The sequence below is a fragment of the Galendromus occidentalis genome, unplaced genomic scaffold (assembly GCF_000255335.2).
Source record: "Galendromus occidentalis unplaced genomic scaffold, Mocc_1.1 scf7180000075554, whole genome shotgun sequence".
In the NCBI taxonomy this organism is placed as follows: domain Eukaryota; kingdom Metazoa; phylum Arthropoda; class Arachnida; order Mesostigmata; family Phytoseiidae; genus Galendromus; species Galendromus occidentalis.
The window spans coordinates 60765-279983 of NW_003803544.1; the positions used below are offsets into that span (position 1 = coordinate 60765).

The 219219-nt window shown below is 51.0% G+C and overlaps 28 protein-coding genes, 1 non-coding gene and 1 pseudogene across 29 annotated transcripts; 15 read left to right on the plus strand and 15 right to left on the minus strand.

The window, feature by feature from the left end:
- The first annotated feature begins 15 nt into the window (after positions 1-15).
- LOC108864039 (F-box/LRR-repeat protein 3-like) lies at positions 16-2041 on the plus strand. The gene is made up of 3 exons (XM_018638915.1): positions 16-36; positions 404-773; positions 975-2041. The coding sequence occupies exons 1-3, from the start codon at positions 16-18 to the stop codon at positions 2039-2041; spliced, it is 1458 nt and encodes a 485-aa protein (XP_018494431.1).
- Positions 2042-9323: 7282 nt separating this feature from the next.
- TM9SF3 (transmembrane 9 superfamily protein member 3) lies at positions 9324-14367 on the plus strand. Its single transcript, XM_018638973.1, has 15 exons — positions 9324-9407; positions 10190-10385; positions 10966-11088; positions 11186-11299; positions 11540-11664; positions 11772-11903; positions 12007-12176; positions 12294-12384; positions 12518-12627; positions 12727-12816; positions 12912-13020; positions 13127-13222; positions 13320-13486; positions 13567-13643; positions 13760-14367. The coding sequence occupies exons 1-15, from the start codon at positions 9327-9329 to the stop codon at positions 13825-13827; spliced, it is 1749 nt and encodes a 582-aa protein (XP_018494489.1). The 5' UTR covers positions 9324-9326; the 3' UTR covers positions 13828-14367.
- A 713-nt stretch (positions 14368-15080) lies between these two features.
- On the plus strand, positions 15081-20428 carry LOC100897717 (E3 ubiquitin-protein ligase CBL). The gene is made up of 12 exons (XM_018638993.1): positions 15081-15190; positions 17684-17735; positions 17841-17947; positions 18044-18152; positions 18266-18352; positions 18471-18580; positions 18687-18825; positions 18905-18985; positions 19067-19152; positions 19273-19441; positions 19580-19660; positions 19748-20428. Exons 1-12 carry the CDS (start codon positions 15114-15116, stop codon positions 20006-20008), a joined length of 1359 nt encoding a protein of 452 aa, XP_018494509.1. The 5' UTR covers positions 15081-15113; the 3' UTR covers positions 20009-20428.
- A 341-nt stretch (positions 20429-20769) lies between these two features.
- On the minus strand, positions 20770-23321 carry LOC100907967 (vesicle-associated membrane protein 722). The gene is made up of 7 exons (XM_003737425.1): positions 23155-23321; positions 22106-22205; positions 21937-22005; positions 21680-21787; positions 21491-21581; positions 21184-21342; positions 20770-21086 (listed from the first exon to the last, which is right to left on the minus strand). The coding sequence occupies exons 2-7, from the start codon at positions 22192-22194 to the stop codon at positions 20949-20951; spliced, it is 654 nt and encodes a 217-aa protein (XP_003737473.1). The 5' UTR covers positions 22195-22205; positions 23155-23321; the 3' UTR covers positions 20770-20948.
- Positions 23322-56012: 32691 nt separating this feature from the next.
- LOC100897861 (uncharacterized) lies at positions 56013-58111 on the plus strand. Its single transcript, XM_029111076.1, has 6 exons — positions 56013-56116; positions 56227-56323; positions 56970-57099; positions 57197-57290; positions 57432-57844; positions 57957-58111. The coding sequence occupies exons 1-6, from the start codon at positions 56013-56015 to the stop codon at positions 58109-58111; spliced, it is 993 nt and encodes a 330-aa protein (XP_028966909.1).
- A 4008-nt stretch (positions 58112-62119) lies between these two features.
- LOC100898007 (sister chromatid cohesion protein PDS5 homolog B-B) lies at positions 62120-67926 on the plus strand. Its single transcript, XM_018638920.2, has 18 exons — positions 62120-62197; positions 62281-62429; positions 62579-62658; positions 62790-62940; positions 63077-63224; positions 63314-63532; positions 63624-63728; positions 63821-63936; positions 64030-64135; positions 64221-64376; positions 64772-64867; positions 64958-65068; positions 65194-65409; positions 65536-65677; positions 65785-65995; positions 66118-66214; positions 66323-66550; positions 66677-67926. The coding sequence occupies exons 1-18, from the start codon at positions 62120-62122 to the stop codon at positions 67823-67825; spliced, it is 3558 nt and encodes a 1185-aa protein (XP_018494436.1). The 3' UTR covers positions 67826-67926.
- A 240-nt stretch (positions 67927-68166) lies between these two features.
- ebo (exportin ellipsoid body open) lies at positions 68167-75106 on the plus strand. Its single transcript, XM_029111085.1, is given in 19 exon segments — positions 68167-68435; positions 69294-69390; positions 69495-69618; positions 69726-69922; positions 69996-70155; positions 70258-70537; positions 70731-70926; positions 71027-71215; positions 71344-71592; positions 71683-71874; positions 71996-72109; positions 72219-72374; positions 72475-73056; positions 73188-73289; positions 73467-73610; positions 73759-73947; positions 74048-74245; positions 74339-74425; positions 74506-75106. Coding segments are annotated over 18 exon segments (3354 nt in total). The 5' UTR covers positions 68167-68435; positions 69294-69297; the 3' UTR covers positions 74608-75106.
- Positions 75107-77636: 2530 nt separating this feature from the next.
- On the minus strand, positions 77637-85855 carry LOC100898295 (uncharacterized). Its single transcript, XM_029111088.1, has 9 exons — positions 85829-85855; positions 79467-79639; positions 79195-79300; positions 79020-79105; positions 78810-78900; positions 78579-78717; positions 78265-78464; positions 77970-78114; positions 77637-77803 (listed from the first exon to the last, which is right to left on the minus strand). Exons 1-9 carry the CDS (start codon positions 85853-85855, stop codon positions 77637-77639), a joined length of 1134 nt encoding a protein of 377 aa, XP_028966921.1.
- Positions 85856-91740: 5885 nt separating this feature from the next.
- e(r) (enhancer of rudimentary) lies at positions 91741-92622 on the minus strand. The gene is made up of 3 exons (XM_003737427.2): positions 92488-92622; positions 92201-92339; positions 91741-91929 (listed from the first exon to the last, which is right to left on the minus strand). Exons 1-3 carry the CDS (start codon positions 92553-92555, stop codon positions 91837-91839), a joined length of 300 nt encoding a protein of 99 aa, XP_003737475.1. The 5' UTR covers positions 92556-92622; the 3' UTR covers positions 91741-91836.
- Positions 92623-92970: 348 nt separating this feature from the next.
- Positions 92971-95018, plus strand: Mvb12 (multivesicular body subunit 12-like Mvb12). The gene is made up of 6 exons (XM_018638928.1): positions 92971-93200; positions 93445-93523; positions 93676-93797; positions 93983-94031; positions 94451-94770; positions 94893-95018. The coding sequence occupies exons 2-6, from the start codon at positions 93445-93447 to the stop codon at positions 95016-95018; spliced, it is 696 nt and encodes a 231-aa protein (XP_018494444.1). The 5' UTR covers positions 92971-93200.
- A 4065-nt stretch (positions 95019-99083) lies between these two features.
- On the minus strand, positions 99084-102013 carry LOC100908480 (thiosulfate:glutathione sulfurtransferase). Its single transcript, XM_003737428.1, has 5 exons — positions 101750-102013; positions 100916-101030; positions 99814-99984; positions 99517-99679; positions 99084-99386 (listed from the first exon to the last, which is right to left on the minus strand). Exons 2-5 carry the CDS (start codon positions 101022-101024, stop codon positions 99314-99316), a joined length of 516 nt encoding a protein of 171 aa, XP_003737476.1. The 5' UTR covers positions 101025-101030; positions 101750-102013; the 3' UTR covers positions 99084-99313.
- Positions 102014-105082: 3069 nt separating this feature from the next.
- Positions 105083-105155, plus strand: TRNAT-UGU (transfer RNA threonine (anticodon UGU)). The gene has a single exon. It is a non-coding gene; the product is annotated as a tRNA-Thr (tRNA).
- Positions 105156-110037: 4882 nt separating this feature from the next.
- LOC100908621 (glutathione-specific gamma-glutamylcyclotransferase 1) lies at positions 110038-113279 on the minus strand. The gene is made up of 7 exons (XM_003737429.2): positions 113198-113279; positions 112066-112251; positions 111701-111736; positions 111434-111564; positions 111221-111335; positions 110956-111117; positions 110038-110831 (listed from the first exon to the last, which is right to left on the minus strand). Exons 1-7 carry the CDS (start codon positions 113264-113266, stop codon positions 110646-110648), a joined length of 885 nt encoding a protein of 294 aa, XP_003737477.1. The 5' UTR covers positions 113267-113279; the 3' UTR covers positions 110038-110645.
- A 6531-nt stretch (positions 113280-119810) lies between these two features.
- On the minus strand, positions 119811-122873 carry Catsup (zinc transporter catecholamines up). The gene is made up of 10 exons (XM_029111048.1): positions 122686-122873; positions 121939-122110; positions 121676-121824; positions 121443-121557; positions 121213-121302; positions 120939-121088; positions 120634-120735; positions 120414-120520; positions 120161-120272; positions 119811-120048 (listed from the first exon to the last, which is right to left on the minus strand). The coding sequence occupies exons 1-10, from the start codon at positions 122794-122796 to the stop codon at positions 119915-119917; spliced, it is 1242 nt and encodes a 413-aa protein (XP_028966881.1). The 5' UTR covers positions 122797-122873; the 3' UTR covers positions 119811-119914.
- A 977-nt stretch (positions 122874-123850) lies between these two features.
- LOC114828149 (uncharacterized) lies at positions 123851-124649 on the minus strand. Its single transcript, XM_029111095.1, has 4 exons — positions 124580-124649; positions 124280-124351; positions 124082-124195; positions 123851-123927 (listed from the first exon to the last, which is right to left on the minus strand). Exons 1-4 carry the CDS (start codon positions 124647-124649, stop codon positions 123851-123853), a joined length of 333 nt encoding a protein of 110 aa, XP_028966928.1.
- Positions 124650-125356: 707 nt separating this feature from the next.
- On the minus strand, positions 125357-127707 carry LOC100898870 (rab11 family-interacting protein nuf). The gene is made up of 8 exons (XM_029111058.1): positions 127657-127707; positions 127168-127271; positions 126925-127081; positions 126647-126796; positions 126491-126544; positions 126346-126414; positions 126108-126263; positions 125357-126018 (listed from the first exon to the last, which is right to left on the minus strand). Exons 2-8 carry the CDS (start codon positions 127260-127262, stop codon positions 125800-125802), a joined length of 900 nt encoding a protein of 299 aa, XP_028966891.1. The 5' UTR covers positions 127263-127271; positions 127657-127707; the 3' UTR covers positions 125357-125799.
- A 14301-nt stretch (positions 127708-142008) lies between these two features.
- Polr3D (RNA polymerase III subunit C53) lies at positions 142009-144411 on the minus strand. The gene is made up of 9 exons (XM_029111098.1): positions 144302-144411; positions 143942-144055; positions 143559-143695; positions 143256-143494; positions 142977-143147; positions 142792-142907; positions 142440-142543; positions 142207-142310; positions 142009-142119 (listed from the first exon to the last, which is right to left on the minus strand). Exons 1-9 carry the CDS (start codon positions 144409-144411, stop codon positions 142009-142011), a joined length of 1206 nt encoding a protein of 401 aa, XP_028966931.1.
- A 914-nt stretch (positions 144412-145325) lies between these two features.
- Positions 145326-147586, minus strand: LOC100908761 (chromobox protein homolog 1). Its single transcript, XM_003737430.2, has 4 exons — positions 147401-147586; positions 146381-146509; positions 146014-146268; positions 145326-145902 (listed from the first exon to the last, which is right to left on the minus strand). Exons 1-4 carry the CDS (start codon positions 147458-147460, stop codon positions 145843-145845), a joined length of 504 nt encoding a protein of 167 aa, XP_003737478.1. The 5' UTR covers positions 147461-147586; the 3' UTR covers positions 145326-145842.
- A 3921-nt stretch (positions 147587-151507) lies between these two features.
- On the minus strand, positions 151508-152990 carry LOC100899161 (uncharacterized). The gene is made up of 2 exons (XM_003737449.1): positions 152808-152990; positions 151508-152698 (listed from the first exon to the last, which is right to left on the minus strand). The coding sequence occupies exons 1-2, from the start codon at positions 152988-152990 to the stop codon at positions 151508-151510; spliced, it is 1374 nt and encodes a 457-aa protein (XP_003737497.1).
- Positions 152991-155707: 2717 nt separating this feature from the next.
- Positions 155708-158512, plus strand: LOC100899303 (arylsulfatase B-like). The gene is made up of 7 exons (XM_029111102.1): positions 155708-155897; positions 156507-156674; positions 156757-157259; positions 157327-157477; positions 157650-157866; positions 157959-158214; positions 158375-158512. The coding sequence occupies exons 1-7, from the start codon at positions 155708-155710 to the stop codon at positions 158510-158512; spliced, it is 1623 nt and encodes a 540-aa protein (XP_028966935.1).
- A 376-nt stretch (positions 158513-158888) lies between these two features.
- Positions 158889-159539, plus strand: LOC100899445 (B9 domain-containing protein 2-like). The gene is made up of 2 exons (XM_003737451.1): positions 158889-158988; positions 159223-159539. The coding sequence occupies exons 1-2, from the start codon at positions 158889-158891 to the stop codon at positions 159537-159539; spliced, it is 417 nt and encodes a 138-aa protein (XP_003737499.1).
- On the plus strand, positions 159313-161553 carry LOC100899586 (tectonic-3). Its single transcript, XM_018638954.2, has 4 exons — positions 159313-159780; positions 159891-160048; positions 160142-160316; positions 160487-161553. The coding sequence occupies exons 1-4, from the start codon at positions 159543-159545 to the stop codon at positions 161551-161553; spliced, it is 1638 nt and encodes a 545-aa protein (XP_018494470.2). The 5' UTR covers positions 159313-159542.
- A 163-nt stretch (positions 161554-161716) lies between these two features.
- PolD1 (DNA polymerase delta 1, catalytic subunit) lies at positions 161717-165697 on the minus strand. The gene is made up of 6 exons (XM_003737433.1): positions 165567-165697; positions 165305-165393; positions 162824-165174; positions 162617-162707; positions 161966-162498; positions 161717-161849 (listed from the first exon to the last, which is right to left on the minus strand). The coding sequence occupies exons 1-6, from the start codon at positions 165634-165636 to the stop codon at positions 161717-161719; spliced, it is 3267 nt and encodes a 1088-aa protein (XP_003737481.1). The 5' UTR covers positions 165637-165697.
- Positions 165698-166462: 765 nt separating this feature from the next.
- Positions 166463-174901, plus strand: LOC100899730 (putative helicase MOV-10). The gene is made up of 14 exons (XM_018638959.1): positions 166463-166593; positions 166695-166980; positions 167119-167333; positions 167407-167610; positions 167697-167855; positions 171909-172067; positions 172207-172458; positions 172545-172683; positions 172795-172944; positions 173123-173462; positions 173615-173775; positions 173902-174081; positions 174174-174425; positions 174576-174901. The coding sequence occupies exons 1-14, from the start codon at positions 166463-166465 to the stop codon at positions 174753-174755; spliced, it is 2808 nt and encodes a 935-aa protein (XP_018494475.1). The 3' UTR covers positions 174756-174901.
- Positions 174902-175344: 443 nt separating this feature from the next.
- On the minus strand, positions 175345-177231 carry LOC100909243 (protein tumorous imaginal discs, mitochondrial). Its single transcript, XM_003737434.2, has 2 exons — positions 175815-177231; positions 175345-175398 (listed from the first exon to the last, which is right to left on the minus strand). The coding sequence occupies exons 1-2, from the start codon at positions 177143-177145 to the stop codon at positions 175386-175388; spliced, it is 1344 nt and encodes a 447-aa protein (XP_003737482.1). The 5' UTR covers positions 177146-177231; the 3' UTR covers positions 175345-175385.
- Positions 177232-186079: 8848 nt separating this feature from the next.
- LOC100900005 (17-beta-hydroxysteroid dehydrogenase type 6) lies at positions 186080-189219 on the plus strand. Its single transcript, XM_018639005.1, has 5 exons — positions 186080-186212; positions 187466-187764; positions 187886-188202; positions 188358-188520; positions 188612-189219. Exons 2-5 carry the CDS (start codon positions 187466-187468, stop codon positions 188982-188984), a joined length of 1152 nt encoding a protein of 383 aa, XP_018494521.1. The 5' UTR covers positions 186080-186212; the 3' UTR covers positions 188985-189219.
- Positions 189220-192878: 3659 nt separating this feature from the next.
- LOC100897135 (uncharacterized) lies at positions 192879-193825 on the minus strand. The gene is made up of 3 exons (XM_003737435.2): positions 193744-193825; positions 193316-193510; positions 192879-193171 (listed from the first exon to the last, which is right to left on the minus strand). The coding sequence occupies exons 2-3, from the start codon at positions 193492-193494 to the stop codon at positions 192961-192963; spliced, it is 390 nt and encodes a 129-aa protein (XP_003737483.1). The 5' UTR covers positions 193495-193510; positions 193744-193825; the 3' UTR covers positions 192879-192960.
- Positions 193826-198606: 4781 nt separating this feature from the next.
- On the minus strand, positions 198607-201966 carry LOC100900148 (uncharacterized). Its single transcript, XM_018638963.2, has 10 exons — positions 201861-201966; positions 201257-201661; positions 201012-201183; positions 200767-200852; positions 200477-200662; positions 200111-200352; positions 199782-199911; positions 199296-199484; positions 199072-199185; positions 198607-198986 (listed from the first exon to the last, which is right to left on the minus strand). Exons 1-10 carry the CDS (start codon positions 201894-201896, stop codon positions 198963-198965), a joined length of 1584 nt encoding a protein of 527 aa, XP_018494479.2. The 5' UTR covers positions 201897-201966; the 3' UTR covers positions 198607-198962.
- A 1616-nt stretch (positions 201967-203582) lies between these two features.
- On the plus strand, positions 203583-207126 carry LOC100897279 (sialin). The gene is made up of 8 exons (XM_029111051.1): positions 203583-203891; positions 204426-204665; positions 204787-205035; positions 205159-205333; positions 205423-205559; positions 205779-205919; positions 206069-206440; positions 206536-207126. The coding sequence occupies exons 2-8, from the start codon at positions 204504-204506 to the stop codon at positions 206692-206694; spliced, it is 1395 nt and encodes a 464-aa protein (XP_028966884.1). The 5' UTR covers positions 203583-203891; positions 204426-204503; the 3' UTR covers positions 206695-207126.
- Positions 207127-215418: 8292 nt separating this feature from the next.
- Positions 215419-219211, plus strand: LOC100900289 (uncharacterized protein K02A2.6-like; annotated as a pseudogene).
- The last annotated feature ends 8 nt before the right edge of the window (positions 219212-219219 follow it).

Sequence of the window (219219 nt, forward strand, 5' to 3'; positions counted from 1 at the left end):
CCATCGAAATCCACAATGAACACGCTCCCTGACGAGGTTAGTTCTAATCCATCTTCTCCAATCGACACCCTGGATAATATTTCCTCGGGGTCTCCGCGACTAGGACGTGCTACATTGGCAAACGGGAATGAATCACAATGACGCTGAGGTCGACCACCCTTACTCGTCCACAAAATTTGGGGCTTGTCGCTCGTCAAGTTCCTCATATTCCGCGACTTTGTGCAATTCTGCAAGTGAATCACCGCGTGAAACCGAGAGTATCACGACCGGCTCTGGGCTTGGCGATATCAGAGCCGTGACAACGTGACCCACGCGACAAAAACCCATCATTCGACGATAATGCAATATCACTACGCAACTGCGCTCATTTCTGACTACAGCTTTGGTTTTCCTCTTTCTTCAGATTCTGGAGCGGATCCTGATGCACCTACATCCGCTCGATCGACTCCAATGCGCCTTGACATGTCGTCGATGGGCAGAACTTGGATCGACCCATCGGCTGCTGAAGGATGTGGCGTTCGTTGTTCCGTACAACAACGTCGGAGGAGCCAGGAGCGCGCTGGTGAAAAGCCAGCGTCGCTACACGAACCTACAGATTGGCTCTCGAAGATATCAGCCCGGAAATATTAGGCTGGTCGACTTCGACTCAGGATTCTGGGTCGAAGTCGGCAGAAACCTCCGCTCGCTGGATATCCGCCGTTGCGATGTGGAACCTGAGGGATTCGGTTCCATACTCCGGCACTGCAGGATGCTGGAATTTCTCGGAATCCAAGGTAAGAAGAGTTTATGTGAACCTCTTGTGTGGACTTGATCGGGCTGGATACTCCTCTCAGAATGCTGGGGTTGGGTTGACGGAGCGGCTGGACGAGTTCCTCCGCACCGGATCCCAATGAAAAACAGGGTTCTGGAGGTCAATGTAAAACGGAGGTTCTGAATAGATTTCTTCGAAACTAACGAGGTGTCGTCTGTTACAGGGAACGCATCCCTCAGCGATCGGCTCCACTCGCTGAAGGAGCCTCCTTTCGAGCCTCTGCTCCACCTCCGACGAGTGTCCCTCTACGGCTCTCTGAAGGCAGACACACTGGATGCCTTCATCTCATTGATGCCCAACTTGGCCTCCCTCACCTTCGGGGGATGGTCAAGCGACACGGCAGAAGGGATCATGTCTTGCCTGATGAAGCCGGGACTGGAATCCCTGAACTTGGACTTCGATTCCGGGAATCTAGACCAGGACACCAAGCTCGGAATCATTGGTCTCGTGGAGGAGACGTCGGCGAATCTCCGCGGACTGGGCTTATCGGAGCTCGTGCGCAAGCTCACGTTCGTGGAAAAGCTTGCGATCGACAGTCGCGGGGGGCTCCGCCATCTCTCAATCCGAGGGCCCCTTTCCCTCGAGGATTTCCGTGTGGACAAGCTCCATTTCAAATGTCCCGATTTGGAAGCTTTCTGCTGGCGAGGTGATCTCTCTCCGTCGGGCTTGAGGTCGAGTACGGAGCTGTTCGAGGGCATGGCTCGCCTCAAGAACCTTCGGGTCTTGGTGGTGGCGAGTCGAGGTGAGGGTCCCACCTCCGAGAGCTTCGCCTCGCTTGTCGAGACCCTGGGAGAACTCGAGGAGCTCTCCATTGACTGTGGAAAACTCACCGACGCAGATGGAGTCAAGATCCACCTTTTGAAAAAGCTGCGCAGGGTGGAGTTTTCGCGAGCCACAGGATTCACGGATCGCACCTTCGAGAGGGGTCTTGGATCGACCACTCTCAAGGAGATCGCCATAACGCACAGTTCACTGACAGATGTTGGACTTGCGGGAATAGTGGCTCACCACAGTCTCTTGGAAGGTCTCCACTTGGAGGGTTGCGAGCAGATAAGCGACGAAGGGATCACATCGGCTCTTCAAGAGCTCCGTCTCCTCAGAGATCTCTCGCTCGTGATGTGTCCTATGCTGACGGACCTAGTTCTGGAAGAGGTACAGATCTCGTGTACGAGACTCCGCACTTTCGAAGTGTGGACTCCTTTCGAGAGTGGCCAGGCTAGGAACCGATAGGCGACGAGATGAACGCTCACGACTGAATAAGTCGTCCCAGCAGGAAGGTATGATGTGCCCTGTCTGGCACATCGGAGTCGGGCGTTCTCAAGTCGGGGATGATCGCGGAGGAAACGGAAGGGGCAACGTATGCTGGAGGATGATGATGCCGCTATGGTGGACACTCATCGACATTTCCATCGCGACCCGACGGCGCGAACGATTACGATGAGTGTTGATCCTGCTTTCTGCCAGGAGGGATTCCGAGTTGCGAGAAGTGTGACAATAAATGGACGGAAATCGAGCGGGTGCTAGCAAGAGTTTTTCATTTCATACCTATAATTCATCTAGTCAAGTTCTCAAACGATCGTTCGCACACCTCAATTCTCTCCCGTTCGCGACTTTCTTGCGAATAGTGAGACGATGTGGGTCTCGAGGCTCCTGTGAGTGGAAGCACCTCAATTCATTGACTTTTGTAGGTTGTAAGTACCAAAGTGGAGAACATTTTCACAAATATGTATTGGCACATTGGATGGACACACACATCTAGTGAGAGAGATCACAGGGAAGATGCTGCCCGAGGGGTTTAGGGGCCAAAGACCTTCTGGAGCAAGGTCATCGAGCCAGCTCGCGACGTGTCTGCTTACCGCGTGCGAGTGGTGAATTTCTGGCGTCCGATATGTGATCTCATCCGATGAACCAGACCCATCGAGGCAGATGAGCTCTGCTCGCTGAGCTCTTTTCCGAGAAGGAGACAGCTCCTCCTTTCACCGGCCGTGCGCCGAGCAGAACCAGTTCGTATGCCGGGTGCATGTGAGCCAAATATTCGTGACCACAACCTTCCCGGAAACAACTCGGCGACCGGTGTTGATTGAGCTGCAACTCCAGGAACGCGACTCCGAACGAGTTTCTACTGCTGAGCGGTTTCGAAGATGTACTTAGATCATGATCTTTTCTCTGATGAGGAAACAGTACACCGCGGGGGCTCAAGGCTGAAACCCCGGCTCGGGCTCCAGGATTCTGAGCCGAGCTAATCAGCTTTCGACGATCGGCCTCCGCTTTGAGGCTCGCGGAAAGATCTCGAGGCGTCGGAAGTATCTACCAGCAAGAACAAGAAGTAGGGAAAGTTTTGTTACGTCGGGATATCATCGAATTAGCAGGCCAATCTTTCAGTCCTTCATCCGTCGCGTGACCATCTATGGATTGCCTGAACTTTGCAGCTCGCTTCTTTGGAAGCTAGTCCAGTATCATCAGAGAATAAGATACTCCAAGTTCATCCTTGTCGCGCATGATCTTCAGTTCTCCTTGGTCGTCGGGGTCTCGTGGTCGACGGCAGAGTGCATTTTCATTGGAAACGTCGAGCGGTGTCTGGTGATCGAAGAGTATTGAGAATTCCGTATCGACCGCCCCTCTCGTGATGGCCGGATAAGCTTCCTGGATAGCGATTAGGAACCCGTTATCGCCTCATGGAGCGAATTGACCGCTCCTCGCGGAAAAGATACGCGCTTGCGTCAATGAGGTGCAGCTATCCAGTCGATTTAGCCGATGAGGAGTACGGAATCCGACTCCTGCTCGCCCCTGCGATTCCGGCGCATTAGCTGACTCAGTACACTCGGAACGGTCAACACGGCAGCGGCGTAACCAGACCGAACCTCGCCCGGGCACGTCGCGAGAATTTTCCTCCTTCATGATGAGTTCGCTATTCGTTCGAGCGCGATCCTCCGAATCCGCGTCCTTTGGGGAAAAACTCGCATAGATGTCCTCAGCCTTCAGTCTGCGATCCATCGATTTCGCTCGCCTGAAGAGCATGTTCCCCTTCCCCTCTCTACCCGTTGCAACGGGTCACTTCTGGGAGGAAGCGTCATTCCCCAACTTGGACCGATTACAGAGAATAAAGATTCCGAGATAACTGGTTCGACGAGCCCCTCTATAAACACTCCGGGCCGCCGTCCGAAGAAGCTGATGAGTGAGGGCTCATCAAGTGGAGAGTCCTGGTGCTCCGAGCATAAACAGGCAGGAAGATGCCTCGTACGATTATTCCTTGGTCTAGCCGCGGGACGCCTCCTCTGTCTTGCTCTCTTGACTAGAAGTCCGGTTGACTCTGTGTGGAGCATTGTGGAGTGGAGAAAGTTTTCCGGTGGTGATTCCGTTCTACCTGAGCTCAGTCCGCTCAAGGAAGACCTCCGGCCCAAGCCTCATCGAGTTCAGTCAAAACTCACAGAATTCTGAGCTTCCTCTTCATCGATTTGGAGAGATTTACCCGAGAAGAGGAGCGCAACTCCTAGACACCCGTCACATCACGGTAGGTGCCGCCTCAGGAACGTTAGCCTTGATGTTCCAGTGCAAACTCGTGAGATAGCAGTTTTCTCTAGAGATTGGAATTTGCTGTGTAGATGCGAGTGAGGAGGATTGACCGCCGGTCACGCTCTATGAAGGACCTATAATATGTATGCCCCTGTGGAATTCCTCGCCCTAGAAGCAAGGTCCGCTACCGTGGACCTTCCGAACTAGGGCATCGGTGACAATGTGATCTTACCGAGGTGGGAAATCTACTCTACTGAATGATGTAGACTGGATACAGATGAAAGAAGTCGCAGACACCCAGCCTTCGAGCTTCTGATGATTCAGAGTACCCCCTTCGCTCCGTGCAGTTTTGCTCGGAGACCTTGCCCATACCATGCTCTGTGGATTGTAACTGATAGGTACTCGTTCCTCAGTGATTTTCCCATACACTTCGAGATGGTACTTAGGCCTTAGAGCGATAATTCGCCGATAGGAACTGTCAAGAGCAAAATGTCAGGGAAGTCTGTTGTCAGGTGCACGTTAGCATGAGAGACCCTCCCAGGGCCAAAGACGTTAGTCGATAGTGAGCCGCCGTAGAAGATGGCAAGCGCGACCCTCAATCCAGTCGAAATACCACCAATGAACTTATGAGGTAAAATGAGTCGGGACGTTCCTCCCCTCGAGCCTGTCACCCAATAAGAAATCTGCCATGAGCAGCGGTGGCATACTTGGATCGGACCTGAAATTGAACCCAGGTTCGAATGTGCAGGTGGAGACGGCGCGGCTCAGCAAGTTCAGGAAAGGATTTCGAGGAAGATTCAGGATGGAGGACAAGTAAGCGTTTGTTTGAGTGGAATAAGGTCGAGGGACAAAGTTATGGATACTGCTGTGGAAATCGACAAATTCTCAGAGAAAGGTACTGTTGCCGAGGCTGAAGGATGACTAGATACCTCGATGCTAGCAATAATAATAGATGGCCGACGGTCTCAAGCGTATACTCAGAGTGAGCTCTTCACAAACTGGGTCGTTCCTGCGGCATTTTTGCATAAAACTTTCGGCGGCAGAGTACAGAGCCCCGAGGAAAATAGAGGGGATTTGGGGAGGCGTGTGTACCCAGTGGCCTTAGGTGGCGGATCCCGAGAGTTGTGCCTCTCGTCAAGAATTCCATCCCAGAATTCCATTTCACATGCGGAATCCTTCTGGAAACTTTCTTTTTTTCTGCGTGCCATGGCGCCCCCGGAACTAAACGGATGAGAGGCGCCTGGGCGCTTCGATACCAGGGACAATACGAATGTGTATCAAGTGCATCACCAAAGAGCGGTCGGGTCATCGAGGAGGAATTTGCAATGCAATTCGTCCGAAATCGGGAGGAAACGAACATCTCATAGTGATGAGTTGACGGGTAGGCGAATTCTATCTTACGGCAGGTAGTCCCGGCAACTACAGCGGCAGGCTCAATGGAATTCCCAGAGAAAGCATTCATGATGTGTGGAAGACCGGTCAGATTGGTCTCCGATTGAGGTACCGCGCACATGGCGAGAGCCCTCGGGGAGTTCGTCATCGCGAACGGAGGGGAGGATGAGGAACGGCCTATCAGAAGGAAACGCTTTCAAGGGGAATATTCTAAGAGGACCACAGTTAGGTAGCGAGGCAGAGCGGGTTTGAACGAGTCTCGGTCAAAGAGTATCAGGCATGCATCAGAAACCGAGCATATATGCAGGTGTCGGCGAGACCCACGGACGGAAGATGTACCGGGAGAAATGTTGAGTTCAAGCTCCCGAGATCCGCGCTGGCGTCGACGAAGCTAGATATGACCAATACGGAATCAAGGGAGACATCCGAATGGTGGGCCTTCGGAGCGCAGGGTCTACCGTTGACCAAGTGGCCCAGCTCTATCCTCATATGCTCCTTCTCTTCTATTGTCAAATATTGGCAAACCGAAATGGAATCGGATGACACGACCGCCCTGCATTGACGTCTCTCCTCGCTAAGCCCCCGTTCGATGTCTTCCGGTCGTTCATCAAAGGCCGTCTTGGTTCCGGAAATCGGATGAATGCTGATCTCGGATTGGCACAGGAGACAACATTCGCCCATACTCCCCGCTTCGATGGGGACAATCAGCAATTGAAGCACCCCCGGGACGCTAGGTGTCCGCAACCGGTGACGACGGCATTTCTTCGTCCGATCGGAAAACCACCAATATATCGGTGGGGTGGAATATGGCGGAGCCTTCCTCCCTCATATTCCTTCCGCCGACGGGAGTATCCTCACAGAACCTTGTCCTCGAGGGCATACAGCTCATGAATCCGAAATTGACGCTCACGACTAGCCGGCTCGATGCGCTTACGCTGAACTTGAGAGAACCCGTAGAGGATCTCTCTGTGGGCACAGGCCTCCACTTTCAAGATTGGCCCGGCTCCCGACAAAATGCCCCCCTCGATTTCATATTATCCGGATCTCCCTCTCTCGATACACCCTTAGAGATAGCCCGCTCCTTGACTTCTAGAGCTTCAATTGACCCAGACTCGAGCGGAAAAAGATACTGCAGAGTCGGCCGCCTCTGATATGCTGATATCGATACTTCGAAAGTCTCTAACATCTTGAAATTTCCAGATTCACGTGCGGCCCGTCGGCAGGCAAGACCCAGACGATATTGCTCCCGACAGATCCGTCTCCACTCTCACCATGTTCTTCGCGAGGCTGGTGGAAAACGGATTGAGATCCACCAACATCACGACTTTTTTCACCAGTCTCATACTCTCGGCAGCTATTGTCCGCGAAATGAGGTCGAGAGCCGGCGGCGGATTCGGCGTATTCGACGTCTTATTCCTCCGTCTACTCTTGTCCCCCCTCATTGAAATATTATACCTGCTTTGTCTAGTGACGTGCGAATACTACCATCCGAACCTGTTCGTTGAGGCTCCGGCAGTCCGTCGCCGACACCGTCCGGTTCGGAGCATGAACCACGAGGTCTGGAGACAGTTCCGGGAGTTCTTCAGACCTTGTCCCCGGAACATAGTCAAAGCCATATTATGCTGCATAATGTCGAAGATCATCTTGCCAGCTGAACCTCTCGGTCAGGAGTATTTTATTCCCGTCGAGAAGTATCTCTTGAGCTTCTTCGTGTCGCTCGATTTGGTGTCCGAAGGTGTCGAGCTGAGCATTGCGCTCGGGCGAACGATAGCCGAGTCGTTCCTCGAAAGAGTCTTCGGGATGCACGGGATCGTTCATGTCGAAGACGAAGACGAGATACTCAGGATAATCGATGAAATACGGGTCGAGGAAGCTCTCGGCCCCTTCTTCGAGAACTTCGAGAACTTCGACAACGTCGGCGCCGCGGCAGGCTAGGCTCTTCGGGATTCCTCACGGACCGGGGCGGGACTGTATAAGCTCTGGGGAGGACGAGATACGAGACGGACCGGGGATCGTCATATCCCGAATCGGCGCGGAGATGACCGGAGACCCTAGATTGTTGTAGATACTAGTCCTGTGATGCTTTTATATTTTCCTATTTATTTAGGTAACAATAAACTTCTTGTCGATTTCCTCATCATCACCACGGTCTGTCGTTCCCGCTTGAAAAGTTCGTCGCTCGGTTCATCCAATATGATTTTTCCCCGTCGCTTCACGACTCGGAGAACATCTGACTCCGGCAGTGCGACTAGTGAACATTCGCTCACGAGACATACCTCTCCCGAGAAAGGAAAATGTCCGCGCGGATACTTCAACGAGAAGCGGACCTCGAAAAGAAGTACTGGTCTATGTTTTCGATGATCCGCTCTGGAGAATATTTCCGATCCGACCCTTGGCTCGTGCGCGCTGACGGGACCTCGGTTCCACGGACGGGAAAATAGCGTGGGAGTTTATTTTCCAACAGGAATGGGTGTTACTTCCCCGAAAATTCCAAGAAGCGGACACTTTCTCAGAAAGCTAAAGAATCTGACCAAACTGACGGGGAAGGACGTGTCCTTTTCTATCGCAACTCTGATCATGAGCATGTTTGTAATACAATTAATTCAACTCCGATAGAGTAAGTCCCATGCGGTAGCTGAACCTTGAAACGTGGAACTTCATTCCGAGTAGCTTTCTTGTTATTGGACCGACTCCGATGCTCAGCAGAGAACATCGAAGAACGTGGATGTAGCACATCCCCATCAGCCAAGTAATCTCGATGTCAGACTGATTCGGACGAGAGCCTCGTAAATGCCGAGTTCTGGTGCGATACGCCGTGTCTCCGGGGAAACCAGATTCCGAGACCCTAGATGCCCAACTCCCTGAATTCATCTCCTGCATTCTGAGATCGTTCTTCGGGCGTGTCAAGAGATGCCGCAATGCAACCGATCTACCTATCTCCACTGCGATCGCAAGCAAATCTTCGTGATTCGGGACGGTTTCGTGCGGAATCCCGCCATGCAGAAGTCGAGACCCCGTAGAGCCCAGTTATCGAGGTCCAGAATAGCGCCTCTTTGCGCTCGGAGTATCAGGGAAAATATATATGAGTTATTGCGCTTCCATTGAGCATAGTACGAGGATTCGAGATGCTGCTTCCTGTACAGTCAGCCTTATGTACATTCTGCTTAGTTCGTGTAGAGTTACTCTTCCGGCGCGGCACCGGGAGGCATGATACTTCTCACACAGCTGGGATATGAAGGAGATCAGGGAAAATCAACTCTGTCATTTTCATGCTCGACATCAGAGAGGGAGGGAATATAGCGCACACAGCAGCATGCAACAGCTGCTAAACCAACGGTAAACAAAGAGATCATCCCTCTCTTTCTCTCTGACTCGTTCCCGCTCTGCTGAGTGACGGCTGACGACCACAACAGTCACCAGAGCGTGTCTGGGATCGGTACGTGTGTATCTAGATTGCTGTCTGGACTGCTGCTAACGCTCTGCTAGTGCTCCTGCGATACGGTCGTCGTCGTGTGTGGTGTTATTACGGATTCTGACGTGGCGTTCATTTCTGAGTCCCATGCCATCATTTGCGCCCGTTTGATTGTTGAACAGGGCGATTCTTGCCGCAATGAAGAGGCCGATTCTATTGGCCTTGCTGTTGTTGGCACTCCACGTCGAAGACTCGGTATCTGACGAACATACTCACATAGTAAGCCTCGTTCTCTCACCGATTCCAACCTTATAACTTTCCTCGAATGAAGCTCCATATTGTTAGGAAACTGGCAAACGCGAAATGAGCGCGCCCTCTTCAAGCAAGTCCGACAGGCAGCGTTCCGACACTCCTCCAGCGGAGGGTGCCCAGGAGACTCGGAATTTTCTGTAGGCTCGTTAAGTCTCACCGGCCGGTTGACAGCTGACCGTAGCAGTGCTCGCGCTCTAGTCACACGACCCGCATTGTTTGCCTCTTTCACAAAGGCGACACTAGTGGAGTGGAATAATCCTACTTCTAGGATCTGACGCAGGGCTTCCCGTCGAAGTTCAAGGAGTCAGCCCTCCGGATTTCTCTCCTCAACACTTCGTTTTTTTGACAGCTCGGTCCTTCGATCATCTGGTCGTTCTGTATCGAATTTGAATACTTTTCGAAAATCCTAGACGCGAATGACTTCTCCTCGATAAAAAGAAAATCCGCGATGTAGTCGAGTTAGGCATCCAGTGTACGTTCAAGGTTTGAGGACTTCCACCAGATGTTGCTCAGGCTTCTTTTTCTGCCTGCTGTTCGCCTCACAATGAACATTCTCTCGCGTTCCTCCATAAAACCAAGAGACTTCTGATTCGGGGAGAAGGCGACGAAATTCCTCTCGAAAGATCAACTGGATTCGATTATCATGATGGTCCGTGAAAATCCCGCGCTTGATCCGCAAAGGACCCTGGGAGATGCGATATTTCGCCTTCGAGAAACTTTTCTCATTCATCGATCATTTTCCTTTCCAGTACAACGATGCTGAGGAAGTCGTGCTCTGGATGAACACGGTGGGCCCGTATGCGAATCCAGAAGAAACATACGCATACTTCTCGTTGCCCTTCTGTCCCGGCCAGAAGACTCGCATCGGGCACTACCATGAAACTTTGGGAGAAAATTTGTTGGGAGTTGAACTCCAGTTCCTTGGAGTCGACATCAAGTTCAAAAGTGAGCCCCCTCATCTTACACACAGAAGAGAGAGAAGCTAGGAGGCCCACACGGTTTTGAGCGCCATTCTCACACAAATGAGAAACAGTATCCTTGCGAATCGAGATGCTAGTAATTGATTTGTCGGCTACCGATGGCCTACCCTATCTTATATCTTCGCGTAGTCAACGGCATTAGAAACTCCTCGTGACGCTGTGCATCAGAGGCTAATCACATGGAGCTAATACTAGGAGTCCGGGCCCGACTCGGACCGATGCTGACTTCTAGATCCCTCAAGAGCCCGGATCGATATTCATATCGTCCGAAGTCGCGCTCCTCTCATATCAATGCGTGTCTTCCGCGAGAACTCTCAGATTCTCCTCCTGCAAAGGACTAGTTTGCATTGGATCCTCAAATGACGCAGAAGATCGATATATGTAGAATGTCCAGACGGATACCATTCGATGATGGGTCGTGGGGTAATGAAATCTCTAACAGCTTCCGTGCGTAAGAGATGAGGCATACCCTGTAAGCGACTGCGAAGTAATTTCCGTTATCCTGCCGAGTCTCAAGTTCTGGTTCTGCTCTCCTCAACCCACAGCGAAACAGCCCAAAGAAGTATACTGCAAAGTAGAGTTGACCAAGGAGAATCTTCAAGCATTTGTGTACGCCGTGAAGAATTCCTATTGGTACCAAATGTATGTCGACGATCTTCCCGTATGGGGTGAGTGTCAGAAGGAGAGAGTATCTCTCACAATGCCATTCGACTCATCTGAATCCTGGACAAAAGTTGTGATCTCACGAGACCTTGTACCCCACAGGAATGGTTGGCAAGACGGACCCAACGGAGAATGCCTTCTTCATTTGGACCCACAAGAAGCTCGAGTTCGGTTACAATGGCGATCGCATCGTGTACGTGAACCTGACTTCCGAAGGTTAGTCGCTCTTGATCCTACTCTCGACACTAGGAGGGAAGTCTTCAAGAGCTGAATGCCCCCGAGCGTCGTCTTCTTTCATTCCATTTTTGAGAATCTGATCGATCCGATTGTGTGGGATCATTCAGACGAACGAACGTTTAGGACGAGATTGCGGGATTGATGCTGCGTTCGGGAATCGGGAAAAGGAATTTGAGGGAGACGCTCTAAACTAACACTCTCACCATGACTCGATTTCAGGTCTGGAGAAACTCGAATTCGGAAAATCTATACCGTTCTCGTACGAAGTCGATTGGAAGCCTTCGACCGTGAATTTCAAGGACCGCTTCGACAAGTATCTCGACCCAACTTTCTACCAACATAGGGTGAGGAGAATTGATCGGATATCCCAATGTTATCGTGGTCGTCGATTGATCAGACGATACTCTTTCGTTCCGCTCCTCTCACCCTTCGAGTTGATCAATTCGTGCAGATCCACTGGTTCTCGATATTCAACTCGTTCATGATGGTGATATTCCTCATCGGACTCGTCACGATGATACTCATGAGGACCCTCCGCAAAGATTACGCGCGGTACTCGAAAGACGAAGAAATGGATGATATGGTGAGCGTTTTGTTGACTCATACTGCCGGATCAGGCGGAGTCGATGGACATCGAAATCGGTTAATAATTCTGCTAGAGAGTAATGCGCACTCTGCCAATCAAGGAGCGCGACCTCGGAGACGAATACGGCTGGAAGCAAGTTCACGGGGACGTGTTCAGAGCACCGAGTTATCCCCTTATCTTCACCGCCGCCGTCGGATCCGGATGTCAACTTGTCGCAGTAGCCCTGATTGTCATAATTTTCGCGATCATGGGGGAACTATATACCGAAAGGTTTGTACCTCGAAGCTCAGTCTTTCGAGCTCGGAATCCGTACTCGGACAATGGGGTGGGTTCCGGGTTCTTGGAAGAGAGAAATGCGGAGTTCCGCTAACACAAGTTTCGTTCCAGGGGATCACTCTTATCTACGGCCATCTTCGCATACGCGGCCACTTCGCCAGTCAACGGGTACTTCGGGGGTAGTTTGTATGGAAAAATGCAGGTTCGTGTCCGAAAGTACATGCTCACAAACAAAGTTCCGAGTTCTAATAATGACGCGTTGTCCAGCGCGCATACGGTTGGCCAGGAGGTGGATCATGGAATTTTAACAAACGTTCTATTTTAATCCAATTCAGGGCAAGCAGTGGCTCCGACAAATGTTAGTTTCCGCTATGGCTCTCCCGACCGCTGTGTGTTCCATCGCATTTGCAATAAACTTAATCGCCATCTATTATCACGCAACGAGGTACCGTAAAGGATGTTTTATCGAGGAATGATCAACCAGTATCGGGTTCTAGAGCATCGATCGACGATCAGCATTCTGAAGGGGATACCCGAATTTCAGGGCCATTCCATTTGGCTCCATGGTTGCCGTCGTGTCAATATGTTTATTCATCGTGCTACCTTTAACTCTAGTGGGGACGATACTCGGCAGGTCTGTATGATTTCCATTCTAACGAAAGCATCGAGATATCCATGCTTTATCTACAGGAGCACAGAGATTATTCCTGAAATTCGACTCTCGTTTAGGAACCTGGGTGGCTTACCTCAGTATCCTTGTCGGGTCAATGCAGTGCCGAGACCCATCCCGGAGAAGAGGTGGTTCATGGAGCCCCCTGTGATAATCGCATTGGGAGGGGTGAGTGGAATCTATCGCTTGTGAGAAAATCTATGAGAAAAATGGTCAATCGCTCAGCGGAAGCGAGAATGGGACTCAACTCGGCATTCTCTCTATCTGACCTTAGGTCCTTCCATTCGGATCCATCTTCATCGAGATGTATTTCATCCTGACGTCATTCTGGGCCTACAAGATCTACTACGTCTACGGATTCCTTCTACTGGTGATGATTTATTTAGCGTTACCGCTGCAGTGTGAGCTCTGCAACTCCGAAGGTTCATGAAACGTATTCTCAACTCTATACTTGACTTTTTTTCCAGGTATTCATCATCCTTTGCATTGTAGTTGCGTGCGTAACAATCGTCTGCACTTACTTCTTATTGAATGCCGAGGACTATCGCTGGCAGTGGACATCACTGCTGGCGGGAGCGTCAACTTCCGGTTATGTGTATCTTTATTCGTTCTACTACTTTTTCTTCAAGACCAGGTTAGAACTGTGAGGGTGAAGCGTAATTTGATGAGCTGTACAGCGACTCTGGATACGACGACCTTGCATCTCTCTTTCAGAATGTTCGGTCTATTCCAAACGAGTGTTTACTTCGGCTACATGGCCTTGTTCAGCTTAGGAATTGGTCTGATATGCGGTGACGTTACCCCCCCCCCCGTGACGAGATTGCTCTTTCCCCGAAGTACAGCTTCGTATTGTCAGAGATTCCCTGAGAGATGAACTTCTCAGAACCGTGAATTCGCCATATTCCAGGTACGGTGGGTTATTTAGCAACAAGTGTCTTTGTTCGCAAGATCTACTCGACTGTGAAAATCGACTAGAAGTCTCAGTGACCACTGGAACACCGCCACAACCACCGCCAGATGATCAAGATAACAGACGAAGTTCCATGAATGGAAGATCCTGACGGTGTTCTGAACGGAATGTCTGCTTCTTTCACGCGGGCTTGGGATGTTATTCCATTCCAACTGTGAATGCTGACTCCGTGTATTCCGATCACAATGATTTATCCAGAAGTGAGAGGTGGGGCAGGCTCCTCGAGAGAAAGATTCGGAGTCCGCCCTCAATCTAGCGAGAAGATCCTATCGAGGGTAATTCGTGAAACTTGTTATATCACAGCGGACCGCTACGCACCGTCACCAATGGATGCCGTTGAAGGCAACTCAGTCAAGTGTACATAATTACATACATGATTTTACAAATGAAGGTACAATTGATGAATCGCTAGAGCGAGCGTAGGAGTGCATATAGGGGCAAGCTTCGATCAAGATCCTATTCCTTAGGTAAAGACTCCGATGAAGATATGAATCGAATGGAAGAGTAATGATTTGATGATGAGTTTTATGCGTGGAAGAATAAAATGAATGAAAACAGATGTATTGTGGTTCCTTTCCTCCGAGGGTCGAATCGATATAGGCGGAGAACATGCAAGCAAATGAGAGCAAACGCGAAACTGTACTGTGAAATATGAGGGGCCGTCTGTCCTGTCTGCCAATTCCAGGAGGAAGGCCATCGAGAGGCAAGGACTTCATCGAGTGGCAAGGACTTCATCGAGAGGCAAGGACTTCATCGATCCGGCAACACTTATCCGACAACACGGCCGGTGATTCGATGGCCCCGCTCATCATTGCACAGCTGATCGACACCGGCCTGTCAACAAGAGCAGGCGCCCGCCGCTGGAGGGAGCTCTGTGGAGAGAAGGTGGCGACTAGTTTCGTTCTCTCTTTCCTATGTCAACAACAGCACGGCCGTCTTCATCAACACACAAACACACATAGACACACACCGAGAGCACCTGCCCGAAAGTTTTGTGAAGTTTTGTGATAGTTGGACGTTGTGTCCTCGTTTGGATCGGCATCAGAGTCTCCTAGTGCCGTCCACCGAGTCGTTCGACAGCGAAGACGGTACTCGTTTAGGCTGACGACTTCTCCAATGATTGGGCGTTAGTCGAAATTCTTTTGTTCGGACGGGTCAGAGAACCGGATGCTCGGTAGCCGAAGGAGCCAAGATACGACCGAGCTCCTCCGTTGGATAAACGACTCGTCGAAGGGAAGGATCTCCTCGCAACGGGCTGCAGGATTCGAGCCAGCTCCTGGATCGGGAAGTTATGGCTACAACAACCTCTCCGGTTCAGTTGAATTTCTCGGCACTGTTCAGCAAACTTTTATCAACAAACCCCCCGAGGTGAGCCCCCATCTCCAAATGAGAGATTCTGAGTGTCGGAGAAACCTCGGAATCTCATGAATATCCTCTGTACTCCGACGGACTGTATTCATTGCGATCGCTGACGGTCGGCGAAACATTCCATTCGCCTAACAAGAAGTCGCTGCCACATCCAATCGAATCGTAGTGCGTCGCCAATCAGAGATCACTGTAATAGAGGGCCTCATGAAACGGGGCTGAGCAATACCTAGCAGTGTCGGGCGGTTGTCAGAGATTCTGACGGTTCCGTCATTTTATTACCTATACACAATCGGATCGATTCCGGGACTCTATAATTTCCCTCCGATGACTGATGAGCGTCTGAAGGACCCGCTTGTCCCTCGTAGTGGAGAGCAGGCGATTTCGTTCGACAATCCATCCTCTGGGATGGCGGACGCAAGCGTAGTTCTGCGGTCTTACTCGAGCAATCCACGTTCCCCTTCAATGGTCTCCGAGCTTATTCAGGCTTCAGACAAGTCCGGGAACCATGTACATGCTGGCAGTGCAGCGTTCTCGCGTCTCGTATCATCGAAACGGATACATGTCGGGATCAATGGAATATTCATCTGTTGGCTTCAGTCACAAACGCGCGTCAAAGTGATATCCGAGTAAATTTAGAATTCGCTTGACGCCCGATGCATGTTGTATTTCCCTGACGCCATATTCTGTCCTCGACGATCGCAGTGTCGAGATGAATCACTGACTGGGTCGCTCTTTCCGACAAATCACCAGCCAGGATTTCCTGAAAAATTCCCCGAGTAACCGATGTGGAGGATCTGGTGTATGCGTGCGTGACTCACGCCTCGAAACTAGCGAACCTTTCAAAGTACCGACTGGAAAGCCAACCACAGCAGGCAAGAACCCAGCAGAACAGTCAAGTAGCGGCATGCCAACGGATGTGGCGTGTCACAATGGTCGAAATATATTTCCAAATTCGTCGACAGCGATCAGCCTCTGATATTTGCCGGTTCTCCTGCTCTCGAGTTCCATGAGTTTTTGAAGCAGCCCTCTAGACTCTAGCGGACAAGGATATGCCTGGTACTCGAGGCGAAAGCTGCCATGAAAATATCTCTGACTCGTTGGGTACTCCCTTTTGATGGTCCCAGCTGATCTCCTCACACCACCTCATTTTCCCCACGCAGTTCCGTTTCCCGAGTAGAGTAGCGGCACGAGGAATCGCGTGGTCAGCGGTTGACGTGGGTTCCTCGGAAGAAGCCGACTCTGAACTGACCGTCTCGTATTTTTTTCGGGAAGTTTCGAAATACATATCTCTCATGATCCGGGAAGAGCATATGACACAGAGGACCGCGACACATCGGTTGAAGTTGACTTAACCGATATAACTTCATCGAATCTAGTTTCGCGATCGCATGACCGAAATGTCTCTAAGGTCGTTCCTCTGTCTCTGTTCTTTTCACCGTCAAAGAAGATAATTATTCAAGCGCCGTAAGCCTTCGAGTGTCTGAGCCTTTTATCTTGTAGGATTCAGTTGCGAAGCCAGAAACCGATTGGGTGCGTCCTTGTATTTCTCTGGTGAAATATTCGCTCGAACGCCGCCCATGTAAAACGAGTATGCTCAAATCAATCAGCCGTCTCGTTCGCGAGACCCGCCCGTGCGGATGGCATCGGTAGAGACTGCTAAAGCAATGAGCTATCGAGAGATTGTAAACGTTGACTGTCGTGATCAATCTTGTTTTGTCAACATTCATACCATCGAGGATTCTACGGCCATCCACAGAGCAGGATCATCTGCACAGCATTGTCGTGCTCTCTGCTTGGAAGTTTTTCCTTTGTGACCTTCCCAGATAGACAAGGGCGGTGGGAATCCCACCCTGTCATTGTGCGCGTCCTGCCGTGAGACTTCCCGGCTGCGAGAGCTAAAACCGAAGCGCGTTGACTCGTGTCCAGGTTGTGCATGCTCATGCATTATTGCTCACTCACCACGCTCCGAGCAATGGCTTGGCGTATGGAGTCTCGAGAATGATTCATCCGTCGATGATGAGACCAGAGAGCTGAATGTGAGCGTTCGGAGCCGTTCTGTTCCATCCAGCCTAATACGTAACGACCGATATGTATTTGGACTTTCTCCAGCTGGCAGTGACCCACCCCTCTCGCTGAGAACAGATTCCACTCGATGTTCAGCGACTCCGGGGAACTAGCATTCCCCCTCATTATCACTCTCGACATCTTCGACGATCTCGCTCGATCCGTAGCCCCTTTTCCGAGCCCTTGACCTAGATCCTGCGGTGGAAATCGTACCACTCCATCGAAAAACGGGCGGGCGAGGATCATATTTCAGGAACCTAATCGGACACCATGCAAGTCTCGCCGAGAATCCTGACTGCGGGTCGTCTCTGCTGTGGTCGAGGAAGCCGACTTCCGACTCCTTCGCTCTCTCAGGCTCTGCTTCCGTTAGTTCCCCGAGGGAATATTTCTCGCGCGTAATTTTCACTCTGATTCCTCCTCCTTTTTCAGATTCGTCATCGAACGCAAGACCATTGAGAAGACATGGAAGTTGATGGACAAGGTAGGTGTCTCGAGTAGCCCAGTCGGAGGAAATAGATCCCTTGGATTTCCCGGGAGCTCGGGGATTCGTGTCAGAGCCTTACCATTCGTCTGCCCTCAACCTCAGGTGGTGAAATTTTGCCAAGATCCTCGGATGAACCTCAAGAATTCGCCTCCTTTCATCCTCGATCTCCTGCCGGACACCTATCAGCATCTGAGGCTCATATACGCCAAGTGAGTATCCCGTCCCCCGATGGAGAGCCCGCTGAATTCAGAGCAAGATATGATTCCGTTGGCCGAGCAGATGTGAGCAGTTGGCTCGATTTTCAGGTATGAGCTCGAGATGCAAATCCTGAACGAGAACGAGTATTTTCGGGAGTTCATATCGAATCTCTATCGGAAATGCAAGCAAGCAATCAAATTGTTCAAGGACGGAAAGGTATTTCGGCGGAAACGGCCAATGAAGCATTGTCTCTCACAATCCAGGGTCGCGACCCAAAATCAGACAGATAAACATCGTGTACTTGAGCGTTTTCGATTCCTCTCCTTCAGGAACGGATTTACGAGGAGGGCACGGTACACCGGAGGAACCTCACGAAGCTGTCGCTGATTTTTTCACACATGTTGGCGGAACTGAAGGTGAAGCAGCATCGCATCGCCAACGTTCGGGGGAAAATTCCGAAATCCATCTGTCGGATGGGCTCATTCCTCCGATGTAGTCATGAAACAGAATCTGAACTTCGAGCGATTGTTGCAGGCATTGTTCCCCGAAGGGACATTCGCGGGAGATACATTTCGGATCACTAAATCTGACGCTGCCGCTTTCTGGAGAGACAATTTCGGGAACCGAACGATCGTTCACTGGAGGTAATTATGCCGAGAGCACCCGAGTCTCACTTGAGCTCTTTTATGACAGATCTGGGGAGCCGATCGAGTTCCCAAGCTAAAAAGTGAACTTCGTCTCCTCACACAGAGCGTTTCGAGAAGCTTTGAACGTCGTGCATCCGATGACGAGCACTCTCGAGGCGATGGCCCTGAAAACCACAATTGATTTAACTTGCAACGATTACATATCCTGTTTCGAATTCGATGTCTTCACGAGGCTGTTCCAGGTACGTGGAGTCTCTCCCTCTGCCGAAAGTATTAGCAGAGAGAGCATCTTTCCCCAAGTAACTTTCTCCTTAATTCAAGCCTTGGCAATCGCTCCTGAGGAATTGGCAAATACTCGCAGTCACTCATCCGGGTTATGTAGCTTTCTTGACATATGACGAGGTGAGCATTAGTAAAGACACAAACGTATTCGAGGGTGATCGATGAACGGACGGACTCCCAAACACCCCCCAATCTCCGCAGGTTAAGGCTCGTCTCTCTCGGCTGGAAATGGCTGGTGCCTACGTCTTCCGACTGAGCTGCACCAAACTCGGCCAGTGGGCTATAGGGTAAGCGGCACATTGAGATTTCATCGATATATCGTGGAGAATCAGTGTCGGTAAGATGCGGGATGGTGGGAATATATTCCTCGCGAGATGGAAATGAATGATTCCATGCAAATTCCACAGGTATGTCACATCAGACGGCAGCATCCTTCAGACTATTCCACAGAACAAATCCCTATGCCAGGCCTTGCTGGATGGCTACCGAGATGGATTCTATCTGTTCCCCGATGGGCGGACAATCAACCCTGATCTATCTTTCGCCGTCAGAGAGGAACCCGAAGACCATATCCAAGTGAGACTTCTTGATCTCGAACGAAGAATAAGACTCGGAGTTCAGCGAGTGAATAGTCGCGTCCCTCGCTACGAAATTACCGGGAAGCCATCGTAGCTCTCGGGTGGAAACGGCTCTTCATATTCCATTGTTTTCCAGGTGACCGAGGAGCAGTACGAGCTCTACTGTGAGATGGGATCAACCTTCCAGCTGTGCAAGATCTGTGCAGAGAACGACAAGGTACGCTCACCGAGTACTGTACTCGTATTTAGCGGCTTCGCTGATGACGTTTCGATTCCGTTTACTCAATACGGGTTTGCTTTTCAGGATGTTCGAATCGAGCCTTGTGGTCACCTGCTTTGCACGCCATGTCTCACGTCGTGGCAGGACTCCGACGGTGTCGGTTGCCCCTTCTGTCGGGCGGAAATCAAAGGAACCGAGCAGATCGTAGTCGATCCATTCAAAGATAAAATAAAGAGGAACGCTGCGAGAGCCGACAGGTCGAACGGGAACGCAAGCTCGGCGCAGGACGCACAAGCTAGCAGAGCTCTGATCGATCTTAATAATGATGAGGACACAAGTGTTTGAGGATGAATATTGGATTCAGAAAACAGCGACATCGACCCAGGCTTCCCTGCATGTCTCGACTGTGAGACGCTCGATTGAGCCACGCGTCAGTCGAGGGGTTTCAGCACCTTGTAAACATTTCCTAGCTATCCGGAGGGTGTACATATCCGAAGGAAGAAGTTCCTTTCGAATCCTTGTTATGAGATCATCCAAATCACACCGTGACCTTGACAAGAGCCAAAGGCTGATCGACAATCTTACCTCAATCGTTGTGAACTTACATAGTTTTTAATTGAAAGAAGAGAGAAATGGGTACATTCAACCTCGCAGAGAACGGATATCTCAGCCAAGAAAGCTCCGAGAATGTGATCGCGATGATGAGAAAAATCGCTTGACGGAGGAGAATGCCCTTACGAACGAGACAACTTGACCAAGGGAGAGACGACGCGATGAACTCACATTGGAAGGAACTGCGATACTCCAATGATTTTCTATAGCAATAGCAGTCAAACTTTGTATACAAAAAATCACTAAGAAAGAGAAACGCCAGAAATCATTGCTCAGCATCCTTTGCGGTAAGATCATCGTGAAAGCGACGATTATTCCTGGGAATAAATCTTGTTTTCCACGAAAAATTCCTGGATGTGGTATCTCGGGTCCTGACTCCTGACGTATTCGAGACCGACGGAGCTATTTTTGAAATTCTGCAGGCTCAACATCTGTGGCGGCACCCTCCTTTCTCGTGACGCAGCTCGGACTTCCATGAAGCGAGCCAAATTCGAGCCGCTAAAATATACAAATTTATTCTTTTCTGGTTTCTCTCCGAGCGCGACTCGCTCGATTCTGTACACATTTCGCTTTCTAGCTAGATCCATTATTACAGTTCCGCGCACTCATCCGGGAACCTGGACGCGTCCGTGAAAGCAAGTTTCCGGACAAAGCGCCCCGCAGTTTCGTTCACTCAGAACACGCCAGCAATCTTGAGGATAATCAGCAACACGACGACGGAAACGACAACACCAATTATGATCCACATCTTCAAGTTCTGAAGCCACATCTTGCGACGCACTCGGCCAGATTGAGCGCGGAAGGTCACGCTCTGCAACGAGAGAATATCGGTCAACTCGACTTCCGGGTGATCTTCGGAGCCTGATTTCTGGCAGGGATCGTCCGCAGATGAGAAGAACAGCACGAACCTGACTCTCTAAGTTCTCGGTTTGATCCACCAAATCGTCCATTCGAGCACCTCTGTCGAGGGCTTTCTTTATGTTCTCTTGCATTATTCCTTTGACATCGTTGACTTGACTTTTCAGCTGCTCGACTTGATCGCCGCTCTTTCCACTATTGAAGGAGTCCTGCGGAAGAATTTGAGTCGACTCATCGGCTAGAGCTCCTTTTTCTTCCTGCTTGTCTCCCTTGAACTCGGACAATTCATCGTTGAGGAATCCAAAGAAACGGAAACCACACTTTCCCACATATGGGGAATCTACAGGAAAAACTCACGAGGGTGTCCTTAAGAATCGCTTGGAATTCTCGGTCGAATTCGTGCTCTTCAGCGTTGTACGCCCGAGATGGCAGTGAAGTCAGGGTGAATCTGTCCGGAAGATGAAGTTCTCGAATGAGGAGCGCTGCCCGACAGAGGATATCGCGCGGAGAGGAAGACGAATTAAATCCCATCAGTCGAGAACAAACCTTTTCGAGAGCTCTGCGAGGAATAGGAACGGTAGACGGACGCCAGCTTCAGGTGTGGCACCGCAGCAAAACACCATCCCCGCTTGCACTTGGATGTGGAATTTGAAGCTGAAACAAATATGAGATCGATGAAGCGAGACTGCCGACATGGACCGGCGTAGCGCCAATCAATTTTTCACCCCTGTATGCATTTGGTGACCGATCGAACCGAATTTCGGAATTAGGGTCTGAATGTCCAGGAAAAAATTGATACAAACCCTCCGGCACTGAATGAGGTTTTCGTGTCCACCTCTGTGCTGAATGTGCACAGGAAATCCGTGAGGTATCTGCGAAAAACAGGCGGTCATTTTTCCTTCAGGTCGGTAAAGGTTCTTCAGGCTGTCCTCAAGAATGATGTCAAGTACATGGATGGAATCCGAGCCTCACCTTTCTGCATTTTCTGTCAGCCTGGGGTCTTGATGACTGACAAGAACTGTGTAGCCCCTACAAACGGCTCCGTACTGCAGTTGACTCATATTGAAGATTTCTGCGAAATGATTGGATTATCATTTAAGGGCTCGAAAGCTACCGGAAGTTTCAAGCGAACAGCTGCGGGTGCTTTCTGGACAGCTGCGGCTCTACCGATCACGACCCTCGCGGAAAGCGGCTGTTTTAGGAGCTCGGCATTCTTGAGCCAGTCCGTTAGAACTCTTCCCACACTAAATAGACATCTAGGAATCAAAACTCATCCACATCAGTCTCGGTCAGCATTGGTCACTTCCTAATCCGCTCAGATAAGAGTCATCGCAGTCCGAGGGAGTATCAATAGGATGACTAAGAATCTTCTAAAAGCGATTTTTTCCCAATCCTCTATTGGCGATGTATCATGATCGCTCACGCCTTGATTGCTATGAGCGTCAAGCAGCGGGGAACGATTCTCGATTCATCCGTCCACTCAAACATCAAGAGCCGGACAATGTCATCGAGTCGGATTTCACTGGCTCCTCAGAAATTCCCTCCTCTCTTGCCTTGGAAAAAACGGGAGGCTGGTTTGAGACGCTCCAACTCTCCAGATAAACGTAGGTTTCCAAAATATTGAGCCAGAGAAACATCCAGGATGGGCTTCGAGAAAATAATCGAATTCGGATAAGGACGTCGCTCGGCATTGTCCGGTCGAAAAGTTGGGAGCTTCGTTCTGATCGTTCTCATTGTGGAGCGGAGAGGAGTCCCTCACAAGTCACGGCGAGCAAAACACGTCGGTTTCCGCGATGACTCACGTATTTCGGATATTGCGGTGTGAGCACTGACGATACTGTCGCGCCTGGAAATCGTCTTCCCCCTGAGCTTGGATGTCGGCGCGACCCCTCTAAACATCGGGTCATTCTTATGCTCTCGGGGAGGTCCGGGGGACAGCTCCGGAGTCTCCCATTTCTCCAGAATCGAATGATTCTCCGACACACTCTAATCCCTGAAAATCGATAAACACGCATACTCACAGTTGAAACGGAAGAAGGAGCGAGATGTTGATACCTCCGGCGAATACCACAACACATGAACAACTTATTGAGATCGTTCCAGTCCTCGCGAATCCTTAAAATGATGCGTTGTCGATAAATGCCGAGGCTCCCTATGTAGTCAGGTGTTTGCGAATGGCACACACTGCTCGCTCTTTCCGTGTGTTTCGATTGAGAGAGGAGAACGGGCTCTCGGGAGGCAGTAGGCGACAGGGTTCCAGATCTGCTGATGTTGAACCGCGGAATGATATCGTAGGTCCTCTAGGGCGGAGCGATCCATAAACTCGAGGCAAGCAGCTCCGATAGCTTAGCTCAGAGCGCTCCGACTCAAATCGTGTTGCTGCCGGACGCGTGAAGAGGGGCAATTCATCCAGTCAGCCACATTTGACCGCAAGATGGCGGCTCCCGCCAAGAGAGCGACGAGAAAGAGAGCTGCCCCCCACCCGCCTTATTTCCCGTAAGGGAACCCTCATGCTGAGAAAACCCGGAAATATGACTGGAAGATTACGCTTGCTCTCCGGCTGTGCTTTCGACAGCTCCAATAGTTTTTCTCAAGTACCGCTACCGTGACAGGGTGCAGATACCGGATGAGCCTTCGGAGAGACCATCTCTCCGGGAACACAGCTGAATGAACTGGGATCGAAACGTGATACTGAGATATTGTGAATCCGTACGTAGATCATAAAATGATATGGCGAGACCGCGACAAACTCGAACGACTTAATTCTCAGCACGTAGATTGTGCTCGACAGCAGCTGTTGATAAGATTGCGCTACAGTCCTGCGGCATACGTGACACCAAATATGTACAACGGGTAGCAGCAATACACCTAAGGAAGAAGAGAGCTAGGAACTTCCGTGCTAGCGCTTATTCGGAAGCCTGGCTGCCCACGGCCCTCGAAGTAGGAAAAAGATCCGAGATATTCCTACAGGCGGAATCATGCGAAAGTGCGACGAAGGATTGGGAAACTGACCCATGCCCCCATAATTTTCGTTCCAAGTCGTTCCAGCTCGCTCGAGCGGCTACCGCCATCATCGTCCCACCTTCCTCCAGGATGCTCGCAACTTGCAGATCGGAATGTCTCGAATCGGACTTTCTGGCTCGTTTCACATCGAGATCTTCGGGAAGTTTCTCGGAATATTTACAGGGGGCCTGGTGGGCGCAACCATCGAATCTATCTCGGATCAGATCAAGAAGAATATAACGCAACCTCACAGCTTTCCGCGAATGTGGTGCGAGATTGGCGATAAAGGCTCCTCCGAGCGACGATTAGCCCCACCACGAAACGCGTTTGTGCGAAGCTTGCGAGACTAACAGGGTTGATACCTCGTCATCATTTATGCTCAATGAGGTCATTAGTCAGCATGAGTCATATCCTCCGGACTCTCCGAATAGAGGATTCTGGAGCTCACGGAGTGTCAGCTCGGGTACATTTCATATCCTGGCTCCGCCCTCGGAATTTCACCAAACCGGACCCGAATCGATGGTAACTGGAATCGCAAGCTGAGTTTCCAAAGTACAAGTGGCGGCCCGGAGAGATCGTCTGAACAGAGATCGAGATCGCCAGATTCGCTGGGAGTTTCGCTCTTCGCATCTCTTCGAAAGAAATCTCGGGAAAGTCATTTTCGGGTTTGGACTCGAGAAGAGTCCACTGAGCTTCTCTCTCCGAAATTGGCCCGATCTCCAACATTTGGCACCGCGGGAGCCTCAGGGTGCGAGCTTCCCGCACTGATTGCTTCTCTGCTGGTCTGTGCTCTCGATTGCCAAGGTGAATTTTTCTTTGCAAGTCTGTTCCTCGTTACTCTTCCCCCTCATTGATTATCCATACACAAGACACCTGAAGGTCTCCCGCGCTCGAACTAAATGAGAGAAGAGCAAGAATGCCACGAGCATGCTGAGTTATTCAAACATGCCGGAACGCTCATCTTTGGAAGAGATAGACAGCCAAAGGCCCTGGAGCAATTTTTTATTCATCGATTTCCAGAACTCAAAGTCCATGCAGACGTCGTGAAACCTGGCGTCGCTTTCCTCGCAACGGACCATCTTCAGGATCCTTGGGATCCTGCAGAGGGGGCACGTCCAGTGGCGACGTTTCCTGTCGAAGAATAAATTATGCGGCTTGTGAGGAGCTCACCGAGAAGAAACCCACAACATACGATGCTTACCTCCATAAGAGATTCGAGAGCATGGCATATGCTCCCGGAGTGAAGAACTTGCGTATAGTTGAGGGAAGAATCTCCTCAATCAAGATCTCCCGCAATCCTGCCGGAGATCTGGGCAGCTTCTTGCGGGTAATCGGCAGCAAGACCGTGCCCAGGTCGCTGCCCCCGAGGATCGCCCGCATGAATCTCGCCTCTTGGTCGCTGATCCTTCGCGACCAATGTTCATTTTTGCCCAGCAACGTTCGGAGGCTTCTCTTCTGACTGGGCGTCAAATCGAAGTTCAGTGCTTTCCTCTTGAGCACTCTGCGGACACGGAGCTCACCATTGTCCGCCGAGTCGAACCAGACCTCCCTCAATTGAGGCACGAAGGGAGTCGGCTCATAAGTCGTTGTTGAGATTCTCTCCATTGTGAACTTGAGCAATCGGATCAGCTGACGTGGAAACCTGTAAGTCGACCGTTCCATCTTGATACCGGCTCTGTGTGATCTCCAACCTCGAGCTACCCTCCCCATACGACTCTCTTCAAGGGGCAGGGGGCGGCTATAGAGAGGAAAGGCTGACTTGACTCGAACTTTCTGTGTAACCCCGCCGAAGGATGCCGAAGAGCATGCGGAGCGGCGCCTGATCTTCAAAGCATCCATTCACAACACCTACTTGGCGCATTCGTAATCGAAGTTCGCGATTGTCACGTTGCGATTTCTTGCTCATCCGCTAATCTCTCATTGGCGTCTCCACCTCTCCCGATTTAGATCACGATTTCATAGAACTTGAGGAAGAATCCGCCCCTGACCGTTTTGTCGCCCAGTCCTCAATCTCCGGATGCCACCGAGAGCGTATGAATATGGTTTACGCCATGTCGGGGTGAACTCGGGATCCTCGTTTGAGAAAGCAGCGTACATACATAAAGGAGACTTTCCAAAACTGACAGGAATGGATACGCGCTTCTGTCTGATTCGGATGCGCCATGGTGATCTTATATCCAAAATTGACACCTCTGGAGGTATTCTCCCGAATGAGATTTCCCGTCCGTGAAATGCGACCTCAGGGGGACGGGGTAGAGACTTTCCGAGAACATTTCATCATTCAATGATTGGAAAGAATGAAACAGAAAATGAGCGCCTCCACGATCCGCACACGCAAGACGAGCAATGATCGGGCACTTCTTCGCGGCTTCACTTCTCGGTGGGGCGTCCCCAGGTCCGCCTCACCTAAGGGCTTCGTATGATGAAAATAATATCAACTCGCAATAAGACAAGTCGAACACGTTTCTCGGATGAAGTTCTTACCTCCCGTCCTGATTCGGGAGCAAGACGTAAGCTTCTGCCGTGTACCCGGACATCGAATCGGAGAACCCTTTGAAGAATGATATATTACCGAGATGTGCAGGGAATAAGGGCATGTCTGGAAAAACTCCGACTCCTGAGTCACGGAGGGATGCACTTGTTACGTACCTCACGGAGTCTTCCTGCACAGTGCCATGGAGCTCGGGAGAGATCGGGATCGCTGCCAGGCAAGATGCATGTTTGCAAGCACTTGCATACACGGAGAAGATTTCGGGCGAGGTGGAGCGTAAGTTCGAATGTTGTCGTCTCTCGAGTCGTATCGACTTCATACCAGCGACGGTCCCTCTAAGCAAGGAAGTGAGCGGACACCTGTTCAGAAATCCTCATTCAACATTTCTAAGCGGAGAGATCCTGCTGAATGCTGGATGGGGAGTCGAATGATTCCAGAGCTGTCTACGATATTCAATACAGCTTGGCCGTCTCCGATGCGCTGCGTAGAGTCACCAGAGCGTATTATATCTTCACTTGACGCCGAACAAGAGAGCCGAGAACCGTGGCGTAGGGCGGAACAGACGTCATTTGCCTTGGTCTAGTGCTCAACGACGCGGTACTCGCGGAAATCCGATGAGACCAATGTGCGAAATTCTAGGCGTGTACACGAACGGGACAATCTTGTTTTTCGAATTTTCTCGTTCATGCGGCGACTCTCGCTAAATCCTTTCCATGAGGACGAGATGGTATGCCTCATGTACATTCGCTGCTGCGTATCATCTTCCCACGAACATCCATGCGCTCAAGAGAACAAGGAGCGGATTATTCGCCTTTATGTACAGACTTTTTCCACACGATCGTATGTACAGCTTGCAGTCGATGAAATTCAGAGGTACTTCTGTGATTTGCTCGGCGCGAAGCGTGATTGCAGGAGAGTCTTGTCCAACATTGATTTGGCTCGCGATGTGTCCACCATCGAAACTTTCATTTCATCTTCCCAGTTGAACGGTTTCCTGATCTGTGGCGGTAACACTCTATAAGCCTCATCCATCGGCGCCTGAACTCTGAGACCCAACGGGAATTTATAGAGAGCTCATCCGATGATTCTCCAGCGCACTGTCACAATTATTCCGTGGGGATTGTGATAGATAAGAAACCCATATACTTACCGCGCTAGGATCGCAATCGCTCTTGTCCTTCTTCTTCCTTTTTCCTTTTTCTTGTCTTTCTTGTGTTTTTTATCTTCGTGTTTGCTCTTCTTGTCTTTTTTCTTGGAGTTCTTCTCTTTGTGGATTTCAATTAGAGGTTTACTGCGCTTCGCGGCGTTGAACTCAGCGAGGTGCTCGTCGATCTCGGCATCCCGTTTCCTGGGAAAAACGCCATCAATCTTCGTTATGGGACTAAAAGGATGCATCGTGAATCGATGAAGAGCCTAATTACCTAGTCCACTATACAATTCCACGAGATGTTCTCGACTCTCGGAATGTCTGGAATGAGTACCTTTGCGCGAGCTCTTGTTGATGCTGCGCAGCTTTTCTGTCGTCTTCCGTTCTCGTGACTTCCTTTCCCGGAGCAGCAGTCCAAGTGTAATCCAGAACAATGTCCTAAAGAAAAGAGCCAGGTTTTCGCTCATACTCGTAGCGGTATCCCGGGAGCATCTCACGTGGAGCTCCGATGGGTGGGACTTATTGGTCTTCGGTGATAATTCAGTCCGAGCCTGTACGTAAAATCAGAGACACTTTCATCGATTCAAGGAGACTCACCTTTCCGTCCCGTTTCGTGAACATACGAGCGCCCGTACCGATCTTGACCCCCGTCCGATCGGAGGGTAGCTCAGTCATCCAGGATTCTCGCTCGAGAACCACATCTTTCGAGGCCTTCCCTCTCCGTTCCCCATCTGCAAACTCTTCCCGCATATCGTATTCTCCCCCTTTCAAATCGATCGATGGTCCCATTTGTCTGTCCTCTCCCGAAGAATCCGATTCTGACGAGGGCGGTCTTGTTCCTCCATCTCCTTCGGCGGCTAGAAAAGGGGAGTCAAGAAATACAATACATGAATTGCTGAACGGTTCTACGTTGGCGTCGTATCCGAATCATTCTCCAACCTGGCAGAGGAAGCTACGATTATCATTCGACGTACCCGCACGGTGCTTGAGGTGCGCTGGAAGGGCTGGTCCGATCGTTGTTGATCCCTTCGCTGCACGATTCGAAGTGGTCGCTTCGTCTTCCGGCGACCGGCGCGATCTGCAAAGCAGATTGGAAAATAGAAGTATGGAGGAAAGGAGTGGAGATGAATCCCCGTCCTCAATCTCATCAACGCGCTCGACGGAATGCCTTGCGGTAGCGACAGACGGTGGAAGATCAAGCAGAACTAGTTCCAACCTTTTCATCAAATGCGGAGGCAAGGCCGGACCGATTGCCGGTTCGTCCGATCCTCTGGCCTTACTGCTGGGGCACGTCCAGTGGCGACGTTTCCTGTCGACGAAAAAACTATGAGGATCCGGTGGGTTCGGAGGAGCTCACGGAGAAGAAATCCTCCACATACAATGCTTACCTGCATGAGAGATTCGAAAGCATTTCGACGAGCACGGTCGACCAGTCTCACTGAATTTCACCTCTGAATGATCTCCGTCTTCGACTTCTCCTCGTTTGAGAATCCCCCGTTGGGGAAAGGGAAGGATCGAGGAAGGGGGAAGGGGTGACTTGCGCTTGTAAAGAAGGTGCGCACCCATTGGCCCGAAAACTCAATGCCCCGAAAACCCAACCACCTGAAAACCCAACGCCCCGAAAACCCAACGCCCCGGAAACCCAACGCCCCGAAAGCCCAGCGCCCCGAAAGCCCTCGCTCAGAACGGGACGAGTCTCACTGCTCGAGAAACCGAACTCTCCCATTGGCCCGAAAACTCGAAAACGGAGGACCTCAAACCGAGAATGACTTTCTTCAATAATGTGATAGAGAGGCACATCAGAGAAAAGATGCAAGAGAGGGGGAATAGACTCTAAACCCAGCCTCGAGCCATACAGCAAGTGGAGGAATGCACCCACCCCAACATACGGACTATATAGAAATAGTCGAGGAAGCGCTCTGTTAGCCCTAGCAAGAGCAGGCATGCTACCGAACAGGTCGCATAAAGCGAAATATCAAAAGATCGAGCCGCACTGTATAAAATGTGGCTTAGACGACGAGAACATCCGTCATATCATGACGGAATGCACCCCTCACATTCACCGCTGCCGAAAGAGTTTATTTGGCTGTTCTCCAATCGGACTTCGAGGAGAATACCTCTCGAGAGGGCATCCGTGGGATGGAAGACGCGGATTTTTCCAATTGTCTTGCCTGCATCAGGTCGCGGGATTATTATCAATCAAAGTCTTTATTCACTCGTATTGAGTAGTTTCTACCTGTCTAAGTAAGTGATTTCATTTTCTCTGTACATTTGGTCTCTCGGTTTGGAGATCATTCAGTGATTTCACATTGAGGCATTCTCGAGCGTGGTATTTGGGACAGAGTTTTGAACATCTTCTGCATATACAACTGTCGGATGGTTCGTGGAATCCTTTAGTTTTACAGAGTAAATGATGAAAGCCGTGTACAGCGAATCTAGTTACAATGTGTCGGTTTGTCCTTCCCGGTTTTTTCCAGGAGTCCATTGTCATTGCCTCCGTTGAAAAGAAGTTCTCGTCAACCTCATCGAATTTTTCTTCCCACGCGCGTTGGGTGGTCTTGTATGCTTCAGTTTCTTCCAGCTTGTGTCGCTTCTTAACGTCCTCCGTGAGGGTCGATGCACCCGTCAACAGGTAGGCCAGGCGATTCCTCGTCGTGTGGTGAAGCCGGAGGGTTCGCTTGATGAATGAGGCCTTCGTTTTGTCAAGAGCTGTCATATCGTTGGTCGTGAGGAATGGCCAGACTAGTTCGATTCCGAACTCGGCTACTGGTGCGATCTTGATGTCGAACAGGCGGAGTGCCGTGTTGACCGATAGCATGTGAGGGGATTCCATTGACCGCATGGCCAGGGTCGCTCGGTTGCATCGGTCTTTCACGTGCCCCGTGAACGAGGATCCGCAGTGATGAATCGTGACCCCGAGGTATTTGAAGCTATTCACGAATTTAAGTCTGTTGCCTCCTATCGTTAGAACATCCTTCACTGATATTCCTCCTCCTTTTCGACATTTCATTGCCTCCGTCTTTTCTGTGTTGACCGCTAGTCCAAGCGTCTTCGACATTGTGTTCAGTCTGCATAGGGCTTCTTGGACGAGTAGGCGTTCCGGACTGTATATGACTACGTCGTCCGCGTACAACAGAATTTTGATCCGGCTGTTCCCTCGATGAACTTCGGCGGGGAGGTCTTTCAGAAGAACTGAAAACAACAATGGGCTCAATGCGTCCCCTTGTGCGAGGCCACTAGTTTGTTCAAAGGAGGGGTGTTCCACGATTCCACCCTCTAGAGCTATGGAGTTGGCTTGGAGGATCGATGTCAGTAAGCCGAGAATCTTGTTCGGAACTCCCGCCTTTGTCAACAGCTCCACAACAAGGTCTCCTGGAGCGGAGTCGAAAGCCGTGCGGTAGTCTACGAAGACAGCGTACATGAACTGACCCTGTTTCTCGAGGCTCTCTTGAATGTCTTCCGGTAGGATCTTGCAGGCGGTGCCCGTCGATTTGTCCCTTTTGAAGCCGTGTTGCTCCTTCGGGATGGTCCCGAGCGCCTCGAGGTAGTCGCTAAGTCGGGTGGTTAGGATTCTTGTCAGGAGCTTGTATCCCGTATTCTTCTTTGCAATTCCTCTCCAGGACTCTGGTTTTGAAGCATCTCCTTTCCCTTTCGGAATCACTATAAGTAGCGTGTCGCGCCACTTTTTGGGTATCGATCCTGTTTTCAGACATTCATTGAACAGTGCCTGCCAACAGGGGGCGAGGAAGAGGGAGTTTTTGATGTGTTCATTGGTAATGAGATCAGGGCCTGGAGCTTTCCCTGACTTCAACGATTTCATCGCTTCCACGACCTCATTGATAGAGAATTCTGAGGATAGGGTTGAAGAGATATACGTGGACAATATTCATCAAGGATTTCTCGCTCGAATGCGGTTGGGGCGTCCCAGGCTGAGGAGTAGCTGTAATTGCCTGAAGGCACCGAGTCGCGCGCCGATAAGATGTTTCGGAAGTGCGATATGAGGGCATCCTTCTGGACTGGGCAGGCGGCCGGAGCTGTTCTCTGAAGCCATCTGTAGGGTCTTTGTTCAGCCTCTTCGATGAGTTTCTGTTCCTGTCTCCTCGCATGCTCTAGCTTCTGGGCTTTGTAAGTGCCTCTGCAGAGTGTCTTGAAATGCGCTGCGAGGGGTCTGAGTGAAGGGTACTGCGCCGCCAGTTGAGATGCCGCCAGTTGAGATGCCGCCAGTTGAGATGCCGCCAGTTGACCTGATCTCGCTGTCCTACATAGGCTGTTGAACCAAGGTCTCCCCCTTCTCGGGGTTGGATACTTGGAAGACGACCGCAGTATTTCTGTGATATGACTCGCATATCCATCCACATTTATCTGCTGAGGGACAGGGAGAATTTCATGGGCTCTTGATAGGAGTTTCGTCTCGTTGATGCTTCTTGAGAGTGGTTTGCGTTTCACTTTAGGGGTCGTTTCTCCTTCGAGGGTGATTTCGATGCCAATTGGGAGATGCGGTTTGATGGAAGCCCCTTCTCTGAGCTCGTGATTCGTACCCAGGAACGAGACATTCCTGCGGGGCATATTTGTCGCGAACATGTCAATGATCGAGCGGCCCTTATGATTTTCGAAAGTATGTTCCCTCAAGTCGTTCACTACCCAGCAGCCGATACTGGATAGGAAGTCGAGGAGCGCTGTCGTGCGTTCGTCGTGTTCCCGCTCCATTCGTGTGTTGAAGTCGCCGCCTAGGATCAGGGGTTCCGTGCTATTGAACGCTCCCGTTCCCGTTGAGAGTTTGTCGAGCAGGATTTCGCTAGATTCGGTTCCCGCCGGACGGACGTATGCTGCCACGATGTTGAATCTGGAGCTTCTCGCCGCTATCAGGTTTTCTTCGTTCAGAACAGGGACGAGGTCCCCTACTCTATGATTGTAGAGTATGGAGACCCCTCCGCTTGGGCGACCTGCGCCCGGTGTCTTGAGCGCAGGGGAATGGATTGCGTAGAAGCCTGATGTGTCGAAGGGGGAGACAGACCAAGTTTCCGTAAGTATGAGAATATCGATGTTTTTGAGGCAGTCCGGGTCAATGAGCTGAATGTTTTTCGCGCCTTCACAGTTCCACTCACTGAACTATGTTTAACGTCTGGTTCTGGTCGGGGGTCGTCCTCTGCTCGGCCTGCGGAGGCCTCGTCCGCGGCTCCGGCTTTTCGAGGTTTCTGCTCGAGGAGGTCGCGACTTGCTCCTCTGTCTCGCTGTTGGGGGTGGGGGCGGATTTCTCCCCTGGGACCATTGCATCATCGCCGTGAGCATATCCCGAAAATGGGGAAGGTTGGGGGAGGGATCACGTCTTCGCTGATCACGATTTAGTGAGAGGTTCCGCTTGGCTGTCGGTCTCTGTTGCGATGTCGCGTTGGAATGCCTCGTTCTTGGTGCCCGTTGATTGGAATTCAGGGGTTGAGGTTCTCTCCTGTTTATTCTAGGGAGATTCCCGCCGAACGTGACTCTTTCGGAGGGCCTGCTTGTCGCTCGGGAGCGTCTCCCGAGAGCGTCCCCTGTTGGAGTTTTGGGGCGTTTGCTCCTACGTTGTTTGAGGCCTAAGGTTTGACAAACCTTTCTTGCGATGTTGATCGCCATTCTGAGCGCTGTCTCGCCTTCGTAGGTGTAGTTCTTGTCTATGACCATCTGTCTTTGGACTATTGACAGTTGTAGAAAGGAGAATGCCGCCTCCTTCCCCGTCGCCAGTCCGTGCAGTTCGTCATTCGCCGCCTTGCTGAAGACCGGTACGGATATGATGGTGATCTCAGTGCCTGGCCTGGACTCTTTGATCTTCGTTCCGAATTCTTTAATCTTTTTGACAGCCTCCTGGTGGTTAAACTCCATGCATTCGTGAAAACCTGCGTGAAGGAAAAGCATCACCGGATGTGTTGCTTCGGAGATGAGGCTCTCAGCTTTCTCCAGTATGGAATCTATGTCGTTTTTGCGTGAAGTCCCAACGGAGAGCGGTGTTCCATTTGGGAGCTGTTGTTCCAACAGCGGCTTCAACGTGCTCACGGCTGGGTCGCCTACCAACAGTATCTCTGTACGTACCGGTGGAGGGGGCAGCTGTGTAGCCGTGTCATCGGTCTCATCCGTCTCCATCGCGTTGGCCGCGTCTTCTGGATTCGAACGGACATTCGTCTTTTCCAGGTCGTTCACTCTTCTCTCTATCCTCCGGATGCGGTGGAGTAGGAAAGTTATGAAGTTCAACGTGGCGTTGTCCAACGGGGTGGAATCCAGTACTCCCATAATCTGGTTGAACTCCAGCTTTGTCGACGGAAGGCTGCATACTCGGCATCGCCAAGTCGCATTGGGGTTCCTTACAGGATCCTCTTCATCTTCTTTCCGACAGTCGTAGTGGGATTTTCTTCCGCATATACCGCATGTGATGGACAGCCCTATAAGTCGCGGGATTATCGCTACCCACCTGGGGGTGCTCTTCTAATGGAGGGTGCTCTTTTATTTTCCGATCCCCTCGTGAGTGCTCTTCTATTGGAGGGTGCTCTTCTAATAGAGGTTGCTCTTATAATACAGGAAATACGGTATGCTAGATTCTTTCCTGATGGCTTGTTCTCCGGAAAGGACATCTGTAAGAGACTCCCGTATGAGGCTAACGCCCGCCGGAAGACATTGGCGGGATAATTGCAAGGGAGTCTCCCCAATTAAGCAGACTCCGGATACCTGGGAGCGGTTTTCATTGAAGCTTTCACCCCCTTTTCGGAATGCATCATCAGCACTTCTCATACAGCTCTGAACAATTTCCTTCCCGCAGACCGCTCATCGTGGCGGGCCAAGGAGCCGAAGTTGCGCTGAAATGGGCCCTCATGGCTCTGAGGAAGCCGGCAACTCGAACATTCCGACGCGTGATGTAGGAGCCCAACTCACACGCAGCCAAGCTCTGGTACTTTTCCGCAGCATTCGCTAGTAGGACTGCAGTGTCGAGGAAATCCCAGTGGAGCAACCCACCTAGTAGCGTGTCCTCGGAACATTCGCACGTTGCAGTTTTCCGTCATTGGAGCTGTCCAGTCGACGATGCGCTCCCCAAGGTAGATGAAAGTGTCCAGGAGGCAAGGGCGGATCCAGGAATCGTCCGAGGAAAGGGGGGGGCGGTCAATGCATCGCGAGTATGGCGGATTGATGAAAGGGTCCCATTCATCATTTATGAGCTAGGCTTCAGAAAAACTTCAGAATGATATTTTCTCTCGCTCAACACACTCGATTCAACTCGGACTTAGCTAAATATGGTGTTATGAGGCCCCAATAGATAGATAGATGGAGTGATAGATTCCTGATATTCCACAGCAAACTTTGCCTCCTTGCAGTTCGCCCTCGTCATGTTTTGAGGCAGGATCCCGCTGTATTCTCAGCGGAGCCCTGGACGCTTTGATACTATCATCGAGAGCAATCGTGGGAAGGAGAGGAGGAATCTTACGAGCGGAGGCTGAGTCTTGAGGAAGGACCAAGAGATGGAGCGGGAGGCGCTTATGGAATCTCGGGTATCTAGAATCACGGCCGCTAGTTCGGACTATGCTGCGGTAAGGTGTGTTTGCCTTGCAACGGTACCGTGGTATCCGATTCCCCCAGGGGTTCTGCCTATGTGAGCTTTACTTTCGAATAGAAGACAGAGAGGAAGGATTTTCGAGAGACGGAGTTCTTTATTCATGGAGAAACAGATGAGAATCTTGTGCGCGTAGAAGGTTCCAGGCTTCCATCGAGAAGATTCATAAGCCGAAGACTTCGAAGACATCGTCGATCGCTTCCTCCGTTAGCCAGTCGAAGACGCTCTCCGCAGATCTGCCACCCGGTAGAGTCATTCCCGGCACCGTGGTTCCAGGTCCTACAGTTGACCACATACTCCGCGCAACGTATGTCCGACTTTTGAGCACAATTTTCATCATCGACATGGGCGTCGCGAGGAGTCGCCCCACAGCTTTGAGGATCATTTTCGGGGGCAGGAGATCGAAAATGCCGTCGGTTCTGTGCATCGGCATACGTGGGCTCATTTCGATGTCCTGGCTGAAGGCAATGGCAAACAGGCTCAGCAGGAGCGTCACTTTGCACAGAAACATCATTCCTCCGAAGCAAGTATCCAACGTAATGAGATGAAGATGCGTTACTCGGAGTGATCGCCCCGATTAAGATCGATGAGACAATTGAGATAAGCGTTTTAGGATGAAATTATATCGAGATGCTCGCTTCATAAGCTTCAGAAGACGAGATCGTCCCCCTCCCCCTCTCCCTAGAAACTCTCCCACGGAGAGATTCTGCAACCGCACCTCCAAGCGCTTCGGACCCCATGAGGTCCCGAAAGTTCCAGCGCGATCTAGGCGCCTCGAAAATGAAGTCCCCACGATCGAAAAAGATGCGGCCGAGGCAACCGAACGTGAGGGACGATCACGATCATCATTCTTTTTTGTTGACTTGTCGTTTGTCGAGAGAATCCAGTCACGATGAACTCAGAACCCATTCATGAAGTGGAGTATTGTATACTCAGGCGAGCAATGGATCTGTAAGAGACTCCCGTATGAGGCTAACGCCCGCCGGAAGACATTCGCGGGGTAATTGCAAGGGAGTCGCCCCAATGAAGCAGACTCCGAATACCTGGGAGCGGTTTTCATTGAAGCTTTCATTCCCACTCGGAATGCATCATCCGCACTTCTCATACAGCTCTGAGCAATTTCCTTCCCGCAGACCGCTCATCGTGGCGGGCCAATGAGCCGAAATTACGCTGAAATGGGCCCTCATGGCTCTGAGGAAGCCGGAAACTCGAGCGTTCCGACGCGTGATGTAGGAGCCCAACTCGCACGCAGCCAAGCTCTGGTACTTTTCCGCAGCGTTCGCTAGTAGGACTGCAGTGTCGAGGAAATCCAAGTGGAGCAACCCACCTAGTAGCGTGTCCTCGGAGACCCAGACGTCGAAATTTTCCGTGCGTGGGGCGATCTGGCCGACGATGCCCTTCCCGAAGAAGATGAAAGCGTCCTGGAGGTCGATCAGCAGACCTCCGAAGAATTGCGCACAGGAGTCTGCTATCCTTGGTGTTCCCCGGAAGCTCCCGTTGAGCGTATCCCAAAGCGACCTTTGAACCGCCCCGGCACTCGCGAACGTCATGATATAGAAGAAGAACAACGCGAACAAGAGACTCGATCGAGACATCGCTGGGATCCAGGTCTTTCTGAAGGAACTTCACGGGCTCGATATCACACGAAGCTTGCGGAGGACAACTCCACTTCAATTCCTAGCATTCACCGGAGAATGGAGAGCGGAACCCATATCCGCCTCCACGCGCGACTCGCTTTTTGACCCCTCCTCACACTGGCTGCAGAGGAGCGACTTCTCGAGAAATGCGAAATTATAATCTGCGAGCTCGAACTCAGAAAATCGTCTCGCGTATTCGCTATCAGCTCCAATCTATCCACGTTGGAGCGACTCGGCGATTTCGAGACGTCAATTCTCAGTGAGAAGCTTCACATGATGATATCCGCAGGCGCGAGACGAGCAATCCTCGGTCACTTCTCCACTTCGGGCGATGTGGAGCGAAACCTCGAATGTTGTCTTCACTTGAGTTGTTCCAACTGCAGACCATCGATGGTCCCACTAAGCAAGGAAGTAAGCGGACACATGTTCACAAGTTCTCATTCAACATTTCTAAGCGGAGAGATCCATCTGAATGCTGAGTGGGGAGTCGGATGATTCCAGAGCTGTCCACGACATTCCATACAGCTTGACGGTCTCCGAGGGACGCAGCGTTATCCCTCGGCACGCCGAGTGTCAGTCGTTGGTGGAGGTCTGGCTCGCCGAAGCACATCAGCGGAAATATTGCACCAAAGTTTTCCCGATGAAGCTCACTCCGAATACTTGGAAGCGATTTTCATTGAAGCTTCCGTTCCTGCCCGGAGAGTCTCGTCAGCTTTTCATATACAGCTCAGAACAATTTTCTTCCCGCAGACCGCTTACCGTGGCGGCCAATGATGCGGCATTTCTTCGGAACTCTCGCTAGTCGGAATGCAGTTAGTGGAGCGACCCACCCAGGAGCGCGTCCTCGGGACATTCGCAAGTCAAAATTTTCCGTGATTGTAGCTATCCAGTCGGCGATGCGCTTCCCGAGAGAAGGGGGCGGTCAATGCATCGAGGAAGGGGCGGATTGATACCTGAGTTCAATTCATCATTCATGAGCCAGGCTCCAAGAAGCTTCCACAGCAGTATCTGGAATTTCAGAATGATATTTTCTCTCGGTTAACACTCTCGTTTCGACTCGGACTAAGCTAAATAAGGTGTTATGAGATATAGAGCTCCAATAGATAGATAGATACATTTCTTTTTATTATAGGGAATTTAACAAGAGAGCAGGGAATGTTCTAATAAATAATCAGCCACTCAGGAGGGTCAGCTCTCTGAGGGCAACACTTTGGGATAGTCCGCCCGAGATCATCCTCGCGTTGCCGCGTTGAACCACTTTTGCAAAGCGCTGGCGGATGAACGACGCCGCCCGCTTATCTCCCCCCCCCCCTAGCGACTATACGTTCGCCAATTTCTCACAGCAGTTTCGAAGCATCTTCGCCCCAAACTCCCGCGGTATCGATTACGAACGGAGCTCGACTGTACTCGCCGAGCAGCGTCTCATACTTGGTCTTCTTGTCGAGCTCTCCTTTTATGACCACTGCTCTAGCATTTCGAGAAATCCGCCGATAACGACAGGCGTGAGCGTCTCTGATCGACACGTCCCAAATCAGCTGTCGACGCTGGGACCACGGCTCGTGGGTTATACCGTCCGGGCGCGATTGGTCATTCGGGGACAGATTTCGGGGCTCCTTTGAGTTTGTGACACCCGCCTGCTGTAGCGCTCGGGACAGAAGGTCATTTACTGCCCCATGGCGTGCTAGTCTGCCGGATCCTAGAGAGTTGCAGCTGAGACGATGGAGGCCTCGGCGGTCTAGCGTCGCGCCGCACGGGCAAGGAGTCTCGTCGGTCAGGGGCAGGCCGAGTCTGAGACCGGCGGCAAAGATAAAATCTCTGTCAGATAGCAGGGTTCCTATGTTCCTTGAAGGCAGAGCCTGAAGCCACCATCCCGATTCAGGAAGAGACGCGTGGAAGAGTCGAATTGCATCAACCTCCGATCCGGTAGATAGATAGTTAGATTCCTGATATCCCACAGTAAACTTTGCCTTCTTGCAACTCGACCTCGTCATGTTTTGAGGCAGGATCCCGCTGTATTCGTATCGGACGCTTTGATACTATCATCGAGAATGTAGGATCTTTGCCTATCCCCATCTTACACGTAGCATTAGGTGTCTATATAAATGAGTGTTGTCATAGAATAAACGTCGAGTGAATTTGCCGAGCTCTGTGAAGATCTCAACATCGTTCATCTACGTTGTGCGCCGTATATGCCTCAAGGTAACGGGTTGGCGGAGAGGATGGTGAGAACGATCAAGTCCGCCCTCGATAATTCTGTGCACTCCCTGGAGTCCATCGTCTATGCCTACAATTATACCCCGAGTTCTGCTCTTGAAGGCGAAAAGTCACCGAATGAAATTTTCTTCGGTCGATCTTTGAAGACGCCATTCGATGTTTTCAAGCCTGTCAGAGTTTCTCATGGATGGACGCCTTCTCAGGAAAGGCTCAAGGAGCAGTTCGATCGACATCATGGTGTTCGCAATCGCGATTTCTTCCTAGGGGAGGAAGTGACCATACAACTTCCGAGCGGTCGTCGCGTTCCAGCTCGTGTCACGAATTTGAAAGGCAAATCGATATTGGAAGTTGAATTCGATGGGAAGATTCTAGTTCGTCATATGAATCAGGTCTGGAAGAGACCGCAACGGCAACCAACCGTGAGCGTTGGTTCAGAAGATGACGAGGATCTCCTCGCTGATTTCACTTCTCCGCCGTCCGATGATCAAGTCTCTTCCGGAATTACTTCTTCGCCCTCATAAGCTTCGAGTCCGGTTTCATCAACGCCACTCGCGATCCGTGATCGTGAACTCACCGTCTCCGACACCGCGTCGCCGAATGATGGTTCGCTCGCTTCGGAGCGGGAACCTTCGGATTCGTCCACCCAGGACACTAGTGAAGTTTCGCAGTCTCCAGAGTCGTCGTCTCAGGGAACCAGTGAAGTGTCTCCTGTGTCAACGGCCCCAGCACCAACACGAGTCCAACCGGATCGTGCGTGTGAAAGACTCGGTTGTCGTTCATTCTTCAACTTCGGAATCTAAGTGTTCTGCTTCCGGAACTCATTTATCTGACGGGAGCATCTGTAGGGTCTTTGCCTATCCCCATCTTACACGTAGCATTAGGTGTCTACATAAATGAGTGTTGTCACGAAGTACTACTCTTCTCAAATTCTACAGAGAGCAATCGTGGGAGGGAGAGGAGGAATCTTACGAGCGGAGGCTGAGTCTTGAGGAAGGACCAAGAGATGAAGCGGGAGGCGCTTATGGAATCTCGGGTATCTAGAATCACGGCCTCTAGTTCAGACTATCCTGCGGTATGGTGTGTTTGCCTTGCAACGGTACCGTGGTCCCGATTCCCCCAGGGGTTCTGCCTATGTGAGCTTTACTTTCGAATAGAAGACAGAGAGAAAGGATTTTCGAGAGACGGAGTTCTTTATTCATGGAGAAACAGATGAGAATCTTGTGCGCGTAGAAGGTTCCAGGCTTCCATCGAGAAGATTCATAAGCCGAAGACTTCGAAGACATCGTCGATCGCTTCCTCCGTTAGCCAGTCGAAGACGCTCCCCGCAGATCTGCCACCCGGTAGAGTCATTCCCGGCACCGTGGTTCCAGGTCCTACAGTTGACCACATACTCCGCGCAACGTATGTCAGACTTTTGAGCACAATTTTGATCATCGACATGGGCGTCGCGAGGAGTCGCCCCACAGCTTTAAGGATCATTTTCGGAGGCAGGAGATCGAAAATGCCGTCGGTTCTGTGCATCGGCATACGGGGACTCATTTCGATGTCCTGGCTGAAGGCAATTGCAAACAGGCTCAAGAGGAGCGTCACTTTGCACAGAAACATCATTCCTTCGAAGCAAGTATCCAACGTAATGAGATGAAGATGCGTTTCTCGGAGTGGATCGCCCCGATGGAGATCGAAGAGACGATTGAGATAAGCGTTTTAGGATAGAATTATATCGAGATGCTCGCTTTATAAGCTTCAGAAGACGAGATCGTCCCCCTCTCCCTAGGAACTCTCCCACGGAGAGACTGTGCAACCGCATCTCCAAGCGCTTCGGACCCCGTGAGGTCTCGAAAATTCCAGCGCGAGCCAGGCGCCTCAAGAACGCAGTCCCCAAGATCGAAAACGATGCGGCCGAGGCGACCGAACGTGAGGGACGATCACGATCATCATGCTTTTTTGTTGACTTGTCGTTGTCGAGAGAATCCAGTCACCATGAACTCAGAAGCCACTCATGAAGTGGAGTATAGTACACTCAGGTGCGCAATGGATCCCACCCGAGTGAGGGTTGGTCGAGATCGATCGCCCTTCTTGAAGATATCGTGGACAACAGTCGATTCTGTCGCGCTCTCTCGGATTTTTATACAATCGGACGGCGTTGCCAAGCCGTAATATAAGGCTGTGGAATGAGACATTTTATTGGATCTCCTCCTCGAGTGGCCCGCGAGCTTCTGGGATTCTTGACGATTCTCCCTGAAGAGAATTTAGAACAAGAATGGATACGCGTCTCGGTCCGATTCGGATGCGCCATGGTGATCTTTTATCCAAAATTGACACCTCTGGAGGTATTCTCCTGAATGAGAATCCTCGTCCGTGAAATGAGACCTCAGAGAGACGGGATAGGGACTTTCCGAGAACATTTGATCATTCAATCATCTGAAAGGACGAAGAAGAAAATGAGCGCCTTCACTATCCGCAAACGCAAGACGAGCAATCAACGGCCTCTTTCTCCACGGCTCCACTTTTCGGAGGAGGATTCCCAGGTCCGCCTCACTGATGTGCTTCGTATAATGGGGAGAATATCAAGTCACAATCAGACAGCTCGAACACCTTCTTCGGATGAACCTCTCACCTCCTTTCCTGATGTGTGAGATGTAAGCTCCTGCCGTGAGTAGCCCCGGACATCAAATCGAAGAACCCCTTGAAGAATGATATACGGCCGAGATGAGCAGGGAATGTTGGCGAGCCTGGCGAAACTCCATCTCCTGAGTCACGGCGGAATGCTTTTCGTACGTACCTCGCGGAGTCTTCCCGGGCAGTGCCATGGAGCGGTCGGATCGAGAGATTGCGGGAACTCTTCACTCTCGGGGGAGAAGAGGGGGTTGGTGCTTTAGACATGATGAGGCCAAGGTGCGGAGTACTATGCGTGTACACGAACGGGACGTACTAGGTTTCCGATTTTTTCACTCCTGCGGCGACTCTCGCTAAATTTTTCGCATGAGAACGTGTGGGTATGCCCCCCGTATATTCGCTGCTGCGTGATTAATTTGACGGGAAATATCGTCAGGGCAGCTGTGTAGTGATCCGTAGTTCCGATGGAGGTCTCGGGAACCCCCGGTCTTCGAATGAATGAATCACGAAGAGGAGATGAAGGAAAATCGACCGCAGAGGGAGAGTTTCTCGACAAGCACGGTTCGTGCACGCAGGAAAATGTCATTGAATTGCACTACTCTTTCCCGGGACTCATGGTGCTGGGAGTATTGAGCGAGAGTGATTTATGACTTATGACAATCTTTCATCAAGTTCCAGGCACGCCACTGTCCCTGCTCTCAGTCAGCCGGATGAGACCAGAGACATCCTTCGGATTCATGCTTGTCTTTCTGCAATCTCTTCGACCGTTCCCACGATATTCGGACCCGATATAGTGCATACATACACCTCTGTCTTCCTCTTCTGTAACTCGACGGCTCATTCGAATCATCAAGTGAAGCATCTCACTGAGGTTTGATTTCTCGACTTTATCAACTCGTTGTCGCGTGTATCGATCGGACCTGATTCGTTGAGGGTCCTGGATCGGCGGGATCTTGCACGACTCAAGCTCACTTGGTCAAGGATTTCGGAGCGTCATTCTTCGCCCTGCATTGCGCCGCGGCTCGGCCCAGCTAGAGCAGTGGTTCCCAACCAGGGTTCGATGAAACCCCTGGGTCCCATCGACGATTTCGCGGGGTTCCACGTCTGGATTCCTGAGGGACTTCGGGGTTTCATCATACGTTCCGGGTTCCATATATTTTGCTAGATTTGGCTTCGAGTCATGTTCCCTCATCCTATTCTTACGCTGGCGAGCCCATAGAACATCTGGGGCGTCCGATAATATGACTTTTTGATGTAGCCCCGTCAAGACGTGATCCCTTCGCACGTCGTGATTAACAACTAGGGAACGAGCTTTATTCGCTGCTATTTTTCTTTCCCCAGTGAGGACTCATTCGAGGTCTATGAACCTTCGAAATATGAGACGGCGATCGGGGTTCTACGGGTTGAATGAGGACTGGGGGGTTCCAATAAAAAAAGGTTGGGAATCACTGATCTAGAGAGCATAGCATCCGCAGCTCGGTGCCACGAGGTCACCGATGGGTATTAATTTATCATCTCGAAGTTGTCGACAAGCTCCCCAAGGAATGGTGAGAGGATACGTGCTTATTTTTCCAGACATATCTCCAAGGGGTACTTCTCGAGGGCATTGAGCACTCTTCACGCTGGGTGATTCGAAAATGGCGATTCCGAATCGATCCGATAATCATCATCACCCCGAAGTTTCCCCCCTCCATGTGAGCTCCGATCAGCTTGATCGTGGCTGAGCAGATACTAGATACCGAAGGCAGTCAATTAGTATGTACATCAAAGGATTTTAATTGGTCTCTCCGGAGGATGCACCTTAGTCTGGATACAAAGAGGTTCCGACGATGTCGTACTCGTCCCCCAGTCGACTCTCCAGAACCGGATGCACCAGCGGACCTCATTTCAAATTCCTCAGTAGAGTGAAGAAGGTATCTCACAGAAAACCCTGGTCTGAACTCGAGAGGCTCCGCTCGAGAGAAACATCAGTCTGGAATTCCAGTGAGGGCGCTGGAAGTTTTTCTGAACCCAAGTGCATCGCAGTGAGCAGGGTCCAGGAGCGAGTCGCGCGTGGAGGCGGGTATGGCTTTCGCTCTCCCTGCTCTCGCGAACGCTAGGCATTGATATAGAGGAGTCATTCGCAAGCGTCGTGTGATGTCGAGCCTGTGAAGCTCCTTCAGAAAGACCTGGATCCCAGCAATGTCTCGGTCGAGTCTCCTGTTCGCGTTGTTCTTCTTTTCTGTCATGACGTTCGCGAGTGCCGAGGCGATTCAAAGGTCGCTCTGGGACACGCTCAGTGGGAGCCTCCGGGAAACACCGAGGATAGCAGACTTCTGTGCGCAATTCTTCGGAGGTCTGCTGATCGACCTTCTGGACACTTTCATATTATTCGGAAAGGGCATCGTCGGCTGGATCGCTCCACTCACGGAAAATTTCGACGTGCGGGTCTCCGAGGACACGCTACTAGGTGGGTTGCTCCACTGGGATTTCCTCGACACTGCGTTCCGACTGACGAAAGTTCCGAAGAAGTGCCGGAGCTTGGCTGCGTGTGAGTTGGGCTCCTACATCACGCGTCGGAATGTTCGAGTTGCCGGCTTCCTCAGAGCCATGAGGGCCCATTTCAGCGCAATTTCGGCTCATTGGCCCGCAACGATGAGCGGTCTGCGAGGAGCAAGTTGTTCTGAGCTGTACATGAAGTGCTAACGAGACTTTCCGAGCAGGAATGAAAGCTTCAATAAAAACCGCTCACAGGTATTCGGAGTGAGCTCCATTGTGAATAATTTGTTGCAATCATTCCGCTAATATTCTTCGGCGAGTCTTGATCTCATACAGAGGTCTTCCGCAGCTGGCTAGAACTGGCTCCGGTGCCCTAGTATTCATCAAGAACGAGCTACCATTGTCGAACCAGTTCCATCGTCAATCCGCCCTCAACAGCCGCCAACGGCCTGTTTTCGTCGTATTTGCTTTATACGAATGCTCCCGCGTGTGATCGATAGCTAGAGCCGAAAACTTGCGAAAACTTTCCGAGACCTGCTTGAGTCTCCTTGACCGAAGATGTTCTATGTACTTGACGGAATTTGTATAATGTTGAAACGGAAATTTTTCCCGGAGATAGCGGAAGATCCACGGCTCTACGATGAAGACTATCTTGGAATCCGGTCCCCGATGCGCGCGCGCGAAGGTTTCTCCCCCGACGGTGGATCTAGACTCGATACCGCGTAACGTTCTTCGTCTACCGGAGGTGATTTATAATTTCGAGGACGTCGACGTCGGCATCGCTCTCTATGGATTCCGAGGAGATTCGGAGTTATTTTTCCAGACATGATTCCACGGAGTATCTCTCGAATGAATTGAGTTTTGTATAAGCTGGATAATGCGAGCCAGGCGATTCTTCATCAGTCCGATCGTCGAAGCGACGGGATGGAAACGAGCGCGGGACTACCTCCACGAACGACTGTCAGCGAGCAAAGAGATAACGCTGCGTCCGTGACGGGAACCATGGTGGCGTACAAAGGTCTAAGAATGAAACTGCCTCAGGGCCCGTCAAGAGCGGGAACAGATATATAGTCATAGAATGATTCTCCCGGTAGAATGAGCAGACACTTCGTTTATGATTCTGCGATTCATGATCCTCGATCCTTAACCCGAAGCTTATGCCCTCTGTGTGGGCTTCGATCACCTTGATCATGCCAGGATGGATGTGTGGGGCAGTCAATCAACGCTCCGGGAGCTTTGGATCGATCTCGTCGGTAGCAGTACCTTTGTCGGAGAGGTTTCTACGAGTAACCGGCCCATTCGGTCGTCACCATTAGTAAGCACCCACATGAGAAATGAACCCAGTAATGGTGCACTGATGCCTGATACGACCACGGGGTTCCGGGTTGAATAGATTATTATTGGCTGCTGCGTGGTGAACGAGCTCCGGGGCGATAATCTTTTCGGGGACCTCGCATGCGATCGATGCCTGCGCGATCGGATGATAGCTCGATGGGAGCGACATGTGAGCCGGAGGAACGGACGATGCCGGGGACCGGGCGATAACACCGATTTCCAAAGCTGAACTGTGCGAGCTGGACTGAACTAGACTACCAAAGAAATAGGAGCTGAATCTAGCATTTGCAGCCGACTCTCCCGAAATTTTGTGGATCGCTGGTCAGATTCCCGATTTGCCGGGCTCTGCATAATGCAGTGGCGAGGAAAACCCGATTGAGCCGCCCTTTTCGGAGCGTGGCTTCGGCAATCCGCAGGTCGCTTCTCAAGGCGCGATCCGGCCGTCGATACCTTCCCCGAGAAATGCGAGAGCGTCCAGGATGTCGATCAGAAAACTCCCGAAGAATCGCGCAAAAAGTAGCTCTTGAGCAGCCTCGGCACTAGCGAACGTCAAGGGGAAAAAAGAACACCACGAAAAATTGAGCCGACCGAGACATCGCTGGGATCTATCTCTCTCTGAAGATAATCCATAGGCTCGATATGAACCGAAGCTCGCGGCGGAGTCCTCGAAAGTTCTACAGTCAAGTCTGCGTCATTCAGAAAGCCCCCAACTCATCAACCTCTTCTAGCCTATGATATAGAACTGACCCCGCCTCGCATAATGCAAGTGGAAGCACTGGCGCAGACTCGAATTCTCCTCATGATTTGGAAGACCTCTGATGAGATATGAGTCAAGGTGATCACAACGAGATGAGTCAGAGAGCTTTGCGGATGTCGGTGTTCTGTCGCCACTTGGTGGACACATCAGAAGCTGAACACATCGCGCACAAGTCTCTCCACGCATGTGTCGATGTCGCAAAAGGTGTTCGTAAGCCTCTCGAACGTTGGCCGAGGGCGACCTCGATTTGCGCAATCATTTCGGTTCGTCGGGAGGAAGCCCCTTACGCGACTAAGACCTCGCGAGTTCGACGCCACTAGAAATTATCTCATCGAAGTTTTCAAGGAAGCACAGCGAGCCTTTTCCAGGTTGCCGATCTCTGGCCTCTAGCCACCGGGGAGAGCCAAGATGATGGCCCTAGTGGGTCCTCCGGTCTAATCCGGCGGTTCTAACTTCGAATTCTCGGTCGGAGAGCTCCAAACGGCGCGACGCGTCGCAGTGTCGACGAAAAGAAACATGCGGCGGAGCCGTCGAGCTTGATCAGAACATTATAACCAAATGGTCCGAGGAAAATGATGACACGCTGAACTATAGCATCGTATCTCGCATTTCCGATAGTAAGGCTATGTCGAAGATCAGAGGGCTTCATGACGAGAAAAAGAGCGCCCCTCATTCACGCTGACCAATGAAGCGTGTTCGGAACATGAGAGCTCCAGCAAGTCTTCCGACCTCCCAGTTGCGGTGGCATCGTTGCTTTCGAGATTTTCAATTATTTTTCTGGTACCTATCAAGATTCTGCAGCGATCTCTCGAAAGTCCGTAGGCCGAGACTCATACTCGAATTGCGACGACATGGAGGAGCTCAGTGCAGAACCGAATTCGTGGCGGAGGAAATTAACGCGCGACAGAGTCCCGGGGATCGATTAGCTTAGCGAAAAGCTTTGGTCCGATACTTAGTCGGACTAGGAGAGCGAATGTAGCTTTCTTCGGTTACAAGGTTGAAGTCTTGCCCGAGAAAACCCCGCCGAATAACATTCGAACTTGACTTTAGGGTGGAAAAGGCAAAATGCTCGGAAAAAACGTAGAAAAGGCAAAATGTCGCCAAAAAAACTGTATAAGGCAAAAAGAGGCATTTATGGCATTCTGCCTGAAGTTCAGGCTCTAATTATTACAATACACAATGATCGGCTCACGGGAGAATCATGATCTAAGATCCTGGCTCAGATCGAGATCCTTCGTGGGGAGCTCCTTCAGTTGAGCGTTCAACAGATGATCTGAATTGAGAGACTCCGACCCCGCATTTTGCTACTCGGTGTGAGCGAAGTCCTGGCTCATACGGTCGATTCCTCGCGAGGACGGGCACCGCGCTGATCCTGCGGCAGGCAATACGGGCACAGATCGTCATCAGCTGCGCAGCCAAAGCTCCACTTCTCGAACTTGATGCAGACGTCGTGAAACCTGACGTCGCACTCCTCGCAACGGACCATCTTAAGGTTCCTCGGAATCCTGCAGAGGGGGCACGTCCAGTGGCGACGTTTCCTGTCGAAGAAAAAATTATGAGGATCTGGTGGGTTTGGAGGAGCTCACCGAGAAGAAACCCACAACATACGATGCTTACCTCCATAAGAGATTCGAGAGCACGGCATATGCTCCCGGAGTGAAGAACTTCCGTATTGTTGAGGGAAGAATTTCCTCAATCAAGATCTCCCCCAATTCTGCCGGAGATCTGGGCAGCTTTTTGCGGGTAATCGGCAGCGAGACCGTGCTCAGGTCGCTGCACCCGAGGATCGCCCGCATGAACCTCGCCTCTTGGTCGCTGATCCTTCGCGACCAATGTTCATTTTTGCCCAGCAACGTTCGGAGGCTTCTCTTCTGACTGGGCGTCAAATCGAAGTTTAGTGCTTTCCTCTTGAGCACTCTGCGGAAACGGAGCTGGCCATCGTTCGCCGAGTCGAACCAGACCTCTCTCAATTGAGGCACGAAGGGAGTCGGCTCATATGTCGTTGTTGAGATTCCCTCCATTGTGAACTTGAGCAATCGGATCGGGGAATGTGTTATGAGAACTGGAAAGCTGAGCTTCACAAAGCTCACGGTCGACCGGTCACGCTGGATTTCACCTCTGAATGATCTCCGTCTTCGACTTCTCATCGTTTAAGAATCCTCTGCTTGCGGCAAGGGAATCAAAAAGGGGGGAGGGCTTACTTGCGCTTGAAAAGAAGCGCTAATGAAGAATTCTTGAGAGGATCAACGGAGATGCTTGAGCCTCCGATTGAGACATCCAATTACCGACATCATCAGAGAGGGGTAGAAATCGCATCTCGATTCCAAAACATGGGGACTCCGAATTGTTCAGCGTCGATCGCATGCGAAGTCCCCGGCAGGAAACTCGCCCTGAAGCTCGTCAACTACGTAGCAGCCAATGACCTGTTCGACCCGGAACCCCGTGGTCATTCAGGCATCGGTGCACCATTACCGAGTTCATTTCTCACATGGGTGTGCAGTGTACACTAATGGCGACGACTGAGTGGGCCGGTTACTCAAAGAATTGAGAGCCACGTCGGCATATTTGAAATGTCAAATCACATCCGATAGGTGACGACGTCACGCGGCACCGAGATTCTGATGCCCTGATATTTCATGGGCGGAACGGTCCAGAGAAGATACAACTCTTCGGAGTTCTCGTCAAATAGCTGGATGAGCTTGGATCGTACATCGTACGAGATGAATCTTCGCCTGGCTCATCGGAGGATGAGCCCTCAAGGGCTTCAAGCTTCAAGGGCCGAGCTGGTGTCTGTTCTCTTCTCTAGCATCTAAACTATGAGCCTGGTCTCGCTATCGATCCCACGCGGGGAAATTTTGAACCAGAAAATGCGAACCTGACCGAAGCAGGCCATGGGCGAGCTATTGAGGGCGAATCGACGCGACGGTTAAACTGGTCTCCAGGGTTCGATAGTGGTAGCTCGTTCTTGAGGAATAGTGCGGCACAGGAGCTAGTACTCGCATCTCTCGCCGACGTACTCGATTCCTTTAGAAACGCAAGTCCATGTTCCGATTCGCTAGACTCTTTTCTGATAGTTCCCCGGGAACGATTGCGATGGACTCCATTAGGCTTAGGCTTGCCGAAGCACATCAGCTGAATGATTGCAACAAAGTCTTACCGATGAAGCTCAGTCCGAAAACATGACAGCGGTTTTCATTGGAGCTTTCCTTCCGAATCGGAAAGTATCAACAGTCATCAGCCATCAGCACTTCATATACAGTTCCGACCAATTTCCTTGACACAGACCGCTCATCGTGGCGGATTGATGAGCCGAAATTACGTTGAAATAGGCCCGCATGGCTCTGAGGAAGCCGGCAACTCGAGCATTTCGACGCTCGAAGTAGGAGCACAACTTGAACGCAGCCAAGCTCCGGCACTTTTTCGGAGCTTTCGCTAGCGGGAATGCAGTGTCGAGGGAATCCCTGTGGAGCAACCTAACTAGGAGCGCATCCTCGTCGTCGATGTCGCAAAAGGTGTTCGTTAGCCTCTCGAACGTAGGCCGAGAGCGACCTCGATTTGCGCAATCATTTCGGTTCGTCGGGAGGAAGCCCCTTGCGCGACTACGACCTCGCGAGTTCGACGCCACTGAAAATTATCTCATCGGAGTTTTCAAGGAAGCACGGCGAGCCTATTCCAGGTTGTCGATCTCTGGCTTCTAGCCACCGGGGAGAGCCATGATGATGGCCCTAGTGGGTCCTCCGGTCTAATCTGGCGTTTCTAACTTCGAATTCTTGTTCGGAGAGCTCCAATCGGCGCGACGCGTCGCAGTGTCGACGAAAAGAAACATGCGGCGGAGCCGTCGAGCTTGATCAGAACATTATTACCAAATGGTCGGAGGAAAATGATGACACGCTGAACGATAGCATTGTATCTCGCATTTCCAGTGGTGAGTCTATGTCGATGATCAGAGGGCTTCATGTAGAGAGAAAGAGCGCACCTCATTCACGCTGACTAATAAAGCGTATTCGGAACATGAGAGCTCCAGCAAGTCTTCCGACCTTCCAGTTGCGGTGGCATCGTTGCTTTCGCCATTTTCAATTATTTTTCTGGTACCTATCAAGATTCTGCAGAGATCTCTCGAAAGTCCGTAGGCCGAGACTCATACTCAAATTGCGACGACATAGAGGAGCTCAGTGCAGAACCGAACTGGTGGCGGAGGAAATTCACGCGCAACAGAGTCTCGGGGATCGATTGCATGATACCGAGAAAAGCTTTGGTCCGATACGTAGTCGGACCAGGAGAGCTAATGTAGCTTTCTCCGGTTACCAGGTTGAAGTCGAAAAAACGAATGAAATGACAAAATGTCGCTAAAAAAAACTATATAAGGCGAAAAGAGGCATTTATGGCATTCTGCCTGAAGTTTAGGCTTCAATTATCACTAGAGACAATGATCCTTCGTGGGAAGCTCCTTCAGTTGAGCGTTCAACAGATGATCTGAATTGAAAGACTCCGTCCCCGCATTTCGCTACTCGGTGTGAGCGAAGTCCTGGCTCATACGGTCGATTCCTCGCGAGGACGGGCACCGCGCTGATCCTGCGGCAGGCAATACGGGCACAGATCGTCATCAGCTGCGCAGCCAAGGCTCCACTTCTCGAACTTGATGCAGACGTCGTGAAACCTGACGTCGCACTCCTCGCAACGGACCATCAAAAGGTTCCTCGGAATCCTGCAGAGGGGGCATGTCCAGTGGCAACGTTTCCTGTCGAAGAAAAATTATGAGGATCCGGTGGGTTTGGAGGAGCTCACCGAGAAGAAACCCACAACATACGATGCTTACCTCCATAAGAGATTCGAGAGCATGGCATATGCTCCCTGAGTGAAGAACTTGCGTATTGTTGAGGGAAGAATCTCCTCAATCAAGATCTCCCCCAATCCTGCCGGAGATCTGGGCAGCTTTTTGCGGGTAATCGGCAGCGAGACCGTGCCCAGGTCGCTGCACCCGAGGATCGCCCGCATGAACCTCGCCTCTTGGTCGTTGATCCTTCGCGACCAATGTTCATTTTTGCCCAGCAACGTTCGCAGGCTTCTCTTCTGACTGGGCGTCAAATCAAAGTTCAGTGCCTTCCTCTTGAGCACTCTGCGGAAACGGAGCTGTCCATCGTTCGCCGAGTCGAACCAGACCTCTCTCAATTGAGGCACGAAGGGAGTCGGCTCATATGTCATTCTTGAGATTCCCTCCATTGTGAACTTGAGCAATCGGATTGGGGAATGTGTGATGAGAATTGGAAAGCTGGGGTTCACAAAGCTCACGGTCGACCGGTCACGCTGGATTTCACCTCTGAATGATCTCCGTCTTCGACTTCTCTTCGCTTTAGAATACTCTGCTTGCGGCAAGGGAATCGAGAAAGGGGGGAGGGGTTACTTGCGCTTGAAAAGAAGCGCTAATGAAGAATTCTTGAGAGGATCAACGGAGATGCTTGAGCCTCCGATTGAGAAATCCAATTACCGACATCATCAGAGAGGGGTAGAAATCGCATCTCGATTCCAAAACATGGGGACTCCGAATTGTTCAACGTCGATCGCATGCGAAGTCCCCGGCAAGAAACTCGCCCTGAAGCTCGTCAATCACGTAGCAGCCAATGACCCATTCGACCCGGAACCCCGTGGTCGGTTCAGGCATCGGTGCACCATCAACGAGTTTATTTCTCACATGGGTGTGCAGTGTACACTAATGGCGACGACTGAGTGAGCCGGTTGCTCAAAGAAACCTCTGTTATGGGCGTATCCAGACGAGGGTTCTGCCACCGACGCGATCGATCCAAAGGTCCTGACGCACTAATTGACTGCATCTTCATCTACGTATCCATCGAGCCTTGATCGAGGCGATCGAAGCTCACACGAAGGGGAGAAACCCCGTGATCAAGATTGAGGATCAATGATCGGATTGATGTAGAATTGCTCAGCGCGCATCATCTTTCTTATGGGGAGCTCAATGCCCACGGAGAAGACTCTGTGGAAACAAGGCGGAGGAAATAACTCTGGATCTCCTCGGTATGCATTGAGAGCCACGTCGGCACCTTCGAAATGTCAAATCACATCCGATAGGTGCCGACGTCACGCGGCGCCGAGATGCTGATGCTCTGATATTTCATGAGCGGAATGGTCCAGAGAAGATACAACTCTTCGGAATCCTCGACAAATAGCTTGATGAGCTTGGATCGTACATCGTACGAGATAAATCTTCGCCTGGCTCATCGAAGGATGCGCCCTCACGGGCTCCAAGCTTCAAGGGCCGAGCTGGTGTCTGTTCTCTTCTCTAGCATCTAAACTATGAGCCTAGTCTCGCTATCGATCTCACGCGGAAAAATTTTGAACCAGAAAATGCGAGCCGGAAGGAAGCAGGCCGTGGGCAAGCTATTGAGGGCGAATCGACACGACGGTAAAAAACTCTCCACAGTTCGATAGTGGTAGCTCGTTCTTGAGGAATATTGCGGCACAGGAGCTAGTACTCGCATCTGTCGCCGACGTACCCGATTCCTTTCGGAACGCAAGTCCATGTTCAGATTCGCCAGACTCTTTCCTGATAGCCCAATCTCCGGAAACGATTGCGATGGACTCTATTAGGCTTAGGCTCGCCGAAGCACATTAGCGGAATGATTGCAACAAGGTCTTCCCGATGAAGCTCAGTCCGAAAACATGACGGCGGTTTTTATGGAGCTTTCGTTCCAAATCGGAAAGTATCAACAGTCATCAGCACTTAATACACAATTCCGACCGAATTCCTTGACACAGACCGCTCATCGCGGCGAACTAATGAGCCGAAATTACGCCGAAATAGGCCCTCATGGCTCTGAGGAAGCCGGCAACTCGAGCATTCCGACGCTTGAGGTAGGAGCACAACTCACACGCAGCCAAGCTCTGGTACTTTTCCGCAGCTTTCGCTAGTAGGACTGCAGTGTCGAGGAAATCCCAGTGGAGCAACCTAACTAGGAGCGCGTCCTCGGAACATTCGCACGTTGGAGTTTTCCGTCATTGGAGCTGTCCAGTCGACGATGCGCTTCCCAAGGTAGATGAAAGTGTCCAGGAGGCGAGGGCGGATCCAGGAATCGTCCGAGGAAAGGGGGGGGGTCAATGCATCGCGGGTATGGCGGATTGATGAATGGGTCCCATTCATCATTTATGAGCTAGGCTTCAGAAAAACTTCAGAATGATGTTTTCTCTCGCTCAACACACTCGATTCAACTCGGACTAAGCTAAATATGGTGTTATGAGTTACAGGGCCCCAATAGATAGATAGATGGAGTGATAGATTCCTGATATTCCACAGCAAACTTTGCCTCCTTGCAGTTCGCCCCCGTCATGTTTTGAGGCAGGATCCCGCTGTATTCGCAGCGGAGCCCTGGACGCTTTGATACTATCATCGAGAGCAATCGTGGGAAGGAGAGGAGGAATCTTACGAGCGGAGGCTGAGTCTTGAGGAAGCACCAAGAGATGGAGCGGGAGGCGCTTATGGAATCTCGGGTATCTAGAATCACGGCCCCTAGTTCAGACTATCCTGCGGTAAGGTGTGTTTGCCTTGCAACGGTACCGTGGTATCCGATTCCCCCAGGGGTTCTGCCTATGTGAGCTTTACTTTCGAATAGAAGACAGAGAGGAAGGATTTTCGAGAGACGGAGTTCTTTATTCATGGAGAAACAGATGAGAATCTTGTGCGCGTAGAAGGTTCCAGGCTTCATCGAGGAGATTCATAAGCCGAAGACTTCGAAGACATCGTCGATCGCTTCCTCCGTTAGCCAGTCGAAGACGCTCTCCGCAGATCTGCCACCCGGTAGAGTCATTCCCGGCACCGTGGTTCCAGGTCCTACAGTTGACCACATACTCCGCGCAACGTATGTCAGACTTTTGAGCACAATTTTGATCATCGACATGGGCGTCGCGAGGAGTCGCCCCACAGCTTTGAGGATCATTTTCGGGGGCAGGAGATCGAAAATGCCGTCGGTTCTGTGCATCGGCATACGTGGGCTCATTTCGATGTCCTGGCTGAAGGCAATGGCAAACAGGCTCAGCAGGAGCGTCACTTTGCACAGAAACATCATTCCTCCGAAGCAAGTATCCAACGTAATGAGATGAAGATGCGTCACTCGGAGTGATCGCCCCGATTAAGATCGACGAGACAATTGAGTTAAGCGTTTTAGGATGAAATTATATCGAGATGCTCGCTTTATAAGCTTCAGAAGACGAGATCGTCCCCCTCTCCCTAGAAACTCTCCCACGGAGAGATTCTGCAACCGCACCTCCAAGCGCTTCGGACCCCATGAGGTCCCGAAAATTCCAGCGCGATCTAGGCGCCTCGAAAATGAAGTCCCCACGATCGAAAAAGATGCGGCCGAGGCAACCGAACGTGGGGGACGATCACGATCATCATTCTTTTTCGTTAACTTGTCGTTTGTCGAGAGAATCCAGTCACGATGAACTCAGAACCCATTCATGAAGTGGAGTATTGTATACTCAGGCGAGCAATGGATCCTACCCGAAAGAGAGTTGGTCGAGATCGATCGCCCTGCTTGAAGGATATCGTGGACAACAGTCGATTCTTTCGCGCTCTCTCGTTTTTTTATCGGACAGCGTCGCCAAGCCGTAATATCAGGCTGTGGAATGGAATATTTTATTGGATCTCCTTCTCGAGTGGCCCGCGAGCTCTTGGTTTCTTTTACACGATTCGCCCTGAAGAGAGATCGAGCTCGGACTTGGAACTGCTTCAATGCGACGTGCCCGCTTTTTTCATGAATGGTGCTCCTGACGCTGACACTGAGGGCATCCTGCCCACGATCCGATCCTTCCTCTCATGAAGCCGCGATTCCTTCGATGGGAGACTTCTCGTGAGTTTTCGTGCCGCAAGAGCTTGCTCCAAAGAGGGAAGGTGCTGCCGCGGCTTTCACTAGAACTGCCACGCTCATTCCCTCGTAGGGTGACGAATCTAGACAACAGCGTCCTGTCAGTCATGGAACACGCTGCTCCGCTCAGACAGCTTGCTGGAGGCGGAGGACAAACACCCCGATCAAGAGTGCGTGGGTAGCCGGATCCCAGGTATTCGAAACTAGAGATTCGCGTATTTGCATCGAAATTTCTCGAAAGTGTCGTTCACTCGGCTGAATCTCTGACATCGCTCCTGGAGTAGAGCGCTCGATTCCACGTCAGACTCTTTCTATCCGTGAATCGGAACTCCCCGATACGAACAGATCGACAGATGAAGTTTCGCTCTTATGAGAGACGCTCGCTGCGAATCTCTGACATCGCTCCTGGAGTAGAGCGCTCGATTCCACGTCAGACTCTTTCTATCCGTGAATCGGAACTCCCCGATACGAACAGATCGACAGATGAAGTTTCGCTCTTATGAGAGACGCTCGCTGCGATCGCCGGTGAATTGATGTTGATGCCCTGAGGATGATTATCATCGGTCCGCAAGCGCAATTCTCTCACCGAGTCGCCGGGCTTGTTTCAAAGTCCTAAAATGTGAATTCCGCTCTCGATCGAGCTTTAGAACAGCTGATCAGACTCGTGACCGGCGCTTGCTACATGTTCAGGAGGGGACGCTGGGGAACGCTTTAGCTCACGAGCTCTCCCAATCCTTGCAGACGACCGAAGTTTGATGTCTGATTGCTCTGAGATCCTCTCACCGGAGACTCGTACAGTGATTCATTGGTTCACCCTCTGGAACCAGGAACAGCGACAGAAGTTCCTCACACATCTGAGGTCGGTGACTACGCCATCGGTGCTTCCTACGTGGAAAGCATCTGAATTAGCTCCCCATATTCAGGATCGAGCGTTTCACTCATTACACTTGGGGCTCGTTTCCACCGTAGGGGGTTCCTCGTTGTGCAATCGTCGGCTCTCGAGCTTTGTAATCGACTCGACCTCTTCTGGATCGCCTCTGAATCACAAGAGACATTCCAGTGCCAGGTACGCTCTGATAAGAATGCGGAAAGGATATCGTTGCTGCTTGACGCATTTGGGAGTAGTCGTCTCCAAGACGGTTCGTAAGGAGAGAGATGGGTCGAGATATGCTTCGGAAGGACACGCTTCGTTGTGGAGTCAGAAGGGCTGCAGCCCGATATGATCGTCTGAGATCGTCCGTGGAAGAATGCCGTTCCCAAGAATACCGTTCTGAGATCCGATGACACACATGCCGATAGAGAACGCCGGATGGAGAGAACGATCACAATCAAAACACCTAGACCAGACCGTCTCCGTGGGCCTAGCATAAATCTCGGAGTAGTGCTGGACAAACTCGGAACTCTGAAGAATTTACGACCGATATTGCAGATCAGGAAGTTTGACGAATACTTTGCTTCGTGGAGTCTGGAGCAGAGACACGTGTTCCTTCAAAAGATCGGGGAAATCGATCCAAGTCTCGTTGGTCGCTTCAGGCAGTCACTCTTCTAGGAAACCGCAGCAGGAACCACTGTGAGTCAACATATCCGAGCTGCAATCGCATCAACCCGAAGTTACAATGTTCGCCATGGAAAACTTGACTTTTTCAATCCTCCCCGGAGGGTGTACATCAAGCCATGACTTTTTGACTCACACTACATCCACCGGGTTCCAGGTGACGATGCATCTGCGTGGAGATCTGACCCGAGATGCCCAGATGATCTACCTCTCGCAATGGCTCGGCGAGTTTAGCGAGGTAGAGAAAGATGACTTTCTGCAGCAACTTCTCGATCTATACGCGCCAGGTTAGTTTGATGCGACCGCGAGCTTTCGGCTGATCGAAGGCGTCCGCATACTGTCTACGTGCTATTTTCTCGGGCGTCATGATTTTTCACCCCGCAGGTCAACTCGCTATCGGTCAGCGACTAGCACCCATGAAGTCCGAAGACAAGGTGCCGACCCTCTTCGACTGCCGTATCGACCTCCTGAAGCGGTGGTTCGTAAAATGATCGAATTATGCTCATGATGAGTCCTCTACTATGAGGATCTCAACCAAGTTGGATAGATGAATACGCCTCTCAGGCACTCGATCCCTGCTCTTTTCTACGTATGTCGATTGGTCTGAACTTTACTGCAGGTTCGAGAGTTGGGAGCCGAACGATCGTGACGAATTTCTCAACCGTCTCAAGGAGGCCGACGCGGACTTCATGGAAAAATATCAAAAATCGAAGGACACGCCGAATGAAGACAAAATCGTCGAAGAATTCTGGTTGAGACTCAGTACCGGACCTGTAGAGACAAATCCTGCGGAGCGATCCAACCAAGGAGTGTACGAAAACGGCTCCGCTGAGATCCGGGTGAACGGGAGCGTGACCGTCGAGGAGAACGGAGTCGCCGCCGACCAGGATCACGCGAATGCTCCTGCCTCTCTAGAGAACGGCAACGCAGACGTGTTAGAGAACGGTTCGGAACGCTCCCAGGAGAATGGGATTCCCGAGGTTCAGGATGATGTACCCCTTGGACGTAGTGCCTCTCCACCCGCCGTCGAAGGTTGTTGAGAAAATCCAAATTTCTGATGACAATGCGTGGCGGATACTGCGAAGTCTCAATCAGAACGCAAACAATGATGTTTCCTAATGAATCCTCCCTTCGTCGATTGCAGTCAGTTCACCCATGAGCGAGACGAAGGAAGGCGATGAAGCTGAGCCGGTCCGAGACCTCGAGGCCTCGTCCACGAATGAGTCTGGAGTCCTCTGCAGCCATGGGGAAGAAAGTCAGGCTCCGACCGAAATTGAGGTTGAAACGTCCCAGAATTAGTTCGCACTGCCGATGAGATGCCATGTGTCTCCTAACACTTTGAGGGGACCAATACTAACAAAGATATACAACCACGAGCTCAATTGTAAAGAAGAATATACGAAATTTACTCTCCTCCCTATCTGTATAATATAAGTATTGGCACAACACAAACACTTCAATCGGAGGGAGTGATGAATTCCAGATGACGGCAGACATTCCGCAACATTTTGGGGGACGAGCTCATCCACAATATATTTTGCTCGACTTTTCCTCTCGAGGGTCGTCCCATTTGTGTTCCTAGCCTGCGTAACTTTCTTGCATGATGGAATAAACTATATCATGAGCCTGGAAAATGTTTTTTCTCTGGGTCTTCCCGCGGCCGCCTCTCGCTGTAGATCCGCATTCTTCGCGGGCTCGCGAATTCAAACGAGAGACCAGAAACGGCTCGAATCGGGTGCGATGATCGTGTTTGAGAGAGGGATTACCAGACGGGCTTGTTATAAACTGTCCGTCGCACGTGCGTCGATCCTCTTCTCCCTCAGACAACAACTTAGGAGGGCCGCGTCGCCAAGCTCTCGCGATTTCTAGTTGAACGCCCGGTGAGTTATTCCGAAGTCGAGTCCTGTCCTGTGTGATGACCGAAAGTAACGACGCATCGTCCACAAAATGAATCTTCCGCTCTCGGAAGCTACGGAATGATCGCGAAAAAAAGCAGACTCTGAGACATGCTCCTTTCGATCTGATGAGATTCTACTTCACGACGGTCTTCAGACACCCAAAAAATCCTGGATGAGAACCGAAGTAGCTGATGTCTGGAATATACATAACCTTAGCCAAATATGAGCCCACCGGACTCGAACATGATTTTTCTACCCAGGCCCACGTGGAACGAGATTCAACATGGCGGCACGGACGACGCAGCGGTTTGCTCTGAGAAAATTAAGTTCCCCGTATCATCGCCCTCAGAGCGAGTCCCGGAGTCGATCAATTCTCAAAAGCATCACTTGACTCCGCCCGGATCAACCATGCTGATCTGAAATCGCAGGAGCGAAGATCGCTAGAAGCGTCCACCGAACTCCGATGTGAGATATCATCATCAATCAATATTAGGAATATTGCCTCCCCTCGACATCTTCGTAGATGTGAACTCACATTCTCTGATCGAACTGATGAGATTCTACTTCACGACGGTCTTCAGACACCCAACCAAATCCTGGATGAGAACCGAAGTAGCTGAATGGTCCCATCTAGATTAGACCCTTGAGACGATGCCCTTCAATGCTTGACGATTTTGTCGATACTTGCAGAAAGCTTCGTGAGCTGAAGAAGTCCGAATACGTTTCGCTCGCGCGCTGGCTCCGCTCCGCAGCTGAGGTAAGAATGCCAATCCCAGGCCTGAGATGCTTGGGTATCACGTGATGATCTACACAGACCTGTTCTGATTGCTTTGAGGACAAGATGTTACCTTTCTGACCCAAACTGCAAAATTTGGCTAGAATTCATCGGCAAGTCAGAGGCTCAGATTATTTTCCCCCCAAGGTTTCCCTCGTCCTGAAGGATCACCTGTCTCGTGGAGCTGCCACGGATTTCCCGCTCACAGGTAATTCCATACTCGACCTCCTGTAGATTCCCTTCAGATGTTAAGCTTTTTCGCGCCTCTTGTGCGCTAAGGAGTTCAAGCCCTGAAGGAGAGCAAATGTCAAGCGTCAGGGACGGTCGCGCCTAATCGCGACCGTCTCCGGGCTTATGACAACAAACTTGGAGTAAATTATTATCAGAGATAACCCGTTCAATTCAAAAACTGAGTCAAAAAGCCGGCCATGTACCTTCGAATGAGGTGTGCGGTGGCAACGGACGGGAACAAAGATGCTCGTGATTCCCGAGAGAAAGGCCGCATGCCGACTCTGAAGAATCGCGGCACACTCACCCGCAAAGATCGTGTCCCTCGATCTCGGCTCATTGGTCCTATGATTCAATCCGTCCCTGGGGTGTTCGACTAGCCTTCCGCAAACGATCGTCACTCACCGAATTCCTGTTTTCTCCACAGATATCGAGGTGGGATCATATACTGCATCCACTCCCGAACCGAGCCAATTACCACGGGTCAGGGACATGCTAGCGCCGGAAGGATTCGGAGCTAGGGCTACTTGGCGCAGTTTTTGGGTCAAGAGATGCGGCTCCGAACCTCAACTCTGGGGCCGTACGAGAACTTCTCAGATCAAGGCGTGTCGAGGAGGCCTCGATCCGGATATTGACATTTTTCGATGAGAGGAGCTTGAGTCTCACCTTTCGGTGCTTCAAATAAAACAGGAAAAAGATGTGGAGTAAACCGCCGTTCAGGAACTCAATGAGCCGTGTTCTTTTTGGCGAGAAAGTATCCTGTCTTGGTCATGTTGGCTCTTTCCACGATCTCGCTTCTTAACCGAACTCGTTATGTATCCTAGGATAGTGAGGTTCCCGAGCTTCGCTTGATGGGGCTTCTTTCGGTCTACTGCGGGGATTGCAGACGCATGGCTGTGCGCAAAAGCGAAGGCTCACTTGTGAAATAGAGCAGCCAGTGTTTGACTGGAAGAGGGTGGAGGACGCGGATCGCCACGGCTGGTGCCCGAAATGGTCCCTTGAGGAGCGGCAGTTCTGGCAGTACGATGGCCGTCTCCGGAAGGAGAGTCAGACATTCAAATTGATATTCTATCCGTGACCCTGAAAGCTTCAGGAAGCGTCCTCCGCTGATCCGAACGAGGGGTTGGATGAGAAGGCATCTCTAGTGAGGGAGACCAGATTTCTCTGGGAATCGGGATAGTAGAGCTCGATTGAGCATATTTCGGTGCAACTGAGTCCGAGAAAGCCGCGTCTAGTGCCCCGATGGTCGGACTTGCGGAATCGGGCTGTCAGGGAGCGACCGACTCCATTCCAGACTCCAGGCGGGATGCAGTCAATCGGAACTTCAAGCCTTTCATCGACTCCTTGTTTGTGGCGAGGGCCCCCGAATGAATCATACGGGGCGAGGATAGACTCTATCGAGCGGGGGGGAAGCTTGAATCATTTCTTGGAAATGCTTGTTCGCAATAAATTATTCGATGATTGGGATATCGAATCGCGGTTTACATATCATCAATTGAAAGTACATATACAAGTGTGAAATTGTCCAAGATGCTCGCGACTCAGCTCCATCGTCATCGGAGGTCGTAGCGCACAGAGTTTTGGCAAAGAAAATGCGTTCCCAGCCATCGACATTTTTCCATTATAAAGAACCCATCGGAAGAATTAGTCAAGAGACTACTAATCAGATAAGCTCCCTGAGCTCAGCAGATACAGTTTACGGTTTTCGATCTAGTCTGAAATTGAAGATTCTTCTGGTTCCCGATCGGCGGCTTTGTGGAACGTCTTGCTCCGCGTTAGGAGAAAAAAATTGGATTGATAGGTATCGATTGCTCCTTGCTCCGATGTTTCGCTGCTATCAGCGCCATCGGAAGAGGAACAAATTCAACAGAGTCTGATCGCTCATAGCAGCTCGAGCGTTCCGGGATCGTTCTCTCCGGGAAGATCGGCATCGCTCCACCTTTCGCGCCACTTTTCGCACAGCCTCCGCCACCGATGCGTTCATCCGCCGTTAGGCGCCAAGTGTCTGTCAGCTTCTTCTCCATATTATCTCTATCATACTCGAAGAAATCCGATTCCATGAATCTATTTCTACCATGCGAAGTTCTTGTCGATGGCCATGGACCGGAGCCGTGAGTCGGAATCCTGGTAGAGTGGTTCATTTTACCCGTGATCTTGCTGGGACAGCTCATCACAGCTGATCGCACAATTTCGGTTGGAGCGCGAAATCTGTATGAGTTCCTCCGATGGGACAAGATATTACTTTACCGTGATGGAGGTCCACTGAATTCTCAAATGTGAGGTCGACGAAGAATCAGGAAGACGGAGCGCCGCTCCGCGAAAAATTCGGATCTTCGATTTATTGGATTGCCCTCAATGAGCCGCTAGGAATTGTGTACTTTCCGAAGCCGTCAAACCCCTATCGCGATGAGTGCTGAAGCTTTTCCCGCTCTACCGGACTTGGGAGAGACCGTTCCCCCTGGGGACCTGGAATCCAAGCTTGAGGTCAGGAAGAGAATCACTGCGAAAATACTGAGCATCCCCCCTCTCGTGAGCGAAAAATTCGCAATACATTCTCTTTCTCACAGGAAACATTGAATATCCTCAAGAATAGGATCAGTGGAGTTCGTCGGGAGATGGAGTCTTTGGCGAGGTCTTTGTCGCACAAGCGTTTCATACAGAATAAATCCAATAAGGTTCGGCTGCTGGCTGCTTGTTGTATCGCCGACGTATTCAGGTAATGTAATTATATCCTCGTCAGCGTCGGAACGCTGCTCGTGAGACTTCTCCTGGTGGAAGACACGATTTCCGACTCCCGATACGCTCTCCCGTCTGATTCCGTCGCTTCATTGATGGCGCCGATCTAATAGAAAACCATCAACACAGGCTGACGGCCCCCGAATCCCCCTACGACAACAGAAAGAAACTCAAAGAAATTCTCGAGTTCTGTGTCGAGCAGTTCGAATGTGAGTCCGGAGGGCATTCTGGGCATCCTGGTTGAGGAATACACCGTATAATGGATTGCTTATTCCGGTTCGGGATTACTGACACCGACGGTATTATATATTATATATAATATATATATATTCCTCAAAAGGTATCCAGAACGACGATGACTTTTCCAAGGAGAAATCGTCGTACCTCATCGCTTCTCTCGCCAAAGCAAGAACGTTGAAACTCTATCTAGATTTAGACTCGGGCCCCGATTTCGTCGTGAGAGTCTTCACTCATCTGATGGCGGTTGTCAGGTGGGCACCGTAATGTCGGGAATGGACTGTGATTAATCGCAACCTATCGATATTCTGACGATATGAATCATGCATGCATCGTGAGGCCTCTTCGTGGAGCACCGATGGTAATTTTCATGTCCACTTAAAGTTCCAGAGATGCTCATAAGCTGACGGGATTCACCGGCTTGGTCAAACAGTTCATAGTCGATATTTTAGCTTCTTTAGTAAATGAACCGGACAGTGTTTCCGATAATCTTATCGAGTCAATGAAGGAGCTGCTCGTCGGGAGGGATGACTCTCCGGTGGGTATGGAGACGCCTCCGGAATCAGATCACCTATCGACAGGCTCGATGTCTGCGGATGCGCTCTAAATTATTGCTTAATTTTCAAGGTACTCACCCAAATGTGCCGGGAAATCATCTCGAAGGCTGCCGACGGCTTAGAAGCTCACATGGATCGCTTTTTCAAGGCGGAATGTGGGCAGGGGCGAGTTCAGTCAACATACGAGCTGTTCGTAGAATTGTATGATTTGGTCCCTCAGAACTTGACTTGTTTCGTTCTACAACTGGATACCAAGCTCCAGGACAAGCACGATGCCGTCAGATCGGAGGTTAGTTCGTGGCTCTGCGGCATGTTGTCGGACATAGATCCCGCGAAGGAGCATGACGATGAGGCATACCTATTCTTCCGTGAATTCTCAGGCGACAGAATTGGTGGCTAGGCTCATGGCGACCACCGATTTGATTTCGGCGTTCCCGAGTCTCCACAACTCGTTCATTGCCCGGTATAATGATCAAAAGTATGAGGTAAGCTGACCAGAGGTAGCGCTCCCGCACCTCAAGATTCTGACATAGTGAATCGGAGCGAGCTGATCTGACCATCTCCTCCCAACCTCAAGATACGGATGAAATGCATCGAACTCTCGCTCCCCCTGCTCCTGAGCCCTTCGGCACTTCGCGACGAGATCGTGGAGGCGATAAAGAAACGTCAGTATGACGTGAATGAGAGCGTCAGGTGAGCCGTTATCTGACCGACAGCATGCTTGCTGGCACCCGACCGAAACCGACTTAATCTGCTAAAGAAAACACAACTAACAACTTTTTCCAGATTCCAAGTTGTTTTCACTATACTTAAAATGGCGGAAAAAGACATAATAGCCGCCAGTGATTCGGGTCTACTGGACATCATCAAGGAGAGATCACTAGATACAAATGTGAGTGGAGGCGAAGAAGAAGTGATCTGAAAAGGTTCATCAAGATTCCTCCGAGATTGGTGATCGATAAGCATTCATCTCTTAGTTCAAGGTCAGAAGACTCTCCCTGCTCGGTATAGGTCAGCTATATCGGAAGTTCACCTCGAGACCTCCTCCTCACACAGACAATGGAGCGGAGAGGCCTGAGGTCTGGGAAGAAGACCCCACAGCTGCTGCGAAAGTCGGATGGATCAGGGACAAAGTGAGTTCCGGGAAGCTTGAGTAAAGAGTCGACTGCGCGAGATCGGAATAAGTCGGGAGCGAGGCCTTGCTCAAGGGCGCGAGTTCCATTCGAATGGACGAACACTCGAAGTGTAGCGAGAAGAGGAGGCTCCCATTGAGCCATTGAGATTCGATGACATGATACCAGAAGGCAGTCTGGTCATGCTTCTGATGTTCTTCAATACTCCGAGTTCGGAGTCTGTCCGATACTTTAAGAAATCTCTGATGGCTCCTTTGACTGGGATATCGCCCTGATCGCGATGATCGAGTGATCTAACCCACTGACATCGCGAACTCTTATTCAGTGAGTCGAAATCGAAAGCGTGCTTTGGTTTCCGCGAAATTCTATAACGCTGTGCGGATCGTCTCTTCCAGGTGCTCCATAGGTACTATCAAACAAATCTCCAAGATCGTTTGATAGTGGAACGGATTCTCCATACTTGCCTCGTACCTTTCTGGCTCGACAGTAAGGTGAGCATCACGGCACCATGTCAGTCATCATCGGACTCATGTGGTTCATTCAGGATCTTTCCTGATGACTCAGGAAGTGACCCCTTGCAGGAGCGCACGGCGAAACTCCTTGGACTTTTCACGAGTTCCGATCCCAACGCAGTGAAAGCTCTCATCATGATCTTGAAGTTCCAGCATACCTATCGGCAACAGCTGAAAGGGGTATTGGTCATATCCGATGTTCCTTTCAAGCATCCATGCATCTTCTCAAAGAAATGATCGACGCATTGGAAATGAACTGGACACATTGTAGGATCTCGCTAACCTCGGAATCGGTTCCTTCCCAGATGATGCATCTCATAGACGAATTCGGCGCGAGCGATGAAAACCGCGAGAAACTCGGCGCCCTTCTCGAGTTCATGGCTCAACAAGTCTCGAACGATCGCTCCGCAAAAGACCATATTCTGGAATTTCTGCAGCAGGTCCGGGACTCGCACACTTTGCACCGACTCCTGATCGGGGTTTTAGAAGCGAAGACATTCAAGGAAGTCAACGAGAACGTGGCAAGTTGATTTTTCGAGCACGCGCAACCAGATCACATGTCTGACGGTGACTCCCTTTTTGACAGTAAGGCCGTGGTCCTCGAGAATCCATCTTCATCATCTCAAGGAATCACCGTCTTCTTCCAGAGGCTGATAATGATGCGGCTTGGCGATCCGAAAGGCGCCCTCTTCATTACAATCAAGCAGCTATTGGAGAGGGTTGCACCGTTGGTCGTCGATCCACCGGGAGTCTCCCAGATACTCGAAGTCGTCAGGGAGAAACTCGAGTGTGAGATGGAATTACGCTAAATCAGATCATAGATCTGCATTCGAATCGAATTTTTCTCTCGATTGAAGTTGGAAGTGGCTGAGCTCCCTCTCGAATTTATCCCACAGGTGTGAAAGAGGACGAGGGGCGGCGGTGTTTGGAGCTCCTCTGTGTCCTGTCAGAAGCTCACCCAGATACGTTCATGGATCGCGGAATACTCGAAGAACTTTGCGATTTGCTTGCCATAACTTGGGAGCCAGAAACGAATCTCCTACTCATAAACATACTTCATAACTTACGGAAGAAGGACGTCGCGGACTGCTACCCTGACGTGGCCAAGTAAGTGAGCCTCCTCGAAAGTTCACTGGATTTTAAGGATGATGGAAAAATGCTTCCAAAACGTTATGACACTCTCGACCGAATGAATCGGGGAGCAGGAGAAAATAATTGAAGTTCTTCAGATCGTTGAAGGATGTCCTCCTGAATATGCTCGAGAATGGAACCCCGAAACAAGCCAAGCTCGCTGTTCGCTGCATCAGCTGTATCCTCAAGGACGCTGTGAGTTTCCAAGATGCTTCTCCAGACATCGAGGGGGGATAATTCAGTCGCGATTCCGACACGCTACCGAAAGTCGAAAAGTCTGAGCCTTGCGTTACGCTATTGCAGGAATCTTGTCTCTCGGACGCTCTAGATCGATTGAAGCAGCTCGTCGTCAAGTCACCGAGGCAGCGCGAGACTATCCTCGTCTCTCTGGGGCAAATCGCGGGATTCCGACCGGATATATTCAATCCCTACCGCGAGCATATAATCGTAGAGGTCGCGGTCAAAATGATCCTCATGGAGCCGCAGTCAAGAGCGAGGTCGAGGTCTAATAAGCTCAACATGTCAGATGAGGTGAGCTCCTATGGTTCGTTGCCGCTTGTTCTTTTCCCAGAATTGAGTCGAATCGTCGCTTATTCGCATACATGACTCTCGTCTGCGGAAAGCATCAATGAGTCACATTTCCCATTTGGTCCCCAGGTTTCGTTGCCGGCGCGGAGTCGTAGGAGAATCGCAGCCTTGAGGCTCATAACCAATGCTCTGATCGGCCTAACAAATCTATATTGCGACCGAGCCACCGAAGTCGAAGAGGAGAAGAGGAAAAAGATGCTGGAGTTCATGAATTGGGACGCGGAGTGTACGTTACGGCTCCTCTTCACGGCAGTCGCTAACGAAGGCGACCTCATGAAATGGGGTAACTTATCAGAACGAGAAAGGTCTCACTTCAGACTGAAAGCCGGAACCTGCATTTTGAAAATTTGCTGTTTCAAAAACTTCGACGAGATTGCGACCGAGGCCCAATTTCGCACTCTGGTGAAACTCGTTACCGATCCGATGAAGTTTGTCCGTGAACGTTTCTGCGAGAAACTCCACCAGCGACTCCTAGCCCAGAAATTGCCGCTCCACTACATGGCTCTGTTTTCCTATGGAGCTCTGGAGCCCGACAGCGACCACCAGGAGCGAATGAGGGGATACCTTGAAGCGAACATCAAGAAAAGGAGGGAGCATCTTAAATATCACGACGTACATTCTGTGTCTCGAGCGTCGATTCTCCCCGACAACGTCATCGGATACGTCGTCCACATGCTGGCCCACGATCCATCGTTCACGCGCGTGGACGATTTGCAGACTTTGGGAAAAATTCGCGAGTGTCTCTGGTTCCAGTTACAGTTCCACTGCAGCGATAGCAACGCGAACTATTCCTTCCCAACCTACAGGAAACTCTTGGAGAATATCAAACGCTGTCGTGACCGAGAAAATCCCCACGATCGCCAGTTGCACTCCCGTTTGTATGCGGTGTGTGATCTGGCTCTGGGCTTGATCATGTCCAGAACCACGAAGTTCGACCATACGGTCCCTCCACACAAAGTACAGCTGCCCTTGAGACTCTTCGTATGGCCCGGTCCGGACACGCCTTATAATCCCAAATACTACTTGCCAACAGAACTGTCTTTCACCCCGCCAGTGAATAGGAAGGTCACCCCAACGAGCAGGTTGAGGCGGACTCCAACGACGCCCGCGGGAGGGGTCGGAACTCCTCGCAGGAAACGGAAGGCTGCGCAAGCGAGACTGACCGGGAGTGAGACCGATGACGGCGAAAGCCATTCGGATTTCGAAGCAGACGAATGATGAGCTCAACTCCAATACTCTGCTGCTCGAACGCTCCACCTCATGGGGATCGCATTCATTTAGGGAGCGATCAATCGACTTCTCGCGATACGAATGCAGTAGAATGTGCTAAATAAAACGAATCAAGATCTCGTCGGCATTCCGAGACTGTTTTTATCACCAGATCGCAGACTCCCTCATTCTCTCCTGAAACGCATGGTGTGTCGGGGTCTCCAATCGACTTGCGCCAATCTGTCAGTGCGGTCCTGGGGACTGTCGTCCCATCGGAAGATTTTCGAATGAGCGCCTCGCATCGGCGCATCCAATGGAAATGCTCGACAGCCCAAGATGGCCGCCTCCATGGAGCTCTGAATGTTCGCTTCCGGGCTTAAAGAGACATAGATAGACACGGGCATCGAACTGTTTCGGGAAGTCTCCTGCTGAGTTTCCCTACGGTTTAATGAGAGACAGGAACCATTCAATGATGGAGAAGGATCAGTGGAAATTGTTAGTGAGATCATGAACGGTCGTCGGAGTTCCCTGGTGTTTTTCACTGTCGGCGTTCGCGGAGGTGCTTCCGCTCGGTAGGAGAGGCAATTGACATCTCGTCTCACTCAGCAAAAACGTCAGAGTAAGTTAGAGCTGGCAATGGAGTGAACTAGCGTGAGAAAGAGCATCGAGAGAGGTTAACAATGCCGCCTCCAGGCCGGGAAAAGATCGTGGACCACTACTATCTATCTTAATAAACTTGCTTTCACATTAAGATCATGAATATTCTATGGCTTTGGGAATCTCTCTAAGTTTCAAATCAAGAATATACGGCGAAAACCGTAGTAGGGCTTGTGGGTGAGCGATCAAGCGATCAGTCTTGGCCCCGGCCTTATAAGGTGAGACTGTGAAGTCGCCTGGAGCGTATCGGTCCTCGAGGCCACACCTTCCACACTTTCAAGAACCTTTCGCCATAACGATTGCCGATCGAGAGCCACACTGTTCTCTGCGACGAGAAACCCGGATATGCGAGTCCGTTATCCGCTCGTGGTCGCATCATTTTTATAATAGGCGTAAGCTGTCAAAGTCTGGTAGTCACTCCACCCTGTTCCGCTCGATGAGGTGTGTGAAAATGTCAATGGAGGTCTGTGAAAACTATATGTCAATACATTCGTCAGTGAACATTCCAGTCGGGAGGAGACGTCGACAGGAGGCAATGAAATTATCCAAAGGTGCCGCAGGCTCGACCAAGGCTATGAGCAGTGAGGAGCAGAAGCACTCACTCCAGCGGAATGGTTTCCGCTTATAGAAGCGGTGCGCTGCTCAGGGCGCTCCTTTGTTCTTCTGTGTTCCTCCAGATTCTTAACAAGCTCATCCAAGGCAGGATTCGGGATGCGATAGGATCTTCATATTTGGGACCATTCTCAAGGACGTGATTTCTATGAAAATTTCCGGATGGAGAGATCCTCGATCAAAATTTTCATGAGCTCTGGTATTGCAGGAACATGACGGACGAGAAGGAGCGGAGTAACATACTTCTAGCCCTCCAAGCTCTCTTAGAAGAGTTTTATTCAGCCTCCTGCACAAATGAAAGGAAGGTGGGTCAAACACACATAGCGAGAAACGATTTCGTGGGATAAGCTCTGTCTAGCCGGGAATCACAGAGAATCGGAGCGCCTAACATGCATTCCCCAATTCCCAGCGCATCATCGAGGAACAATTGACGAGTTTCTCGAGGCAGAGCAATGCCTTAGACCTGTGTCTATCATTCCTGTCATTGACGCGTGATCCCTACGTTTTGATGTTTCTGGTCAATCTCATCGAAGGTGAGCACAGAGAGTAGGTGAATGATCGTTTTCCCTTTTTCAACCTCAGGGAATGTTAGCTGCCGGACTTCTTACGGCTCCTAACCATCTCTTTCCGACTTCCGCAGGTGCTGTGCAACGCTCATGGCATCGGTTGATGTCCGACGAGAAAATTCTTATCCGGCGATCCGTGGCTTCGGCTCTACTCTCCCCATCATCGGAAATGGTTGCTTACGTCCGCAACAAACTGTGCAAGGTCTTAGTCGATATCGGAAAATTCGATTGGCCACATTTCTATCCGGACTATTTCAACAATATCTTCCAAGTAAGTCTTGCGATTGTTCGGCTATGAGCGAACTCCTCGGCTAGGCCTTTTGGTGATGGAGTTTCGGTTCCAGTTGATAAACAATCATCCGACGAGACTCGTGGGAGTTCTGTTGCTGCGGACGACGTCGGAAGAGTTCATTTCTCCGAAGGATGATCTCTGCGCTTCACGGAAGAAAGAACTCAAACATTTCCTGAACAACCTTGTTCCTCAAATGCTGACCTCCCTTACCGGTAAGCCGCCGTCTAGTTCGTTATCGAAAACCTGATCATTAAATTTTCCCGCTATCTTCCTTTCCTCCCTCCTGAGAGTAATTGCAAGCGTTCGATTCTCAGGAGTATTGGACGAGATTCTGATGTCATGTCAAACCTCATCGTGCACACCCCCTCCATCGCCAACGCATCCTTCGTCGGGCCAGTCCTCGTTAGCACCCCTGACGAGTTCTGCTCCCGTAGCTCAAGCGTATATAGGAGCCGCATCCGGAACGCACTTGAACGTCGAGTCACATCTGCACAAACCGGAGAGTAATCAACAATTGAACCCTCATAAGCCGCTGGATGCTCCTTCGAGGGAACTAGCTCTGGCGTGTCTTTCAGCCCTGGAGCAGCTCACTAGGTTCGATTTCCGTTCTCGAAAAATACGGGATCCGCCGTTTCCGCGCGTTCTAAACAGTCATCGATCCCGGCAACATTATTCAGTCCTCTATCAGATCGATATTGGAGGAAAATCAAAATAGAAATGCCGGAACGCTTATCATGCAAGTGTCATCGGTCCATGAGCTCTTACCGTTTGAGCTTGCTCGTTGCAGTTGGGTATCCATTGGCTCGAATTTCGGACCTTCAATGCTCAACACCCTCTTCGGCTTCATCTGGCTCGGTTGCGGAGAACGAGCCGACGTGAATGCTGGAGCCGCGGTGGCCGCCGTCAGTGTTATCAACGAACTTGTTTATAAAAAGTGTTTCACGCAGAGGGACACGCAGGCCTGTCTAGTCGCAATTTTCGAGGTAAGATGCGTTGTTATCTGTTTGCGGCTGTCGTTTTTTTCATCGAGTCGATTCGAGTGGGGAAAGGATCTACACCTCAAAGTTCCCATCTCCCCTGCAGAATACATTCCGTGTGCTGCAGTTGATCACACAAGCCTCCGGCGTACAACATCCGCGTCTCCACGAAGTCGATCCTTTACTAGTCACAAAACTCGGCGAGCTCCTGCATATCTTGATCGAGAATCATCTATCGAGATTCCCCGACGAAACCCCTGACGCTGCCCTTGTGCAGTTTGTACATTTAGTTCAGGTAAGGAGGAAAGGCGTGTCCAGACGAGTGAAGCTAACTGGACTCCGAATATGCGAAAAAATTGAGGAAATATAATTTCGTCCTGCATTGCTTCTGATTCTGAAAAGTAGAATCGTTCTTCCCGATAGGCTTTCACCCTCGGTCTCAATGATGGCGAGCAATATCTGGTCTCTTTGGACACTTGGCTTAGTTTTTTCGAGAATATCGAGGCGTCCGGGAAAACGGCCAAATACAAACAGATACTGGGGAATCTACTCAACGAAGTCATGTCACGCGTTATGGCCAAAAACCATCCGCAGATTATGGAGATGTCAACCGAGGGCGACGAGAGTGAATGGGAGATTCATTTGAGCAAAAGTCTCCAAGTTGTTTCCAAGGTGAGTTTTCCCTTCCTTCCGAGTCGGGTCCTTCCGTGTTACCCTATTAGCGTGGTTTCCATCATGAGTTTCCCCCTTTCGTACCCTCAGATATCGGAATTGGTCGTGGAAGAAACCTGTGTGCATATAATCTCTGCGTGGGATGCAGCCGTGGCATCGTTTGACAATGGTCAGAGCTGTACAATCGAGCAACTCAAAGATCTTTCCACTCTGGCGCGAACGATCGGATGTCTCGCTTCCTCTCTATCTTTGCTCGTAGAGAACTGCATCAATGCCGCTCAGGTAAGTCATGGGCGGACGGATCCCCTTCCGAGTCTCCGAGAAATTTCGGAAGCGATCAGAGTTAGGAAGATGCCTTGGAAGAGCAAATTTCGGCCCTCTCTCATTTGATCTTTGCTTCCAGATTCCGGTTAAGCTTGTGGGTGATCTCCTGCGCGTGATCCGAAGGTGTTCGGATATTCGGCGTCAGAGTGCTGATCGCATTGGCGGTCATCAGTCGTCGGAACACATAGTCTCGGTAAAATCTCGTACTCGACGGCTCAATCACGATTTCGAGATGATCGAAAAATCTCATTCACGGCGGAGGTCTGTCCGCCGATTCCGCATCGGAAGTCTTCTCAGCCTGAATAACCGTCAAATGAATATTGCAGGTCGAGAAAGAATGTTTTGCGAGCATACAGTCGTATATGCATCTGCTTGGTGCTTCCATGACAGAGAACGCCCACAATGGAGGTTCCGTTGGACGTCAAATTGTGAATGAGGTCGCAGAAACCGCTCTCGAGGTGAGGAATCCCTCTCGATTCGTCCCATTCGGGGATCGAATTCCGCTTCGACATTGACAGCGACTTGACAATTCATTCTCAACCCTGTTTCTCCGGGCAGGCGTGCCTTGAACGGCGGGGAGCGTCTGCGGCTGCATCGGCCGTCCTGATGTCGCTTACGACGAAGTTTCGATTCCCATACCTCATGGAAGGTCTCTACCCGAAGCTTGTGCCAATCATCTGCGGTTTACGCGGTGACGAAGACGTGATCCTGCTGAGGAATTGCGCCGTCAGTCTACAGAACATTTGCCTTCTGCCGTGGATTGGAGTGGAGGCGATCGACCAAAAGTTTGAGACTCGAAAAACCCACTACGAGGCCGTCGTGCAGAACCTACTGAGCAACGCTCATCAAAGTAGCAATAACGCTTACCGAACAATGAACGGAGCCGTTTCCCCAAATCAGAATCATCTCCAGAGCCACATCGAACGATCCAAATGTCGTCAGGCTGCCATGGTTTTCGAGATAGCAACTGCGATGGTGGAAGCCCTGAGTTCAAACTGCACCAACAAATCGAAAGCGGTCGTTGCCGAATGCTTCGAAAAACTCCTGGAGGCGTCGGAGGAATTGCTTTTCAGAGAGGGTCAACATATCGAACCTGAAATCGGCCAAACCGTCATGGCCTTCTACAAAGCTTGTTTCCAGGTGAGGCTAGACTTTTCTTCCCATCGAACGTGTCGACGCATGGATACGCATCCCCACGAGTCATCTCCCTGCTCGGGGGATGAGGGAAAAGATCTGAAAATTCCAACGGAAGGCTCTCTTTCCGATTATAGATCATTCCGAGCAAGCTTGATCGGTTCATCGATCGATTACTTGAGATGACGGGTTTCGCGGGCGCATTCGTAACCGAGGCTCGGCTAGTTCCGTATCTAGAGGTGAGTCATGCTGCGTTTCGAACGCCCAAAAGACGGAAACTCCCAAATATGACAGGGATCGGGGGAATGAGATTTTGGAAGTTCATGCGCGTAGATATGCCGGGCATGGGTAGTCCGACTCAATTCACCGATGCTCGACGGTCTCATCTGAGCTATGAATCTTGTTCGCTAATCCAGGGATTCCTTGGACTACTCCGGGAAATTCTGCTGAGTCCGTCGAAAGGCTCGATATACTTGAGACGGATCCTTCAACTAAGCCTCGAATTGTGGCCCCGCACAGTATCTGGCGAAGGGGAAATGCTGCGACCAACCTTGATACAGGTTAGACGGACATTTTAGCCGTGCTGAAGACACATAACAACCCTGAATTTCCTTGGATGGATAGCTCGCTCATCATCTGTCCCTCGCCATACCCATGTTTTTTTGGAGATCGGGAAGGATCGGAAGTCAATCGTTTTCACCTTTCTAGCTCTTCCATCACATCCTCGCTTTCCACTGGCGACACTTCTTCTCTACGAATGTCGCACATCTGATCTCGGCCACAGGAAGCCCGGCTGTCGATGGTGAAGTCGCTAATAAAGCCGAACTGGTAGCCATCATGCAGGCCTACGGCTGGTGCCTCGTTCAACAAACAAGGGATATCGTGGCTTTTGGAGAGGTAAGAGAAGGACGTTCTCTCTGAATTTCAGTCGAGAATCTGGCTCATGGACGAGTCGAGAACATCGAATCAATCGGAGCATTTTCCCCGTTTTCCTCAGGTCCTCCGGAGTCTTCAAGAGCTTAATAATAAATGGAGGCTATACAAGAGACCTATTTTCGAAAGTTTGATGATGGGCGAATTCCTCGGCGTCCTCATGCGTGCTCTGCTGGCGAAAAGTCACGAATTGTTCCGAGATGAAATCTTGCAAATCGTGTTCTCGATGGCGCTGGCCATCGGACCGGAGAGATTCCAAGAGGTAGGATCAGGCATATCGGTACCATGTCTTTCCGGGAATTATCGGCGATATTCACAACAGGGCGGGTTAATTAACCCGTCGCTTGTCTTCCAGGGCTACATGCCCCAGTTTGTGGCGCAAATTGAGAATCTCAGCAGCTATCAGAAGGAACAACTCATCAGGGATTTCCGCGTCCACGATGTGAGTGCGAAACTAACCGTGTTAGCGATTATAGATTGCACTCGACGAAAGCGGTGAAATGATCGAACTATTCTCCGCAGGAATTCACATTGTTTTCGGAGAACCTCAACAGTTTCTTCACCGATATCCGTTATTTCCTGATGTGCAATCAGGTACTGCCCCCATCTTCCGTCACGCTGTGATCGGTCCCAGCCTCGAAAGGTGGAAATATTCCTGACTTTGGTTTCGGGTTTGGATTGCCTGAGCCTAGTATTCTGAACCAATGCATAGTATTTCGAGTCTGACTGGAGGACTCGACGTAGCTTCCCTCAAATTCCAACATTCCTCTGGAACTTGACGGTTTTCGGAACCATTACCATCCCCCTTCCGAACGCTTGTCCCGAATTGTCTCAAATATTGGGTATTGGAGAGACCCGGACCCACGGGAGTCACGAGATCGGATGGTTCTTCCAAACAGTCTCATCTTGTGGGTTCCTCTCTCTTAGTCGGCGAATATTAGTCGGAGTTCAATGATAGCCGTGCCATCCTCAGCAGAGTGACCAATTATCGGGAAATTCAGAATTTCCATGCGAGCGCAAGATTGAAGTCAGATGACGTGAGGACTGTTTTATACTTTGATACGACACTTCACTGGCGTCTCGGAGAGCGGTCTTCTTATAAGAGATCTAATAAACAATCTAAAAGAAATTATATCCCTTCGTGTTTAATCTTCGGAAGACGGGGCCCGCCCAATGCAAACAGACTCTTCGCAAGATACCAATCGAGACAAGACAATTTTATGTAATTCAGCCGGTGTATATTTTATTATAATAGGCGTAGAAGTGGATTATCATATCTGAGTGACGGAAATTTCCGCCATTTTCGAAACGTTGTTTCATTCTCTAGAGCGGTCTATCATTAATTTTTGCTGATTTTTCCAAATCCAAGTGTCGTTCTATATTTCTGCGTCTTATATAGCTCGTGCTGGCTCTTTAACATCTTCCGCTTCGTGAAACTCATCGAAAATACCCTGTTCGAATATATTCACTGACCTCGGGAGGTCTGATTACCCTGTATCTGTTATTCATCGGGACTGTAGCGAAGGTTCGCAATAGTCGATTTTCTTTTTGCGACGCTGTTCGTCAATCCGAGCTCCTTCTCGTCGATGCGAATCTCCAGAGTTGGCTGATGATCCCACAGAAGTCCTTGCAATGGATTGTTACAATGTTCGAACAATATCTCGCTTTGCTCCTTATCGTACCTAAGTTTCGAAGACACGACCCTGCGTTGTTTTATCATTCGAGTTCTCGAGGTTCTGGAGCCGAGGTCTTCCTCTCCAGACCTCGCTCTGCAGAAGCAAATCGAACAAACGGAAAAGGAGAACGCTCTATAAAATATCGCTATTGTCATCGTTCTCATTGTCATTGTCATCTCCCAAGTAGTTATGATTAAGTTTTAGAGACGATGATCACGATCCGTGTATGGGACAACAGCCGAGACGGCGCATCTCCAAAATACCCTGTACAAGCTATCCGAAGTCGAATCCGAAAGCGGTGTTCGAAACTCGGTGTTCGATACCCTAAACTGTCTGCTTCAAACTGCGTATGTGGGCGACGACGGAGGTCGTCGGAAAGAATACCACAATAATTGAGGATCAGCGATGAGAAAACGCGATGCATCTGAAGACCTTTCGGATGCATTCGAGTGATCCAGAAGCGGAAGTCTGACCTTGTCGCTTGCTCGGTACTCACTCGAAACAATATGTCCCTCATTGCCCCAATCATAACGAGGTCTTCAGAATTTTCGGGGAAGGATATAGAATCGACGACGGAAAAAAACGGATTAAATCGACTGCTAGAACGCGAAGGTAAAAATACATGATCATGCAGCCCAATAGTGGAACGCTGTGTCAATTGCGGTTGTCTTCGACATTCCAATCGATAAATGAGTTGACTTCTATGTTTACTCAAAACTGTACCTCTCGCGGTTATTCTGCGCTTCGTCCGTCTGTTTTCTGCTTACGCTGCTATGAGTTGCTATATAGCGATTCTCTACATTTTGGAGGGGCAGCCTCATTGCGTTTCTAAAAGGGATCGTTGCATCAATGTGTTTTCTGAAACCACTCTGGCTCTTCACCACCTTCATCTGCTTCGTCGAGGATTCAGAGACCGAATAGCCCTTAGTTGAGGGAGGGAATTTCCTATTCGATTCGGAGAATTATTTCATTGTCGTTTCATACTTCCTCAACCGTAGAATTGAAAGTATCGGGAAAGAACTCTATGTCTAGACGCTTTGTGTCGTTACCCTGTTCCACCTGCGCTCGGTCGATTGCTTGTATATTGTTGTTATTATTGTGTTTTTTTTTATATAATTATATATGAAGTATAATAGGTGCTCTTGCATAAGAATTTGAACTATCCAAGACCGGCAGCCCCTCCTGTATCATACTGTCCGAGCTTGGCCCGGATTTTGACGAAATAATCATCAAATCATCACCATGTTTGACCCTGTTAAGTTTAAGCCCCGTCATTCCGGTCGTGAACTCCTTCTTGCTCCGTTTACCTCTTCACTCTACGTTTCTTCCTGGTCATGCTTTTCGCGCAGCCCTTGGTTCTGGCTCCGGGTATATACCCGAGTAGGGCAGACTTGATAGCTATCATCTCGGGTGAATGATTTTGACTAGAACTTCTATTTTGCAAGCGTGTTCCGATTGGTTTGAAAATCGAAGGCGACGCTTCGTTAGCAAAGGGAGCTTCGATTGCAACTGCTGGTGATTGCAAGGGATCTCCCATAGAAATTTGGAGTCATCGGAAATGAAATTGCACGGGTGTGAGATTTTGCATCGCTCTTCCCCCTCCTGACGGAGTGAGTATGCTCGGACGCGAAATCGTAAGTGGCCCCACCGGGCTCCTCCAAGGGGGCTCGACCGCAGATCATGAGCCGACCTGCGGAGACGGTGGTTGCTGACATGGTGAAAATTATTAAAAATTTCTAAGCGACTTCATCCTTCGAGAGGGAGAGAGAGAGGCATATTGGAGACTGCATATTGTTCGGTGGAAGAAGTTTCGTGGTGCTTTCAAGAGGCTATTTCACGGCGGCCGATTATCGTCTAGTACTGCGTTCTGTGGACAGTGGTGCATCATATGGCCACCGCATTCAACGTGGAAGAGTTTTCTGCTGGTTGCTTGCCCATCTAAATTCTAGCGGCGCGATTCCCTCCGGCACGCTTGCACTAGACGTTCCGCTGTCGTGTCGTAGCGTCTTGGAGAGCTACGAGACATTGCATTAGTTGTTGCTGGCCTAAGAGAGCCTGTTGGAGCTGCTGCTGCGATACGAGCGCCTGCTGCGCCACAAGAAGCTGGGCTTGAAGCATTCGTTCAACTGATTTTATCAGTTTCCCTGGAATCAAACGACGACGACGTCAACGAGAGCTAGAAGGCTCACCCACGGATATTCCCGGGGACACTCTAGCCCACTCATCGACCGAAAAGTCAGAGAGCTCCACGACCGGACCGGAGTCTGCCGCAGAGATTCAACATCGATCGGTGTTCATATGTCAACTCACGTGAAAGAATGTCAGGATGGTGGCAACACTTTTTTCTTATTGACTTCTTCAGCTGATTTTCCACAGTGCTGAATCGGATAGTTTTCTTCTCGCTCGTGACTTTGCCGTCTTGCATATCGTCTTCAGCGTCTAGAACCCCACCGTCCTGAAATTGGGAATTCGATTTTTCACGATCGAGTCGATCTGATCAGATGGTCACTCTTCCCTTCCGTGCAGAGAGATGAATAGAAACTCCGTTCTCGATCAGAGCTCCGATGAAGTCACCAAGCGACTCCTTATGATCGGCTTGCCGTACCTTGGAGAGGATCTCCTTCTTGATACCACCCGTGGGCGTCGTTGTTTCGGGGCTTGCGGCCACGGTGGCGTTCGCCAGAGAAGTTTGGAGAGCGTTTAGTACGGCCGAACCTCCGCCGGAGCTGCAGCTCGACAGAGGTGTCGTTGAACAATTCCGTTCTTCGTCTACATAAGAAGATGTCACCTCTGAAGGTTCACTTCCTGCACGAGAAAGTCAAACTTCAGAATGCGCCGGCTTCTCCGCGTCGGAGCCCAAATGCCCGGATCTTTCCGACATCTCCACAGAAATGAGAGAGTGAGCTCAGGATCACTCACCGATCCTCGATTTAAGCGTGCTTGTGATTTCAGCGTTTCCGTTCGCGTGTAAGCCAGATTCTTCTGGTGTCTGTTGAGAGTTGCCAACAGCCGATCTTTTCGGACAAACGAGAGCTACGGGCTCATCCGACGAATCGCTCTGGAGAAAATAAAATAAATCGTAGATTTGTTTTTCGAGAATCCAGAACGATCCAAGTCGTTCTCGACCTACGCCTCCCTCATCATTCTCACCTGGTAAATGAAGTTGTCCCCGAGAAATCTGTGCATATATTGGAACCAGCGAATGTCTCCGCCACGCAGAGGTGCACCGCGCATCGTCCGTCTGTGGAAAATGAAGCAATTTAATTTCGAAATCGCAGCAGTCTGAGGGTGGCCTCCATCGTTTGTAAGGTTCGGATAGCGAGCGCTGAAGTGACTCTGCAGTTCAGGCTCCAAACTGACCTGTACGCCTGTGTGAGATTGTCGATCTTGACCTTGATCTGCTGGGTAGTTACATTGAGTCCATTCTGTGCGAGTTCATCCCTCATCTGGAAGGGAGCAAGGATTCGAGTAAGTTGAACAAGGGAGTGTTTCGATCTCCGAAGCGGAGTGGCCTGCGAGTGCCAGCGAAGTTTACCTTTTCATAGATATGGGCGTTTCTTCGGTGGCTCTTCAGAGCATCGTGATGCTTTTCCCAGCTGCGTATGAACATCATGGTCTCCGACTCTCTCCACTGACGTCGTCTGAAATTCGACACGTTTTTCTGCGTTTTAGCTCCCTCCTGACGGTAGGCCGGGGGCACGGCTGATTGAACCTCCGAATCGCAACCATTCAATTTGATTGATGCGAATTCTCGAGATTTCTCTCTGAGTGAGTCATTCAATCATACCTAATGTTTTGTTCACTAACCTGCGAACGACAAGCGGGCTCCCCAACGATTCGCCAACTCCAGCTACCAACCCATTCGACGCAGAGCCATTTCCTAATGCGGGTGGTGTCAATGTTCCCGGACCTGGACCCAGACCTGCTCCCAAGCCTAGGGGGGCGTCCACCCCTCCCGCCTGACATAATTGTAGCATTACCTGGAGGGCAGAAACACACGCTGTCATTTCACATCGATTCGCGTCAGCCTCCTGTCGCGGCTGAAGCGCGTCGCCGCTACCCCCTAGGTGGAGGATTTGATCCACGCTGACTCAGTTGCTTCAAACCTCCAGAATTGCGGAGCTCATCAGCGGGAAACTCGTCGACCACTCATGCTCTGAGCTGGTGCAAGAGTTGGCGAACGGATGTGCTCGAGGATTCGTGGAAGCAAACTGTCGCTGCTGTTGCCGCTTTAAAACAATCGACTGATCAATAAAATGCTTCAGCCTTAACAATCGAACACCTCGTTCGCCCTCGTCAAGAGCTCACTTACCGAGGCACTCTAGAGGAAATCAATTCCCTCCTTACATTTGTACCTCTTGTAGCAACACCAGCGAGAACTTGGTAATCGTCGCCGACTGCTGAGGTGATTCTCGAGAGGGAGGATTCGTTAGAAAAAAACAACGCGAATAGTCCGCGAGTAGTAGGGAAGGAACAAAATTTGAAGAGGTATATTCCGACCGAGGGGGCATCCGGAGCCAGAAACTGGTACCTATGTTGAGGAGGGTGTACGAGGTCAAGTGAAGTCGGCCGACGTAGGCTTATCAATCAATTCGGAGACGTGCATTTCAAGCTATTTTGACATTGCGCCGCTCGATTGCCAAAGTATATTCGACCGGGAGACTGTCATGCTCCCGACCCCGATGCCCTGTGTTTTCTCCCACAACAACTGTCATCGCCGAACTCACGTCACGAGTCACGGCTCACTACGACGTGCGCTACGTGCCTAAAGCGTACACTGGTAGCCTTCAACGAAATTCGTCGTTGAACGAATGCATGACTCCATCACATAACTCATTCGTTCCCTATCTCACGTCTCGATTCACAACGGGAGGCCCAGAAAGGCTGTTTTTCAGGAGCATTACAAAAAATCTTGTTCGAAGAATTCATCCGATTCATTATGTTCGGAAAGTCTCGTGCTCGGTCATCCCGAATGACCTTTGTCGTGGAAGTTGGATACTCGTCGTGAAGCGCATCGCGTCCGATACGATTTTGGATTCACCATTGTGTTCCGTTCATCGAGTTAGGAGCCTCTCGTTGGAATACAAATCTTCCAACTCTCATAGAGTATACATATTATGGGACATCCCTCCCTCCCGCAGGCATCAGATACTGATAACGGACTGGACTTCGAGGTGGAGTTGGAGCCCAATATGGGGAAGGATCTGAAGCGCTCGCAGTATTGAATGGGCTGAGAGTGACACACGAGCAGCGTAGCGAACGAGAGAGCGCCCGAGAGGGGAAATGTCGTGTATGCTAGGAGAGTACAGAGCCTGCACAATATCGTGCACACGCCGTTCGCATCGGAGAGGAATGGCTGGTCACGCCCGAAATAAATTCGAATCAATCCACGACTGCTGAAGCGAGGCGGTTGTTGAAATGCTCACTGGTCCGACAGGCGCATTGTCCGCGGCCATTGCTACGAGCCATGGTTCGGATTTTGTCTTGTTCCTGCTCATTCCTGCTCATTCCCGCCGGTCTCAAAGAATGATCCGGATCCCAGAGACCTGATTATCATTGAAGGAATCCGACCTATTCCTTCGACGGTACCCGTTCGGTTCTCCAGGGGGCCCATTTTCGAGATCTGCGGTCGAAATCCTCACGGAGAACAACATTCCGCGCAGGGAATGATAAAACAGAGACGACGCGACGTCGACAATCGGTCACATTGGGATCCCCATAACTCGCGTCCGAGCCGCGGAAGGCTTCGATCGTTGAAGGCTGCAGTGGCCGTCGTTATTTGGTCCGTGAGCTAGTAGAGAACAAAAGACGCCTAGCTCCGCGGAGACAGAGAGCCCGGTCGATGATGAGCTCATACGAACGTGCTCACGAAATGGTTCCGACAGCCGGCTATCGATGGAAACCGGAGATACACACAAGCACTCGGGCGAATCACATGTGTATAGTGGGGCGCGTGTTTGTTTCTTGGGGCTCGTTGGCCACGCCACAAACTGATCCCGAAGACTCCGCCACGGACAGTCGAGAGTGGTACCGCATATATCCGTGCATTCCCCCCGATCCGGCATTCGACTCCCTCACTATGTATAAACAAATATTTACCAGGCGTAGCTCCATCAACTCGGGGCGGCGAGCCCGGCATTTGCAGCAGAGGATTTGGGGAAGATTGAAGAGATAATGTCAATATGACAATAATCTCATGCGGAAACCCGAGCCATAAAGTCAGATCAGATCAACGGAATAACAGAGGTAGAGATTAGCTTCCGTTTCAAATGCTGATGAATCCCAGAGCAGGTATGATGTTGCGGACGCTGCTCGAGCAAGGCAAGCTGAGCCTGCGCGGCTTCATCCAAAACAGCCCCTGTTTTGATCCGTAACCAGTCGCTCATATATACTACAGGAGTTGCGGCGATTTCGTACCCGAGGAATGTAATCACCCTTGGTTGGCAGATCGCTTGTACTGCGTCCTGCAGCCAGAGGAGCTGCAGATCGAATCGTGGAGAGACCGAACGCGGCAGCAAATTGTGGGGGCGATGGCTCTTCTAAAGCCGAGTATGTAGAGATTTCAGGGGAACGGACGTCGAAGGGCGCGTAGAGGGGCAGATCTCTCCTACTGAATAATGGACCAAGCTCGGTCCGTCCTCTTCTACTGCTGCTTGTGGTGCCCTTCCCTCGGAGTCAATGTTATCTCCCACTGCTCTTCTCTCTGATATGACCCAGTTAGCATTGCGGCCACTCGCCCCTGGTCCTCCTTCGTAGTGGACGCCGTGTGTAGCTGTCTTGGCAGCTGCCCGGACGGTAGCGGGCTCCCTTCCTATTTCTTGCTCCGAGCAGCTGCGACAACACGTTCGGTGTCTCGATGGGCCCCATTGATTAACAACAACTATATATGGCTCGAACCGGCAGGGATTCTTCAATGACCTTCGCCAGAGTTCAACACGTACTTTTTCTTGTACGTCTATTTTTATTCGGCCCGATAGTTTCGGAGGCATCTCCCCCAAGTGACTGAGTTGCATCAGAGATGCATCTGACATCTCGATGTGCATGCATCCGATTGTTCGAGGAGCCCGTTCAAAATCAGAGATTTCGCAACAGTGGAATTGCGCGGCTCAGTCAGCGACAGCCAGAAGCGTTCTGAGCACGTCCGTGGACCTCGAACAGCATTCGCGCGAGAAAATTAAAAGCAACCCGGTCATGGAATCTAATGTAGATGTCACTTCGAATTAGAGTGTCGATCTGCGGAATTGCGCGCTGCTGCTGCTGCTATCATCACTGCCGCTGTTAAGAATTCGCGCGGCAAGCAGACGCGTTCCTCTCCGGATAAATAATTCACTGACGACGGAAAAGTCATTAGCAACCGCTACGCGGCGGCAAATGTCGAGCTTTCGAGATTCGCGAGTTCCGTGAATATGACCGGAGATATGCGACAGTCTTCGGAGTCCCGAGGAGTGATTTCCCAACTTCAGTTGGTCCCGACATCGACGAGGGAACTTCACGGATCTCGATAGCAGATTCCGCATTTCGAAATCCTAAACTCTGCGAGCTTGTCGTATGGAATTATGAGCGGCCTCCCATATCTCCGGGATCGAGTGCAGGTGTACGCCGCATGAGTCCCGTTCACGTACGTCGCAGCGGAACAGCGGGGCCGTCAGATCGTACCGTGTAAGCTTCCCTTATTGAACGGAGTTGTATATCACGGACCCGACTCGAAGCAGGACAGGGTGGAGGGATGAGCATTTACGGGCGATCCTCCGGAGGAATATCACAGCCTATTCGATGCGCGCTTCCCGGAAGTTCCAGCGTGTGCGGCTTCCGGCCTACATTCACACCGAGAACTCGATTCCTCTCGTGATAAGTCTCCCGAATATTCCGCTGCCGCGGCTTGCAACCAGCTCTGGCTCGAGTCGCTTCCGCAGATTTCGGAAAGCGCCCAGTACAGCTCAGAAGCGTTATTCCTTTCGGAATGATATTTTCAAGCTTGTGAAGTTACCGGCGGATCTGCATATATCAGACAGGACGATATTCCTCCAATCCGCCGGCTCGCATCGGAATCGGGAGTGTCACGCGAGATTCACTTTGGACTTCCGGCATCTCTCAAAACCGATAACGGAATGCAGAGAACCATCTGTGAAGTTTCCTCGATCGTCTACCAGCGGACTCGAAACATCTATGGTTCGGAGGTCTGCGCTAAGACAACAGGGTATTTCGTGAACCATCGCTACTCGATGTTCGCAGTGCAGAAAAATGATTCCAGCTCGTCTCCAGCTCATCGCTACGGTGGACTAATCCAATGGAGATTGGCGTATTATCACGGGGAGAGGACAGGATAACGAGGTGATCCAAATTGAAACCCGTAATGAGATTTCGCTGGCTGCGCGACTCCGCTCTCGATCTGCCTGATCCCGTCGGTGCAAGCCGAACTTCGTCCATCGGCTCTTTCATTAGGAAGAAGTTCCGACGATACCTCCGACGAGGAATGTGATAAATGGAAGCGGGAGGCGTAAAATATCCAGAATGAATTCCGGCCGAGATCGCGAATCCCTCCTATTGTACACAATGTCGGCCGCGGAGAGGAATAAGTGATTGAGCCATCGTGATTCCGTGTTCACGAACTTCCGACGGAAGGCGCAGGGGAGGTCAGGAACTTCTCCTTCAGAGGTCTATGGCTGCCGTCCACGCCCGGTAAAGGGTTCATATCTATTCGCGCCACTATTCTGTTGTGTCATGTTCCAGCCCGCCTCCAGACCGCGGCTCTTCAGGCGCTAGGTGCGGGATTCAGGTCCTGGGGTCAGTCGCTGAAGGAGGGCCGTGGAAATTAGGTCTGGCATTCATTCGCAGAGGATCGGGACTAGCGCTTTCCGGGAGAAATATTTCCAATGGTTCCCACTCGACCTCGCCGGCTGCGAACTGCGGCTCGGACCCTGCACGCGAAGCTCGCGCCGCTTGGAAATTTTGGCAACCGCGTCCGATCACCAAGCCTGGACAATATCGGAATGACTCCGCGAAGGGAGAGCTTAATCTTCGGGTCTTCTTCGGAACAGCTCGTGAGCTAACCGATGGCATGATAAGGGTGGTTCCCTGCTCTTTTTCTGAACGCACCCGTGAACTCCCTCAAGGGGTCCCGGTGCCCTCAATATCATGAATTATTATCGAACATCACTCTCACGAGTCAACCTGGAAGTCGACCGGCGGAGCGAAACCGAATGAATTCGGGAGGTTTATCAACCGAATATACGATTCCCGATCTGATCGAGGGAAGAGATCTCACGTTCCCGCCGCGACGCCGCTTCAGACGGAGAGCGGTATCTATTGCGGGTCAACCAACGCGATGTCTTCAATCTTCAACAGCACGCGTTACGATCGTTGCGGGAGTGTCGGGACGTGTTCTCCAGTGGAAGGCGTATCTACGGACGTAATCGAGTCCAGAGCACGAAGTTTGGCTAGCTCCCTAACTCTGGACACGGCGGAGAACGGTGAAACGCTTCCGTGAACGAGTCATAGACTCAGATCGGTCGCGCTTATTGTTCAGCGGTGCACAACTCCCGCTCGCTTCGTTTGAATGCGCGACCGGCTATTGATACCGTGAGAAGAATTCATCGGCGTCGACTCGTTTCCGCCACAATGTGGACAGAAATCAGACATTCGAAAAGCCTGTGCTCGCTTTTAGAAGCGTTCCCGTTCGATCCCCGTCACTCCCGTGAGCATGCCGCTCATCTCTTTCAATGTGACGATAAAAGAGAACGGAAGCACGTATCCATTCGACTTCGTGTTGTCTCAGGTGACGATAATGGCCGTGTGTATCGAAGAATTAGCCTGTGGTCTCACTCGGTGACAAATGTATCGCGGTCAGTGAAAGCACCGCGGGGAAGTCATCATTAATCATTCCTAATGGAAAGCTCTGCTAGCTGATAGCGAGCAGCGGGACAAGCGAGCGGGTGAGCGGACCGACAAACGGGAAAGCGGCTACTCCGATCCGGGACACATTGATACCGAGGCAGGTGAACGACGAACGCACCGACTGACCGAATTTGACGGACAGGACGACCACGTAAACAGTGGGACCGATGCACAATTTCGCAGAGCGACACTCGCGTTGGAGCATGCGTGATTCGAGAACCGCGAAGAAATTCACGCGCGGGGACTACCTATTGGAAAATGAGATCATCGCTTACCTGAGACGCGCTTGTGAGATCATCCATGGCGCATGGACGGTTGTTGCTCGGAAGCTTTGTCGCTGGCACCAATAACAAGCACTTTGTCGTTCAAGCTTTGTATACGGCGTATACGTCCGTCGATGCTTCAGGCGGGCAGGGGCAGTTTCCAGAAGGCGGATGGTAGGCAGAGGTCGTCGTACACACCCCAGCCATATATGTGTGTACATACATATATCATATATTGCTCTCTCAAACGAGTCTCTCGCGCCGCGATCCAGCCCACCCAACCCCACTACACTGAGGCGCTCTACGCATACTCCTCCATAGAAATAAGCGGCGTATGTGACACAGCCAATCGGAAGAGAGTGTGAGCTCCGAAGTGTTCGTCAGACCGGCCGCATTTCTTTCGGAAGACGTTTCGAATCGCTCTCGAACGGAAAGCTTTTCCAACGTCCATTCTGAACTGTTCTCGGGACGACCCCACGAGAGTTCACGTTGCGGAGCTAACAGCGCCGCGCCGGTGGGGAAGAATTAGCGGAGTGCGGGAATGGGCTCCGCCGACCCCACGCGCGAACATTGGTTACGAGCCCGGCTGGGAAGATTTATGATGTGGTTGTTCCTCCCCATCGGTGTTCCGTTCATTTATCATGGCCCCCTGCTTTTCTGCAACAACATCATTTGATTCGCAACAGTTGATACACGTGCTCAACACACACGAGCTATTTAAATAATTCGATCGCTCGCGTAGATGGCCATTCGGGGCTGCCGTATTTTCCGTCCGAATCTGATAGGGGTTTTTCCTCTGTTTCTGAACGGACAGAGAAACGTGACACGTAATGCTTGACGAATGAGTAATAAAGAAATCAGAGGTTGTTACACGACCGCGACAAGGGCGATCCATAAAAAACACGATATTTATCTTATCGTTGCGCGGTATTCTGTTCACGACGTGTGTCACGTTGCGCGGCGCTGACAAGTCGTTAAGCCGACTGCATCGTATTTTGCTTCATTGTCGGCGGAGTTCCACAGTGAATTCTGTCGTCGCCGGTGAATTCGGCAGCTTCCGCGGAAACGCATAGATCAGAAAAGCGAGCGCCGAGCCACGGCTTTTCTCGAGCTGCTTGACTTGGTCGTGACTCCGTATGAGTCATTTAGAGTGCGTGTACCCCGAAATGGATTTGAGGCCGTACGCAGCTTTTTCCCGAGAGCCGAGTGAGGGAGAGTCCAAAATGCCATCTCGACGGAGAGCGAAAGAAGGGCCCGTAGTTAGTCTATGGGGTCGTCCCTCGCTTACAAACCGCCAGCCAGCCATCCGAGCGACCATCCACCAGCCTCATGGCTAGGCTATACGAGTCTCGGATCTATACAGACTTCACGCTCCCCTCCCTTTTACCCATTGGGCCTCATGGCGTCATTTCTACAATGGCCAAGACATCTCTCCCATCGGAGGCCGCGTTCAGAGATAATGCGCAATGCTCCCCCGCTCCTCGAGCGGGTTCCGACTGCACGACTGGAGGCTTCCCTAGCTGAAAAGATTTCAGGAAAGTCGCCCAACGCTCTAAAGAATTCTCCAGAATACGAGTATCACGCGCATGTAGCGAGCAGATGGCGTTCTGTATACGGCTCGGATTCCGGAAATCAAAGAAACCCTTCCTCTCGATGGGGAGGCGGAAACGAGGGAAGTGGATTCGATCCGAAATCCCTCTGGAGAGCCCACGCACTTCAGAACGCCATCCTCCATGAATTCTGTTCAACGTCGCCAGAGGATGTAGATTGTCGTCGGCCATCTGGCAGTGTTCCGGAATCGATAAGAATATCCGCTCGCAAGCGTACCCAAACGCTGAGAGAATAAGTTCAGGATATCACCATTGCCACCGCTCCGCTGGGGCTGACTGGACGGCGGACTAGCTCGCGTTGTGATTCCTGACTCGTTTTGAGCGAGCACTCGCATCCAGAGTTAAATATCAGTTCATCGCGCTCACTCCTGAAAGTCGGATTGAGACCGAGAGGAGAATTCTCAGCCTCTACCCAGAGGCCCAGGGCGAGGGTAAATTCGTTGGTTCTTCCCTTTTCTTCCGCCGTGCTTCTCCCCGCGCCCCAGTAGCAGCGACGGCCTGTGTGTCATTCACAAATTATTAATTTTTACCCGGTTGCCCGTCTCCTCGCTCTCCTCCTGTCCCCGGCGTCCCTCACCCCACGCGGAGACCCCGGTGATTCTAAACTCTAGCCGCGAACGCAGTGGCGCCGCCTGGATTAGAATGGACGAAACAATCAAAGTTCATGTCAGACGCTCAAACAACGTCAGCGGGTCTCGAGAGCTGTCCCCAATCATCTGAGCTGCCTTCGACTCCTTTCTCCGATGACTTCTTAGGTTCACCGACGCCTCTGAACGAGAATATTGCCGAAGGAGCTCTGCAGGATTGTATGACGAGATTCTCGAAGGTGTTTACCCCCTTCGTGGAACGGCTTAAGGGCGCAAATCGATGCCTTGAAGAATTTTTCTGATTGGCGAGACATCATTGTCCTGGATGATGATGTTCGGCGAGTTGCCGAGAGAAAAAACGGCTCACGCGATGGCTGCAAGTGCCTCTGATCTCTTACGTTGCCTCTGAGCTTCTAAAAGGCGCGGTGTCATCGACTGTTATTGAATCAAAACATAGATCTTCCGTAAATGCTGTTACCTGTAGATCATGACCGGAAAATCGTGTACCTAGTCTATCGAGTGATTTATATCTTCCTGGCTACATTTCCACGAGGGAACGGCTGCGCTCGGGAAAACTATGTAGCCAGCCTGAGAACTCTCATGGACACAGCTCTCTTGGATGATAATTTTCATAGCGTGAGATTTTGATGCCCGCCGGCTGGATTTGAAGGTTTCGCCGACTCGTTGCCTTCTTGTAGAGTTTATGCGTCCCTCAAGTATACATAGAGCGCTTTGAATTCTTCCCCAAAGGAAATCGCGTCCAGAGGAATATTCGTTAATTTCGACGCTCGATCTTGAGCGACAAGACCTCCGATCGACTGGCGGACTCCAGCGTATAGTATCCCCTATCGATCCGCTATTCTCACCTGTGCAAATGGCGAATATCGTATCGACTCCGCGTGGCGCATTTACAGGTATCAGAAATCGGTACGCGTCGCGGCATGCGTTCGACACGGTTTCCAGACTGGTATCTATGAAATGTGCGTCCCTTCCGAGACCCGCTAAGACTGAGTTCACCGTCGATCGATAGCCTCAATCCGATACGGATCAGGACATGGAATGAGGGAATATTCTTGCTCTGATAAATTCCAGGAACAATTCCGATCTTCGGCGGGAATCGTTCGTGAAGATCGAGATGGGAGAGGAAACTTGGAGAAAACATCATCTCCGACGACCTCGAGATTCATTAGTCAGGATTCCCCAGACGACCGGATTCCTCGTCGATCTGGGAGTGATAGTAAGCGCTAACGTTCGAAGGGAAGCGAGCCCCGGAAGCAGTTCCGTATGTTTGCGCGGGGAAATCCATGAGCCCCGAAGAGAGTTGTGCTCAATCGAGGCTCCTGGTCAGTTGAGCTAGATTCAAGAAAGTTGGGACTTTAGACCTTCCGATCCTTAAATAAGTGCTGTCGTCTCACCTCACGTCATCCAGACTAGGCCCGGGTCCCGTCACGGAAGCTGTCAGAGCGACGCCCACGTATTTGATTCATAGCTGAGACAGCCGAGCGATCGACTTATGTTGCCGCGGAAGGATCGCTGAATGTCTCTCAGCAAGGAACGATGTTCTAACTCGCTCATCGCTTCGCATCTCGGGCAGGATTTGAAGGATTCGAATCACGAGGTGACAAAAGATGCTCAGGCTCCGGGAATACGTCACATTCTTGATGTGTGAGTGTCACTCCGTAAGCTAAAATAGGCATGGGAAACCATGGTGCGGAATACTCTGTTATTCAATGAAACCTCGGAAGGTGAGCCACAATCCGCTGCTCTCTCCAAGTTTGTTTCAGCTTGCACACATTTAGCGTGGGCGTTCGCTTGCGACCTCGCCAGGACATCTCCACGTACGACAAAGAAGATATGATAGAAACCCCTCTTTGCAACGAGGAGGCTCCGTTGTTGCCCTCAGTGCCCCTGTTCTTCCAGAGAGGCAAATGGGTGATAAAGTATTGTGGTTTATTCCCCGATGAATTGAGGAAGCGCTTTCCACCGAGGACGAAGTTCTGGGGCTTCGCACTGATGGTGAGATTGCCAAGACTAGATGGCTGATTCTTGTTTCCGTATTGGCTGAGGGTGTTTTAGAACCAGTATTCGAATCATTTTTCTCTAGGGAGACATCAATACCGCGCTAGACAGAGAGACCTCATTCTGCGGACGGAAGCATAGCTCTACATTTCCGTAACCCGCGAAGTTGATTCTGGATCGGCGATCCGCCTCGGCAACCGTTGGGTTCAGCCGAGACCCCAATATACCGATACCTTCCGCGCCGAATTTCCGCCGCTTCCGTATCAGAGCTCTTCGATTCAGCAACATATAACTTGTACCCTTCCGAAACTCTCTGCTCCTGTGAGCGAAGAAAATCCGAACCCTGACTGTGCCGAGGGCTCGGGACCCTCTCTTCCTTCAATGCTCGTTCAGGGCATATCCTCAGCCTAGAGGAACTGGGGAGAATCAGATTCCTGGGAGACTATGAATGAGGAGACGATTGGGGAGACTGGTGCGGAGATTACTGACATTTGAAACAGGGAGTCTCCTTCACCGGTAGAATCCTACCAAGATCCCTCGTCAGCCGAACAAGCCCGCAGAAAGTCCCTGTCGCTATGTCGGGCCACTCCGTTGTAGAAGGCGTCTCAAGGAATGAATACGGAAACGCGATGCAAATCATCGGGGAACGGGATGCTCTGAAAAGGTTTGGTCTCGGGCAGACCCTCCAGCAGTCTGGGGCTATGTTGACCAGCCCTGACCGGAGTACCTTCGATATCGGAAAACTCGAAGTCTCCGTGTCGGGAACTTTGTCGAAGTCGGAAGTCGAAGAAGGGGGCTGACAACGAAATCCGCGTGCCCGCTCGGTATTGTGAGAGTGAGATGCTATCTGGAGATATGTCGGTTCTCGTTGAGGAAGTGACGGAAATGTACTCGGACGAGATAGCTCGCATGCCATTCTGAAGGATCACAGTCGGTGCCAGCTTATATTCTCTGCGGAGCTTACTTTTCGGAGTTTCGAACGGGGTAGCGGATATGGACTGATCACCAACCTGAGAAAGGGTTCGAAGGAATCCCCGATGGGCCAGTTCTCCTCCGCTTGGGGATCTCACCGTATACCAAAGATTGCTCTTTCAGAATATACCGGATCAAACATGGAATGACACCTACATCGAGCTGCGATATTTCGCTCAGATGATGGATCTCTGCTTCAGTGAAACCTGCATCCGGACAAACCGCTGGCGGTGTGCACCTTGCCACTTCAAAAAGTGTCCGAGCTGGTTCGTAAACTGTGAACCAAATGTGACTGTAGAACCCACACCTCCGCCCAAGCTCATAGATCAGCTATGCCAAAACATGTACGTCACCGATTGATGACCAGATCTGTCGGGTGATGAATAAGGACTCCTCTCCTATTTTGATCGTCGTGAATGGAACGACCATGGAGGCGATTGGAATAATTGAGAGAATCAATAAATAGAGATCGTTCCCAAATAAAGTCTCGTACGCGCCCACGATGATTATTCGGAGTCGACAAGCACAAGGAATGCCGCTACTGGGACAAAAAAAGTGGAGACGCTCTCCTCTTGTCTGGGAAAAAATCTCATCGCGGGACTTATTTTATTTGATGCTGAAAATCATGGAAAGTGTTCAGCCATTAGAGTATGGGGATGACGACCCAGGGAAGTCTGCCGATATCTTTGCATAATAATTCCCTCGCGATCGAGCTACGTCAAGAGGATTTTCCGAGTGAGTCGAGTTTATTCGGATAATTCATTGACACATACACAGCGATTCTCGATCAAATCTTCTCATATGTACAAGAAATGCCTGAATCTCGAGAGTATCACGAGGCCTGTTGCTTCAGTAGAGCGTATATCTTCTCTTTAATCCATGCCTTCGTGTACGGCGAGTAAACATTTGTTGTTTTCTGATGGACCTAGAATGGATCGAGTACGAGACTGAGTCGAGTGCACTGAGTGGCATCCGGCCACCGACGACGACTTCCGATACTAATCTAAATTTCAAGAAGGCGGCTAAGCGGAAAAAAAGTTGGATCGAATGGAGCCCAGACAAAGTTCCCGTTGGATCGAACTAACGATAAGTAATCAGTTCAAGACTCCCGATTGATTCTCGCTCTGGATCGAATGCGTGCGTGAGATGCCGATCCTTTGCCCGTAAGAATCCGGTAACGAGGAGCCTGAACTTACCAGGCATGTCATGTCATGAAGTTGGTCGATGAATTCGAACAATTGAGAGATATCATAGGTGATCGACGGAGATTCTGGATTCTGCTTCTTCAGATGCTCCTCGAAAATGTGACAGATTCTTTCCATGCACTCGTTTATGCTGGAAGAGGATATTATTTCATAAGTACAGGATCAGGTCCCCGCATTGCATGTCTCCAGTATCGAGTTCCGATCGCATTTCTACACCGCAGAGTTCGACGCTTCGTGCTTCCGAGATTTGTTTTCACCTCGAAGGACGGGGAGCCTACCTCTCAAAGTCCGCGTAGGTTCTTGTTTCAGGCCCACTCGTTTGCAGAAGAAGAATCGTATGTGCCATTCCGAGCGCTTTCTTTTCATCAATCTCTATGTTTCACAGGGAGCCGGCTTCGAAGACCTCGAAAGACGGTTTCTCCATCCAAGATCCGTCGCTTTGCTCTTAACGAACGGAATGCGCGATTCTATTCCCATCGAATGAACAGCACGCGACGGCTCGACGCTCGGACTCGAAAAAACGGGATAACCGCCGTCTTCCGATCCCGCAATTTCCATTTCGAACGTCATCCGAGAACGCTCTCGGGCCCGCATAATTCCCCAGTGAACCCCTTGTAGTCGCTGGAAGGGAAGCGGACGTGCTCAGTTTTCGCGCCCATCGTCATCATCGGTGGCTCCCGTCTCTGAAAGGAGAGAGGGCCGGCAGAGGTGAGAGTGGATTGACATGTTGCTGTGGTAGACGCAGCTGCATCGAGTCTCCTCCTGCCTCCTTCTCTCAATCCGAAGCCAGCTGAACTCACGTCTCGGAGAAGTTGCTGTGATCCACCGCGCGGAGAATCTGCGGCACAATTATCATGAATCCCGGCACGATGTGAATGCTCACGGCGAAAGGCATTGCCCCTCGAAACGAGGGCGACGGAAGCATGCTGCGGTGATATGAGATCGTCGAATCAAAAGCACATCAATCTGTCACCAGAAATAGCCAAAAACTGTGAGCTGATCAGAAACTCTAAGCGTGTAGTTGACGTAGAGTTTGTTTAGATACATCTCGATTTGCCTAAGCGTTAGTGTCCTCGGAAGGAACTTCCATGTCTTCTGTCGAGAGCTCAGCCTCAACAACGGGAGCGTTAGACGCGTACCTCTTACCTATCTCGGGATGAGCAGCGAGTATTTAGAAGACTCTGTCGAATATTCATCAGGAAGCCAACATTTTGGGTAAAAGCTCTGCTTTCCAGATGGAGCCAATCACAGATCTGTGCATAGTAGAAGATGCGCGCAACGCACCAAGCGGCTTCACTGTCATTGAATTAACCGGTAAAGAGCCCAGCCAAGCTCAAGTGTTCAATCAGGCCGAGTGCCTTCTTATGCGCTCCAGGATATCGACTCCTTGTAGATTGAAACCACCCCCCCCCTCCCAATGAAAGATTGGTACTTGCTGGAGTGTCAGATTCAAGTATCTTTTCCAGGCGATACAGGGCAGGATGCCGATTTATGGAAGGATAAAGGGTTTTTCGGAAAGAAGGAAACTCGTTATTTATGCTTCAGCAGGAAATTCTCTCTCGACTGTGTCGAAAGTCTATCCGTCACGGTAAGCTTAAGATGACTCAGAATCTTGGGTTCAAATCCTCTCGAGTGAAGCGATCAACAGTGACCCCCCTTCTGGACGTCGCATCGCCGTCCCCTCGTTCCTGAACCTAAAATCCGTAGTCCGATACCGTCAGCATGAGAAACGTTGCCTCGAAATAATCGGAAATACCATAACGTCCGTTGCAGACGACGAGCACGCCGGATGTTCTTACTGTATCGCTGACTCGAGACACTGGTGAGCTTGAGATACCGAGTCGTCACGATCCTTTCCAGAATTGTGTTCCATTTTCTCGAGCCCTCCTGTTCAGTCTCATTTTTTAATTTGAACAGGATGACCGTTTCGTCTACTGCGAGAGATTCCCACCTCTGATTTCATCGTTCTCGTACAGGTTGGGTCCACTTTTTTGTTGTCATCTCAATTTCTGTCACCCAGAACAGTCAATTCGGTGTTTTACGCATTCTTACCTAGTTTATATTGTGGGGTTCACCGCTCTTTTCGCCCATGATTTCCATTTTGCGTTCCGCTCCGATATTGCGTACCGCCATGAGTGAGCCCAAAATGGTCTCACCACTCAACGATATGACTGCTTCGCCCTCCTCTCATTATCGGGACGCGGAACCGAGCGATTGAGTGACTCGCGTTCTCGATTGCAGCCCAGAAAGCCTTCCGGAAACGGAATCTCTGTTACACGGTGGTCGGACGAGACATCCTCAACTGTAGGGTGGTAACAGAAATCGGGGTTTTCTCAAAGCTCCAAGATGGATTCCTGGTCGCCGGAGAGCTGAACAATCTCGTCATCGGATACAAAACGGTTCTGATGAATGCGGGAGCATCGAAGCCCGATCCGAAAGTCAACCTATTCGAGAAAGTCTACACGATCAAAACTTCAACGGTGACGACGACGAAATGCGTCAGGAGCTGGATCGATGACGTTCCTTTCAGACTCAGTCCGGTATTCCAACCCATAACCCGGGTGGGTAGGCTCAGAAGCGCTTTGAATCTAGGCATATCCAATTAAGTATTCAAATTCTTCGGAATATATTTCTTGGAGTTTGAGTACTAGGTGCATCGATTCTAGTTTGACTGCTGTTGCAGCTCACACCGATGAACTTGAAGACGGCAAGCCAGATATACTGTCAGTACAACTACGATTTCTCGATTGAGCGCGACGTGCTCCAGGCTTCACCGGAGCTGCCGGACGGACTCATCGACGACATCTGAGGGGTTTCACAATCACTTGTTAGATTTGAGTAAATTCAAATAAAGTTAAGAAGTATATCTATAGAGATCCGCCTCGACTCGATCACGCGGCGCTCGACAAAGAATCGGTCGCAAGCATCGATCCTCTGACTTCATGACCTGCTCCGTGCTCGACGGGAACCCGGTTTTCAAATTTCGCGCCACCGGTGCGTACTCACTGACTTGTTTCGAAACGCTGCTCCTCTTACCGCGCTCGCCGCCTGGCGTCCAGTACTGTGTATCGATAGAGAGGAGCACCACCCGCACATCCATCGCTTTGATCAGTGCGAAATTAACAAGTGTTTGCGTTCTTTGAGCGGGTCTATCGTTACCCGAGGTGACTACTATAACCGGTGTTCACGGATAAGTCGTTGACTCGAGTCTCAGCATAAAATCGGCGGACTTCGTTCGATGCGACTTTTCCCCGCTGCGTCTCAAGACTCTCAAGTCATGAAGATCGCCGAAAACTGAGGTTGGACGCCCACGTCAATCGATCCGAGAAGATCGCACCGTAAGACAGGAGCTTGAGAATTCCTTGTCGAAGGGTGACAAATGTCTGATAGCGCGACAGCGAGGAGCACGTCGCTTGGACTTTGAGTTCTTTGTCAAGGGTGAGTCTCCAGATGACACAGGGCATACCACACGCGAATGGGCCGGATCCGATCCATCTCCGATCGGATAGCCGAACTTTCGACTCGACATCGCATGTCGAACAGTTTCTGCTCTCCCAGAATGATTCGATAACTCGCGTGGTGGCCGAGTGGTCAGCGCGTGCGACGCATGCAGCCGTGCGCTACGGTGACGCCGCCATCGTCGCGGAGGTGGCGGGTTCGACCCCCGTGACCGGCCGATTATTCATGTTGGAAAACTGAGGTTCCCACTTGAAGAAGTAAGGCGTTTGTGAGAGTCAAGTTTGCACGGGGAAGCAATTGCGTCTACGCTCATACCCTGTCCCGCCGCTACTGTGGTAGTCGCGGGGAAAATTATAGGAAGATTCGATTGTGTCGCTTGAAATTCGAGATCGCCGCAACGTGATCTCCGCAATATCGGGAATTCTCATGATCTCATGTTCCCTCCTCCAGAAAAATGGAAGTTCCTCCGGCTCCGGCCGCAGCTGCGCCCCCTGCGGCGCCAGGTTCCGCGGCACCGACTTCAGCGGACGCTTGTCTCTCTATTGTGCACAGTTTGATGTTCCACAGACAAGGGGGTGAAAGCGAAAGCTTCGCGAAGAGGTAAGTTCCTGTCTCAAGTCAACGCCTGACACCCGCATCGTCCGTAGTCTACCGGAAGCCCCGATCGATGGGGCGGACGAATCGAAATCAGCCCATCATTCGAGGAATTGATTTCAGAGCGATAGAATCCCTCGTCAAGAAACTCAAAGAAAAGAGGGATGAATTGGATTCGCTCATTACGGCGATTACGACCAACGGGGCTCATCCATCGAAGTGTGTGACTATCCAGAGGACGCTCGACGGTAGACTGCAGGTACCTATCACGATTCATAATTTTTTCCGATCTCGATGGAAATTACGCGCTCAGCAAGTGGATGGCGCGGCATCTCAGCTCTGAGACCGATTATCAGAAGCGTCTCCCAACTTCTGGAACGATCTTCCCGAACTTTAACCTCCTCTCCCTTCTTCAGGTGGCTGGCCGCAAAGGCTTCCCGCACGTGGTCTACGCCCGAATTTGGCGATGGCCGGATCTGCATAAGAATGAATTGAAGCACATAAAGTATTGTCAGTACGCCTTCGATTTGAAGTGCGATTCCGTTTGCGTGAATCCCTATCACTACGAACGCGTCGTTTCGCCGGGCATCGATCTCTCCTCACTGTCCCTGCAAGTGCCGAATACAGCAGCGAATCCCCCGGAGTCCTCGGTCGTTGCGCATGGTGGTCACGGTGCTCTTGGTGGTCACGGAACATTGCAGAACCACGGGAATATTCCAAGTCACGGGGGCAGTCTCAGCAATCACGGTGATCAGTCTGAAAGTATAAAGAACGAGTACTTCAATCCTGCTGCGACGGCGCAATCCACCCCCGCAGCTCCTGGCTATCATGTCGCACCACAGAATCGGCAGAATCCATTCCTGGTTCAAGGGGTGAGAAAGGGGAAAACAGTTATCGATCTCGCTCCCCGAAAATCAAAGGAGCCCCCTCGGTCTCCAATACCACAAATCCATAAAACCAACGGGTTCTTACAGGCGGAAATTCGCACACCTCCACCCGGGACGAGCTATCAGAACGGAACCTGGAACGCTCAGCCGGCAGTAGCGCCGACCGCTACCGCGGGGGGGAGCACTTTGCAATACACGGGAGGGGATGCGAATCAATTCTGGCAGGTGCGAATCATCCCGCGCCTGAGGTTTCGGGCATGAGTTCTCCCGCTCTGAATCAATCCGATGATCTTGATAGATACGCGGCTGAATCTGAGCTTGTCTTCCGCTTTCCAGGGACCCGGACCCTCACGCACACCCGATGTCATTTCAACTCCTCTCTTGAGCTCCCAGCCGGCACCCGAGTTCTGGTGTAGCGTTGCTTACTTCGAGCTTGACCAGCAGGTTGGGAAATTCTCATCGGAATATTAGACTTCATGGTGCCTCTTGGCCTGTTTTTCTCGGTTTTCATTCGGTGGTGTTCAGTGAATGCGATTTGTTTCGTTGGAACTGAAACAAGCTCGTTTCTTTTTCGTTCAGGTGGGAGAGACTTTCAAAGTTCCTTCGAACTACAATTACGTTATTGTTGACGGCTTCGTCGATCCCTCGGGGGGCAGCAGATTCTGTTTGGGCGCTTTATCCAACGTCCGCAGGTATTTATTAGGGAGAAAGACTCGACTTAATTTCCGTTGATTTGATGGCGCATGAATACGCGGCATCTTCCGGATCGGTATAGCTAAATACAATTCCTGACTGAGATGTTCTGATCACTCCTCGTCCCTAGGAGCGAATCTTCTGAGAGAGCTCGACTTCACATCGGGAAAGGTGTACAGCTTGAAATCAAGGGCGAGGGTGATGTTTGGCTCAGGTGAGAGCTGGCGCTCGGGCGCAAAGCCGATTCTGCATTGTTCAGGGACCAATTCGACAGTTCATGTGATAAAGCCCGGATGTCTAATTACAGGTGCTTATCGGATCACTCGGTGTTCGTTCAAAGTTACTACCTCGACCGGGAGGCGGGTCGACAGCCCGGAGATGCCGTACATAAGATATATCCGTGCGCCTATATTAAAGTGAGTGAACGACGCAGCTACGATCTATCCGTGCTCTTTTCTACCGACATGCGGAATGGCGATGCTGATGGCGTGTTTTTCTGCAGGTTTTCGACTTGGCTCAGTGTCACGCTCAGATGCGAGCACAAGCTCAGAACGCCCAGGCAGCTGCAGCAGCTCAAGCAGCCGCCGTGGCCGGGCATTTGGGTGAACCAAACGCCCTCATCCCGGGAGGGGGACTCGCCCCTGCGATATCTCTTTCCGCTGCCGCGGGTGTCGGCGTGGATGATCTCCGTCGACTCTGCATCCTGCGGCTCAGTTTTGTTAAAGGTTGGGGGCCCGACTATCCGAGGTCTTCGATAAAAGAAACACCGTGCTGGATCGAAGTCCATTTGCATCGCGCGCTCCAGCTGCTCGACGAAGTTCTCCATAGCATACCCAGGTCGTCTACCCAAACTCCGTAGGAAGCTTGTACAGATCACCGCAATGCCAAATCATCAATACATCGTAATGTAAACTTGTATATTTCCAAAAGGACGACCCATGGCGTCGAGACGCTCGTAGAGATTGTAGTTTTGTTACGACTCCGCAGTGAATTATTTTCGGCGGACAGGGCCTGCGAGTATTGAGTGTCTTTGTCGATGATGCTAAAACTGTATTTGACTGCTCTCAGTCTGTTTCCAACCCTTCCCGCGTTCTGTGGGCGGAATTTTTCATTGTCGATATCGATCCCTAAAATCTGGAATTCAATATTCTATGCATTGAATTTTTCATTTCTCTGATCGTGGTCCAGGACCGATTCTTCCCCTGTCTGACCTCGGCATTCAATAAAGAGAAGAGATATCGCCTTATTAGAAAAACTGTACAGGTGGAGACTTTATTCGAAACGCCAGTAGGACTCTTGTCTGAGGTCACAAGGGTGACTCAGAGACTGCGATCCCGAGCGAATTGCCTGGTCAGCTGGCTTCACTCTTTTGACCTGATGATAGTTGCCATTCTGGAGACTTTGTCAAGCTTAAGTACTGTAGGAACCCATGGGACCGATTCCAATCGCGTCCGGTGCTCAACCGAGCCGATCAAACCTTGATGCGCTCGATTTTCTCTTCGTGCTTCAGCCAGTCCTCGAATCCCGCGCTGTATTCGCGGCAGCTGTCGGAGACGGAGATTCGCCATTGATTATTATTCTACTTTCACACAATCTTTGGATCGCGTGGATTGAAGATCCGATCGGAGACGCCAGCCTTCATTCAGTTTTTTTTGCCAGATACTGGACATTTACCTTTTGTAACCGGCCTTCCGTGCGAGCTCCACTGCGGCCCTACTTTTGATTGGACCAAGACCGTAGAAGATCAAGTTCGAGTCGTGGCGTTGGGGTTTTTCACATCTGAATCGCTCTTGGAAGACCGTGTCCTCCAGAAGCAGCGCGGGCTTAACCTGACCAACTTCGGAGCGGAAGCGATTAATTTCACTCAATTACCCCGAGTGCGCGATGCGTGACGCCGTTCGATAACTTGAATTTTCAGAGATTGCAGCGGAAATCCGCGATAGTTCCCGCATGGTACGGAGGCTCACTTACGGGGAATGTTGATGGCTCCGGGGATTTTCCCGGTTTCCAGAATCTCGTTGGGCTCTCGGACATCGATCAGGTGGAGATCGCCGCCTCGGATGAGCGCAACCAGGTCCTCATAACTCAAATCCTTGAGGAGAGTCGCCGATCGATGTAGAAGTTGTGTGAGTATCGGAGTCACTGGAGGCGAGGAGAAACTCAAAGTTACGAGTGAAAGGGCGATGGACAGGGCGGGAGGAAGAAGTCCGAGTTCTTCCCAGCTATTCCTTGCTTGAGCGTCGAGTATGTATCCTTCGGTTTTCCCCGAGATCTCTGCCCCCTTTCCGTACCCCCTAGCGGCGCCATGGGACGCCATTGGTGTGTCAAAGCATAGCCATTCATTTTTGTTTACCGTAGATGGTCCTCCTACGAACGAGAAAATCGGGAGGCCTACGTCGCAGTGATAACACGGTTTCGAAAAACGTCTAAAGTCGCGCGCCCTCCCGCATCCAGACAGCTCCAGCTGAAGCTTTGATCAGCGGATCTCTTGTTCCGGAAACAAATCGGGAATATCTATCGAGATACGAAAACATCCGACTTGAAAACCGAACGAGCCATCGCGACTCCGTGATCAGTTATCGGGCAGGAAGGTCACCCTTGCTTAGGGCCGCTAGAAAGAGGCTTGCTATGAATCGTCAGCACCGATCGTCCCGAAACTTCATCGCTTTGCTCCAGTCTTGCCATCATTTTCTCGTCATCTAAAGATTTTTTGAGATGGTTTTTATCCGTTCTTATCTCCGTTTTCATCTCCTTCCCTCGATAAACTAGATGGATACCAAATAATCTGTGGGTTCCGCCGGATCTACATATTGAATGAAATAAGCGCGCAGCTCATCCACGGTAGCTGCGATCGTTCGTCTCGACGAGTTATTTTAGACCTACATCCATCGAGCCACTCGTGTTGTCACATGTTGGATCTAGGGGTGAACAAAGCGGCACAGCGAACAGCACTGCCGCGCAGTTCACTAAGATCCGTCTCAGATTGTTTTTAGAGTCCGTCGATTGCTTCGCGCCGCACAAGACTGCACCACATTTCATTTCATTAACGGGACCCATGCTCCGAATTCCTTACCGCTTTGAGTCTTCAGGATGGGCGCGTTGCCAACAGTCGCGATTCTCAGAGCGCCAGTATTCCTGGAGGCGACGAGACGACCAAACCCAATCATAGCGCGGAGGGACATCTTGCTCTGGAAGATGAAATATAAGGAGTCATTGCGGACAAGCATGTTTTGATCATGTGATACGTGACTTGAATATCAGGGGGCAAAGCTGAGATTCTCCGTCGCCTATTCTCTGTTGGATGAAAGATATCCTCCGTTCGGGGGTCGAAGTCGGTATCAAAGTCAGTATTGACATCGGAGATCCCAAGCGTAGCCACGTGGCTCGCTATAAGTTTCGCGGGGCTTGGGGCAGATTGCCTTGGAATGAGGCTACCCGAAGAGTTTTCACAGGGTCAGAGCTCCTGTCATTTCTCGGAGGTATCGCGTTCGACCGACGGGACAGTCCCTGTTTCCCAAAGAAATTCACCGGATCGCGCTGATCGCTATTGTGAAGTCGCTTATGCCCTCGCGAAGCTCGCACGTAAATCTTCGAGCCGGTCAAGGTGGGGATCACGGGCCCCTGCTCGGGTTTCACACCGATCTGAGATTCCAAGAAGCACGAGAAGTGGAGCTCTGATGCTTCAGAGAAACTCGAGGATATGTCGATAAGACTCAGACTCGGAGCTTCGGAAGTGTAGCAGCATCAACACCGACGATTTAGCAGTGACGAGTCCACCGGGACCTCAACTCGACAGAGCACTGTCTTAGCGTCCGGCATCGCAGCCCTCGACACATATCCCTGAGCTGATCGAAAGTACTTTCCATTAAGTACATAGTACCCATACCACTATATAATAGGAACTCACGTGTCGCAAGCTATTCCGGTGGAGTAATAGAGAGAACGTTCCTCGACGAGATCAGCGTCTGCCGCCAATTCTTTCGATATCCTACGCTCACACACCACAACGAAACTTCGAGTATCGCTTGGACGCTCGTGAAGCTTCTGCTGCTGGTTGAACGAAAACAGTAAACAACCGGATCGCCGGCTGATAATCAGGTTGTCGTGTATCGGCGACCCAGCGAGCGGATCCGTCCCTTTCTCCTATGACTGCTGTTAGGTATTCTCAGTTAGTCAGTCAGCAAGCCTGCCTGCCTGCCCGCTTGTCGAAAGTTTACTTGCTAAGAGAGAGGGAGCAGCAGTACTCGACTCGGCTGTGGACGCGCGGCCGGAGCTGTTTGGCCGCTCGCTCGTGAGAGGCTGCTCACTGACGGCTCTGTAACTCGCTATAGGGCTAGGGTAAGGGATCCGCTTGTTATTACTCCAGCGCCGCGTTGGAGAGAATTCGCGCGGACACTTCGTAACTAGAGCCACTTCTGCGCTGTCACTTTCTTATTGTTCTTCAGATCATAATGACAGTACGTCGCCGTAATGAATGGATCAAATTATGGTAGACGCGGTGAAGATCAGCACCGGGAAGGTTTCACATTGCCACTCGGAAGAGGCGCTGAGATCAGGAATTTTCTCCCAACATGGAAGTGATCTCGTTGCTCGGCAATCCATGTCACTATTGCAAAGCGTCGGTCGGGCTGTGACCTCCCCACTGCGAGATATCTGGGCCTCCTCGATGTGCGACGTACCGTCGCTGCGGCATTTGACCGCGACCGACAACCCTACGGAAATGTTTCCCACTCTGAGTTCCCATGCACGTCAGACGGAGGAAACCTGCCGTATTTCTCGATACAGCCGACGAGAGACTCGAGCGGCTCGCTGTGAGATTTTCTTGAGTACTCTAGTATGAGCACCACTAGACCCTCTCCTCAGTAGAGCTCAACGGTCACGGTCCTGAATCACTTCCGTAGAGGCGAGTCCCTGAAAAGCAAAGATCCGAGTTCCAGACATCCAGAAGTCATCTGTTTAACTCGGACGGTGGAATCGCGGCTCCGATGACCTCTTATTCCGTTGGGTTTCCGGAGGATGCTCGTTACTTCTTCGAGGGCTTCATCGGCGCTCAGCTGCGACGAGTGTCTTCCATGGGAAAATCGACGATGAATCGTCTCCGCTCGTCTCCCCCTCACAGCCGACATGAGAACGAGGTGACATGATAGCTCTTGGTCAAGTCGAGTTCCATGGGGCTGAACCAAAGAACATGCGTTAAAGTCCCGCAGCAAGGGACTCTACCCTCTCTCAGTCCTCCCCTGATCCGAACCACCGAGCCGGCGGCGGCGACGAGCCATTCGTTCGTCCGAGCATCCAGTCACCTAGTCGCTGACATCGGGGCGATAGACAGGAACGAGCGCTCTTCTCGTGAAAGACATCAACACTTTGAATCACTCGTTGATTCATTCAGAAGCAAAGCTCAACGGAATCACGTTTTGTGCGTTTCTCGTCCAGGATCCCTGATTCATAGGGGCTGTCAAGTGTCGGTGCACATCATCTCACTATTCCTCGACGGAGTCTTGCGATACTCATGATGCTTTTGTAAGGAAACGGACACATCGCGCACCGAAAAGGTACGTGCCCTGGAAATTGTTCTTCTTCCCGGCGATCAAGACCGATAGCGGATTAGGATCCATGGGAACGGAGACTGATTTTCTCTATGCGGTATCAACAATCTCGGGTGCCCATGCGCCTTCTTGCCCGTTTTTGGAAAATTCCGGACTCCTATGATTCCGGAGCGACCCCCGGCAGTGCTCGCTTCAAATCCCCGAATTCGGTGACGGGACGTGATTCTTGACCGAGGCAGGTGCCATTGAGATCCAAGAGGGAGAACGAATCTGGTGTTGATTTCGAGAAGAGGAGGGAATTCCACGAATTCCCTGACCGGAATAGATAATGGGAAATATTCGAGTTTGCGCTGTTCCGCCGATTCAAGAGCTCAGGTATCGACGGCGAGCCTCCCGATTCCCGCTGGCGTCACGGTGAAAAGTCTAATGTACTCCGATCGGGAGCCGGACAAATCCGTCCGACCTTCGTGTATCCTGCGATCAGTCTCGCAATCGATGTCAGGAAACGATAGTCAGTGGTCAGGGAGCAATTGGAAAAATACGAACAGCATATATAATCGTTCATTCGAAGCTATTTCTCGGCGAGGCGTCCGGCTATGCTCGGGCTCGATTCTGCTCGCTCAGCCAACCGCCGAGTGATGTCCGTTGTCGTATTGTACCTATAGGACCAGATGTTCGGCGCGTGCCTGCCAGATCGCGAGCGAACGCGAGGCGACTGCGCTAGTCGCTCACTCCGCTCGCTCGGAGTTCGACCCTTCAGGATATTCTCGAAGCCTTTTAAGGATCGGGGAGACGCTGGAGCAAGTCGCCCCTTGCGATGCGCCGAGTGAGGTTCCTTCCGAATCGAGCGGATCTGCTCCATATCCAGAGCCTCAGACAAACATGATCTCGTCTGGAAACTTTCTGTCTCTGAAATTCTCTAGCGGGGAGACTCTCAAGACTTGACCCATTCGTCGCCCGCTTCTGGGATCGATAAGAATGTCGGCTCCCCCGGCTGATTACCCATGAACCTTCCTCTCGGATATCACTCCGCTTGCTCGGAGATCGCTTCTAATTTGTAAGTCCCCCGACTGTCTGACTGACTGATTGCCTGTTTGTCTCGCCAGCGGGTCCCCCCACAACGAGACCATGGGAGCGCGCCTAATTTCAGACTCTCACGAAGATGGGACAGTCTGGAGTCCCCCTCCCCCTCCTCCGACGGTACAGCGAATTCACGCAGACACAATATTTGACAGGACACAAAAACATTGTCTTTGCCTCGATGTAGGGAATAATTCGGTTACCGCCCTCATCGAAGCCGCGAATGAAAACCCGCGACATGGGATGCCTCCAGTTCGGCGTCGAGAGGGATGTTCAGTAACTCTTCGCAAGACATTCCTACCTGCAGAAAAAATTGCGGCATCGCTGCCGCCACAATCGCGCAACCCGGAATCCCGACGCGGAGTGTTCATTGTTGCTGAACGAATCAGTTGACGCATTATCCGGTGGGAGAAGTCGGAACAGCGTGAAACTCTGTTCGAATCTGCCCATTTCGGAGGCGGATGAGCGACAAAGGTGTTGAGCGCTCCTCGACTTACTACACATATTCAAGCTCGAGCCCAGCGCGATCCACTGCGGGCGCTCGACGTTCGAGAACGGGGAAGCTTTCGCGCGACTTCAGACGCGGCAGGTCGGATCCCACACGTATGATGTCGGGCTCCGTGGCCCAGTGGTTAAGGCGTCGGTCTTGTAAACCGAAGATCACGGGTTCGATTCCCGTCGGAGCCTGGGACAATATTTTTGATGGATTTCATTCCCCTCTGACCCACGGATCGTGACAGTTTAATGCTCAGTGGGACCCCTTCATCCAGAAGTTGACCCGATTCTTCTATCCTGTCACAGTGCAAAAAAGAGCAGCTTTCCACCGTGAGGTTCGACAGTGTGACCCCTCCATAGTCTACGTCGGAGTTCGTAGGGCACACGATTCACTTGTGACGCTTGAACAAAGCGAAATTAACGGCGACATCCGGTGGCTGCCGCGCCGTTGAAGCTCTTCGTCTTGAGCCGCGTCCGGCTCGAGGAGGAACTCGACTGTGATTGATACATCCACATTTCGACCCGCTGGTTTCGGAACGGAATTATTTTTTTTCGAGGGAGCACTTATCAAAACAAACGGTTCGGGCCTTTCTTTATAGTAGAGTGCCTGCCCGTGTTGTCTCAACAGAGGCTCGAATCGAGCACGCTACCCGTAAATACTCCGGATTGACGCTAGCAACAAAGCTGCAATTTGAGCCGTTGTGAACATCTGCCCTCTTCTAGTAGCGCTATCCAAACCACGGCTGAGAACAGAATTGTTTTGAATGGGACCACGTTTGTCCAAGCGGACGTGAGCTGCCTTCATTCCTCGTGGACGCTTCTCATAATGACGGTCTACTTAACCGCGACAAACACACGATGCTGGACTTTGATCTGTTTCGGGAAGCCCAATGGTGTCCCGTTTCTAAGGAAGATCCCTCTTCGACTTGCTCGCTAACTCCGAAAGGACTTCGGCTGTTCGATTGTTTTCCGATGAAGAGCTGTCGGGAATAGCATCAACAGCCGTGGAACGATAGAACGTCGCTGGGAGGCAGGACGATTCTCACAGAATGGATGATTCTGTTTCTTCTTTTTCTGTCTTCCCTCACAATGGCTCGAACACGCTTGGCACACTTGAAACGGATCCGGTTCTCGTCGATCGCTTTTGTCACTGGTTTGGATGCCGTAACGGATATGGTATTGTTCTGACTGTTACTCCGCAAAAGATGCATCTCCGATTACGTTCACTGACTTTCTTCTGCTCGGTTGTAGAGCGCTTCAGATTCAGTCGTTTCGCCTTGTCCCTCTTTTTTCCATTCGCGTCGCAGTCCTCTTCTGGAGGATCGGAGGGGATCCTCTGACCGAAAGATAGAGCTCCGTTCCCAAGCTCACGTTATGGGTTTTTAGTTCCTTGATACATGCTACGATCGACAGCCATTTGGATGGGAAGAAGAATGAAGCCGAATTGTGATTTCCACTTGACCCTCCTGCCTCTGGTCGGAGTCCCAATCTGTGGACTGGGGTTTCTATGGTGGGGGTCCCGTATCCCCGGAGGGCTTTCAGAGAGGAGAAAAGGAGGACAACGGAGGAATTTTCTCGGCTTGAGGACTCGCATTCATCTGTGGCGATTAGTTAGCCGAGGCTAAGCAAGGCAGGCGACGTTTGTCGGTTCACCTGTTCTCTGGGGACGCGGGTCCGGTGCCCCTTTCGCGTGACGGAAAGCCAACTGTTTGTATTCAAAATGCTCTGCGTAGCCCCCAGGTTTTTCCTGCGCGTCATCGTCATCCGCCAGGTGTTCCTTTCACTGTCAGCGAGAGGATTTTCTGATGTTGCTGCTGACCGACCTAGCATACTAGAGCCTGTGCTTGAGCATCTCTACAACTCCACAATGCAGGATGGCGCCGACAAAAACTCGACCTCTCGACCAGCTCGTTCAGTCGAAAATGAAACCCTGTACGGCTGGAGCACACACATGAGGGTTCATGAAGGAGCACCTGATGATTCATTCGGTTATATTTTCGCCACAAGATATGTCCGCGGTCGAAAACCCTAGGGACATATGGAAACGTAGGACGTATCCATGAATACGACAAGCTATACAAATGACACCTAGGATACCCATAGCTCAAGCGAATGTCTCACAGATGTGGCTTTCCCGTGGGAAGATCCCCGCAGATAGACATGTGAATGCGCCGACCACTAGAGGAGCTATTTTTACGCGTGCAGAAAATCCATTTACATCATCAGCAGATTGTCGGAAGGCATCGTTCCGACCCCATACAGCCGGTTCTCATCGGAAATACACTGTCTCACTGACGGTCAGGAAGCAAGCTTGAAAGCCTCGCGTCTGACACTGCGATCCTGTTCGGCACCGATTCATCCGTTCTCTGGAGACAAGGGGGAGGGAGGGCTGACCGAAGGAGTCGAAGACCAGGAGGCGATAAACTTCTGTCCGGAGACCCCATTCAAATGCTCTTCACGCCGAATTTTTTCATTCCCAGATCACTCATGCTGTTCCACGGTCACAAGAATTGGATTCTTTCGTTCGAGGCGAACTGCTCAGTTTACAAAATGCTTCCCGCGGACAGCTTAACGTCAGATGCCTTCGTGGTGCTGAGCACAACGCTCGCAACAGTAGCCCTTATGATGAATGTCGGGCTGATACTAGTCATGTGAGTGACTCCCTCAACACCGACTCCCAAGCGATCTTGGGCGAGGCTACCTCTCTTGCGATATGTTTACATGCGGAGACCCATTTCCAACTCACTGGAGTCGTGTCAATGAGATGGCATTCTCCTTGACGGAGGTCGATTCCGGAAATACTAAAAGCAATCATTCATTCGATCAGATTCTGCCTTCCCTCGTGCTGGAAATCTCTGTACGTGCTCATCAATTGTCTGAATGGTTGTGTCGCTTCGTGTGCCTTGATGTATCACGCTCTCGTTGAAATACCGGTGGGGAAAAGGGGGACTACATTGAACTGTGTCTCTAAATTGTCATCATCTATGACGCTGTGCATAATCTTCGGCTACATCGGGAGCCTCATGTCGATAACAGGTTTGTTAGCTTTGAAGGTACAAAAAGTATTGAAACGGTCCGTCTATCTGGCCGGGGATTTCACGGACGGTCATTTTTTATGTACGATTTATTGCAGCGCACAAGTGGCTGTCCGCGAAGAAGCCACATATTTTGAATAGCGTGACAAGGAACTTCATGTTATCCGTTTTCCTGAACTGCCTATCTCTGCTCCAGGTGAGTTCAGCCCACAACTCGCGAAAGTTTTGATCGATTCATCATCCGAATAAACGACTCTCTATTTCAACCCGAACGAATGATTCGTCTCGAGTTATGACATTGGGACAACTTTTCAGATTTTCTGCTTCATTGCGATGCTCCATAAGGCCGAGTATTCTAACGCGGGTGCGAAGATCTGTCTGCCACCCTTCGAGTGGAATGCTCGATTCTCCGAGTGAGTTTCGTCGCAGTTGAATCGATCGGAATATCGCGATATTATCGACTAGTCGGCAAACTTTGGGTAGGAGCGAATCGTTCGTACCGGAAGAAGTACATAGACTTTGAATGATCGTTCGATGTTTTGCAGTCTGCTCAGTGTGAGTTATGGCGCTGAGATATTCCTGATCGCTATATTCCTCATCCTATTGAGCTACACACCGGAGGAATCCTTGCCTATGACGACTTTCGATCTCCAAGTAAGAAGTTAGGACCTAATGAGGGGGAGCGAACCTGCTTGGGACTGATTGGAGCGACTGATGTGGCGCAGTTGACTGTGCGTTCGGGATTCGACACCCACCAAAGCGGTCTCAGTGCCTTCCAATTTTCATGACAGACTCAAATCTTATCGATATTCTCTTAGATCCTGTGGCTGAAGTTTTTCCTGCTTTTCCTGAGCACTTCGCCCTTCATCGCGCTGAACATGTATCACGCCTCGATTCTAGAAGATAGCCTGTGTCTCGTCATCAAGGACGCTGTTCAGGTGAGTGCGGCTCAAAAACGAACGATGAGCGACTTTTCTCGGCTCTCCTATCGATATGTCGAGAGGAATGTTCTCCTCGGTCTCACTGGGATGAACTCAATTCCAAGGTTTGGACCCTCGTGGCGACGGTAGTTCTGTCGATGACGGTCCCGGGAATACAAGTTTTCTACGACTCCGTTCTCTGTAAAGGTGAGCAAGCCCTATCGAACGACACGGGAACAGATTGGTCTAGAGACCCGCGTCCGGAGGCAATGGAGATATCAAGTTTTCGGGCGAAGAAAGCTCATGGTCGCTGACCGGGAGATCAGGGTTCCAAATATTATTATGTATCTTTTCACAGGAACACTTTATCTCCTGGAACGATGTTGCTGTATGCCGCATGTTTCGCGAAGAGTCGTAGAAGGAGAACCTTTGGAGAAGTTTCTGCCGAGCAAAGATCAATTCATCCTACGAGCAGGCAACCAGCGTCTAACTGCCGTCCGAGCAGAGACGCAGAACCAGCAAACAGATGTCATTTATTGAGAGCGACTCCTTGAGCCGTTAGTCCGGATCGATCGAGGCTTGAGATCGAGCAGCATCGAAACATACTAAGCGTCCATGGACATTGTTATAAAAGTCATACCACGAGCAGTAACCTCAGTCATACTACAAGCGAGGTAATATGACTATGATCTTCAGCCATCACCCGAGTGTAGATCTCTGTAAATAGTGACCCCCGCCGAAACAATAGAGTGTTTTGTGTTGTTGTTGGATGAGAAATCAATGTATCAATGGTAACTACATGAAGAAAATGAATGTCCCCTGTTTCCATGTAGGAATCGACCGCGGACGGGGCTGACAAAGATCACCGAGGCCTTTTGCTTCTTGGGATGGGTCTCCTGATAAATAGACTGAGCTTTCGGACAAGATATCTTGTTTGATAATGATATCCGTTCGCAGGACAGGCCGGGACGATGAGAGACTCCGAGATTCCTCGAACTTTGAAAAATAGAAACGGTTTCGAGTTTATTCAATAGTCATACTCATCCCTCCACATTCCAGACGGGTTTCATCTGCACCGATAGGCTCAAACACATCACACAATAACCTTTCGATCGAATAATCACAAGCACTTCGCGCGTCATCCACACGATTCACCGGGAAGATTCCCACTGGAGCTGCTCGGGTCCCATCATCCCATCTCGATTCATTATGATCGTTCGACTCAGAGAACCGAGACCCCCTTTGTCAATTCGTTCGGATTCTTGGTCAATTACAATTCTCAAATCGTTGCTGCATCCTCTGATAGCGAAGATTGCAATGCGAGGACATGGATACGACGGACGACACGGCTGATCACTGATGAGAGCAGTCGACCCGACCTGCAACTCTGCCCGTGAACCGGACTTCATGAGCCAAGTCCGTGGGAGCTTAAGGGTCCGAGGGGAAACGGAATCGGCGCGACTGACAGAAATTCCACTCACTCTCAAAATTGTTTCAACACCTAGGGAAGTCTATTCATCTGCACGAGCGCACCGGACACATTGTAAATACATGGAAAGAGAATTTTCCGCTGCCGAAACCGACGTGAGCTGAGCAGAGGAATTTATACAAAGGGTGGGCGCAAATATTTGGCATACATGACTTCTTCGCAAGAATTTGCGGAACAGGAACAATTTTCACAAGTCATACCTTCAAGGAACTTGAACACCGTCTAGAATGGAACATCATCAAATGTCGACGCAACGTAATTTCCGCGCGAGGAGCGATGAAGTGAAATCATCACCGTTGGCCGCTTGTCCTCCTTGGAGCTGTTTGTTTTGAGCGCCTGCCGCGCAACCCTGTGACGTTCTCCCATCGTCGCAGGCGGAATTCGCCGCGTGCACTAATTTCGCGCACGACGACCGCTCGGAGACCTGAAAGGTATCCAGTCGAAGCTAACGGTTCAGAATCCTCTGCCAAATTAAAAGAACATGACGAACCGACCGAAACAACCGGAGTAACTGAGGAAGGGAAGGAGAGGCGAGGCTCAGTGCATACCACTTTGTCCCGGAAACTCGGCGTGTGTTCGGTCCAGTGCTGGAGCTCGGATAGTATGTGCATTTCTAGCATGAACAAATGCTCGTCGTCGATCCCGTAGACTTCTTCTCTCATGAAATCCGCTATGTTGAGAACATACTCGACATTGGACCCGCACTCGCCCTGGAGAAGACAGTGGAGAATTACTGAGGTCTCTTGGCTCAATCATTTTGAATTGATTTTGGATTCGCCCGGTGAGCGAATCGGTTGCGATCTGAATACCCACCTGACTGGCAATGATCTCCCGAGCCATATCGGTATAGCCCCTCGGTCCCAGATATAACGAATTGTTTGGTAACGCTACGTAGACTAGAGCCTCCACGGGACTCAGATGGCCAGCCCTGCGGAGTTCGGAGAGAGATTATGAAGGGATCCTCGGAGAAGGAAGTAACTCGCTCCGCCGATAGGAGGGCGGAATTTCCAGAAAGATCAAACTGACCTTGGGTAGAAAGTCGTGGTCAGAGTGGCATAGCCCCCTTGCTTCGATTCTCTGTTGTCTAGATACGCTAGAGGACAATCTGTCGCTCCCTCGTCGATATTGACGAGGAACGCGCGGCCCCATACAGTTGACTGCGGAATACGGCGTTCGAAAATTAGTATGGTTCCGGAGGTACAGGCTCGGTTCAGTGGGATCAATTATTATCGATCCCTATGTTGTCGAAATCAGAAATTTTTACAGTGTCTTATGAATTATCTGTTGGCTTACCTCTTCGCAGTCCATCAAGGTCGCCACTCGTCCCCACTGTAATGATAATTAGAATCAACGTCAATCATCATGGGGATTGGCCGTAATACCCAGGAAAGTTTTGGAATCATAACTATTTTATTCTGAAGCTCCGCCGATATATAGAAATCGATTCGACCGAAACGCTTATCGTACGCTCGAATTCCGAATGATCAGAGCCTGCCGCTGAACGCGAACACGTCCATGGTTCTCCACGGACCGAACTATTCCCGGACTCCTGAATATACAGCACGAGCGAATCGGGACGGTTGCTCAGCATGAGCCGTCTGCGGGAGCGATCGGGGCATAAGGTCGATAGGAATCATCGCGCCGAGAGCTGCACTCACCCGTTCAGGATTTCCTCTATGCCTATCGTTGCCCTGATAGAATACGCGTTGGAAGCCTTTGACGTGGCCGACCATTGACGTCTCGTACTCGAAACCAGGCCTCCAGATTAGGCTCCCGTATCCAAAGATCCATACGCTGCGCATTCTGAGCGAATGTTGGACACTGATGAGCACAACTTGTTCAATCTGGAAAAAAAAACTGTAGTCGTACATGGATTCGGAACGTGCGGTCTGGAATACCGTGATGAAATTTCAACATCGCTGGATCCCGGACAGAGCATTGAAATGGAACATGAAACTTCTCCCAACGTTTGGATTCGGGAAATTATCGCTCTCAATACTCTGAGGTTCTCATCTCCAACCCTCGGAGGTGGGATATTCGTGAATAGGATCACGGGTTTCGGCAGAAGAGCGTACCGAAAACCTCGACGAGCCATCGGGAAACGTAGAGGATCCCGAACCGAGCTCCTATTCGGTCGATTCGGATCTATCATTATTCACCGACGAGATCACGAATTCCATCCTGTTTACCATTGATGGCGGAGCGGTGGCACTTTGCTAAACCGACAAACCACGGGTAGTAGACCGCTCTCAAGCCCGCTCGGTTGAAGAACCAATCAGATCCAATCAAGAATCCCTCAAGTCCGAAGCCACGCCGGTACATTCCCGAGGTAGAGAATGAATAGATAGAGCTCAGGGAATCTGCGATTCGATACTTCTTATCGTTCCAAGGCCAATATGGTCTTCTTCGGTGGTATGTTCATCGGCTTAATGACCACATTCCAAACTTTTGGTGATATCGAGCTTTGTCCACCACGTCTCCTTTCCCCTCATGGATCCCGAGAGCATTTTTTGAGAACTGGGATCCTCGGTCGAATCTTAGCCACGACAGAATCGAATCGGAACTACATCACCAGATACGCCCTTGCTCCTCGTTCCCTGACACCCGATGACGTGAGCGGCGGGACCGGCGAAGTCAGGTCTCGGATACAGAAAAGCAAGATAGGTCTAAATCACTTCGAGGATGCTTCTCAAGAGGAAAATGATCGAGTCGAGGCTTTACAGAAAGTCACGGCCGGAGACTTGAGAGATTTTAGGGATTTGGCTTCCGGAAAAAAATGCAGGTACCCACCCCTACCCCACATAGGAGAAACTCAGAGCTGAAGAGCGGAAGTTCAGCTAGGGTTTTCGGGGCTTCCATTGTTTCATGCAGGGAGGGGGTGAATTTGCGAGCTCAATCTCGTACCTGTAGTAAGAGGTAAGTAGAGCATGCCCCGAGGAGGGACCATAGCCGGCTCCGAAGTATGGAATCAGGGGGAAACTCTTGGAATTATTTGGAACTCACACTGAAAGAAATCCTCGGTGGAGAGAACACCTGTCCTAAGTTCTACTGAATACAGTCTTCATAGAAAACACCATGACCAATCTCGGGGACGGTCAGCCAGACTGTCTGTGGTCGGCCTTATGTGCAGAGAAGGTTGCTCTCACTGGTGCACCATAGGGGGCGCGTCAAGCGACTCGTGACGTCACAAAGGATGATGAAATCTGTTCGGACCCATACGAAAAACTTCGGTCGCGAGAACCCTTCCAGTGACATGACCGCGCCGATTCTAAGTTTTTACGATCCCAAGTTACAAACAGAAAACCGAGCCATCTGGTACGACCAAGGGCCGGTATTGTCAAACACATGAGGGCTGGACCCGGGGCCGACTGAGAAAGAGATCTTTCTCGGTGTCTGCTCGCTACCGTGTTTCCCCGACTATGCGGCTCCTTGGGGAATGGACCCTGTCTAGATTTTCGGACGTGGCGTCTGAATAAGCCCACCCCCGAGAATGAGCCCTCGTGCTGTACGAATATGCTCCATATGGGGCTCTGATTCCTCGAGTTCGGAGCACTCGTTGTCTCGATTCCGCGTCGCATGGGAAGCGTCAACACCGAGGAAACAGGAGTTGTGTTCTTGACCGAGCTTCTATCCGATGAGTTCAAAGGACCCTTCCTTAAGAATAAGCCTGGGTGACTTTCCTGGGATAATCAAATAAGGCCCTGACTCATATTCGGAGTAACACGGTAAATCGGTTATCCCGGACCGAGTCGGATCCGAATGGAGCTCTTAGCCTTGTCGCTGCGATAAATACAGACACTATTATGACACCACGTCATTTACGTTGAGAAAACCAAGAGCAGTCTAACACTAGCACGGCTTGATCATTCGAAATCTAATTGTTCCCTCATTCTGCTTTCCATGGGCAGAAACTGAATTCGCGGCATATCAGAGGATTGAAATGTACATCCACACACAAATAGTCACGGGAACTTTTCGGGGAAAACGAAGGCTCCCCGCGAACATTCATCTCGATAACGCACTCAAAGTTCCTGCCGTTGACAGCCCGAACGCACTCGATGAAATTCCGATACCGTGCCTTGATTTCAAGCATGGCAATGGAATTTCATGACAGAAAAGCTCTTCGCGTAGTTGGAAAAGCTGTTTATGATGAGTTGATAGCCGTTCGGCTCTCGATATCGAGCCGACCCAAAGAGGAGCGATTCCGACTTTGATGTTCTCGATAGTTCGCCCCGAAGGCCGGATGTACGTAGGATCAACATGTACCTATATGTAGACTCCAGCAGCATTCACGATTAGTACCGGATAATTGGACTGTTCAAACTCGAGCGACATAATTTTCGCGATCGTCTGAGACCAATCGATCGGAGGATTCTCGCGGGCCATTCCAGACAACAGCTCAGGGGTGGAATATTCGCCCAGAAAATAAATTCTCACCCCCTTGCGAAAAAAAGGGAATCGATTGATTCGTACAGGACATCAGAGCTCGGGTGGGGGCGAGACTCTTTCCTGGATCGACATCTTCTTCCCTTCGATCCCGAATACAAGCGCCTCCATCGTGTCAAGAGCTGTCTGGGTATGGAGACCGTCCGCTCTGCAATAGCAGAAGAAACGAGGCAAGCTGAATTCGTGAAGTTCCTGAGAACCTGTTGAAACCTACGAGTGCGGCAAGTCTAGAGACGACTCCTGACTTCACCAATGTCGCGGTCGCATCGCTTATATTCCGACAACAAGCACTCCCATGGGTCGATACATGAGAAAACTTTCAGCTCGATCCGATGAATTCGGAGTCCATGGATCCATAGATTAATCTTCCATCAAAATTCTTTGGCGAGCGCCACGCACCGCCTCCTATTCGAGCCTGAAAGGCTCTTCTGAGGTTTAGATTCCACACGAGCCTCCATGGGGGATTTTCAATTCCGAAAATTGGGAAAAAAATCGATAAGCTTTTGAGTGCCGCGGGGGACGCCGGCGTTCCTCAGTTCTCCCAGAAAACTTGAACGGTTTCCGAGCCATTCGACGAAGGGAGAGACTCATGTCAGAGGGTCCGATTTCCCAGGCTGGAACAGAGTCGACCATAGACTTGGCACCACGAATAAATAAAAGACCAGAGAAGTTGAAACCCAATGCCTCAGCTACCATTCCAAAGCCTAAGGGTTTTACCGATGTCAGTGAGCCTAGTTCCTCGCACAAGATTTCAGCCTTCGTGATATGATATCGATTCCGGAAAGAAGCGGACCCAAGCGTAGACACTTGTGGAGCTCTGTGCGAAAATATCCGCTCTTCCCACATATCTACTCGAGTATCGCCGATATGCAACGATCAAAGGATTGCCTCGGTCAAGAGCCTCTCCCGTGGTCAAAATCTCCAGAGATAGTCTTCCAGAGCAATCGCCGGCGCCGTGCCGTCTCGCCGAACTCCCGCCTGACCAAACCCATCGGAATGAGGGACGTTGAGTCATGACAATAAGAATAATTTATTCGGGATTCCAATTTCTCTCTGCGTTCGGAAAAGGCCATATCGGGAGGTCGTCGGAGTCGCGTGGTGAATAGCTCCGCCAATACACGTCTCGTTCCTCGCTCTCAGCGATTTCGATCAAGAGGGCATGCCAGTATCGCGATGGCTAATGAACATCAGCATCATGACACAAATGACTCCGACTCTGGATCCCTATGGATCACAACGCATTCTCGATACCCGGAAGACCTTCGTGAGGAGGGTCTCGGATTTTGCGTGCAGCTAAAGCATAGCTCACTCGAAACCCGACCGTTCCTGTTCGACATCCGCGTCAGCAAGTTTTCGATTGCGGCACACTCTGAAGAGGGTCGCACTCGTGAGGTGGGACCTTTGGATCGCAAATGTGTTTCTGTTTTTCTCTATACCCAATGCTCTCCGCGCCTGTTGATCCTGTTCGAAATCTGTTTGAAAGGGCTAGCAGATAGTGACTCGAGACGAATAATAATCAGCTGGAGAGATGAGAGCCCTGGACCCTGAGATATGCTCGATCTCCCGACGGGCACAAATCGCAGAGACCGCGATCTGTCCATGACTCCGCCCCTATCCCCTGACGGGAATCAATCAATCAATGTCCACTGCCATCCATCGACGCCAAGAACCGACTTCCGTCGACCCTGGTTCCAAATTCTGGAGACTTGCCTGAGAGGATGACTTCGTTCCGCAGAGCTCTAGTCTTGGAAGTGCTCAGCACCTGGTCTAAAGTCTGAACGCGCCTTTTCGTCCGAGAACAGCTTCAAGAACCGGTATTCGCCTTGAACGACCATTAAGCTCAACCGAGTTCGAGCGCAGTAACAAACTCTGCACGCACCTTTAGAACAGCCCTCCGCCATCAGCTGTTGACCCTTGCATCTCATGGGCGGAACGTACGCGTCGTAGCAATAGCCTTTCATTGACATCAATTCACGCCACCGGGAGTGCATCCCTGAACGAAACAAGCGATTCCGCATACCCATTTATTGATACGGCGAGAAGGTCATCGCAAAAGCGCGACACTCGATCCATCATTGTATCCATCTATGTGGAGATACGACGGCGAGAGCCCGCGCGAATCCGAGCTCCTCAAATCAAGGTCACCGAGAGCAGAAATAGGGACGGAATCTCTCAAGCGTTCGGTGCCCATCTTGAGCTGCTCCTGCCGCCGCAATCAAGCAAAAAGTTTGTCCGCAAGTTTTCTCCGATCTAAGGAACGTCAACGTGTGTTTGACAGGATGCACTGATATCGATTGACCCGAGGATCTCAATCGAGAACCCTCCCGAAAAATCCCAGAGATCGGAAGCGCGTTCGAAAGAATCGGCGACGGCTTCCGCGCCCATCGTTCTGGCGATCGGCGTCTGTACGGGGTGGGATCGAACCCCCGAGAACCATCGGTCGGACTCCTTCGATGACACGCGGAATTGAAGGAATCATCACAGTGGAATCGATTAGCACAGCGTTTCCTCGAATGAGCCGGAACACTGGCTAAACGGACATTATCGGTCCAATGAAAACTGACTCAAAAACGACCCCGCAACACTCAAAGTGATGGCATCGAAGAAGTCGATCGCTCTAGAGCAGCGGTTCCTAACCTGGGAGCCGCGGCTCCTAGGGGAGCCGCGGGTCTTTTCTGGGGGAGCCGCGGCTCCCCCAGGAGCCACGGGACTTTTCTGGGGGAGCCGCGGAAGAATTCCTGGTGTAGGTCAGGGCCGTCAGGGTTTGTCAATTCCAAGGGAAGGTTCCGAAACGGATCGACTTCATCTGCCACGAGGTCGGAGCCAAGTTCCCACCTACTACACGGTAGATGTAGTAGGTATGTAGGAGCCGCGGGAGCCGCGAGGGCACTGGGTATCCTGGGAGCCGCGGGGGAATTCTGGGTTCGCTGCGGAGCCGCGGAGCCAAAAAGGTTGGGAACCGCTGCTCTAGAGCGTGCGGAATAACTTCCCGGAGGACTTTGTGCATATATTGATGCGTACGCGTCGCGAAAACTCGCTCGGTAATATCGGTCAGACTTGACTCCTCGTGACTCTCGCTTTCGACGAAGAAAAATGATTTAGGGACTTTCCAGTTTTGGGAGCACAAATGATTCCCGCGTCCTAGATTCGTGGATTCTTTTTCGAAGAGAGGCAGGAATGGCGTTCCGACCTTTCCGGAGTTTTTTTACCACCAAGTTCAGCCCCATTTTCCGACTCTCCGGACTTAATCAAGGGGGGTCTATGACGGGTCATCAAGCCATTCCTGACCCACTCCCAAGCGGATGGCGAGCCGCCTGCTCTCAAGCTAAGACGGAAGTTGAAATCTTTGCACATCGATTCTAGGCGTCGAGGGATGATCTACAAGAGACGGGAGATCCAGCGCACTCCCGGTATCAGCCGGGGTCTGCTAGATACTAGATACCTAATTCTATCCCGACCTAGGGGTTGATGAGCCGGAGTCCTCGAGCGACAGTTGATATAACGAGACGTACCTGATTTTGTCAAAAACCCTAGGTTTTCAGGATCACAAACTTCGTCTGCGGAATGGGTCGGAGATCGAGCGCAGTTTGAGTCGCAGCCCAGCACGGAGTACTTTGACGAGGCGAGAGTGTGAGGGTCATATCAGGCCCAAGAGAGAGCACGAAGACCCTGCCTCCAGCCAGATATCCAGTAAGTGGGCGACCATTCCATCGATTCCGTATAAGTCACAAAGAGTTCGCGGTACCTTCTAGGTCCGTGGGATTAATTAGCTAATGGCGGGAGCCCTTCTTTGTCACCCCAGCCTGTGGGTTCAACCCATTCGAAAGCATACTAATTACCTTCGATAAAAGGGGATAAATCGTGTAGATCTTGGAAAGCGAGTGTTCGATCGGTCAAACCCGGACGGATTGGCTTCCTTGGACTTGTCCGAGACTCATGAGGCGGGTCGGAGAGGCGTCCACTGGAGAGTCCGGCAATCAGTAGAACAGGCTGGAGCTTCTCTACCTGTAGCTTCAATTTGTCTTCAGTTTGACTCGAAAAGGAGCTTGAGCTCCGAGCGGCTCGGAGTGGTCAAAACACCAAACGAGTGATATCTGCACCCTTTCGTGTCCAATGGAAACTAGCACCACTCTTCTATTGTTCACGACATTCTAGTCGGAATCAGAGGGATCATTCTAGTCGGGGACGCTCCTGGAGTGGAACTCGACAAGTTCTTTTTGTTAATCTCGCGGCCGCTTGCTCATATCCATCTACACCGGCCCCTCATGAGCCCCGTCGTACCTTCGGCTTTTTTGTTCTCGAAATAAGTACCTTCGGAACTGTCGGCAGCATAGTTCTCTCGGTTGGGGCGAGGATAATCACGCTTTCATCGGCATCGGAGATTTGGAGCGCTCGTCTTGGGTCGAATCCCAATGTTTTAATGTACATCATGCTCCTTCGAACGTCTGGGTTCGCTCTCCTGACTGAGTCAGCACGCCCGTCGATATCCCAACAACTCGCCGGACTTCTTGGCCATCGGCGAAGGGGGGGAATTTTCTATCTCCGGCGGAGTACGTCTTCTCAGACATTCGCATGTCGGGTCCCGTCTTCGCAGAATAAACAATGTGGGCCCTGGGCTACTTCAGCTTAGACTCTTTTGGTCTAAAGGGAGTAGCTTACCCCAAAGATGACTCCCCTCTCACCCGCTGGCTCCTCAGGGCGAGATGCCAACCACCGACCGCGACGTAGCTCTAATTATTGCGTGGAGATGAAATTCGGGTGAGGAGTCGTCTGAAGGGCATCTCAAAAGCGAGGGCCGGCTGTCAATGGATCATTCTTCCCTGAAAGTGCCTGCGAGAGGAGGCCCGCCGGCTCCAAACATGGGTGAATACTGTGAGTCCACAGGAGTGAAAATGGGACACATCCATGACTGCAGAATGACGAGCTGCAGAACTCTTCTTCCAATCCACGAGTTCAGTAATAAATCGATTTATTCACATATCTCTCACGATTTCCACTCGTTCGATGACATAAAGCTCACTCATGACCCACTTCCTCCCCATCCCAAGTTTCCACAGGATTCTACTCAAACTCCGTGAGAACCATCATCATAACAACTCCTATGACCAAAGCGACGAGTTCTTTAAGACTCTGCCAGGGCTGTGTGTTCTCGAGCAATTCAGGGATCACGGAGACAGTCGCGATGTAGATGAATCCTATGAATGAAATGATTCGGAAGTCTCAGTCATATATCGAGAAGTCGCTGATTGAGTATTTAGCGCTATTCTCTCACAATGGAAATGCTTCGGACCGAGCGAGACTACCGACCTCCAGCTGTGAAGGGCAAAACCCAATTGGCGGCTCCTACACCTTCCATTGTTAATGAGAGTACCGTTCCGGCCAGACATCCGACGGCCGTGAGTAGTTGTACGCACATAGCCTGGAGGAGCGAGAGAAAAATTGCAGATCGTCTCAATCGACGCGAGACATGTGCCGGTGGCTGATGTGCATCTTCGGCTCTCCTGAACCACATAGGTACTCGAGGAATATATTGTGTACGAATCCATTATGAGCAGCTCACCCGCTTCTTCGTCATGCCGTTCTGAACTAAGAGGGCGAAGTCTCCGATCTCATGAGGAACTTCGTGAAGGAGAATTATCACAGTTGAGATCATGCCGGGCGTGTTTCCTATAAGGGATCAGAATGCGAGAGATATTCAGAGACAATGCAGAGCGGGAAGACGGATCGGCTAGTAAGCCGGTGACCTAATCACATGACGTCTCCAAGATATTGAAGCCTACCGGCAAGGAAAGATGCTCCGATGGCTAAGCCGTCTGTGAAGTTGTGCGCGAAATCAGCCGCCAAATTCAAGTACGCTCCCACCTTGATCGGCGCTGGGGGCTCTGCAACGGGAAAGATGGTGTGACTCTGCAAGTGCCCATCGGTTTCTCCCTACGGTCCACTCTTCTCGACCCACGAATTGGACAAGGCATCATTCATCAGCGTACGAGTGAGCGGAAGTCGGATTAAGAGATTGGAGTCAAAATAAGCCAGCAGTCCGGGATTGCGAGCATCGGTATCGAAACTGTCACGTCTTCTTCCTGACCTGGCTTCTGTGAGTCCACTTGAGCTGCATCGCCTCCAGCCTTCAGTTTTGCAGCTCTCGTTTTTCTCGGTTGATCTTTGCTCTCAGTTCTCTTCGCATCGTCTTCAGCTCCATGCGTTGGCTCATGGGAATGCCCGTGCGAGTGACCACCTATTCATTTCAAGAAGTATTTATGTGGCGGTTCCAGTTCGTGCAAACTCGTTTTTCCGCGGTCAGAGATGATCCGGATCGACTCGGGTGATATGATAACCCCGGGAGCAAAGTAGCAACCTACCTTTAACGAGTCGTACGAATTTCTCAACCATGAAGAATGCGAGAATTCCTAGGAGAACGCTTATGCCTACACTGTTGTCGTGAGCGTGACCTGCGAAATTTATAAATGGACTCATCAGTAGCCGAGGCTGCTCGACCCCAAGATATTGGTTTCAGAGGTACCTCGAGACAGAAGTTTCGTGTAATCCATTCCGGGCTGACAGATTCCACCGCCTTCGAATTATTTCTTACCTTCTTCGTGAGAGTGCGAATGGGAGTGACCTTCGCCATGGGGCGTCATAGCGTGAGGGATCAAATGTAGGAACGCGTCTCCGAGAAGACCGCCGGATGCAAAAGCGAGAAACACCTGGAGGATGGAGTTTCTGCCCTTCTTAGCTTTGAGCGACGGCATCAGAGACTTCATTCTGTTTCGATCCGACCCTTCACCTCGAGAAATTATCCAGCTCGGTCCGTATGCTGCTCACCTTTAGGACGTTTTCGTGACCCTGTTTCCCGGAAATGGGGATCAACATCAGGATGAAAAAGGGAGCCAAGGAAACGAGCAATGTAGCACCAATAGCTTTAGCCCAGACGATCGATCGATCTTCGGGCGAGCGTTCTGTGATGAATCCCGCTGCAGTCGAATTCGAGAATCAGGAGAACTGGCCTAACAATTCTCCACAGACGAATAAGAGTGGCTCTTAGTTAGAGAGATCTTGACGTTGCGAGCTGCCACGGCTTATCGAACCTTTGCCTCGCGTGTCATCGTGTCCGTGATGTGAATGTCCATGATCTCCATGCGAATGCTCATGCCCACCATGAGAGTGAGCATGTCCACCATGTGCGTGGCCGTGTCCACCATGTGAGTGGCCGTGTCCTCCGTGCGAGTGTCCAGGATGGACGTCGGACTCCTTAAGTTGCTGAAAAAGGCGAAGAGCGATTTAGTGCTGTACTGAATCTCCCGGCAAGAGGTTCTTCTACTCTTTGTGATTTCGCATCTGTAGGGAGGGAACTGGAAATCGGATGACGGATCGCAGAGAATTCTTCGGAATATCCCCAAAGAATAGATCGTTCCGGAGGTATGAATCTCTCAATGGAATTAAGAGCCAGAAACTACGTTCTCGAACGTTTCGAGCAAGCCATAACCAATATAGCGAGCCCGGCGCGCCGGGCGCCACAAAAGGTTTCTCTTCGTTTGAATTAACTTGATTTCTTTACTGAGGGCACGCTACGGTCTCCTATGTAAGGCCAACAGCGCTTATTCTACGTGGGAAAGATCTTGATGCGTTGGATTCCACCATGGGGAGCGTCGGGTCGGGAGCCCAGCCGGCAAAGACTCAGCTGATTCTCTACAGGCATCCTCGACCGGATGTCGCGCTCGAAATTCTGAGTCGATTCTGTCGATTCCTGCCCCGAGGCCTTATGAGGCTCTCGACTCCTTCAAATGATCACACGCGATCATTTGTCAAATATGTTTTCGGCTATGTCAACTGACCTGAGCGTGCTCGTTCGCCTGCCGGGAGTACTTGTAGGATGGGGGTTCTGCTTGTGCATTACAGCCTGAAACCAGGAGCACCAATGCACAGAGAAAATTCCGTTTTCTCATGATGACACTAGAATGTGTAGTTCTATATCATTCACGTCTTCCGTTCGACAGTGACGGCTCAGCAGTCCGCGGTCCTCGCCACCTACCCACAGTGGAGGGAAACTGAGGGAATGGGGTACCCTCAAAACAGACGCGGCTCGGCCCTGTCACCGGCACGGAAGTGACCGATGCTGCCACTTGCCTATTCAAGGCGCACGTAGATCCTCACTCCTAGGTTCCCGAGTTGCGATCGACTGCCGCGAAATGCTCCTCGGAAAGCTCAGTGCTCCAAGGAATGTGCGCACGTCAAGAGCCGGATCTGTGTCTGTGCCCGGGATGATGTGACGTGTTCCTCGGAACACTGACTTCGAGCGCTGTCTGAACCTCCTTTCTGTAAGGACGGCCGATCGAGTACCCCTCCGCGTGAATATCATTCGAGGCAGAGCTTTCAACGACGGCGTCGACAAATCGTCGGAATGTTCCAAAATGAGCTGATGCGGGTGGAACAGCTGACTCGAGAGCCGCGGTTCGAATGAGATTCTGGCGCCAAAGGTGACAATATGTTCAACAAGTTGTTCCTTTCCGGCAGGACATGTGATCTGAAAGCACAACTCTGCCGGGCGCAGAGTCGAGCTCAATGCGCTTGGAAGTTATAAGCTAGGGCCCGTGAACGAATAAAGAGACAACATTTGAAGTTCAGGCATCAATCACATTGATCACTTCTTCTTCTGATATAGATTGATAGATGGCATATCAGATAATGGCTGGATTTTCGAATTCTGCCGGTCCCCGAAAATCGTCCGTCGTTGTATCCTTCAATGCGACCTTCCAATCCTGGATTGATGGATTGTGATCAATGAATGATGCCTGAACTTTCCATACCTACGACGCCATCCTACTTTAGTAATATGGCATCAATTATTTCAATCGTCGACCATGTAAAGCTGCTCTCAAGCAGAGATGGGTTGACCTTGCGCAAGATCGAGGAGAGAAACTCGTCTTCCGCCTTTCTCGTACAATGTATCGTGTATTCAAAAGAGGCTCGACGAATATACATCTATTTTCTCGATGGGAATTATCCCAGGACCGGGATCAGTCCTCCCAAGAGATCTCCTCCGCCGATGACATGCGAAGCCACACCGGTCACGATGTCTGAAAAAATAAATCACCAATCTTCAAAACTTCGCTGCTGTTTTCATCGCTCTCCATCCTGCTTCAATGGATTGAGTGTGGCTCCTGTCGCGCAGAAAGGGCGTCGGGGGTTTCTTAATCAATCCGGGCCACTCTCGCCCATTGGCACACGAACCTGCCCCAACTGTCAGAAGATTGAGAGCTCCTCCGATAACGCCCCCGATTCCACCGTCATCTGTCTTGATTCCCAGGGCATCGGCCACATCAGAGACCAGATTCGATACGCTTCCTTCAATTTCGATTAGTATCTTGCATGATTAGATTGTACGACTGAATTTCAGACGCTCCTATGGCGAATCAGCCGGAGACTCACTTGTGACTTCTCGGAGCATTTCGAAAATCGATTCTAGCACATCAGAGAACTGTTGTTCATTCGGGGGACGCACTGCAAGCGAAGATATCGAACCACTCATTCTCACCCCAGAAAATCTCATTGTCTTGTCCTTAAGTATCATGCCCTTGCTCTTTCCTCCTCGTGTCCGGGAAATTATCACTCCCAAGAAAGGTGGAGGTTGGGGCGAGGCGAATAAGTTCCGATTCCCAAACTCTCGCGGCTTCGGCTCAATACCGTGGAATTATTCGAAAACTCCAATGCCTCAGACCGTGGAATTACCTGGTTGCGCTGATGTGCCGCGCTGGGAGAGTATGTACAGGACAAAACACAGGTATGTCGTGGGTGGCATCGTTCTGGACGATTGTCAGGCATAGGACTTCAACTTCCTCCACGGCATGCGGAAATGATCCTCGATTGAGAACCTTCGGCGTGCTTTGGGCAGGAATTAGTGGAGCAATTATGAAAATTTGCTCAGTCATATCTAGGTCAGGAATTTCGTGTCAAGGTGAACTCTCAGGGCGCAACCCGTCTGATTTCCCCTCTTGCACTGATCCCGAATTAGTTTGGGCGATTTCAGGTCTACATCAATTTTTGCCAGAATCTTTGACTCCATGGAACATCTTGCTGAGCGAATTGCATTGAGCCGACAGCTTGCTTGACGAATGTCATTGATCATACACTTCATGCAAATGCTTTCGAACTCGGGAGAAAATGAGGTCTCCTCCACAGTTCTCCGCCGAAAGTTCTTCATTTCGCATGCTGCTTCGTCCATCACAGTGTTCAAGCAGCTCGGGCATAATCAAAGGATAAGCGGCAGTGAGCTCCACCCTATATCTGAATGGGGTCCCGTCGCAAGTCGCATCCCTCAATCACGGATTCGCAATGAGTCGTCAGGCAGTCCCCCATTCGACTGCGAGCTTCGTCTGGGGATTCCGCCCTCTTCCACATCCGGGAACTGGCGCCAGCGATTGACCAAAATCATGAGAGGCAACTCTCTGGGGCCACAAAATTGAAAAGAGCATTTTCAGTAACATTGTTCCATTCCTTGATTTTATTTTGAATTCGATACCTTGCTTATTAAAATGGTGGCGCGAACGAATACACTCGTCGGGATATGTTTTGATCGGTGGGGTGCTGGTTCATTGAAAATGGAATGCGTAATTCTTTCATCGCCGTCCACGACTCCAACGAAATGCTCAGAGGAGAAGAGTATATTTCGACGGCGTTCTCTCCGAGCAAGGCGATTCTTCGGATAGAGACTAAGATTGAAGACAATGTAAGGCGAGTCATCAGGAGACATATCGCCAACGGCAACAGTAACTCTTCTCATTCAACTTATATAACAGGTCTCGCGAAAAAATAGTAGTTTCCTCCTTCGATTCAACTTCTCCCTTCACTCGCAATTCTGCCCCCCAAGCGAGAACGCACCGGACACATTAGAACTTGGTTCATGTCCGACATGTCTGGTGCTTCCCCACAGGAGTTTCCAAGCAAACGATTCAGCTCTTCCGTTCCAGAACTTGTGGGTTGGTCATTATGATATTCGAGAGCACAGTGCCTATATATTCTCTAAGATGAATATTGGTGTCTTTCAGCTTCAGGAGCTGCTCGAGAAGCTCTTCCTTCGAAAGCATCGCGAGATTATTCGTCTCAGCTGCCCAGTTGTTGTCCTGAGATCCCGGATCCCCGTCCTGAAGGAGTCGCTGTCCTCGTCCGACCTAGAACGAATAAATCAGGGGTGAACACCGAATGGATCATCCATGCTATCTTTCCCTTTCGGTTCCTCACGTCTTCCACAGACGTTAACCTTGAGCTCCATCAGTTCCTCTTCAAGTTCCTCGTTCTTCTCTTTCAAACGACGATTGTCGAGTCTTAGGCGCTCCAGTTCCTTCTCCATGGTCTCGTAGTGGGCTGGAAGACTCTGAATGAAGGACGAAGACCGTTCCCGCAGCGGATTGCCATCCTGCGGAAAGGAAGAAACACAAGACTCTAGGAGCGTTCCCCGGGGTATTTGGATGCGTCTTCCAACTGCAATCTCAACTCACGTGATTCACCAGATTCTTGATCCGTGACTGTTGCAATTCCTCAATCTTCTGCGTAAGTTCCTGTACAATCTGGAAGGGATTCAGTCTCAGAAGGAGAAAGATGGGGATCGGAGGAAATCGGGCAGTTTCATTCCAAAATACTCACACCCTGAGACATTTGCTTCTCTCTAAGGTTATCCTCCCGCTCTTTCCGTGTCATCTGCATGAGGAAATTAATTTAAGGATTCGATAGAAGAGTCGAACTGTTTCAGGAATCCTTCTCTCCCCCTTTCAGGAACAGGCTCGATTGAGCGGAACTCACATCTTGAAGTGCCCTGTTATCTTGTTTGGCCGCTTGGAGCTCTTGTTGAGCTTCAGCACATTGTTCAACTGCCACCTTTCGTTCTTGTCGCAGCTGTTCATTGACTGCTCGGAGTTTGATGAGTTCTTCTTTCGTCTCCAGATGCTCCTTCTGTAGAAAAATGGAAAATCTTGGATCGAAATCCCCAAGAGCTCACTATTGTCAGCGAAATGCAGCTCTACCGGGAGCTCAGATCCCCGGAATCTTTTTCCCATCGCGGCAGAAGCCGTGGAGTTTACCTGGAGATCGAGAATTTTGTTGACATGCTGATCCACCTCGAGGGATCGCTCCCTGTCTTTGCGTTCGATCATTTGTGTGAACTGGCGCCGCTCGTCTCGGAGTCTCTCGTCGGATTTGACTTCGAGCTCTCTCAGGTTCTCTTCCAGCAAATGTATCCTGAAATGGAGAACCACGATTACGTTTCGGTGGAATGGCGGAGCTCAAATTTCGTATGATTCTCGAGGAAAGGTTCTCCTCCTTACCGTTGAGTTAGACTCGAGTTCTCCTGTCTGACTCGGTGGTAGAGATCTTTGTTCGTTGAAAGGTCGTCGCTCAGAACCGACATTTGCATTTCCATGACCTGGACCTGCGATAGAAGAAACGTTTGACATTCACGCAGACCAGTGAATCGATCTTCTACATCCTACATATTGAGAAAACTCGGCCTGTCGACCTGAGTCCGAGTGTGAGAGACGTAGAATCATAAGATAAGCACAGTAATGATATACGAAGAGAGCATCAGATGACGTTCTCCAAAATGGGTGAATCACTCTATCTGATCTCAAGTCACTTCGCTGAGCGAGCAGATAGCTGCGTGGAAGTTAGAGGGGCACCGACCGTAGGAAAACGTCTCGCGAGGGATAGAATAGGACAACGCCACCGAGGCTCTTTATAATATTTTCTTGACCGAGAGACCGTTCCATTCGGTTCGACGACGATTGATCGATCGATTAGAATCGAGAGGATCTAACCTTATCGGTGAGGTCGTCGACGACCTGGGAATGATCCGTGAATGAACAGGCATCTTCATTGTCTTCTCCTCCGAATGAAAATGATGATCTGCAGTCGAGGACATAATATATTAATTAGGCTCATCTGGTATCGCGGTAACAGTGAGGGTGGATCCCATGATGAAGGCTGGGCTTTGCAGAGGACCGCGCTCTTGGGGACCGCAACAACTTGCGTTTTGGCCCGATGGGGAATCGCAGAGTCTAGAACTACGATTCCCCGCGAAATTCGCTCGTTCTCGGATTGGATACAACTTGAACACAAGTAGAGCCTCTACCTTCTGGAGAGCGCAGAATTAAGTGAAGCGTTCGCCACGGCGGCGGCGGACAAGTCTTTCCCGAAGGAGTTCCCGAGAGACTTCGCTGAGCTGAAAAGGCAAGAGCAGGAGAAGGATTAGAACCAGACTAGTTCCTCGATTCTCCAACTAGTGAATCGCGGATCGGTCGTGCTACCAGACTTCATAAGCTCTTGTCATAAGTTATTCCGGGATTCGAGCCACCCAACAAATGGGGAGTGTCCCAATATCGATTGAGAAAGGCATAGCGGCGGCGGCGACTGAGCGCATCTGGAAGGAGACTAGCGTTCGACCGCAAACTGAATATACAATAATGCGAGCCTGAAGGGTGATGGATTCGAGGAGAGCACATTCGATTTTATGGGTTTCTCATCGTTTCCTTTTGCCTCGATTCATCGTGAATGAGATTTCGGACGTGAAGAAGAAGGAGACGCATTTGAGCAAAAACGAAAGTTTGAAGCCCTGCACACAACCCTAAGCAGAGTTGGATGTCTTCCACAAAAGCCCAACGCGCCGCAAGGGTAATAGCGGTGACGACTGAGGGAGCGGGAGAAAGCGAATTTTTTTTGAGTTTGACCTCCCGCTCTTCGACATCGAAACATTTGATCAGACCGACTCGGAGCTATGGAGCCATGACAACGCAATAGAGCTCTCGCTACGTCAATAACCGGCTCATGTTAATGACAGAAAGACCGATACTGAGAAAAGTATTTTCCGCTTTTGATCTATTTCGAACCAGCTCAAAGCTCCCGGAAAACGCTCCCCCACCCCACTCAGTGTTGATGAATGAAAAATCGAGGAAGCTAAGGGTAGAAGTTCACACACCACCACCACCATGCTTAATTCCCGTTCTTGCGTCACTATCCGTGAATCCCGATGAGGTGCGGAATAATTCGTTTAGCGTGTTATTGTCGTGTGAGTAGCGATACCCTGCCACTGGAACTGACCAACTACTTCTCCTAAGGCTCGTTCGACTCCATGTGTTCCTATTGGCAAATCGGTGGATACTGGGGGAACCCTCCCGGAAACTGTCCTGGCTTCTGGGAAGAAATACCTCAACGGTTACAAGGGTTTTCTCATGAATATTCGCAATGAAACCGACGCGTTCCCGTCTTTATTCCGCCGTTCATTTGAACTTTCTCAGTGACTTCGGTTTTTTCTACGCTCCGTCTCGAACCCGTGGATCGTTCAGGTCAAGGTCTTTATCGGCGCATCTTCGGTCGTTAGCGACGCTGTCAGGAGTCGTCGAAAATTCATCAAGACGGCTTCCCCGAGCATCCGAATCCGGGAATACTGGTGGACGATTTCTAGCGAAATTCCTCACCTCAGAGAGTCACTGACTCGTTTGTTGCCGTTCAAGTCCTCGTCATAGTCGCACTCGAAGCGTTCCTCGTTCCGCTCGTCCAACCCCGAATCCGTCGGGGATTGAGCCCTGAGGAAAGACGTTATTGTGCTGTCAGCACTCGGAGAAGCAATTGCGCTCTCATTCTGAAACAGAAAACCCTTCGTGAGCGGAGTTCTCGGACTTTTTGGGGAGGCGTTCATCCGAACTCTACAACAGATCTAGCTCTATCAAGGAATATAATGTCGGGAAAACCCTGCTCGGGAACGAAAGACCAGAATAATGGTCTGAGAAGTCAGAATCCCTCAAGAGGAAGTCTCTTTCGTTTTCGTCGACCTTTCTCGACCGTCCGAATCATAATGATATCCGTAAAGAATTCTTTCACGTCGAGCTCTGGTGAATGAGATCTATTATTCGATCAGGCATTCGACAGAAGTCCGAGTTACCTACCTACCGAAATGAGAATCTGACCGGCCATCTCGTTCGCTGGTAGTGGAACGGGAACCGCAAGAGAAAGTGACGCAGTGAGAGAACCCATTAGACTGAAGTACTGGGTCTTTTCAAGGGGATTTCGCATTAATGACACTCGTTAACAATCTTCGCTACTTGCTACCTACTCTTACCGCTACGACTGGAATTCCAGTTTACGATACGGATTCTAATGAAGGGAAACGACTTAGCGGTAAACCTTCGTAACCGTTGCCCACAATCTGCTCGTCCATTGTTCCCGTCGCGCGCCTGCCAGCCACTGGAGTCGAGCCATCAGCAGTCATTTGGGTTTATCCGCCGTTTGTTTTGCCTGAGCTTCGGGTCTCGTGATTGTTGCCGCTGCCTCGTTCGTAGGCGTCCGTCGTCCTGACCGTGATTGAAACGAGCCCAACTCAATTGGATTTGAAAACTCCTGAGTGCCCCTCATCCAGGACGGTGATTCTCTGTTTCAATCGACTCCAAAGCCGGACCTTCGCGACATGAAATCTCTTTGGGAAACTTCCCCAAGCATGAGAAGAATAAAACGAGTCCGACGCTTGGGCAACTTTGAGCTTGCCCGCAACTTTCCCTGCCCAACAGGCACAGATGAGCAGTTCTATTCAGCGCGAAAGTCGAGTAGGTCCGGCTCGTTTGTTCCCGAAACCGTTGACGGAGGGGATTAGCGACCGATACAGCAAAACTGCCGTCGGAATCATGTTTATACGCTCGTTTACCTCATCGTCCGAACTACTTCTCCAAAGTCGTGAATTTTTCCATCTCACACGCCTCCATTGCACAAACATGGAATTACGAAACGAAGAGAGGCTTCTGTGCCAAGAGTCTTGGCCCAACACCATTCTTCTAGAAAGAAGTAGCCGCCGAGAAGTACGTGGTTGGGACGTGATTTGAAATCTTCCAGAAATTCTATCCATCGAACGATTTCTCTCAAGTAACAGCAGAGATGACAAAGACTCCTCGCATGGCAGCAACACGATCGGAGAACAATGAACATTCATGAAGGACAATAAAATCGAATAAATGAGTCAACAATGCTGTCGGAACACGAGGTGCAAGTCGCCTTTCCGGAGCGAGCAGCTCAGCCGAGCTCATTCGCTGTTCCATTCCATGTAGGTAGGTTTTCCTCCCCGTTGGAAAGTCTCCGTTCACCACCTTGTTCCAATGCGTCGACTGGACTTTGCGGAACAAAAACTAGCACCGTGAACGATCGGTCGGACCGTCAAAAAACGACAACAATCGACGACCGATTTCATACGAATCGGTCGCTTCGGACACGACGCAGAGATACCAGTTCCCGCCGCCGGGACACACAACAGAGCTCAACAGGTGGCACCAGTTGAAGCGACACCCTCGAAGGTATTGGGATCCAGTTCAATTCGGCGAGCTAGCTCACTTCGGGAAGCGAATCTTCGATCTCCCGCTCGAATCGGATGTCGTCAGCAGCAGAAGCCATTGATGGGCGGTCTGGGCCAGTGTGGACTCAAATCGAAACATGTATTACTGAATCGATATTTCATTCTCCCTTCCTAGAAACGGTGGCTCAAGTTTCTTCCGGATAAAGAACTTGTACCGGGCCCCTTCCGCCACGAGTCAAGAATTCGTGTTCGCGTGACAGATGTTAGTCCGTCGTTGAGTGAGTGACTGTCTACGCCCGACTTCAGCATTGCGATAGCGAAGTTTTTTTCCATCCCAATCAAGGACAATTTTCGGTTGGCATTGATGTGTTCCCAAAGCGTCGACGACATCGACAACATCAGGATGCCGTCTAGAGAAAAAACAGGAAGAAGAAAAGTTCCGTTGTTTGTTGCGGGGATATTGTAATATTTTTCCGCGAATACTGTTCCCGCGAGTCGATTAAGAGAGAAATCCTCGGACCGATCCATTCATTGGAACAACGGGCAGCCGTCTCAGAAATCTCGCCGGAGAAGTCGATGAGCGAAGCTCTCCGACAGAAAGCTGAGTTGCGTAATCGAAATTATTCCAGTTGAATGACGCACATGATTTCGCTTGTTTTCTCCCAGTAGTTTCCCGGCAAGAAGAGCCTCGTTCCAGAGAACACACATCGGTATTCCTCTAAATTCTGACTAAAAGACAATCGATGTATCCTTGTCGCACGGAGTCCGAGCGTCGCGTTCGGATCTTGGAGCAAACTTCATGATTCATCGCCATACACAGCCAAATAAGGAAGACACTTCGGACGAAACGGTGTTTTTGTGCCTTCGTCGAACGAGTTCCTGAGAAGTTCCGCAAAGCGGAGAACTTTTGCTTTCTTGCTGAACGTCCGATCTGTCACATCTCGGAAGGAGTCCACCGACCCGAGAACACTATTCAGCGACAGTAATTGCAGTTCTGAGCTGAAAGCCAGCTCGAATTTCCGCTTCTGTCCCGTGTGAAGCATACGCAGCAGCGGATTCACTTCAGCCCTCGGAGCACGGGGCTCCAGTGGATGAGAAGATTCAAAAATTACCTTTTCCTTATTTAAAGCGCTCAGCATCTCAAATCGGACGACGAGGGTGAGGAAACTTCCTCAGGTCCGAACTTCATTCAGAAACTTTCGGGATGCCGATATCCATTCGACGACCACGGGCGGAAACTCAACGACGATGGTGGTCAGATGTTTCACATAGGAGAAGTGGATACGAGCGTAGCCGAAGGGGCGCTTCTCCCCCGATGACAACCTGCCGCTCTGGGCCAGAACGTGAGCACAAGACACTGGAGCACAACGAGCACGGCGAGAGAAGATTTCGGTGCCTCTCGACGATGTAGGACTGTCAATCACACGCCACCCCCAGCCCAGCACACTATGAGCAGATCATCTGCTGGAGCTGATGCTGCTGCCTGGAGCGGCGGCAGCCATTGTGTCACGGCGAACTTCGTCGGACTACCGCCAACCTGGCGGCCACGGAAAAGCGCCACATTTCAAATCTGAATTCATGTTGCAGCCCGTCCACGAACCAATCAACGTCCGGATCGGTGTGGGATGGAAGAGCTTGCTTCCCACTCGGGCGCACCCACCGCGGAATTTCTGGACCGCCAACAACTCGAATCACCGTGTTCTCTTGGAGGCCGATCAGGCCTCATTAAAACGCGTCCCGATGCCTCGGAAGTTCAGAATTACTCCGCTCGCTCGATATGTTCGTCGTATTACGAGCAGGCTGTGGGTGGTGATATGGCCCAGACTCTGGATCTCGAATGTTTAGACCTGTTGTCATGCTTGAATTGCTCCGATGGAAACAAATGAGCCAACGACAACAGGATCATACGGGGGATCAGAGGCGGAACCTATCTGTTCTCTCTTCAAAGCTTCCCATAGATATATCAGGATTGCAAACGAATACCTCCGAGGTGAGATAATCTGTAACCGTGAAAAAAGTCCCTGTCCCGGCGACCTCGAGAATTCAATCCTCGTGCTCTCCTCGGGACTCTCGATGAGAGATTAAATCATCTGGATCCGATCGTCCTTCAAAGATCATGCTTGCGGGAGAGCGTAAACTCTGCTGCCAGCTTCGAATTCTGCCACCCAGATTAATTGCTGGGCAGCGGACGGAGTAAGCGGTGAGCTGGTAGGGTTCACATCGGATTTCCGACGCATCACGAGGATAATCAACGATTGGCGGGAAGCTACGGCTCCAGAAGCAACGAAGAGGAATATCTGACTCGGACGGGCAGATCCTCAGGAAAAAGTGCGCGAATTGGTCTTTCGAGAGCTCTGGTTACGAGGGAGCTTTTCCCCGGAATCCCATTGGACACTTCCGCTTTCGATCGAGAACGACACCTGAACGGCACCGATCGCTAAATTTCGCTGGGAAGCAGCTCCGAAGAGTTTCGGATTAGTTCTCGCTCCGACCTTAGGCCTCTCAATCTTTTCAACTTGCCGCTCGGTGCGGGATCGAATGATATCAGCGCGACACGCGGAAACTGTTTCCCGTGCTCGGAGGGCAGAACTCTGTGCCTCACAAGACTAACACATCATCGAGAGATGGAAGAGCTCCCCGAATGCTGATCGGCTGCGTGCCGCTCTATAGCGACACTGGTCGCCCATATCGAACGTGACTCGTCGTCGTGTGGCTTCTCTCGAGCCTTCAGCACAGGCGAGGGACATTCGATGGAGTCATCGATTTCCGAACGAGTGAAAAGTCTCCCATGAGTGTTTTATGCGATTTCAGCCATCGATCGACTAGCCAGACCACTTCACAGGCACAACGCGTGAAGCCTGAAGGGTAGTCGGAAAACTCGATACGTCAAAGTCCGATTGGAGGGCTACTAGACTACGGATAGCTCAAGAGCGCGGGTTCTCACCGGGATTCGATGACATTCTAGGCTGATTGGCGACGACGGCGCTGACGGCGATGACTCTGAAACAATGAGAATCATAACGATAATTATTCATGAAGATATGCTCCTGTGCCGGAAACCACCGTGAATCGATGCATGACTTGTCACAGAAATCGGATCCGCGCAATCGTATCAGAGAGCTATGAGGCACGAACAGATGGCAACGCGCACACAACAATCGAAATGACGTCGATATCGGCATTCATTGAATGAGTTGTTACACAATGATCAACGGACCATACCGACCTTCATCATGAACGGCATCATGAGCAACGATTGTGGCTAACCGATGTGCCATGTTCCGCTGATGTGACACTGACACACTTTATCCTTTCTAAATGAATCGTCATACTACAATGTGGGTGGGAGGAAACTATGTGATACAAGATGGAAGCATCTAATTAGCGTCATTGAAGGCAATTCCATCCCCCGTTGCCCCTTGCAATGCCTTCAACTTCATCGTCACGATCAAGGATTAGGTAGACCATTCGCACTCTTGATTAGTTCCTCTGATCATTAAGGTCAGACAGTGTGCAGCTCCTGTCCGCGAATTTCTCCTCGGATAAGCAACTCTCCTCAAAGCCACCCGAAGAGCAGAGTTTCATTTAGAGCCCTCGGACTGAACAAAAGTAGTGAATGAACCTTCTGGTTCCTCAGCTCGGGATGGGTTTTCGGAAGCGTCGAAGCGCTTTCTTCAGAGCTCTAGTGTTGCTTACCGTCTTCATTGTGCTTGGTGAGAGTGCTGATGGCGGAAACTCCTCGGCTGAAGTCTTCGAAAGTTATGACGCCTCGGTCCGCCGGATCGAAATAGTTAACTATAACGTTGATTTGCTGCGGGGAGAGAAGAGAAACGAATGAAAGTGTGGGTTCGAGCGGTCCTTCCGTTTTTCTCGGGAGCAACACCTCTTAGGAAATGTGAACCCTTGCGACACGGAAACCCAATGAATGATATTCGAAGTCATCGCTATAGATGTATCCTATACACCTGCTGCTACCGCTTTCGAGAATTGCGGGGAAAACGCGCGAAATCCGTGAGTTGTCCGGTATAGGTCAGCGATAAATGGATCAGGAAAATAACGATCTCCGCAAACGGAAAGTGTCCATTCTTGATTAATGCCATTTTGTCGATGAGACCTGCTGCTCAACTTAGTTGGCATTCTCACGGAGGGGGGGGGGGAAATCAGCAGGGGCAACATCGGGAGTCCTTCATCCCCATCCACCTATCCGGAGAATAGGTGGATGGCGAGAATAGGCGAGCCGTCTCTAGTTCAGAACAGGGCGAGTAACTCGTGGAGCGCTGTCCTTGAATGTTCTGATCGAACAGAGTTTGCTCTAGCTCCGTGTGGTCGGCCTTAGTTCGAGAGGTCAATGCCGACCTATTCGATGTGTCAATAGAAGACCTCGCATCGTCGAGCCGCTCTCGCTCCGAGTAGACCTTAACGCAGTCGGAAGGAAACTTCTTCAATTCATCAAAAACCCGTTCGACAGAGGACTTAAGTTGATTCCGAGTTCGAATGAGGAAATTGCCTCCCAAATCAGTTTTGCTATCGGTTGTCATGATAACGCTATTTTCGAGATTTCATCTTCCTTTTTCGTACACGGTGGTAGTATGCGACTCATCTCGACGAGGCGACTCTGCTGCCCAGCACAGTAAAAGCTGAGAGGAAATCGAGAGATCCTTCTCCTTATTGAGAATGTGGATGGCGATGGTCTCCGACGAGCTTGCTGCGGAGCCCCCGGGGGTCTATGGCTTCCCTCGGCTCCGCATAGGACTCGATGGGCGAGGGTTCACAGGTGGCCACGAGTCTAATTCGAAGGGTTTACGGGGCGGAAGATAATGGAAACCATTGGAGTGAAGATGCCTCAAATGTCTCTCGCCGCTATCGTCGCCCTTAATCTCAATCTCACCGGAGGTCGAGCCTCGCGCAACGCCTCCTGGATATTGTATATGGAGAGCTCCATCAATGGCTCCGTGCGTCAAACTCATCAGATTCGAAGCGTTATCCAATTTTCGAGAGGAAAAGACATTCATCCAATCATTGAGAAGTTCGTGTGCTCGGACACCGAGGCTAGGACGGAACCAGGATATCGTCCTGGAATCGTCACCGAAGAAAGGGACTCATCCTCGCCCCTCTGACAGCGGAGACACAAGATCGATCCGTTCCGAACAGACAACGAGCGGGAAGAAGAAGAACCAAAATGAGCGGCTTCGAGTACCCCGGTATCATCCAACCCCTTGTCGGCTCGAGACCTCGGACATATTCTCTAAACCGGAGACGGGGAGGAGTCGGTCTGCAACGAAAGTCACTTTCGAAACATTCCAGAACACCCTCCGAGTGGAGTCAGGCATGAGGCACCATACGAAGTGTGCGCCTACCGTGCGCCCCCTGCAGCGCACAGGGGATCAGAGAGCTGTCTCGAAAGGACGTTCTGGAAGACGACTCGCGATGCAGGCAGAGTCGATGAAAATCCGCCTGCGAGCAGCAACGACGATCATTCGGAAACTCCGACCCGCGGAGATCTTCAATTTATGAGCTGCTTCCAATTGACAGATTTACACATAGGCTATCGCTTCGGAAATATCCGAACATTAGTCATTGTGAAGCCGAAATTCATACGAAAATTACTCCGTTCTGAGTCTGTAGAGTCTCGGAATGAGTTGATATCTTGAAACTTTAAATTATTCCGGGCAATCGTCGACATCGCTGTCGTGGGTCAAATTTCATGAATATTGCGGACGGATCACTTGGATCCGCGCGGATCGCCGTATTTCCCGAAACTCGGAGCGAAAGCTCGGAAAATCTCCTGGATTACAGAGTGCCGACAAAGTCAAGGTGAATGACATCAGCCAGGTGATCAACTATGTTACGTGTTTCCGCCGTCGTTTTACTCTTTCGAAAGTTCCAAAACCATGAGCCCGAGGCAAACAGCCGCATCGGAAGGAAAATGCAAAGCTGTTCCTTCTTCCACGGCGTATCGACTAGAGAGAATCAGGAGCGCAATGATTTCGTTGATGACGATTGCTTCTCATATCGGAGCCCCGTGAGGAACCGCCAGTTGCGGGGGCGTTCCGTACTGGATCAGCTTTCGCATCCTTGAACTAATCCGAGCAGCCGTTTTCCCAGGTATCGCTTTCGAGCGACTGGGGAGCGCTCGAAGCGCTCATCTTCGTATTGACTCGGATTCCAACACTCTGCAGGCCTTTGGGATGATTAGCGAGTGAATGCAGACTGCATCTCTCCAGAAACAAACAAGTCATTTTGATAGAGCCACAAAACTGAGGCAGTGCCGAAGTGTTTCCCTCGGACGATTGTAGACGACTCAGTGGAAACAAACTTGCCCCCGGCGCGTCAGTCTTGAGCGAAACGCTCCGTGGAATGATTATTTTGATAGTAATCGTAGTTTTTGTAGACTTTCTCCCGGAGTTTCACCTTTTGTAGGAAGCTGGGCCACCGTCACCAGCGTCGAGGTACAAATCACCCATCCGGTGAGCATTCGACTGTGAAACTCTTCCTGTCGATCCCAAGTTGAGCCCAAGGAAATGTATGAATAGATCCACAAAAAATATCTCCGATAAGACGTCCCGCTCAAGACAGGCCGCTGCGTTTTACCTCACCCTAACGGATCTGCATGCCGTAGTTTGAAAGACAGGCTGCTCAGGAATCCTCTGCTCTGTTTTGAATTTTGATACGCATACTTACACGAGAATTAAAGTAAATTCAAGATCAGAAACCGCTCGTTCTGAATTCCTCGAGTTCCATCGTCTCGATCCGGGATCCCTTTTGTTTGCCTAGAGATCGTGTATCCATCCGGAAACATATACACGGTATCTGACTCATTTCCGTACGGGAGGAATCGCTACGATCAGGACTGAGCACTCTCCGCGCATGGTGGCTTCCGAGACGGACGTTCCCATGTATGCTAGATGCTAGACCGTACCGAGACAGAAGCAAAATTTCGCTGAGCATTACGGTGCAGCTCTTGGACGATCGTCGACAGCTCGGGCAGATCCCCTCGCACTCGACTTAGGGTAAACGGTGGAACACTTACCCGAACCATTAATTCGCGTGGTTCGGATCCTTGTCCAATTCGCTTTCAGCGAGGTGTGCTAGAAGCTCCGCGAGCGAAATTATCGTTGTTTGGCTCGAAAGCGTCGCGGAACTTCATACGGTTTATCTTGAAAGCTCTTCCGAAGACGAAACAAATAAACGCGGTTTTATGCGAGTCGGCCGATCGCTTATATCCTAAACTACAGTCGGCTATTCATGCTATCCTCTCGCGAACCGAAGGAGCCCTTGACTTCTAACAACCTGCATTCCTATCCTCCTGGAGTTCCTCCCCGTACGATCGCGAGAACTCCGACGGAACTCCAGGAATAACGACTGCGGAACACTTCACCGACTGAGTAGAAGACCGGAATATTGATACCTATGCATTTTCTCTGCGCGGACTATCATTTGATTAAAGGTAAGATCGAGGCTGACTTACTTCCTCCGAGCCCCCAAAAAACTTTCGCCCCAGTTCTCGGAACTCATCTCTGTCGAGGTAGCCTCTCCGATCTCGGTCGCACAGATCGAAGATTTGTTTCAGTTGAGTCTCTCGGGGCTCTCCCGACTCACGGTGGGTGGGTACCGCGGCTTCGCACATTTCGTCGGGTTTGCTCGGCTTGGAATCGATGATTCGAAGGAATGTATGGCACCGGGGTTAGGCACGGGGGAACTTAAATTAGTAAGTTTTCATCGAATCCGCTCGCACATTGTCCGGCTGATCATGTTGGTAAACACGCACGCACAGATGCACGATGCTGCGTCGCGCTGTCCTCGAACGCATCCGCCACTGTCTACGGCGCCGGAACGGAGGGAGAGACAGACATGATGCAGAGAGGATTGCAAGCACGCAGAGAGACGTCAATCACGCGCCACTTCACGGGCGAGGGCAGATAGAGTGAGTGAGTGACTGACTGACTGGCTTACTGACTGACCGATCTACCGACCCAATGAATGAGTGAGTGAATCGCCAAGAGCACAAGTGACCGGCTACCTGGTCGACTAGATGCCTTTCTAACAGCGGCGTTTCTGCTCCGAGTTGCCGCCGCGGCAACGCACAGCTGTTCGCAGGGAGAGGGGGTTCGGTGGTTGACTCGATGCGAACTAGGCAACCGGGTACTAGGCCAGCCAGCGGATAGGTCGGATGTCGGATCGCCTTAGGAACCTCGACACATTCTCTCCACCTGGTGTTCTGAAACCTGGCAGCCGGCTGGCGGTAGCGCCCTACCTGATACAGACGACTCGGTTCTCTCCTACTCAAGAAAGAGAAATCAACCACCTACCTTCGTAGACTGTCTCGTACGAGGGTCTTTCCTGGAGCGGCGGCGGCAGCGCGAGTGTTGAATGTAGATGGGACCTGCAGAAGTGGAGCTCTCCCTCCTCTCCACCGCCTCCTTCTTCAGCTTCGCCTCCTTTCAGCTAGAGGTGAAAGACTCGCTCACAGAAACGGACTCGCTCGAACAACGGTGTCTCCGAACAATGGCCAGACAAGGACCAGACGGGGTGATCGGCGGCGGCCGCCGCGCCAGCAGAACTGTCAATGGGCATCTTCTGCCGGAGACCGCTTATTGCTCTCCGAGTATCGTGCATTTCTTCGCATCCAGTCTATCCAGATGTTTTGAAAGAGGTCACAGCCGGAACTGCTCCTACATATTCTATCTGAGTCTTTCGCGGACGGGTGCCATAAGATGCTCACGGATTCTGATTCGAATACGAAGGGGAATCGGGACATTCGTTGAAATTTAGAATCCAGTTGGAGTTTTTGAAATGTCGAGTCTCCGCAATGAGGGCGACTTGAACCTGCCAAGGCTGCACAGCATTGATTCAGCCGGAGGATTGGGAGGTACTAGGCTCAGGGCTCGAGCCGAGGAAGCTTCGGATGACAGAGAAATTAGAAATCGGGACGGTGCGTGTGTCGTTCCCTGAGGTGCGGATCAGATTCCCCACCTTGGAAATACGACAGATGAAGGTTCTCGATGTAGATTGATGTTTCGCTAGCTCCATATTCTCCGATCTTGCTCCGGCACAGGAGCTTTTCCTCCGATCTGCGGCCTGCTACTGAGAACTAACGGACTTGCAGCCGGAAATGAGTCTGTCATGACGTCATGACCTAAGCCATCTATGGCACACCGACGTCCGTTCGAAGAGCATTGATGTCATTGAGCTTTTGAAGACTACCGCTCCCGCAGTTTCTGGAAGAAGTTGCCTGCTGCAGGTCGTAAACCACCTATTTTCCTCTCGGGATGAAGTCAGCGTAGCAGCGGCGAAGCTAAGACCGCTTAGCGCGCTCGCCTATCTCGTTGGTGCTTGAGCCTAAAACGTCCGAAGTCACAGTGGATTCAGGCGATCCACGGAATCCGATGTTGACCTCCGATGCAGGTTTCGTTGCCAAGGCCGATCACGCAACCTCTGCGTAACCACCGAGGACCGAATCCCGCTACGAGTCTCGGCGATGTCACTCGCACTCTGGACGACTATTCCCACGTTACGTTTTCGACTAGGGAGTCCAATGCTGCTTACCCGAACGAAGAACACTCACCCTTGATGGTGGGAGGCCCATGGACTTGCCCGGGAATAAAATGTAAGCACTCTGCGATCCGATTTCTAAAGACCAAGACTAGACGTCTCGTCTTCTCCCGGGAAGATTGAGACCGAGAGGCTGTTTTCGTTGACCCCGACTCGTAGGCCAAATGATAACGAGAGCGCCTCCCCATCGCGATTGATTATGAATAATTTCGAGATTTCTGAGGACCTCCGATCTCTGGTCGGCTGTAGGTTCCTGTTTCTCTCTCTAGGAATCTGACTGGGAGAACAGCTACTTTATCCTTCAGGGCCCTTGATTCGACATCCTTCTGCGTGGAGGTCGGGACAGAGGCTGAGCACCTACAAGTCTCCAACGTCCGGATACATATCGAACAGGAAAATCTTATCCCCGAGCTCGGTCGGCCGACGTTCCGCTGCCCCCTCGTCCAGTGTTGGGGCTGATCATGCGATGCTCGCTCCTTCCTCTCTGAGGACTTGTGGACTTGTGGTCTGCGTCACCTCGCGAGTTCTCAATTCCCCGCCATGCACGTTTGTCAGTGCCCCGAAGCTCCGCTGTGGTTTCCGGCCCCTCGATGCATCGCCCCGAACACTTCTCGATCTCCTCACAGGTACCAAACCCCCAGCTTCCAGGAATCCCCGTCGAGTTGAAATTCTGGGAAGCACTTTAGTCTGACACTGGGGTCGTATTGAACGATTATGAGCTTTCGATTCGCTCCCCCATCTGCCCGATACGGTCGCCCCGCTCAGGTCTCACGGAGCAATTTTTCGAACGACATGACACGGTCCTGGGCAGCCCCCTTTGGAGCAGGCATCCAGCCAGCTCAGAGATGGGCGGAGGAATGGGGGCTCCTCTTCCTGGAGAAAGCAGGGCGGGAGTTGCAACCTAAGAATGAGGATCCGAACTCATCGCGAGCTGAAGTTCAGGTGATAAAAAAACGCGATGGCGATGGTGAATGGAACTGATCCAGGTCGGCCCGTCGGGGGAACTGTAGGCTTTGTGCATCGAGTAATCCTACCTGGGAGAGAGAGTCTGCAAGAGCAGTCGAGGTTCCGTCTCCCCTTCCCGGAAAAGCACATCCGGATTCCACATGTCCGAATGTAACACCCTAGTGTCCGGAGCGGTATCGGTAGACAGAGAATCATCGAACAGACAGATGTGTGACTGTCGCTGAGTCAGGATAAGTACGTAATTGATAAGTAGAACACAAAGCTGGGCGCAACTGCGGTTTCTTTCTTCAACAAATATTCTGACGTATGTACAATGATGTCAACACTTTGTCCGGCACTGACTGTGGACAAGATCTGTCGGACGGCAGACAACTCTATTCTCGACTTTGGCGACAGGGACCACAACCCGACCTTGAAGATCCACAACTTCCTGGAAGTTGAAGCCTCAAGATAAGCGGGAGACGGACGAAGAGAAGACCCGGGAGACATGATTTACTCGGATCCTGCGGTAGCTCACCTGATATGTCGCAACGTCCGCCGCCATCTGGAGTTCCATGGTCACTCTCCCGGTGACCAGTCTCACTCGCCCGTCTCTCAAAACTTGGAGTTTTCCCAGAGTCCCTTCGAAAATATTTCATTGAAATTGGAACCACAATCGGATGTTCATCGTGGGGTAGATTAAAAAAGACTCACTGATCCAACTGCCTCCGAACCACATCCTGGGGAGTAGTCACGGACACACATATTCACCTTTCGGTAGATTTTTCAGTTTATACTGCTGAGGGCCGGTCTGACTATCTTTTGTTGGAGGTTTCCGTTCTGCCGATTCATACGCTTGAGACGGACTCGGAAGTCTGGAAGAAGCAACATTGACGATGTTAGCCGAGCATGAGCAGAGCACACCAGCCTGTCAGATAAGGATAGGCTGCTTTTTATTCTGTGATTTCCAGCGTTTTCTGTGTGCTATGCATATGAGCTTCTCCATTGAGTTCGGGAATGTGAGAGTATCCATTTAAAACCGGACAAATTCATTCACGGAGGGAACAATCCCGCTCGATGCTGTGCATCGTCGCTCAGACTCATGGATTCTGGTGCTTCTCACCTTGGTAGTTGGAACATCGTGAGGGATTTACCGTCTTCCTCTCCCTTCGTGAGCGAAGTTCCGAGGCAGAGGGCTTTGAGGAGGTCTCTAGCTCTTTCCGGACTGAGGTCAGTTTTCTACGGAGAACAAAAGCTCTTTAGAAATGGGGAGGTCTAAATCACGAGCGATCAGCGAGGAAAATGAACTGCTCCCGAATAATTCACCTTTGGTTTCCGAGTCACAATCTTCGGTCGGGCCTCATCTTCGTCGTCCATCGCACCGTCGATCTTCGGTAAAACACCGAATGCGTGGTTGGCTGTATTCAGGGGTAGCATCAACGGGAACTCCCCCTTATCCTTATCTCCGTAATCGATGAACTGTAGAGAAATTGCGGAGAAATCTATTTCGAGCGCTACCGCAAGCGGAAGACATCGAGCCTGAGCTTCCCATGAATGAAGACCACGATGAATGAGCGATATACGTACCTCAGCTTTCGTTACTCTACTTATGGTCTCGTCCGTGTCGTCCATTTCTTCTTGATCGATAGGAATGTATTTCGGCAGACTGGTGTCTTTAAGTGAGCCGACTGAACTTCTGCTGCCGCCTCCTCCACCTCCCCCTCCGCCTCCACCGCCCCCCTCCTCCACCACCTCCAGCGCTCCAGCCACCTCGCTCGGGAAGTCCGGCGGTACTCGCGTCGAAAATTCCTGCCACGGAAAACAGACTTCAGAAGAGAGTCCTTGCATCATAGCTGGATTTTCCAGACGAAGCTCTCTTCAATATCTCACCGTCAAGTTGGATGAGGTTCGACGCTCCGCGACCGCGTCCTCTGCCCCGACCTCTACCTCGGTCGATTCCTCGGCCCCGATCTGTGCGCGGATGGGCTCCACCTCTCGATCCCCGCGTGTTCGAATTCTCGGCGTTCCTGCAAATGCATCGAGGTTTAGCTCGATTACTTGGAGCTTCGGGATATCCGGCATGCAAACCTCATCAGCGATATAGCATACAAGCTTTCAATTTTATTTCTTCTGATGATGCATCCCATCTTCGTATCCATCCATTTTTCTTGAGATACCCTCCCGTCCGTCAGAGGAAAAGCTGATATACACGGATCGTTGACACGGTCATCAAATGGCATATGTACAGCGTAGGAGAACTGATCAGTACTCACGTGGCTGCGTTTTTCCGGTTCAGGTTGGGAGCAAGATTCGGTGTGACCGACTTCTTCGGGATCGATATTCCCCCCAGAGTCAGGTCACGAGGAGCACGTAAACCGGAGCTCAATCTGAAGGATCAGTCATCTGAATTAGACGCCCGACTCCGCATTGGGTAGAGAAGGCATTCGCCAAGAGTTAATTCCTCAACTTTTTGTCGCCCCCCCCCCTAATGCCATGTGACATCTTCCCGATGATGACACGACAAAGTACGAGGAATTTGAATCAGATGAGGAAATCGTCCCGAATGAATCTATCCCGTAAGCTTAGAGTTCTCGTTATGAGGAATCATGACGATGATTGTGTTCATTCATTACCTTGTGCCGGCCGGCAGAGGAAGTCCTGATCTCGCGAGAACACCTCTGGGAATTGACTTCGGAACCGAGGAAGCACTGCTCGAGCCAGCTGAGCCATTTCCCTCAGACATCTTGCCTAATGTAATTAAATGCTATCAGGAGGAACTTCAGAGATTCACGATGGATTGAACATTCGAACACATCAAGGGAGACGACTGTGCGCTCATCTGGTTCAGAGAGAAGAGCGTTGTGTTTGTGTTGTGGTGTTGTTCTCCTCCCATTTTAGGCAGACGCTCTCTGGCGCCGGAATTCGACTCGACGGAGAGGGGAGCGTGACAGGCGCGCTGTTAGCATGAAATTCAGAATATTGAGATACCCCTCGCACAGAACGTAGGCAATTTCCTTAATATTTGAAGGGAAAATGGACAAGGAGACGATTTTGGAGCGAATGTCGAAGAATTTTTCGTTCCGGCAGATTTTTTGAAGGGATGCCAAGCGTCTTCTCTGACAAGTGTCGAGTTTCCAAACCATTTTATGGAGGAATCTGACTCGGTCGCCCAACGGAATCCTCCGAAGGGTCACTGACGTAAGAGCAGGTCAAGGAACGCATATTCTGCAACCGACACTCGGTCAACTCGCTGCTCCAGGTTGAACTGGTGCTCTTCCCCGATCAAGAAATTCCTTCCGACCGAAAGACGAAAAGGACGATATGGTGTCGTATCGGTCGAATTTCATGCAGCATTCCAGCGTCGGACAGCAAAGAAGGCCGACGAGGGTGATAAGGGAGCGTGTTCTGTACCTTCTATTTGGGTCAGAGGCTTAGGCGCCACCCGCGACCGACTCTTCCTCATTCGCGCATTCCAGCGAATCCGATTCTGAACTTCTGGTCGCTATGTATGCCCTCTGAGATCCCTCAAAGATGGAGGAGAATCCTGGATCCTCCTCCGTGAGACTGCGTCCGCGCTTCAAGCTCCTCTAGAGAGAGTGAGCTGGTCTGCTATCCTCAAGAGATCGTATTTTTCACCATGGACACGTGAGCTCATCGAAGGGAAGAGATCCCATGTCTCCATTACATTTATTCTTCATCCATTCTATCCATCGGAAAGTTAAGTTTATATGATCGTATTACAGCCGAAACGTTGAGATTAGTTCCAGTATCCAAAGTTTGAAATCGAGATACACTGAGAAGGGGGAACATTTTGCTCGGGAATTCTCTCAAGGTGATCGGCTAACGGAGTTGCAAAAATTACAATTTATTGAGAAACCTTCCCCGTCGCTATACATGATGTTTCAATCGACATATGGATTCCATCCGAACTTGTGTGTTATTTTTCTGAGAGCATCCACGCAACGACCCGCCGCTCCATCTCGCTCGGAACACGATTTCGATATTCCACATTCATCGATACCTTTTCTTCTTGAGTTCCAACAACCGACGTACGTCAGAGATGTTCCGGGGAGATGATCCTCTTAAGCACATGGTGCAGTTTTGGTACGTCAAAATAATTTTCATGAGCGAAATGATTGGCTATCTTCACGAACAATCCGCGGATGTATGTATATTAACGATTGCCTCCGGGGGGAGCCCAGGTCAGCCGCTCCTCGTAGAACTTGATGACGACCTGCAACGGATAGGGGAGTCCGGTCATTTCCCTTTTCGTCGAAAGCCACGGAAAGCCAGTTTCCGAAATAAGGATTTGTACATTAAGTTCATCGCGCATCCGGCATCTCACCTGAGGACATTTGATGTTGGCCTGAGCTGCCGAGACCAGATCGGCTTCATCGACGCCTTTCCATTTCAACAGAAACATCAGTTCTCCTGATGAGTCCGTAGCACCAATGATCTTCTCAGGTTCGAGACCACGATCAAACCCTTTGGGCTTACAACTTTCACTCGGTACTTTCGGTGGCGTTTTCTTGCCTGAATTTTCCCCACCGTTTACGGGGAGTCTTTGGGACGGTGCCGCCTTCCGGACTTTGATCACGTCCTATAACGAAGAGGTCAGCTATGAATGGGACGGCCTCCGCGGAAAAAACATTCAGGTCATGCACGTAATCGCACATGAGGTGCGAGTTGTCTCGGAGCTCGATGTGTCTCACTTTCTTTGCCGTGTCCTTCTTTTGTTCTTGCTCGAAAGCTTCTATCAGTTCCTGACAATCCAAGTTTTCCTGTGGTTCCCAGGTATTGTCATCGTCGCCGTACCCTTTCCATTTGAGGAAGTATTCCACCTGCAATGTCGAGGACCAAGATTGAATGAATGATATAGATGAACATGTCGAGCGTGGAGCTAATCCTGGTACAACTCAGAGAATTAAGGAGAGCGACCATCCAGTCTGAATTCCGAATTGAGTTTCATTCCTCCCCATTTCGTTCCAGTGCGAGGCTGCTCGAGATGAGCATCGAAGAAAAATGTTCAATGTCGCCACTTCCAAGCCAGTCGACGCTGATGGCTGTTTTGTTGTCGCTCGATCCAAGAATAATTTATCTTAGCTTCGTATGCGGATGCCCTCTGATCTACTGGGGAGCTTTCCAGCGTTGAATCAGCTCTGGCTGGTCGCTACGGCACCGATTGTACTTCTGACTGCCGATTATTTCATTACGATTCCAAACCGCTGCATTACCAGAAGATCCAAGACTTGAGGATCGGAGCTCAACTTTGTTTTTCTCCACGTTCGAGGGAGATGGGCGGTCGCATCAGTTCTCGATCGACCACAATGACTCAGAGCTTCCAAGTCCACCGATCCCACTTCTGAGAGCATCTCCTCGTGAAAGTCAAGGGATGGTACTGCCCCGCCAATCGACGCCATCAATCACGCGTTCCTGATCTGGATATGAATTTCCACGTTCGGTCTTATGCACCCGACTAAAGGAAGATATAGGAGTTGACTCTGATTCAAGTTCAACATTCTCGCGTGACTCTTACGAGTCAACAGAAGCCTGCGGTGATTGACATTCTTGACGACAATTGATCAGAAAATACTCAAGTCGGACCGAAGTAATCGAAACCGCTACCGCGCCGGAAATCGAGAAGAAAAAGAGAGCCCGGCACCTGTCTGGTGGAGCTCGAATATTGTTGTGGTCAACGGTCGGAGGATTCCATCGCTTTCTGCAGCGCTCACCTTGTTATTATTAATTCGTTTAGCGAGGACTTTCTCCACCACGTACTCCTCGTCCGACATCTTTTCAACAGAGAAAATGACGATCGGAGCTAAACTTCTAACAGAGTCTTTTGTACTGCACAGAAGGAGAAGGATCGGTGGATGTAGTGACTTCCGACTGCATGCACCAAGTCTTAGACGCTCTCGCTTAAATGGCGGGCAGATGTAGCAACGCAACTTGAGGCTTGTAATGCAAACATAAACTTCGCCTCTTTCCCCCGATTTTCGAGCTCGCCCATCTCGTCGCTTCAGATGAAGAGTTCGGATTAGTCGCAAAATGAGTTTCCTGCAAGAGAAATCAATCAAATTGCCTGAAATCCCGAATCTTCTATGTGCCGGAATCCGGCGCCAAAATTCAAATTATCGGTCATTCAGTCAGAGACCGAAAGAGGGTGAGTCACGAGGGAGCGACCCTCTGACGAAACGCTCCGAAGATCCCGAGGATTGGTCGGGGGATTTCAATCAGGGTTCGATATATACATAATCTCGGGCGATAGTAGAAGTTATTGAAGTTCGGCCCCGGATGTGAATCATGATCCTCATAAGATTTCCCTGCCGATGTACAATGAGCTCGAGGTTGTTAAAGGGTTTTCATAGATCAGAAACGAGGATTCTCATTCGGGAAATAGCCGTGGGTTGTCGTTTGACCGCTGAGAATGATTTCCTGGGGAATTCCGCGCATTCTCGCGGTGGAACAGGAGCGAGGATCCTCAGACCATTGAAGTGCCAGTCTACAAACAGCTCCTCATTCAACATCCAATTCCTTTCTGTCTCGGAGTTGCCCTTGAGAGTGAAGCTTGTGGAGTATCCGTCATTCGAAACTTCTAAGGATTCTTTACTCAAATGCAGATACATCGTCGATATCGATCGATTTGCGGCACTCCGAATTCCAGCCCACTATCCTGCATTCACATTCGCGATATGCCATGGCCTCTGCCTGTGAGCTCTTCCTCTGGGAATTATTGGTAGTGGGAGAATTCACCGAACTGGAATTATGCGTCTGATCTGGGGTCGGCTCCTTGACGGAGCTCTTTGAAGTTCACCCAGGAACATTCCCGTCGCTCTGCGGGAATCGATAAATCCCTCAATGGAGAGAAACGCGATGACCCCATGTCTGCAGGAATGAAATGTGGACCATCTCTTAGATTCCTTTTGGATTCCCGAGACTTTTGCCTCGAAGGGAAATCGCGCACCCCTTGGACGAGGGAGATTTTCGCGAAAGCCTGGGGATCCCGTATCCCGCCGGGTTGGCCCTTCAACTCTAGCTGCCCTCGAGCAACCCAGCCGGCTCGGAACTGGGGTTTCTTTCCTTGCCTCAGACATGACGTGGCGCATTTTGCTTGTGGCGTAGAATAGACCCGCGATCTTTCTCGCCCTCGGTCTCGACCATCTTCTTTAGAGCAATAATTATATCTTGGAGCATAGATATCCATGGATCAATGCTGCTCCGCGGCCCTGGAATCCAGATGTAGATTACGCTGGGAATATCCACCCAGACGAGCTTCAGCTGCGCGGTGCTCAGCCATCCATGGAGAGATTTCAATTCTTCGACCCCAGATCGAATGTAGTTGCCCCGACTAGGGGCGTAGTCCTACGCTAATATATCATTCCTCCCTCGGGAATCGGGATCGATCGGAGTGTTCTGGGGAAAATTCCATTTTCCCTTCTGACGGTCGTTCCTCATGGTGATGAAAAGCGTAGACTTCTGTCATCAAATTCAGTGCTTTCGTTGGAGATGGGTTCTGGAAAAAAAGTCGAGAGCTCGCTACTTAGGAACTTCATCTCTTATCGGCCTACAGAGCGAATTCGATAAATATTTCGACGCTGGGGACATCGAAGAAATCTGACCCGAGAGGTGTCCCCCTGGTAGTATTGTCCGCTTGATCGGGGACGAATCGATCTCGCTCGGTTCTCAAGAATAGCATTTCCATAGAGACTATGGAAAATCGGTTCTGCCTCCCGGGATTCGGATTTTTCAATAGGGAAAGACATCCTTCGGACTTGTAGTCACAAAACAGAGGGGTTCACCGAGACCATTCTCCGTTACGGCCTACAGTCCCCGAGGAATTCGAAAAGACCGCATGCGGAACCACCTAGTATAAGGACACTGGTCCGCGTCAGTGCAGCAGAAATGGTCCCCGTCAGTGGCGGACCTGAGGGGGGGGGCGGTACGCCCCGGGCGGCACTTTCAGAGGGGCGGCATTCCAGACGATTTCAGAGCCGCGACCCGAACGAATCGAAGCTCTGAGACTTGAAGATTTTTCTCGCCTTCGGTTTCATCGTAACGGTATCCCGCGCGAAGAGAGAGAGCGTCCTCGAAGACGCCGAACGTCGCATATGGTGTGATGCACGATGTTTGCAACTCTTTCCGCAATCTCGAATCTCGTCAGACCATTCTCTTCAAGACTTTTCCTGCCACCCATGTTGACCGGAAACCGTACGCAACGGGTCACCTTGACTACCGGGACTGAGGCGCGCCGGCGTACCTCATGGCAATAGGAGAGCGTAAATTTTACGGAGACCCTCAAACCTCGAGATTCGAATGAAAAATCGATTGAGAAGGTTCAAAAGCTTTGAATGTATTGATTATATCATGATTGAGTAAGAGACATCGAACAATGCTCATCTCATAAGTAAAATAGTACAATGGAGGCTGAACACCAGATCTTAAGTGTCGCGCCCTCAATGCGATTTGACGAAACAAGGAACGCACGGCCATTTCTCGAATTCTCCACACATTGTATTCACTCTTTCGAGGCCTTGAGCAGCACTTCTACCCTGGGAAGCCGTGATCTTGGCGTAGCAGTCTTGGCATCTGCCTCTTTTCTTTCGGGTCCTCCTGTCCGAGCCCTCGCTTCGGATTAGCTCGTGACGTTCATCTCGACGTGGCATCAGAGGCGTCGGGGTACGGTCTTGAATCCCGAGAAAATCCTGCACGATCATTTCTCGGAAGTTTTTCATCGTTATATCGTTCCCCGTGAGCTCATTGAAGATGATTCTCGAGTTGACAGCAGCCGTTTGAGCAGGATTTTGAAAACAACCTTGTGGTTTGTGGTACCATCAGATGCTCTTTCGAAGCGGAGATTGGGAGCTAGCCATATGATCTGACTTATCCACACCCTTTTTGGTCTTGTTATACTCTACTATGGCCGCTGGGTTGGCCCTTTCGACGCCCAGCGCCTCGTCGTGACTGACACAACGTCACCATTCGTAGATCATGCTTAGTTGTGAGGAAATACATGTCTCGTTTACCTCACCATTTCCCCACAACTATACCCTCGTTTGACATTCTCCCAACAACTTGACCTCGAGCTAAGCGTGAGTTGACAACGCTTTTGGGTAGACGCTCTCTATCGCTGCGCAGAGTTCCCAGGCATGTGTTTTCCTCCGTAGGAGGTTCTTCGCGAGAGGCACGGAGGTGAACTAGTTATCCGCTGTCAGGGTCCGTCCGGCATCGAGATATGGCTCCGCACGGAGCGCCCCATTTGGGCGCGACCGTTTGGGCGCGACCGTTTAGGCGCGGCTGTTTAGGCGCGAGCCATTTGGGCGCAGAGCCGTTTAGGCGCGAGCCATTTGGGCGCAGAGCCGTTTAGGCGCGAGCCATTTGGGCGCGAGCCATTTGGGCGCGAGCCATTTGGGCGCGAGTCATTTGGGCGCAGAGCCGTTTGGGCGCGAGCCATCAGGACGCAGAATTGTTTGCTCGCGGAAGTCTTGGCTGCCCGGTGAACGGCTTACGGTTTATCACCAATTCTCGTCCCAATCGCTCGGTTCCAGTGGAACGACAATCTGGATCACGACTAGACGGAAACGCCGGAAGTACTTCCCCGTAGGCTTCCGAGAGCGAATCCTGAGTTCTGAGTGGATCCATCTGCGTATGAAGATTATCATGCTCTTGGCGAGAAAAAAAAATAGCGCTCGATACGAACACGGACGGCATCGGAGATGCATCCTATTCTTTAACTTAGGTCTTCGAATTCTCCGCTCAAACCATACTATTCGGGATGAGCGAGTTGTTAGGCTTATCTAAACGTATCGACATTTGGACGCGCGAGGCATTGACGTGTCACGTTACTCTGACTCCGACGATTCAGGGGCAGTCTGCGGTCCGCTGTTCGATGCCTGCATCCTGAAATTCCTAGCCAGCCCACGCAAGTAGTCCACCGTGGTCCTCTGACCGAATTCTCTCACAATTTTGAGAATTCGCTCATCGGCGGAGACGTACTTACTTCGCTTCGGTTCTGGATTGTGACCTGCGACGTATCTAGCATAAGTTACATCTCGACTCTGTTGGACTTTCCGGATACCGTCTATGAACTTCCAAAGACTAGGATGATCCACCCCAAACTCGCCCTGCAAACGTCTATGGGCTGCTTCGGCGAAATTGTTCGTCCGAGCTTCACCGTCCACTGTTCGTTGGTAGACGGACCACATTGCGATGGGGAAGCGAGCAGGGGCGCGGACGATTTCTGCGCCGGGAGCTAATCTCAAACGGCCGATGTAGTTATCTTCGAAATAGTTCAACACGGGCATCAGTTCTTCTGGCAATTCTGGCGCTAGTTCGCTCATCGCGGTATTGATGTGTGCCGGCGGAACAAAAGCGAGAGCTGGGATCATCCGAGCCGACAACGAGAAATCCGGATCTCGGTTGTACCGTTGAATGAGACCAATATCTCCGAGCTTCGCTTTCATGTTTTTGACTAGATGAAAGAGGCACCCGTTGATTTCAGCATTCGGGAAGACACTCCGGAACCCGTTGACGAGAGCCAGTTCGAAATCGACCGAGATTTGCATCGGATTAAACTGAGGCCACTCTTGATGCAGGAGTTCGACCATTCTGGTGTACGTAGCCTGGCTCTTGTTTGGAAGGAGAGCGTAGCACACAGGAACGACGAATCCCGAGCGCTCTGCCAGGACTGCGAACACCTGCTGGAAGAGCTTGGGAGCCAGACTGAATGTACCGTCGACGTAGATTTTGTCGACCAGTCCGATCCAGCTAGCAACCGACTCGCGGCCGAATATCAGGATTCTTTCGTCGTCTCCGAGACCCGAATCCCCGATCAGGAAACGCTCTGACGTTCCTGGTGTGGGCTCGTAGACTGCATAATCCTCTGGAATGATTATGAGACTTCGATGGGTGGGCAGCGCGGGGGCGCTCGCACAGGCCTTGCGAACACGATTGACTACTTTAGCTAAAACGCGATTCGAAGGGAACTCCATCTGAACAGCCAGAGGCGCTCCACTTTGAACGCTGTTGATGACCTGTCCGGGCGTCTCTTGTCGTTTCTTCCGCACGACGCTTCATCGCCGTCCTCCTGCCTGCGATTTCCACTCCTGCCGCATCCGAAGGATCACTATGAGATCCTGATACCTTAACGACTTCACCATTTGCGATGAGCCTGTGCAGACGGACCTTACACGATTTCTTAAACTGACACCTCCAGAATTCCATCGTAAGATCTGAACTGGATCGGTCGAACACGTACATGAAACCATCATGACACAATTTGTCCCGACCTCGATTCGATTTGACTAGAGTTGGGACCGGAGACATTTTCGACAGGATTCTTTCCTCGGACAAGAGGAGAAGCTTCCTAAACTCAGGATCCAGATGTGATTTCACGGCACATAAAAAGTAATAGATGGAAGTTCGAGCAAGGAATTTCCGATGGTTTTTATTGCGCTCGATTCATTCTACGAGGGAAATATTCGAATCGTTCCGGACCTGGTTTGTTGATGTCGCCCTTGCGTGCAGATGTACGATATGAACGAACTCGAGAACGTGGCTTAAGAAAGTCTCTCCAGAGGGAGCAGTCTCAGGAGAATTAGACACTGCGGGCGAAGAGCCACAGTGTTCCCCGGCCAAGTCAAAAAGGCTCTTCGAGCACGAAATTCTGCGCCCAAACGGCTCGCGCCCAAACGGCTCGCGCCCAAATGGCTCGCGCCCAAACGGCTCGCGCCCAAACGGCTCGCGCCCAAACGGCTCGCGCCCAAACGGCTCGGCGCCCAAACGGCCCTGCGCCCAAACGGCCCGCGCCTAAAGAGCCGCGCCCAAACGGTCGCGCCCAAACGGCTGCGCCCAAATGGGGTGCACCGGGCTCCGCAAGTTCTTGAACGATTCCAGATGGGAGGCTCTTCGAAATGCCATCGCTTTTGCCTGTGAAGACTCTCATCCGAAAGGTATAGCCATCCGGGTTGCAGAGCTTGAACACTTTTACCCCGTACTCGTGGCTTCTACCGGGCATGTATTGCAAGAAGGACAGACGACCTCTGAAGGGAATCATGGTTTCATCGATTGTCAGCTTCTCGCCCGGGTTGATCGCTTCACAGAATTTATCTTGAGATAGAGTCAGACTCTTGATGAATTTGTTAGATCGATCAGCGATGTCAGCCTCTTCATTGTCGGAGAAATGGATGAACCGGAGGAGCAATTGAAATCTATTGCGGCTCATTGCTGAGGCAACGAGTTCATTTCGATACAGGCAATCCTCGCGCCAATGGTCGGTTATATTCGGATATTTCACGAGGCCGATGTACATGACGAGGCCGAGGAATTTTCTCATTTCGGTGGGGTCCGAGTCTCTCCATTTTTTCTATCCGCTGTTCGAACTGATCCCTCCAGCTTGGATGAGCCTCCTGGCGCCACGATTTGTCTCGGATGCTATGAGCTCGATAACATCTTGACCGAGGGAAACTCTGTAGACTTGCGCAGGTCGCTGGAAGTCAAGATCTAGCGGGTAGGAAACGTGGGTTTGAAAGAGGTCTCGACCCGAGAAGCTCATCCGGTCCAGGGCATCCTCTCTAACAACGCCCCACACGAAAACGGGGCTCTCTTCCGTCGGCACGTCTTTGGTCTGGTGAGATATTGTGTCGTCGGTGTCGCTGTCTTCGCAGTCCTGGGAGAACTCCGGAGTCGAACCCGAGTAGAGACCTGCTAGACTGTCGCTGGAGGTGTTGAAAAAATCATGCGTCTCCTGATCTCTCACCACTGTGTTGTTTCGCCTCCTAGTAGATCGGAGACTGCGGCTTGGATCTTGGCTGCAACCCGCTTCATCCATGACCTTTTTGACCCACGAGTACGAAGCAAATAAGAGAACAGCGTGCGTGCCGGCGTGATCTGACATGAGTACCTTTTGAATTTGAATTTCCAATATGGCGCACCGCGCAGTAAGAGTCATGACGTCATGACGCAGTAAGTGCCGTAACGGAACCACTTCGTCGTCCTCAGATCTTTGAGAAATGAGAGAGATTATGCCCGCCGCTACCGTTGAGACAACGAAGATGACTTCCCGAAATTCATGTCTGGGAACTGGGAATACTGGAATCCCATACTGTTCTGAGGCCTCCAGCCCCTGACAATTGTACCTGGTGGTCAATCGCGGATCGGAGAAGCCGTCGATACATTGGACTCCTTGGTTTCTGCGGAATCCCGCTCAGCCGGGGAGCCCAAACCTCAAAGCCCGATGAGGTGCGCCGGCGCGCCTCAAGCGTCAGCAAACCTGAGGGCCGCCGGCGCATCTCATAGCAGCGAACGTGTAAAGATCAAACATGAATTTCACTTGGCTCTCCTTATAGTGCGCATTCAATTTCATGAATGAATGATGGACGGGGCAACACCTGATCCAAAGCATAGAATCAGGAAGAGATCGGAGGTGCCAGTCCACCGGCTTTGGGGGCGGCACGATCGGGATCCGCCCCGGGCGGCACTCCGTCAACTTACGCCACTGGTCCCCATGATGGACCGGAATCCTAGGCCGTAAAACTCGCTCGCCGCACCGTAATGTTTGTTCGCATGTCGACCATCACAACACCGACGCATGGAACCTTCTTCCCTTTTCGAGGAGCTAATGGGACGTTCCTGTAAAGGGGCTGGTTGTCAAATTAGCTCGCCACACCGATCGGTCGGTCTCTCTGCCGATGCTCTCTCCTCCCTCTGTCAGAGGCGACTTCCAATCTGCCTGCGATCTCAATCTGGGAGCGATGATAGACGCCTGCGTACACCGTCTCGCATCACCTCTCCTACGATTCGATCGTAGAAACCGAACGCTAAAATACGGCTTTCACCTATACAGCATTTTCGTTAGGAGATTCCCTACGCGAGCGGAAAAAAATTTGAACTTATTCGTCCCTCCGCTTAGGGAGCGATGGCGGCTCTTCGGGAAACCACAATTATTCCTCCACCAAGATAGGCTGCGCGGTCGGCGACCTCTGTAAGCTGTCTCCCCTGCAATACAGCGGTGAATCGCATTCGCGCCATCGTTCGGCACAATCATGGAGCGAATTCTGTTCTTTCTATTCTGCCTACGTTCGTTCGGTACATGTGACATCTCGGGCCCCTCGGGAGAGACCAAAGCCCCAAACGTTGTTCTGATAGTTGTAGATGACTTAGGTTGGGATGATATTGGGCTACACGGGAGTTCTCAGATTCCCACTCCCAATATCGACAAATTGGCTGAGGAGGGTAAGTTTGTTCGATGAATAGCTACAGAATTCGGCGGAGAGACAGAATACTTACGAACAAGTGCAACGGCCGCCCATTTCTGTCTCATTATGTCATCGATGCGCGGGATTCCGCCCAAAACTTCACTCGAGGTTGAAGACCCGTACGCAGAGATCTGATTGTGAGATGTCTGTCAGCGTGACCGTCCTGACCACTCTCCGTTTCGAATTCGTAATGAATGTTGATTAGAGGTGGCCTAGTATTAGAGGGGCTTACAGCGGCAGCGTTCCCGGTGGGGGCGAGGGTGCCATGCCCCCTCCCCCGAAATCTTCATCCGTGATGCTGGAGCATAGGAGCGGGTCTCCATTTAGGACCCTTGGCCCCCCGAAATCAGACGTTGAGCTGCGGCGGTACGAGGCGGGGGCTATCCCATAAGAACTCCCGAGGAGGTCGAAGTCTTCGTAGAGACGGAGCCACGCCACTCTTTCAGTGAATTCCGGCAACGAACACAGAATGTGGATACTCTTTCCGGGCGTGAAGAAAAATTTCTTCAAGGCTGCTAGGACACTCCATCGAATTCGAGCCTTACTCAGAGGGCGAAGACAGATAATAATCGGAAATGGTTGCCAGGGGTGGTGCTGGATAATTACTACACTCAACCTATATGCACTCCATCCCGTGCTTCTCTGATGACGGGAAAGTATCCTGTACGTCTGGGTCTCCAACATGACGTCATCTCCGCGGCGACACCTTTCGGTCTGCCTTCGAACTTCAAGATTATGCCCCAATACCTACACGGTGAGCGATGAGTGGCTTTCAGGGAGCCAATTCATGTCTCGGAACATGAGTGAGTATTCCTGCCGCTCTTTCCGCTCCGCAGACAAAAACTACGACTGTCATATCGTCGGTAAATGGCACCTGGGACACAGTCGGTCGGAGTTTCTCCCGACTCGGAGGGGCTTCAAGGATCATTTCGGCTACCGCCTCGGTAGCAGCGATCATTACAGCCATTATGGAGCGGACGATTCGGATGTTCCGGGTTCACTCTTCTATGGATTGGACCTGTGGCACAATGAAGTTCCGGCTAAAGAGTTCAATGGGAAATATTCGACCGATATTTACACTCACCGGAGTACCGACATATTGCGGGTACGTGGCTTCCGGCTCAGATTCTTCCCGCATTTCTTCGCGACAGAATTGCAGGATCATTCAATACGGAGGCCCTTGCAGATGCACAACAAGTCCCGACCGCTCTTCCTCTACCTCGCTTATCAAGCAGTCCACGCAGGGAACCCGGATCAGGCCCTTCAAGCTCCTCAATCAATCGTAGACAGATTCAGCTCGTCGATCAGGAATGACCGACGTAGACGCTATGCAGCCATGGTGAGTCCTTCCTGGTCTTCCCTTATTCAGTTTGAAAGATACCGACCGGTTTAATCGCTCTTCATAGGTATCGGCGGTGGACACCGCCATCGGGAACGTCATGGGTGCTATTCGAGCGAACGGCTTTGCCGGGAACACCTTGGTTTTCTTCACCAACGATAACGGGGGCCCCATTAACGCCAATGATCGATCCCCCGGCTCTAATTATCCTTTGAGAGGTGAGGTGTCCGAGAGATCCTCTCGAGCTCACTGGGAATATCTGCGTGTGCTCATGCTTATTCCATCGTCGATCATCCGAGACCTTCTCCTATCCGGAGTATCCACGTATGTTTCAAGTTACGGGCATCATTGTCGCTTTTCAAGAGTGGGTTCGGCCGAATCTCATTACAGCGGGAAAGTTCACACTCTGGGAAGGTGGTGTGAGAGGGACGGGAATCTTCTGGGCCCCGCAGGTTCTGAAACCTGGGAAGTTCGGCGGTCTTTCTCACATAGTCGACGTTCTGCCGACCATTCTCAGCGCTGCGGGAATGTCGTCAGTCCCTGAGCTGGATGGTGTGTCTTTGTGGAAAAGTCTCTCTGAGAAACGCAGTGAGAATCCTCGAACCGAGTGAGTGACTTTTCTTCCTCTGCCCCATCGAGGAGAGCATCATGGTGACTTTCCTGTTATAAGAGCTCCCTCTCGACTCAACTTCCACGCAGGCTCCTGCTGAACATCGATCCTGTTGATCACACGGCCGCATACAGGCTGGGTGATTTCAAGTTGATCAAGTCCAACGGTCTGATGGACGGCTGGTTCCGGACTCCGGATGCTGCCAATCACAGCAGGACGATAAAATGCAAACTCGACGATCCGGTGTTTATATGCAGAGGAGTTGACAGGCCGTGTCTATTCAATATTGCTGAAGATCCCTGTGAACAAGATGATGTTTACGCGGACAACCCCGATATTGTCAAGGTGAGCCCAAGATGAGCTGACGTCCGATAATGCAGATGATGTTCTCGCAGTCGCTATATGACCTCCTAGCTTCTGCGGGGCTTTTTCCATGACCGAGGGATGGAAGGTGAACTTTCCAATCCGATGAGTTACAAGTTTACAAGCCCATCGATCGGTGCAGGAAATCATGGAGAGACTCCATCGTTATCGGCATGAGATGCACCCTGTGGAGGATAAGAACGTCACCCGTTTAGCCGATCCTGCGAGATTCGACTACATCTGGATGCCCTGGGAGGACTTGAACTTTCGAAACTCATAGCTGTGATAGAATCGAATTCGGATAAATTTGCTCGAAAAGAGGGGCGTGGATAAATGCTCAATGTTTTCAAAAGCTTTCTCCTTGAGAGTCCTAGAATTTCCTTAACGCGAAGCCAGAAGGGGGTTCCGAATATATCCATAATCTCTTTGCTTTCGGAAGAATCGACCAGACAGGATATTCTGAGACCAGTTCGAGTTTCGTGTGTGAGGGCTGAACGAGGCAATCGAAAGTGGTCTCTTTGAGGAGCTCGAAGGGCGACTTCAGACGGGAACATTTTTAGAGGAAACGAGTCACGAGTTCTCAGTAACCATGACAGCGGACTCACAACACGGGAATGCAGGTCGCTCTCGGACCGCACTCTTGAAATGGCCGGACGATGGCAGAACTCCATTTAATTGGTCAGATAGAGTCATTCGAAGTTCAAGAAACTGGTAGAGGTTCTGCGTCCTTCTACTGTGACTATAGATTAGTGTTCGGTGAGGGGTGGGCACACTTGGAAGGAAGTTTCACCGGGAGGACTCAGACAACGCGCGATCGGATCGAGCCGCGAGCCGTGTGGAACCACCCTTTGGACAGTCACCTGATAACCAAAACATTTCAGAGTAAGGCTCGGAGAGAAATTTTGAGTATTCTGAACTACATCCAAGTAAACCGACAGCCCTCAGAGTCCTCAACGCATCCCTCGGAAACGTATTTTCCCATCCTTCCAGACTGGCCCCGCATCGTTTTCGAAGTTTGGAAAACCGATTCCCTGAACCGGTCCGAAATTTTCGGCTACGGGGTTGCCCACCTGCCCTGCAAGGCTGGTTTCCATAATCTGACGGTGCCCGTGTGGCGGCCTGTCGGCTGCAATGCTGAAGAAGTTCAAAGACAATTCTTGGGTGGAGGATATGAAATAACAAACTTCGACGCTCTGGCTGCCGGTACCGAGCGATACAAACTCCTGACGTCTGGCACGGGCGTTATCCGTCTGGGAATCTCGATAATCTTGAGGAATTTGAGCAAGTTCGGAGTGCGCACAAGCTGAACGATGAGAGCCTTCATCGTGGCCGTCGTCATTGTCTGTCTCGCCGGGGGCGGTTCAGCTCAGATCACGACGACGCAGACTCCAACCACCACCGCGGCTCCACCGACGTCCAAAAAAGCTCAATCAACGCGTACATGCGTCAAAAGCGTGTGGTGCTATTGCGATCTGAGCAACCTGTGCGAGTTGGGTTGCTGCTGCGATCCAGACTGCGAACGAACTGTGACGGACGCCTTCGAAAACGGTTAGCGTTCTTCCTCGGCCCCATCGTCGTATCTCCGAGTACGCTCTCAGCACTGACGCCTTCCGTTTCCAAGACTGCGAGCCGTTCTAATCGGGAAGATGTCCTTACAGAATGTCCGTGTGAAGTGCCCAACGAATACGACGTTCCGTATTGCAGCAATAGCGATATTCTAATTTCGAACCAGACGCATCTCATCAAGAGATCCATCGGTGGATTGATCTGTCTAGTAGACGATCACGTGTACAAAAAAGACTCCTACACCGAGGGGGTAAATATTCTCCAGGAAAGCCTCGTCGCGAAACATTATTCCCCCTCAGCTAAGGCCTCGGTCTCAAAGCCATTCCTTTGGCGAATCTTTCAGAAACCCCTAACAGCGGACAAGTTTGCGGAAAAACTGAAATACCTCGAAGCCGTCGGGGAGTTCCACAATCTGCATGCAGATTATGATCACAGCGCTGATTCCGCTCACGAGAGGGGTTTGAGAGAAGGTGACCCATTGAAAATCAAACTCGCCACCGGAGCGACGCGAAATTTCGGTCGGTACTTGGAACTCTAGACTCTAGAAGATATGGATCATGCCTTATCGCATGCAGAATGGAATAGGATACCTGCAACGAGCAATCGTACGAGACTTACCTCCACACATTCTGTTTCGGGAACGAAACCCTCGTGTGGTTGCCATCGATGAACGAAAACCTCATTTCAGGTATCCCAATCGCAATGGGAGGCGATAAATGCGATGCGATAGCCACGATCCAGTTCCTGAAGCCACGGAGCTCGAGATGCATGACTCAGTTCTCATGCGAGAATCCTTTCTCACGAATGGAACACTTCACAGGAGTGGGTTTCGTGACGCGGAATTCGAAATTCGTCGAACCTCTCGCCGAAATCTGTTTCCCGAACAAAGACTGCGCTGTTCATAGCACCCCCGACCTCACTGAATGCTCGTACATTCACAAAGTCGAATATCGAATCGTGCACAACGGAACACTCGGTGTTCAGGATGTTTATATATTTGTGCACCGCAAAGAAAGTCCCCCTCCCGGAGGAACCTGGGTGCCCATTCAGATCGATGTTATTTTCGAGACGAAGCAGGACGCAACCGTGCGACTGAATGGAGGTCCGATAGAGCGTAGTGGGAACCCTGGCTACATCTTCGGTAAACCGGTCCTTGCCAAAAACGGGGATTCCTCCACGAGACCAGTGTCCGCTCCCTTTAAAGACTGCACCGACAGCGAGGGACGAATCGTTCTGTTCGGAGAGAACGTCGAAACGGCTTGCCTGTACCCGTCGTGTGGGGAACTCGCAGAACTCCTACCGGCAATGCTTACGGGGGATTCTTCCGGATTCATCGGGGCATACGGGAGCTCCGACGCTCGAATGGTAGAAGATTGGGTCCCGGTTGAAGAAAACGCCATCAATTTCAATGAATCATGTGCGTACAGAGTTGAAGTTATTTTCGCCTACATGAGGACGCAGTTCACCATAAATCCTCAGAACCGTATCGTGTATGCGCGTGTGAGGTACACGCCTCTTCGGCACCCGCTGCCGTTGGTCGAAATGACGGTGGACTTCGTTGATGTAAGTTCGACCCCAGAAGTCAAGTACGCTGGACCTCCGATAATAGACATCAAGCTCCCTGAGGATTTCTTCTACCCGTTGCACTTGGGGACCAGCAGCTCTACTCTTCTACACCCGAGACAAGCTGGTGGGCTCATCGGCTTGTTGCTCTTGGTATCGAGCTGGGCGCGACAATCGATTTCATTCGTTTGAACACTGTACATTCCTCATAGACACGATTGAAGAGAGGTGTAATAAAATTCGGATCGCCCTCTTTGAGTCGGATCCATTTATTTACAGTCTGCCGCGGTCGAAATCATGATGAAACCGATATATAGGAGGGCTCTTCAAAAAACTATATAACTTCAAAAAATGATCACCACTCGAGTTTGAAACGATCCATCAACTTTTGCTGGTCCTGGAGATCCATCTGAACTTTCTTCCGCATGTAGAAAATGGGACAATCCCTCGAGGTGCACAGCACCTCTTCGTGAAGGCTCCCGGTGCATCTGGAAGCAAATACTATCGTCACGAGATCGCTCCGAGTCCCTCAGAGCCTCGAAGATGGAATCTGAGCTCAAGATCAAAGTGAGTCTGAGGGACGCGCCGAGCAGTACGAACTTACCTTTGACACTGGGTCCACAATTTGGAGAACTTTTCCTCCAATTTATTGAGAGACACAACCTCAGTCATGTATACTTCGTTGGCTCGTTTATCGCAGTGCTCACAGACTGCGCCGTTTTCTCGGTTGGACGACAGCACTGCCTTGCAACCGATGCAAGTCGCCTTCTTCTTCGTGAACATCGCCAGTGCTCCGACCTTGCTGTGAACAACCGCTTTTGACCGCGTATGATCGCCGCGCAGTAGCTCACTCGCGGCCTTACTTTCCCCCAGAATGGGCTCGAAAATCCGTAGCAGAGGCTTTGAAATCTGATTCTCGAGATAGTACTGGGTATCGATGGGAATGTTGTTCTCCAAAACGTAGATCGGGTCCTCGGATTTCAAGTAGGCCGCTGTACCTTTCGAAGCAGCTATGATAACATACGGCACCCGGTCGCCGAGTTTGGGAGCACTGCCCGCGTCACGTTTCATCATCCGATTCGCCAATTCGACGTGGGCTTGCTTGCCCGCGTATTCTTCTTCCGTTTTCGTCAGCTCCTGGAAAAAGGGAAGGGGGATATGGAAAACGGCTCGATGTATTACTGAGCTCCCTCGGGCCCGAGTCGCCGGAATCAGGAGCTACATCTACGGATTTCTCTCCAAATATTGATCGAACCTTAGTTATGACGAGCTGCGAGATGTCGATCCGGTTACATAGAAGATCCGCTATTGTCTGCTTGGCGAAATTCACAGCCCCTTTCGGATCCCTGCGGAAAGGGATAGAGAGGAATAACTTCATCCATGGCAGTAAAGAGAATTTGGACAGTACCCCTTTCCAGCATTCCTGTTCCATTGGGCTAATGAATATTGTCGATCCACTCACTTCTCGATCAAGATTTTCTCGAGACACGTGTTGATCAGGTTGGCTACGAGAGGACAATTATCCCTCCTGACGGTCTCGATACCTTTGCAGTCCATCTTATCGTGCTTGTCCGGTCTGGTGTACAACAATCCGGCGTAGCGTTTCTTGTTGATCAAGAGGTACGGATAGTAAACCTTTTCGAATTCGAGTTTGATCGGCTTCACGAATTTCGACGTCACGTATTCGGCCGCCTCTCTGCCCAGGTCCATCGCTTCGTCCAATTTATCCACTCCGAACTTTATCATCACCGAGTCGGTGTCACCGTATATGACTTTCGCGTCGTATTGGAAGCCATTCTTCTGACAGTACTTCGCTTCGACCTCCCTGGCGGTCTCGTCGATCATTTGCCGCCCGAAAGCGGTGGTCGACTGCGAGATAGCGAGACAGGGTAATTTCCCTACCTGGGCCCCGGTGAAGCCATACACCGAGTTCGCGCTTATTTTCAGCGCCAACTGTCTTCCGTCGAGCACTTTCTTTCTGAAAGGATCTTTTTCGTTCTTCAGATCGGTCTTGGCTTTCTTCCTGGCCGAGAGCAGACTTTCCAGGATGTCTGGGAGCAGGCCTTTTCGGCAAGACGCCTTGACGAAGTAATCACCCGACGGCGTCTTGATGTACTGATCTGGCTTGAGCTGCTCCCTCATCTTCTGGTCGTTCAGTAGGGTGGTATAGCAGAGATTATGAGCCATCATAATCGACGGATACAGCGATGAGAAATCGAGAGTTGCGATCGGAACCGAGTAGTAGCCTCGGGTTGGTTCGATGACCGTAGCGCCCGTGAAGTCGTCTCCAGTTTGGACATTGATCACGGGAAGGATCAGATCCTGTTCTCTCGCCTTACGCAGAAGTTGCGAGACGACTTTAATTTGCTGACCGCGCAGCAGAAGGTATGAGAGGGGAACGCCAGTCACCCTCGCCATTTCCATATAATTGATGATACACATTAATTTCTCCAATAAACGCAGAGGAAGAAGGGCGTCCTTGAGACAGTAAACGGCTAAACGTCTGCGGGTCTGCTCGTCTCCGTTCTGCAGATCGGTGATGATGCTGTGCTGAACGTCCTCTTTCTGCTCCTGGAGGAAGTTGTACGAGACAGCATTCAGTGTATAACTTCTCAGTTTATAGTCCCTCAGCAGAGCCAGCAGGAGATCAAAGTTCACTCGACCCTCCATGGTGACATTTTTGTTCTCTCGACGTCCCATCTGCTTGGATTGAATCATGCTCTCTTTGATGACCGACTCACTCCCTCTGATCCGACCCAAGTAGGGAAAATTTTTCACTTTGAGATGCTTGGCTCGATTGACCAGATACGTGTAATCGAAATTGAGGATGTTGTATCCCGTTATGATATCGGGGTCGACCAATCGGATGAAGGCCGCCCATTGGTCGAGCATCTTCGATTCGGTGTCGAAAGACATAACCTCGACTCCTGGGATGGGAGCACACGTGTCGAGAGTCATGATGTTCCTGATGAAAGGATCTTTCTGTCCCTGACGCACCACCATGGAAGCAATTTGAATGACTCTGTCTTTGTTCGGCTCGGGGAAAATTCCCTTCCGTCCCGCACATTCGATATCGAAGCTGAGCACGCGGAATGGGGCCACCTTTGCGTATTCACCTTCGGCTGGGTGACTGATGAAATCTTTCCAATTAATGTCGGCCTCGTACTGGCATAAGGATGTCTTCTCGCCTTCAGGTCGTAGAGTGTACTTCCCTGGAGACAGGGTGATCCACGAGCATCCCACAGTTTGAGTGTCGACCATGAAACGAATTTCGAAGTCGATGTTTGCCTCGAATGGTCTATAATTGAACGAGGGATGCGAACGAATCGATACCGAGGCACCTTCGAGAAGTCTCTTCGATGGAGCGATCAGACGCGGCAGAGCCACCGTGATCTTGATGAACGGTTCGAGACCCCTGTCTGTGTAGCCGTAGATGTTCTGTTTGTCGACGAGCTCACAGTTGAGCACAGCTTCGGCGACGTTCTTGTTGCCTTTCATATCGCCGAGGACTGCTTGGTTCAGGTTCTTTCGGAATTCCTCCAGACTGCCCTTGTTGAACCCTGGAGGCGCCTGCACGTAGAAATACGGCAGAAAACCATGTACGTGACATAGGACGCTGTGACCTTCCTCGGTGGATCCGAAGACCCGAGTCACAGGCACTAAGCCCGATGTCACCGTAGTCATGCCAGCTTTGATCGGGCCGATGTAATGGTCGAGATCCACTTGTTGGAACTCTAATTTCTGCTCTCTAGTGTCTAGCGCTGGAGCTTCCGGTCTCTTCCATCGCGCGGACATGACTTCGTCTTCTGGGACCTGGGGAAATCAAAAATGATGAGGGATCAACAAGCCTTAATTCATTGTTGGCAAAAGTGAATTTGATTCCTTCGACAAACTATGCTCCCGAAAAGGATTAAACGATCGAAGATCGAGCTCTGTGACTCACTAGAGAAGGGTCCACTTGACTGAAAATTTTTTCTTCCGCTTCACAGTCCTCCATGAGAGCCAGCTCAGCTTCAAAATCGTTGCCGGTTCCTGCAAATCAGTATCGAAATAGATTCGGGGGCTCATGAGATGGCTCCGGGGCCGTGAGGATCGCAGCGGAAATCACTGAGGATGAAATATCATATTCGGAGGGTCGTAATAATTAATCAGATATCAGGAAACTAGTGGTCCGGTGGGAGCATCTCTCCGAATCTCTGACATACCCTCATCGGCGCCGGTTCTGGCCATTTTCGCTGGCCCAGCCTGGCTCGAAAAGCGGCGTTTCTGAGACATTTCCACGGACAAGAATGAAAAACCGAATTGGCGCGCACTGCCAACAAGGATACCCTACAGTAGACGACCGCCTTCGGCCACTGTCTGTTTTGACTTTTGGCGCTTCACAGCTGTTCGTGAAATCGAGCGTGCTGGATTGGGGCTATATGCTCAATATCGGCCGCATTTCTCACCCCTCAACGGGAGATTCAGAACTGAATTATTCGCAGATGCCCGAGACTCTGGATGTCATATCTGTGGGAGGTTACAAGTACCGCTTTTGCGATTTTGGAACACGGTGCCCAGCGCGCGAAAATTCGAATACGGGATCTCGATCCCGACGGCGGAGAGGGGGAAGGTGTCTCCGTTTTCGATCTGGGGAACGGAGTTTTCGATCGAAAGCATTGAAGTTGAGAACCGTTCCGTCTCCTGGAATCGAGTCCGGAGTGGGTGTATTTTGAATTATCGACCGCACCGTTGAAAAGGTACGTACGCTCAGAATCTGGATCGCCCGGCGACCGCCCCAGTCCCCGGGGAACGGATCGGATATCTTCTCTGTGGGAACGGATTCAGATCCGAAGGGAAGATTTCGAATCCTACGGTTTCTCTGAAGGGGGCGTACGTCCAGCTGAGCGAGCCTTCTGCTCATTCCGAGTCAGCCAGCCTGAAGACGAATAGTTTCCGGAGTGGCACAGACTCCGATTTACCCCTTCATTGACGATTTGAAAGCATGATTATGGATCCCGTCCTCGATAGTGGATAGGTATACAAGCTGATTCCCGATAGATTAGAGTTCGTGTTCAGATATGATATTTCACACTGACTTTCGAACTGCAGAGTCACGAAGATGCTCAAGAGTCGCCAAAGAGTCAGGTGCAAGACCTGCGATTTCGAGGTCCCAGCGGACGCGCAGGCAGAGCACCAGAGGAGTGTCATACATCAGACGAACATCATGAGGTCCAAGATACTTACAAATGAGTGAGTTTATTCGAATCAACATTACAGTCCCTTGCACCGACTTCTGTATTGATTGTATGAGACATTTGATTGACTTGGGCTGACTAGATACCAATATACAGGGAGGAGTTCTTGAAGAATAAAGAGGGAATCCGGCTAGTCGGCGAGGAGTTCGAAGAAGTAGGCTCCGAAATCACCCTGAGATGTGAAGCGCAGAAGTTCAAAACAGGGAACCTGATAATCTATAGCGACAGCTTCGATGTGCAACTCAAGAAAGCGATCCCCATCGACCACAACGAGGTACTTAGAGTCGTGAGCGTTGTTGGGAACTCACCCATCCCAATCCCGAAAGGCACATCCTTCAAACTGCAGCTCAGAGCCGATGCTCGTCAACAATGTCAGCTCATGGTCAGTACGAAGAACTCGGTATCCTCGTTTCAACTCTCATGAGCTCCAAGCTTCGCTCAATGTAGACAGATTCACGTTCTCAGTCAGTTTTACATGGCCACGGAAAATGAGGAAATTCCAATCTCGCTTCTCTTTCAGATTCCTCTCGGCCTTCTGTTCTCGAGGAGAGGTCAGAGCGAAATATTCATAATGCGTTACGTTAGAGTGATCTGCATCGACCCCACAATAATATCATGTGAGCCCGAAAGTCCATACGTTTCGGTGGAACCCGTGGCACAGCTGCCACCCGCCAAGAAAATTGTGAAGATGAAAACATCATCACGTGACATGGCTCAAAGGAGGGTTGTCCAGGAGTGAGTTCGCTTATGCCTTGAGAGGAATTAGTTCAGAGCTTGAGAGGGATTTCATTGTCCTGTCACCTTCCAGATCCTCAAGGCAGCGTTCGAGTGTAGACTTTGTTCCCGGAGCTGAAGAAGAGGCAGACGAAATCTTTCCTGAGCAGGAAGCCGTGCGGAAAGTTCCTCTGTTCGATTGCAGGCCGCCTGAGTTCCTTCGTCAAGTCCACATGAACGGCCTGAAAGACGCGCCGGACATGTCGGACGAGTATAGAGAGAGATCAGACGATATCAAGTGAGTACATCACAAAGCTTCGATATCAGAGGGAATTGCGACCGATTCCGAGCATCGTCCATGGGAACAATCGAGACACTCCTTAGAAAATGCATCGACATCGGTATTGACGCGGAGGAGCCAGAGAACTACTCGAAGTTCTTCCATACCCTGGTGGCATTCGAAGACATCCAGCAGGACACCGATATACGGATGTATGATAAAGCGAGCGCTAAGCTGAAACCATTCGAGGATGATCCACGGAGGTGAGTTCCCTAGACTTCCCGTCCAACTTGAGTACTTTCGGTTTGCGGTAAAAACACGGGAATACTGTTTCGCGGACCATGAGAGCCTCCCCGAACTTCGCTGGGGAAATCCCGAGCGATCCGTAGAGGCAAAGCATCCGTCCGACCGGTTATTCCCGATTCCCCTGACGTCTTCTCTTGAGGCCAAAGTTCGCCTAGCTTCGGGCTTTCGTGAAGTTTGCCGGATATCCGGCTCAGAAGGAAGACAAGCTCCGCTAAATTTCATTCCACCGTCCTGAACACATGCATCAAGACTCATATTTTATTCAAAGGAGAAGCAATCCGAGGATAGTCCAAGTACAGTTCCGAGCTGACGCCATTTATCCACACTTCGTAGACTAGCTGCTTATTTATACGGGACGAATCACTACACTATCTTCTTGCCTACTTTTCCATCAGTCTTTCCAATCGTTCTTTTTTCGAATGTTCTTTCATTCATTTATCCGGATTCGTTGGGTTGGTCCTTCCGAGGAAAGTTTCGCCAACATTCGAACACACGCCCTTCGATTTTCCGAGGAAAAATAAACGAATAGAGCAGTTTATGGCGTTTTATATACATATTGCTAGGAAACAACAACATATGTATGTAGTATATTACACGACGAGAGTCAGAATCATCAAATAGCTTGTTGGTTCGTCTGAAGCTGGGCTTCTCTCTTGTCCACCTGGTTGGGTCGATTGATCGATTTGTGTGTTTGTTAAATTAATTGACCGATCCTCTACCAGTCTGTCGGTTAGTCGACCAGTCAGTCGGTTTGTTAGTCTTCGATGGACGATCGGTCTATGGATAGACAGTTCTCACGTGGAGTAGTTGTTAGCTAAGATCATTTGATGAATCGACCCAAGCCCGAGTCCGTCGAGGGTGGAACCACGAAAAGGAGTTTGAAATCGTCGACGTCTTGCGGGGCACCGTGCAGGCGTTCCTGGATGCACGCGTAAAGGCTCTGAACTTGTTCCTGGTGTTGCGTTGGAGGTGGACCGTCCGAACACCATGGCCAGTGTCGCTCATATTTCTGAGGTGCACTATGAGATTCGGTTTCGACCTGGCTAGCGGCTCGTTTCCGTTCCACCGTCATCCCGCAACGTCTGAGTCGAGCCTTTTCAGCGTCCAGTTTCCGACGGATGGCCTTCTGCTCTTCGGTCTCAGCGCAACGTCTTCGTCTAGCCCGGAGAGCATCAAGACGTCGTCTTTCGGCTTTCTGTTGATCGCTTTCGGCCTGGCGTCGGAGACGAGCTCGCTCTGCGCCGCGTCTCCTCCGCTCAGCCCGTTCTTCCTCGGATTCAGCGAATCGCCTTTCGCGTTTTCTTTGCGCGTCGGCTCGCCGCCGTTCCATGCGTTGCTCCTCGGTTTCCGCGGCTCGCTGTTTTCTCTGACGCAATGCATCTCCTCCTTTTGTGCTTTGCGGTCGACTACTCGACGCGGTTATCACTCCCCCCCTCCCGCGCCACCACCGGGACCACCGTTGTTGTCCCCTCCTTGTCCGTTGTTTCCTCCTCCTCCTCCGCCGTTACCACCAGCGCCGTTGTTCCCGCCGCTGCCTCCTCCGCCTGCTCCTCCAGCTCCGCCACCTCCCCCCGATCCGCCTCCATTGCCAGCTCCCCCGGCGCCTACTCCCACGCCTCCTGGAGCCGAATCGGGTATCATGTGCGGTGAGGACCCTGAGGTCGAGGGACAAGTCAGGCAAGTCCCGACCCCAACGTTCCCAGCCGCGAAAAACGCCAAATTATCCATTGACACTTGAGACGGCCGCGCCTCCATGTTCACTGCAACTGGAAAAGAAAAGGGAGTCAGCAACCTCGCTATTTTCTCCGGAGCAGGGGGGACACGAATTCGTTTCGAAGGGCACTCAATGCATATTGACTCTCTCATGGTGGAAATTCGGGTCGGTCCTGGACACTCGCGGACCTAGGGAGAATCGGAAAGCGCGAGACTTTCGAGGACGCAACGGGATGCGGACGAACGAAACCTCCAAAAGTGACCGTGGGGATAAACTGATTCAAATCATCGAGGAATCGCACATCAGTTCATTCCTCAACACGATGACTCGGACAGAGCTACTGTGGGAGACGAGCTCAATATCGGCACGAGGATTCGTCCTATGAGTGTGAGTGCGAATTAAGATCACCGCTTTATTTGCACAATAGCGGAACCCGACGACCGTTCTTCTGCGAGCCTGCCCCGAAGCACCCATACCCGTGCACCCGTGCAACCCGAGCGCACCGAGCACCGTTTCTCATTTATTCGGAGACCGGGCTAGAAGGCGGTCGGGACAAGCACTGAAGACGAGCTCCACATGAGGTTGCGATCGTGAAATGGGTGTTCGGAAGGGTCGCTCGTGCAGAGCTTAAACGAATATTAATGTGAACAACATGGTGCGGTATTGATGAGACAGTCTACGGTCATCAGTGCTGAGCACGATGGTGCTGGCTCGAGTGCGAGAAGCGATCAGATGCTGGAATTCATCTGGTTGTCGGGCTGTTCCAAAGCTGATGAGCGAGCGAATTTCCGAGAACTCCGAAACGCACCAGAGTGGGGACTCGAGAGCTCTGAACTATTCTACAAACCTTGCGGCTGCTGCTGCTGCTGCTGTTGCTGCTGCAAATATGGAGACATCACAACGCCGATGGCTGGAGCTTTGTTCCCCGTCCGAAACATTCACATAACCCCGGAGGTTGTTCGACTTTCTGGAGTTTGGTTCGGTTACGGTGGAAGATGATGCTCAAAACTAGGCTTTACCCACACACATACCCAACAAACACAGGAGTTCACCCGTCAGCATCAACACACCACAACACTAGCATCCGACGGCGGCGGTACCACCATCATCATCATCGTCGTCGTCGCCACCATCGCCGCCGCCGCTGCGGCCGCCGCTACCGCCAATACGAACTACCACCACCACCAGCGAGTCCTATACTACCAAGATCGCCACAGCTGGGCCTCTGGGTCGCCTTATAGACTCCGCTGCGTCTGAATCTACCAGGGACGCGGAACAAATGAAAAGCAGGGGAAACAGTATATCGCGATGTGGCATGTGGGTCGGCGTTGCGAAGAATCATTATGTAGCTCTTCTCCATTGAGGGCCGTGAACTTCGGGGCAGAGAGCGCCGCTCCCGGAGCTCGAACAGCCCCTAAGACGACGATTTGGCGGTTCCATCCATTTATCGGGAGTTTACATATAGACGGGAACTATCCGATTGCCTTATCGTTGTTATTGTCCTGGACAATTTGATTCCTGTCAGAGTAAGCTCTCTCTAAAGGGATTTGAACTGGAAAATATGCTCGGGAATGGGGACGTTTTTCCATTCAGACAAAAATATTTGACCGGGGGGAGCTGCCCCCCTCCCTAGGCTCCCCTTGGGTTAGAAAACTCTCTTCGTCGGCCGTCGCCTCGTCCGGAAAGCGGCAAATCCTCTTTTGCGTCGGCGCGGAAATTATAATCGATAAGACCGCGACAAGTCATCCTCCGATGGACATGAAAGGGGATCGTTTCACTGCTAGATAAATCAGGCCTCGCGGCTTCACTTTGGATGAGGGGACTACAATCTCGAGACGTTCTGTGGGAGGATACCTTTCCGCAGGTAGCACCTAGACGCAGCGACTCCACCTGAGTCCAATGGTGGATTCTCGAATACCGTCGCGTCGGTGGAAAATATCGGGAAAAGTACCATAGGGAACCGTATGGTTAGAGCCCCAAAGAATGAAACGAGCTAGGTGAATCAAGCTCAGGGGCAGGACCCCTGCCTGATGACGAGGTGCCTTCGATCCTGTTATGAATTAAGTTTCTCGCAGATTTCTCTCCCTGAAGGCCGATAAATAGTTCGAGGTAGTGAAAAATGGATGTCCACGGTTCACGGCGATGGACCCTCGCTCCCAAAGTTCAGTGCCTCCGGTCTCCGAGACGAAGGTTCAGGAACTCATTCTTTCGAAGATGCTCTGAGTCGGTTCATGATTAGCTGATGGAAGCCTTTATAGAATTTGCCATACCCGAGCGTGCATGACTCCCGCCGCAGGTTTGAAATCGAAGTCGAGGGTCTCGAGGAGGGCCGGCCCTCCATATTGGTCTACGACAGGATCTTCGTCCGTGAGGAGCACGATGACTCGTTCGAGTATGAAGGATTCGTATCTCGGGTCAAATCGACGTCTATCGAAATCCTTATGGAGCATGAAGAGTGAGTATCTGATTATTGAATCCCGACCTGCCGGGATGTCATACTGTCTTCCCATTGGTTAATCATGCGGAGCTTTTGCGCAGACTCGGGAAAAATAGAGGAAACACAGCAAAATCTCGTAATCTTGTTCATTCTGCAGTTTCCTGCAGAAGTACTATTCGTCGCCCGACTACTATGGGGACGAGGAAGACGAATACGCGGAGCCAACGCTTTTCGTGGGATACGGAGTGCGATTCACAGTCAGTCGCAAAACCATGCGACTCATGTATCGAGCTCTTCGCCAGTATGACGACGTCCTCAGCACTGCACCCATCGACGAATTGTTGATGCCTCGCAACCAGTGGCCTGCGCGACCCACAACTTCAAATCTGCAGACTATGGAACTCGTCAAGTTAATATCTCTGCGGCGTTCCCTGATGGACTTATTCTTCGCTGCTCTGTTCTTATTCTCCAAATGACGGTTTCCTTCTCTCGCAGCAAGAACATTGCACAAAATCCCGAACAGCTCTGCGCGGTCCGCAACATTGTTCTCGGTCTGCATCGACCAGCGCCTTACGTCTTATTCGGCCCCCCAGGGACCGGCAAAACTACAACGATCACCGAAGCCATCATACAGGTGACGGAAGATTTTACCGTGATATTCATCGAGGGCTTATCGTCGGAATCGGAGCTGGAATATCCTCGATATTCTCTCGTGGGCCGTGATGAAGAATTTCTTTGATCACAGGTCTACAGGAAGCTGCCGGAGAGCCGCATCCTTATAGTGACGCCATCAAATGCGGCTGCGAATGTCGTGACGGAAAAGCTTATCAACAGTCAAGCCATTCCTATTGCCGACATCTACAGACTGTTTGGTGTGAATTGCTCAGAAAGCAGGGTGAGAGCTTCCTCTGGGATCCGAGTTCATCCGGCGTTCCCATAGATCCGTTTTAAGTTCCGTGAATCTTCCGTCACCGGACGGTCGGAATCCATAATGCCTCCTGGCGGATTCACTCCTCGTATTGTCTGCGCTTCTTGGATTGCGCCCGTTGGCCTATGGGACTGTTCATTTCTAGGTGTCATCGCCAGAGATGAAGAAGGCTTCGAACTGGAGGGAGAGCGCAAAGATGTTCATAGAGGTCTCTATGGACGTCGTCATGGTGTACAAAATCGTAGCTTGCACGCTGACCATGTCCGGGAGCTTAGTCACCATGGGGATTCCGAGAGGTCATTTCACGCATATATTCATTGATGAAGCCGGACACGCCATGGAACCCGAGGCCCTTATACCCATCGCGGGACTCCTCGAGATTTCCGACTCGCCAGAAAGAGCCGGCGGCTCGGTGATATTGTCAGGAGATCACCTTCAGCTCGGTCCGATAATTCGATCCCCTATCGCCAGGACTTACGGAATGGGTGAGCCTGAACGAGAACCTCAGTCCTGGTCAGGAGCTGCCCCCTGATCCAGAGAATTCGGAATGGCTGAAGGAGTCTCCTCAAGGGGGCAGTCTCTGCAGGAGAGAGCTCGAAGAAATTTTGTCATTCGGTCTCATTCATTACCCTTCCAGGAAAGTCGTTATTGGAGAGGATTATGGAGACCAAGCCTTACTGTCGCGGAGAGAACAACGCTTACAATCCCATGCTTCTGACGAAACTCGTACGCAACTTCCGCTCCCATGCCAAGATCATCGCTGTTCCGAACATGCTCTTCTACGACGATGAATTGGAAGTGAGTTCCAGGGGAGCCGCGGTAGTCTTGGCAGTCGCGGCTGCAGGAAACTTGCGGGGAATAAACTCCCTGCGCCTGATGTTTCTCGTACAAAAGTCATTTTTCCGAATATGACAATTTTTCCAGGCTTGCGGCGACAAGGACATAACTCACAGCCTCGTCATGTACGAGAAATTGCCAGCGAAAGGGACGCCTGTCATTTTCCACGGCGTGTTTGGTAGCGAGTTGAGGGAGTCGAACAATCCCTCTTACTTCAACCCTGAAGAAATATCAGTCATTGTTAGCTACGTCAGGGATCTGCTCTCGGTGAGGGATTAGCGGAATCGGTGATGTCCTCCAATGTATTTCAAAATTTCGCTCGGTGAGGCGGAGTAGCTGAAGTAGATCTCGAATTTCAGGAAAAAACCAAAACTTTCGATGGAAAGCCCATCGAGCAGAGAGACATCGGAATCATCGCTCCTTATCGGAAACAGGTCCTGAAGCTGCGCTTCATCCTTGAAAAGTACGGTTACTCAGATATAACCGTAGGCTCGACCGAAGAGTTCCAAGGGCAGGAGCGTCTAGTGATGATTATCTCCACGGTGAGGTGTTCTCAGAAGAAATTCCATATGAACCCGGGCCAGAGTCTCGGTTTCCTCCGAAATCAGAAGGTGAGTCGAAGGAAATTTGGAGCGCGAATGTTTCGTCCAGTTCGGAGGAAGCGCAATTGGATTCGGCGGAGCAATCCTAACATCTGCCGAAGTTTTTGAATTTCTCTAGCTAAGTGAGACCTCTCTGCTCAACATTGATCTCGTCAACAGAGGTTCAATGTGGCCCTGACTCGTGCGAAAGCATTGATGATAATCGTTGGTGACCCACGAGTTCTCAACTCAGATTACCGATGGAGACAATTCATCAAAGTGTGTGATGAAGAAGGCTCTTGCACAGGGGAGACCTGCAAATCGGTTCTAACAATATACGAAGATTTGTTCAAGAAGTAAGTGCGACAACGTCGTCACTCCCTAAACGCATCGTCCAAACAAGATGCTCCCCCAATAGACAGAGCCGATAATCAGAACACGACGGAGGACCAGCGCTAAACTCCGAATTTTTCTCTTGAAGGCTTGAGGAACTGTCCCTGATCAGAGGATCTGAAGCTCTGAAAGGCATAAAGTTGTCTTCTGGTGGACAGATCACAATAACACAGCTCGCGCTCGAAGAAGAACCGCAATGGAGAGAAGAAGAATGAGGTTCGCGGAGCGATGAGCGATGGCCATCGACGACACCATTTTCGACGCTCCTAGGCACTGCACCGTGCCATCCCACTCCGGTATGGGGTTGAGCAAGAGGATGTTTAGTCAGTCCCCCGCAATGATAGGAAAAGATCCTTCATAAGTATGAGAACATTTATGGGTGTTCGAGGACAGCCAAAATGAGCCATGAGGAGGGGCTCATCACGTTCACCGTTCCGTGTCCCCTGTCTGACTGTGAATAAAAAGGATCTGATAAATTTCCTGTTTATCGATATCACAACACAATGAATAATTTATTCATTCTATCCATCTATCTGATTTACAATTGTCAACCACGAAAAGGCACCAAGCATTTTCAAGATCCTACCAACTCATCCGTCAACGGAGCCACCTGCGATAGTAAGGGCTTTTTAGCGAATCTTCCGGTAGATATTGATCGGATCGATCCTTGGGACCGACCGGGGCCGCGCAAGATCATCTACCAGCAGAGTGGTCCTCAGGAGAGAGACTTTAACTCCTGGCTACGATCTTTTCCCTGTTGTTCATGCCCGAGGTCCGGGAGAGAACATCGGAGAAAAAACATCGGCGTTCGCTCGAAAGGACTCGATTTATTTTTCAATTTCTCCGTCGACCAACCAATCGATTTCTTGGTCGGACGCTGTATAAAGTACTATCGGAACTCCGGTTCGGGACAGCCGACCCCATTTGTACAGCAGCGAATCTCCAAGCCTATCGGTCTGTCCAGACCCCTCTCGCGAATATCCAACTAACACCTATCGGGACTCCGGGACATCTGTGTCTACTCACTCAAAAATGGCTTTCTTAATTTTCGACAAAATTCCGTCATCTGCATCCTTGTCGTTGACCTTCTCGCCTCGGGTCTGATCCTTTGACTTGCTGTCACCTACGCTGCCGAATCGCTCCGAGTTCTTATCGACCTCGGCAAAAGCCTGCATTAGAGCTTTCATCTCCGGCGTCAGAGAGGTGGGAACCTCTATCTTGATGTTGACGTAGTGGTCTCCGTTGCCTCTTGCGTTGACTCGTTTGAGACCTTTACCGGAAATGCGGATCTTCGTGTGCGATGAAGTGCCCGGACTGATCTTCAGTCGAATGTCTTCGTAAATTCCCGTTACATTCACCGAACCTCCCAGAACAGCCTGCGCTATCGATACCGGAACATCGCTGTGGATGTCACTGCCATCTCGCTTGAAGACTCTCGACTGCGCCACGCGAATCGTGACGAAGAGCTCTTTTCTCCCGACGGACGTCCGAATCGTTTGGCCATCTTCGACTCCGGCCGGAACGGGAATCGTCACGGTTTTCCGTTGGACGGTCTCGCCCTTGCCCTCACATTCGGAGCACTTGTAGGGTATGTGCATACGGGTGCCCCCGCACTTTCGACATGTGGAACGCATGACGAAGGGACCCGTGGATATCGTCTCCATACCGGTTCCGTGACAAAACTGACAAACTTGTGCTTTGGTACCGGTTTCACACCTCGATCCCTCGCACTTTGGACAGGTATCCGCCACGTTGACGGTGACATCTTTGGCGACACCTCGCGCAGCTTCCTCGAAGCTCATCTTGAGAATGACTTCTTGCGCACGGCCGAAGCCGAACGAGGTTTCCTGAGCGCCGAAAGGGTCGAAATTGGACCTCCCTTGTCCGAAGTCACCGAATATCGTCCTGAACAACTCTTCAGGGTCGATATTCGATTGATACTGGTACTGCTGATAGGCGCCGCTCCCTGCACGACCCCCAGTTGGGCCTCCTCCAAATCCTTGTGAGCTCGCCGTGCCGAACTGGTCGTAGTGTTTCCGCTTGCTGTCATCACTCAGAACTTCGTATGCCTCTGAGACTTCCTGGAATTTTTTAGCCGCGTCCTTGTCACCTTTGTTCGTGTCGGGATGATACTTCTTTGCCAGCTGATAGTAGGCTTTCTTCACGTCTTTCGCACTGGCGTTCCGAGCGACTCCCAAAATTTCATAGTAGTCGCGTTTGAGGAGTGCTCGCGAAGTGTGGAACTTTCTCGTACTGTCTGGTTCGGAGAGCAGAACGCTTCGAGCTCCGATCGACACGACATTTTGTTGGCGAGCGAAAACCGCCGCTCCATGGCGCCACAAGGGCTTGAGCAACATCGGATTACCGACGTCTCCCGATGAAAAAGAGGGTGGTCTCGGATTGACGAACAATCAATGGAGGGACACAGAAGATTCGCGCAGCACGTTACATCAGGCGCAGGGTTTATTTAGACACGCTAAGGTCAGAGCGGAAATCGTCTGCTGGCACTAACTCCTGAGCCAATGTGAGCCCGGGAAACTGGCAGTGGGCCGTATTGGCCGCTCAGCGCCGCACGGGAAATCATCGTTCGTGTAAGCGCCCATCGAACGTGGAGATGGGAACGGGAACGCTCCTCATACTGATTTATTTACATTCCCGATAAGGGAATGGGGGGATTCACGACATTATGGGAGCAATTTGCCAGAATCGAGTAGTCGTCTAGAATAGAGTCTCGGGCAATAAGTTCCGTGCGAGATACGCGATTCTGGAATTGATGATCGACACTCCAGGTCCGGAGCGCTTCGATCGAGGGTTCGCGGAACTTCGCGGTACCTGAGGATCAGGGAAGTCAACTCCATCAGCAAAGAGAAGTCAGAACCTCATTCGATCACGCGAGGGTCACGGCACGCTGAATGGCTCTGTGCGTAGTCTCGGCCGCTTCCTCCCGGAGCGCTCCTCCGTCGAATCGATAATCACGTCGGCATCATTTCCATTCATCTCACAGCGGGAAGATCCCTGGGAAACTTACAGCGATCATCTCCATCCTCATCAGCAGTATTCCATGACACCGCGATTGAATACCGCGGAAATTCAGTCTCATCTCCCGGGTGAATATGCGAAATCTACATGCATATTTAAAAACGTATGTTTGTTTTTCTGTCTGTCAGGGGTACCCTATGGACTCGAAGACGGCTGAAGATCGAGCGGTGCGTATAGGGTGGTCAGTTCTCCGATGCGATGAGTCCTTATACCTTAAGAAAACTATTCGAGTGCTCCACCCACGAAAATACGAGAACTCGGAAAAATTGAAATATCCGAAATTCGCAAAATCCACAAACGCCTGAACCGATCGCCGCATAAATTCAGGGCTGGGTTCTCGGGAGCTTCAGGAAGATCATATCAGGGTCGTCGTTCTCATGTAATGGGTCCTCCCACTATAAAAAATTATTTTCGTGGTCCTCTCACCGGGGAACGGAAAAGCGGGGAATCGAGGAAGCGGGGGAAACTGGAGAGCGGGGGAAACTGGAGAGCGGGGAAACGGGAAAGTGGGGAAGCGGGGAAGCGGGGGAACGGGAAAGTGAGGAAACGTGAAAGTGGGGAAGCGAGAAAGTGGGGAAACGGGAAAGTGGGGAAACGGGAAAGTGGGGATACGGGAAAGTGGGGAAACGGCAGAACCAGTCGAGGGCATCGGAGGATATTCCGAATATGAAGTCGATGATCGGCTCCAAGACTACTGGGGCACTGGACGCTGGTATGAGCGGACACGTGAGTCGATGTTCTGTGGGAAATAAGGCCGCAAGCGATATTGCCCAAGGCCTCAAGCAAGATACTTTCAAAGTACGATGTGCGGCAAGTGCGACGACCCGACGATTGCCTGTGAGATCGGAACCAGATGAGATATCGAAGTTCTGTTTGTGGGGCGTGCTACGAGTTCGAATATACCGCGCACTCTATCGCGCCATCTACTATAATAAAGAGCAACCTTGTACCCAACTGGTACAATAGCTATCAGGGCGAGTTGCGTATTCTCTCCCCATTTCTTTCGCTTTTCGTCCAGTTTCACAAAAATGTGTGTTCGCTTGCGGACGAAGGGTCATAGGAACTCCGATGCTGAGGCGGGATATCGCAATGAAAAATGATTCATGTATCAGGACAGGAAACAATATTGTGAGCTCTCGAATAAAATAATCATTGCTCTAGTTTTGACTTCTGGCTTCATAGCGAATCGGAGCTTCGGCACCGTGGAATTGTTAACATCTCTTTCAGTGAAGTACACTGGCTTCCTTAAGCTAGGTACAGTGCTCTGATCCCTAATGAGGTTCCGGGTGACTCGAACGACTTGCTTCCGCGGTTTACCCTGACAAGCCAGAATATCAGAAGCCAGAATCTCAGGAGCAAGGATTCCGAGAAGCCAGATTTCTCAGAAGCCTGAATTCTCACGAGCCTGAATTCTCAAAAGCTGGAATTTCAGAAGCCAAACTCTCCTGAAGCAGAGCTCTCAGAAGTCTGCATCGTACTCTATAATTTCAGGCTCCTTCCTTCAGCAAAACGAGGGCTCGATGTTCAGTCAAGCTCGAGAATTGCCAATGTCTCGCTCACAAGAAATGTGCCTCAGTAGGTCCGGGTTGATATGCACAGATATGCAGGCTCCGAAATGGCTTCTCTGAAATCCTCGTTTCTTATGGAGTAAACCCGCTGTCAATTCGTCAATCCTTGTGGCTGAATTTCCAACCGTGTATCTGCCTGTACACCGTATCCCACCTGCGTTCGCTCCGGAACCTTTCCTCCAGGTCGTTTGCTGTAGAAACTGGAATTTTTGTATGATCCCGAGTGAATTCCACATAGTTCGTAGTTCTTTAGCGCAGGAATCTGTGTACAATGGCTCTCAGAGGAACACTCTCGGTCAAGGGTAGGACCCAATTTTTCCTCAACAACTACCTCTCTGAGGTGAAGGAGACGAAAGATGACAAGACGTTATGCTGCCGGTGCATGAAGCAACGAAGAGAAGGCTGCCCAGCTAGGATAATTGTCCACGTAGAGGACCGCCCAGTCATGCGTTCCAATAGGATTCTAGCACCCCAGGCGCAACGCCCAAAAGTGCTCAAACAGCTCCACCACCCGCACACTGAGGCTGCGACGATGAAACTCCGCGCAAGGGAAACGGTGTACTGGCCGGACTTGGACAAGGACATCGAGGGCGTTGTAGCACGATGCGACCAATACCAGCGGGATCGGCCGGCAAATCCCCGAGAAGCGATATATACCACGGCCACCCCTCCACGTCCAAGGAACACGGTGTACATGGATCTACTCGAATACGATGGGCAGCTTCCCTCATCCTGGTTGACGCGTACAGTTTCTACTGGGGAATTGCGTATGCGCGCTCATCAACTATGAAGGACATACCCAATGCGCTATTTAGAACTTTCGCTCACTTCGGACTACCAGTAGAGCTGCGCTCAGACAACGGCCCGCAAATCTCCGTCGCATGCCTCTAAGAGCTCCTGGAACGGTTCGGAGTAAAACAAGTCTTCAGCTCTCCTTACTATCCAAGAGGCAATTCTCTCGTCGAAAGGGCGGTGCAGGAGGCGTAGAAAATTCTCAAGAAGCATCCGTACGGAAGCCCCGAGTACTTTACAGCCGTACTGGAGTAGAGAAACGCCCCGCGAAGCCGTGCTCTCGGCTCGCCCATGCCAAGGCTCATAGGCTCGAACCATGCTCCCGGCCGCTCTAATCCAGCTTCATCCGCGCGTCATACCGCCCGCGATCGTCGCCAAAGAGCTCGACCGGCAGGAGCAACGCAGCAAGACGTATTACGACCGCGGCAGTGCGGAGCTGTCTTCAGCGCCATCTGCCAAAGTGGCCGCCTCTTTTGGAGGAGGAATGCCAGCCGGCAGGTTTCCAACGCGGGTTCCACACCGGTGTGGAACCCGCTATCCTTGCGATAAATGCAGGTCTTTGTTCCAGCGTCATGACGGAGGAGCATCGGGATGATCCTGGTCACGGCACCAACTGTAGATCCCAGCATGTGATTCTACGTGTCACAAGATGGACTTGCTCACGGGGAGAGCTAGCTTTCGACCGCTTTTGGAATAGATGGGAAACACGGTCCTCTCGTCGTCACGGACGGGCATACGGCCACGTTTATTCATGTGTCACAAGCACGTTACGTGTTAAAACTCTTACCGACGCGAGTCTGAAACTTCTAGCATCGGTCACAAAACCAAAGTGGGCGGGAAGGTCCTCATTGTTTTCAAGATTCGGAGAGAGCCACGACACACGAGGGATTGGAGATTCCAGCAGCCGACGTCGGATCAGACGGGGCACCTGTAACCGACTGAGGAGGAGATGAAGGCTCCACTATCGAAGACACGGCCTAAGAGGGATGCAGAGTCCCTCTGGATCCACGCAAGGAATCGAAGGGCCCAAGCCGATAAGGTATGCAGTCGAAACTGACTCGAGCGCGAATCGTTCGACGGGATACGATGATTCAAACATTGGATATACCTCTGTGTGAGGCTCTGAATAGGGACTCCTAATTAGTGAGAGCACACCTCTTGGATGTCGCACTCAGAACGACAAAGGCGGATCAGCGAACCTCATTCTTTCAATTCAACATGAGCGATGATTCTACATACAGGATGTCATCAGCGTGGTCGTCATCAACAATAATTCCGACCCTCTGCGATCGGTCAACGATACCGAGTAAAGGCGAGCGGAAGGACAGCGATTCAACTTTCAATTCGCCTCGGCAAGCATCCGAATTTCACAATGCAGGGGTATTCTTCACCGGTCCCACAACTCCTCTGCCTCACGCACTTCTGTAGTGCTTCCCAAACTGGACCGGGCGAGGCGGCGTCGGACAATCGCGGGAATTCGGCTGATGGTTAAGCCTTGAACTCATTCAGTCGGGTCAATCAATGGATGCAGTTTTCCTCGCAAGAATGTATTGTTCTTCAACTCTAGCGGCTCCACATTTCGTATACTTTTCTGGAAGTCCAGATGGTCCCCTATAACCCCATCCATGCCCGCCTGACGAAGAGTCTTCATCAGTTCTGCCGGAAAAGCTCGATTTTGGTGTTTCTCCACGCTGCTCTTTGTCTCTCTGCTCAGGATTTTTCGCCGAATTGCGAATCCACAGAATCGTGGTCTGCTCATCCCCCGAAGACCGCGATTCCCTTATCATCGGAGCTTGAGCTGACATCCTCGACTTAGCGGACTTCCTCTATCCCACGACGCTGGATTATCTGGTCATCCGGAACAGAGAAGATCACTCCTTATCTACGTTTGCTTGATGAAGAGCTTATGGAATGAAATGGGAAAGGTAAGAAAATGGATACCTCTGCCCAGCGGGAGCTACCACGTGTTTGCGATTCTCTCGAACTCATCTCACGATACAGCAGGCTCAAGGGAGGCTTCCGCAAAGTCGCATTACCCAAAGATCGTGGGAGATCCACGGTATCCTGTTCCTTAAGATAAGCGACCGGAACGAGGGATTAAGAGCATTGGAAAACGTGGCGAGAGGGCAAGTGACCCCTTCGTTCCCTAACGTAATTCACAGCTGTACAACTCTTTCTGGTCTCAAATCCTCGTGCTCAGCTCATCTTTGAAGAATCACGCGGGGCTTTCACCGATTAGGCGTTCGCTCCATACTCTGCGGTCGGGGCGGCACGGTCTCCTTGAGGCGAGGTGTAGGCCCAGGATCCGGCTCGAATTTCTCGGCTCCTCGCAATAATTTGGTGTTACGGTTAAATCGAGGAGTAAGAGGTGCCGTGTCCTGAGAGCGCCATGAGCTCGATCAGCGGCGAGAATCCGGTTCCGAGAGATTCGACTCCAAATGTTCGCTCGGCCCCCAATCGATGACGTTCCGAGTGACTGAGCCTCACACAGAGGAAATTCTCAGGACGTGATTCCGGAATCCTTATCTCCGCGCTCGCCGTCAGCTGATCCCTCGCCTAAGCGTGCTTTTGGCAGCTCGATCATTAGAAGATGTAGCTACGTCCTTTGCCCATATCCATGTATCAGCTCTATGGAGCCAGATTCCTCCGATTGTCCCCTTTCAATGAGGCGAGAATTGATCTGAGAGGCTCAGAATGATCTGAGAAACGGGTCGAATGCTGACTCCGCTAGCTTATTGCTGCTGTCGTCCGCTCATCTCATCTTACGGTGGGCTCCGGTTTTGCAAGGATACCTAGTTCACTTGGGTGAGGGGCTCCTGAAGTTCAGGAGCCAGAGTGTCCAAAGCTCGCCTCGCATGACATCCTTCACCCATTCGGAGTGATTTCTGCTACACTGTATCCTCCGGGAAAGTCTTTTTCGTTCTCGGATGGGAAGCCGTCTCGCCTCTTTCCGGGAGGGCGGGCCTTATGCTTCTTGACTCAAGACAGAACTGCTGATTTTGAATTTCCTCCACACGCAACGAGATGAGATCCCTGCCAATTCTGGGACTTTGCATATCAGCATCCCCAATCGCCTTTCAGAGTGGTGGGCCCTGGATGTATTGAGAAATCGACGTGTACATGGATGAGCTCTTTGGGTGATGCTCAACGAGTACCTTTCGTCGATTCTTCTTTTCTCGATCCGAGATTACCAAACGAGTAGATCAGATCAACAGGAAGAGCAACACTTCAAGGAAATTCACCCCGCGATGACTATCGTCACCAAATCGTATCGTCGATTCCCAGGAGCTACGATCGCCTCATATACGGGATCTTTCACCGCACCATTTTACGATTGCTGGAGGCAGTCCGAATATGAGAAACCGTGTGAATTGAGCTGGATGCTCGAGTTGGAGGTCACTCCTTCACGGAAAGTTTTCAGACAATAGGAAATTCTTCATGAGCTTAACCCGATGGTGATTTTTTCCATCGCATCGAGTTTGTCAAGGTTGAGGATCTCCTCCTCCAACCCGTAGTTATCCGATTAAGCCTCACAGAGTCCTTACCCGATTACGTCACAAGCGCAGTAACCCGATTCAAGCATTCTTAATTCCTGATGTATAAACTCCCAGCGTGGAAAACGAAGAGACTTAAGACAGTGGGTGTACACCGCTTACCAACTAAAACCGCTATTTGGCCCGGCGTATCATCCCTGGAGTCATCGGAAGAGGAAGTCATTGGCATTATCTGAAGCGTCTCACGGAAACCCACGACGAAAAGGTTCCTGAGTGACTAGAAAATTCCCATTCCAAGCATTGGATCCACGCTCATCCCCTCAGCTTGTGTCGAGCTCAACTCCCACTTCCACCGATATGGAATGAGGATGCAGGAAGTTCAGGACCGGGTCCGAGATATGACGTTTCGAGCAGAGATTTTCCCCCATAAAAAGTCCGCATTAATTGCAGAGCAGAGAAGATTTCATTCTCGTTGGAGACTCGCTTAATTTACTAGGCAGTACTCATCTTTGAAGCAGGAATTGAGGATGCTGGGAGTTCCGGGAAATCTGTCAGACTCGCAGCGAAAAGGAACATCGCTCAAAACCGCGACGCGATTTGATTACGAAGTGGGTCGTTCTGTTCGCTTGAGGTCCCTTGACAGAGACCCGCATACACCGTTCGGTGCTTCTCAAGACCGGCATGCCCCAACGAAAAGTTATGAACGCCGATATACAAAGATATACACACCATGATGCACCGATCAGGCGATTTCCCCGGAAGGAGATCCATGTTAGCTCATCTTTTCCTCGATAATTGAGTCTTTGCCTACCGCTTCGATATTGGGCAGGACCGGGAGCTCGAAGAGGCAAACCCGAGCGCGGACCTCATGTAGAATCGGGGGTTCAGGGTACGAGAGATGAGAGGACCCTCCGTCGAACTTCCCGCTGGAGTTTCTCCCGAGAGAGCAACATGATCTCCCGGATGAACTCATCCTCCTAATCATCAGGATCACAAAAGAAATTCTGCTCCTTTCCTAGAGCAACTTATCAGCAAGAATCTTGATAATAAATTAGGGAATCGAGTTGTTGTTCCTAGTAATGTCGAAAAAATAAATATCTCAAGACAAACTTCAGCCCACATCTCCTCATCGCTTGGCTAAGCGAGCAGACCTCTCCAGTCAGGAAGCGGAATGCCTTAGACGAGGCGAGCCCCCATTATTGAGGAGTACCATCCGGACGCAACTCCACCGAGAATCGCCAGTCTCAAGCGGGACGATTAGTTCCTCGCGGACAGGCCCTGACCAACTATCGCTCTTCCCATGCTCGCCCATGTTGGGTGAGGCTGGCGTGTTGACGATGTGCGGCTTTCGACGGCCGCTTTTCGTTTCAGCAATAATCACGATCCAGTTGAGTTCTGATCATCAATTCTGTCGCTTGCCGCAGAAAAACAAAAAAGACCTTCAACGGTAAGTGCCGTCGGGAGGTAAGGGTACGGGAGTTTTGAAATCTTAAGAATCGGCTTGTAGTAGGCATTCTTTGTTCCAGAACTGTTGGTCAGGGGCCGGTGCCATTGCTTGGACTCGTTGTGGGTTTGGAACCCTTGTTCGACTTGTGCCCAATTCTACCGTTATTCCCGAGAACACTGAATTCCAATCGACTACGGACGGACTGAAATGATGGTGGGGACTGATGAGGTTGAGTTCGTGAAGAAATATAGGCGTCATTACTAAGATAATAACAAACTGTCAATGAAATTCCGACGCCGAATGTACCTGTTGTGAAACTGTCATGACCGTCGGGGCGTCGACCAGAAAGTATGACCGCCCCGATCGCACCCGAATCCCCCCACCGCCATATCCACGTCAGACTTCACTCTTATACATATGCGGACAAGCTCTCCTCCCATGGTATATGAATGCACACATATATGACGCCTTGACGGAATTCGTTCCCCTCGAGAACTGAAGGCAGAGCAACTTATTAAGTTTACGGGCCACTGGATCAATACTTGTCGGATATTAGTTGGCTGCCGGGAGAAGATTATGTAAGAAAACATATTTATGACAGAACGAGTCACGCTCCGTCAGTCCCAGATAAACTTTTCGCAGAGCCGCGAGCGGTTCTCGCAAGGCCAGTTCGCATCCGATAGTGGCGCACGGCGGCGCATTCTGACAGCGCTTCGACAGGGTTCAGTCACAATCAAAGCGCCGACGTTCGTGAGTTCTGTGGCTCCTCAACCGGTCTGATTCGAATCGAATGGAAAGTTCCGAGATTCCGAGCCGAGGTTCATCGATCGTTTGAACGCGGTGAAGCTGATTCTGTCAAGTGTCACTGGACTCTCTCCGCCGGACTCCCGCACGGCCGCAGCTTATCCAAGGTGAGAGTTTCACTTTCCTCGGGACGCGCGCGAGATATTCAGTGGCGGTTTCCTCGGCCACCGGCAGAGAAGCGAACGGTGCTGCTAGATTGGTATTGTTTTAGAATCGCTCAGTGTACTTGTCGTGAGTGTAGCTCAACCAGTTTTTGCGTGAAGTGGACGGCGCCGCACCGGTAAGTTTTCTGACCGGGCCCCGATAACGATAGGTGTCCGTTGTAGCAATATCTGAGTGAAAAACTTCGTGATGACTCGCCGGTGGCTAGCGACGATTCCAAGGACCAGAAGTCTCACAGTGAGACTAGTCTCTGGGAGACAGCTGAATCTAAAGATTGCCGAATCTCAATGCGACAGTTTCTGTGGATTCATGGACGGGTCGATCATTATCAATGGCTTTATGGGAGCAGATTTCGAAATCTACTCCGAAATGCAGGGAAGTTGCCCGTGGACTTCGTCAGAATTCACACGCAACTGCTGATCGATTTGCAACTCTTTTTTTCTGATTCGATGGGAGATGTCGAAAAACGCGCGCTGCTTCAAAGAATTTAATTTTCAATATCGCTCCGGTCGGATGGAGGAAGAAGGGACCCCGAGAATATGGACTACTCATCGGAGTAATAGGAGATTCAGAAGAGAGCTCTGGTCGAAGATTCCGCTAGAGGAAGGATATCCTCGCAAGAGAGTCTATATCGTAGCATCAAAAACAAGGACATGTGGCGATGATGACCCGTCTGCAATTTGGTTAAGCTGCTGCCTTCTGGCGACGGGATCGGTCTGGCGTTTATTCACCACGGCGGATTGCCTGATTCCTGACAGGGGTCAGAAAAAGCCGAAGGGACGGAGCCGTCGTTCTTGGTTCGATCCCCGAATTCCATCCGAGCGAAGCCTCGCATACGTTGTATCAGTGAATTTTGACTCTTGAGTATCATCATCCCGTGAGTACTTTTCAGGATCGGCAGTCACAAGGAACGAGGAAGCACTCAAAGAAGGAATCATACGCATCGGTAGCGTCTCATCGGCTTCCGAATGATGCTAAATCCTTTCCTCATCGAAGAAGGGACTCTTCAGAGAAGCTCGATCGATTTCGGATTATTTTTGTCAGAGCTCCCAATGCGCGATAATGTATTCCGAGCGTGTGGGGGTTCTCCAGATCTTCGTTCGATTTCCTTAGGACAGCCCCTCTCTTGGAGGAATTGCGCGATTTCGTTTTTTTCAGCGTCAGATCTGCGCTTAAGACTGAGAAATGTCCGGGGTCTCCCGCTCACGTCGCTATCTAAGGACTTTTCCATGACATGACGAAAGCGTCATGGAAGAAAAAACACTGCTGAAAAATAAATGACACAGAAGAGAATTGCGTCAATCGCAATGACTGATGACTTCACAAAGTGTCCAATGAGAAATCATGCTCATGGCGAATTCGAAATTCCAGATGAATCCGCTGGAAAAGCTTGAAGACGTGCTCCGATCCTGCGATAGAGTATTCGTCGGTATCATTTGTCTACTCGTTTCGTTGGCTTTCTACTGGACGGGTTTCCTGCAGATTCTCACAGCATTCCTGCCATCAATCTTCTATCTGCCTACTATTGCTGCTATCGCCGGTCTTCTGAGGTTATTGGTGGAGCGTCGCCTCGGGCAGAAGAAATTGCCTTCAGAAGGCAAAGCTGTTTTCATCACCGGCTGCGATTCAGGTTTCGGAAACTCGCTGAGCAGACGGCTCGCGAATCGAGGGTGCGTAACTCATTCCACCTCCCGAAACTTCGTCACTTATTTCTGCGTTGTGCTTGAGCGAATGCTTACATTAGCCACGTTGGAGCGTGGAATAACGACAGCCTGTTTGCTGTGATTACAGATACGTAGTGTTTGCGGGATGCATCGACGAAAACAGTGAAGGCGCTGCCTCGCTCCGAGACTATTCAAAGTCGATCAAAACACTTCAGCTGAATGTCACCAAAGAGCAGGACTTGCTTGCGGTTGAAGAGGAAATCACCGCTCATCTGAACAGAGAAAATCTCCAGCTGTGGGCTGTCATCGCCAACGCAGGAGTGCTTCATGAAACGCCGCTCGAGCTCTCGCCAATGAGCGAAATCGAAAATTTGATCAATGTCAACCTACTCGGAGTGTTCAGGACTGTGAAAGCCCTACTGCCCGCCGTGCGGAAATGCAAAGGTGATTTTCGAGATTTTCCCTCATTGCCGCAATCGGTAAACATCCTGACACCCCGTCGATTCGCGAAGAATCATCGCTTCCGGGGGAAATATTCTCGTTCCTCTTCCATGGATCCCACGTGACCGGTGGATTCACCTAATTTTTCAACCTTCAAGGCCGGATCATAGTGACATCGAGTCTTTCTGCCACTTTCGCTTTCCCGTACCTGGTATCTTATTCTGTCTCAAAAACAGCCGTGAAAGCGTTCTGTCAAGGTTTGCATCGAGAACTGCGGAAATTTGAGGTCACCTGCATCTCCATCGAGCCCACATTCTACAGGTGAGTTGACTCTTCTATGCCTCTCAGACGAAGTTTTCTGCCAATGAGCGAACATCTTCCTTGATTAACTCGACTTCCGTCATCCCTGCAGAACTCCTCTGCTGAACAGAACCGGACCGACTCCTGCGGACCGTTTGCAGCAAGTCGATGACGAAAGGAAGCAGGCTTATTCTTTCTTCATCAATGAATACGAGAAGCTGATGAAGGGAATGTATAAGCTGGCCGATACGAACATCGAGGCGCCCATCAATGCGTTCGAGGACGCCGTTTGTTCAGCGCGACCGAAACGGAGCTACGTTCTGGCGCCGCTCCAGTACAGAATACTGACGTATATCTCATCTCATTTCGATCTGTGCTTCACTGATCTCTTCATCAACGCGTTGATTTCACCGTGGAAAACGATCTTGGAAATCGTCCGACATCAATACGATCGACTCTCTAGTTTAGACGCATCTAAGTATTAAGCTAGGAACTCGCTCTCGGCCGGTTGATCTCGAAGGGCGCTTGCCTTCTGAGAATAATCGGTGCTAGGAATGATCTTTATATATTAGAGCGTGAACTCACAATTTAGACATATGTATAGGTCTCTCAGAATGAAAATGGTTTGTTAATCTCAGGAGCTGCGCGGTATATGAAGCGATTCGCATCGACGTTGAATCCATTGCGACAGAATAAATTGATTCTTCATCGTTGAATGAGCTGGCCATCACAGTCCATGGCCTTAATTTCCTATTACGACTCAGATGTTCCCAGAATCCGACATGGGACCCGAAATGGAAGCCGCGAACACAGGGCATTGAGTTAAGACGTATCTGTGGATATGATCTGCTAATGACGGGGTCAACTCATTCACAGATTAGATCCCCGTGACCCTACCACCGTGGATCGGGTGTTGCAATTACGGCTCAATTGGAATTATTCCCGCATACTTCGGCGTGGCATCTAATCGCGGAACTACAATTCCGGCTTTTTCTTTCCGTCTCGCGATGCACTTGTCCCGACGTTTATATACAACCACGGAAAAGAAGAGGGTTTCTGACGGCTGACTCCCGTGAAGCTGCAAATCCAATATTCTCAGTCGACCGAGCCGTCCCCGCGGTTTACCGCTGGAGACTTTCTTCGATCTGTGAATAACCGATTCCATCAGCTTTCTGGCAGTTCCCCACCTGTCTGTGGAGGGACTGCCGCTGTAAACTTTTTCTGGAGCGCAGTCAAGACACGCGACAGGAGGGTATGTAGGTCCAAGCAGGACTGATGGCGAGCGGAAATCTCATTTGAGCAAGTAATCAACGATCACGCCTTCCATACGTTGAGTGTAGCTCACGGCAATCGGGAGTCTGAAGCGGGTTTTAAAGCAAAAGTGATTGCATAGATCTCGTCGACTCGGAATCAGAACTCACGATTAGATCACAGTCGGATCGATCGTGGATATCGTCCGTTCAGGGGGAATTTAATCGGTAGCGGCGCAAATTATCGGGTGCCCAAGGAAGAGAAATCTCGGAATCGGTGGGAATTCCAAGACAAAGTGTTCCACTGAAGGAGGCGATAGGAGTTGCGTATTCCGAAAACGAAGGCGTTTCGCTCGATCTTATCGCGAACTTCCGACGAGCCCCCACTATCATGAGAAAGAGAAAAGCCGAGAATAAGATTCGCATCGCTTCCTCTGGTGGAACTATCGCAGTCGACGTTTCCTCGCAGGCCGCCATGACTCGTGGGTCATGATCCGGTAAGGGCTGATCGATAAGGACCGGAAATTCGTCCATGTGCCATGGAGACATAGGTCGCACATTGTCGAAATTGCATGGCACAAACCTCGCGAATTATAATAAGGATACAGAGATGTCCCAGAAAACTCTTCAAGTGTGCAAGCCAACAAGTGTCGAAGAGAACATGGTAGCTACCGCCAGAGGAAAAAGGAACGCGTATGAATTCCTTCTCGTTCCGACCGGCGATGGAATTGGTCCTCTCCGATAACTGGCCATAATGAGGGCGCACGGCTGTTTGTCGTCAAAGAAAAAAGTTCCTCTGGGAGAAGACATTCTGCCATTTACTGGTGATCGAGCTCATTCGGTGCAGGAGATATAGTTACTCACGATTGCCAGAAATTCGTCCTTTCAAGTCTGCGCTGGAACACAGTCAGCTCTCCGTGAGATGGAATCTTCCGAGGCACCGTGGATGGATCGGAAATCCTTCCATCGCTCGGATAAATGTTGGACGAATGTTCCTGACGGAAAATTGCCGCTTTTAATCCCAAATGTTCGGCCAGCGGAGATCATTAATTAGGGTAGACGGACATTCTTCGAAGCATGCCGTATTTGTCTCGACAGCACGGCGCCGGAAACTCTTTTCTAAGTCTTCCTGAATTTCTCCATCATGACAACGCTCGCTCATAGCGCCCAGGTTCCGGAGCGTCATGGAGTTGGAGCTTCAAGCACCGCTCCATGAGAACGTGAATGCCGGGGACTTTCCCTACTCCCAGCGTTCCACACCATTGAAGAAGTAGAAGAAGCGATAAGGTCTCACCGTTTATAGACGTCTCCCCACGACTCAAGAGCCTCTGAGGTTTTTGGAGCCATCTATGTGAATTACCTTTGAATCCATCTCGCTGCCGACCGGACTCCGGGAGGCATCGCCAACATTCTTGCTCTTAGGACAGGGATGTCAAATCGCGGGCCAACGGGCCGAACTGGCGCGCCGAGTTCTCTTTCTTGGCCCGCGAAGCGCCCCGGTCCTTATATCCGACGTCAAACATACGCTCCGATTCTTGATATCTTGATCTCGTGAGAGCAGAGAGGATCCGGAGCTTGTCATCGTGAGAAATGAAGAGAATTGGGTACTCCCACGTCTAGAGGACTTCGGATGGACTCCACATAGGGCCTGTGTTGATGTTCTGGAATTGAGACGGAAAGTCTGGCATGGCCCGCGGACCCGGACAGCGACCCATATCGATCCGCCGGGGGTTTGAGTTCGACATCCCTGTCTTAAGATGAGAGCATGAGCGCTCGATTTGGATCGATCTTGAGAGCAGTATGTCCTCGGAACTCGGACTTCTATTCGAAAATGTCTCATAAGTTGGCTTTTCGGAGAACCGCGCTTCCAGCTCCCCATGGGGCGTATGCCGGGGGACCGCAAGGAGTCGCTCGGAAGCGCAGGCAACAACCGCGGCTCCCGGGATAATTTGCGTTTTTTTGGAAAGTCCTTCCATAACTCTACATCACACTCGGATTCCGATGAATAGACTGCAGCTCATCCCAAGCGGAGATTCGGCCATAGCCCTCGTGGAATCATCAGTGATGATGGATGAGATGTGAGCTTCATCCTCACCAGCTGGATTCTCAGAACTGACGGTTCGCTCTGATCGCGCGTTGCATTCCGAAGGCTGCGATCTACGCGGGGCCATCGACTCCGCGCCTCTTCCAGCGAGCCACAGAATCGGATGCGCTTCCATCAGAATCTGGAATCGATTGGACTCGGGATGTTCAAGCTGAGGCGAGACGACGTCATGAAGTCTCGCGAGAATGATCACGTTCTCAAATAATCATTAGGGGTCATTCACCTCACGGATCCTCGGAAAACGCCTCAGATAGCGTCAATTACTCGTTGCTGGAGATTGGAGACGGATCGAGAGTCCGACTATAGAACTCGGATGCTCGATGCACTGTCAGGGGCGGATCCAGGAGTCCTCCAAGGGGAGGGGGCGGTCAATGCATCGAGGGAGAGGCGGATCGATACCTGCTGTAAAATGGGAACATGGGAAGTCGGAAGTCTCGAGAAGGAGGCGATCGCCCGACCGCCTCTTCCCAGGATCCGCCTCTGTGAACTGTCCGGTTTCTAAAGAAAGACCTTCTCATAGTTTTCCGTTCAAGAGTAAAATTCCATCATCGCGCAACAGCACATATCCGATCGACCCAATCATCGCTGCTCATGACTTTCTTTCCCGAACCTTATTTCGAATATTCATATTTCCTATCAGCCATATTTTCTAACGAGCCCCTCAGCACATCACACATCCGTCAACTTTAGTGTAGGGAAGGCTCGCGGACCAGGAAGCTGTAATGAGCATTCAGAATTCAATGTCATCCCACGCATCACCGCCTGATTCCTCAAGAGACCTTGTCGCGAGCGAGGTCCAGCGCGAAGTTCGGCAGACCTCCCAATCGGAACAATGTAGAGTGATCGAGATGACGCAACGATTCAGCCATTAAGTGTCATAACTCGGAATCATGTGACGTGGCCTACCCGCAGAATCCTACTCTGAGGATAGCTAAAATTGTTGCTCATGTTTTCGGCTCTTACGTAATGCCGAAAAACCTCGTCTAATCTGCTCATTATCAATTATCAATGATCACAGGGTCGAGAGCAATATTTGTGCAATGGAACACAACTTTTTATTGGAGCAGAGTGAGTAACTCATCCAGAGATCGAACATGGAATCTGCTATCACAATCTACTCTTCCATTTTGTCGATCGTCTGGAAGCGTCCGGATACGGAGTTCTGCCGAAGAGTTTCTTCCACATGTCTCGACTCTTCAGCTCTCGTTCCGCTCTGTTCGATTTACCAACTTGGGGTCGTGACGATTTGAGGTATCTCTCCTGGTAGAGATCCTCAGGAACGTCGAGAACCTGGACGATTTGTTCATATTCATCTTTCCTGTGAATGGAGCAGAAGACGCGGTCCCTTATAGAAATATGGATGGTATTGTTTTGGCACAAAATGTCGAAATCCACGCTGAGCGACCGCCTCAGATCCCGAGCACGAGAAATTTTTGGAGAGGCAGGAAGAGGGTTTGCTCACCTTGTGTCGTGCCTATAGCCGCTGTGCAAGCCCTGCATGTAGGCACTGATAAACATCAGCTTGACAACGTAAGCGCCGAAAAGGGCGCGCAGGGCTTCTTTACCGCCTAGGATCGGGAGGAGAGTCGTCGCCTCCGATGACGCACACAAAAACATCAGGAGTATGGCGATAGTCCTCATCGCCACGGTGCTCGATCTAGAGATGAACAGAAGATGAAATTCAAAAGTCAAGACGCCTGAGCAACGTCTACAAAATGCAAACGCGAGAACCAGGGAGTTTCGCTCTCGCACGGGCTCAAGCGAAAAAAAAATTTCCGTCGAACCCCTCGGATGTGCGTGCAGTCTCGGCATAAATAGAGGTCTCGCGCGAAACTCTCTCCCTGAGAGCGGAGGCACGAAGATCTCGGGGTTCTCGACCGCCAGACTTGCCGGGGCAGGATGACTTGGAGTCTCCTCCGACGGCATCGGTAGCGCCGCTCCTATCGATCGGTTGCGGATCCTTCCGAGCGATCGCGTACGTCGCTACTCGGTGCTTACAAGGACATGAATGTGTCGCTCCCGGCGACTCTGCGAAATGTGCATCGGTCTCTCGTCTCGCGTCCCAGACGTGCCGCGGCATCCGGTCGCGATTACTCCGACACCACTCTATCCGAACCCCCTCATTCATGAATCTCAGTCCTCTAGCATCACTAGCATTCAGAGCAACCTGGAAATGCTGTTTCCCGCAACCATGGCTTGTGGGCCGCGGAACCTCCGCACAATGGATCTCGCGAAAAGCGAACCACGAATAGAACCAAGCGTGCTCGAGACAAACTCGACCTAAGACGAGCTTCGCGTAGAACGGTTTTTCCAAAAAATCGATTCTCGCGGAAAGCGATTTTTTTTTCAACATGATAATAGATTTCGTGGGACTTCGCTTCGTTGACATCGAGTTTCGCTTGCGTTCCCATCGTCAATCGAAATCTCCGCTCCCTCCGGAATCCAAATGAGTGTCATAGTGTCATGGCTGTTCAGGAAGTACTTTCAGCGAACGGCGCACCTCGATTCTTCAAGTGAACCACTCATACGAAGTTGAGGAAACGGCGAGTGGCTGGACTTCTCACTGCAGATGCATCAAGAGAAGGAGGGACGGTTGTCCGGCGAGAATGATTATATCGAGATGGCCACTAGGGCAGGCATCCGCTCAGATGGAGGATGCCGTGGTCGAACAACAGGATAGAGGAGTCAGACGAGTTCATTCCGGGGCACGGCGGAATTCGCGTGGTTCCCAGGATGATGGAGAGATAGGAGCCGCACCGCCCACATTCGACTCTGTGCGACCTTCTTCGTACCGGGCTTGCGCAAAGCTCACGCCGACGCCACCTCCGAGTCGAATGGACGTTGTCGTCGAGGGACTGCACGGAAGAACCTCAGCCGACGGGGATTTTTCCGGAAGAAGAATCGGGTGAATATCGCTCGAAATCAGCGAGTCCCCTCATTTGGCCCAATGACTGGTACAATTCGCCGAGCGCGGTGCATGAGTTCTTGCTTCATGGGTCGCCGCTGGTAGCGGGAGCTTTCCAGCCCATCGGGGTCTCGAGCGAAAAAGCTCGGGGATAGAGGGGGGCAAGCAATTAATTCAACATGGGATGTCGGTTTCGCAGCCCAAGAGTGCATCACCGTCAGGCGACGAACCTCGCGGTTTTGAACAATCCCTCCGCGACACCTCCGGGCGATCGGGCTATGCTTCCAGAGAAGCGATTCTCCCGGCGTTGCGATCCACGGTCGCTCCGCACGTGTCTCGGATGCATTGCCCAATATCACCAGGGGCCTTCTTGAGACTATCGACAAGTGGAGCTGACTGAGTTTCGAGTGTCTCGATGGCTCAGAGGAGGAAGCTGAAATGAGCTCTGATGTAAGCCAGGTTCTCTTCTACCGGAGCTCTCTAGTAAGCTCTGAGCTTCCCTGATGTTCGCCACTCTATGTGAAAAAAAAACCATGACGATTCACCGAACATTCGCCTATATTGTGACATGACATTTCTACGTACGATCCTCGATCTCTCAATGTGCTTGTCGCTCATGAGCAATTCGATCCGAGGTTGACGACTCGGGGCTTTGACGGATTCTGTACGCTCAGAGATCGAGAACATCCTAATAGAAGTGTTGGAGTATCTTATGGCCGGATTCCGAGATCGACTGCACGCCTGCGTCGTTCAGGAAGGAGCACACCTGCTGGGTCTTGTAGGGAGAGCGAATCTCAATGCACATCGACCACATATTGTCCTCGATGAGACTTATCCATCCGATCGAAATAGCGACTCGGTTCCTGGATTGACACGGCCAGTGTCATATACGAGCCAAGACTTTCGCCGTTTTTCCGCTGGCGTAAGTTGAAGCGCCTAGCTATCAGAACCGAAAAACTTCCCCATCGAATCGGGCAACTTCCGGCGCAAACGAGATTCCAAAATATCTCCTGCTTTGAGTTCCGCAGCTTTTTCCAGTCGCCTTATTTATCATGCCACACCCTGTATATTCCCGGATTATCTACGTCGCGTGTACTGCTCACAGCCTCCGCAGAGCTTCAGAAGAGGTTCGCGCATCGTTCACGCTTGTGGACCGCCCTATCCCTCCAATGAAGATGGAACTCCATCAGTCCCCGACTCGAGTTTCACGACTCAGAAAGAAACCGGATCTGCCCCTCCTTCCGCAGCCGATTCTAACCCGCTGCGCGACTCGGATAAACGTGGTTGAATGCTGTGCCGTACATTTCCAGACATTGTGGGAGTTCGGTTGCGAAGAGCTCGACCCCAATGCCGCACTGGCGGTCGAGGCAGCGCGAACCCCTTTCCTTGTCAAGACTGTCCTCGCCAGCCGGCTCGCGGTAGCCGCGCGTACTCCGAACATACCGATCTGCGTAACAGCTCTTGGAGAGCAGTGACTGCCACGTGAGAAAAACACTGAGACCATCAACGATCTCCGAGATGCTAGGAGGCTCCTGCCCCCGGAGCTCCAAGCAGTTTCGCGGAAATTCGGAGACCTTGTGACGGTATACGCAGAATTGGTGAGCTCTGCCGATTGCGAAATGTCACGCGAGGGGCAAGAGGAGGGACGAATATCGGAACGTTCTCACTGCGTAGCGTTCGCCGCATTCATTCATCCGCAGAAATCGGCGGAGGTATGCGGGGATAAGCAATAATATGCGTGAATATGCAGGAGTATGCGGGGATATGCAGGAATATGCGGTACCACGCGGAGTTATGCAGAGTTTTAATGTGGAGTTATGTAGAGTTGTGTAGAGTTATGTAGACTTATGTAGACTTATGTAGACTTATGTGGACTTATGTAGACTTATGTAGACTTATGTAGACTTATGTAGACTTATGTAGACTTACGTAGACTCATGTAGACTTATGTAGACTTATGTAGACTTATGTAGATTCATGTGAAGATGAATGTAGAAATGCGTCCTTCCTCCTCGAAGCTGGTGAGTGCGGCCGCGTCTCGAAGGCCGGAGAAGTCAAGGAGCTTCGGCAATTCTGCCGGAAGAGTTGGCGTATCTCACGTCCGAAGATTTCGAAAATCATTTAAGAATGAGGCAGGAGCATTCCAAATTTCTACGCGAGACGGTGGTGCCGTAGATTGCGGAGAAGGACACGTGAATCCGACTACCGCTGCCGCCGAGATCGAAGTCGGGGTTGGAGATGACCCAACGGTATCTCGCGAGTGGCGGAAGCATCGCAACGCTCAGCGCTCTTTACAGAGTGCCCCGCGACACGTTTTCTGGGTTCCTTCCGGTCGTTTCGGACGCCATCTAAGACGCGTTGGAGGACATCATTTGGGTGAGTTTCTGTGAATGATGTCTTAACTAGGATATCCTTAGCGCAAAGCGAAGATCCTCTCTTGGGAATCGAGCAGCGCGTCGACATCGGCGTCGCCAACGGCTGTAGAGGTAGCTCGCAGAATACGGCAGAGGTCCTGGACCGATGTACCTCCAAACGAGCCGAACTTAGGAGGCATTGAATTTCCGTTTGGAACTTCCAGCGAAGTTCGTTCGGGAGCTCATACAGCTGAGCAGCCGCCTTAATTCGATATCAATACGCGGGAAGATCCGCTACGACCCATACCGTTCGCAGGCAGTCGAGTATGATCTGAGCACGCATAGATGCGACAATGAATACTATAATACCCAGCTTCAAAATCGACGACCATCGCTTGCTTGGCTGCATACTTCTTCCGGATGGACTTCTTCTTCTGTTCGATATCGGCGGCGGTGAACTTGAAGATGTCCAGATCGATGATCATGCACGTCGAAGCCTTCTCGCGTAGATTTGCCATTCTGTACTCCGGACTGCCAGGATTCCACAGACACTTGTAGCTCCGATGGCCTCCCAGGACAGGAAACATGGGACTGTCAGACCATTTGAACGACATCGCCATCGCACGCACTTTAGACCTCGTGTGTGTGGCGTTGATCGCGTCCAATGCTAACTACCGCCATCGACCGTCACTTCGTGTTCAAAATTATAGGAAAATCGAGGTTTCGGAAACGCGTTCGCGCGTCGCGTTCAATGCCGGCTTTCAATGGGTTCGGTTGATCAACGCTGTTGATAAACACATTCATCGAATCGATTGCATCGGTGCCGAAATGAGATTGGTTTGTATGCGGAATGCTCCGGGCGCTTGACTCACAGCCTGAGTCTGACGAACGGAAGAGAGCTGGAATGTATCCTCTTCAAACGATATCCTCTGGTCCCTTCGGAATTCTTGACATGTAAGTCGCTTCATTTCGAATATGCAGTACGGAAAAGCTTCAACTATCGCGCCACTCCAAGGCGAAATCCAGAATGAACGTATCCAATCTCAAGCGTTGTTCACACAGAGGGTGGTGATATGTGGTGCATTACATGAGACCATCGATGATTGTAATGCCTCTAGAAGCTCAGTGCCCGGGGCGACTTTGCACGGAGCGATTGTTTATCTTGTCGATCTGGTCCACGTCTCCCGTTGTGAGGGATCCTGCTATCGTCTTCAGACAGTAGACATAATCTTCCACGGAGGAGATATCTTTCGCAGTCAACATCAGATTATGTAAGCCCTTGCCATCTGTTTGTGAAAGAATCGAAAGATCAGCTTCGGTGAGGGACATCGGAGATCGCAAGTATCTCACGAACAATTCTTGCCTTTATTTTCCTACTTTGAGAAGAATCATCACGCAGATTTCTCTCTGCCGTGGTTGAATTACGTGCCACCGCTTATCGAATCGACAGCCGATCCGTGGAGTCGAGCTCTCTTGGGCCGATCATCAACAACTCGCAGAAATTAAATTCCGACCAAATCTAACATGTTTCCGAATGATCGATAATGATCGATTCGCAGAGGGTGGAGATCTTCTCGGGAAGGCGCCGTGGAGCTTCGCGGAGCAAGGTTCCCCGATGGATTCTTGGTGCGTGGTGGAGGCCGTATTAACGATCAGACGCTCCGTGAACAAGAAGGATGTCGCCGCTTGGCTGTATTCACATCTGAGCTCGAAACCACGCCCAGAATTCTGTAAAGCCATCACTGTAAGACGGGGAGCGACGTGTCGCACAACGGTTTCAGCGGTAGCCGTCGCCGCCGGAAGTCCGGGAGCCGAGAGCCTCATCGGACACCGTGATCTTCGGTAGCGTATCACTGGAAAAGCCTATCGTAGTTCTGAAATGACAGAAAAAAATAAATGCCTCAGAGCCATACCCGGAAATCAGTACCTTGAGATAGGGTCCAGGTGGCGGGAGCCTACCTTCAAGATGCTGGCGTCGCAAGTGGAGAGAGGTCTTGTCGACAAAGAATGGAGTTCGAGCTCGCACAGGAACGAAGCAATGAGAGCAGTGAGCATCTGCGGTTGTTCTCGAACCTACGGAGGAAACGAGAGATTGGCATAAGAGCAGGGTTTACGTTTCGGGAAAGTCAGGGTTGTAATTAGTCCGAGGAAATCGAAGCCGTCGCTGGATAAACTCAACCCACCATCTGAATTCTGCGCCATAGCGAGCTGAGCAGATGTCCGTTGTACTTGGTTCCGAGAAAGTCAAAAGTTTCGACGCAAAGCACCGAACATTTCTTTTTATACAGGTTTGGATCCACCCCCTCCCGGAATGCCGCAAGAGCACAGTCTGCTCCGATCGATGGTTCATCAACGTAAAGCTTCACGTTCTCCTGGAAATATATAGCAAATCATACAATCAGAGTAGGGTTCCCCTTCAGACGTTTTTGAGTTCCACGCCTCTCGATTGCAGTATCTTCATTTCCAAGTCCCCCTGCCCTGTGACGGCTGGGGGAAATCATGAGAGGCGGTTCCCCTTCTCTCATGTGGATGTGGTGGTCGATAAATATGAAATGTTCGAGATCTAGGAACTCTTATAATTGAGAGTGATCTCAGAATGGATATGTGGTCGAGTAGGACGAGGACGGATCCCGGCCGAGGACTTCGGTCCGACTGCGGAAGCCACTCACCTCCACTCGCCGGGGTACGAACAGAGCGAGAAATCGGGCGAAATTCACCGCTTTCTCACCGGGGTACAGAACTAGAGGCCGTCTCACGCAGAGAGAATAGAAAATATTGTGCAGGGTCGACGTGTCCAATCTACGAGAGAAGCTTGCGATTAGATCTGCTCCAAGACTCCATCCGTCTGATGATTCTTCATCGGAAACTGATTATTCATGGGATCCGGGCTCGATCGATACAACGAATCGAGGATTATGGGGGAGGGGGAAAAGACGATTCGGCTCGGTCTCCCAAGATCCGAAGGGAGAACATGACGTAATCGAGGTTCCATCCTCACCTGTTGATGACTTTGTACGCATCGAAGAGGATCGCCGAAGGAACGACGTAAGACGGCAATGTGTAGAGAGTATTCAGGTGCATATAGCAGTATACTTCGCCACCGGTGTATTCCAAGTCACCTTTTTTGGTGACTTTGAGGCTGAGATCCGATAGAATGTCGAACATTCCTTCGTAAATCTCGAAATTTCGGCAGTCCTCATTCGACGGACATGCTCCGTAGATCACCGAAGGCAATTTCACCTGAGAAGAGAGTTTCTCCTGTCGAATCTCTCGGAACAAATTTACTCTCAAATGCGACGACAAGCGTCGACTGCCCGCTACCCATCCAAAGTACTCAGGGTCAGCATAGATGGTAAGGACTCACCTCGTCGCTTGGGACATATTTGTGCATTTTGCAGAGTAATTCGAGCATCCATTTTACCGCCAGCGCGAAACCTAGGGGCGCGATGTGAGCCAAAGGACAGAGTCCCGTTGATGGGGCTCCGACGGGCTCAACCCCGAGCTTCTCACGGAGCGCTTTCAGTGATTCTTCGAACATTTCTGATTTTTCCTGTAGGTTGCGAGGTAGCGTTACGTCCACGTACTTGGCCAGACCCCTTCCTGGACCCTCACGAACTATGCTCTCGAACGGGCTTATCGGTCAATGACACTCACCTGGCTCACTAGTTTTGCATTCTCTGCTTCTTTGAGAGAGTTGGCGACAGTCGTTTCGTATTTTACAAGAGCAGGTCCCTCCAGTTCTGCGGGGAAGAATATGCTTCGATTCGATATCAGCCCCAGGTGTCCGACAATCACTCAAAACCCTTCGGTGGAGTCTTTGATCGGGAAACGATCCCAGGTCCCATCCATCATTTGCAAGCATTCAGACCCCCTGAGTCCCGAGAGGGGACGATACTAACGACTGTTGGTGACACCGTTCTTCAATCCTTTGATGAAGTGAGGGAGATTCTGTGTTTTAATGAGATTACAGACATCGAGAAGAGCGCTGCGAACTTTCCCGATGGCCTTGAGTAACTTGTGCTTATTATGAGAGACGTACGCCACACACAGCGGCCGCACAAAACCGCGAGCCTGAAAATCGAAACGTCCGATTTAGAAGGACCCCCGAGCTGACGGGAACGCTTGTTTCGACCCGGATCCTCACCTTCGCGTCCAAGAGCACCGTATAGTTTACGAGTACGTGGAGATTTTCCCGTATTTCTGGCAGCAGGATCTGGGTGTCAGCGCGAGGGAAACTCCCTGACGCCACATGCTGATAGTCCACAGACAATAATGAAATCGCAAGAGTTGAAATCTCTTCGGAGTGAACCATCACCGTATTCGGTATGATGACCAAGGGTGTAGGCCCATGCTGTTCGTTGCATTCCGCGATAAGAATGAAGTCTTCCCGAACATCTTTGAGTGCAGCGTGGTTTGCGGAGAAGAGAGTCCCCTGTAGTGACTTGAGGTCGAGAGTGGAGGAATGCAGCTCAGTGCTCGGAGGTGTGTGGTAGGCAAGCGCCTCGGCGAAGCCTCCAAACATCGCCGATCTGACTCTGCGCCGGATGCCCTGCAGGTGGGAGAAACGTCTGATTAGCCGTCACCGAAGCTGCTCTGACACAGTTTCGGACTCCTCGGGCGACTCAAGGTATATCGAGAGCACCTCGATGTTTGCGCTTCGGTCCACAGTCGCTCGATGAGACGACTCCATGACTATCTGCCATCACTGGATACTCAAATCGCCAGAGGGGCATTTTTCAAGTTCACACCTTGCCCAGCGATCGGAGCTTCTTGGATCTCCCCATTGGATTTGGAAGAGCACTGACTCGGAAAATTACTGCTCGGGATCGTGCAACTGACAGCTGTTGCAGACGTTCGAAACAAGTTGACACCCCTCAAAACACTCTGATAATTTTTATCCCTGTTGGGAATGTCCGCGTCGAAGATTAAATGGGTTTTCTAGCGAGAGCGGGATCACTGATGACCGGAAGTTGACGACCGAGACTTTTCCGTCGAGAATATTGGAGCATCCGAATTCTCTGAGCCGACTGCTTCTCGGATGAAACCCCACTACCACTACTCCTCGGATACCCTCTGAGTCCGCGCCACGACAGGAGCACGCTGTTAATCGGCGCTCGAGATAGATTTCCACAGACGAGCGTTCTGCATTTCGGAATTCACTAGGGAAACGTACCCGATATCGCGATTTTTCTCCGGTTCTCCAACTAGACCAGATGCTCGGATCGATTCTAGACTAATTCGCGGAACATGACTTATTCGTCGGAGCCACAGTTCGGTTCTCCGATTCAAAAGCCGGAATAACCCGCTGGAACATTGCTCGGAATTCTGAGAAAGAGGAACGACCGCTCGTTGTAAGATTCTTCCAAGGCCATGAGGGCGTCGATCCAGATCTGGTGGAGAATTTTTTCGAGAGGCAGCACGGGAACTCAGGAAGCGACGTCACACCGAGGCTGGAGTCACGAAGAACACTCTCAATATTGGAGCCCTCGAGCAGTGGCGTACCTGGAGGCGCGGATCACCCTTTACTCCACTTTCTCGGCCGGTCTCTGAGATGCCATTTAGCCATTCTCTGAAATGCCGGCGGTTGCAGCTTGAAGGCTCGAACTGGACTGGAAGCCAACAGGACCAGAGATGTCCCCGTCTGTCATCGCAAAATCCGCAACGCTACCGAGGAAGAATCATAATCCGCCATTACGTCAAAAGTTGAGCTCGGCTTGCGAGTGAAATTCTCGATTCTCATACTGGCGCTTCGGAAACCACGACGGGCTTGCGAGAAGAGAAGATTCTTTCGGCGCGGGAATTATCGCAAATCGCTTCTGGGAGGGTCCGTGCGCGATGACGATGACCGGCGTAGAGATTTTTTGAATTATCCTCCCAGATCTGAAGCGAGAAGCTGATGCGGGAGTCTACTCAGCTCTCGCTGATGGTCAAGTGTTGAGGACTGCGTCGAGAAGCCTGAGAAATGGTCTCTGAGATGCCCACGAAGGTCGGCGAGCCACCTCTGAGGTCGAAACGACTGTGGAGTTGATCGCCCGCGCACGTGGGTCGGGGGAGAGGCTCATGGAGGGCATGAGGTATCCTCAAAATATGGCACCGAGACCCGATAGCGATCGTGAGCACAATGAATCAGATCGGAACCGGGACAACGGGTCCCGGGATCGAAGTCAGAATTGAGCGGGATAGCCCCGAATAATAAAAACAAATCGCCATTCCCTGAGTCGCGATTGAACGGGACGCTTCCAACGAGAGCAGTGAGAGGTTTCGCGGGAGAAACTCCCAAAATAGCCCGCATTCCATGTTTCGGTCCCTCATTGGTAAGCCGGACAGGCCGGATTGAACAGGCTCGATTCCCTCGGACGGAATCTCAGACGGCGACATCCTAAGGAAGGAATAGGTCCCGCTCAGGGAGAGGCTAAACAACGGAATTTTCTTTAATCGTCGGAGAGAGTCGGACTGCGCGAATCTCCCGAGAGAATCGCCGTCGGGCTAGGCGAGTGTGCATCGAGCATGATGAAGTCCCGTAGTTTCCACCGTACGCTTTTTCCTTGAGTAGCCGTATTTCTCACGCGCGGCGGAGTGACGACAATCTAATCGCGCATTCCCAGCGGCGGCGAAGATTCCGGGCTGTGCTCCGCATCGTCGCTAGTTGTCAGCCTCTACTTGTGGCCTGGCACGAGAGGGCGCTCCGTTCACCCCTGTCACTTAGCGCCAGCTGCGAACTCGGCTTGAATTCCCGTGCGCATCGCAATGCAGATTGATTCGTGACGTAATTTGATGGGGTGAGTTCCAGTCACGTAGAAGCTTTACGGAGTCAGAGCTCCTGATTTGTCACACAGATCTTTTCCACACTGTGATGTCTGTCCGAAGACCCAACGACCAGTCCCGAGAAAGTTTCTCCGGAGGCTCAGACAGAGCAGGACGCTCGAGTGAGTCATATGGTGTGAGGTCCAAGGCAGCGCTGCTTTCATTGCATAAGCCAGCTTGTAGATCTTAATCCCAGAAGTTTATCCTGAGCGCCCCGGAAGCCGAAAAATCGAGCAGCTCGTCCCGCAGTTCAAATCGCGCTACGAGCTTTGAACTCAGAACTAGCCCGCCGTCATGGGGAGCGATGTCTCCGGCTCTTAGTTAGTCTAGACTCTGCCCTCAAAGTCGGGGTCGATTCAGGGAACCGAAGCATCATAACTTCTTGGGAATAGATCGAACCTGTTTCAGAATCGGGAATTATTCGTAGTGTTCTATGGGTCCACGTACTGCTGGGCATCCGCTCGGTACAGAACAATATTCGGAAGTCTCAAAATATTCCTTCATTCCAGGTTGGGACTTCCCACGTGGCTCCGAGGGGGCGGGAGAATCTAATTTCATTGTAGAAGGACGCTCACATTGGAGACGCGATGGCGACTTTCGCGATTCGCTACTTAATCGTGGTCATGGTTTGTGTAGCATTCGCCTTGGATTCCGCCTCCCGATCGTCCATGAGTATCACAATCATTGCCATGGTCAACCAGACGAATATCACTCACCATGATCCTATGCTGCGGCACCTGGCCGAAAATGTAATTAAACGCGCAAAAACCCACGCTCTATTCAGGAATCCTACATGATCCGCTGCAACGAATATCAATATCAGGGATAAAAGATCCGACCACAATGGATCTTGATCCCCTTCACTAAAAGTTTCAGATCGAGCATCCGGGCCGCCTGTCTTGGGATGCAACCCTGCAAGGATGGATCCTGAACTCGGTCTATATTGGAATTCTGCTGTCTTTGATGCCTGCGGGACATTTGGCGGAATCATTTTCCCTCAAATGGGTGCTGGGATACGGTGTTTTCTTCATGTCACTCATTAGCTTGTGCGCACCTTTCATCGCCAAATGGAGCCCGTACGCGTTCATAGCGTCCCGGGTCCTCAGCGGTGTTGCCGCGGTGGGTGCTTCCACATACGGAGATATTTCGAATCGAGTGAAATTATTGAATCGCCTAATTCGACTTGACCCCAAGGAACACACCACCCAAATTCTGGGAAATGAGCCGCGTCGGATCTTCCAGGGTGTCATCCTCCCGGGCGCAAATGCCCTAATTTGTCGCTGGAGCCCGATACAGGAGCGGACCCTCATGATCACATTCGCGTGCTCAGGCTGGAGCATCGGTCCGATCGTAGCCAACATTCTAGCAGGAATAATTTGTGACAAGTTGGGTTGGGAGTATGTTTTTTATTGTACCGGTGAGTTTTTGCTAAAATAGGAAATGCGATCAACAGAGCTCGTTCTCAATTCGAGGGCGACATTGCATTCTCACTTCCCTGCATTTCAGGCGCCGTTGGCGTGATTTGGTCTCTGTTGTGGTATTTCGTTGTGGCAAGCTCTCCGGAGAAGCACTGGTGGATATCCGAAGAAGAGAAAATGAAAATTCTCGAGGAACGAGAGGGAAATTTCGAAAGGAATCGACACGTGAGTTCAGGCGGACCGAGGAAACGTTCACTTCGGAATTGGGAGCTTGGGACGAATTTGTGAATTTCATTCATCGTATGATTATCTCGTCCCCGGAGGCTTCGACTCACGCGGGTCAGGAATCCTCCGCGTGAGGATTTCCCTGACCTCAGCTCGGTGGAGCAATGGACCAATGGAGCAATGGAATGGTCAGAGATTGATTCAAATGCTTACTTCCAGATTCCATGGTCGAAAATCATTCGTTCTGGTCCCGTCATCGTCCTATGCTTTCGGACATTTTGCGTCAATATATTTTACGCGATATATTTCACTTACATACCTTCGTTCCTCGCTCATATGTTCAGCCTCAGCCTCTCGGACGTAAGCGCTTTTCTCGGATTTCCCTACACTCGTAGGATCAAATTCGTTCATGGACGCTTTCCTGATATATGTACAACATAATGATTAAGCCCTCGGATTGGTCGTCAGGCGTCAGATTCATAACATTTTTGATTCCTCGATTCTCGTAGATCGGCTGGGTGAATGGGATCTCGAACGTGTCAACGACGATCGTGGCGCTCACTTCATCGGCCTTAGCGGATCGACTCCTGCAAGCGGAATGTTCGATCAACGGCGTCCGGAAAACCTTTGCTACTCTAGCAACGATCGGGCCTGCGGCTCTGAATCTGCTGATGACGGAAGTCGGGCAGGACCTCAAGCTCGTTGTGATAATCTTAATCGCAACCTGTATCGTCTGGGGTACGTACGGCGGTTCAGACATGGCGTTGCCAATGGATCTCGCAGCTGAGTACGCCGGCGCAGTGAGTGCTCTGCTGAATGTCTTCGCGAATCTCGCTCTCGTGCTCGTGCCCATCGTCGTGGGTTGGTACATTGATGAAACGGTAAGGATGACGCAGCTTTTTATTCATCATGGCGCGCGAGCTTCAATGTTTATGGAATGTTGCGGCGGGACGTGACTCCGATTCCGAACTTTCAGGAGGATATCAAACATTGGCGCATCATCTTCATTGTGGGATCGATCATGAATGTTGTTGGAGCTGTCGTTTTCTTGTTCTTCGGAAGTGCTGAAGCTCAGGACTGGTCGGCCGCGATCGATGAAACCGACGACGAGCAGGCACTTGTTGATCCACTCTAGCGCTCGGTGAACGGCGCATACTCCCGGAACGTGTAAAAAACCTTCAAGAGCGTGACGCCACCCAAGGATCGCTCGAATTTCCTCGGCTGGTGGAATCCTCCGGGGATGTATATAGTCCAGTCAATATCCATGCCTTCCAGAACCTCAGCCGACTTGAATTCGGGTCAATCCAGGACACTCTGGATTGAGCACGGAGTCCGTGTCCGAACGACGAATTTTCTTCGAAAGAGATCGATGGGCTCCATCATCTTGTGATAGTTTGAATCCGAATCGGGGAGGTCATGGTTCTTGATAGGAAGAAGAACTCTGAGATTATCGGAGTTTCCCGAGGTAGACTGTTACCACATAGCGACCGCATATTTTCGAACCGTATTTCCGTAGGACATTTCGAGCTGAAGTTTGCTTACGAGTAATGGAATAAATTAAGATTGACTTCCGACCGTGGTGGATTTTTGCTTGACTCTCTGATGACTAGAATCCTCAATCAGAGTGCCCGCTCCCGGGAGACTCTTGTGGCCCTCGGCCCGGTAAGTGAATTTCTCTCGATGTAAGATCCGTTCGGTTCAGGAAAACCCGTCGATGCGGCTTTTGCCGTATTTATCCTTAAGGAACGGCATGCCCCACCCACTGGCATGCTCTAATAGATCGGCGCTCTTACGAAAGTTTGGAAAATAGAGCGGCATCCTTCAATAGTACAGTGTACTCCAATAAACCAACGCCCCGTGCGGGTATCGAAAAATTGAACGGCATGCCATTCAATAAGAATAAGTGCGGTATACGGGATGGATTTCGGGCTGCGCGCAGCGAATCAATCTATCGGGTCCTTGAGAGTGTCACTTACAACTTCAGAAGCCTCCCCGGATATCAGCGGTAACCAAATCTGCCCAGTCCGCGGGATACGCTTCGAGGGAAGACGGTCCAATAAATGACATCTATTCGCGGTCACGTCTCCGAATGATTTCCAGCTTCATTGAAGACGAAATCAGAGCCTCGACGGGCGGCTCTAGTGCTCGAGGAATCACAAGCGTTCCCGGGTCTCGAACTATGATCGCTGCTTCACTCAGCCTGTGAGCCACCCTCCCAATTGGAACATGATTCCGAGAGTACCGGTGGCATGAATCGACGCGACGGTCGGGATCGACGGCATCCAAACAGAGGAATAATCGAAGGGAATCCGAGAAGGGTACTTCGGGCTACGAAGTTCTTCTCGAGTTCTTTGGCCTGAGCCACAGTGTTTCTCACGGTGGAGTCCGAAGAATTCTGTCTAAGGGAACTCCATCCCACTCTTCAAACTATTGAGAGGTTGAATCTGGGACGACGAGAGAAAATGATCAAGAAAAAGTCTGTCGGACATCATGGATCGGAGTAATTCCCCCGAGAGCGATCCATCGGTGGCAGGAGAGAGGCTTCGTTTAGACATGAGTACGCCGAAACCAAATACAACACTGTAGGAGATTTGAGTAGCGCACGCAAATTGGATCCTCGATGTCCTGACTGTCAAGTCCGCTGTCGTTCAAGATGTGATCTGACATATCGGCACGTGGCGGCTCCTCGCCTCTGTTCCTGAAGGACTCCCTTGCTCCGGGCGATGATCTACCTGGCACGCAGGCTGCTCGTCGAGCTTGACTGAGTGGAGTCACGCTGTGTAGACCCGCACCCGTCTCTCTAAAACGGCGAACAATCCATCCTGATGACCAGACAGGCAGCCGAGCGACCATCACTCAGCCGCTTTGTGAGTCAGACGCTCAAACGATCGAGAATGCACTCGACTCGCTTGACGCGAGATCGCAGCATTCCGGAAGTCATCGACAATCCGGAATATTCGGCAGAGTCGATGAATTCCCCTTAAGGATGACCCGCTGCCGGGAGTGAGGTTCGGATAAGGCTTTCCCCACTTCCACTCGAGATCACTCGAGATCTCTCGCGATTCAGCATCCCACATCTGATGATCATCGCTCCGCGGTTAAGGAGAAATTTCGCATCCAAACGCGTCGATAACAGCTATTGCCCCAAGAACTTCCTCTTCTTCGTCTGACAAGTAAACCTTCACTTTTGGTGAATCGCAAAGCTGATCCAGACTATGTCCATCGGATTCCTCGTCGAAAATTAGGAAAAAAACGGAGTCTTAGCTGCTGACCGCCACAGGGGCCCTCATCAGGTGTGCCCACTGTGAGCGTAGTATATGCTTCCGTCACGCATTCGCCGATGATTTACACATCGACTGCAGCGGAGAGACTTGAGACCCAGCAAAAATCAATGTCATCATCGAAGAAAAATTTAGGCGATGGATCGCCGAATATCTTTATTTGTGGGTCTCCCTGTCCTTTTCCAGCTCGCGTGATCGAAATGCATGCAGAAAATCCCTTCTGGGATGTTATCGGCTTGAATTGAGAGACTTGCCCCATATAGTCCCATATTGAAATTGGAGATTTCTCCTGTTTGCCGCTCCGGCCCCTGTGGCGGTCAGCAGCTAAGACTCCGTTTTTTTTCCTAATTTTCGACGAGGAATCCGATGGACATAGTCTGGATCAGCTTTGCGACTCACCAAAAGTGAAGGTTTACTTGTGAGAGCCTTCCGTGAGACCCGAGGTCATTTGTCACCGTGAAGTCACACCATGCTTCTTCACAATGCGCGATAACTTCTAGCCGCTCACTCGCTCCCTGGCGTACACTTCGTCTATCAATCTACTTTTCGAAGTCCCTGCTCGGCTGTGTTATTTACGATGCTAGAGCAGAATTGTTAAGGGTTTAAATTGGAGAAATGCCCATGCTTCGAAAGCCATCTGTCGGGAGTGTTGAGCGTGGCACATGAGACGCCATGAGCATTATATATGCGACCGAACGACGGGTCATAAATGTCGCTGCTGTGTACATACCACGACGACGACCACTTACCATCAACATACATTCGCTCACACAAACACGATCTCATGCACGCCTTTCATTCTTCTGCGTTCAATATTCCCTCGTCGTCGGCGGCGGCGCGCGGCGGCGGCCGCATCGTTTTTTTTGAGTCTGCGGCATAATTTACAACTCAACTCCGTCAGATGAAGTCCGCTCGTGTTAGCCAGAGGAATCTGTGGTGATGTCTTTGGCTAGCTGAGGCTGTAATACAATAAATCTCCCGCAGTCGAACCCGGTTGGTCGATTGTTTCCGAAGAAAAATATCCGACACGCCCTCACGGCGATTGTCGATCGCCTGTCCCTCGAATCGATCGATAGATCGATCCTCTGATCAGCCAGGAAATTCATCCACTTCGAATCGGGTCGCAAAGCCATAAACTCTGCGTAAACAAGGCAACTCTCAATCTGGGATTCTTGCCGTCGACTGCTCGATTTCCGCTCCGGATCTCCGAACTAAGTCCTCGGATCCATGCCATGAACTCTACGTTCGCCGGAATATCGGGAGAAAATCGAACTGTGAGAGCTTCCGCCTCTTATCAGCACGTCAGTTCCTCGACAGAGTCCCCCGACTCACGAAATATCTATCCAGCATCTCGTCCACGTAATCCACGAGCTGTTCAATAATTCAAATTGTCCGACTCGTGGCCCTGTGCTCCTCTATGGGTGTCGCCGCTTCCAGCCTGCTGTTCATGGGCTGCCGGGATCATTTTCCTTCTAAAGTTTCGAATGACACCGTGCAAGCTTTCACAGGAATCTACTGAGCGCCGAAAACTCCCCCCGCTGCAATTAGAGAGAGATCACGCCGACTCGCTCAGACCGGATGACACGATCGTCAGTGGGCGGCTAGTTGTGCCTCTCTACAAGCGGTAGATTGCCGTTGTTGGAGTAATTCTCTTTCTGACGGGACTCTCTTTCTTTGTTTCGCTGACTCCTACCTTCGCTTATCTGTGCTTTATCTCGTTGTTTCCTTTCCTTGTCCAACAGCAAAAGCCTTCGCTGTGAGCGGACCGGTTGTTTTCCGCAACTAGGCGTTTACGAGCCCGTGAATGAATTTTGAATTCCTTATCTAAACGAGCTCATTCATTCAGGGCTCCTGGCCGCTCCCAAAATGAAGCCTGTCCCTCACTAGTCGGATGAGTCCGATGAGGTGGGAACGAATGCGGCAAGCGATCCTCACCCGAATTTTCCGAAAGCAGCGAGCTGAGAATCCTAAATCTTGGTACGAGACTAAGGCGGCGATAGCTGCCGATGCTGCCGTTGCAGCTTCTTCACCGTGAGGAGTTCCTTCTATGTATAGGCTGTCGATATGACATGATGGATGGTACCGGGCGCACGACATCCCGGCCGCGTGTCCTGAGTCGCTCGCAGAAGCCTAATGATCTTCTGCATGCGGTTGGTCGTATGGAATTCAGTCACGTACCACCTCAGCCGCCTCCTTCTTCCCCAGCGTGCTTCCAATTTGGGAAAACAATGAATCGTCCATGCCGGAGCGGGGTCGAAGGGTTTCGCGCGGTCGCTCCCACACATGACGACGATTCCCGATGTGATCCACACACCCTGGGAAGCTCGGTCAATCGCTCGAATAGCACGAGGTATGGTCTACCCCGGGCAAAATCAGGGCTAAGAGCTGGATCGTCACAAACGGATCGGTCGACTGGAGACCGAGGTTAGAAACCGAATTTCTCGAATTCACCTCCGAGTATGAGATTCAGCTACGGAAACCAGACCGACCGTTAGCTCCTCACTCTTATTTGTAAAGATTGGTGCGCTCGGGGAGGAAAACGTTCCGCTGCTCATAAGGATGACAAAATCCAGAAAGTCTTGTGTCTACCTCTACGAATCGCGTATCATCCTTCTCATTCGAATCGTCCGAGATATGATGCCGTAGATCTCATCGGATATTTCGGCCTTTGAGTAAACGCCGAGACACAGGAAGCGGGTCCTCGTGATCAGGATAGAGAGTTGAAAGATCGGCGGCTAGGAAATCCTGGGCATCGGAAATATTGGCGACGGAAGATTAGATTCTCGCAACATTCGGATAAGGTTGGATATCAGAGGAAAAAAAGAATACCCGTCGTTGTACAGGATCGACGGATAGATAATAACTTCCAGCGCGTAGAAGCACCTCCTCCTGCATTCGATCATTTAACGCCGCTTCGAATCAACCTTATCTGCGTGATTTCTACCCGGGAAATAAACAACATGAACGAAGAAAAACGATACACATGGAATGAGATAGCGGGTCTTCCCTTCGGACGTAATTTACGCCGCTTACGAAATCGAATTCGAAATCTATCCATCCGAAGGTGATCTCGCTTCGCCAGAGGTTACTCGGAACGATTCGAATTAAAAACGACTGACTTACGACATTCGTTAGCGCCCTAGCCTGACGAGTCTGCGTTGTTGAGGCGATTTGAGAAATTTACGATATCCCTGTTTTCTCTTTCGCCGTCAATGACATAGAAGCTCTCGGATGACAGCTGAGAGGATATTTACGACTCGCGCATAATTAGTAATTACAACTCGGTCCAGGGACGAGCGGCATCAATGCGGAGTCGTAAAGCACAACAAGGCGCAAAGAAGCGCGTGGAATAAGAACGCCAGAAATATACGATGCGAACCCGAAGGAAAAACCAGCCAACGATCCAATGGAGGACATCCGAACTCCTCAGAGATCGGTCGACTCGCTCGACCGAAGTCGAATCGTCATGACACTTGTTCTCTCATATGGAAGTTCCCTCATGAGGTGCGAATAAATCCGATTGCCCTCGCGATCGAAAAGGCCGCGATCGAACGTGTCGTTGCGTTCAGCACCATGATTGTACTTGAAAGGTTGCAAATTGAACCCGAGGAGCGTCAAACTGAGGTTCTCCTCCGGTTTTATGGCTCCACGGTCCGCTCGCGACAAAAAACACTGGACCCGGGTCCTCTCGAAAAATCCGAGTTCGGTTCTCTCGAGTCTCAACCGTCGAATACCCGCTCCGGGGCGTAGCGGTCTCCTTGCGGTTTCAGATGTCGATTGGAGATAGCGAGGAGCTGCCCTCCGAAACCGATGTCGTAAACAGCGGAAGTTCAGCGAAGAGCGCTTGTTGGAGAGATCAGTCAATCAGCCATCTAGTAGTCGGTAGTCGTGTTCTCAGGCAGCCCATTCCGATGGTGTAGAAACAAACGCCAAGCAGCTAGACCATGTGGACCGAACAAGGGAGGAGGTAAAGAGACAGCAAACAACACTCAAGGGTCCTCACTGTCAACTCTGTCGATGATGACATCTTGCTGATCGGATCATAGCACTCAGCATCTCTAGTGCTAGTGGTCGTTTCGCTTTTTCTGCTGCTCAGTCTCTCTCTCTCTCTCGTTCGTTCGTTCACTCGGTCGGATGGCTGGTCATCACATTTCTCCGGATGTGATGAGACAGGCGCATACTCGCTCCGCGCAGACATCTGCTCATATCATCGCGGTCGCGAACGAAAACAGGGATATTCATGATCCAATGAAAAATGAACACGCTCTCCCCCGACCAACGATGATTTGCTTGATGTCATTTGGGTTTCCAAACGGGATTGCGCACGTTCGGTGGAATCCCATGATGGGCCGGTGAGCGGCCGAATCCGAGGCATCCCGCTTTGTCCTCCGATTCGGACTCAGAGATTACCGGCAGGGGATCAGCTAGCACCGCGATGAGCAATTTGAATCGGACTGAACGAAAAACACGCTCTCTGGTCCGAACGAACTGAAAGTGCGACCTTCTGTCCGAAGCGTTCCCCTCAGAGCTGCAGTCTTTGCGTACGGAGCCCAGAGGGCTGGAGATTTTCCTCGCTCGGTCAGAATCTCTCTCGGGAGGCAGGAGAAGTATATTCATGCTGGGAGTCTATGAAGGAACGAAAGTTCTTTCCCCCTCCGAGTTCCCTTCCTGATTGAAAAGAGGGCTCAAGTGACCGTGTTCGACATGGTATATGGTGGTGAAATGCTCCAGTCTCCTGACGAGTGACTCCTCTTCCCGGACTGTTTGGATTGATCGACACCCCTCCAACCTCGTGTTCTAGCACCCACCTCCCGGCTCGACTTGAGCTTCTGACATTGAGAGACTGCTGACGAGTGCAGGCCGAGATGAGAGTCTGAAGGAGTCCTCAGCCCGCGGCATCTGTCCTCCGATCGAGGGAGAATCTCCTGTTTTTTTTTGGAGAGTACCCTCATGCTCGCGAACTACGAATCATCACGTCAACCCGCATGGAGCAGCTCGTGCTTCCCCTTTCCGGGGAGATGCTCCGCGAACTCGCGCGCGGATCTGAAGATCGATCTCTGCGCTTGAAATGGGGCCTGAAGTGTTTTCTGGATATCGCAACGGTAGTTCCTCTTCTGCCCGAATGTATTTCAGCTCGGAGCCGAGTCGGATCCAGCTGCGTCGCTGTCGTCATCGTCTGTGCGGTCTTCTGAAATGCCCGCTGTCACTCCTTGCCAGAAAGCTATTCAGTCGAGCTGACTGTCGGACAGCCCTTTTTTTTGTTCGCGTCGTAGTCCGCCCGCGCTTCCACAGTTGACGTGATAGCAATTTAGTTTCGATGCTTGTTCGACATTCCGCCACGAAGGTCGTCGTCTAGGGTTCGAGTGTTGTTCTGATGTCAGCAAGGCAGGCTGGCGGGCGGGCGGACCGACGGACGTGCAGGCTCGTTGACTGACTACTCGTTCGTTCGTCCGTCCGCTCGGTCGTCGTTTGACTGGCTTCTCTAGATGGCAGCCAGTCAAACAGGCCAGCGAATTTGATTGACACTTGCCGCTAGTTGATGGTGAAGAGTGGGGAGGAGTCGCTTGCCTGCCTGCCCGCCTGTTCAGTCCGTTCGGTCGTCCGTCGTCGTCACTCTTCTGAAGATTGAGCATACTGTTGTCATCCAGTTCGTCAGTCAATCGTGCATTTGGTGCTTCTATTCCTCCTTCTCTCTCTCGCTCTCTCTAGCCTGTCCAGCTCTGCTGGTTCTACATCAGATTTCACAGACACCCTACACCCGGATTCTGATATCCCATACGGTCCCATCGTGAGAGGAGTGCTCGCCGCCTCATTCTCGGTTTCTGCACACAGAAGACAGATGATTCCCTTGGAGGGGACTCGGAATGCGGGAAAGGCGTATTTCTGACGCAAAACCGAAACTGCATACTCGTCGCTCGGCTCCAAACGGTAGCAAGAAAAATCCCATCGCGCTCGAATCGATGATGTACATCGTAAGTTGATACATGGATGGCTTAATCCCTGTTCCTACGAGCACGCCACGCAGCCGACATAATGACCGCAAATCTGAGCTCTAACAGAAAGTATCAGAAACGCTTCTGCGCCGTCGGGGAAATGGAACGAGCGCCTTCAATGATCTAGAACGTCAGTGCCGACGATTCATCAAGTCTCGAACTGGAATGGAGCATCTCGATATAACTTGAGCATTCACGTGCTAAGATCAGAAAATGGTCGAACGAATCACCAGAAAGTCTCCGGCGCGTCTTCCACAAGATTGACGAGCGGTCAACCGTTGGACGCGTCGAGCTCCGCGCGGCTTCGTCTCGCCCATGAGCATCAGAGGAGAGCGCGCAACGACGGACAGAGCTTTGAGTGGGTTGTATCTGACATGTGGGATCGCGAGGGAATGTTCCCTTCTCAAATCAGTTGAGAACCTTGTGGGAACGCGGGAGTTCCCCAAATAATAATCATTACTTTCAAGTCATTTGATGACGAATAAAAGGGCTAGGAATAAGCCCGGAACAATTCAGTTCCATCCTGTAACGACGAAGCTCTGTATCCGACTAGCGAAGTGAGAGTTATCACAACTGGCGACGAGGATGATTAGCAAGGAAGACTTCGAGGCGATGATGTCACGCTTGATGAAGGAGATACGGAGGGACAAGAACTCATCAGAAACCCCACGGTCTACTCCAGAAACGACGACCATGAACCTTCTCATGAGACAGATCCCCGAGTTCCGGTATGACCCCGAAGATGGTTTAACATTCGATTTGTGGTTCAACCGCTACGAGAGTGTGCTCGAGAAGGAAGGAGCAGCACTGGATGACACTGCGAAAGTCCGGTTTATACGTACAAAAACTGGATCAAGACGCATTCCAGAAATACGACGCCCATATACTCCCGAAAAAGTACTCCGATTTGAATTTCGCAGACACGATCTCAAAACTCAAGGAACTGTTTGGACACCGAGGGTCGGAGTTCGCCCGAAGGTATCAGTATTTCCAAAGTAAATGCGAGAATACCAGTGGAGGAACCTTCGACGATTATACTGGGTTAGTCAACAAACGACACGAACTATCAAATATGTCGAAGATCACGGCTGACCAGATGAAGTGTTTGGTGTGGATCTGTGGCCTCAAGGGTTCCGAACACAACGACGTTCGGGAACTCGCCTTACAATTTATCGAGGACAAACCAGAGTCCACACTGAGCCAACTTCATCAACATGTGAAAAATTTCACAAGGCTACAGAGCACTTCACGTTCGATCGCTGGCGGGAGTCTACATGAGATCCACAAGGTGAACATAGAGAAACCATCACGTCCTTGCCGCGGATGCGGAAAGATGCACTTCAGAGAAGCCTGTCCTTTCCGTGACAAATCCTGTCGGAACTGCGAAGGAAAAGGCCACATCGCAGCGGTGTGCTACAAGAAACGACAAGAGAGCTCAACTGCGAACAAGAATTTCAGTTCGAAGAAACATCCGAAACACAAAAATAGGGACGGGAGCACGAAGAAAGACGTACATACAATTGAAGTACAAGGATTCCACTCTTCGGCATCAGATGGAAGCAGGATCATGAAGGATGTAGTGATCAATGGCACCAGGTTGCCCATGAAGATGGACACGGGCGCAGACGTCACTGTCATCAGCGAGAACGACTGGAAGTCGCTGGGGAAACCGCGCCTGTTTCCGAGCGAACGCGTCATGAAAGCCGCAAACGAGGGCGAGCTAGACTGCTTGGGCTACTTCAAATGCAAATTCACAGTCGACAAACAGACGGCCAACGGACGCTGTTACGTTGTCAGACACCCATACAGACTCCTTGGGTGCGAATGGCTACAACAGAACGAGCGTCTCTGGCGATTACTGAAGGGGGACGTGTCGCTTTCAATACAACTTATCGAAAACGAAGATTTAGATAAGGAAAAAAAAACTGACTGAGTCACTCAAGGCGGAGTACGCGGATGTCTTTGCGACTGGTCTTGGAAAATGCACAAAGATGAAGGCATTCTTCAAACTCAAAGAAGACGCTACGCCAGTGTTCCGAAAGAGTCGGCCTGTTCCTTACGCAAGTCTGCCGAAGCTGGAAGCCGAACTAGACCGATTGGTCAGCAACGAGGTGATCTCACCGGTCACACATTCCGATTTTGCTGCACCAGTGGTCATCGTCAAGAAGAAGACTGGCGACATAAGATTGTGTGCAGATTACAGCACGGGGCTGAATGAGAGACTCCAAGACCACCACCATCCACTACCAACCGCAGAAGACATTTTCACGAAATTGAATGGGGGTGTCTACTTCTCGACAGTGGACCTCGCTGAAGCTTACCTCCAGATCGAGGTAAGGGACGATTGTAAGAAGATGTTATGCATCAATACGCCTAAGGGGCTCTTTCAATACAATCGGCTCCCGTTCGGTGTCAAGACGGCCCCAGCAACATTTCAACAAATGATCGATACGATGATCACGGGGGTTCCCAATACGGCAGCATATCTCGATGATATTGTCGTAACTGGCAAAGACCTGAGGGAACACAACGAGTCCATCCACCAACTGTTCAAACGGATCGAGGAGTATGGTCTGAGGGTTCGGCTCGAGAAATGCTCTTTCTTGCAAAGGGAGATCAAGTTCTTAGGGCAGCGCATTACGGAAAACGGGAGGAAGCCGGACAAGGAAAAGATTGAAGCAATAATCAAGATGCCGGCACCGACAAACATCAGTGAGCTAAGGGCCTTGTTAGGCATGATAACATACTACAGCGCGTACATGCCTTCCATGCGAGAATTACGCGCCCCTCTCGATCAGCTCTTGAAGAAAGAGTCTAAGTTCGAATGGTCGGGAGCGTGCCAGAAGTCCCTCGACAAGCTGAAAACCCTTCTACAGTCGGATCTATTCCTTACACACTACGACCCTCGACTACCCCTCGATCGTTGCGGCTGATGCCAGCAACTACGGCATCGGCGCTGTGCTGTCGCATCGATACCCGGATTCCACTGAGAAAGCAGTTTTCCACGCGTGCCGTTCACTGACCAGTGCGGAAAAAAATTATTCGCAGACGGAGAAGAAGGTCTTGCGTTAATTTTCGCGTGTAAGAAATTCCACAAGTACATATACGGGCGCAAATTTCTACTACTCACGGACCATCGTCCATTGCTTGCAATTTTCGGCAACAAGTCCGGCGTCCCAGTATATTCGGCCAACAGACTTCAACGTTGGGCTACGATGCTGATTGGATATGACTTCGAAATCGAATACCGTCAGACGACGAAATTCGGCCAAGCAGATGGTCTCTCACGACTGATTGCTCAGCAGCAACACGACAAGGTCTCAGAGGACGTCGTGATCGGGTGCGTTGAGGCCGAGGTCTGTGCGGTGCTCGATGAATGCATCCGACGTATTCCGACAACTCATAAACAAATTCGGGAATACACATCGAAGGATAAATTGCTACAGGCAGTCCAGGAGAATATACGGAAAGACTGGCCTACGAGAGTGGACAAAGAGACTCCGCTCTGGTTCTTCTTCAACAGGCGAGATTCTTTGTCGATTGTCCAAGATTGCGTCATGCTTGAGGATCGAGTGGTTGTACCAGAAGCACTCCAAGTTCAAGTCCTTGAACAATTACATCTTGGTCATCCTGGTGTTTCAAGGATGAAGCGTCTCGCGAGAAGTTTTGTTTATTGGCCCAAGCTCGATAAACAGGTCGAGGCGCTGGTGCGCGGATGTTCGGCGTGTTCGGAGCTGAACAGAGACCCTCGGAAGGCACCGCTGCATCCCTGGGAAGCGTGTTCGAAGCCGTGGCAACGTTTGCATGCGGACTTCGCCGGTCCTTTGGACGGCCACATGTATCTGATCGTGGTCGATGCTTATTCGAAGTGGCCGGAGATTTTCGAGCTAAAATCTGCCACGGCAGCGTCGACGATAGACAAGTTCACCGCATTATGCGCTCGTTTTGGGAATCCGACCACTCTCGTCACTGATAATGGAGCGCAATTCAAAGCGAAGTCGTTCGAGAGTTTCTGTGAGAGTCGGGCAATACGTCATTTATGCGCTCCGGTTTGTCATCCGGCTTCGAACGGCCAAGCGGAGCGTTTCGTCGATATCTTCAAGCGGACGTTCAAGAAACTGCGAAGGGGGGAACAGGACGTGGAGACGCTCTGAACATTATGCTACAGACGTATCGGAACACGCCGAACCCTCAGGGGAAGACTCCGGCCGAGCTCTTCCTAGGTAGACCGGTCCGCACCGAGCTGAGCCTCTTACGCCCAGAGGTGGGTACCACGGAAAGTTCGGATCGACCCGCCCAAGCGAGCTCTTACAAGAGATACTTCGATCAGCGCCACGGTGTTAGAATGAGGACCTTCAAGGAACAGGATCTGGTCTGGGTCAAGGA

Coding starts and splice junctions, on each gene's coding strand:
- LOC100899161 (XM_003737449.1), bottom strand. CDS start 152,990: ATGTCTCCGGTCCCAACTCTAGTCAAATCGAATCGAGGTCGGGACAAA. Junction 152,699..152,807: donor CAAATGGTGAAGTCGTTAAG/GTATCAGGATCT, acceptor ACGCCCGGACAG/GTCATCAACAGCGTTCAAAG.
- LOC100899586 (XM_018638954.2), top strand. CDS start 159,543: ATGAGAGCCTTCATCGTGGCCGTCGTCATTGTCTGTCTCGCCGGGGGC. Junction 159,781..159,890: donor GACGGACGCCTTCGAAAACG/GTTAGCGTTCTT, acceptor ATGTCCTTACAG/AATGTCCGTGTGAAGTGCCC. Junction 160,049..160,141: donor AAGACTCCTACACCGAGGGG/GTAAATATTCTC, acceptor CGAATCTTTCAG/AAACCCCTAACAGCGGACAA.
- LOC100909243 (XM_003737434.2), bottom strand. CDS start 177,145: ATGTTGCTCAAGCCCTTGTGGCGCCATGGAGCGGCGGTTTTCGCTCGC.
- LOC100900148 (XM_018638963.2), bottom strand. CDS start 201,896: ATGGGGAGATCCAAGAAGCTCCGATCGCTGGGCAAG. Junction 200,663..200,766: donor ATGCAAAACTAGTGAGCCAG/GTGAGTGTCATT, acceptor CGCAACCTACAG/GAAAAATCAGAAATGTTCGA. Junction 198,987..199,071: donor GCGACGCCAGCATCTTGAAG/GTAGGCTCCCGC, acceptor CTGTCATTTCAG/AACTACGATAGGCTTTTCCA.
- LOC100897135 (XM_003737435.2), bottom strand. CDS start 193,494: ATGAGGACTATCGCCATACTCCTGATGTTTTTGTGTGCGTCATCGGAG. Junction 193,172..193,315: donor GGCTATAGGCACGACACAAG/GTGAGCAAACCC, acceptor CTCCATTCACAG/GAAAGATGAATATGAACAAA.
- TM9SF3 (XM_018638973.1), top strand. CDS start 9,327: ATGAAGAGGCCGATTCTATTGGCCTTGCTGTTGTTGGCACTCCACGTC. Junction 12,817..12,911: donor GTGGGGACGATACTCGGCAG/GTCTGTATGATT, acceptor ACTCTCGTTTAG/GAACCTGGGTGGCTTACCTC. Junction 13,644..13,759: donor AGGAATTGGTCTGATATGCG/GTGACGTTACCC, acceptor GCCATATTCCAG/GTACGGTGGGTTATTTAGCA.
- LOC100908761 (XM_003737430.2), bottom strand. CDS start 147,460: ATGTCGGACGAGGAGTACGTGGTGGAGAAAGTCCTCGCTAAACGAATT. Junction 146,269..146,380: donor AGAAGGACACGGCAAAGAAA/GTGAGACACATC, acceptor TCTTCGTTATAG/GACGTGATCAAAGTCCGGAA. Junction 145,903..146,013: donor CCAACATCAAATGTCCTCAG/GTGAGATGCCGG, acceptor TATCCGTTGCAG/GTCGTCATCAAGTTCTACGA.
- LOC100900005 (XM_018639005.1), top strand. CDS start 187,466: ATGAATCCGCTGGAAAAGCTTGAAGACGTGCTCCGATCCTGCGATAGA. Junction 187,765..187,885: donor AGACGGCTCGCGAATCGAGG/GTGCGTAACTCA, acceptor CTGTGATTACAG/ATACGTAGTGTTTGCGGGAT. Junction 188,203..188,357: donor CGCCGTGCGGAAATGCAAAG/GTGATTTTCGAG, acceptor TCAACCTTCAAG/GCCGGATCATAGTGACATCG.
- LOC100908480 (XM_003737428.1), bottom strand. CDS start 101,024: ATGTCCCTCCGCGCTATGATTGGGTTTGGTCGTCTCGTCGCCTCCAGG. Junction 99,985..100,915: donor CATCCTGAAGACTCAAAGCG/GTAAGGAATTCG, acceptor CCTCGCCTCCAG/TGACTCCGATACTCACACAA. Junction 99,680..99,813: donor CGGAGCCATCAACATTCCCC/GTAAGTGAGCCT, acceptor TCCGCTCCGAAG/TTGGTCAGGTTAAGCCCGCG.
- LOC100908621 (XM_003737429.2), bottom strand. CDS start 113,266: ATGGAAGCCCCGAAAACCCTAGCTGAACTTCCGCTCTTCAGCTCTGAG. Junction 112,252..113,197: donor TTCTCCTATGTGGGGTAGGG/GTGGGTACCTGC, acceptor TTTTTTTTCCAG/ATTGAACAAGTTGTGCTCAT. Junction 110,832..110,955: donor CGAGTTTCCGGGACAAAGTG/GTATGCACTGAG, acceptor GATACCTTTCAG/GTCTCCGAGCGGTCGTCGTG.
- LOC114828149 (XM_029111095.1), bottom strand. CDS start 124,649: ATGCCACCCACGACATACCTGTGTTTTGTCCTGTACATACTCTCCCAG. Junction 124,352..124,579: donor CGGCACATCAGCGCAACCAG/GTAATTCCACGG, acceptor CTTCGCTTGCAG/TGCGTCCCCCGAATGAACAA. Junction 124,196..124,279: donor AATGCTCCGAGAAGTCACAA/GTGAGTCTCCGG, acceptor TCGAAATTGAAG/GAAGCGTATCGAATCTGGTC.
- LOC100907967 (XM_003737425.1), bottom strand. CDS start 22,194: ATGAGTCAACTGCAGTACGGAGCCGTTTGTAGGGGCTACACAGTTCTT. Junction 21,788..21,936: donor ACCTCATTCAGTGCCGGAGG/GTTTGTATCAAT, acceptor TATTTGTTTCAG/CTTCAAATTCCACATCCAAG. Junction 21,343..21,490: donor CGATTCTTAAGGACACCCTC/GTGAGTTTTTCC, acceptor ATTCTTCCGCAG/GACTCCTTCAATAGTGGAAA.
- Polr3D (XM_029111098.1), bottom strand. CDS start 144,411: ATGTCTGAGGGAAATGGCTCAGCTGGCTCGAGCAGTGCTTCCTCGGTT. Junction 142,311..142,439: donor ACTGAAAAATCTACCGAAAG/GTGAATATGTGT, acceptor ATATTTTCGAAG/GGACTCTGGGAAAACTCCAA. Junction 142,120..142,206: donor CGGACGTTGCGACATATCAG/GTGAGCTACCGC, acceptor TTCAACTTCCAG/GAAGTTGTGGATCTTCAAGG.
- LOC100897279 (XM_029111051.1), top strand. CDS start 204,504: ATGGCGACTTTCGCGATTCGCTACTTAATCGTGGTCATGGTTTGTGTA. Junction 204,666..204,786: donor TGCGGCACCTGGCCGAAAAT/GTAATTAAACGC, acceptor CTTCACTAAAAG/TTTCAGATCGAGCATCCGGG. Junction 205,334..205,422: donor GTATGTTTTTTATTGTACCG/GTGAGTTTTTGC, acceptor CCTGCATTTCAG/GCGCCGTTGGCGTGATTTGG.
- LOC108864039 (XM_018638915.1), top strand. CDS start 16: ATGAACACGCTCCCTGACGAG. Junction 37..403: donor TGAACACGCTCCCTGACGAG/GTTAGTTCTAAT, acceptor CTCTTTCTTCAG/ATTCTGGAGCGGATCCTGAT. Junction 774..974: donor GGAATTTCTCGGAATCCAAG/GTAAGAAGAGTT, acceptor CGTCTGTTACAG/GGAACGCATCCCTCAGCGAT.
- LOC100899445 (XM_003737451.1), top strand. CDS start 158,889: ATGGCAGAACTCCATTTAATTGGTCAGATAGAGTCATTCGAAGTTCAA. Junction 158,989..159,222: donor TGACTATAGATTAGTGTTCG/GTGAGGGGTGGG, acceptor CCATCCTTCCAG/ACTGGCCCCGCATCGTTTTC.
- LOC100899730 (XM_018638959.1), top strand. CDS start 166,463: ATGCTCAAGAGTCGCCAAAGAGTCAGGTGCAAGACCTGCGATTTCGAG. Junction 174,082..174,173: donor ACGTCAGGGATCTGCTCTCG/GTGAGGGATTAG, acceptor CTCGAATTTCAG/GAAAAAACCAAAACTTTCGA. Junction 174,426..174,575: donor GTTTCCTCCGAAATCAGAAG/GTGAGTCGAAGG, acceptor TCTCGTCAACAG/AGGTTCAATGTGGCCCTGAC.
- PolD1 (XM_003737433.1), bottom strand. CDS start 165,636: ATGTCTCAGAAACGCCGCTTTTCGAGCCAGGCTGGGCCAGCGAAAATG. Junction 165,394..165,566: donor CAGAACCGGCGCCGATGAGG/GTATGTCAGAGA, acceptor ACTGATTTGCAG/GAACCGGCAACGATTTTGAA. Junction 162,708..162,823: donor GAGAAAATCTTGATCGAGAA/GTGAGTGGATCG, acceptor CCCTTTCCGCAG/GGATCCGAAAGGGGCTGTGA.
- LOC100898870 (XM_029111058.1), bottom strand. CDS start 127,262: ATGGAAATGCAAATGTCGGTTCTGAGCGACGACCTTTCAACGAACAAA. Junction 126,797..126,924: donor ACAAAATTCTCGATCTCCAG/GTAAACTCCACG, acceptor ATTTTTCTACAG/AAGGAGCATCTGGAGACGAA. Junction 126,264..126,345: donor TCAAGAATCTGGTGAATCAC/GTGAGTTGAGAT, acceptor TCCTTTCCGCAG/GATGGCAATCCGCTGCGGGA.
- LOC100898007 (XM_018638920.2), top strand. CDS start 62,120: ATGAGTGCTGAAGCTTTTCCCGCTCTACCGGACTTGGGAGAGACCGTT. Junction 65,410..65,535: donor AGGAAGTCAACGAGAACGTG/GCAAGTTGATTT, acceptor GTCTTCTTCCAG/AGGCTGATAATGATGCGGCT. Junction 66,551..66,676: donor AGCTCAACATGTCAGATGAG/GTGAGCTCCTAT, acceptor TTTGGTCCCCAG/GTTTCGTTGCCGGCGCGGAG.
- LOC100897717 (XM_018638993.1), top strand. CDS start 15,114: ATGGCTACAACAACCTCTCCGGTTCAGTTGAATTTCTCGGCACTGTTC. Junction 18,581..18,686: donor CGAACGATCGTTCACTGGAG/GTAATTATGCCG, acceptor CTCCTCACACAG/AGCGTTTCGAGAAGCTTTGA. Junction 19,661..19,747: donor TCTGTGCAGAGAACGACAAG/GTACGCTCACCG, acceptor TTTGCTTTTCAG/GATGTTCGAATCGAGCCTTG.
- LOC100898295 (XM_029111088.1), bottom strand. CDS start 85,855: ATGGATGATCTCACAAGCGCGTCTCAG. Junction 78,901..79,019: donor AATCTCACACAGGCGTACAG/GTCAGTTTGGAG, acceptor CATTTTCCACAG/ACGGACGATGCGCGGTGCAC. Junction 78,465..78,578: donor CACGCTTAAATCGAGGATCG/GTGAGTGATCCT, acceptor TTTCTCGTGCAG/GAAGTGAACCTTCAGAGGTG.
- Mvb12 (XM_018638928.1), top strand. CDS start 93,445: ATGGAGCCAATCACAGATCTGTGCATAGTAGAAGATGCGCGCAACGCA. Junction 93,524..93,675: donor CACTGTCATTGAATTAACCG/GTAAAGAGCCCA, acceptor TATCTTTTCCAG/GCGATACAGGGCAGGATGCC. Junction 93,798..93,982: donor TCGAAAGTCTATCCGTCACG/GTAAGCTTAAGA, acceptor CGTCCGTTGCAG/ACGACGAGCACGCCGGATGT.
- LOC100899303 (XM_029111102.1), top strand. CDS start 155,708: ATGGAGCGAATTCTGTTCTTTCTATTCTGCCTACGTTCGTTCGGTACA. Junction 155,898..156,506: donor CGACAAATTGGCTGAGGAGG/GTAAGTTTGTTC, acceptor AATGGTTGCCAG/GGGTGGTGCTGGATAATTAC. Junction 156,675..156,756: donor TATGCCCCAATACCTACACG/GTGAGCGATGAG, acceptor TCCGCTCCGCAG/ACAAAAACTACGACTGTCAT.
- Catsup (XM_029111048.1), bottom strand. CDS start 122,796: ATGAGAAAACGGAATTTTCTCTGTGCATTGGTGCTCCTGGTTTCAGGC. Junction 121,825..121,938: donor CGATGACACGCGAGGCAAAG/GTTCGATAAGCC, acceptor ATTCGACTGCAG/CGGGATTCATCACAGAACGC. Junction 121,303..121,442: donor TTCGCACTCTCACGAAGAAG/GTAAGAAATAAT, acceptor TAAATTTCGCAG/GTCACGCTCACGACAACAGT.
- LOC100897861 (XM_029111076.1), top strand. CDS start 56,013: ATGTCTGATTGCTCTGAGATCCTCTCACCGGAGACTCGTACAGTGATT. Junction 56,117..56,226: donor AAGTTCCTCACACATCTGAG/GTCGGTGACTAC, acceptor TTTCCACCGTAG/GGGGTTCCTCGTTGTGCAAT. Junction 56,324..56,969: donor AAGAGACATTCCAGTGCCAG/GTACGCTCTGAT, acceptor ACCGGGTTCCAG/GTGACGATGCATCTGCGTGG.